This window comes from Ovis aries, chromosome 1, assembly GCF_016772045.2.
Source record: "Ovis aries strain OAR_USU_Benz2616 breed Rambouillet chromosome 1, ARS-UI_Ramb_v3.0, whole genome shotgun sequence".
Classification (NCBI taxonomy): Eukaryota; Metazoa; Chordata; class Mammalia; order Artiodactyla; family Bovidae; genus Ovis; species Ovis aries.
Window position 1 is genome coordinate 205,433,365 of NC_056054.1, and position 288,358 is coordinate 205,721,722.

General features: G+C 39.5%; 1 non-coding gene across 1 annotated transcript; it reads left to right on the forward strand.

Annotated features, from left to right (window-relative positions):
• Positions 1-95,684: 95,684 nt before the first annotated feature.
• Positions 95,685-95,756, forward strand: TRNAS-GGA (transfer RNA serine (anticodon GGA)). Its single transcript has one exon. It is a non-coding gene; the product is annotated as a tRNA-Ser (tRNA).
• The last annotated feature ends 192,602 nt before the right edge of the window (positions 95,757-288,358 follow it).

Consider the following 288,358-nt stretch of genomic DNA (forward strand, 5'->3'; position numbering starts at 1 on the left):
GACAGTAGCACAGACGTACTGTTGCTATCATCCCTGACTCTAAATTGCTCAGATTAGTAGAGGATTAAAACTGGAACCTGGAGAAGGCAATGGCACCCCACTCCAGTACTCTTGCCTGGAAAACCCCATGGACAGAGAAGCCTGGTGGGCAATAGTCCATGGGGTCACTGAGTCGGACACGACTGAGTGACTTCACTTTCACTTTTCACTTTCATGCATTGGAGAAGGAAATGGCAACCCACTCCAGTGTTCTTGCCTGGAGAATCCCAGGGACAGGGGAGCCTGGTGGGCTGCCATCTCTGGGGTCGCACAGAGTCGGACACGACTGAAGCGACTTAGCAGCAGCAGCAGCAGAATTGGAAACAGGTTAATTTAATACGAAAAGAATATAGAGGAAGGCTATGTGGGGATGGAGACTGGTTGAGGAAAGATCTCTGGAGATAGAAACCTGGCTAGCTGAGGACTGAGCAGAAGCCCAGCAGGTGATTCCAGGAGTGGGGAAGAACGTGATTTGAGGCAGAAAGTCAGGATCCCATAGTGCAGATATGAGGAGTCCCCACATGTGGTGTCACTAGACTATAAACTGGGAATCTGTACAACGGCAGAAGATGAACGTAGAGAGGTAGTATGGAGTTTAGTGGGAGGTACTTGATGAGCAGTTGTCTCCAAGGTCAATACAAGAGTGTTTAATATGGCCTGCCCTTGGCAATATGGAAAACATGAAGCTGTCAGCACCTGCTTCTTCATCTTGTCTGCTACCAGAGGGAAGACACAGCCTGTGGGGCTTATGACCAGGTGCTCACTACTCAAAACTCTTCCCCTCTCTTTGTCTCACCTTGGAGCTTGGTCCCTGATGCAGGGCTGTGTAGTGGGAGGGGAATGGCTGGCTTCTTCCACATCAACGTTTCACTTCTCTCCATAACACCCTCCTCCTGGAATATAGTCTTGAGATTGCATAGTGGTGATCCCCTTGCTTAATGACCCTGAAACTTTCAGTAAAGTTCATTTTTTCACTTTTTTTTTTTTGGCTGGTGGAAGAATCACTGTAATTATGTAAGATGAATATACATATTCATTGGCCTGGTAGTTTGACTGAATTGGAAAATCGGCAAAAATTAGCCATTTTGAGGAAGAAGCAAAAGGCTGATGAATAAGAACAGGAGGGAGAGGCTTAAAACAAATTTTAGATGTGACATATTGGCAAAAGTAAGATAGGGCAGTATAAAAGCAGATGATGTGACTTTATTATAGTTTAATAATGCCTTCAAAGTACTGAGTTGTGGTTCCAAGAGATTTTTTTCTTACCTTTATTTATGGCACTTAATATCTTGTTCCACTGTAATTAACATGTCTCTATCACTCGACTGTGAGATCCTCAAGTCTGGTCTTATTCCTCTTTTCATATCTCTAACAATTATCATAGTACTTGGCACAAAGTTATTACTCAATAAGTGAGTGTTAAATTAAAAAAAAAAAAAACCCAATGGAGAAGTGCAGAGAGATGTGAGCCTCATTCGTATAGGTTGGGAGTTGTTTAGAGAGAAACATAGAGGGTTGAGGACAGAGGAAACTTACACAAAACAGTTAAAATAATGCCAAAACAGATAAACAATTAGATTTTATAGTCCCCTGTTGGTTTATCTTTATCTCTCTCCTTAAAAAAAATTTTAGGCTCTATTTTGGGGAGCAGTTTTAAATTTACATAAAAATTAAGAAGAAAGTACTGAGAGTTCCCATAACCTCCCTCAGTTTCCCCATTAGTAATGTCTTGTGTTGCTGTAGTATATTTGTTATGACTTATGAACCAATATTGATACATTATTATTAACTAAAATCTAGAGTTTACACTGGAATGCACTTTTTGCATTGTGCAGTTTTAGGGGTTTTGCCAAAAACATAATGTCATGTATCCACCAGTACAGTGTCATACAGAATAGTTTCACTGCCCTAAAAATCTCCTGTGCTCCATCTATTCACCCCTCCCCCTTCCCCCTAAACCCCGGAAACCACTGATTTTTAAAAACTGTTCCTATAATTTTGCTTTTTCCAGAATGTCATATGGTTGGAATCATACAGTGTGTATCCTTCTCAGACAGGCTTCCATTACTTAACAATGTGTATCTAAGATTCCCTCAAATGAGAAGGCTGAGTGCCAAAGCACTGATGCTTTCAAACTGTGGTGCTGGAGAAGACTTGAGAGTCCCTTAGACAGCAAGGAGATCAATCCAGCCAGTCCTAAAAGAAATCAACCCTGAATATTCATTAGAAGGACTGATGCTGATGCTGAAGCTCCAGTACTTTGGCCACCTGATATGAAGAGCCAACTCACTGGAAAAGACCCGATGCTGGCAAAGACCGAAGGCAGGAGGAGAAGGGTATGACAGAGGATAAGATAGTTGGATAGCATCACCAGATCAACGGACATGAATTTGAGCAACTCCTGGAGATAGTGAAGTACACGGAGGCCTAGCATTCTGCAGATGACATGAAGTCACTAAGAATCCCACATGGCTTAGTGACTGAACAGCAACAATGTCTTGTCATTGCTTGATGACTCATTTCTTTATATTCATGAATAATATTCTAATATATGGAAATGCCGTGGGTTGTTTATTGTTAAAGCACATGTACGTTGCTTCCAGATTTTGGCAATTACAAATAACACTGCTACAAAGATCTTGTACAGGTTTTGGTGTGAATGTAAGTTTTTTATTCATTTGGGTGAATATCTAGGAGTGTGACTGCTGGATCATATGATAAGACTAGGTTTAGCTGTGTAAGAAACTGTCTTTCAAAGTGACTGTACATGTTGCTCCACATCCTTGCCAGTTTTCGATGATGCCTCTGTTTTGGATTTTCTCCATTCTGATAGGTTTGTAGTAGTATCTTGTGTTTTAATTTGCAATTCCATAAATGGCATATGATGTGGAGCATCTTTTCACATGCTTACTTGCCTTCTGTATATCACCTTTGGTGACATGTTTATTCATATCTTTCGTACATTTTATTGGATAATGTATATATATATATATATATATATATATATATATAATTGATGAGTTTTAAGAGTTCTTTGTATATTTTGGGCACATGTCCTTTATCAGCTATGTGCTTTGTAAGACAGCCAATGGCTTGTCTTTTCATTATTTTAATGGTCTTTTGCAGAGTACAAGTTTTTTAGTTTAATGAAATCTAACATCAATTTTTTTTCTTTCATCAGTTGTGCTTTTGCATTGTACCAGAAAACTCATCAGCATACCAAAGTCACCTAGATTTTCTCATGTTATTTTCTAGGAATTTTATACTTTTGCATTTTACATTTTAGGTCTATGATTAATTTTGAGTTAATTTTTGTGAAAAGTGTGAGGTCAGCGTCTAGATTCATTTTAAACTAACCTGTTTGGTTGTTCTTGTTATTTTGTTTGTTTTATTGTCCTTGTAATATTGGTTCTGTTTTTTGGTGCAAGCTCTTTCCTCCCATGATTGTCTGTTTCTAAAATATGATCTTCAGTAATATATTTCAACAATATATTTTATTAGCCTAATCACTTTACTTCCCAAAGGTTCTATCATGAAATATACTTACTTTCTTTTTTCCTTGCATTTTCCCAGATGTAAAAGTGGGGGGCAATCCTAAATATTAGAGAGCTAGTACAAGGATTAACTATCAGAGCTTGAGATGAGAGTTATTCTTTACTGAATACTTACTATATTTCAGGCACTGTACTAAGAATTTAAATATATTTAGTTCTTAAAGTGGTCTTTTGGAAGTTTTTATTCCCATTATGTCAATGAAAAACCACAAAGCTCAGAGAAATTCCAAGGAGTGGAATTAGAATTTAACGCAAGATTTGAGCAACACCAAATAGTGAGCTTCAATCTGCTCACTTTATTCACGCAAACAGTTTTCCTTTCAGGGACTCAGAGGAGGGCTTGGAAAGAATTCATCTTTCTTTGGGTTGAAACTTAGCAGATTTTGGAGGTTGTGTTAGATTTTCAGAAGAGAGGAATAAAACTGAGAGAGAATTATTGTAATAGACCTCACAAATATTCATGCCTTTACATATTCAAACAGCATTTATTAGCACCCTATATGAGTTAGGTTTTGAGAAGACACTGTGAGCATTTAGTGAGGAAAGTGATTATGGTCTAGGGCTTGAGGTGGGGGGGATGGTGGACAATTGACACTGTCTTCATTTGCCTCCAGCAGAGGCTCTGCTTTACCTTGTGGAAATAGTGTCAATCCTTAGTGTAGAGGTGAAGAACTTCAGATTGGAAAATGCCTGAGTCTTTACCACCACAGAAGCAGATTTCCAAAAGGGTGTGAAAATAAACATAGACCTCTATGCCTAGGGGAGGTGATTCCAGGAGGCCTGGGTTCCATCCCCTTGCATTTTTTTGTTTGTTTGTCTTCTTTTGGCTTTTTTAGTCTGTTTCATATCAATTTTTCTATTTTCCTTTCTTCTTGGCACCACATGGAGGATTGCTTATTTGACAAATAGATAATGGGGCTAATCTTATGGGTCAATTTGGCTGGTCTAGGGGTTTCCCTGGTGGCTCAGATGGTAAAGAATCTGCTGCAATGCAGGAGACCTGGGTTCGATTCCTGTGTTGGGAAGATCCCATGAAGAAGGAAATGGGAATGACTCCAAAATTGTTGCCTGGAAAATCCCATGGACAGAGGAGTCTGGAGAGCTACAGTCTACAGGGTTGCACATGACTTAGACATGTGCACAAGAGTTAGACATGACTGAGCAACTAATACTTTAACTTCTCCCTTTCTTTCAAAGGATGCCCAGATAGCTGGCCAAACATTATATCTGGATATGTGTGGAAGGATGTTTACCAAAAGATTAGCTTTTGAATTGGGAGATTGAGTATAGATGATCATCCCCACCAATGCAGGTGAGCATCTTCCAGTCCAGTGAGTGCCCAACTAGAACAAAAACGCAGAGAGTGGGAGAATTTCCTTTTTCCTTCAACTGGAACATCTATCCTCTCTTGCCCTTGATTACTGATGCTCCTGGAGCTCAAGCCTGAATGATGCCACTGGCTTTTCTGGTTCTCCAGCTTGCACGTGGCAGATCATGGAACTTCTCAGCCTCTATAATCGCATAAGCCAATTCCTATCATAGTTTCTATGCATGTGTATATGTATATATATGGGTGTCCCTGGTGGCTCAGCAGTAAAGAATCCACCTGCCAATGCAGGAGACGTGGGTTTGATTCCCAGGTTGGAAAGATCCCCTCAAGAAGGAAATAGCAACTCACTCTAATATTCTTGGGTGGGAAAATCCCATGAACTGGTGGGCTACAGTCTATGGGGTCCCAAAGGGGTTGAACATGACTTAATGACTAAACAACAACAAATACATATTTATCATCAGTTTCAGGAAATGACCTAATGCTAGATGGATAGATAGATAGGTTTTTTGGTAGGGTTTCCTCCTGTCCTCCTGTGCTGGCTTCATTTTATTGAGGTCTATCATCTGGAGCTTACGAGCCTGAAATACCCATCATTTTTTTGTTGTTGTTATAGGGGACTTTTTTATTATGCATATTTGGATTGGCCAAAGAACTCATTTGGGTTTTTCTGTAACAGCTTATGGAAAAACTCTAATGATTTTTTTTGGCTAACCTAATATATTTTAAGTTATAAAATAGAAGAAAGCAATAGAAGGGGAAAGACTAGAGATCTTTTTAGGAAAATTGGAGATATCAATGGAACATTTTGCTCAAAGGTGGGCACAATGAAGGACAGAAACAGTAGAAAACTAGTAGATGCTGAAGAGATCAAGAAGAGATGGAAACAACACACTGAAGAACTGTGCAAAAAAGATCTGAATGAATCAGATTACTACAATGTTGTGGTCAGTCACCCAGAGCCAGACATTCTGGAGAGTGAAGTCAAGTGGGCCATAGGAAGCACTGCTGTTAATAAAGCTAGTGGATGCAATGGAATCCCAGTAAAACTTTTCAAAACTCTAAAGGATGATGGCATCAAGATGTTGCATTCAATATGTCAGCAAATCTGGAAGACCCAGTGGTGGCCACAGGACTGGAAAAGCTCAATCCTCTCAATTCCCAAGAAAGATAGTACTAAAGAATGTGCTAGCCATTGGACGATTGCACTCACCTCCTATTTAGTAAGGTCATGCTTAAAATCTTGCATGCTAGGCTTCAGCATTATGTGAACCAAGAACTTACAGCTGTCCAAGTGTGTTTAGAAAAGGAATCAGAGATCAAATTGCCAACATTCACTGGATCATAGATAAAGCTACGGAATAACAAAAAAAACACTTACCTCTGTTTTATTGACTATGCTAAAGCCTTTGACTGTGTGGATCGTAAAATCTGTGGAAAGCTTTAAAGAGATGGGAATACTGAATCAGCTTACCTGTCTCCTGAGAAACCTTTATGTGGGTCAAAAAGCAACAGTTAAAACCTTATATGGAACAACTGATTGGTTCAGGATTGAGAAAGAAGTAGGACGTGGCTGTCTGCTGTCACCCTGTTTGTTTAATCTAAATGCTGAGCACATCATGAGAAATGCCAGGCTAGATGAGTTACAAGCTGGAATCAAGATAGGCAGGAGAAACATCAACAACCTCAGATATGCAGATGGTACCACTCTAATGCAGAAAGTGAAGAGGAACTCGAGAGCCTCTTGATGAGGCTGAAGGAGGAGAGTGAAAATTTTGGCTTAAACTAAATATTAAAAACACTAAGATCATGGCATCTGGCCACATTAATTCACGGCAAATAGAAGGAGAAAAGGTGGAAGTAGTGACAGACTTTGTTTTCTTGGGCTCTGAAACCATTTGTGGATGGTGACTGCAGCCATGAAATCAGAAGATGATTGATCTTTGGCAGGAAAGCTATGACAAAGCTAGACTGTGTTGAAAAGCGAGACAATTCTCTGTTGACAAAGGTCCATACAGTCAAGGCTATGGCCTTTCCAGTAGTCATGTATGGTTGTGAGAGCTGGACTGTAAAGAAGGCAGAATACTAAAGAATTGATGCCTTTGAAATGCAGTGGTGGATAAGACACCTGAAAGTCCCTTGGAAAGCAAGGAAATCAAACCAGTCAATCTTAAGGGATGTCAATGCTGAATACTCATTGGAAGGACTGATGATGAAGCTGAAGCTCCAGTATTTTGGTCATCTGATGGGAACAGTATTGGAAAAGTCAGTTTTCATTCTAATCCCAAAGAAAGGCAATGCCAAAGAATGCTCAAACTACTGCACAATTGCACACACCTCATACACTAGTAAAGTAATGATCAAAATTCTCCAAGCCAGGCTTCAGCAATACATGAACTGTGAACTTCCAGATGTTCAAGCTGGATTTAGAAAAGGCAGAGGAACCAGAGATCAAATTGCCAACATCCACTGGATCATTGAAAAGCAAGAGAGCTCCAGAAAAAGCATCTACATCTGCTTTATTGATTATGCCAAGGCCTTTGACTATGTGGATCACAATAAGCTGTGGAAAATTCTGAAAGAGATGGGAATACCAGACCACCTGATCTGCCTCCTGAGAAATCTGTATGCAGGTCAGGAAGCAACAGTTAGAACTGGACATGGAACAACAGACTGGATCCAAATAGGAAAAGGAGTACGTCAAGGCTGTATATTGTCACCCTGCTTATTTAACTTATATGCAGATTACATCAGGAGAAATGCTGGGCTGGAAGAAGCCCAAGCTGGAATCAAGATTGCTGGGAGAAATATCAATAACCTAAGATATGCAGATGACATCACCCTTATGGCAGAAAGTGAAGAACTAAAATGCCTCTTGATCAAAGTGAAAGAGGAGAGGAAAAAGTTGGCTTAAAGCTCAACATTCAGAAAGCTAAGATCATGGCATCCAGTCCCATCACTTCATGACAAATAGATGGGGGAACAGTAGAAACAGTGTCAGACATTATTTTTGGGGGGCTCCAAAATCACCATAGTTGGTGACTTGCAGTCATGAAATTAAAAGATGTTTACTCCTTGGAAGGAAAGTTTTGACCAACCTAGACAGCGTATTGAAAAGCAGAGACATTACTTTGCCAACAAAGGTCCATCTAGTCAAGGCTATGGTTTTCCAGTGGTCATGTACGGATGTGAGAGTTGGACTATAAAGAAAGCTGAGTACCGAAGAATTGATGCTTTTGAACTGTGGTGTTGGAGAAGACTCTTGAGAGTCCCTTGGACTGTAAGGAGATCCAACCAGTCTATCCTGAAGGAAATAATTCCTGAATATTCATTGGAAGAACTGATGCTAAAGCTGAAACTCCAATACTTTGGCCACTTGATGTGAAGAACTGACTTATTGGAAAAGACCCTGGTGCTGGGAAAGATTGAAAGTGGGAGGAGAAGGGGACGAACAAAGGATGAGATGGTTGGATGGTATCGCCGACTCAATGGACATGAGTTTGAGTAAGCTCTGGGAGTTGGTGATGGACAGGGAAGCCTGGTGTGCTGCAGTCCATGGGATTGCAAAGAGTTGGACACGACTGAGCAACTGAAATGAACTGAACTGAACTGATGGGAACAGACAATTCATTGGAAAAGTCCCTGATGCTGGGAAAGATTGAGGGCAGAAGGAGAAGAGGGCGTCAGAGGATGAGATGGTTGGATGGCATCACCAATACAATGCACATAAACTTGGGCAGAATTCAGGAGATGGAAAGGGACAGAGACACCTGGCGTGCTGCCGTCTATAGGGTTGTGAAAAGTCGAACAGGGCTGAGCAACTGAACAGAACACAACGTATTTTAGAATCAGAAAAATACAAGAAATTTAAAAAGAATTCAAAAGTGTCTATATTCCTGCCCAGAAAATACTATTTTTTGATGTGTACTTACTTCAGACATCAGACAAACTCACATACATATATACTGTACACACAATTTCTACTTTCATGTTTTAAATTAATTAGGATAATTGAGTAGATATACAGTTTTTATACTGGTCTGTGTGTGTGTGTGTGTGTGTGTATCACACTGTGTGGCATGTGGGATTTTAGTTCCCTGACTAGGGATTGAATCCAAGGCTCCTGCAGTGTGGAGTCTTAACCACTGAACCACCAGGGAAGTTCCTTCCACCACTCTTTCTGAAGGAAGACTATTTCTATTTACATGGGCAATCTAACCCAAGCATGAAGTTATATTACTCCTAACTGGCTGTTTCTTTCTACATATTTGAGATTCCTAATTATTCAGCCCAGTCTTCCCTGAGCTTATGACTAACTTAAAAGCATCTCCTTTTGGACAGACTCTAAGCAGTCATAATAAAACATGGATCTGAAGAAATAAACTTGAGAATTGGAGAAACTGGAGGAGCAGAACTTGCAAAAATAATGGTAATTCTTGAGAACTGACTACTGTAGAGCATTGTGCTACAGGCTTCACCTGATTATTTTGAATAATGCTGCTATGATTATTCTTATACGAGTGATTTATGGACGTAAGTTTTCACTTCTTTTGAGTAACTTCCTAGAAGTGAAATTGTGGAGTTTTTTTTCCAAAGAAGTTGTACCATTTTACACTCTCACAAAGAATGTGTAAGAAGCACTACTGCTGCACAACCTCACTAACATTTGCTGTTATTCTTTTATCATTCTTGTAGGTATGTAACAGTATCTCATTTTGATTGGAATTTTCTTTTGCTTCATGACTAATGATGTTTGAACACCTTTCATATTCTTATTGCCCTTTCATATATCTCTCTTTTGAAATGTCTGTTCAAATCTTTTGTCTATTTTTTAAAATGAGGTTGTCTTTTTGTTTTGTTTTCTTTCTTTTTTATTTATTTATTTTTGGAGGCTAATTACTTTACAACATTGTATTGGTTTTGCCGTACATTGACATGAATCTGCCACAGTTGTACATGTGCTCCCCATCCTGAGCCCCCCTCCCACCTCCCTCCCTATCCCATCCCTCTGGGTCATCCCAGTGCACCAGCCCTGAGCACCTTGTCTCATGCATCGAACCGGGACTGGTGATCCATTTCACATATGATAATATACATGATTCAATGCCATTCTCTCAAACCATCCCATCCTCGCCCTCTCCAACAGAGTCCAAAAGACTGTTCTATACATCTATGTCTCTTCTGCTGTCTTGCATACAGGGTTATCGTTACCATCTTTCTAAATTCCATATATATGTGCTAGTATACTGTATTGGTGTTTTTCTTTCTGGCTTACTGCACTCTGTATAATAGGCTGCAGTTTCATCCACCTCGTTAGAACTGATTCAAATGTATTCTTTTTAATGGCTGAGTAATACTCCATTGTCTATATGTACCACAGCTTTCTTATCCATTTGTCTGATGATGGACATCTAGGTTGCTTCCATGTCCTGGCTATTATAAACAGTGCTGCGATGAACATTGGGGTGCACGTATCTCTTTCAGTTCTGGTTTCTTCAGTGTGTATGCCCAGCAGTGGGATTGCTAGGTTATATGGCAGTTCTATTTATTACTGAATTGTACGACTTCTTTATATACCCTTTGCCAGATATGTTTTCTGTGACTATTTTCTTCCTGTTTGTAGCTTTTCTTTTCCTTTTCTTAATAGTATCTTTTGATGAGAAGTTTTAAATTTTGATTAAACCTAACTTACCTTTTTCCCCCCTTTTATGATTATTGATTATTTTTTAAACCTGACTGGGAAAAGTGTTAATCACTCAGCCATGTTCAACTCTGTGGGACCTCCATGGAGTGTAGCCCACCAGGCTCCTCTGTCCATGGGATTATCCAGGCAAGAATACTGGAGTGGGAAGCCATTCTCTTCTCCAGGGGATCTTCCTGACCCAGGGATTGGACCTGGGTCTCCTCCATTGCAGGCAGATTTTTTGCCATCTGAGTCACCAAAGGTCATGAAGATACTCTGCTATATTTTCTTTTAAAAGCTTTGCGGTTTTAACTTTTACATTATGACCTATGATCCATTATGAATTTATTTTTCTTATGCTATGAAATAGTGGATAAAGTTGATTTTTTTATATGAATGTCTGTTTTTTCCAGCACCGTTTATGAAAAGAATGTCCTTTCCCTATTGGGTTGCTTTGTGACTTTTTAAAAAATCAAATGACAATAGTGCAGGTCTATTTCTGGGTGAGTTACTTGGCTATCTATTTTAATTCTCATAACAACCCTCTCTTGTGCTGTCTAGAGATTGAATAAAGTGTCCTTCATGATGCTAGGAACTTTGGTAAACATAAAATATGAAAGTGAATTTGGGGAATGGGTGAGAGAGAGAGAGAGAAAGAGAGGAAGAGAAAGTGAGACTGCCAGGTAGAAAAAGGGAAAAAAGTAAAAAAACAGGGTTGGCTTCTTGTTTTGACAAAAGGTAATTAAGATCTTGTTCTACAGTGAGCAACAAAGTCCAATTGATTATAACAGGAAGAGTCTCCAGGTGTTTTTTTTGTTGTTGTTGTTGGTTTTTAAATGTTGTTCTTTATGTAATAGCTAAAAGGGGGAAAAAGACTTGCATTCAATTGATTAGGATTAATTCTATAGTGGGAAAGAGTTAAGAAAATTCTTCTTGTTTGCATTTCAACAGTGGACATAAAAACTAAATACTGGGCTTAATCCTTCTACTGAAATGGACACTGTGGCATATGGAGTCAATGGTATAAATATATTGAACATTGAAAATAACTTACTTTCCTGAACCCCAAACACCAAATTACATAGGTAGGTATGATAAAAACGTTACAGACTGCTTTAAGTTTATGAAATTAGACAGATATTTCAGTATATTTCTCACTTCTCACTACTTCTTTCACCTTTTCAATTTTTAAAAATTATCTTTTTAATTTTCCAAAAAAATTATCTTTTCCTTTCAAGTTTGCCATTTTTTTTTTGACCACATTATTGAATATATGTTACTCCTTGGAAGGAAAGTTATGCTCAACCTAGATAGCATATTCAAAAGCAGAGACATTACTTTGCCAACAAAGGTCCATCTAGTCAAGGCTACGGTTTTTCCAGTGGTCATGTATGGATGTGAGACTTGACTGTGAAGAAGGCTGAGTGCCGAAGAACTGATGCTTTTGAACAGTGGTGTTGGAGAAGACTCTTGAGAGTCCCTTGGACTGCAAGGAGATCCAACCAGTCCATTCTAAAGGAGATCAGTCCTGGGTGTGCTTTGGAAGGAATGATGCTAAAGCTGAAACTCCAGTACTTTGGCCACCTCATGAAAAGACTCTGATGTTGGGAGAGATTGAGTGCAGGAGGAAAAGGGGAAGACAGAGGATGAGATGGCTGGATGGCATCACTGACTTGATGGATGTAAGACTGAGTGAACTCTGGGAGTTGGTGATGGACAGGGAGGCCTGGCATGCTGCGATTCATGGGGTTGCAAAGAGTCGGACACGACTGAGCGACTGAACTGAACTGATTGAACATATGGGCTTCCCTGGTGGCCCTAGTGGTGAAGAATCCACCTACCAATGCAGGAGATGCAAGAGATGGGGTTTCACTCCCTGGGTTGGGAAGATCCACTAGAGTAGGAAATGGCAACCCACTCCAGTATTCTTGCCTGGAAAATTCCATGGATAGAGAATCTTGATGGGCTACAGTTCATGGGGCCGCAAACAGTCTGACACACCTGAGCACACACACTATAGGGAACTGAATATATAACCAGTTCTCTATTCCACTCAGCTCTTCACATTATAAATAAAGAAGATGGTGTTATTACATTTTAATTCTTGTTCTTTGCATGTTGATCTGAGTATATTGTTTTCTTCACTTTACTAAATCACTTAAAGTCTATCACAGTAGTTCTGCTTGGTTTTATTGTATACAAAGGGCTTTCCCTCTGGCTTTTCACTTCGATTATTTTACTGGTGAAATTTGTGATAGCATACCTTCAGTTCAGTTCAGTCGCTCAGTCATGTCTGACTCTTTGCGACCCCATGGACTGCCAGGCTTCCCCGCCATCATCAACTCTCGGAGCTTGCTCAAATGGAGTCAGTGATGCCATCCAACCATCTTGCCCTCTGTCCTCCCCTTCTCCTCCCACCTTCAATCTTTCCCAGTATCAGGGTCTTTTCCAATGAGTAAGTTCTTTCCAATGAGTGGCCAAAGTATTGGAGCTTCAGCATGAGTCCTTCCAATGAGTATTCAGAATTGATTTCCTTTAGGATGGACTGCTTGGACCTCCTTGTAGTCCAAGAATCTTCTCAAACACCAAAGTTCAAAAGCATCTGTTCTTAAGCGCTCAACTTTCTTTATGGTCCAATTCTCACATCCATCACAACTACTGGAAAAACCACACGTTTGACCAGACAGACCTTTGTCCATAATGTCTCTGCCTTTTAATATGTTGTCTAGGTTGGTCATAGCTTTTCTTCTAAGGAGAAAGCATTTTTTAATTTCATAGCTGCAGTCACCATCTGCAGTGATTTTGGAGCCCAAGAAACTAAAGTCTATCACTGTTTCCATTGTTTCCCTGTCTATTTGCCATGAAGTGATAGGACCAGATGCCATGATCTTAAGTTTTTTAAATGTTGTGCTTTAAGCCAGCTTTTTCATTCTCCTCTTTCACTTTCATCAAGAGTTCATGAGTTCCTCATCATGTAGTATACCTTTTATCTTCTCTTGTTTTTAAGTTTACAACTCAGTCCCTTGTTTTCTTGTTGTTTTTTTTTTTTCTCTCCCCTCCTAATAAGCTTTTCCTGAAACTCTCTGTCTGCAGGTTTATGCAGATAGATTGCAGTCTGAATTTGGTGATTGAGATCATATCGCTCTTGGCTAAATATTGTACCATGACAGACATCTTTGGGTAAAAGTAGAAGCAGTGGTGAGGCAACATTAAAGACAGACTTGGCAACGCAAACAATTTTAGAGAAATTTGATTCCTGTGGAGCTACCCTGGAAAGCTAGTTCCAAATGATTTCTTTCATTGCTTGCTGAAATGAAATGTTTGCCATGAAATGCTGGTTCCCACAGCCAGTATATATGTAGTTGTTTCTCTTTTGTAAAGTATATCCCTTCACCAAATTTAAAACCATTACTTGTTTTATTATAGTTTTTATATGACATTTTGCCAAGCAGTATCTCAGAATGCTGTTTTGGGTGGTATTGCTGGACAGTTATTGGCTTCTAGAAAGTGTATAACTTATAAAAGTTATGATTTTTGAACTGCTTCTGTACAATAAGGGCCTTCTTCATTTCTATGATTATCAGGTTGTATTTAAATAGACAATTGATTTTGTTTTACTCTATTAAGCAAGATAGCTACAGTTCAGTTCAGTTCATTCGCTCAGTCGTGTCCTACTCTTTGCGACCCCATGAATCACAGCACGCCAGGCCTCCCTACCCATCACCAACTCCTGGAGTTCACTCATACTCATGTCCATCAAGTCAGTGATGCCATCCAGCCATCTCATCCTCTGTCATCCCCTTCTCCTCCTGCCCCCAATCCCTCCCAGCATCAGAATCTTTTCCAATGAGTCAACTCTTTGCATGAGGTGGCCAAAGTACTGGAGTTTCAGCTTTAGCATCATTCCTTCCAAAGAAATCCCAGGGCTGATCTCCTTCAGAATGGACTGGTTGGATCTCCTTGCAGTCCAGGGGACTCTCAAGAGTCTTCTCCAACACCACAGTTCAAAAGTATCAATTCTTCGGCACTCAGCCTTCTTCACAGTCAAGTCTCACATCCATACATGACTACTGGAAAAACCATAGCCTTGACTAGATGGACCTTAGTCAGCAAAGTAATGTCTCTGCTTTTGAATATGCTATCTAGGTTGAGCATAACTTTTCTTCTAAGGAGTGAGCGTTTTTTAATTTCATGGCTGCAATCACCATCTGCAGTGATTTTGGAGCCCCCAAAAATAAAGTCTGACACTGTTTCCACTGTTCCCCCATCTATTTGCCATGAAGTGATGGGACCAGATGCCATGATCTTCGTTTTCTGAATGTTGAGCTTTAAGCCAACTTTTTCACTCTCCTCTTTCACTTTCATCAAGAGGCTTTTTAGCTCCTCTTCACTTTCTGCGATAAGGGTGGTGTCAGCTGCATATCTGAGGTTATTGATATTTCTCCCAGCAATCTTGATTCCAGCTTGTGTTTCTTCCAGTCCAGCGTTTCTCATGATGTACTCTGCATAGAAGTTAAATAAGCAGGGTGACAATATACAGCCTTGATGTACTCCTTTTCCTAGTTGGAACCAGTCTGTTGTTCCATGTCCAGTTCTAACTGTTGCTTCCTGACCTACATACAGATTTCTCAAGAGGCAGGTCAGATGGTCTGGTATTCCCATCTCTTCAAGAATTTTCCACAGTTTATTGTGATCCACACAGTCAAAGACTTTGGCATAGTCAATAAAGCAGAAATAGATGTTTTTCTGGAACTCTCTTGCTTTTTCCATGATCCAACAGATGTTGGCAGTTTGATCTCTGGTTCCTCTGCCTTTTCTAAAACCAGCTTGAACATCAGGAAGTTCACAGTTCACGTATTGCTGCAGCCTGGCTTGGAGAATTTTGAGCATTACTTTACTAGTGTGTGAGATGAGTGCAACTGTGCGGTAGTTTGAGCATTCTTTGGCATTGCCTTTCTTTGGGATTGGAATGAAAACTGACCTTTTCCAGTCCTGTGGCCACTGCTGAGTTTTCCAAATTTGCTGGCATATTGAGTGCAGCACTTTCACAGCATCATCTTTCAGGATTTGAAACAGCTCAACTGGAATTCCATGACCTCCACTAGCTTTGTTCATAGTGATACTTGCTAAGGCTCACTTGACTTCACATTCCAGGATGTCTGGCTCTAGGTGAGTGATCACACCATCGTGATTATCTGGGTTGTGAAGATCTTTTTTGTACAGTTCTTCTGTGTATTCTTGCCACCTCTTCTTAATATCTTCTGCTTCTGTTAGGTCCATACCATTTCTGTCCTTTATCGAGCCCATCTTTGCATGAAATGTTCCCTTGGTATCTGTAATTTTCTTGAAGAGATCTCTAGTCTTTCCCATTCTGTTCTTTTCCTCTATTTCTTTGCACTGATTGCTAAGGAAGGCTTTCTTATCTCTTCTTGCTATTCTTTGGAATTCTGAATTCAGATGCTTATATCTTTCCTTTTCTCCTTTGCTTTTGGCTTCTCTTCTTTTCACAGCTATTTGTAAGGCCTCCTCAGACAGCCATTTTGCTTTAGCTACAGACAGATAGCTACAGACAGAGGCAAAAACATAAGTAGGAGGAATCTGTTTTGGAGACACTGATCTTTGACCATGTTCTTCTGGTGACTCCTTCTTTATTTCAAGTATGTTAGTTTCCCAGGGCTTCCATAACAATGTGTCACAAACTTCTGTGGCTTAAACAACAGAAATTTATCATGTCACAGTTCTGGAGCCTCGAGTTACAAAATCAAGGTGGGGATTGTTTCCTTCTGAGGATCATGAGAGAAGATTCTGTTCCAAGCCTCTCTCCTTAGCTGGAGACAGAGTTCTCCCTGTGTCTTCACTTCATCCTCACTCTGTATGTGTCTGTCTCTATTCAGATTTCTCCTTTTATAAGAGCACCAGCTATATTAGATTAGGGTCCACGCTAATGACACCACCTTAACTGATTATGCCTGCAGTAACCCTATTTCCAAATGGGGTGACATTCTGAGGTACTGGGATCAGGACTCGACCATATGAATTGAGGGGGTGGAGGGCACACAATTCAACACATAGCATCAGTTTTCCTTATTTATTCTCTTCCTTCCTCATCACACCAAAATCTCCAATACATTCAGGAGGTGATCAATCATAGCTTGAGGTGTTACATCTTGAAGAATACTTACATTCTCTTGAAGTCTTACATTTTAATAAACCTGGTAGAAGAGGACATGAGGCAGGGTTTAGTTCAAATTATTATTTTTTATTAATTAATTGAATAATTACTTATTTTTGTAGGGAAGGGGTCAAGTGTAAGGTATAGGGAATGTTGTAAATTTGGGAGAATCTTATTAGGTGGTCACTTGCCTATTTCACCCAGGCACTGGACTATTCATAATAGGAAACTTTCCTCAACTATTTTAAAGGAATAGCAGTGATTAGAAAGTACATTTGGAAAAGTACATTGGAAAGTACAAAGCAGTATTTCTTAACATGTGGACCTTGGACTACCTGCTTTAAAATAGTCTTTTAAGTTGCAAATTCCTGGGCCCAGCCTAGGCCTAAGGAACCAAAGTTTCTGAAGGTGTGGTCCAGGACCTTTCTAATAGGTATTCCAATGAAGTTTGAGAGCTGTTAACACAACAAAACAAGACAGATTGTACAAAAGAATCTGGTTAATTTACAGGCATACTATATATGTATGTGACCATGTTGATCAGTTTTCCAATCTTTCCAAAGTTCAGAGACTGGAGTTGAAATTCATAATCAATAAGGACTTGCTCATGACCCTCACCTTTTGCTCAGTAAATAAGGCAGGAAAGATTGTGCAAAGTTGTGAAAAAAACATTTTCTTTCATATGCACTTTTGTCTTACAATAAAGAATCTGTGAAGCTGACTTTCTGACAAAAGAGAGAAGATTGTGATCCCGAAGAGCAAATGATTGAGTTCTACATCATTTGGAAGTGGAGATGTTTTTTCCCTAATCAACTCAGCTTTAATAATCCAAATGACCACTATATCTGTGCTAGACTGCAATACAAATTAGTATATATACCAACTACAACCTTTGAATTTAATTTTCCTTTTAACACACAGACAATATGTGTTGTTTTCTCCTTACATAAAATTTCTTTATTTTTGCTCTGGGGTGAAAAAAAATCCCTGAAAACCCCAAGTATTTAAGGGGGAAAAAAAACAAGAAGCAATTTAGGAAGGATTAAAAGCAATTGTTCTGTTACCCTTGGCAACAGAATCTAGATGCAGCCAATCAACAAAGTTGATATATTGTTTTGACACACGTGCACATATTTCTAACATAAATAGCAACAGAGACCTAATAACAGTAGGTTTTAAAGCTGGAAACTGATGTCATTTCAAATGTGTCAATCAAAGAGAACCTATGAAAGTGTTTTTTTCTGTCAAGCTGACATTAAATATATGCTGTAATGGCTTCTTAAGTGATGGTAGACTTCTGTCAGGCCATACAGGAGATGCTCAATCTATAATTACACTCTTGCTTCTTGGAATCTGTCCTTTAACACACCTCAAAAGAGAGAGAGAGAGAGAGAAAAAAAACTTTAGTAAGAAAAAGTCTGAGTCCTACAGTAAAATTCATCTGTTCATTTCACCATAAAGTATGCTTATAAGGATGAGGAAAATTAGATTAGAATTAGCTTGTTTATCCCTAAAATAGACACATTTCTTTAGTGTCTCTGTCTGTTGAATTTATGATCAACTTGCGCCAGTAAATTCTATTTAAATTTTTTAAGTGCTTCAAAAATTAGCATTTGAATAGAACAATAGAAGAGAACAATAGTATTAGGCTGCCCAGAGGAAAATAAATAGGGTGATTGGTACCCAGGACTGATGACATTTACTGCTCAATATGAAAAGAGATGGCTAATGGGTCAAAGTTTATCCTCCCCTGGATAGTATTAGTAGCAGTATTAGTAAAAAATAAAATAAAAACAAAATCAATAGTAGGTACCATTTATAGGGGCTTCCCAGTTGGTTCAGCAGTAAAGAATCTGCCTGCAATGCAGGAGATGTAAGAGACAGGAGTTCGATCCCTGGGTTGGGAAGATCCCCTGAAGAAGAAAATGGAAATCCACTCCAGTATTCTTGCCTGTGAAATCCCATGGACAGAGGAGCCTGATGGGCTACAGTTCATGGGGTCACAAAAGAGTTGGACACAACTTGGTGACTAAAGGACAACAACGATCTCATGTTTTAATATTAAAATAATCTTACATGTATAGAACACCTGTTTCAGAGAAGCCAAAAGATTTAACTCTCTTGTTATATTTTATAATTAGGGTGCAGATTTTTTTCATTTTAAGAAATTATGATAATCAAAGGAAATTAATTGGCCTGAGTGCCATGGTTGACTGTTGAATTAAGAAGAAAAAATACAAATTACTTTTATCCCTGGCCACCATTGTTTTCTCTCTCATTCTCTTCCTTTGTCTCCGTGTTTCTATCCCTCCTCATACCCTCCCTTCTCTTTCCCTCTTTCTCCTGTAAACCAAAATATGTGGAAAAGAATACATTTATCTGATTCGTATGTTCTGTGGTCATCATTGTCAGTTTATTTTAGTGTTAAATTTTTGAAATGCCTATCCTGAAATTTTCATGTCAGGGAAATAAAGAAAGAAATGCACCAAACAGGTAGCAGATATCTAGATATCTACTGTTCATTTTCCAACATGGGAAAGTAGTACTTACAGTGTTGGGAATGACATTTTTTTGAATGAAACAGTTTCATTAGAATTTCAGCCTTAACTGTCATTATCTTTGCTGTCTGGAAGTGCTGTTTATTGGGTTCTCCCATAGGCCAATCCTGAGTAACACCCGGGAAAAGAAAGTGTAGAAGCAGGGGTGGGCAGAGGGACTCATCAGATTGTACCATAAGCCTAACAGAGTCCCTGCCAACTCAAAAGGGAGCTCTGGAGCAAAGATTGCCCATCAGAGTCCTGGGTTGGCTTTTGTCCCACTGGCCCAAGCCCTGGTGTCACTTTCTTGTTCAGTTGCGGTCTGAGGGACCCCAGAATAAAGTGTGATCTTGGGTCTAACACTGAGGCTGGTCCCAAAGAAACTACGTCTGGAAGCTGTCCATTCCCTACTCTGCTTGCAGCTGGGTAGTGACCACTTTCTTGAAGGGGGTTCTAACTGGTGCATCTCTGTGTTCACCACAGAAAGTTGTCTGCTCACTTAAGGCTCACATGAATAATTACAGTTAAGAAGAAAAAGAAATGCACATTAGCTATTTCCTTCAGTTCAGTTCAGTTCAGTTCAGTTCAGTTGCTAAGTCATGTCTGACTCTGCGACCCCATGAACCGCAGCACACCAGGCCTCCCTATCTAACACCAACTCCTGGAGCCTACCCAAACTCCTGTCCATTGAGTCAATGATGTCATCCAACCATCTCATCCTCTGCTGTCCCCTTCTCCTCCTGCCCTCAATCTTTCTCAGCATCAGAGTCTTTTCAAATGAGTCAGCTCTTTGCATGAGGTGGCCAAAGTATTGAAGTTTCAGCTTCAACATCAGACCTTTCAAGGAACACCCAGGACTGATCTCCTTTAGGATGGACTGGTTGGATCTCCTCGCAGTCCAAGGGACTCTCAAGAGTCTTCTCCAACACAACAGTTCAAAAGCATCCATTCTTCGGTGCTCAGCTTTCTTTATAGTCCAACTACACATCCATACATGACCACTGGAAAAACCATAGCCTTGACTATAAGGACCATTGTTGGCAAAGTAATGTCTTTGTTTTTTTAATATGCTGTGTGCTGCTGCTGCTAAGTCACTTCAGTTGTGTCTGACTCTGTGTGACCCCATAGACAGCAGCCCACCAGGCTCTGCCATCCCAGGGATTCTCCAGGCAAGAACACTGGAGTGGGTTGCCATTTCCTACTCCAATGCATGAAAGTGAAAAGTGAAAGTGAAGTCACTCAGTCGTGGCCGAGTCTTAGAGACCCCATGGACTGCAGCCTACCAGGCTCCTCCATCCATGGGATTTTCTAGGCAAGAGTACTGGATTGGGTTGCCATTGCCTTCTCCGTAATATGCTGTCTAGTTTGGTCATAACTTTCCTTCCAAGGAGTAAGCGTCTTTTAATTTCATGGCTGCAATCATCATCTGCAGTGATTTTGGAGCCCAAGAAAATAAAGTCTCTCACTGTTTCCACTGTTTCCCCATCTATTTCCCATGAAGTGATGGGACCAGGTGCCATGATCTTCGTTTTCTGAATGGTGAGCTTTAAGCCAACTTTTTCGCTCTCCTCTTTCACTTTCCTCAAGAGGCTTTTTAGCTCCTCTTCACTTTCTGCCATAAGGGTGGTGTCATCTGCATATCTGAGGTTATTGATATTTCTCCCAGAAATCTTGATTTCAGCTTGTGCTTCTTCCACCCCATCGTTTCTCCTGATGTACTCTGCATAGAAGTTAAATAAGCAGGGTGACAATATACAGCCTTGACATACTCCTGTCTCGATTTGGAACCAGTCTGTTGTTCCATGTCCAATTCCAACTGTTGCTTCCTGATCTGCATACACTTTTTTCAAGAGGCAGGTCAGATGGTCTGGTATTCCCATCTGTTTCAGAATTTTCCACAGTTTATTGTGATCCACACAGTCAAAGGCTTTGGCATAGTCAATAAAGCAGAAATAGATGTTTTTCTGGATCTCTCTTGCTTTTTCAATGATCCAACAGATGTTGGCAATCTGATCTCTGGTTCTTCTGCCTTTTCTAAAACCAGCTTGAACATCTGGAAGTTCATGGTTCATGTATTGCTGAAGCCTGGTTTGAAGAATTTTGAGCATTACTTTACTAGTATGTGAGATAAGTGCAATTGTGTGATATTTTGAGCATTCTTTGGCATTGCCTTTCTTTGGGAATGGAATGAAAACGGACCTTTTCCAGTCCTGTGGCCACTGCTGAGTTTTCCAAATTTGCTGGCATGTTGAGCACAGCATTTTCACAACATCATCTTTTAGAATTTGAAATAGCTCAACTGGAATTCCATCACCTCCACTAGCTTTTTTTGTAGTGATGCTTCCTAAAGCCCACTTGACTTCACATTCCAGGATATCTGGCTCTAGGTGAATGATCACATCATTCTGATTATCTGGAAAATGATGATCTTTTTGTACAGTTCCTCTGTGTATTCTTGCCACCTCTTCTTAATATCTTCTGCTTCTGTCAGGTCCATACCATTTCTGTCCTTTATCGAGCCCATCTTTGCATGAAATGTTCCCTTTGTATCTCTGATTTTCTTGAAGAGATCTCTAGTCTTTCCCATTCTATTGTTTTCCTCTATTTCTTTGCATTGATCACTGAGAAAGGCTTTCTTATCTCTTCTTACTATTCTCTGGAACTCTGAATTCAAATGTGTATATCTTTCCTTTTCTCCTTTGCTTTTCATTCTCTTCTTTTCACAGCTATTTGTAAGGCTTCCTCAGACAGCCATTTTGCTTTTTTGCATTTCTTTTTCCTAAGGATGGTCTTGATCCCTGTTTCCTATACAATATTATGAACCTCTGTCCATAGTTCATCAGGCATTCTATCAGATCTAGTCCCTTAAATCGATTTGTCACTTCCAATGTATAATCATAAGGGATTTGATTTAGGTCATACCTGAATAATCTAGTGGTTTTCCCTACTTTCTTCAATTTAACTCTGAATTTGGCAAGAAGGAGTGCATGATCCGAGGCATAGTCAGCTCCTGGTCTTGTTTTTGCTGAGTGTATAGAGCTTCTCTATCTTTGGCTGCAAAGAATATAATTAATCTGATTTTGGTGTTGGCCATCTGGTGATGTCCATGTGTAGAGTCTTCTCTTGTGTTGTTGGAAGAGGGTGTTTGCCAAGACCAGTGTGTTCTCTTGGCAAAACTCTATTAGCCTTTGCCCTACTTCATTCCATATTCCAAGGCCAAATTTGCCTGTTACTCCAGGTGTTTCCTGACTTCCTACTTTTGCATTCCAGTCCCCTGTAATGAAAGGGACATTTTTTTTGGGTGTTAGTTCTAAAAGGTCTTTAGGTCTTCATAGAACTGTTTAACTTTAGCTTCTTCAGTGTTACTGGTTGGGGCATAGACTTGGATTACTGTGATATTGAATGGTTTGTGTTGAAAACGAACAGATATCATTCTGTCGTTTTTGAGACTGAATCCCAGTATTGCATTTCAGACTCTTTTGTTGACTATGATGGCTACTCCATTTCTTCTAAGGGATTCCTGCTCACAGTAGTGGATAAAATGGTCGTCTGAATTAAATTCACCGATTCCAGTCCATTTTAGTTCACTGATTCCTAGAACGTTGACGTTCACTCTTGCTATCTCCTTAACTAAGCTATTTCCTTAACTCTGACTTAATGCTTATATTTACCAAATACACTAAAAGTTTTTCAAAGCAACAACCTCCATCCCTATGGAATGTAGTTTAGTATTTTAATGCACCTCTTTTGGACTCATCCTTTTCAGAGCTAATTCTAATACCAAACTACTGTTAGAAAGCATCATCTAATCTGGAAGGAAAAGCTTAGCGCAGAACCAGGTGTTTGGTAAAAGTTTGTTAAATGAACAGAAAAATTCAAGTTCATCATGAACTATAGCAAGACTCTTTTCAATGTCACTTCAGAGTCATGGTGTAGAGTGATAACAGAATTATTAACACCTGGATGCCAAAAAGAAGTCTAGTTTTAAACGATGTTTTGAGACCTTTGCTCTATTTCAAATATTTGACCCATGACAAAACCAAAACAAAATGGAAATCCCCAAATTCGAAATGCACTTTCTAGAATTTTCCATTTAATTGTAAAATCCCTCTGTATTTTAAGGAAAATTCAACCCACATGTTTTATTGTTATTTTTTTTTCATTTTCTTAAAAAAAATTTTTATTTTTACTTTATTTTGCTTTACAATACTGTATTGGTTTTGCCATACATTGACATGAATCAGCCACAGGTGTACACGAGTTCCCAATCCTGAACCCCCCTCCCACCTCCTAGCCCATATCATCTCTCTGGATCATCCCCATGCACCAGCCCCAAGCATCCTGTATCCTGTATCGAACATAGACTGGCAATTCGTTTCTTACCTGATAGTATACATGTTTCAATGCCATTCTCCCAAATCATCCCACCCTCTCCCTCTCCCACAGAGTCTAACAGTCCGTTCTATACATCTGTGTCTGTTTTGCTGTCTCACATAGAGGGTTATCATTACCATCTTTCTAAATTCCATATATATGTGTTAGTATACTGTATTGGTGTTTTTCTTTCTGGCTTACTTCACTCTGTATAATAAGCTCCAGTTTCATCCACCTCATTACAACTGATTCAAATGTATTCTTTAATGGCTGAGTAATAGTCCATTGTGTATATGTACCACAGCTTTCTTATCCATTCATCTGCTGATGGACATCTAGGTTGTTTCCATGTCCTGGCTATTATAAACAGTGCTGAAATGAACATTGGGGTACACGTATCTCTTTCAATTCTACCCATAAGATAGTTGTTTTGTAAGAGCCTTTTGTACTTTCAGTATTTTTCATCCTTTTTTTTTTCTTAGAAGTAGGAAATCTTGGTTAAGGCAAAACTAAAGAAAATCCCCAGTCTGAAAATCTGGGCTGGGAATGGAGTGTTCTATTTGGGGCTCTACAGTGGGCAAAATGATATATCTCTTCTCCAGCCTCCATTCTCTGCCCTGTGAGGGCTGTGGGATCTCTAATAGATTGTACAAAAACTGTGAGGCCCTGGTAACTCTTTCCTCACTCTGGTGGGACAAATCCTGGGGCAGTCACAGTAGCTGCCTGTGTTTTGATGTTTTGTTTTGTGGGAGGAAAAAGAGGTAGAGGTCTCTTGACAAGTCAGTGGTGGTGTAAAAATTCCAGTGGCCCAAAGAACAGCCCTCCTTATTCCGGAAGAACTTGACACAAGAGAAAGGAAAGTGAAATGTTGGTCCTTGGGCTACTGCTTTGCCAAGGGGCCTCTTCTTTTGAGGTGTAACCACTTCTTTCAAGGATGTCCTGAAGCAAGAGGAAGGTCAAGGATGGGCTTCACTCAAAATTCAGGCTTAGTTAAATACATGGGAAGGAGAGGTCCAGATCTTTCTAAAAAGATACCTAAATGTCATTATAGCTTCTAACCTGGTCATGGTGAGTTTTCCTCACCAATATAAATGGAATTGGGACAAAAACATTATTAAAATTTTTTTTCAGTTTAATTTAACATAAAAACGAGCACTTGGCTGGGCCTTGTCTTAAATTCCCATGAACACAGTGGCTTCCAAACACCCAGCTAAACCAATCTGTGACACTGGCCTATGCTCATCTCCTTTCTTAAGGAGCTGGTGCTCCATTACGCCCCTTCAGTTGTATTTTGAAGAAGTATTGAACAGTCTCTTTACTTGACTAGGAGAACTGCCTGATTTCCCTTCCCTCTTCAGTGAATGACACCTCTGTCACCTGGCAGTTTAGTAGTGAGCTGGAGTGGTGAGGTTACTGTAATGTAATTATGGGGACTCAGCAAAGGTTTCCCAGTGGAAGTGCCCATGCCCGTCTATTCATGTGTCCTCTTTCCTACATGGTCCCCAAAGCTGAGGCTGAGGAATGCTCAGTGGTGTGAGGAGAGTTGCTTGCCTGCAACAATTGCAAAGCTAAATCCATGAAAATAATTTAGGGGTTCAGTGCAATGTAGGTTACTTTGCTTTGAGAATTAAACACTAGAAAGATAAGTCATTACTTGTAGCGTCATTTCTTTTAGTTTTTTTCTATTAGACTTTCCATTTCCAAATTATGGAGTGAGGATTAGGCAGGTAAATCCTTCCTCCCATTTTGATGGGTCTTCTGCCTCTCAGGCACAGAGCCAGCAATAATGCAGCCAGAGGTAGAAATCATCAGCCTCCATCCCACCACCCAGGGACAGATGTACCCTGAAGCTATATGCAGCAGGGATGGAAAGAGCTTCAAATTAAATTCACTATGGTACTATTTGAAAAAGTGATAAGAGAGAAAGAGAGAGAGAACAGTGTCTGCATAAATAGTGGCATTAGCTCTGGGAGTCAGACCACAGTCTTGCTTTCAGCTTTAGGTGCTCCCTTTCACAGTGAAGAGAATGAGTACAGTGGAACATGTTAGAGGTGGCACTCGTGGTAAAGAACCTGCCTGCCAGGGCAGGAGAAGTAAGGAGTGCGGGTTTGATCCTTGGGTTGGGAAGATCCCCTGGAGGAGGGCATGCAACACACTCCAGTACTCTTGCCTAGAGAATTCCATGGACAGAGTAGCCATAGGGTTGCAGAGTTGGACACGACTGAAGTGACTTAGCACACACACACACACACACACACACACACTTTTTAAATCATTAATGGGCATTCCATGGGTTGCTCAGCTTTCTGGGAAATATCAAATGAAAATCTGATTGGATGGCTTTGTAGCCTTTTTGAAAACTTGATAAAAATTTGTAGGCACGACTGAGATAAACTTGTAAAACCAATTATAATTACACATATACAGGAAACACAAAGGTCCTTCATATATATTTTTAGAATGAATAAGTCAATCTGAGTTCCTGTGTAATATTATTTTAAAAGATAAAACTTGGGTCAGGAACAGATTCTCCTTTATCTTATTCAAGAGATGTTTATATAATTGGGGGTGAGAGAGTCAAATTTGTGTCAATGAATGTTTACTTTGAGTTCCTCATGTGTTAGTAGTGAGCAGAATAAATACAAAAGAAATATAGAATAAATACACAGAAGAGTTTAAATTGGATATGTCATTGTGTTGATGTGACAACCAGAGGGGTGGGATAAGTGAGAGACCAGCATCAAAAAAAGTGGGGTTCTGGACTCTACCTCAGTATCATGGGGGCCTGGAATGTGTATAAGCATCAAGTACTGTCTGCATAGTGAATAAGGAAAGAATGACTACCATTTGGGGTGATACATTTTAGTGTTAAAAGGTGTTTGCATATTGGAAACACTGGAAATCAGATATTTTTAAGACACCTGCTTCCTTGATCATAATCATTAGGGCCAATGGGCCCCTGGAAAGAAATCACAATGGACTTTAGAGGTACCTTCTATAATTCACCAATTTCAAAGTGTCCATCTGGTGACATGAATCCCAAATATATTTCATCAAACCAACTTTTGTGTTGTCCATATAACAAATGTACTTCACCCCTTGAATATTTACTTCACACATTAAATCTTTTTCAGCTTGATAAATGAGATAATCAGAATACAAGTTCTAATGCTAGAAGACAACAGATACTTGTTAACTCTTTTTAGAAAAGTTCTGTAGTTTCACAAAAACAATTTGTTGAGCCCTTAATTTATGGTTTCATCCATGTATGTTTTTTTGGGGAAAGCATTTCTTTCTTGAAAGTTACCCATATATGGCATCTTGTGGTGTATCAATATATTTTTGTTGTTCAGTTGCCAGGTTGTGTCTGACTGTTTGCAACCCCATGGAGTGCAGCATGCCATGCCTCCCTGTCCCTTTACCATCTCTCAGAGTTTGCCCAAGTTCATATCCATTGAATTGGTGATGCCATCCAACCATCTCATCCTTTGTGGCCCTCTTCTCCTTCTGCCTTCAATCTTTCATGGTATCGGGGCTTTTCTAATGAGGTGGCTGTGTCCCTGCATCAGCAGGTGGAGTCTTTATCACTCAGCCTCCAGGGAAGTTCCCCATGTGTAACCTCTTGACCCTTCATTTCCCAATTTGTGAAATGGTGATTATGATCAAGGAAGCAGAAATTTACATAATTCAGGAAATTCAAGTAAGTAGTAAGTCACACAAGATGGTGGAATAGGATCTGTGTACATCTTCTGCAAGAACTCCAAAATTACAGCTTGCTGCTAAACAAGCATCGAGAGGAGAATGTTGGCTCCCACCAAAAAATGATATCTCATGTCCAAGGGTAAAGGAAGAGCCCCGGCAAGATGGTAGGAGGGGTAAATTGCATTTAGAATCAAATCCAATACCCGCTAGAGATGCTCAGAGGGCTCAAACAAAAACTTGTGCACTCCAGGACCCAGAGACCCCACAGAGACTGAGCCAGACCTACCTTTGAGTGTTTTAGTGTCTCCTTCAGAGGCACTGGTCAGCAGTGGCCTGTGCAGGGGCAAGGGCTCTGGGTGCAGCAGACCTGGGTCATATAGTATGTGGCATACGCCCTCTTGGAAGAGGTCGCCATTAACTCCACCATAGAGTTGCCAAGCAGATGACTCACAAACTGCAGAACAATTATACCAAACAAATTCTTGCACTGTTAAGTAAGTTCTAGGACCCACAAAAGATTTCCCAACCGGGGGATCTGGTAAAGGGACTGAGAACCCCCAGGGAATTTGACTTTGGAGACCAGTGGGATTCTTGCACAGGACAGGGGAAACAGACTCTTAGGGGGCACAAACAAAACCTTGTGTACACCAGGACCCAGAAGAAAGGAGCAGTGACCACACAAGAGAGTGACCCAGACTTGCCTGTGTGTGTCCAGGAGTCTCTGGCAGAGGTATGTGTTGGTAGTGCCCTGCTGCAGGATCGGGGGCACTGAGTGGGGCAGTGCATGCATGGGACCTTTTGAAGGAGGCCACCATTATCTTCATTACCTCCACCATAGTTTGGTCTCAGGTCAAACAACAGGGAGGGAACCCAGCCCTGCCCATCAACAGAAAATTAGGTTAAAGATTTAGTGAGCATGGCCCCACCTATCAGAACAAGACCAGTTTCCCCCACAGTCAGTCTCTCCCATCAGGAAACTTCCATAAGCCTCTTATCCTTATCCATTAGAGGGCAGAAAGAACGAAAACCACAATCACAGAAAACTAATCAATTTGATCACATGGACCACAGCCTTGTCTAACTCAGTGAAATTATGAGCCATACCATGTAGGGCCACCCAAGATGGACTGGACATGGTGAAGGGTTCTGACAAAATGTGGTCCACTGGAGAAGGCACTTCAGTATTCTTGTCTTGAGAACCCCATGAACAGTATGAAAAGGCAAAAAGATATGACACTGAAAGATGAACTCCACAGGGTGGTAGGTGCCCAGTATGCTACTGGAGAAGAGTGCAGAAATAACTCCAGAAAGAATGAAGGATGGAGCCAAAGCAAAAACAACAACCAGTTGTGGATGTGACTGGTGATGGAAGTAAAGTCTGACGTGGTAAAGAACAATATTGCATAGGAATCTGGAATGTTAGGTCCATAAATCAAGGTAAATTGGAAGTGGTCAAACAGGAGATGGCAAGGGAGAACATAGACATTTTAGGAATCAGTGAGCTAAAATGGACTGGAATAGGCGAATTTAATTCAGATGACAACTGTATCTACTACTGTGGGCAAGAATACCTTAGAAGATGGAGTAGCCATCATGGTCAACAAAAGGGTCCAAAATGCAGCACATGGGTGCAATCTCAAAAATGACAGAAGGATCTCTGTTTGTTTCCAAGGCAAACCATTCAATATCACAGTAATCCAAATCTATGCCCCAACCAGTAATGCCGAAGAAGCTGAAGTTGAATGGTAGGATGAATACGTATAAGATCTTCTAGAAATAACAACCCCAAAAGATGTCCTTCTCATCACAGGGGACTGGCATGCAAAAGTAGGAAGTCAAGAGATACCTGGAGTAACACGCATTTTGGCCTTGGAGTACAAAATGAAGCAGGGAAAAGGCCAATATAGTTTTGTCAAGAGAATGCACTGATCATAGCAAATACCCTTTTCACACAACACAAGAGAAGACTCTACACATGGACATCACCAGATGGTCAATACCAAAATCAGATTGATTATATTCTTTGCAGCCAAAGATGGAAAAGCTTTATATAGTTAGCAAAAAAACAAGACCGTGAGCTGACTGTGGCTCAGATCGTGAACTCCTTATTGTCAAATTCAGACATAAATTGAAGAGAGTAGGAAAAATCACTAGACCATTCAGGTTTGACCTAAATCTAATCCCTTATGATTGTAGGGTGGAAGTGACAAATAGATTTAAGGGATTAGATCTGATAGAGTCCCTAAAGAACTATGGATGGAGGTTCATGACACTGAACAGAGGGAGTGATCAAGACCATCCTCAAGAAAAATAAATGCAAAAAGACAAAATGTTTGCCTGAGGAGGCCTTACAAATGGCTGAGAAAAGAAGAGAAGTGAAAGGCAAAGGAGAAAAGGAAAGATATACCCATTTGAATACAGAATTCCAAAGAATAGCAAGGAGAGATAAGAAAGCCTTTCTCAGTGATCAGTGCAAAGAAATAGAGGAAAACAATAGAATGGAAAAGACTAGAGATCTCTTCAAGAAAATTAGAGATACCAAGGGAATATTTCATGTAAAGATGGGTATAATAAAGGACAGAAATGGTATGGACCTAACAGAAGCAGAAGATATTAAGAAGAGGCAGCAAGAATACACAGAAGAACTATGCAAAAAAGATCTTCTTGACCCAGATAATTGTGATGGTGTGATCACTCATCTAGAGCCAGATATCCTGGTATGGGAAGTCAAGTGGGCCTTAGGAAGCATCACTACAAACAAAGCTAGTGTAGAAATTCCAGTGATGGAATTCCAGTTGAGCTATTTCAAATCTTAAAAGATGATGCTGTAAAAGGGCTGCACTCAATATGCCAGAAAATTTGGAAAACTCAGCAGTGGCTGCAGGATTGGAAAAGGTTAGTTTTCATTCCAATCCCAAAAGAAAGGAAATGCCAAAGAATGTTCAAACTTCTGCACAATTGCACTCATCTTACACGCTAGCAAAGTAATGCTCAAAATTCTCCAAGCCAGGCTTCAGCAATACATGAACCGTGAACTTCCAGATGTTCAAGTTGGATTAAGAATAGGCAGAGGAACCAGAGATCAAATTGCCAACATCTGTTGGATCATTGAAAAAGCAAGAGAGTTCCAGAAAAACATCTACTGCTTTATTGATTATGACAAAGTCTTTGACTATATGGATCACAACAAACTGTGGAAAATTCTTAAAGAGATGGGAATACCATACCACCTTATCTGCCTCCTGAGAAATCTATATTCAGGTCAAGCAGTAACAGTTAGAACCAGACATGGAACAACAGACTGGTTTCAAATCGGGAAAGGAGTACATCAAGGCTCTATATTGTCACCCTACTTATTTAACTTATATACAGAGTATATCATGTGAAATGCCAGGCTGGATGTAGTACAAGCTGGGATTAAGATTGCAGGGAGAAATATCAATAACCTCTGATACACAGATGACACCACCCTTATGACAGAAAGCAAAGATTCAACATTCAAAAAACTAAGATCGTGGATGGTATCCAGACCCATCACTTCATGGCAAATAGATGGGGAAACAATGGAAACAGTGAGAGACTTTATTTTTTTGGGCCCCAAAATCACTTCTGATGGTGACTGCAGCCATGAAATTAAAAGATGCTTCCTCCTTGGAAGGAAAGTTTTGACCAACCTAGACAACATATTAAAAAGCAGAGACATTACTTTGCCAACAAAGGTCCATCTAGTTAAAGCTATGGTTTTTCCAGTAGTCATGTGTAGATGTGAGAGTGGGGCTATAAAGAAAGCTGAGCACCGAAGAATTGATGCTTTTGAACTGTGGTGTTGGAGAAGACTCTTGAGTCCCTTGGACTGCAAGGAGATCCAACCAGTCCATTCTAAAAGAAATCGGTCCTGAATATTGGAAGGACTGATGCTGAAGCTGAAGCTCCAATCCTTTGGCCACCTAATGCGAAGAACTGACTCATTGGAAAAGACCTTGATGCTGCGAAATATTGAAAGCAGGAGGAGAATGGTTTGACAGAGGATGAGATGGTTGGATGGCCTCACTGACTCAGTCGACAGGAGTTTGAGAAAGCTCTGGGAGTTGGTGATGGACAGGGAAGCCTGGTGTGCTGCAGTCCATGGGGTCAGAAAGCGTCAGACACGACTGAGCAACTGAACTGAACTGAAGCAGAAATTATTAATACCCGTTCTTTGTTGAAAATGTTAATGACAAAATCTTCAAAACTAGTGTTCTATGTGCACAGTTCCTCATTCTAAAAATCAAAATGCAGCAAAGGAGACACAGAAGTAATGAACAAACTTTGGACTCAGTTGGAGAAGGTGAGTGTGGATAATCTGAGAGAGTAGCATTGAAACACGTACATTACCATATGATGTGAAATAGATGACCAGTGCAAGTTTGATGCATGAAGCAGAGCACCCAAAGCCGATGCTCTGGGACAACCCAGAGGACAGAGTGGGGAGGGTGGTGGGAGATGGGGTTCAGGATGGGGGAGACACATGTATACTCATGGCCAATTCATGTTGATGTATGGCAAAAAAACCACCATAATATTGTAAAGTGATTATCCTCCAATTAAAATAAATTAATTTTTAAAAATAAAATGCTTCTGGGACAGAGTAGCTACTTTTGTTTTAGACTACTCTTAAGATGATCAGCAGCTACAAGCACTTTATGCATTTTCAGTCAAAGTTTTGAAATGAAATCATTGACTGGCATCACCAATACCTTTATTATGTAAGCAACTATTGAATTAAAGTTGTTTTTCACATAGTATAGTGCTTCTGTAAGAAGTATAAACAAAGATTAGTCCTTAGGGTTAAAGGAAAGAGCAGAATTTTTGCCTAAAATTTTTTTAACAGATATAGGTGGCCTTGAAAATTGGGAGATGGTATTTTTGTAGCACACAATTCCTTGGGAAATATTTGGATCAGAAATGGCTATGAATTCACACCTGTAATATCACTCCTTCATTCAATCCCCATAACTAATTTCTCAACTTATGACTGTGTTTGAATCAACTAAAATAAACCACAAGGCAATTGCTTGTCAGGAGTTGCTATACCCATTGGAGGAGAAAAGTATTAAATTAGCCAGGTGACAGGAAAGAATGGGGAGCTGCACACTGTAGACCTTGTTGCCTGAAATCCATAAAACATGTCAGTTATTTAGGGGATTCTCAGCAGAGACAAGAGAGGGGCAAAGGGGGAAGTATTCAGGTTGCATTTCTGGGTGGAGTCCGTTCTACTATAAACCCAAGACTGAACTGAAACTTGGCCCCCTTTGCAAGATTAGGCTTCCCAAATTAGCTGTCTTTGGTGACAGCAAAAATACCTGCCTGTCCGCTTAAGTGAGACTCTCCACCTGAGTGAGAAACCAAAAGCACGGTCCAAGCCTGAGCAGGTGTTTAATGGGGAAGCTGAAAGGCAGCAGGCTTCCACATGCAGAACCTCTGAGAACATTGCAGTAGGGAATTGGCTGCGTGATAAGCTTCTTTTACTGTTAAGCAAAATTAAAAGCAGATTCTATAATCCTGGCACAGAAGCTAAAGAAGGCTTATTTGCTGGACTACTTGGAAATCCTAAGTTTTGTTACATTTTTAAAAAGTAGGCATCAGTTACTGCTATCAACCTGTGGTGAGAAATGATGTTAAAGTTTCAGTTTGTCAGTGTGTTTCCAATATATTGCTGTTATTCTTACCTTCTTTGAAAAATATGTTTAATGTAAACTCTATTAGTGTTGCTCCAAATAATATGTCAAATATTGGAGGCAACTTCACATTTATTATCTTATTTTATTCACAAATTGCCTGTTTGAGGAAAGTAGTGTGAGGGTCATGACGATCATCTATTTTATAGAGGAGGAATTTGAGGCAATAGAGAGATGTGATCTTACGTTTCTTTTGCTGAAAGCTTTGTTCTGAGAAAACGAATATCATTCCTTTCAAGAAGTTTATTTCTTAGCAAAAGACAGATTATAGAACTGTAGGAAAGAAGCTGTAATTTCCCCTTTCCTCAGTCTAAACTGGCTCTCCATAATGCTTATCCTCATTGCCCTCTGGTTTTTTTCCTTTATTGCCTGCTCTAATGTAGACGTACATACTTATTGGCGTGATTTGCTTTGTTCCTTCAGACTGTCAATTCCATGAGGCCAAGCACTGCGTTTTTACTGTATCCTCAGTGCCCAGCATTCCTGCTTGGCACATAATAGAATGTAAGTGTCCTCAGTCATGTCTGACTCTTTGCAACCCTGTGGACTGTAGCCCATAGGCTCCTCTATCCGTGGAATTTTCCAGGCAGAAATACTGAAGTGGGTTGCCATTTCCTTCGCCACAGGATCTTCCTGAACCAGGAACTGAACCTGTATCTCCTGTGTCTCCTGCATTGGCAGACAGATTGATCACCATCTGGGATAAATTTCTCTTCAAGGAACAAATGAACAGTGAGCAAACATAAACCACATGTTTATTTTTTGAAAGCATCAAAAAAAGCAAGAATAGAGAGAAGTTGGGGTGAATTAATTCAGATAGAAAAGAAAGAAAGCTTATCCAATTTGCTGGAGACAATTATAGCTGTGTGAATGAATAATAATAATAATCAGATCTTTCTATTTATTTTTTGACTTTTCTAGTATCTAAGATGGGGAGGGAAATGGCAACCCACTCCAGTATTCTTGCCTAGAGAATCCCAGGGATGGGGGAGCCTGGTGGGCTGCCGTCTATGGGGTCGTACAGAGTCGGACGCGATTGAAGAGACTTAGCAGCAGCAGCAGCAGCAGCAGCAGCAGCAGCAGCAGCAGCAGCAGCAGCAGCAGCAGCAGCAGCAGCAGTATCTAAGAAAAGAAACAAAGCCTAAGAGCAGAGAACATTTATAGGCAACTGAAGAAGTTTGGTAGGTAGTTCTGAAGAAGTTATAAGTAAGAAGCTTGAAGTGGTGATGTGAGTAAGTTAAAACCTAGAGATGTATGTTCAAGGGCTTGGAATGTCTTGCAAAGTCCCAAAGTAGTGTACAGACTTAGAATGAAGAGATTCAAGGTGAATTTAAGAACATATCTAACCATCCCACACTCCCTACCATCTGAGGTGTAGGAGAAACTTTGGCGGATTGCAGAGAGTCACCATCAAAAATTAAGCATAGAACTTTAGCATGTTTAATGGAAGGAAACTCTAACAGGGAGAGTGCAGGTTAGGGGTCTGCTCCTAGCTCTTTACAGGATTGGCAGAGTAGTCTTGGTAAGTCATTTAGCCATCCTGGGCTACCATTTCTGAGCTTAAATTGGAAAAAGATATTTTCCAATTTTAAAAATCTATGGTGTTGCTCTTCTCCCAAGTCTTGCTGTATGTTGTGTATTCTTTCTGGTTATAGAGTTCTTGTATTTAAAATTTTTTCACTTAACTGTTCTAATAAAAATTCTGTTTTTGTGGGGGAAAATAAAAATTGATATTTCTTTGTGAATCATACCTGTTAGAAACATAGGTGTTTGGACCATAAGGATATAATAAAGGTTCAGGAGTCAACCTTATGATTTCTCATCCCAAATGCAAAATAAATATATGGGAATAAAGAGCCTTTTAAACCCAGTTAAGTGCAGTACTGATATAAATCTCAGGCAGATTTTCATGAAATGGCTTGCTTATGATCACACCATGGGTTGGTCCCTTGTCCCAGTCCCAGACTCTTTTAAAGTGTCTAATAATATTTCACTGCTTCCCAACATATAGAAGGTGTTAATGTGCTTTCTGAAATATTTAATTGCTATTAGGGATATCTTTGATTTGGCTCTCCTCAGAAGTAATTCTGGACACTTTGATACAATAGGGAATTAGTGGCTGGAATGGGTTAGGTCTGGGAGACCAGCCAAGAGTCTGGCCAGGGAAACAGGTCAAATGGGCTATAAGCTGAGTCCAACCAAGCCGAGGAAGAGATTGTCAGAATAGTGTGCAAGTTGCAGGTTGGACAGGCAGAAACCCATTCATTTAGTAAGCACTTATTAAGAATTTCCTGCACATAATGCTCTACAGCTAACTCTGTGACTGCTTATCTAACTATAATCATTTATGTCCATGTTTACCTCTTCCTCTAGCCTGCAATCTGAGACCAGAGATCGGTTCCTCTCTGCAACACCACCCCCTGACCCTTCACCCCCATCTGCTCAAGTACAGTGCCTGGCACATCTACATCTTTAGACAAATGTTCATGATAATTTCTGTAACCATTGCTGCTTTTGTCTTTACTATTATTATCTGAAGGAACAACTGTCTAACTTACTAGTAAGCCATGAATTTTAATTGCTCATAACAATCAATTTAGAGAAAATACCCTGGGAAAAAGGAATATAATTAATTATAAGATATAGTATGATCTTACTCAAAAACACACTCACCTTTATTAAACAATAAAATTTGGATTCTAACACCTGTATAAATATTGATTAAAGATTTTCCTTTTCAGCAAAGTGTCTATGGAAGGATTGACAAAGATATGTACAGAAACTGACTCATGTGTCGAAAAACTTTAGCTCTTTAGAGTGTAGTTTTCTAAAATTCAAGAGTCAGGAATATTCTGTTATCCTGCCTGGTGGATAATGCCAGAGATCCTGCCATGTGATCTTACAATCCTACTAGCTATCTTGAAACCTCACAAATTTATACATCTCTTCCTATTGTTCTTTTTATAGCTGTGTTATATGCATCAAAATCATTTCCAGCATAATGCTAAACTCAGTGATCCATATGTTTAAAATAAAAAAGATTGAGAACAAGCTTAATGTCCTCCTCTTGGAAGTAGTATAAATTCTTAACGTTAAAAATATCAGTGCATGACTCATAAGAATATATGAGAGTAGTTCTGTAGGGCCTTTATCTTTCCCCATTTATAAAATAATTTATATACATACCCTCATAATAAAAATTTCCTATATGCCTTCAAGTTTTCTCCCCCAAGAAATCCCGTTTATAAGGACACTGCTGTTTAAGGTAAATAATGATACAGTTTTGGGCTTTATGATTCCAAACACCAGTAATGTCCTTTCCAGGGCCTTTTCACGATTTGTCTAATCCTCTGTCTCCCTAACCATCTTAGCCTCATTGCTGTTCATGTCCACAAGAGATGAGCTGCAATACCATTATAGGATTCCCTAACAAAAGATTTCCACAATCATTTTCTAGCATCTTGGAGATTGACAAGGTCCCCTCCTGTTTCCCAAGCCCATTTCCCCCCTTACTCCTGGTGATTTCTTTTCTTATATACCAGAAAGAAAGCACCTCGCTGAGTGGTGACCTCTCTGGCTACATGGATACCTGCTAGAAACAACAAACCTCACGTGCTAAAACTGCTCCTTGATGTGTTGGGATTGGCTTGATGGCTCCTGTACGATATACTGAGCTGCTTGGAGCTGCCTTTAAAAAAATCAATCCATATTAAAAATAAAAGTTCCTTTTGAAAATTACTCTTCATATTTCTTTGGGGAGGTTGTGGCACATATCAGCTAAAAGTGCTGGAAAATGTCATATAATGAAACCATGGGACTCTAACAGGCCAGGAAAAGAGAGCATGTCTTGAGTAATTACAACACTTTTCAGTGTTCAGTCAATGATTCTATTTATCAGTCTTTTCTGGTTTGTTTTCTTGTTGAAAAAAATGGAAAATTTTAAAAGAATTTCAAGATGCCAATTTTAATCTTCCATACAGTTTTTAAAATTATTTGAATATATATATATATATTTCTGTTTTAGAAAAATATGGGAAATAATTGCCAGTGAATGTACCATAGGCAATAACTATTCATTATCAGTATTCATGATAATTTCCCTAAAACTTCATCCACTAATCTTTTTCTGGTCATTTTTGCTAGTAGATTTTCTGTTTTATTTTGTGTATAAAGTAGATAATATGTGTCAAAATAATTTAAGAAAAAGAATGCACATTTTTAAAAGGAGAGTGCAGTCACTCAGTTCAGTTCAGTCGCTTAGTTGTGTCCGACCTCTTTAGGACTCCATGAATCGCAGCACTCCAGGCCTCCCTGTCCATCACCAAATCCCAGAGTTCCCCCAAACCCATGTCCATCGAGTCAGTGATGTCATCCAGCCATCTCATCCTCTGTTGGCCCCTTCTCCTCCTGCCCTCAGTCTTTCCTAGAGAAACAAAATAACCAGGGGAAATTCTTTCATAAAGAAATCTTTTGTGTCCATTTTCAGTTGGAGAGAATCCCTAGTTGTATATGTCGCTTGAATACTTATATTAATTGCATGTGTGTACAAATATGCATGTTTATATACAGATTCTAATAACATACATACATTTTGTTCATTAAAAAAAAAAGTGGTTTTGATAACGTATTTCACATAACTCAAACATAAGCATGCCAGGTGTGGTGGCTCATAGCTCATTGATGAGGTGGTTCAGGCAAATAGCCAAATGAGAGAGGGTAACTAATGGTGAGCAGCTGTGTTGGTTTAATGGGCCTACAAGAGGATCTAACTTAAGTAAAGTTGTTGCAGTGCTCCAACCACAGATAAGAGTTTGGTTGGTTTTCCTTTCACAGCCTAGTTAATATATGGGGATGTGAACAATACTCCTCATATAGACTCAAAGGATTAAGACAAATTTAAGGTAGGATTTGAAGAGTGTAGAAAAGCATATGTTCAGCCTTTACTAAAATAAAGGAATGTCCCTATCAGCCTAAAGAATTCAGTTAAAAAAAGAAGAGCTTCATAATTACACGAGATTGATCAACAGTTTCATAGATTTATGATGAGATTTAGGTGGTAGTCAAGTCTCAACTTCTCCAAATGGCTCAAGCCTTCCATAAGCCAAAGTCTGTAATGACTCAAATTTAAGTTCTCCAGTTCCTTATTCTGATCTGATCCAGTTGAGTGAGATGCCTTTCTCCTCAAGTTGTGTTTATTTGCATCTTTTGCTCTGTGGGTACACTCAGGATATCTTCTATGACTCCAAACACTGTGGCATCTGCCAAGGGACCTTTCTAGGCATTAAATGGTGTAAAATGCAGGGTCCTTCTAAGCTAGACAGATCTGGGTTTGAATCCTGGCCCATCTATTTATCTGCTACATGACATCGAGGCTGCTTAGTTTCTCTGAACCTCAGTCTTCCCTTCTATAAACCAAGGATGACAACAATGATTACTCCTATTTTATTTGGTAACTTAGACAGTGTATTAAAAAGCAGTGACATCATTTTGCCCACAAAGGTCCATACTGTCAAAGCTACGATTTTTCTAGTAGTTATACAGGGATGTGAGAGCTGGACCGTAAAGAAGGCTGAGCACCAAGAATTGATGCTTTTGAAATGTGGTGCTGGAGAAGACTCTTGAGAGTCGGTAGGACAGCAAGGAGGTCAAACCAGTCAATCCTAAAGAAAATCAATCCTGAATATTCATTGGAAGGACTGAGCCTGAAGCTGAAGCTCTGATACTTTGGCCACCTGAAGCGAAGAGCCTACTCACTGAAGAAAAGACCCTGATGCTGGGAAAGACTGAGGGCAAGAGCAGAAGTGGGCAACAGAGGATGACATGGTTGGATGGCATTGCCAACTCAATGAGCATGAGTTTGAGCAAACTCAGGGAGATAGTGAAGGACAGGGAAGCCTGGAGTGCTGCAGTTCATGGGGTCACAAAGAGTCACACATGACTTAGTGACTAAACAAGAGCAAGTTAATTTAATGCCCATTTTACAGATGAGGCTAGAGAGATTAAGAGACTTACCTTAGGTCACATAGGTAGAAATTGGCAGAGATAGAATTCAAATCTGAAGAGTTTTTGTTTGTTTTATTGATTCTATATGCAATAATTTTCCCTCTGTGATGTTATTCCACCAGCTTACCTTACAGAATTTTAGTAAAGATTAATGCAGTACAGAATGAAGCAGGGCAAAGTCTAATAGAATTTTGCCAAGAGAACACTCTGGTCACAGCAAACACCCTCTTCCAACAACACAAGAGAAGACCCTACACATGGATGCTATGCATAATCAACACTGAAATCAGATTGATTATATTCTTTGCAGCCAAAGATGGAGAAGCTCTATACAAGCAAAAACAAGACCGGGAGTGGACTGTGGCTTAGATCATGAATTATTGCCAAATTCAGACTCAAACTGAAGAAAGTAGGGAAAACCACTAGACCATTCAGGTATTACCTAAATCAAATCCCTTACAATTATACAGTGGAACTGACAAATAGATTCAAAGGGTTAGACCTGATACACAGAGTGTCTAAAGAACTATGGATAGAGGTTCATGACATTGTACAGGAGGCAGTGATTAAGACCATCCTCAAGAAAAAGAAATGCAACAAGGCCAAATAGTTGTCTGAGGAGGCCTTACAAATAACTGTGAAAAGAAGAGAAGTGAAAAGCAAAGGAGAAAAAGAAAGATACACCCATTTGAATGCAGAGTTCCAGAGAACAGTGAGGAGAGGTAAGAAAGCCTTCCTCAGTGATCAATGCAAAGAAATAGAGGAAAACAACAGAATAGGAAAGACTAGAGATCTCTTCAAGAAAATTAGAGATACCAAGGGAACATTTCATGCAAAGATGGGTACAATAAAGGACAGAAATTGTATGGACCTAACAGAAGCATAAGATATTAAGAAGAGGTGTCAAGAATACACAGAAGAACTATACAAGAAAGATCTGCATTACCCAGATAATCAGAATGGTGTGATCATTTACCTAGAGCCAGACATCCTGGAATGCAAAGCCAAGTGGTCCTTAGGAAGGATCACTACAAACAAAACTAGTGGAGGAGATGGAATCCCAGTTGAGCTATTTTGTATCCTAAAAGATGATGCTGTGAAAGGGTTGCACTTAGTATGCCAGCAAACTTGGAAAACTCAGCAGTGGCCACAGGACTGGAAAAGGTCAGTTTTCATTCCAATCTCAAAGAAAGACAATGCCAAAGAATGCTCAAACTACTGCACCATTGCACTCATATCACACCCCAGCAAAGTAATGCTCAAAATTCTCCAAGCCAGGCTTCAACAGTACATGAACCATGAACTTCCAGATGTCCAATTTAGATTCAGAAAAGCCAGAGGAGCCAAAGATCAAATTGCCAACATCTGTCGGATCATCAAAAAAGTGAGAGAGTTCCAGAAAAACATCCGCTTCCACTTTATTGAATATGCCAAAGCCTTTATGTGGATCACAATAAACTGTGGAAAATTCTTGAAGGGATGGGAATACCATGCCATCTGATCTGCCTCCTGAGAAATCTGTATACAGGTCAAGAAGCAACAGTTAGAACTGGACATGGAACAACAGACTGGTTCCAAATCAGGACAGGAGTATGTCAAGGCTGTATATTGTCACCCTGCTTATTTAACTTATATGCAAAGTATGTCATGTGAAATGCCAGGCTGGATGAAGCACAAGCTGGAATCAAGATTGCCAGGAGAAATATCAACAGACTCAGATATGCTAATGATACCATCCTTATGGCAGAAAGCGAAGAACTAAAGAGCCTCTTGATGAAAGTAAAACAGAAGAGTGAAAAAGTTGGCTTAAAACTCAACATTCAGAAAACTAAGATCATGGATGGTATGCAGTCCCATCACTTCATGGCAAATAGATGGGGGAACAATGGAAACAGAGACTATTTTGGGGGCTCCAAAATCACTGCAGATGGTGACTGCAGCTATGAAATTAAAAGGTGCTTCCTCCTTGGAAGAAAAGTTTTGACCAACTTAGACAGCATATTAAAAAGCAGAGATATTACTTTGCTAACAAAGGTCCATCTACTCAAAACTATGGTTTTTCCAGCAGTCATGTGTGGAAGTGAGAGTTGGACTATAAAGAAAGTTGAGCACTGAAGAACTGATGCTTTTGAACTGTGGTGTTGGAGCAGACTCTTGAGAGTCTCTTGGACAGCAAGGAGATCCAACTGGTCCATCCTGAAGGAAATCAGTTCTGAATGTTCTTTGGAAGGACTGATGCTGAAGCTGAAGCTCCAATACTTTGGCCAACTGATGTGGAGAACTGGCTAACTGGAAAAGACCCTGATCCTGGGAAAGATTAAAGACAAGAGGAGAAGGGATCAGCAGGGAATGGGATGATTGGATGGCATCACCGACTCAATGGACATGAGCTTGAGTAAGCTCTGGGAGTTGGTGATGGACAGAGAAGCCTGGCATGCTGCAGTCCATGAGGTTACAAAGAGTTGGACATAACTGAGTACTGAACTGAACTGACAAATGTTTTATGTATTTTGACATAGCTGGCACTTAATGAAGGTTTTATTATTAATATTATCCATTCTTTTAGCCCCGTTATCTTTGAACATTTATCTATAATATAAATTTTGGTGCTATCTTTAGTTCTATAAATATGTTTAGTTAGTTTCTTGGGGTAACTTGCATTTCTAAATGGCTGGCTTTACCTCTGGACAAAGCAGGAGGCTCCTTATGAAGTATGAGTACAGATAGATACTTTTCAAAATTGTTAAGCTCTTTCTCAGAGTCAGTGTAATGTCTTTTATCCCATGATCAATATAAGGTTTAAAAATGCAAAGTCCCCCAGTAATACTTTGAATTAAATATATTCATTCAAACTTGGTATTTTTTGAGTACCCAACAGGCATCAGGAACTATTTTAGGCTATGGACATATAAGATGAATAAGACAAGTTTCGATAATTCTAATTTGATGTAAGAGGAGGGACTAACTGCCTAGGCTGGTGCTGTCTGAGATGGTAGCTGTGTATTGCATGTGGTCACCAAGCACTTGAAATGCTTCTGGTCCACAGTAAGATATAAGAAAGTATTAAATACTCATTGATTTCAAAGACTACATTCAAAAAATAATGTAAAATAGTAATAATTTTTGTAATGTTTACATATGAAAATATTTTGTAAAATGTCAATCTAAATTTCACCTGTTTCTTTTAATGTGGCTACTAGAAAATTTAATTTTCCATATATGGCTCACATTGGGGCTCATATTGTATTACTTCTGGACACCCCTGGCTTGAGTAATTAGAAAGTTTTGGCAGATGAGTTAGAAATTAGTGTTTGTATGTATTTCATTTTACAAAAATTGGATCATGCAATTAATAACCGGTTTGTATTGATAACTATGCATTTACCACTAATGATATAATGGGATGTCTTTCTGTGTCAGGAGGGTAGTTCATTATATAGATGGAGCATCATCTCTTCAACTTGGAGCTGTGAACAGTTGTGGACTTGAACAGCTTAGAAAGAGTAGGACGACAAGAACTATGGTGGTGGTCAGTCACTTGAGTTGTGTCTGACTCTTTGTGACCCCATAGGCCATAGGTCACCAGGTTCCTCTGTCCATGGGATTTCCCAGGCAAGAATATTGGAGTGGGTTGCCATTTCCTTCTCAAGGGTATCTTCCTGACTCAGGGATCAAACCCGTGTCTCTTGCATTGCAGGCAGATTCTTTCCCACCTGAGTCATCAGGGAAGTCCCTAGAATTATGGAGTGGGATGTAGGATGTCACAATTAGAGGAGATGTAGACGCCTCTGAGGGTTTCCCTGGTGGCTTAGTGGTAAAGAAGCCACCTGCCACTGCGGGACATACAGGTTTGATCTCTGGGTGAGAAAGATCGCCTTGAGAAGGAAATGGCAACCATCTCCAATATTTTTGCCTGGAAAATCCAATGGACAGAGGAGCTTGGAGGGGCACAGTCCCTGGGATTGCAAAAGAGTCAGATATGACTTAGTGACTAAAGAACAACAAAGAAGTCTCGGAGGTCAGAGGCCCATTTTGAGAGATGAGCCACCTGAGGGCCAGAGGTGGTCAGTGGTGATTTCTCTTTTGGCTCTGTTTATAAAGCTAACACCCAGATATCAGAGTGTAGCACACTTTGTGCTAAGCATCTTCTGCATTACCTCCATAGTCTTCCTGACAACCCATTAAGTAGGCAATACTGTTATTTCTGTTCAACAAACAAAGAAACAGGCTTAAAGGAGGTCACACAGCCAATAAATGCCAGAGATGGGACTTGAACCAAATCTTTTAAAGTTTTCAGTCAGAATTACAACTATTGTACCAGCAGTCCCCAGATTTTTTGATTGAACAAATTAACAATTTTTTAAATGGAAAAACCATGGGATTGCTCACATTTTATCATTAAAACAACAATAATACTACTTCTACCACTATTCCTTATAACCATCATTTCGTAAAGGTAAGATTATTAAAAATAAAAACAATTGAATACATATAATTTTATTTTTTTAAAAACCTCCCTTTATTGCCCATATTTTTCAGTTTACCATGGAGTGATGAAAACAGGGACAAAGACAGGCATTGGAACTGGGGCTGGTGTGCAGCTCAGTAGGAGAAACTCAGCGCATTTAAATCAGAGGCTGATCCATGACCAGGTTCAGATTGCCGGGTTCTTCTGCAAGTTCTTGCTACGCTGTTTAGAAGTGCTGACCCTCGTCATCGTCGTCCTGGTCAGTGTAACAGTCTTCACTCCACAGTTACTTTATTATGCCTGATCTGTTTGGGGCAGCCTTGTCCCTGGATTTTTTATCATTCAGCTTTGGAGATAGTTGTTTTTTTCCATCTTGATTGCTCTACAAGGAGGTAAAGCATCGAGGTAGAGTCGTTGGCCTTTAAGAAGCTGGCTCCATTGCACTGGCTTTGTATCTTGGGAGCAGGCTGATGAGATGGACGTGCTGTTTGGCTGCCACTGTGTCAACTCTGCTTTTATATACAGTTGGCATCTTTTTGCTCTGCTCTCTTTTGCCAGCTGAATAGATCTGAGCTCCCAGTGCAAATGCTGTCCCTCCCTGGCTTGATGCTTCATCAATTTGGAGGTTTCCTAGAGACTGTGGGATTAAGTTGGTATCATATAGATGTTGTTATTCTCTTTCTAGTACGTATAACATGTCATCACATCATTCATAGTTGATGATTATTAAATGGTGTATCTTTAACATTTTTTAGTTTTCCCAGAGAAAAGCTCCAAATGTTATAACTATTAATAAGCTTAGCATTGCTATTGTTTCTATGTTGACTTTGTTTAGATAGGACTAATGCCTAGTGAATTTGAATTAGGTGAAAGAACAAGAAAAAAAGGCCCTCAGGTTAAGTATCAAGAAAGTCTTCACAATATTTAAAATAAAATTCAAGTGAAAAATTAAGGATTGATGAGGAAAGAAGAAACAGCATTATCAGTGCTGGTGAATGTTTCTTAGGTACTACACCAGAAAGCATGTACAAGAAAGGAAATTAAATATTTGTTATTTTAAAAGTTTGTCTTTACATTTTGTAATTTTACTTATACCATTTAAAATCAATTTTAGATAATTGATTTCTTCCAGGAGCTCTCTATTCAATCGCACATTGAATAATAAATGCTGAACAATGTCAACATTTTAATCTTTCTCCATTTGGGAAATTGGAATTCTAGTCTTCATTTTTCCATAACTGTTTTTTAATTGATGAAGGAAATTTTTCTTTTATCCCAGGGTTACTAACCTTCCTCAGCCTTTTGTGTATTCCCCAATCAAAAGGTTTTTGAATATCTAAAGAAATGACACCCACTGGTTTGCCTTTATAGATCATTTTGTTACCTCTTTCAAAGCATCTTAACAGGTTGGGGAGCCCAGATTTACCCTAACAAAAGCCACGCTGGTCGCTCCCTTTTGTAACCTCCTCCTCTAAGCAATTTATAACTTTCCCTTCAGTGCACGGCTGAATTGGTTCTACTGGGATCCAAGAGCAGCTGTGGGGGGTCCAGGATTGTTTTCAGAGGTCATCACAGGATCTTTCTAGAAAATTATGGCAGCACTAAAAACTCTCAGCGCCTAGAAGGGTAAAGAGAACAAATTCCTTTTTTAAAAACCCTGTTGATTTCTGCTTGTTACTTAATCTTTTTAATGATTTTCGATCATTGGAAGTTTAGATTGTATCCTGAATCATCTTAGGTTTAGGGTAGCTGCATAATGAGAATTAAAGAAAGTTTAATTCTTGGTTGGGGGAAAGAAGAAGTGACCTTCAGGGCACAGTCTTGGAGGGGGGAAAAGAGAAATTTTTAGGCTTTTAAATTCCTAAAAGATACTTCAGTTTTAATTTTTTCAGAAATTTAGAATTTAAAATTGTAGAAATTATTAGACTAGATGAAGGCAAAACTCATGCTATTGAAGAATAAAAAAAATCCCAATTATTTCCTTTTTTAAAAATTACACGAGTGATACACAAATACTTTTTCTCTTAGTATCTTCAATAAAACAGGAGCTTATAGACTGAAAGTTGCTGTTTGTCTTCCATTCCTTTCTTTAAAGGAAGACGCTGTCATCAGTTTGAAATGTATCTTTTCTGTCCTATTCCTGTTAATTTACATACACATATACTATACAGGTATAGAGAATATATTTTTGATTTTATGTAATTGGGATCCATATTATAAAAATTATTTGTGATTTGCTTTTTTCTTTTTATAATATGTCTTGGAAATCTTAAACATCTTAACACATATAGGTCTCCTACATTCTTTTTAAGGGTCATACAATATTTCGTAGCATGAATACACCAGAAGCTATACAACTAGTGTCCAATTGACAGGCATCATCTATGTTTACAAATTTTGTTATTATAAGCAGTAGGGCAATGAATGCATTTGCACAAATACCTGCGGGCATCTGTGAGTATCTGTAGAAGAATTTCCCAGAAGTGGAATAGCTGGCCTCATTCATTCTCAACTAAATACCCCCTAACATATATGCCTGCCTTTGTGATTCAATTGCTCATACAACACACAAAAGTTATTTCTAAAATTTTCAAGCCATGTTACTTTCAGCTTAAAACACTTTGAAGTCCTTCTCTTGCTTTAGGAAAATGACTCAACTGCTTGGTAAGATTTTTCAAGTCCTGTCTGACCAATGCTTACCACCTTATTATTCATATTTTTTTTATCATTGTACTCTTTATTTAAAAATCAAAGGAGAGGGTGGGACGAATTGAGTGAATAGCATTGAAATACATACATTGCTGTGTGTAAAATAGATGGCTAGTGTGTAAACTAGATGGCTAGTGTATAAACTAGATGGCTAGTGTGTAAAATAGATGGCTAGTGGGAAGTTGCTGTATAACACAGGAAGCTCAACCCAGTGCTTTATGACGACCTAGAGGGGTGGGATATGGGGAGGTAGGAGGAAGGCTCAAGAGGGAGGGGATATATGTATACTTATACCTGATTCACATTGTTGTACAGCAAAACCAAAAAACAAATTTTTCTTTAAGTTAAAATAATATATCCTTAGGAACTAAAAAAGAAAATCCTTCAGATTACTTCTCAAACTACAGTGTAATAAAACCAGAAATTAATAATCAAAGAAGAGCCAACAACTCTAAGCACCCAGACATTCAAATAAATCTGGAGCCAAACATGGAAATAAAATTGTAGCTGAACCACAGTTACGGTATCCTGTCATAAACCTATGGGATTTAGTCAAGGTAACTCCTACAGGAAAATTTACAGAATTAGCTACTTTTAAATAAGTAAAAATAGTGAAATAAATGAGTTAAGCATCTAACCAAAAGGTATAGCAAAATAATAATGAACCAAATAAATATGAAGGAATAGTAAATTCAGAAACTAAAAAATAAAGGGGAAAATTACTTAATGGATAAGCAAAATGAAGAGCTGGTTATTTGAAGAAAAAAATAAATATAGAACAGACCTCTTTAAGTCTCACGGATTTTTTATGCTTTAGGCAAATCAAGCTACTTTGGTCATCTGATTTCTCAGTCTCTTCTTCACATCCATATAAGTATTTATACACTCAGCTCCTTCTGTCTGGATACCCCTACCAATTCCTGAATTTCATTCATCTTTAGAACTCAGATCAAAAATAATTTTCTTCAGGAAGCTTTCCCTAAATTGCTCCAATTTCCAGCCTGCACTGCACCCCAGGCACACGCATACACACACACGCACACACATGCACAGATTTCTGAGTGCGATGTCCCTGTATACATACCCTTTTATATACCCTCAATTCTACACACCAAGTGATGCCTCCCTACTTATGTGAATTCTGCCATATCCCCTGTAGTTTTTCTATCATACCAGTCAGTGATAATGTTCATGGTGTTGCATCAGGCACCACAAGAGGAGATTCTGAAGTATCTCCTGACTTCTAAGGAACATTAAATTATGTCATAGGCCCTAGCACAGTGCATGACATTATAAAGGCATTCCTCTGAGATGGGTCATCTTAGATGGGAAACTGACAGTTCTGTTGAAAGTGAAAAATGCAGGTTCACAGAATCGGTGCTAGAAAGGCTCTTGGAAATCATCTAGTTTCTTGCTACTCAAAGTGTGCTCAGTGGATCAACAGCATTGCCTCACCTGTGAGCTTGTCAGCAAGGCCTCAGCCATGACCAACTGAATCCAAACCTGGATTTTAATGAGCTCCCAGATGATTCTCTTGCACATGAAAGTGGGAGAAACACTGTTCTAATTTCCAAACTGGCTCTCTATTAAAATCACCCTGGGAGCGTTTTACAAATATCAGTGCTAGGTCCCACATTCCAGAGTTTCTGATTCTGTTGGTTTAGGAAAGGGTCAGGCAGGACATTGCTGTTGCTGCTGCTTTTTAACTACCCAAATGATTCAAAGTGTAATATCCAAGGTTAGAAATCCGTGACTTGGGCTCTTCCTTTTCTGATGTATTGATAAGGATGCTGTAGACAGCAATTTGGTGGCCAAATTGTAATTAGAACTCATGTTTACTTATTCTAGTCCTGTGTCCTTTCCCCCATACCAACAGTCTCTGAGTTATCACTTAGAAACCTGATAAATGACATGTTAATAGCCAAACTCCATTTTCTCAACACTGAATTGTCTAAGAGGAGTTCTAGCAACTGGATGATAAATCAGATCCAAAAAATTTCGTTTGCCTTTTTTCCCCCTACACCACTCATCATAAGCATTCTGTCAGATAAGATCACTGACCCTGCTCAGAGTCTGGGTCAAATCAACCCTAGAGAAATATGCATATTTATCCCGTTTCAAGGAAGATGGGCCATCCCCTCTCATCACAGAACCTAAAACATACCTATAAAAAAGATCATTTTTTAATTCCAAATTCAAAAGATGGGCCACCACCTCAGGAAGCACAAATAAAACCCCAAATAATTTGGCACCTGCATCTGAAACCAACAAGTTTGTTGCTGGGTTTTGGTTTCTAAAAAAAGTTTTTCCTGGGCTCTATTTACTCCTCAGATGCTGCTGTTCTCAGCAACCCCCACCTCTGATGCAGGTGAGAATGTTTGCTGCTCAACAAGCTGGTAATCCTAGGTGGAGAAGTAAGTGCTTAGAGCACTAGTTGGGAGGGTCTCGGTGCCTTTCCCTTTGGAATGTGATATTATCACTAGATTAAGAGGCTAGACACCTGGTGAGGAAATATTAGCCTTATTCTGTCTGGGTGTTTTTGATGTCTTCCTGGATCATTGCTGGTTGGAGTATTTTCAGTTCCATTACAGATTACATGACCCTGAAATCCTCAGAAATAAAAATAAAAGAGTAATGTAAACATGGCAAATACATACTTAATATAAGGAAATTTCTAGACTGGTGGCCTGTTTGGATTATTTCCAAAGTTTATATTGATTAGGTAGAAAGTATTCATCTACAAATGTGGTGAACCTTCATGGTGAGGGGAAGACTTCACACTGACCACTTATAAGTTGTTTTACTTGGATTCAGTTTGCAGGTAAAAAGAGGTAAGCTTCCATTCATATTTCACAAGAATAGCAACTTTACCTTGTAGCTCCAAGAGCAATTATTGACAACTCTTTGAGTCGATGCAGTTGAAAGCAAACAGTACACACTTGCTCACAGAGACTGTCTTGATCCAGAGTGACATTTATGGGAGATGTGATACTGGAGTGGATTTAGCCAAGCTCAAGAAGTTAAAGCTTCTATGGGTGACTATGGAGAAAATAGACACCCACTATCAAATGCTGAGACCAGTCTCAGAGGTTTCTGAGCTCTTATATTTTGGGGAGACTGAAAATTCTCCAACTCCATGATTGGTAATTAGCGGCCTCTTATTTTAAAAAATTAAGTGCAGAGAAAAATAATCTGGTTAGAAGTGTAGAAGATCCTTTTTTCTGTGCTCCACTACTTAATTTCTATAAAGAATTGTTATGAAATCTTTTTCTAAAGTTCCTGCATATCCTTGTGGAGACATTAAAACCTGCATAGAAGAAAGAAAGAGAGAAGGAAAGAAAAGTGGTATACAAAATTTCTCACCACTTAAGAAACCAAAACTAAAAGCCAGGACTTGTGGACACAGCAGGGGAAGGAGAGTGTGGGACGAATTGAGAGAATGGCATTGACATATGTACACTACCATGCGTAAAACAGATAGCTAGTGGGAAGCTGTGCTGGAGAAGGCAGTGGCACCCACCCCAGCACTCTTGCCTGGGAAATCCCACGGACAGAGGAGCATGGTGGGCTGCAGTCCATGGGGTCGCTGGCAGTCAGACACGACTGAGTGACTCCACTTTCACTTTTCACTTTCATGCATTGGAGAAGGAAATGGCAACCCACTCCAGTGTTCTTGCCTGGAGAATCCCAGGGACAGGGGAGCCTGGTGGGCTGCCATCTATGGGGTGGCACAGAGTCGGACATACTGAAGCGACTTAGCAGCAGCAGTGGGAAGCTGCTGTATAACACACAGGGAGCCCAGCCTGACGCTCTGGATGACCTAGAGAAATGGGATGAGGGGGCAGGATGGGGGTAGTGGGAGGGAGATTTAGGAGGGAGGGGATATATACACACACACACACACACACACACACACACACACACACACACACACACACTCATGGCTGATTTGAGTTGTTGTATGGCAGAAACCAACACAACATTCTAAAGCAATTATCCTCCAATTAAAAATAAAAATAAAATTAACCAAAAACCATTTTACTGAGGACAGTCAGCTTTTGTTCTTCAGTTTTCTTTTAAAATGAAATATTAGAACCCTGTTGAAAAGTACAATGTTACTAATGTCTAAGAAATCACTGTTTAGCATTCTAAAGATTTTATCATATTTGCTTTGAAATATTTTTAAAGAAATATACCATTACAGATACAGATAAAGTCTGTTGTGAGCCCCTCTGTTACTGCATTCAAAACACTATAGTAATTTAATGCTTTTATTAAATATGAATGTATCAATAACCACTAGATAATATTGTTTGGCAGGATTTTAAAGTTTATGTATATAGTAATATATTGACTATATCCTTGTACAAATGTTGTTTTGCTTCAAATTATATTTGAAGTGAGATTTTTTCCTGTGTTCATTCACACACCTCTAGTTAATTCATTTCACTTCATCAGTTACATGAATTATGATGTGATACATCCATTCTTCTATTAATAATGAACATTTATATTGTTTCTAAATTTTCATCACAGCATTGTTTATACTGTCTTAAACTGTTTTGTCTCTTTACACTTAGGTATGAAGATTTTTCTAGAAATACACCATGGATTACAATTGCTGGGTTGAGGGTAAGTAGTGTTCAGTATGATTATATATTGCCAGTGTAGCAGGGCTTTCTAATCCAAAAGATGTGTATCATAATTTTGAACTCCAGTGATAAAATTTAAAACCCTTTAATAAGTCTCATATTACAACGTGGATCTGCATCTGGGACATATGCTCAGCTCTCTGATATAAGAAAGAAAGCCAGAGTAGACTTGGTAATGTCTACTAAATATAAGTAAGACATTTCCTGCTTTGAAGTAGAAAAAGTAACATAATAACCACCTCACTCCTGGGACACAGATCCTTTACTAAACCTCTCTGATGGGCTGAGTAGTTGTGACTCTGATATGCTGTCAGTAGCTGAAAGTTTGATGGTTTTGGTAGAACTTTCACTTGTGGTCTAAGAGAACAACGGACAGGAAAAAGGTAACAGCAGGTCTTCTGGGCATCTGCTATCAGGCCAACGGAAAACAATTGTTTGAATAGATGCTGCACCACTGTAAGATGCCCTGTCTTTCCATCCCCATCTCATATTGTTTTTTAATCCCCAGACATGTTTTGTTCATTTTTCTCTTAGCACCAAGACCTTTAATACAAGTTCCAATAATCTGAACTTTTGTCCCTCTCATATTCACTTAAATCTTACCCATTCTTCAAAGTTAAGTTGAACCCCACCTTTTCCTTGGCCCATTCCTTAAGGAGGGCCATTCACCATTGCTACAAAGTTACATTAGAATGTCTGCCTGGGCATCTCAGTTGACTCAGCTGACTTATCAATTCATTTCCCAGTCACTCAGTCGTGTCCAACTCTTTGCAGACCCATGGACTGTAGCACACCAGGCTTCCCTGTCCATCACCAACTCCCAGAGTTTACTCAAACTCATGTTCATTGAGTTGGTGATGCCATCCAGCCATCTCACCCTCTGTTGTCCCCTTCTCCTCCCACCTTCAATCTTTCTCAGCATCAGGGTCTTTTCCAATGAGTCAGTTCTTTGCATCAGGTGGCCAAATTATTAGAGTTTCAGCTTCAGCATCAGTCCTTCCAATGAATATTCAGGACTGATTTCCTTTAGGATGGACTGGTTGGATTTCCTTGCAGTCCAAGGGACTCTCGAGTCTTCTCCAACACCACAATTCAAAAGCATGAAATTTATGTCTTTTCGTTTTTTTTTTTTCCCCAAGTAGATTGTAAATATCTTGAGAGAAGGAGCCATGTATATTTCTTTTCTCGTCTCTAAAAGTCCAGTAGGTTTATGAAGCTATAATGAATATTTTCTGAAATTAATTACTTCTTTGTCAAATATTTATGTCTTCTTTCCCTATGGATTTATAAACATCTTAGCAAAAACTTTAGCTAAGACTTCTGTGTCTCATACAAATCAGTTCACACACACACACACACACACACACACACACACACATATTTAGCAAATAAGAATATCATGTTCTGGAAAAGAGAGAGAGTGATTAGTTTCAACAACAGGTTTTTTTTCCCCTCAAGGACTTTGCCATGGAAAAGGTGAGCTCTAATCTCAAGGCAAGTGGGTTCTTCAGGGTTGGATTGTTTCTAATCAAAGTGTTATCATCACAGTAGGAATGAATCTTTTCCATCATTTAATATGTAGCATTTTATGCATGCCTGGTACATAGTAGGCCATCTGTAAACAACTATTGATCCAAGGTTGCATAAATTCAACATGTAGGTCTAGTGTTTATCGAGGCTTACTGCTTTTCCCCCATTATCCCATTTAATCTTTATGACAATCATTTGAAGATGGTAATGTTATCATGATATTACAGATGATGAAACTGAAAACCAGAGATATTAACAGCAGTGTCCAGCTTCACAGCTAGAAAGGAACAGAGACAGAATACCAAGTCCATTTTGCTTGAATCTTCTAAATCCAAATCTCACACCTTTTTCATTTCATTTTATACTGCTTTGCTTTCAGGAATTTTATTTTGTGGGATGGGTCTTAGGTCAATTCATATATTTCCAAGTCAATAGAGGACTCTCACACTGGATCCTAAACTTGATGGAGAGCCATTTCAAGGAATAACTCTTGAAAAAGCCTGTTGTATATTCACTGAAAAATTTAGGACATTGACATGAAAAAGGCAAATAGGTGGAGGCCTATTAACATTAGTTTCAGTGGCAAATATTGCTCTTCATCAATTGTTATTCTTTGATTTCGTTACTAAAACTTTACATTCTTAAGTACTTTTTACTTAAGTATGCTGCTGCTGCTGCTGTTAAGTCACTTCAGTCATGTCCGACTCTGTGCAACCCCACAGATGGCAGCCCACCAGGCTCCCCCGCCCCTGGGATTCTCCAGGCAAGAACACTGGAGTGGGTTGCCATTTCCTTCTCCAATGCGTGAAAGTGAAGTTGCTCAGTCATGTCCGACTCTTAGCGAGTATACTTTTTGGTTATTTACCCACCTGATTGTGCAAAAGAATGAACTCCTGGAATGAACATTTACTCCCTACTTTTCACCTCCTCCCTTAATCCCAGGTAGCGTATAGAACACAAATCTTATTTCTATGATTATCTGTTAATTTTAAGGGAAAAATATAATCCCTGAAATTATATTAGGGATACGTGGACTTGTTTTAGAGCTGGAAGAAAACATATTAGTGATGCTGAGTGACTTGATCAAGATCACAGAGCCATCTCACCTCTTAATGTGCAGACCTAAGATGGGCTCCAGAGATCATCCAATTCAGCCCCCTCAGTTTTTGGACAAGTTAACCTAACAGGTGCACACAATCCCAATACCTTTCAAGGTAAATGCCTACAATGTCTTCTCACAATGACCTGGCTCCTCATTGTAGAAATGACTGATGCTTTGTGTGCCTTTGTGTTAACTTAAGGTAGACTCTTAAATATACCCACACCCCACAACTAAAATGGATAGAATCAAATGTTCAGTAGCTTTTCGGAAACCTCACCATGGAAACAAAGGTTTGGATTCCCTCAGATTGGATTTCGATGCTCTTCCTCTAGAGCAGATAAATTGAGGCTCCTGCCGGCATAGGTTCTGTCAGATGAGACTTTAAATTTCCAAGTAAAAGATTCTTCTCGGCAGGATATTAGAGTATCCTGGTAGTGCACCATTAGCAAGGAATACAGCCTGTCCCAATTCTCTGGGTCAAACCTTTGAAAACCTTGACTGACGGAAAATCTCATTCTTGGCCTCCTGGACTCTTGGAAGCACTAAAGAAATGTAATTGTGTTTTGCAGCTAATAGACACTTAAAAATGGCTTCCAAAGAAAACACACCTCATTGTTCATTAATGTAGAAATATGGAGATGCAAAAAAAGTCAAAATACATGTTTTGGAGCATAATAAAAAAAACTTCTCTGTCCTAAATACAGAAACTCTAGAAAGTCAGTTCTTCTGGGAAGTAGTTTTTGTTTTGTAGAGAGGAGTCCTGGTTTTATAACTTTAGAAAATGTAACAGTTGCTAGGTGGTCAGCTATAGGGAAGGGAGTAGAAAGTAAGGGGCTTATCCATCCTTATTTCCAAGCTGACACATGTTTTAAGTGGATAGTGTTTGGTTTCATTACCTTAACAGCATCTCTCTGTGCTCTGATGCATCGCTCCAGTGCTTAGTAATTTAGTAACAGGTTGGAAATGGGCTAGGGGGAAAATGAGCTTCTGTTACCACAGGGATAACTATCCAGTTCTTACTTTTGAATTAGCATAGTAGGAGAAGGTGATATTTTGCCCCAGGGTTCAGGAGAAGAATAAAGTTATATACTATACTTACAAACTTGTTGACTGTATAAGTCCTCTAGAATCAGCTCTTAAAGTACTAGCTGATCAGAGATTGATAAGTTCTAATCAACTCAACATGAGATGTGATAATTTTACATTTGTGTAAAAGAAAAATATGAATGTTTTCATGATGAAAATTACCTGTTCATACTTTGAACTTCTGTAAGACTTGGCTTATTTGTGATGCAGACGAGCTGATTTTCTAATCTTCTGAGGCATTCCATTAATTATTATTGTCAATCTAAGGAGCTGAATGAAATTCTAGGCATAAAACAGATCAATTCCAGATTTAATATTGAATGTACTATTTAACTTTTGTTTCATTTTGCCTGCTTTATATTAATCTTAAAGAACATTAGTGATTATGCTTTACCGAATCACTTAAGAAAGGAGTGCCCTTATTAATATCTGAAACAGCTACCGGATGAGATAGTATATATACCAAATTTATGAAAACCCTTTGTAGATCTTTATAGCAACAATTTCCAAATATCCCTTGGCTTACAAAAGAGCATGATTCAGCCAATAAAGTTTACACTGGACACTAGAGTATCACTGTGGCCTTTTCGGCCCACACTATAGTCAGAATGATTTCTGTGACATCATTTAGGTCTTAGAAGTACATTCTTCCTTTTGAGATTGTTTGTTTTTGCACGTGTATGCATTGCAGTTTAAGACTAACCTTAGTTAAGATCAACAGTGAATGAAGAATAGTTAGAGGGACTTCCCTGGCAGTCCAGTGTTTAAGACATCTCCATCCAAAGCAGAGGGTGTATGTTCGATCCCTTGTCAGGGAACTAAGATTCCACATGTCTTGCGGCCCAAAAGCTGAAACATAATCAGAAAGTAATAAAGCAAAACAAAACAGAATTATTAATAATATTGTAACAAATTCAATAAAGACTTAAAAAATAATAGAACCCTCATATAGCAAATTGTTATTTAACATTTTTTTTTCTCCAATGTTAATGATTTGCTGGAGTTTATAGGTTAGAATATTTTAATATAAGCATTTCCAAGATTTTCAGGTGTTCTTGATCAGAATTCTGGAAAGTACAATAACATAAAATTCAAGAAAAGCTAATCATTTGACTGCATTTTATCAAATGATAACAAATAACATGGGTTTTATTTCCTGCAATTCTAATCAATTTATATGGGGGAAGTAAGGGATCCCAAGCTATATGATAAATAGCTTCAAAGATTAGAGATTAATTTGCACTAACAGGTCTTTCTTTTGGATTCAAATATTTTATGAAAGGGCTAGTTATGTTTTAGTATAAATTTCATTAATCAGCTCAGTCAAACTGAGTATTTTAAATGGAGAGGAGAGGAAGTGAAGATTTTGACTACATGGAAGTTAGGTAAAGAGAGTGAATGGTAAGAACAATGACAGTGAAATCTGGGCCACAAGGGATCAGATTCCTGTCCCTCCCCCAGATTTCTCTATTCCTGGCTTCTCCCCAGTTCATCTCTCTTTTCATTGATCACATGAATTTTCAGACTATCCTGTTCAGAAGACCTCTACAAACTTTTTCTTGGAAGGCAAAGTCTTCTAAATATCAGAGAGTTTACTCTTGGGTATGAAATGCTCTTCTTAGGAAATAAAGAACAAAAGAAATTCATCTTTCCCATTTTATTTTCAAAGAGCTGTGGTAAGAGTCAGTAGTAGAGCATGGCAAGTAGCAGGGCTACTTAGAAGACAATTTATGAACTCCCAATCTGTTTTTACATATATACAAATAATCTAATTGCTTAGTCTCTTGTACATGAGTTTGTAGGTCCTTTTGCCTGGAGTTGGTTCACTCAGTCTAATGGAAGTGTTCAAGATGGAGCTGCGTGGTCACTTGGTGGAGATTTTGGAGAGAGGGTGTAAGTACCAGTTGTTGTTGTTGCTGTTCAGTGGCCCAGTTATGTCTGACTCTTCATGTCAGGCCTCCTTGTCCCTCACCATCTCCCAAAGTTTGCTCAAGTTCATGTCCATTGCATCAGTGATGTTATCCAGCCATCTCATCCTCTGATGCCCTTTTCTCCTTCTGCCTTCAATCTTTCCCAGCATCTGGGTCTTTTCCAATGAGTTGGCTGTTCACATCAGGTGACCAAAATATTGGAGCTTCAGCTTCAGCAACAGTCCTCCCAATGAGTGAATATTCAGGGTTGATTTCCTTGAGGACTGACTGGTTGGATCTCCTTGCTGTCAAAGGGACTCTCAAGAGTCTTCTCCAAGCGCCACAGTTCAAAAGCATCAGTTCTTCAGTGCTCTGCATTCTTTACTGTCCAGGTCTCACAACCAAACATGACTACTGAAAATACTACTGGCTGAGTTAAATTACCTTCAACGGCTGTGCCAATCTGAGGTCCTAGGAAAGGGGTGGCAAATAAGGTCAGCAAAGTACATTTTTAATCAATTAATAATGTCTACACAATGCCCTTGACTGGAAAGAATTCTGAAGCCATGTCCAAGTTCTTCAGGAGAAATGTTTGTGATCTATAAGTTAGTGTCTACCTTTCTACAAAGGAAAGACTCTGTTTTATGACTCTGTTATGACTCTGTTTTCCATCTCTGTCCTAAAAAATTCAATGAGAGGTGATTCTGACCTGCATTTCCCTGTGAAACTGTTTCCACAGTTTTCTGTTCATGTTCACTGATTAAATCTCAAAAACATCCAGCTATTTTGCATGACAAGCTGTTATTCTGAAGGAGAGAAGAACAAGAGATCATGGTTCAGCATAAGGCACAGTCTTAGAAAATAGCTAAGTTATATTTGTCATCAGCATCTCTTAAATAAAAGGCAATGCTTTAAAAATGTAGACATTTAGATCAGTATGAGATAATTTGCTGCTACAGCTATAATTAAAAGTGACAAAAAGAGCTGATATGTGATCTTGCAAGGCAATGCAATAATAGACAAAAATGTACAACCTTCACTTAAAACATGACCTGTTGAGGGTAGCATAGGTTTTAAGCAGGACTGATAATAAATCAGTCTCGAGAAATTATGGCCAAGGTTCATGTCTTAGATGAGTCAACCACAGGACTCCCCCATCAAGATACATAAGGTAGGATATTGGATGTACCTGATTTATATGAACTGCTGTTCACCTGTGTCTGTGAAAGGCTGTCGAAAGGGATGTTACCTTTAATCTAAAAGTACTCAACTGCTGGCATTTTGGCATTGTCCCTACTAAGAAATAAAGATGTGAGATTTAAGGTATTTCTGAGGAATTTTAAATAATTGCTAGAATCAATTTGAGTTCTGTAAAAACCTGTACATTTCATGGCAGTGAAAACAAAGGGCTATTCACATGGATGATCCCTTGCCAAATTGGGCATGTGAAAGCTTATGAGAATTTGCTTATATACCTTAATACGGTGACTTTATGCCTTAAGAATATAACTCCTCCAAATGCCTTAAATTTCAAGAGGGTTTTACTACTTATGTTTTCTTTTAAGAACATGATGCATTTGGAACAGTATTGGTGGGCAAATGATTCCTTAAGAATTACTCTTGTCTCCACAGAGGAATTAAAATGTAAGGTTTATAAATTGTATATGCTAATATGTCAACAAACCAAGGAAGCAAAAAGATCATTGCAGGTTTTTTCCTCCCAAGTTGAGGGATGTGAGAGCAAATACATTTCTCTAAATAGAATGGGCACATCAATTCAATCTGAATAATCTTAGAGGAGGTGATTTAAACATGAGTAGGAAGAACTTGGAAGAAAAGCTATGACCAACCTAGATAGCATATTCAAAAGCAGAGACATTACTTTGCCAACAAAGGTCCATCTAGTCAAGGCTATGGTTTTTCCTATGGTCATGTATGGAGGTGAGAGTTGGACTGTGAAGAAAGCTGAGTGCTGATGAATTGATGCTTTTGACTTGTGGTGTTGGAGAAGACTCTTGAGAGTCCCTTGGACTGCAAGGAGAGCCAACCAGTCCATTCTGAAGGAGATCAGCCCTGGGATTTCTTTGGAAGGACTGATGCTGAAGCTGAAACTCCAGTAATTTGGCCACCTCATGTGAAGAGTTGACTCATTGGAAAGGACTCTGATGCTTGGAGGGATTAGGGGCAGGAGAAGAAGGGGACGACAGAGGATGAGATGGCTGGATGGCATCACTGACTCGATGGATGTGAGTCTGAGTGAACTCTGGGAGTTGGTGATGGACAGGGAGGCCTGGCGTGTTACTATTCATGGGGTCTGAAAGAGTCAGACACGACTGAGCGACTGAACGACTGAACTGAACTGAACTGAGGAAGAACTTGATTTTAGAGTGAGTTGAAGTCAACCAAGTTCTCCAAGCATCCAAAGACCATGTTGTGGATAAAGTGAGTTGAAGGTATTTCTCATTACATCATCCAATGTGCTTCCCACATGGAACACATTCTTCCCAGACTCTTGCAATGCACAGTATTTGCCTTTTCAAATAAACTACATACTTTCTTTTGTCAAACAATGGTTTCATATTCCCCTTATTGCATTGACTGCCGGGAATATCAGGATTATATTTAGTACTCATTTTCAGAAACATTCTCATTCTAACTTTTTGGCATAATGATTTTTTTCCTAGATGATTTCTGCTCTGCTTTAAAAATTGCTACCTTGTGAGTGCTGCAAAATGTGTTACCTGAAACGCTTTGTGAGAATATGAAGGGTCTAATTTCTATATAAAGTAAAATATGTAAGCATTGTTAAAATAATTTCTTATGTATTTTGACCTTAAGATCTCAAGATAAATATAGAAATTTGGGCCATTAGGGTCTATATAGGAAAAGAAACTAAAAAAGAGTGGATATACGTATATGTACAGTAAAAGATTCATTTTGCTCTATACCTGAAACTAACACAACATGCTCTTTGCGTGTATCTGTTTAACAATCAACAATATCCCAATAAAATTATTTTTAAGAAAGCAATTTGGACCACTAGGATTGTGCAAATAATTGAAAAACCAAAGTCAAATGGGGCAGGGTTGTTGGGTTAATATATAAGTTTATGAAAAAAGCCAAGTGCATCATTATTCTGTATGTGCACAGAACACCACCTGCATCTCCTGTCTTTCGCATGAAATTGTCATCCCTCTGCTGCAGGACTCATGCCTTGCTGATGTCTCCTGTATGAATGTAGCATCTTTGAAGATTTTGCTCAAACACTGATCCTTCTCTGAAACTTGCCTCTCCTTACAGATGTTTTTCAGTTCCTGCTACATTAATATTTTTCACAAGTATTTCTTTATCATTGTCACATGGTGGTTATTTACCTATATTCATGTTGTTTTTCCACCTGTCTCCTACATCATCACTTCTTAATCTTGGCTATGCACTGGAATCATCAGGGGGGTGAATCCCACCTGCAAAGATTCTGATTTGATTGGTATGAGGTTCAGCCTGGGCATCAAGATTTTTGAAATCTTCCCAGGTGGTTCTACCTGCAGTCGCAATTGAAAAGGTTAAACCATTATCATTAGAATGTTGAGATATTCTTTATCTTTCGCTGCTTTGAGAACAATGCCAGGAACTTAGTGGGTATTTAAAAATGTCTGGCATGGAAGCTATTGGGAAATCTTTCCTTCTGTCAATCTGATCATCTTTAGGGAAGCATGATTATTTTAGTCTCATTCATTTCTTTCTTTATACAGCACACACACATTAAGCAGCTTTGATTTAAAAAAAAAGTTTTGTGGAGGTCTGCCTTCTAAGGAGAGCTGCATATAACAGTGTAAGTGATTCACTTCTTGTTCACCCACTACTGCTATAATTTACTGTGTGCCTACTGTGTGCTTGCACAGTTCAGATGCTTTATATATGTTAGGACATTAAATTGCTCACCACATAATCCTGTTTCTATTTTACAATGAACAGAACTGGAGAACAAGACTAAGGCCACAGCTCTGAGGCTGTGATTCACACCCAGGTGTGCCTAATTCAAATCCAATGCTCTTTGCGCACACCAGGCTACTGCTAAAAGGCCTTGGTTTCTGTTGATGCTCTTTGTGTGTATCTGTTTAATATGGATAATGATGAAAAAAAAAAAAGCTTAATTCTAGACTTGTCTTTTCAGGCTGTCTTTCCAGTGGTTTGAAGACATAGAGACCATCATGTGTCATTCACTGGGATTTGTTTACTAATCATACAGATGTTCTGTTTGATTGCTGCTGTTGCTGCTGCTAAGTCGCTTCAGTCGTGTCCAACTCTGTGCGACCCCAGAGATGGCAGCTCACCAGGCTCCCCCATCCCTGGGATTCTCCAGGCAAGAACACTGGAGTGGGTTGCCATTTCCTTCTCCAATGCATGAAAGTGAAAAGTGAAAGTGAAGTCGCTCAGTTATGTCCGACTCGTAGCGACCCCATGTATGGCAGCCCACCACGCTCCTCCATCCCTGGGATTCTCCAGGCAAGAGCATTGGAGTGAGTTGCCATTTCCTTCTCCAATGCATGAAAGTAAAAAGCGAAAGTGAAGTTGCTCAGTCATGTCTGACTCTTAGCGACCCATGAACTGCAGCCTACCAGTCTCCTCCGTCCACAGGATTCTCCAGGTAAGAGTACTGGAGTGGATTGCCATTGCCTTCTCTGATAAAAGGAAGACTACCACTCTTTCCAATTTTTTAATAAATGGGAAGTCCAAGACTTTTAGTTTCCACAGAAGCTAATTATTCAAAGGGGCCTACACGATGTTTCCTGGGGAAGGAAATGGCAACCCACTCCAGTATTCTTGCCTGGAGAATCCCATGGACAGAGGAGCCTAGCAGGCTACAGTCCATGGGGTTGCAAGAGTTGGACACAACTGAGCCACTAAAGAGAGATACAATTTTTGGTAGAGACAGAGTTAGACTGAACTAAGGAAGTTAGAATGGGAAGTGCATCCTCAAGCTCGGTCCTTATAAAGCAGAGGCCAAAAAAGGATCTTGAAAGCCTGAAGCAGATCTTGAAAGTCTGAAGGACCAGTTCTGTTGGAGAACCAAACAGGGTTTCACTCTGTAGAGTGATTTAATTATATTTTAGGAAGTTTACACATGTGATGGTGAAGACAGGGATTAGATCCTACAGCAGTGGTCTCAAAGTGTTTCCTGTACCAGCACCTGGAGATTAAAAATGCAAATTCCCCTGCTCAGACCCCTGCCCAGACTTCCAGCCTGAGGAAGTAGCCCAGGAACCAGCTTTCCCAGTCAGTTCTGTTTCACAGTCAAGCTTGAGAAGCAGTAGTCTGGAGGCTGGATGACTAGATTTGACATATTTCAAGTTCAGGTACTGTATCTAAATTACTCTGCACCAGGCATGGAGCAGGTACTTGATGCATATTTGCTGAATAAATTGATAGAGATGATGAAAGCCCTGCCTAATAAAGAAACAAAATATAATATAGGAACCAAGAAAGATTTTAGCTCCACTAGCAATTCAGTCAAGAGCAGAATCAACTCTTAATGAATGTGATTATATAAATAATTTATGAAAATTTCCTTTATTTGATAGTTTTCTTCCTTTTTTTCTTTGTATTTGCTCGCTGTAAACTCAAAAATGTATTGCACTTTTTAAAGAGGAAGCACAATAAATAAAGGGGGGAGAGTTCGATAACTTACACCTGCTTCTGGAAGTCCCTCTTCTACTTACTTGAAAGAGAACCAAGTGACCAAGGAGATGGTAATAGCATGCCAGAAAATGATGATCCAAGATCTGGGGCCATCGGAAAATATGACATTGCTAACTAGGCAGGCAGTCCAGGTTGGAGAAAGATGGGATGGTGAGGACCAGAAGGAGGGGCCAAGTATTCTAAAAGCTGCATTGGCATTGTTTTTGAGGAAATTCCAAACTTGCAGCAGAAAGACCAGTAACTCAATCATTAATGTCTTTGAATGCTAAAGGGAAGTGTTCAGTGAAAAAGTGGAATGAAAAATGTCAGTGAAAGAGAGGTGTACCCAAGTATCTACACTCTGCTAATCATTCTGCTGAAACTTGGGAAGCATATTTTATTTAATCCTCACCACTTCACCATGTATTAATATGTCCATTTCATAAGAGGGAGCCAGAGGGAGTAATTTGCCCAAGATTGCACAGCCACAAAGTAGTAACACTGGAATACAAATTTAGGCATTCTTACTCTGAAGCCTGCATTTAATCTCCTGTTATTAAATACAAGGCATGAGGTTGTTACAGTTTCTGTTCTTTGGAACTTTATAGAGTATATATTCATTTACATAAACATTATTGAGTTTATAACTGTATATTGTGGATAAACTAATAGATTAGCTAAAATATTTTGGACTTGAGTTTTGAGGTTTTGGTCAGAAATGCAATCTCCTGTTACAGAATGTTGCCTGGGAAAATCAGATGCGAACTGCCACATTCTAGCTCAAATTCTTTATAAGGAATGTAATTTTGCATCTCTTTGATCTTTCTGCCCTTTTTAAAAAAAGTATCAAATGCTTTTAATTATATTTTCATAGTCTTAAGTAGTAACTTTTTTTTAATGTCATTGCTTTTTCTATAAAAGCAATACATTCCTCCTTATATTTGATGTGTGTTTCAAGTTCTGTTGTGTCTTAAGTTACACTAGCAATGTCTAACTATACTTCTGTAAAGAATGAGGTCACAGAATTGTTACATTCCTCCATCCTCTTTCTACATGAATGTTACTTGTGGTCGGCCCACTTGGCAACTCCATCAGATAAGGGTTGGATGCAAGAGAGTTTACTTGGACTGGACCTTGGTTGGTTTGAGTCTTAGGCCCTTAAAAATTGCTTTAATTTCTTCATCTGAAAAATGGATATCATAATAATTGCTTTGAATTACCTTTTTTGGGGAGTGGTGGTGGGAAGAAATGATTGAATTGGTTAATATGTTGAATCATTATAGTTCCTTAAAGGAAACATGTGATGTAAGTTAAATATGTGTTCTACATGTTTTATTCTATGAACAGACCTTGTGAGTGGCTAAAAATCTAGAAGCCTCTTGGGTTAATTCATATATATATATGTATATATATATATATATATATATGTAAACAACGGTGAAGAATAAGAAACGACTCCCATTTTAAACTGTTGTTTATATCGTAATTACTAGTTCACCATTATCTTAGGGGTTTTCCCTCATCCCTCACCGCACTTTCAACAGCTGTTCATTCCTGTGGGAGCTGTTTGCACAGCTCCTGGGGCCTTGGCAAGTACTCAGTTGATCTGAGGTTGCACAGGAAGAAGCGATAGACTATAGAGCAATGCCAAAACACTAATGGGGTATTCTCGCTTTTGTTTTCTCAAGTGCTAGGAATCTATGTCATGATGAACAAGAGATGGTAAAACTAGGGCTGGAATTCAGCCAATATACACTGGTATAGCGAGGCAATGAAATCTTTCTCCTTTGGTTGATAGTTACTCTCATTACTTCCAACCTACCTTCACCCACTGCCCCAGCTTCCTTGATGTCAAGACTCCTTGAATTTCCTGCATCCAGCAACCTCAGGGGTTAATATTTGCCTTAGCAAGGGGCTTCCAGGACCCTGCTCTGGGGACTGTACTGATTGACTGTACCCAGGACTCATATGTGTTAAATATTTTGAATATCTCACTCTGTAACCACATGTAAAACTCAAAAGATCAACCATACTAGACACACTGAAACTCTACAAATTACTTTCATCATCATTGATGTGTGAAAATCTTTTTGGATATTAATTTCTACAATTTACACTTCTATTACTGCTTTAGGAACTTAAAATCAGTGTTGGATGAGAGGAGACAGGGAGAGAAGAAAGCCATTGGGAAACAAGTCGAAGGCCCACTGGAGATGTGTTTGGCCATATTCAATTTTTATTGAACATCTTGAAGTATTTAAAATAAAATGATGTCCTATGGAACCCAGATGCATATCTCCAGGTGCTTTCCTCTTAATATTTAAACCATTTTATGGAAGATTTAATCCACATGTTAAATCGCTGACTTCCAAAGGTCTTCCTTAAGGCTAATCTAAATGATGAAAAACGGGTCTAAAGATCTTGTTCAAAGATGTCATTTATGGCCTAGAGGTCAGAGACTCAGGAAAGAGAGAGAAACTTGGGGGAGTTTCATGAAGTTATTTAAGTATGTGGAATGTTCTAGAGCACAAGGGAACTCTTGAATTTTCATAATCATAGAGTCTTTCTTCATTTCCAAGAGAACATGTTTTTGAGGCAGCGTATAATATAGCTATTTGTTTTCTTGAACACTTCTCAGGGAAGAAAAAGAAGTTGGGAAAATGAGCCCATTGTTTTTCAAAATTAGTGACAAACTTCAAAATAATTCCAAACAAACCTCAAATAAAACATTTTCCCCCTACTGTGAATCCTATTTAAACTGTTTGGGTCAGTCTGTTTTAATGAGTCGCATTCATGCTGACACATCCACGCACTTCAGACAAAGACGACTGTACCTCTAAACCCATTTAAAAATGATAGATGACTGTCAGCTTTGTGAAAGCAGCGCATGCAGTGGCTTGATAGCGCAGAGTGAAAGCAATCTACAAGCGCAAGTCTGTTTCTTTTGGCAACGGAAGGAGTTGCTAATGGATTCATCATTTTCTGTTAAGCATGAATGTCAAACAAAAAAACATTTAGGGCTCTATTCAGCTGAATTTCCGGCTCGACGCTTGCCAGCCATGGAAGCCTTGTGACTTGGAACCCATGCAGCCCATGCCTGATTCTTGTTTCCAAAGTTCCGCGGGGCCAGTGCCACGGAACTTGGACTTCTGCCCAGGGATCCTCCTCCTCTCTCTGGCTCCCCCTTCCCCTTTCTCCAGTCCTATGAAGCCACCAGTCAAGCTTCCTAAATGAATGCCGACTATGGAGGGGAACTGGTTGCCAACTCTTATGACTTCAGCTGACTCCGCCTCAGAACTGCACAGGAAGTTCACTCATACCACTCAAGAAGGGATGGCAGGGTGAAGATTTCTTGTACCCAGGGTTTTGGGGACCTTTGTGTCTTGGAACTTACTGGTTGCTGCGGTCGTTGCAGCTTTCTCTTTGGTGTTGTAAATATGTAACATGTTCGGTGCTCTATAATAAAAAAAAATAAAAAAATAGTAAAAGTTAGAATGCCTGGGCTTCAGAAATATTCTTTGAATTAACCTTGGGAAAATTTGAACAAAAGTTCTGGCTTCAGAATGCCTTCTACTTTAAAAAAAAAAAAAAAAAAAGCAAAACAGAAAACCCAAAACTTTTAATTTTGTACTGGGGTTGAGCAGATTAACAAACATTGTTGAGAAACAGTCAGGTGAACAGCCAAGGAAGTCAGCCTTACATATACATGTATCCATTCTCCCCCAAACTCCCCTCCCACCCAGGCTGCCCCATAATATTGAGCAGCATTTCATGTGCTATACAGTTAAGTTCTTGTTGGTTATCCATTTAAAATATAGCAGAGAAGACATCTACGCTTTGTATCTTTGACTATGGAAGAGCTGCCTTTGAATGAGGAATTGGTTTCTTCAACTGGGCACACAGTGGGCAGTGGTAGGAGAGTGCTGAGGCCAAACAGATCAGCAGCAACCACGCTGGCAGAGGAGAGGTGGCAGTGACACAAAGCCTTCCCTTTATGTGCCAGCTCTGCTAGTAACTAAGTAACCCTGGGCAAATCTTTTAACTCCTCAGGGTCTCGGTTTCGTCAGTTGGTTGTTTAGGGGATTAAATGAGCTAACATGAGAATAAGACTGTTTAAGTTATAAATTAACTATGCAAATGGATATTATTAATTGAACTATTTAAATTAATACAATTAAGTAATCCATACTGAGAGGTAATGTAAGTTGGTCTGATAGGAAGGACTAGGACCGGAGATGTTAAGACACTCAGAGCCTGCCAACTCCATTTTCTGTTCTGCGATTTTCAGAAAAACGAACGTTCCCATTAAGCCGGAGTCGAGATGTTTGTCCCATCACTATCTGTATGAGTATACTGTACCATAGCTTCCTACATTATTTAATCTGTGAAACTGGCCCCAGTGGCTCTCTACTTGCTAAACATCACCCTACTGCCAATCATTCCACTGTTATAACTTTACTGTTTTGCGTTTTCCAGTCATTTTCCTCTTCCTATTGCTTATTAAAATGCAAACATACAGAAGGATAAAAGCCTCTTACTTAGCAGTAGGCACTTTAACAGGTTGTTTTAAACTGGATTAAGATACACGGTTGATGCTAATGGGCTAGGAAAAGAAATATGGCACCAGAACAAGGAAAGAAAGCCTTCCAATCAACTTCACCTTCTTTGCAGAGTGTCTTGTGTCCCTCTTATGTCTAATAGTGATATTGGGAGGGAACTTGGAGTAAGTTGTGAAATGTTGCCAATAACCTGTAAATGACAGAACAGTAAATGGTTTAATGTGACATTAATAATGATGATGACCTCAGGCTAAGACATGCAGGCAGAACTTGTAAAAGAATAAATTAGTAGTCTCCCTTGAAGATATTTTAATCTAAAACATCAACTGTGTCCTCCCCAATGAAGCCTTCCTTGATTTCCCAAATAGACTCTATCATAGCATATACTTCAGATAAGTTTTTCTCACAATGTCATTGACCTATTTGCTTATTTGCAATGTATACATATTTACTGTGACTTGTGACTCTTTTAAGTCCATATTCAATAATGCCTCACACAATGCCTAGCACAATGTAGGAACTTGGGAGATATTTACGAATTTAATAGTTATAACTTCTGGAAGATAATACAGATTCAGTTATTATTCTCCCAATGCATTGAGGACTTGGTTTACTTAGCATTCAAAATTAAAGATATATTTCAGCAGAATATTAAACTTTATAAAGGTTTAGTCACCACATGATCTAAAAAATACTTCCACTTAGGTATCAAATGGTGTTTTGTTAAAGCATTTAGCCAAATGTTATATACCCATACCTCTTAGAGATTTAATCACATTCATCCAACAATTATTTATGCTTACACTATTGTGTATTGGCAGAGCTACATCCCAAATGTCACGTTAATCTGCAAGAAATGATCATTCTTGGAATAGATTCCTATTCCACAGGGATGGTTTCAATGAGGAATTTTCAGAATGATGAAACCAGATTTAGCTGGTAGCAATTATTGGTCCATTTCAGATGAGCTCAGCATGAAGAATAAGACTGAAGAAAGATTAAGTCTCAAATACTAAGGGACAGAAAAAAATGAAAAGCGGGACCAAAAGGGCTTGAAACGCAGGAAAGGGCCAGTTATCTGCAGGAAGCTGGTATTCTTATGTGAGATGCATGTGACCCAGTCTGGGTTAGAATGTTATCTCTATGTGATCTGCAGAATTTCTCTCTTGACTATAGCAACCTCAGAAGAGTGAATTAAAGTCTTAAGGAGAAAAATCAATAAAGGAAAAAAAAGATAAAAGCAATATGGCTGGAGAGCATTTCTAAAACCATACAAAAGTCTCTTAAATGGCCATGGAAGACTAACCAGTATTTATAACGGTTTACAGGAATACCAATAAGAATAGATTTGTTGGCCTGCTTAAAACAGCAAAGAGATTTCTGGGTGGTTTGTGGCATTTGACTGGTCTTTGTTTCATTATACTGTGTGACACACAGAAACATGAATTGTGCAAAAGACTGCCTGTGATGACAAGAAATCTGTTGGAGTAAGTTAGGATATTACGAGTAAGTTAGGATCAGAATAGTACTTAAGGCTTGCCCAGTGCTATTGATGAGCTACAGTGCTCTGAGTATCTTTCCTGTGATTAGTGAAGTGAAGTCGCTCAGTCATGTCCGACTCTTTGCGACCCCATGGACTGTAGCCTACCAAGCTCCTCTGTCCATGGGATTTTCCGGGCAATAGTACTGGAGTGAATTGCCATTGCCTTCTCCAGGGGATCTTCCTGACCCAGGGATCGAACCCGGGTCTCCCACATTGTAGACAGACGCTTTACCGTCTGAGCCACCGCTTTATTCCCACACTGGGAATTTCTCTGAACTCTGTGCTGAAACAGAAAACATAGCCATTTAATCCCAGTAATAATAATGCTTTTCTAATATATCTTTTAAAATCTGTAAAGTGATTTTTTTCTTATAATTATAAGAAGTAGAGTTCATTTCAAATATTCTCCAGGCTAATTACTTCTTAAATTAAATGAGAGAATGAAGGAACAAGGAAAAATTTGATGAAACGGAAGTGATGGATCTTTGGGAGAGATGTGTAGATTGTATTCCTGCTAGTCAAGGAAAGGAATGCCAAATAAGATCTAAAGTTAGGGAACTAGATTTCAAAATGTTAAAGAAAGGTATATGTATGACCCTTCCCTGACCAAAGTCTAAGATCTATATGAGGAAATTATGTGATGCTACATTTATCTAATCTGGCATTAATTCATTTGTCCATTTCGGTACAATTTTTCTTGAGTTTCGTATCATGTCACAGGTACCCTTTTACTAATAAGAAGCTTTCAACTGTGAAATTCTGGCAACATAACCATGAACATTTTAAATTAGGAGGACAAAAATTGTATGCTTTGATGAGAGCCCAAAGTGAAACTTTACAGAATCCTGTAAATCCTGGACTCAGGTAGGTTAAATAACTTGTGAGAGTCCCAAAGCTAGTAAGCAAAAGAGTTAAAACTCACACTTTGGCTCTGAGCTCCAAAGGAGGTGCTCTTGGCCTCAGAGCAGTGATCTCAAAATTGCTTAATCAATGCGCTCCTGAAGCTAAATATGTCCCCATTAAGAGTGACTGCATTGTATGGTTATAATAGTTCAGAATTTTATTCCTTTTTGTCCAGTGGTGTCAGTCCCTCCCTCTTCCCCCTTACACACACACACAGACACTCACTTTCAGGCTAACTAAGGAGAGATTTTAAGTACTCCTAGGTCAAACATTGAGTGATGCTGCAACAAACCATTCTTGTAGCCCCTCTACTTTTACCTTGTGCCTTGATGATGGCCTCTTGACCTCTGTCATTTTCCCTGCAAGAAATCCCAGTGTTGACAATCTGTTTGTCTCATGGTTTTTCCAGAATGAGAATTTGTATTACTTTAGTGGTTCTACCTCCAGGAATAATAATTTACTTTCTCTTCATTGACCACTAAGTGCTAAGCCTTTGACATATGTTGCCTCTTAATTTTGTCAACTACTCGCCAGAACTACTGTCTTTCGTGTGTGTATGTGTGCGTGCATATGTGCTCAGTCTTTCAGTCCTGCCCCACTCTGGATGCCGTGGATCGTAGCCCGCAGGCTCCTCTGTATAACTATACAGAAAAAGAGCTTTGTGACCCAGGTAGCCATGATGATGTCATCATTCACCCGGAGCCATACATCCTGGAATGTGAAGAAGATAAGTGGGCCTTATCTTCACTAAGGGCTTCCCTGATGGCTCAGAGGTTAAAGTGTCTGCCTCCAATGTGGGAGACCTGGGTTTGATCCCTGGGTTGGGAAGATCCTCTGGAGAAGGAAATGGCAAGCCACTTCAGTATTCTTGCCTGGAGAATCCCATGGACGGAGGAGCCTGCTAGGCTACAGTCCACAGGGTCACAAGGAATCGGACACGACTGAGCGACTTCACCTTCACCGTATCTTCACTACTAACAAAGCTAGTGGAGGTGATGGAATCCCAGTTGAGCTATTTCAAATCCTAAAGGATGATGCTGTGAAAGTGCTGCACTCAATATGCCAGCAAATTTGAAAAACTCAGTGGCCACAGGACCGGAAAAAGTCAGTTTTCATTCCAATCCCAACGAAAAGCAGATTAACAAAGCAGTTTGATCAAAGAATGTTCAAACTACTGCACAATTGCACTCATCTTTCATGCTAGCAAAGTAATGCTCAAAATTCTCCAAGCCAGGCTTCAACAGTATGTGAACCATGAATTTTCAGATGTTCAAGTTGGATTTAGAAAAGGCAGAGGAACCAGAGATCAAATTGCCAACATCTGATGGATCATCGAAAAAGCAAGAGAGTTCAAGAAAAACATCTATTTCTGCTTTATTGACTATGCCAAATCCTTTGACTGTGTGGATCACAACAAACCATGGGAAATTCTTAAAGAGGTGGGAATACCAGATCACCTTACCTACCTCTTGAGAAATCTGTATGCAGGTCAAGAGGCAACAGTTAGAACTGGACATGGAACAGCAGACTGATTCCAAATATGGAAAGGAGTATGTCAAGGCTGTATATTGTCGCCCTGTTTATTTAACTTATATGCAGAGTACATCATGCGAAAGTCTGGGCTGGTTGAAGCACAAGCTGTAATCAAGATTGCTGGGAGAAATATCAAGAACCTCAGATATTCAGTTGACACCACCCTTATGGCAGAAAGTGAAGAAGAACTAAAGAGCCTCTTGATGAAAGTGAAAGAGGAGAGTGAAAAAGTTGGCTTAAAACTCAACATTCAGAAAACTAAGATCATGGCATCCATTCCCATCTCTTCATGGCAAATTGATCTGGAAACAATGGAAACGATGACAGACTTTATTTTGGGGGGCTCCAAAATCACTGCAGATGGTGATTGCAGCCATGAAATTGAAAGACACTTTCTCCTTGGAAGAATAGCATTGACCAACCTAGACAGAATATTAAAAAGCAGAGACATTACTTTGCTGACAACAGTCTGTCTAGTCAAAGCTACAGTTTTTCCACTAGACAAGTATAGATGTGAGAGTTGGACTATAAAGAAAGCTCAGCACCAAAGAACTGATGCTTTTGAACTGTGGTGTTGGAGAAGACTCTTGAGTCTCTTGGACTGCAAGGAGATCCAACCAGTCCATCCCAAAAGAAATCAGTCCTGAATATTCATTGGAAGGACTGATGCCGAAGCTGAAACTCCAATACTATGGCCACCTGATGTGAACAACTGACTCTTTGGAAAAGACCCTGATGCTGAGGAAGACTGAAGGTGGGAGGAGAAGGGGACGACAGAGGATGAGATGGTTGGATGGCATCACCATCCAATGTAAGTTTGAGTAAAGTCGGGAGTTGGTAATGGACAGAGAAGCCTGGCGTCCTTCAGTCCATGAGGTCACAAAGAGTTGGTTATGACTGAATGACTGAATTGACTGAGGCTCCACTGTCCATGGGATTTACCAGGCAACAATACTGGAGGGGGTTGTCTTTTACTACTCCAATCATCTTTCATCTGCTGTCAAATACTTTGGGTATCATGGGATCTATTTAGTTTGGCTACCTCTCAGGATGCATCCTCATTACCTGCCTTCTCCAATAGTTGGCTTTGAATCTATCCCTGGTCTCCCATAGTCAGCCTTATTCCAGGGGAGAACACAGACATACCCTCCCCGCCCCCCCCCCCCCATGTTTTGAAATATAACTCTTTCTTGAACTCTCTTTCTTCAGTTCAGTTTTTTCAGTCACTCAGTCACATCTGAGTCTTTGTGACCCCATGAATTGCAGCACGCCAGGCCTCCCTGTCCATCACCAACTCCCAGAGTTCACTCAGACTCACGTCCATCGAGTCAGTGATGCCATCCAGCCATCTCATCCTCTGTTGTCCCCTTCTCCTCCTGCCCCCAATCCCTCCCAACATCAGGGTCTTTTCCAATGAGTCAACTCTTCTCATGAGGTGGCCAAAGTACTGGAGTTTCAGCTTCAGAATCAGTCCTTCCAATGAACACCCAGGACTGATCTCCTTTAGGATGGACTAGTTGGATCTCCTTGCAGTCCATGGGACTCTCAAGAGTCTTCTCCAACACCACAGTTCAAAAGCATCAATTCTTTGGTACTCAGCTTTCTTCACAGTCCAACTCTCACATCCATACTTGACCATTGGAAAAACCATAGCCTTGACTAGACGGACTTTTGTTGGCAAAGTAATGTCTGCTTTTGAATATGCTATCTAGGTTGGTCATAACTTTCCTTCCAAGGAGTAAGTGTCTTTTAATTTCATGGCTGCAGTCACCATCTGCAGTGATTTTGGAGCCCTCAAAAATAAAGTCTGACACTGTTTCCCATCTATTTCCCATGAAGTGATGGGACCAGGTGCCATGATCTTCGTTTTCTGAATGTTGAGTTTTAAGCCAACTTTTTCACTCTCCTCTTTCACTTTCCTCAAGAGGCTCTTTAGTTCCTCTTCACTTTCTGCCATAAGGGTGGTGTCATCTGCATATCTGAGGTTATTGATATTCCTCCCAGCAATCTTGATTCCAGCTAGTGTTTCTTCCAGTCCAGCGTTTCTCATGATGTTCTCTGCATATAAGTTAAATAAGCAGGGTGACAATATACAGCCTTGACGTACTCCTTTCCCTATTTGGAACCAGTCTGTGGTTCCATGTCCATTTCTAACTGTTGCTTCCTGACCTGCATACAGGTTTCTCAAGAGGCAGGTCAGGAGGTCTGGTATTCTTATCTCTTTCAGAATTTTCCACAGTTTATTGTGATCCACACAGTCAAAGGCTTTGGCATAGTCAATAAAACAGAAATAGATGTTTTTCTGGAACTCTCTTGCTTTTTCAATGATCCAGCAAATGTTGGCAATTTGATCTCTGGTTCCTCTGCCTTTTCTAAATCCACCTTGAACATCTGGAAGTTCATGGTTCCCGTATTGCTGGAGCCTGGCTTGGAGAATTTTTAGCATTACTTTACTAGCATGTGAGATGAGTGCCATTGTGTGGTAGTTTGAGCATTCTTTGGCATTGCCTTTCTTTGGGATTGGAATGAAAACTGACCTTTTCCAGTCCTGTGGCTACTGCTGAGTTTTCCAAGATTGCTGGCATATTGAGTGCAGCACTTTCACAGCATCATCTTTCAGGATTTGAAATAGCTTAACTGGAATTCTCTCTTTCTTGAACTCTCTCAACTCTTTTTTCTTGAAAACCATTTAGAAGACTTTTTTTTTTTTTTAATCACCTCTATGGAATTGCACAATTGTACTCAGATCAGCCCTGGGATTTCTTTGGAGGGAATGATGCTAAAGCTGAAACTCCAGTACTTTGGCCACCTCATGAGAAGAGTTGACTCATTGGAAAAGACTCTGATGCTGGGAGGGATTGGGGGCAGGAGGAGAAGGGGACGACAGAGGATGAGATGGCTGGATGGCATCACTGACTCGATGGACGTGAGTCTGAGTGAACTCTGGGAGTTGGTGATGGACAGGGAGGCCTGGCGTACTGCGATTCCTGGGGTCGCAAAGAGTCGGACATGACTGACCGACTGAACTGAACTGAACTGATGGGATTGCAAGTCAAAGTTTGCACTATGTTTCTGATAATCTGTCATGAACCTAAATTTAAGCCTTCATTTCCTCATCTAAAGAATGAGAATGATAACATATCTCTCGATTATCATAAAGATTAAAATCTCCTATAAAGATAGCACATCATACTAACAAGCAGGTTTACCAAATGTGAATGTAGAACTCTGGTAGGTCTAAAAGGCATTGTGTAAGGTTAAAAAAAAAAAGTCTTGTAAAGGGTATTCTGAGACTAATGAAAACCAGCTTACCTACTTCACTAATTTACCTGTGGATGGAGTGAGGTTCACCTTGTAGAGACCTATAAGAGTTTTGGGGCAATTGTGTTTTTTTGGTGAGGAATGGTTAAGTAGCCATTCCAAAGGTGCCTATTTTGGCTCTGATAAAATAGAATGTTCTCATTGTGACCTGGATGGAGAAGGAGAGAACATCTTTATTGACAAGGATTCTGCCCTTATTTTTCTCTGTTTTGTATTATTATACTCCATTTTCCTCCAAATGTAGTTAAATTCAAATTTGTTTTGTGGTTGTTGCTTCTTTCTAATAGTAGTAGTTGCTCAGTAAGTTTTGTATGAATGGGTGAATGAATGAAAATGAGCAGTGATGTTTTAAACATTAAAAATGCATTATAGAAATTTCAAAATGAGAAAGTTGAGAGAATAGTATAGTGAATTCCTATGAACCCCTCCCTATTCAGATTCAATAGTTATCAGTTTATGGTCAGTCTTTTCATCTCCACTTGTTTCCTTGCTTGGTTCTTTTAAAGCAAATTCAGATGTCATATAATTTCAAGTGTGTGTTAGTCATTTACTCGTGTCGATGCGACCCCCATGGACGGTATGGACTGTAGCCTGCCAGGGTCCTCTGCCCATAGACTTTTCCAGGCAAGAATGCTGGAGTGGATTGCCATTTCCTTTTTCAGGGGATCTTCCAGAACCAGGAGTTGAACCCTGGTCTCCTGCATTGTAGGCAGATTCTTTACCGCCTGAGCCACTAGGAAATTTCAATATGTAAAACAGTCTCATAAGAGCATACCAAAAATTAAAATCCTTGAAATATGGTCAGTTGAAGATTTCCTGGCTGCTTTGCACATATATAGTTTGTTTAAAATAGGATACAAATAGAGTCCACAAACTGTAATTAATTAATATATCTCAAGACTTACTTAATTAGTAACTTCTTTCCTGTCTCTTTTTTTTTCTTACAACTTATCTGTTAAGGTTGTTTGTCTTGTGGAGTTTTTCATTTACTTTTCTGTTCATATCCCGTTGGTATTGCTCCAAATTTTTTCTCTTCCCTCTTTTCCCCATTCATTGATAGCTTGATACAGAGGATAAATCAGATTCAGCTTTTACTCTTGTTTAATAAGAATATTTTGTCTAATATTAAACTAAGAATATTAAACTCTACTTACATCTGCATTCCTTTTGTTCTAGACCAACATTCCTAATTTTGGCACCAAAATAATTATTTATTTGTTTTATCCTACAATAAGCAAATAAAAAAATTAGACTAATAATATGAAGACTAACATCAACAGTGTGGTTACTGAAACAATTTAAGTTGTGTTTGCAGTTCTTTGGTCCTTACAATGTATTCTACTGGGGGTGAATATTCTAAACACTGCGTTATAAAGTTACCTAGCATATTTTCCTTCTGTGCGGTTTTGCTGCCAAACTGGGTGCAGAGCTAGTATACACGTGTTCACACAATTATATCACTGTAATCCTCTTCTCCACTTTGCCTTTTTTTTCCCTAGCATAGCATAGTGAATAGAGATACCCTGCATTCCTTTTTACAGTAATTGTGTGCATGTGCCAAAATTGACCTGTCTTCCCTATTGATTTAGGGTGTTTATAGTATTTAGTTTTCCCAAATAGTGTTATAATGAATGGTTTTGTGCATTTGATGTATTTGAACGTCTTTTCGTATTTTGCCAGTGTATATTTGTGATAGATTTTTACAAAGAGGATTTTTGTGTCAAAGAATAGATGTGTTAGGATCTAGGAGTATCTTTCCTGTGTTTTATTATCCATTTGGTTATGATCTTTATAAAATACCTGTTCAGTTCTTTTGCCCACGTTTCTATTGGATTGTCTGTCTTTTTATTTAAAGTGGTTCTTTATATTCTGGATACAGAATCTATGTCAGATTTAAGAATCACAAACCCTTTTCCATAGGGTTTATACCATTTTTTTCATTTCCATGAGTAAAGCATGGACTCACCCCGCTTCAACCAAAGATTATGTTGTCAAACATCTCAAAGTAGATTTAATGGACATTTCTCTTATTAAGAAGAAGGTTGAACATTTTTACATATGACTAAGGGTCATTTGTATTTCTTTTTGATTAAAGTGTCTACTCTTATCTCTAGTCCATTTACCTATAGGAGTGCCTCTCAGTTTTTAAAAGCTTTTTATTTTGGACTATTAACTCGGTGATATAAGTTGCAAGTATTTTATTCAGTTTGCCATTTGATTTATTTGCTTATGGTGTTTATTTTTGATATTCAATTAAAAATGTGGGTATTATATACATCATTTCCTCCTTCTTTTGCATTTTCCACAGATATAATTGTGTTATTTTCTTATAACTATTTCTTTTATGATAATTAAGTTGTTTAGATTTCCTGTCTCTATTACGGTATATTGTGTTTTTCTTGAAAATTATATGCTTTACTTAGGTTTCTAATTTATTTGCATTGAGTTGTGCAAATTACTCTCATGTGTTTTAAAAAAGTTGTTTCCTTCATTTTGATGACTCTCTCTCATTTTTTATTTTAATTTCATGTATTTTCACTGTCTTACTTTAAAAAAATACATTATTTTCTCACTGACGTATAATGTGCAAAAAGGGAATAAATCATAAGTGTACATCTCAATGGACTGTCACAGTGTACATGGCTGCATAGCGCTGATCCATATCAAGATACAGAACATTACTGGAACTAGAAGATCCTGACATGCTGCTGTGTCTCCTCCCATTCACTACAACTTCCCTACTCCTCAAGTAGGTAACTACTGTCTGAATGCCAATATTGTAGACTCATTTTACTTGTTTGTCAATTCTATATTGATGGAATTATAAAGACTTACTTCTCCTTTGGGTCTAGCTCCTTTCACTCAGCCTTACATTTGTGAGATTACTCCATGTTGCTGCATGTAGCAAGAGTTCATTCATTTTAATTACTGAATAATACTCTATTTACAAATATACCACAATTTAATATCTACTCTACTGTTGATGAACATGTAGATTGTTTCTATTTGGTGGCTAGCTAAGAATAATGATATTGTGAGCATTTGTATTACACGTCTTCTGGTACATATGTAACATTTTCATGTGGTAGATATTAATATTTATGAGGTGATATGGCTCATGAATCTTGCCGTGTGTTCTGCTTTGGTAAATACTTCCAAAAAGTTTTTTTAAATAGTTGTTCCCACTTACACTCCCCAAAGAAGTATGTAAGACTTCCTGTTGCTCCACATCCTTATTAAACTTGGTATTATCAATCATCTTAAATGTAACTATTCTGGTTTTGGATTTGCATTTCCCATAACCAAGGAGTATCTTTCCTGTGTTTTATTATCCATTTGGTTATGATCTTTATAAAATACCTGTTCAGTTCTTTTGCCCACGTTTCTATTGGATTGTCTTTTTATTTAAAGTGGTTCTTTATATTCTGGATACAGAATCTATGTCAGATTTAAGAATCACAAACACGAACTCAATCTGCATCTTACCTTTTAAGTCCTGAAATGAGTCTTTTGATGAGCAGAAGTTTTACATTTTAATTTAGTCCAATTTAACATTTTTTCCTTTAGGGTTAGTGCTGTGTGTGTTTTTTTGTTTTCTTTTTTGTTTGTTTTTGAAAAGTCTTTGAGGGAGTCCTACCTCACATTCTAAAAGCTGAATTGCTTCTCCCATCACATTTAAATCTACAAGCCATCTAGAACTGAATGTTATATGGTATAATGCTAGAATCAAGATTGATATTTTTGTATGACTATCCAATTGGCTGACCACAATTCATAGAGAATCCTCCTCTACTTGTAACTGTAATGTGGCCTCTGCCATAAATCAGTTGTTCTTTTGTTTCACTGGTCCATTTGCCTAAGCTTGAACTAGTGTTATACTGACTTAATGAAGCTGACATCTAGTGGTATAGGTTCTCCAAATATATTCTCCTTCAAATCTACTTTGTCTGTTCTTGTTCTTTGTATTTAAAAAAATAAATTTTAGAAACTTGTTAATTTCTCCCTCCAAAAGCACTTGCTGGGATTTTGATTGTTGCGGCATTGACTCTATTAATTGATCTGGGGAGAACTAGCATAACTAAGATGAAAAGGAAAGATATACCCATCTGAATGCAGAGTTCCAAAGAACAGCAAGGAGAGATAGGAAAGCCTTCTTCAGTGGTCAATGCAAAGAAATAGAGGAAAACAAGAGAATGGGAAAGACTAGAGATCTCTTTAAGAAAATTTGAGATATCAAGGGAACATTTCATGCAAAGATGGGCTCAATAAAGGACAGAAATGGTATGGACCTAGCAGAAGCAGAAGCTATTAAGAAGAGGTGGCAATAACACACAGAAGAACTATACAAAAAGATCTTAATGACCCAGATAATCACGATGGTGTGATCACTCACCTAGAGCCAGACATCCTGGAGTGTGAAGTCAAGTGGGCTTTAGGAAGCATCACTACAAAGCAAAGCTAGTGAGGGTGATGGAATCCCAGTTGAGCTATTTCAAGTCCTAAAGGATGATGCTGTGAAAGTGCTGTGCTCAATATGTCAGCAAATTTGGAAAACTCAGCAGTGGTCACAGGACTGGAAAAGGTCAGTTTTCATTCCAATCCCAAAGAAAGGCAGATTAACAAGGCAGTTTGATCAAAGAATGTTCAAACTACCGCACAATTGCACTCATCTTTCATGCTAGCAAAGTAATGCTCAAAATTCTCCAAGCCAGGCTTCAACAGTATGTGAACCATGAACTTCCAGATGTTCAAGCTGGATTTAGAAAAGGCAGAGGAACCAGAGATCAAATTGCCAACATCTGATGGATCATTGAAAAAGCAAGAGAGTTCCAGAAAAACATCTATTTCTGCTTTATTGACTATGCCAAAGCTTTTGACTGTGTGGATCACAACAAACCATGGAAAATTCTGAAAGAGATGGGAATACCAGGCTACCTTACCTGCCTCCTGAGAATCTGTATGCAGATCAAGAAGCAACAGTTAGAACTGGATGTGGATCTGGGGAAAGATTGAAGGCAGGAGGAGAAGGAGGTGACAGAGGATGAGATGGTTGGATGGTATCAATGACTTGATGGACATGAGTGAGCAAGCTCTGGGAGTTAGTGATGGACAGGAAAGCCTTGGCATGCTGCTGTCCATGGGGTAGCAAAGTGTCACATAAGTTTGAGTTACTAAACTGAACTGAACATATTTACTTGCCAAGTCTTCTAATTTATGAATGAAATATATCTTTTTATTTATTTAGGGGTTTTATAATGTCTTTCAATAATATTTTTTAAAATTCTCTGTGTGGAAGTTTTGTGCATATTTTATAAGATTTATTCTAAGGTATTTAAAGTTGATGCTATTGTAAATGTTATTTTTCTAATAATATTTGTTTACATATAAAAATACAATAATTTTTTGTAGTTTGATTGGATATTGAGACCTTGCTGATTCACTATATATAATAATTTTTCTCTAAATAACTTGAATTTTTGTGTGAACAGTCATGTCAATTTGCAATAATGACAGTACTTTATTACCCTGGCTAGGACCTCCAGTATCATATTAAATAAAAATGGTGAAAATGGCATCTTTCTGTCATTTCTAATCTCAGAGAAGAGTATTGGTACTTCAACATTAAGTATTATATTTTTAGTAGGATTTTGTTTTACAGCTTTTATCAGATTAAGGGAGTTTCTTTCTAGTCCTAGTTCTTCTAATATTTTTTAAAAAGTAAATATGTGATTAATTTTATCAAATTCTTTTTCTGTAACTATGGAGTGATAATATAATTTTTATTCTGATTTTTAATGTGAATTATATTGCTTTATTTGAATTGAGGTATAATTTATGTTTATTAAAATGGATAGATTTTAAGTGTACCACTTGATGAATTTTACTTGTGTAAAGTAACTACCATTTAGGTTAAGATTTAGACTGTCTTTACCCACCAGAAAATTTCTTTGTGTCCATTCTAAGTTAATACTCAGAGATACTCACTACTCTAATCTTTATCATCATGGATCAGTTTTGCTTGTTAAGGTCATATAAATAAAATCATACAGTGTGTACTTTTAGTGTCTGGATTCTTCTACTCAATATATTTTTCACTCAGGTGTTATTTAACAATGTATCTTTAATTTCTAGGTGAAATTTCCTTTTAGTTTTTAATTTTGTCGCTACTTTTAGTTTTATTGCATTTTTGTCATATATGGTTGCTCATGCTTTTTCTTGTTTTTAAAATACATTGAGATTATCTTTGTGGTTCAGGTATAGGAATATAATTTTTTTTAAGAATGAAACAGAGGTTTACTCTAGTGGTTTGGTTTTCTTGGAAGAAAGGTTTTTGGAGAAGCTTTTTAACCTTTGAGGTCGGTGGGTAAAGCAGGTAGAAATGCTCTAATCACCTCTTTCAGCGTCACAGTTGTATTCTATTGCTACACTGGAAATCTGGTTTCAATTGGCTTAACTTTAGAATTACCTAAAGTTTTTGTTTTACTGGAATGTTGTTGTGTAGTGGAGAGGTCAAGGGCTTTCAAAGTCTAGCTCTGCTCTTCATTAGCGCTGAAGTTTAGTTACTTAGAATTACTCATATTGGTTTCCTCATCTGTAAAATAGGAATAATAGCATACATTTAATGTTATTTATGAGATGACTAATGTAAAGCATCTTGTAAGTAGGACACACAGGTGTTAAATAGATAACAGCTGTTGCTGTGGTTGTCACTAGTTTAAATAAGCTTAGTCCAACATGCTGTTCTCACCTAGATAGAACAGGGTGAGAGAGAAAATGACATCTAGTTGCAGAGCGACTAAGTGGCAATTGAGCCTGGATTGAGAGAGCAGACATTCACTAATCAAGCTTCATTTCTCTAAATTGACATATTATCCCTCATTCATATCCAAATCACCTAGAAAAAGCATCTCAGTAAAGTATAGCCGGCCCTTAAACATTTGTGTGAATTGTAATAAAGATGATTCTTTGCAACATCAACATGAATTAAGGGCCAGTCTGGTCACCAGGAAATAGATTCTAGTCAGGGGGAAAAGGTCCTTATAACAGGAGAGGGAAGAAAGGCGGGAAATGAAAGAGGCAACCAAAGATAATAAGCTTTACTTTCTTCATTATTGTGTGCAGAAATGGGCCTTGCTAAGTAAGGCCACTATTTGAAGCCAGTGATCAGTTTTCACTTACAATGAATACTGTCCAGCACTCCCAGAGACTGAAGCCTCTGCTAGGGATTTTTCATTCTTTTTTTATGGCAGTCAGTCCAAAATTATACCTTTCCTTCACCTCTATAAGGAAGGAATGTCTCTGTAGCTCAGATGGTGAAAGAATCTGCCTGCAGTGCAGGAGACCCAAGTTCGATCCCTGGGTCAGGAAGATCCCCTGGAGGAGGGCATGGCAACCCACTCCAGTATTCTTTCCTGGAGAACCCCGTGGGCAGAGGAGCCTGGTGGGCTTCAGTCCGTGGGACAGCAAAGAGTCAGACCTGACTGGGCGACGAACACTACTACTACTGCTTCAGTGCTGTGATACCTTCGGTTTGTCCTTTCGGCTTATAGCCAAATCCTTGTGCTCAGTCTCGTTTGTGACTCTCTTCTAGTTGGAGAAGAACGTGAAGAATGAAGATCTGGAAATAGAGGGGGCAGTACAGTGGGAGAAAAGGCTATGTAGACGATATGCCACCGGGAACTCTGACCTGTGACATTCAGTACTTCCCGAGGTTACAGGGAACAGACTGCTCGCAGTCAGTGGTGAAGAGCAGGGTGTCCTCCTTCCTGTTGTGATTGCAGTGGGGAATGACTGGTTGTGATAATAACAGTGTGCTCCAGGGTTGGTTGATGCTGTGACAGCACCGTGCTTGCATGAAACCCACTGCCAAGGCTTACCACCTCACTGGGACTGTTGACAACCTCCTTTTCTACTTGACTCATGTTGCAATCACCTGAGAAGCATGTTATCCAAAATTTCAAAGAGGGCCAAGCACAGTTACTAGACCAAAGAGAGCACTAAGTGGGCATTATTCATTGACAGGTAAAAGATGAGAAGAAAAGCCAACCAAACGAGGTGTAAGGTGTGATTGTTGAGAATCATATTCAAGTTCTAGCAGGCTCAGCTGGTTTTACATGGCTATATATGTTGCCACTCACCACCTTATAACCAAGTCATCACTGAGTAAACTTGCATACAGCTAGCTTGCCCAATGCTCAGTGTTTAATTATGATATGCTGATCTTCGTTAGGTTCTCAGCTTTCTTAAAAAGTCATACGTTTCCATAATTCTGACTTCAAAATATACATGTTATGTGTACATATGCTTATGTCTGTTTTCAGCATTTTTTCATATAAATATTTGAATATACTGATAAAAGAGAACTAGTTGAGTTCAGAATTTGTGGAGTTTCAGGGATGGCTTCATACTTGAATTTGTAACTTAATTTTCATTACTAGTTGAGTGTTGATGTGATCAGTGCAGGAATCAACAAAAAAAGGACTGGAAAGTGGATGTGAGATGGTAATGTCACCTAACATAAGAACAGCTGGATCTGGATTCTGTTGAAGATCCAGAAATCATGCTTGTGAATTAGCCCCAGGATGCTCAGCCCCAGAGAAAGGCATTCACACTAACTCAAGGGCATCCAAAGTCATTCAAATTAGAAACCCTATTTTATGAATTCATTGAGAAATATCACTAGATCATTCAGGTTGCCATAAAATTCTCTTCCTGTAGTCAAAGTATATGAGAAGCCAAATCATAATCAGAGGCTTTTTTTAAAAAAAATCCAGAAAGTATCCTTAATCAGAAACAGTCAAAACCTAAGTGATTGTTGCTTTACCTTCTAATAGGCAGATATACTTGGGAAGTGAGAGATTGCTGATGAACATAGACAGAACAGGGATTTTTATATCAATGAAAAAGTGTGAGAGAATCAGGCCAAAACAACTTAGGATATTTATCCAATATAAGCAATAATCTTGCTAGTTGCTTTGACGGCTTACATTGATCTCTAAACATGGGACCATGAATATTCCCAAACCCTATAGTTATGACTTCCTCTTCCTGTGAAGCGCCCACTTTTCCCCACTAATCTCAAAACAAACGTGCGTGCCTGTGTGCTAAGTTGCTTCAGTTGTGTCTAACTCTTTGTGACACTATGGGCTATAGCTCTTCAGGCTCCTCTGTCCATTGGCTTCTTCAGGCAAGGATACTGGAATGGGTTGCCATACCCTCCTCCAGGGGTTTCTCTGAACCCAGGGAGCAAACCCACATCTCATAAGGCGTGTTCTTTACCACTAGCACCAACTGGAAAGGCCCCTCAAAACACACGCCCACTTCTAATTGCCATGTTCATTCTTTCATTTCTTAATATGCACTTAGGAAAAGAACTAACTGCTGAGTCAGAGGATGAGCATGTTTCTGTAGGTAATGTCAGATTGGTTTCCACAACGAGTCTATCAATATACACTCTGTTTTCCTGGCTGGTTAACTTAGTTGGTTAGACAGTGGTGCTAAAAATACCAGGTTTGATTTCAATCCTTGTATAAGCCAAGTTTGCTTGATATTTTGTGCTTCCCAGGTAGCTCAGCAGTGAAGAATCTGCTTGCCAATGGATGAGATACAGGTTCGATCCCTGGGTAGGTAAGATCATCTGGAGAAGGAAATGGCAACCTACTCTAGTGTGCATGCCTGGGAAATCCCCATGGACAGAGGAGTCTGGAGGGCTTCAGTTCATGGGGTCTCAAAGAGTCGGACATGACTTAGTGACCAAACAACCAAAACATCCATGTATACTTTCCTTTGTTCCACATTCTACCCAGCTCTTGGTATTTTAAGTTTTGGCAAATATTTGTAAAATGATATCTTGATTGTGCTTTTAACTAATATTTCTCTGTTATTAGTAAAATTGAGCTTTTTATTTGTTCCTTGGCCATGCCTCTTATGTTTATCTGTTGAAATGACCACAAACATTTTTCTTTAACCAGTTAATACAGTGAATTTCAATAGGACATTTTCCCATGTTTAACTCACACTGGATTCAAGTTGTTATGAGAGAGTATCTTTTTAAAAAGTGCTGAATTAGTTTATTTATATTTGATTTAGGATTTTTTGCATTTGGGTTCAAAGGTGAGCTTGGCTTATCAGTTAAGTGTTTTCTTATTGTCAGGCCTGATGAGTCCTAGTCACAACATCTCCTTCTCAGATCAGTTTTTCTGTATTCGGAAAAAGACTGGTAGTTTTTCTTTTTTTGAGAAAATTTTGAACTGTTAATTTAGTCCCCTCATTATTTTAGAACAATTCAAGTTTCCAGTAACTGTTGGGTCAAGTTTGATCATTTTTTCCTAGGATTTGTGAGTTTTAACTTGTTTTAAATTAAAAAAAAAATTTTACTGGGCTACGATTTATATGTAGTAGATGCATATGGAAGAATTTTGACAAATATATACACTTTTGTAACCAACACCCCTAAAGATGTAGAGTATTTTCATCACTGCAGAAAGTTTTTTCATGCCCTTTTTCAAGGAATCTTGCTTTCTATTGATAGCTTATGGTGAACGATGTCAGATTTGTGATCTCCAAAGAAGATTTAGCTTCGGGACCAGGGACCAGGTTTGATCACTCAAAAGCTTTTGTGTATCAGACTTTGATTAAAGTGAAAAAGGGACAGAGAAAGCTTCTGACATAGACATCAGAAGGGGGATGGAAAATGCCCTCCTTCACTAGTGTTAGCAAGGGAGTTATATACTTTTTAATTAATTATTACAATAAATCAAAAGAATATCTCAAGTTTGTGAAAATTTTGCCAGACCCACTCTTACAATTTACATTTTAGAATAACAAGATCAGAACTTAACAACAGAAAGATCCTACCAGACCCACTCCCATAATATACATTCTAAAATATCAGGATTAGTCAGAAGGTTTTCAGGAAGGAGAAACTGTCCTCAAGCAGGATACATTGTTGTTATATAATCCTTAGTACAGAGTTTAAACTGAGTAGTTTGTTGCATAATCATCAGTTTCAGGCTTAAAGAAAAAAACTTTTATGTGACTAAGACTTGGAGAAGGAAATGGCAACCCACTCCAGTACTCTTGCCTGGAAAATCCCGTGGATGGAGGAGCATGGTAGGCTACAGTCCATGGGGTCGCAAAGAGTCAGACACGACTGAGCAACTAGTACAGCCACTATGAAGAACAGCGTGGAGATTCCTTAAAAAAATGGAAATAGAACTGCCTTATGACCCAGCAATCCCACTGCTGGGCATACACACTGAGGAAACCAGAATTGAAAGAGACACATGTACCCCAATGTTCATCGCAGCACTGTTTATAATAGCCAGGACATGGAAGCAACCTAGATGTCCATCAGCAGATGAATGGATAAGAAAGCTGTGGTACATATACACAATGGAGTATTACTCAGCCATTAAAAAGAATACATTTGAATCAGTTCTAATGAGGTGGATGAAACTGCAGCCTATTTTACAGAGTGAAGTAAGCCAGAAAGAAAAACACCAATACAGTATACTAACGCATATATAGGGAATTGAGAAAGATGGTGACGATAACCCTGTATGAGAGACATCAAAAGAGACACAGATGTATAGAACAGTCTTTTGGACTCTGGGGGAGAGGGAGAGGGTGGGATGATATGCGAGAATGGCATTGAAACATGTATAATATCATATATGAAATGAATCACCAGTCCAGGTTTCATCCATGATACTGGATGCTTGGGGCTGGTGCACTGAGACGACCCAGAGAGATGGTACGGGGAGGGAGGAGGGAGGGAGGTTCAGGATGGGGATCACGTGTATACCTGTGGTGGATTCATGCTGATGTATGGCAAAACCAATACAATATTGTAAAGTAATTAACCTCCAATTAAAACAAATAAATTTATATGTATATTTAAAAAGACTAAGGAATGTAGAGGGGGGAAAAAAAAGACATTTGTCCTTTCCTCCTCCTTGAGAACTCCCAGACCCTTATCTCCTCTAAAGCCCCAGACCCCTTTCTCCTTCTCGGGGACCCTAGATGAACCTGCCTAGGAATCGACACTCTCACTATCTCTGAAAAACATTGTTGGTTCTGATTTCTACCATAGATAAGTCTTGTTTGTTCTTGAATGCCATAGAAAGGGAATTATATCATGTGTAGTCTTTTGAGTTTGAATTCTTTCTCTCTCTCTTTTTTAAATTGAGATTTCTTCATGTTGTTGCAGTATCAATTGTTTGTCAGTTTTAGTTGCTGAATAACGTTCTATTATATAAATATTCCACAGTTTGTTTATCTGTTCTCCTACTAATGGGCATTTTCACTTTCTATACTTTTGGCTATTACAAATAGAGCTGTTCTGAACATTTTTATGCAAGTCTCTTATGGACATGTTTTCATTTCTCTCAGGTAAATAGATGGGAGCAGAATTCCTGGGTTATTGAATAAATGAATGGCAAACTTGGTAAGAAATTACCTTACCATTTTTCAGAGTGGTTTTAGGATTTTACATCCTACCAGCAAAATAGGAGAGTTCTGGTTTATCAGCTTTTTTGCTAATATTTGATATTATCAGGTTTTTCAATCTTAGTCACTCAAGTGGGTGTATAGTGACTTCTCACTATGGTTTTAACTTGTACCTCTCTAACATAAGCTGGAGTCAAGATTGCCTGGAGAAATATCGATAACCTCAGATATGCAGCTGACACCATCCTTATGGCAGAAAGTGAAGAGGAACTAAAAAGCCTCTGGAGGAAAGTGAAAGAGGAGAGTGAAAAAGTTGGCTTAAAGCTCAACATTCAGAAAATGAAGATCATGGCATCTGGTCCCATCACTTCATGGGAAATAGATGGGAAACAGTGGAAACAGTGTCAGACTTTATTTTTTTCTGTTCCAAAATCACTACAGATGGTGATTGCAGCCATGAAATTTAAAGATGCTTACTCCTTGGAAGAAAAGTTATGACCAACCTAGATAGCATATTCAAAAGCAGAGACATTACTTTGCCAACAAAGATCCGTCTAGTCAAGGCTATGGTTTTTCCTATGGTCATGTATGGAGGTGAGAGTTGGACTGTGAAGAAGGCTGACTGCCAAAGAATTGATGCTTTTGAACTGTGGTGTTGGAGAAGACTCTTAGGAGAACCTTGGACTGCAAGGAGATCCAAACAGTCCATTCTGAAGGAGATCAGTCCTGGGATTTCTTTGGAAGGAATGATGCTAAAGCTGAAACTCCAGTACTTTGGCCACCTCATGTGAAGAGTTGACTCATTGGAAAAGACTCTGATGCTGGGAGGGATTGGGGGCAGGAGGAGAAGGGGACGACAGAGGATGAGATGGCTGGATGGCATCACGGACTCGATGGACGTGAGTCTGAGTGAACTCCGGGAGTTGGTGATGGACAGGGAGGCCTGGCGTACTGCGATTCCTGGGGTCGCAAAGAGTCGGACACGACTGAGTGACTGAACTGAACTGAACTGAATTGAACAATTATTGATTTTAAGCATCTTTTCATGAGCATGCCTGCCATTCATATATATATTTTAATAAAGATCTGTTGATGTTTTTTGACTGCTTTAAAATTCAGTTCTCTTTTTTTTTTCTATTCTCTTTTAGTTCTTTATATTTTCTGGATATAGGTCCTTTGTCAAAAGTATAAGTGGTAAACATATTTTCTCAGCATGGAGTTTGTCTTTTTATTTTCTTAATTGTGTCTTTTGATACACAGAGGTTTTTAATTTTGGTGATGTAATTTATCCAGAGTTTGAATTAGTGCTTTTTGTGTACTGAGAAATCTTTGCATCTTCTCCACAATTGTCAGGATATTCCCCTGTGTGTTCTAGCACATGTATAATTTGGGCGTTTACATCTAGATGTATGAATTATCTTGAAAAAAAATTTTTATGGTGTGAGATAGAGGATCCAGTTTTTTTCCACATGGACATCATGTTATTCCAGCACTATCTATTGAAAACACTTTTCTTTCTGTATTGAATTACTTTGCTGTCTTTGATGAAAATCAATTGACCACATTTAATGGGAATCTGTTTTTGGACTTCCTATTATACTCCATTGATATCCTTAAGCCAAAACAACACTGTGTTAAATTACCATTATGGGACGCCCTCAGACTTTGTTGTCCTATTTTTGTTATTGTCATGGATATTCTGCTTTGTTTTCAGTATTTCCATCTAAAGCTACTAGGATTATCTCTATTGTAATCTGTCGATATTTGGCTTCTAATCTTTGAACATGGCATCTCTCCTTTATTTGAGTTACTTTTCTCAGCAAAATTGTATAGTTTCCAGTGTAAAGTCCTTGCAAATTTTGCTCTATTTATTCTTAAAACTATTAAAATATTGATGTTATAGCAAATGGTATTTTAAAATTGTCACTTTCAATTGTTTGTTGCTAGAGCATAAAAGTACAGGTTGCTTTTAGACATGGATCTATATTCCATAAGCTTGTTAAATTCCCTTATTAGTGTCCATATATGATTTAATTAAATTTTTCTACATACAAATTTGCTGTATGCAAATAAAGACAATTTTAGGGACTTTCCTGGTGATCAGTGGTTAAGACTCTGCCCTTCTACTGCAGAGGGCACAGGTTTGATCCCTGGTTGGGGAAACTAAGATCTCACATGCTACATGGTGCCACAAAAAGAAAAAAAAAAGGTATTTTTTTGTTTCTAAAGTCCTTATTAAATTTTATTATTTTTATGGTTATGTTGACTTCATAAAATAAGATGGGTCACATAGCCTCCTCCATTTCTTGGAAGAATTTGTGTAAAATTAGAACTATATTTTCTGTAGAAATAAGCTCTGGGTATGTAGTTTTCTTTCTGAGAATATTTTTCAATTCCAAATTCAAGTCTTAAAAGTAGATAAGGAGCTCTTCAGGTTTTCCATTTCTTCTTGTATCAGTTTGGTAATTTGTATTTGTCCAAAATTGTCCATTTCATCTAAATTGTTGAATATATTGGCATAAAATTGTTCTTAGCATTACTTTATTGATCTTTTAATGTTTTTAGGTCCTGGATGGATGTTTTCTTTTTATGTACCCTTTCCCTTGATCAATCTTGCTATAGGTTTATCAATCTTATTAATCTTTACAGAGAATCAAGTTTTTTGTCATTTTTCTCTATGCTTTATTTTATATTTTATCTACTTCTATTATCATCATTATTTCCTTTCTTATTTTTACTTTGGGCTTAATTTGACTTTTTTTCTGTTTCTTAGAGTAAAAATTTAGATCACAGATTTTAAAATTCTTTTATTTTCTAATATAAGCTACACATTTTTTTCTCAGTAAATTGTTTAGATTTTTAAAAAATTATCGTTTAGTTGAAGAAATTTTCTAAATTTTTGTGAGTTTCTACTTTGCCCATGCTTATTTAAAAGCTTATTTCCAGATATTTGGGACATCAAGCCAAGTTTTCATATTTTTTTCACATTAAAAAAATACACTAATGATTTTTATGTATCTGTATCTCCAATTCAACCTTTATTCTTCCTTTTAGGTAGATTTTATTTTAAAAAGTAGTTTTAGATTCATAGCAAGAAAATTGTGGGGAGAGTTCCTATATCCTCTCCCCACACTCACATCTTCCCCTACTATCAACATCCTACACTACAAAGTACAGTTTTGTTTTGTTTTGTTTTTACCATTGTTGGACCTAAACCGACACATCATTAAAGCCCAAAGTCTACAATTTAGAGAACCCTCTTGGTATTGAGCATTCAATGTATTTGACAAATGTATTATGACAAGTGTCAAATATAGTATCATACAGAATAGTTTAATTGCCCTAAAAATCCTCTGTTCCCTGCCTATTCATCAGTCTCTCCTGAGCCCCCACAGCCATCTATCTTTTTTGCTGTCTTGATAGTCTTGCCTCTTTAAGACTGTTATATAAATAGAATCATACAGTCTGCAGTCTTTTTAAGTTGGCTTCTTTCATTAGTAAATATACACATGACTCTTCTTTCTGTTTTCATGAGTTGATAATGTGTTTCTTTTTAGAGCTGAATAATATTTCATAGTCTGGATTTATCACATTTTATTAATCCATTTACCTACTGAAGAACATCTTGGTTGCTTCCTCATTTTGACTATTAAGAATAAAGCTGCTATAAACATCTATGTGCAGGGTTTTTTTGTAGATTTAAGTTCTCAGCCCATTTCAGTAAATACCAAAAAGTGCAATTGCTAAATTGTATGGTATTGTATCATTTATTCAATTTTGTAAGAAACTGTCAAACTGTCTTCTAAAGTGACTGTACTATTTTTTATTTCCAGTAGCAATATACAAGAATTCCTGTTGCTCCACATTCTTTTCAGCATTTAACATTGTCAGCATTCTGGATTTTCTCCATGCTTCTCATACAACTCAATATGGAAAAAAAAAAATCCCAGTCCAAAAATGGGCAGAAAATCTAGACGTTTCTCCAAAGAGAATATACAGATGGCCAAGAGGCACATGAACAGATGTTTAACATCACTAATTAATAGAGAAATACAAATCAAAATGGCTATTATCAAGAAATCCACATACAATCAGTGCTGGAGATGGTGTGGAGAGAATGGAATTGTCCTATACTGTGTTGGGAATGTAAATTTGTACAACCACTGTGAACAGTATGGAGGTTCCTTGCTGCTGCTGCCGCTACTAAGTAGCTTCAGTCATGCCCGACTCTGCGCAGCCCTAGAGATGGCAGCCCACCAGGCTCCCCCATCCCTGAGATTCTCCAGGCAAGAACACTGAGGTGGGTTGCCATTTCCTTCTCCAATGCATGAAAGTGAAAAGTGAAAGTGAAGTCACTCAGTCGTGTCCGACTCCTAGCGACCCCATGGACTGCAGCCCACCAGGCTCCTCCATCCATGGGATTTTCTGGAGTGGGGGTGCCATTGCCTTCTCCATGGAGGTTCCTTAAAACACTAAAAATGAACCTAGAATCCCATTCCTGGGCTTATATCTGGAGAAAAACATGGTCCAAAGAGATACATGTTACACCAGCATTTGCTGCAGCACTCTTTACAATAACAAAGACGTGGAAGCAACCTAAATATCCACTGGCAGTGGAAATAATGCCATTTGCAGCAACATGGATGGACCTAGAGATTGTCATACTGAGTGAAGTAAGTCAGACAGAAAGAAACATATGGTATGATACCCACTATACGTGGAATCTAGAAGGGCGTGATACAAATTAACTTCTTTACAAAACAGAATCACAGACTTAGAATTTACTTTTGACTTAGAATTTATTTTTGGTTACCAAGGGGAAGGTTGAGGGGATGGAATAGTTACAGAGTTTGAGTTTAACAGGTGCACACTGCTATATTTAAAATGAATAATCAACAAGAACTTACTACATAGCACACAGAACCTTGCTCAATATTCTGTAATAACTTAAACGGGAAAAGAATTTGAAAAAGAATCGATACTTGAATATGTATAACTGAATCAATTGGCATACACCTGAAACTGACGTAACATTGTTAATCAATTGTTGTGTGTGTGTGTGTGTGTGCTGTTGTGTCCAACTCTTTGTGACCCCAGCCCGCCAGGTTCCTCTGTCCCTGGAATTTTCCTGGCAAGAATACTGGAGTTCCTGGGGATCTTCTTGACTCAGGAACTGAACCTGTGTCTCTTTCATCTCCTGCATTGGCAGGAGGATTCTTTGCTACTAAAGCCACATCATCAACTCTAATATAAAAGAAAAATTTCTTTAAAAAAATCTATCTCCAGAAAATTCATTAATCAGTAAGTCTGGCACCTTTCCTTGCAAGATTTGCCAGTCTGTTTAGTTGCTCAGTAAGTTCTGTTTACCTTTTCCTAAAATTTTTAGAGGAAATTGATAGTCTATTGGCAGAAATGCCTGTTCATCATATGAAAGATGCGCCATCTTTATTTGCTTTAATATAATTCCTTTTTTAAGAATCACAGCCACCATTATCATCATGGTCATTGATTACTAGCAATATCAGTGAACATATACTGAGTTTGGGGTACTAAGGTTTTACATGGATTTATATAATTCATAGAAGTGTTTCTTATCATGAAGTTTTTTATCCAGGAGAATTAAATGATAGCTCTTTAAAATACTATATAATTCAGCTTCTTTTCCTGACCTTTCATCTATGACAGTGATTCTTTATTCTTACACATTTTATTTGATATTTTACATCTATCAGACTAACAAGGTAATTTTGAAGTAGTTAATTCCTAAAGGAAACATTAAGGTGCCCCAAAGAACTGGAATTAGGAGAAATAAATTGCTCTTAGGAATTAAACCTCAAAATTGCCATCAGTTCAATTCCGTTCAGTCGCTCAGTTGTGTCAGACTCTTTGCGGCCCCATGAATCGCAGCACGCCATGCCTCCCTGTCCATCACCAACTCCCGGAGTTCACTCAGACTCTCGTCCATTGAGTCGGTGATGCCATCCAGCCATCTCATCCTCTGTCGTCCCCTTCTCCTCCTGCCCCCAATCCCTCCCAGCATCAGAGTCTTTTCCAATGAGTCAACTCTTCTCATGAGGTGGCCAAAGTACTAGAGTTTCAGCTTTAGTGTCATTCCTTCTAAAGAAATCCCAGGGCTGATCTTCAGAATGGACTGCTTGGATCTCCTTGCAGTCCAAGGGACTCTCAGGAGTCTTCTCCAACACCACAGTTCAAAAGCATCAGTTCTTTGGCACTCAGCCTTCTTCACAGTCCAACTCTCAGCTCCATACATGACCATAGGAAAAACCATAGCCTTGACTAGACAGACCTTATTTGGCAAAGTAATATTTCTGCTTTTGAATATGCTATCTAGCTTAGTCATAACTTTTCTACCAAGGAGTAAGCGTCTTTTAATTTCATGGCTGCAGTCACCATCTGCAGTGATTTTGGAACTGAAAAAAATAAAGTCTGACACTGTTTCCACTGTTTCCCCATCTATTTCCCATGAAGTGATGGGACCGGATGCTGCGATCTTCGTTTTCTGAATGTTGAGCTTTAAGCCAACTTTTTCACACTCTTCTTTCACTTTCACCACACAGTGATGTAAAATAGACTTCTAGGCCAGAAAGACTTGAAGTTGATTGTTGTTGTTGCTCAAATCTGTCACTATCTCCAATTTTTCACCATGTATTTGCCATGAAGTGATGGGACTGAATGCCATGATCTTAGTTTTTTGAATGTTGAGTTTTAATCCAGCTTTTTCACTCTCTTCTTTCACCCTCATCAAGAGGCTCTTTAGTTCCTCCTTGCTTTCTGCCTTTAGAGTGGTATCATCTGCATATCTGAGGTTGTTGATTTTATTCCCAGAAATCTTTATTCCAGCTTGTGAATCTTTCCACCTCAGCCTTCTGCATGATGTACACTGCATGTAAGTTAAATAAGCAGGGGGACAATATATAGCTTGAGATACTCCTTTCCTAATTTTGAACCACTCCATTGTTCCATGTCCAGTTCTAACGGTTGCTTCTTGACCTCCACACAGGTTTTGCAGGAAACAGGTAAGGTGGTCTGGTATTCCCATCTCTTGAAGAATTTTCCATAGTTTGTTGCGATCCACACAGTCAAAGGCTTTAGCACAGTCAATGGAGCAGAAGTAGATGGTTTTTTGGAATTTCCTTGCTTTGTCTGTGATCCAACAGATGTTGGCAATTTGATCTCTGGCTCCTCTGCCTTTTCTAAATCCAGTTTATACATCTGGAAGTTCTCATTTCATGTACTGTTGAAGGCTATCTTGAAGGATTTTGAGCATTACCTTGGAGGAGGAAATGGCAACCCACTGCAGTACTCTTGCCTAGAAAATCCCATGGACGGAAGAGCCTGGTAGGCTGCAGTCGTTGGGGTCACTAAGAGTCGGACATGACTGAGCAACTTCACTTTCACTTTGCTAGCATGTAAAATGAGTGCAATTGTACAGTAGTTTGAGCATTCTTTGACATTGTCTTTCTTTGAGATTGAAGTGAAAATTGATCTTTTCCAGTTCTGTAGCCATTGCTGAGTTTTCCAAATTTGTTGGCATATTGAGTGCAGCACTTTAAAGCATCATCTTTTAGGATTTGAAATAGCTCAGTTGGAAGTTCATTACCTCCAGTAGCTTTGCCCATAGTAATGCTTCTTAAGGCCCACTTGACTTAATACTCCAGGACATCTGGCTGTAGGTTGGTGACCACACCATTGTAGTTACCTGGCTCAGTAAGACCTTTTCTGTACAGTTCTCTGTATTCTTGTCACCTCTTCTTAATCTCTTATGCTTCTGCTAAGTTCTTACCATTCCTGTCCTTTATTGTGCCTGTCTTTGCATGAAATGTTCCCTTGCTATCTCCAATTTTCTTGAAGGGATCTTTAGTCTTTCCCATTCTATTGTTTTCCTCTGTTTCTTTGCATTATTCACTTAGGCTTCCTTATCTCTCTTTGCTTTCTTCTCTCTCTGAAACTCTGCATTCAGTTGGGTATATCTTTCACTTTCTCCTTTGCCTTTCACTTGTCTTCTGTTTCAGTTGTTTGTAAGGCCTCAGACAACCACTTGGCCTTCTTGCGTTTTTTTTCTTAGAGATGGTTTTTGGGTACCACTTCCTGTAAAATGTTATGAACCTTCATCCATAGCTCTTCAGGCACTCTGTCTACCAGATCTAATCCTGTGAATTTATTGGTCACCTCCTCTGTGTAATCATAAGGGATTTGATTTAGGTCATATCTGGACTTAGGTCATACCAGCTACCCAAGTGGATTAGATGGTATCATCTACTAGATTCATCCTCACCTTACCTGCTTCCTCACCTTATCACTTTCCCACTGCCTCAGCCAAGCTTTTTTCCCACCACTTCACTGAATTCTCTCTTGCCAAAGTCACAAATATCCTCCATGTTGCCTAATCCACTGACCAAATCCTGATCCTTAGAGTATGAACTCAACTCCTCAGAAATCTTTTCTTACAATTAGTGCTCCCACCATCTTGAAGCAGTTTCTTCTTTTGGTCTCAGGAACATGTGCTGCTGGTTTTTCCCCCTGTCTCATTGGTTACCCTTCCTCAGTCTCCTGTGTTGTACTCTCTGTATTCCTGCTTCTAAATTGGAGTTGCTTCAGACCTTGAACTTGGGGTCTTTCCCCACCTCTGTCTTCATTCAGTATCCTGGGGGGTTAAATTCAAGTCCTTGGCTTTAAAAACCAACCTATTTACTGATGACCCTCAAGTTTTTATCTTCAAACCCAGCCTCTCCTCTCTTGATAAGAGACTTTGTTGTTGTTGTGTAGTCACTAAATCATGTCTGGCTTTTTTGTGACTCTATGGATTGTAGCCTGACAGGCTCCTCTGTCTGTGGGATTTCCCAGGCAAGAATACTGGAATGGGTTACCATTTTGGCAGGGAGACTACAGACTATTTATACAACTGCCTACTCAAAATCTGCTTTTGAAGTCTGATACGAATGCTAAACTCATCATGTCCAAAACCAACATCTTGATTGTCTGTTTTTAGCCAAATATGCATCTCTATTCACTTATTGATCAGGCCAGTGTTTGAGTGCATTCTTCAAAATACATTCCATATCCACCCCCCACCCCCCTCGCCATTTATTACTTTGTTAGCTGTTGCTTCCCTGGTGGCTCAGAGGTTAAAGCGTCTGCCTGGAATGCAGGAGACCTGGGTTCGATCCCTGGGTTGGGAAGATCCCCTGGAGAAGAAAATGGCAACCCACTCCAGTACTCTTGCCTGGAGAATCCCACGGAGGGAGGAGCCTGGTAGGCTACAGTCCATGGGGTCGCAAAGAGTCGGACACAACTGAGTGACTTCACTTTCGCTTTAGCTTTTTCTGCTCTGCTTCAAAGTACCGTCATCTCTAACTTGGCCCTGCAGTAGGTACCTATCTTGCTTCCCTATTGGCACTTATGTCCCTCTTTAGTCAGTTCTTCACTATGGCTAAGAACTCCATGTTCTCAGCTACAGTGATCTTTTAAAGAAGAAAATAGGAGCATATCACTTGCCTCTTCAAAATACACTAATAGCTTCTATCACATTAGTAGTATAAGGTCCAAAATTCATTATCATGTCCTTATAACCTTATAAGAACCCTTGTGATCTTGCCCTTGACTGGCTTTCCCAAATCATCTTACTATTGTCCTCCTTGCCATTGAACTCGAGTCATGTTGGTCTCCTGTTTCTCAAACATGTCAAGCATGTTCCCTTCACAAGGCCTTTCCTTTGTTTGAACACTAGTCTCGTGTCAATTTGGCTTGCTTCCTTATTTCATTATAGTCTTTGTTCAAATATCATCCCCTTGGAAACCTCGTCACTGTGCACTCAATTTAAGTAGAGCTCTCTTAAGTAGATTTCAACCCTTTGTTTTTTCCCTGCTTTATTTTTTCTTTGTAACACTACTATTTTCGTTCAATTTATAGACATATATTTTTGTTATCTGTCTCCTTCATTTGGAATATAAGATTTATGAGGACAGAAATTTTATTTGGAGCTCTTAGAATCACCATTGTATCATCAATACCTAGGCATTCATTAAACATGCACTTGTGTGGAATAGATTATTTTGACATTTTGGTTTTTCCTCTAGTCCTTTAAAATTTAGCTCATATGCATTCACCCTTCAGAAACAGTTTCCTTTTTAGTGTGCTGAAAAAATCAGGTTCCTGACCTAATAAGGGAGATCTGAAACAACGGTCAATTTACGAAAGAAATGGATGGGGAGGTTGTCAGAAAGCCACCTTATTTTAGTGACTTCATCTGCACTTTTTGTGTGTTTGTAATGTTTTCATGCAAAACTTTACTAGTTGTTTTTTTTCATACAAAAGAGCAGGTGCTGGAAGATATGAAATGAATACATTGGATCATGGAAGATATGAAATGAGTACATTGGATCATGGGCTCAGAATGGATTGCATTTATTACATGGTGGTGGTGAAGAGCATAGCTCTGGACTGAAACTAGGTTTGAGTTTTCTACCACTCAGCTGTCATGTGATTTGGGGCGAAATATTTAATCTTTCTATTACTTTATTTCTTCTTCTGTTAAGTTGAAGGAAAAAGAGTATATACATTACAGGATTATTGTCAGCACATACACAAAGCTTAGAATAGTGTCTACTACATTATAAGCACTCAACAAATAAGTATTGCTAAATTATGAAAATAATTATCATTATTCCCTCATTTCTGTTAGTCTTTCAAAGATCAAAGCAACTACTGTAGTTTTATCACAGGGATGGATTGAGGAAAAGGTGAAAAATTTCTTTGAGTTCTTTTCTTATCACTTAATCTGTTACTCCTTTAATTTGGAAAAACTTGTTCAGCGGAAGAAAAGCTTGTCATCTATCTAGGTCCCAGCAGGTGGGTAGAGGGTAACAAGAAGGTTACAAAACACGCTGCAAATATAAAATGGCAGGAAGCATGTCAAAATTAATTCCTCCTAATTTTGCAGCTGGACTGTGAACGATAGTTACAGTGGGACCTCCTAGAGGAGATATTAGCTGACAATCCAACTCCCAAATGCTGGAGTAAAATGAGGGCATTACTAATGCAACCATGATCTCCTGGCTTTGCAGAGTGACTTCCAGGTCACACTCGGACTAACACCAGCACACCGGAGACTTCATAGGGCACTTGTTAAAAAAAGTAAACATTCAGTGAAAAGTGTCTATTTTCCTTCTTGTCCAAGTCTTGGCTCCAGTTTGTATTAGCTTTGATAAAATGTTATTTGAAACAAAACACAAAGCCTGTAAGAACAACATTTACTGCACACTAGCCATTCACCTTCCAAAGTATTTCACGTGTAAATTCATTTAATCCTCACAATTATTTCATGAAATAGGTATTATTATTATCCTGATGTTACAGGAGAAACTTAAACAGCTTCAAGAGGTTTAGGAATGTATCCACAGTCACACAATTGGAAATGATGGAGCTGGGACTCCAGAATGCGAAATCTGACTTCAGAGGCCAGAAGCTTAAGCACACCACAATATTGTCTGGGAAAGTTTTTAAGCAGGCAAATTTTGTGCACGTTTTGGTTATCACTACTATTATTATCACAATTAGATCTCCTCTACATATGGAGATTTGTCCATTTCTCTTTTTAAAGGTATTTAAGGAAGAGTGCAAGGTACTGGACCAGGAGAATCCTTAGAAGCCTTATAGAACTTTGCACACAACCGTGTGACTAGGACCAAATTCATCCATGTCTATTCCGTTGGCTCATTCTTGTCAGCTGCCTTGTTTGAGACAGTTACCTGACTTATTTAACAATGTAGTTGTATTCTTTGGCTTTTCCAGCAGAGTTGTAGGAAGGCCCATTGTCTCTTTCCTTCAGCTCCATGTCAGTGCTGGAGGGACTAAAAATGGAATAGCCAATCCTCGTTAGCTCTCTTTGCCATATGTGTGAATTTTAATAAATGCATTCTGTAGTTAGGTTCCAGCTGCCAAGTAGAAATGAAATAATAGCAGTCAAGAATCTTCCTAAAGCAAGTAATTGCCAGAAATGTCCCCCTAGTAAGTACTTACTCCTTATTCCTTGAGGCTGATCTGCTTGTGAGATTGGAGGTGTTTCTTCCTTCTAGAACTGGTTGTTGTTGTTCAGTAGCTAAGTCACGTCTGACTCTTTGCAACCGCATGAATTGTACCATTCTAGGCTTCCCTGTCCTTTACTATCTCCCTGAGTTTGCTCAAACTCATGTCCATTGAATCAGTGATGCCACCCAACCATCTCAACCTCTGTCACCCCCTTCTCCTCCTGCCTTCAATCTTTCCCAGCATCAGGGTCTTTTCCAGTGAGTCAGCTCTTCATATCAGGTGGCCAAAGTATTGGATCTTCAGTTTCATCATCAGTCCTTCTAATGAATATTCAGGGCTGATTCCCTTTTGGATTGACTGATTTGATCTCCTTCCTGTTCAAGGACTCAAGAGTCTTCCCCAGCACCACAGTTCGAAAACATCAATTCTTCAGCACTCAGCTTTCTTTATAGTCCAACTCTCACATCCTTACATGACTCTGGAAAAACCATAGCTTTGACTATGCTAATCTTTGTTAGCGAAGTGATGTCTCTACTTAAGACCTACAAGACCTCCTAGAACTAACACCAAAAAAAGATGTCCTTTTCATCATAGGGGACTAGAATGCAAAAGTAGGAAGTCAAGAGATATCTGGACTAACAGGCAAGTTTGGCCTTGGAGTAAAAACATGGCCATGGGATAATACGGCCACCGCAGCCTGAAGAGGCTTGGGTGGCCTGGGAAACAGCTTTGCAAAGATTACCCTGGAGATGGAGGTGGGAGCAGGATAATGACCAGCACCCCCAGTTCCCAGCATGGAGCCAGTGGCAGTGGAAGATTGGCCCTGGGTAACCAGTGGAATACCGTGGTACCATCCACTCCTGGGTGACTCAGGGACTGTGATGAGACCGAGGGGACCATGATCCATGGTGAAGCCCCTTCCCTGTAGAGACTTGATTAAGGATGTTTTGACTAAACTTCCAACCTTAAACTCATGATACAAACATTTTATCATACTTTGAAAATGGGGTGAGACTACTCTTCCCCTTCTGATTTTGGCACTTGTGTTCATATATTGGGGTGATAGAGGAGTGTGAGCTTTAGAGGCAAGTGGGAAAAGAAGCTGATTTTATTTACAAGCTGCTGAGACTCTCAACACATTACTTGTTTATTTTGTAAAACGGGATTCATAATACACTCTAGATGAGTGATACATGACATAAAAAAGGCATATATATGTATATAAAATATATGACATAAAATACACTCAGTAAATGGCATTATTATTAATTGTAATACTTAACAAGTTTTAGGGACTCTGTATTCAATCTATGAAGACATGTCCTAAATTATCATTTTGTTTGGACCCATATTGCCAAAATACTAAGAGACTTCATGAAAAAATAGTTTTCCTTTCAATAGATGAGACTATAGTCAACTTTGCAGAGACATATGGAAATACCACAGCCAGCACAAACCTTCAAAAATAGGGTAATGCAAACTGTTTACCCTGAGTACAGTATGCCAGTGTGTCTTTAAAACCACTTCAATCCTCTGTATGTCATTTTCTTCACCTGCAAAGTTAGAATGTTAGCTATCTGCAAATTTCCTACTAGCTCAAAACTTCTGTTGGCTTATTGGCCAGGTGAGAGATAGCATGAGTCAGAGATTCTGAGTTTAGAAACAATGTGTTTAAATTAAGAAAATGCTCCTCAAAATGAAAGTTACATTCTGTAGCCCCTAAGAACAGAATATTACTATCTTGACCACAAAGCTTCCCTGTACAACAATAATGCAGAGTCAAGAAATTAATTGGACTGTAAGGCACAGTGTATTAAAAACATCTCCTGAAGCTAGGAAAACAGGCTGGCCTCAGGAATGTTGTCTATAACCATTTCCAATGGCTTATTCATTTCCATTTTTTTAAGATACAACCCTCAAACACAAACATTTATTTCTTGAACATTTTTTTTCACACAGTTTATTGGACATAACCTGGGTTATCAACTGTTAATAAACATTCTCCACCCACACAAGTTGAACAGTGTGATGTCATTTATGCTATGACAAGTCTTGCATTTAGAAAGCCAGAGAAATATTAGTGACTTACTCTAAAACTTGATTATGGTACTTTATGAATATAATGTTAAAAATTAATTAATTAAAAAAATAAAGGGAATTCCCTGGCAATCCATTGGTTAAGACTGCATGATTTCATTGCTGTGAGCACAGGTTCCATCCTTGGTCAAGGAACTAAGATCCAGCAAACTGTGCAGTGCAGCCAAAAACAAATAAATAAATAAAATAAATATAACATTTAACACTATATTAAGTAGGAAGTAAGAACATCAACCATAATTATCTCTGAGCCTCTTGAAGGCAGGAACTATCTAACTCATCTTTATTTTCCCAGTACCTGACACAGGCGAAAGGAAATGTAAATATTGAAGAGAATATTTGACATTTGTACCATGGATATTTTGAGTTGATTTCTTGAGTTAGTACAACAATTTCTCACGTGTTGTGCTAATTTTTCTCAAGTTTTATTTTCCTGCATATTTTATCATTTAATCTTAAAAAAAAAGTTCTATGAGTTATTTGGAAAAATAGGAGTAATTCTTCACATGGAATCTAATAGTGAATCAAAAATCCATCTACCCTTTGTGCTTAGTCACTCAGTCGTGTCTGACTCTTTTCAACTCCATGGACTGTAGCCTGCCAGGCTCCTCTGTGGGATTCTCTAGGTAAGAATACTAGAGTGGGTTGCTATGCCTTCCTCCAAGGTATCTTCTCAACCCAGGGATCAAACCCAGGTCTTCCGTATTGCAAGCAGCTTCTTTATCGTCTGAGCCACCAGGGAAGCCCATCTGTCCTTTTAAGACTAGTCATTTCTCTTCAGTTCCAACTATTAGATGCTCCTAAACATCATCTGGTTTGGAGCAAAGCAAGTTGTTGCTTTCTAGCCATATGACTTGGAAACTTAACCTTTACTTAACCACTCTAGCCTCAGTTTCCTTGTTTGTAAAATGTCTTTGTTGTTGTTGTTGTTGTTGTTTTGTTCTTGTTATTAGACATAAAATATATAAACCTCTAGCACAATGCCTGGCACATACATGGAGGAGCTACTATTACTGTCTTATTATGAAGCCATTTGCCCCACAACGAAGATATGACATTTTCTGCAGGAAAATCAATCAAGACCTGCTGCTGTCACTTTATTAAGACTAGACAATATCTCTTTTAGGCTTGAAGATAAGAGGTGGAGTTTTGGAATTATCACATGAGATTAAAACCTCTCCCCAAGTTCCTGAACATTCACTCAGTCTAACCTACTGGAATAAATAAAAGTCAGGACAAGGTCCTCACGTAGAGCCAAATGATTCATGTGCAAACACCCTCTCTGATTCATAACAAGGAAGGAAATCATCCTGTCATTCCCAGAAGCCTGCAGAGCCAGCCTCATTTGGCAGAGACTGTGGGGCTCCCAGCTTCCGGGCACAGACTTTGGCTGCATTCTGAACGCTTGGTAATGACCAAATTGGTGAGGAATATAGCTAAGCAGCAGGGCTGACGACTCATGGAGGTACTGCGGGTAATTAGAGATTCATTACAATCCCATAGTTTGTATCATGGCTCGGGGTCAACACAGGGTCACTGCACATGGCAAACTTAGGGAGCTGTGTCTGGAAGGATGACGCCAGCTAGGAGGGGCTGCAAGAGTGAAGCGGACAGGGATGAGGAGCCAGGGGGGCTGGGGCATAGATACACAGCCAGGGACTGGCGACAGCCCGGATGTGGGGCAGTGGACCCCGCGGGCTCTGGGGAAGGGAGCAAAACACAAGCAGCTGAACTGGCTTCCCCACCGCCATCCCTGCCATCTCCAATTAACCTTCCAGGCCAAGGGCTCCCAGAGACTGGCGTGTCAGGGGCCAGTCCAGTTTCAAAAAATAATTGGGGCCTGACGTAGGGTAGCCAACTTTTTATTTTGCAGAGTAAGGACATTGAAAACAAACAAAACAGTTGCCATCCACTATCACCATCATTTCACAAGAGAAAGAGGATTTTTACACTAAATAATGTAAGAAGGACATAATCTCAGGATAAATGACAGTCACGTAAATTTAATTAATTTAGCTCACCAAGTTGTGGTTATTTTTCTCATTACCATGAAGACTTATGAAGACTCTCTTGCAGGATGGCTTTAGGTTTTCCCTCCAGATTTTCCACAATGGTAAAATTCGGGGAATAGCTTTATAAAGAATATTCATGAAGATAAAAATAACACTACAGATTTTGTGAACTGAAACTCTATTAAGATTTAAGTAGAACTTTATGATGAAAAATGACTTCCATCCATTTTTTATATAAAAAGGAGAAAAAAGAGAATATTATCTATTAAGTCAAAATTCTGCTATAAAAATACACTGATGGATTTAAATAGGATTTTTGTCCAGATATTTCTTCCAGGTGACACAGCAACAGCAGCATACCTGTAGTACTCTTTCATTTGCAAAGGATTTTCACATATATAATCTTATTTGATTTTCCAAACAACCCTAGCTATTTATAAAATCCTGTTATTATCATATCACCCATTTTATGGATGAGAAAACAGGGTAAGATTTGCCCAAGCTTATACATTTGGTAAATTATGGGTCTAGGATTAAACCCATGTCTTTTGATTCCAAAATCTGTGCTCTTTCTTTGTCTACTGTATGTGTTAAGGAAAGAAGGAAATACTTGGACATAATTTCCCATGTTCAATCTATTTTATTCTCTGGAAAAAGATTATCACACTTTGGGAAAATCTAATAAACAATTAAAATTTCAGCCATGGTAGATCGAAACAAAAAGCTATGCTCTCAGTCCCCAGACACTCTAATTACAGAATGGGATCTCAGTCCTGGCATGTTTCAAGCCACATTTGATATTCCAAGTGGACTACTCTGCGGGGTTCAGTTCAGTTCAGTTCAGTCGCTCAGTTGTGTCCAACTCTTTGCGACCCTATGAATTGCAGCATGCCAGGCCTCCCTGTCCATCACCAACTCCCGGAGTTCACTCAAACTCATGTCCATCGAGTTGGCGATGCCATCCATCCATCTCATCCTCTGTAGTATTATACAAAAGAGAAAAGCAGGAAGCATTTAGTTAATAAACAAAAACATGTCAGTGCTTCACCTGTAGCTCATTTTGTGTTTTTAATTTTTTAAACAGATTCCTTAAAAAATTGCAAATAGAACTGCCTTATGACCCAGCAATCCCACTGCTGGGTATACACACCAAGGAAACCAGAATTGAAAGAGACACATGTACCCCAGTGTTCATCGCAGCACTGTTTATAATAGCCCGGACATGGAAACAACCTAGATGTCCATCAGCAGATGAATGGATAAGAAAGCTGTGGTACATATACACAATGGAGTATTACTCAGCCATTAAAGAATACATTTGAATCAGTTCTAATGAGGTGGATGAAACTGGAGACGATTATACAGAGTGAAGTAAGCCAGAAAGAAAAACACCAATACAGTATATTAACACATATATACGGAATTTAGAAAGATGGCAACAATGACCCTGTATGCGAGACAGCAAAAGAGACACAGATGTGTAGAGCGGACTTTTGGACTCTGAGGGAGAGGGAGAGGGTGGGATGATTTGGGAGAATGGCATTGAAACATGTATACTATCATGTAAGAAACGAATCTCCAGTCTATGTCTGATGCAGGATACAGGATGCTTGAGGCTGGTGCACGGGGATGATCCAGAGAGACGTTATAGGGAGGGAGGTGGGAGGGGGGTTCATGTTTGGGAACGCATGTACACCCGTGGTGGATTCATGTCAATGTATGGCAAAACCAATACAGTATTGTAAAGTAAAATAAAGTAAAAAAAAAAAAAAGTTTTCCTTTAAAAAACTTTTGTACCTCTTTGTGCTCCATCAAATTAACTGATTTAACTTGCTGTTAATTTGTTCACATTCAGATCTGGGAGATGTCTTGTTGCTCTAATGCAGCCTTTCCAAAAGCAGAGATCATGGGCAGGGAGGCTATGGGTCAAAGGGAATTCAGTCTGGGTGAAGGCAAGCTGGGATGAGCTCCCTTGTATGTGTCCAGCTGGATGTAGGTGGATTCTGCATTTGCACAGGCTGAGGAAGCACTTGTGACCACGCTTCACCTGAAACAGGCAGGCCCTCCCTAGGCACAAGGAATGGCTTCCCTCCATCCATATTTGGGCTATCCTGTACAGCTCTGCCCTAATAATCATCTAGCTGGAGTTGAAATGCTTCTTGAACTCTGGGCCTGCTTTCAGCTTTATTTCCCCTCTAATACTAATGAATAGCAATATCCAGAACTGATAGAAAAGGAGGAATTCATTTTTCAAGGAAAGAAGGGCTTTGACCTTAGAGATTAAAATCAAGGATTCTCTTGTCTACATCCCTTTGAAATTGTGAAGGGCTTTTGTGTTTTGCTTCTACAGACTAGTAGACCAGACTTCTAGGTAGGCTGGAACTTAGAGCTTTTTAAATTCTGAAATTCTTTGAAAATGAAAGGCATTTTATAATTTATGGTTTTCATACACTAATGTGTGTATCTCATTTGCTTGATTAATGGAGCCAAGATATGATCCTAATTAGCTCCTAACCCTAGTTTAAAACATCCTTCATGTGAATTCAAATAAGGTTTGTATCTGAGGTAATGGAATTGCACCATAACTCAGACACATTAGTGTTAATGTCTTCATTTTTGAGACTACACTGTGGTTATAAAGATATAATCATTGATGGAAGTGCAATGACGGTTACATGAAAACTGTACTATTTTTCAAGTTCTTCAGTCTTAAACTATTTCAAAATTGAAGTTATCAAGAACAACCCAACTCTTCATATCGCTTTCTCCTAGAAAATTAAGAAATCTCCAAGAAGTCAAAAACATCCATGGAAAAGGGATGTGTCATATATTTATATGTTCAGAATGCTGAGGATTTTTTTTGTCTAGATAGTTCAAAACAATAATCTAAAATATTTATTAGCATGGTAATTACCATGCCTTTCATGAATAGCTGATTATTTTTCTCATGTGCTAGCAGGCCAAAGGATCTTCACTAAGAACTAGTAAAAGATATCTTTCTATTTAAAGAAACTATAAAACAGGCTTTTGGAAATTAATAGTACTTATGATCCATTGTGAAAAGTACTTGGCATATGGGTTTCATAGACATATCTCATTTAATCCTCACAATAAACTGCAAGGTAGTTATCAATGTTCCCTTTTTACAGAGAAAAACCTTAGACACATAGAGACTGAGCAACTTATGCAAGGCCATCCAACTATAACGTGCCAGACGCTATCGAGAACAAATTCTCGAAGTTTTCATGCCACAACAAAAGTTAGTCAACTGCTGGATTTTGATGAGAAAGTGTATATTTTCTAATTCACTTAGCTATTCTTTAACATAAATTCTACTGTAAATTTATTGTGCTCTGCAGGTTTATTCTTCTGTAAATTTATCATCCAATCACTCAGTGATTGACTCATTCATTCAATAAACTTTTATGGGGTGCCTAAAATATGCCCAGCAGAAATACAGAATAATGCCCTTGCTCATACAGAGGTAAACAAGTAGATATATAAATATTTTAAAAGATAGCAATAAGCTGGAATTTCCCTGGTGGTCCAGTGGTTAAGATTCTGCCTTCTGGTGCAGAGGGTCCAAACTGTTTGATCCGTGGTGGGAAAACTAAGGTCCCTCATGCCATGGGGTGCAGCTGAAAATAAATAAATGAATAAAAATAGCAATAAGTCTATTGAAGAACAAAGGGAAGAGGGTGAAGGGAATGAGGGATGCAGTGGGTGTGAGGTGGGAGATGCTGCTGCTATCTTAGATAAAGGCCTGGGCAGCCTCTCATAGGAGATAGCAGATGAGCAAAGACATGAGACAGGAGGGGAAGTTACATGGGAAAAGGGACAGCAAGTACAAAGGCCCTGAGGAGGGAAGGGCATGGAGATCCCTTGGGGCTGGAGTTCTGGGAGCCAGGAGAGTGGTCAGAGGCACAGAGGGAAGGTATCTGGAGGTTGTCACCAGGGTTTGATAGCCAGTGATGGGAAGCAAATGGGAAGAGACTTGGTCAAATTTACATCTGAAAAGAATGACTCTGGCTTCTGTCTGGAAACTGTGAGCAAGGGGGCCAGGATGGAAACAAGGAGACTTTTGGGGGGCTGGTAAGGGAGCACCAGGCTTAGAAGAAGGCATGAGTTTTCTTCTACTCTGCCTCTAAGATCTGTGACTTCTTGACAATAAACTCTGACAATGAATGTATTTTGACTTTACAATAGAGGGATCCCAGCCTGCCAAAGCTGTGGGCATAGAACAAATAACACATTTTGTATTCTCAGTGTCTCTGGGAAAGGAAGAAAGAAATGACAGGCAGAAGGGAACAAAGCGTGTGTATGTTTTGCCATTGTCTCTAAAAGTGGATAATGTGCATTCTGTTGCCCTCCCCCTTTCAACTCCCATAGGGCTTATTTCTGCCTCACTAATTTTTACATAATCACATGTGACCTTTCTGTGCAACTTCCTTCAAGAAGATAGATCTCTACTTCCAAGAATACTAGAAGCTCCTAATGGTAGATATAGTGTTGATAATAGCTCTTATATTGAGTAACTAGAACTGTAGTGAATGTTAAGAATGTATACCTTTAGAATGACTTAATATTTAAGTCATTGAATGGGTGCAATTGGAGTGTGATATTTAAAGCTGACAGAAAGTACCTTGGCTTTGTTGGATGTCTCCTTGCTCAGACATATCCCTTCCAAAGGACATTCCATGGACCACTGTTTCACAGGATGCTAACAGCAGGTATTTGAAAATAGGGTTTTATGGTCACAGGGTTTTGGGGCATCTATGGATCACAATAAGCTGTGGAAAATTCTGAAAGAGATGGGAATACCTGACCACCTGACCTGTCTCTTGAGAAACCTATATGCAGGTCAGGAAGCAAGAGTTGGAACTGGACATGGAACCACAGACTGGTTCCAAATAGGAAAAGGAGTATGTCATGGTCGTATATTGTCACCCTGCTTATTTAACATATATGCAGAGTACATCATGAGAAATGCTGGACTGGAAGAAGCACAAGCTGGAATCAAGATTGCCGGGAGAAATATCAATAACCTCAGATATGCAGATGACACCACCCTTATGGCAGAAAGTGAAGAGGAACTAAAAAGCCTCTTGATGAAAGTGAAAGAGGAGAGTGAAAAAGTTGGCTTAAAGCTCAACATTCAGAAAACGAAGATCATGGCATCTGCTCCCATCACTTCGTGGGAAATAGGTGGGGAAACAGTGGAAACAGTGTCAGACTTTATTTTGGGAGGGGCTCCAAAATCACTGCAGATGGTGATTGCAGCCATGAAATTAAAAGACGCTTACTCCTTGGAAGGAAAGTTATGACCAACCTAGATAGCATATTCAAAAGCAGAGACATTACTTTGCCAACAGAGGTCTGTCTAGTCAAAGCTATGGTTTTTCCAGTGGTCATGTATGGATGTGAGAGTTGGACTGTGAAAAAAGCTGAGTGCCGAAGAATTGATGCTTTTGAACTGTGGTGTTGGAGAAGACTCTTGAGAGTCCCCTGGACTGCAAGGAGATCCAACCAGTCCATGCTAAAGGAGATCAGCCCTGGTGTGCTTTGGAAGGAATGATGCTAAAGCTGAAACTCCAGTACTTTGGCCACCTCATGAGAAGAGTTGACTCACTGGAAAAGACTCTGATGCTGGGAGGGATTGGGGGCAGGAAGAGAAGGGGATGACAGAGGATGAGATGGCTGGATGGCATCGCCGACTCGATGGACGTGAGTTTGAGTGAACTCTGGGTGTTGGTGATGGACAGGGAGGCCTGGCATGCTGCGATTCATGGGGTTGCAAAGAGTCGGACACGACTGAGAGACTAAACTGAACTGAAATGATGGGTGAAGTGGAATGACATAAATACCTTCACTGTAGGGCTTCTCAGTGGTTTTACCATGCTACTATCCGTTGTGACTATCTAAAGACTGACATAACTTTATTAATAGTCTTTCCCTGATTTATTAGCATCTGGCCAAGGAACTCTGTTTTCATGGAAATGTTTTTCCAACAGCATCTCCGGAGATTGGAGTAATAAAATCTTGCAAAAGAGTTCAGTAGAAATCATAACAGATAATAAAGTAGATAGACTTTTTACTGACTCTTTAAAAAGGCTAAACCTTGTAGCAAGTAAGAACGATTAGCAAAGCTTGAATTGTCTTTTTCAAACTGATCATCATTAAGACAGCATTTAAACATACTTTCTATTGTAATCTTAACAAAATGTTGACTATGCTTATCATCCTGATGTGAAATAAAGAATTCACAAATCAAATTTTATTTCAGAATCTATTGTTAAATAGTCAATTAATTTGTTGGAGTCCAATAAAAGAATTCATTTACCAATTTTTTCTACTATGAACTAAAATTTATACTATGACATTTTAATTAGCTAAAATCAATATCAAAGTTTTTTTTGCTGGAAATGATTTCTGAAGACCCACTGTTGTGGTTACTACAGTACTTTACTGTCATACTTTCACCTGGGCCTGGAAATAGTGAACCTGATCCAGTTCTGCTTGCTTTCCATGGTCATGTGATCAAGAAGCAACTGTAAGCAGACTACATTATTCAGAAGTGGCTGCAGTGGTTGGGCAGGGTCTCTTAAATTAATCCATGTATGTCATTCTGGGTATTGTTTTGTGTCTAGACTTATAGCAGTTACGAGAAAGATATGCTTAAATAGTCAAAAGCAACACCAGCAGAGCATAGAGAGACCAATTTGGAGCTAAATAGAGCGGCGCATGCATGAGTGCTAAGTTGCTTCAGTCATATCTGACTCTTTGCGACCCTATAGACTGTAGCCCTCCATCCTCCTCTGTTCGCAGGTTCTCCAGGCAAGAATAACGGAGTGGGTTGCCATTTCCTTCTCCAAATTTGAGTGGTACTGTAACTGAAAGATCCTACTGATTTTAACTGAGAGAGCTGATGCCCACCTTTCTTACATTAACATCCATCAGAACCTGGTTGAGAAAAATAACTAAATAACAGGTATACTGAAAAAGACTATAAAGCGAAAGAACTTAATAAACCCTATTGAAGATGGCATTATACCCCCAGGAGCCAAGACGCAGACATTTGACATCCCAGTGACTCTTCGCAGATCTTCCTTTTAGTGCAACCTTCTCTAGGAGATTAGATCTTAAGAATTGTGGCTTGTTGTTTGGCCTTTATTCAGTTAATTTTAATGTCTATTATCTGGGAGAATATTAATTAAGCCAATTTACTGTTTCACTTTACATCTGTAGCTTGTAACTCGCAATACATTAGTAATGTAATCTGATTAAGTATTTTCTTCTTCAGTCTAAACATTTTTATAGGTCTCAGGTAATTAGACTTAACATGTGGTATAAAGAGCTCTCTTAAGAACAAGCCGTTGATATTTGCTCTAGTTTAGAAAGAAAAAGCAAGACATCAAGGGACACAGGTTTTGGAAGCTCGTCTAGGATAGACTCCTGTCTTTGTGAGCTTTGGCCCAATTCATTATGTTGAACTACAAAGATATACTTGTTATGTCACCATTTTTTAAGACCTAGTATGTTTATGGTACCACCTCCTTGGAGATGACTTTCTGAGTTCCCACGGCCTGCAGTGAAGTCCAACATTCTTTAGTGCGCCTTAAAAGGCCTTCTACCTGTAGCTTTAGACACACTGTTACCTTGACCTGAAAAAATCTCCAACTCTGATTCCCGACCCATCCTGTGACTCCTTCTTTTCCCTCTAGGCCTTTCCCTCTAGGCCACCACTTGCACCCCTTAATTTTAGCTACCATTCCTCACCTATCTGATGCAACATGTGCCCATGTGCTCACATTCATATGCAGACACACAGAGGTAAGTACTTCTGCTGGCGGTATATTGCTTAATGTTTATCTTCCTCACCAATCCCTAAGCTCCTTAAAGCACACATCACATCTCTCTTATTCATTGTGCATTCCTCACATCTACCACAGTGCTAGGAAAATAGTGGCTCAACTAAGGAATAAGCAAATCAATAGAGAGGGTCACTATGATGTTTACAGTGTTCATAACAGTGATTTTACTGATAGCTCTATTATTGGGGCTTTTCTTTACTTTAGTTAAAAATTTAATAGTATGAAAGTTTAAAGAATTTTAAAAAAATAGCTTATAGGCATCAGTTAGGATTCCTGCAGAATCAAAGTCCTCATACTTAAAAAGAATGTAGATTCTACAAAAATTATTATAAAGGCCTCAAATCCTATCAGTGGCAAATATTCTTTACTTTTTGCAAGTTGCTTAGGAAGAGTTTATAAACATTTTAGGTCTGATGGCCATAGAAAAGTATGTCCTCGGCATCTGAAGATTTAACAATTGCCATTTTAGTTAGCTTCCCAGGTGGCTAGTGGTAAAGAACCTGCCTGACAGTGTAGATAGATGTAAGAGATGTGGGTTTGATCCCTGGGTCAGGAAGATCCCCTAGAGGAGGAGATAGAAACCCACTCCAGCATTCCAATATAGAGAATCCCATGGACAGAGGAGCCTGGAGGGCTACAGTCCCTAGAATCGCAGAGTTGGACACAACTGAAGCGACTTAGCACATAGCACATTTTATTCAGCCTAGGGAATGTAGTCATTTACAGTTTTTCTGAGGCCCCAAATTTAATCACATGATCAATGCATCTTGATTGTGAATGTAAATCAGTTTTGTTTTTCTACTCATTATTTAATGTAACTCTTTAAGAATTAAAAATAAACTTTATTTATGCAACAATAACCAATGAATGAGAAATAGACAGTGAAAATTGAAAAGGCAATAAATTTGTAGTGTGAAGATACGCACAGAACATAATCTATGGAACATCCAGGATCATTTCATTTTCTCTAGTTAGGGTTATTAGGGACTTGGGGTATATCCCTCATAAATGTTGAGGGTCTTGTTTATGCATTTGACATTTTAGCACAGTGTAGCTGTCAACCCAGGATAGAAGAGAGTTGCTGCCACTGATTATATTATAAAGCGCTGGAAAAGTTTCCTGTGTTTGGAAACTATATTTAAATGTATATTGGCTGAAAATAGCATTGACAACAAACCATTATTTTGTGAAGGACCAGAAAGCATTTGAATGCTCTGGCAAAATATTGGCCAATTTGACCATCTTAATTTGTTTAGGCTGGGGGTGGACCAGAATTATTTTTTGCTGTATTATTATCCAGTTCTTCTGGGATGTGGGGATTTTCCCTTCTCTAACTCTTCCCCCAGCCCCTGTCTTTCCCTTTGCAGAGCTAACATTTCTGGATGTTGCTCCATTATGGGAAGGTACAGTTTTTGGTGATCCAAAAACTGGATAGGTTCATGGACATGTGACCTGTGCAGTCACACAGGGACCCCCACTCAGAAGGGTCTACTTTCCTGTTGCTATCTTTAAATTTTTAATCATTTTATCTTCAAACTTGGGTTTTCTGTATGTCCAATGGGGCTATGGGGCATGAGCTTGCACAAAGGAAATACACACAATCTGAGTGTCACCATACGTTTCTTCTTCATTTTCATACAGTATCCACAATGCCCAATAAGCACAGAGTTTTGGTAGACCCACAATGCGTGGGACTTCAGTGAGACTCAAATTGAGTACAGAACTTGCTGCTAATTATAAAACAAAGCAGTAATGTTCTAAACATGAAAGCCCAAGGAATCCATGAAATTCTAACTTAATGTCTGTTATTAATACTTCCTCGTATTAGCCACCTGCATAGGCTGAAATGATGACATAGAGGAAACGGGAAATACAGAGCAACCCATAGTTCAGTCTTCCCTTACTTATCACTAAGCCAAAGTATTGATGCAATGTGCATATAGCACGGAGAAGGCGATGGCACCCCACTCCAGTACTCTTGCCTGGAAAATCCCATGGACGGAGGAGCCTGGTAGGCTGCAGTCCATGGGGTCGCTAAGAGTTGGACACGACTGGGTGGCTTCACTTTCACTTTTCACTTTCATGCATTGGAGAAGGAAATGGCAACCCACTCCAGTGTTCTTGCCTGGAGAATCCCAGGGACAGCGGAGCCTGGTGGGCTGCCATTTCTGGGGTCGCACAGAGTCGGACACGACTGAAGCGGCTTAGCAGCAGCAGCAGCATATAGCAAGAAGTGAAATAAAAACATTTACTTAGTTTTGTGCAATGTTTCACGCGTGGATCAGCAGCACACGAGCACCCTGTTCTCCTGATGATAAAGTGGCAACAGTAGGTCACCACAGTACATTGGGGAGAGTTCCCTGTGCTTAACACATTGTTACTAAGAATTCTGTCCTTGTCCCTGATGCTGATGAGAATAAGGAGAACAAGATATTGAGAATAAAGGAAAAAAATCTATTGATTTGCCAATAAATGAACTGGGTAGCCAACTAGCGTCTTGAAATCAACCATTCTGGAAAGAAGCAAGCATAAAGAAAAGTCTTGTGACTGGGGTTAAGATAAGTGGAACAAGCAAAACAGCCTGAAGGCCTGCCCACATTAATAAGTAACAAAAAATGCTGAGTTTAGTTCCCAGAAACTGAGGGAGAAGAGAAAAACAGTTTTGCTTAGAAATCATTCATCAAATAGTATTAGCCTCGTGGCCCTGTTATGATGGTCTCTAGGCCCATCCATGTTGCTGCAGCTGGCATCATTTCATCCTTTCCGTGGCTGCGTATATTCCATCGTGTATATGCACTACATCTTTTACACGTACTCTCCACGCTCATTTGTTGAGGACATTTTCGTTGTTTCTATGTCTTGGCTATTGTAATTAGTGCTGCTACGAACATAAGGGTGCATGTATCTGTTTGAATGATGATTTTCTCTAGTTGTATATCCAAGAGTAGGCTTGCTGGGCCATATGACAATTCTCTTTTTAGCTATTTTGAGGGATCTCCTTACTGTTTTTCATAGTGGCTGTACCAATTTACATTCCTACCAACAGTGTAGGAGGGTTCCCTATTTCTACACCATCCCCAGAATTTATTATTTTCACTTTTTAAGGATGGCCATTCTGAGCAGTGTGAGGTGGCAGTTTTGATTTGCATTTCTCTAAGAATTAATAACAGACAACTAGCCAATCTGATCACAGGGACCACAACCTTGTCTAACTCAATGAAACTATGAGCCATCCTGTATAGGGCCACCCAAGATGGCTGGGCCATGGTGGAGAGGTCTGACAGAATGTGGTCCACTGGAGAAGGAAATGGCAAACCACTTCAGTATTCTTGCCTTGAGAACCCCATGTACATTATGAAAAGGCAAAAAGATAGGACACTGAAAGATGAACTCCCCAGGTCAGTAGGTGCCCAATATATTACTGGAGATCAGTGGAGAAAAGACTCCAGAAAGAATGAAGGGATGGAGCCAAAGCAAAAACAACAACCAATTGTGAATGGGACTGGTGATGGAAGCAGAGTTCAATGCTGTAAAGAGCAATATTGCACAGGAACCTGAAATGTTAGGTCCATGAATCAAGGCAAATCGGAAGCGGTCAAACAGGAGATGACAAGAGTGAACATCGACATTCTAGGAGTCAGTGAACTAAGGTGGACTGGAATGGGTGAATTTAACTCAGATGACCATGGAAGAAATGGAGTCCCTTAGAAGAAATGGAAGAGCCATGATGGTCAACAAAAGAGTCTGAAATGCAGTAGTTGGATACAATCTCAAAAATGACAGAAGGATCACTGTTCGTTTCCAAGGCAAACCATTCAGTATCAAGGTAATCCAAGTCTATGCCCTGACCAGTAATGCTGAAGAAGCTGAAATTGAACAGTTCTATGAAGATCTACAAGACCGTCTAGAACTAACACCCAAAAACGATGCCCTTTTCATTATAGGGAACTGGAATGCAAAAGCAGGAAGTCAAGAAACACCTGGAGTAACAGGCAAATTTGACCTTGGAGTACAGAATGAAGCAGGGCAAAGGCTAATAGAGTTTTGCCAAGAGAACACACTGGTCAGAGCAAACACCCTCTTCCAACAACGCAAGAGAAGACTCTACACACGGATGTCATCAGATGGTCGACACCAAAATCATATGATTATATTCTTTGCAGCCACAAATGGAGGAGCTCTATACAGTCAGCAAAAAGAAGACTGGGAGCTGACTGTGGCTTGGATCATGAACTGCTTATTGCCAAATTCAGACTGAAATTGAAGAAGTGAAGAAAACCGCTAGACCATTCAGGTATGACCTGAATCAAATCTCTTATGACTATACGGCTTCCCTGGTGGCTCAGAGGTTAAAGCATCTGCCTGCAATGCGGGAGACCTGGGTTTGATCCCTGGGTCGGGAAGATCCCCTGGAGAAGGAAATGGCAACCCACTCCAGTATTCTTGCCTGGAGAACCCCATGGACGGAGGAGACTGGTGGGCTACAGTCCATGGGGTCGCAAAGAGTTGGACACAACTGAGCGACTTCACTTCACATGACTATACAGTGGAAGTAAGAAATAGATTTAAAGGACTAGATCTGATAGACAGAGTGCCTGATGAACTATAGATAGAAGTTTGTGATGTTGTACAGGAGACAGGAATCAAGACCATCCCCAAGAAAAAGAAAAGCAGAAAAGCAAAATGGCTGTCAGAGGAGACCTTACAAATAGCTGTGAAAAGAAAGGAAGTGAAAAGCAAAGGATAAAAGGAAAGGTATACCCATTTGAATGCAGAATTCCAAAGAATAGCAAGGAGAGATAAGAAAGCCTTCCTCAGTGATCAGTGCAAAGAAATAGAGGAAAACCTTAGAATGGGAAACTAGAGATCTCTTCAAGAAAATTAGAGATACCAAGAGAACATTTCATGCAAACATGGGCACAATAAAGGACAGAAATGGTATGGACCTAACAGAAGCAGATGATATTAAGAAGAGGTGGCAAGAATACACAGAACTGTACAAAAAAGATCTTCATGACCAAGATAACCACAGTGGTGTGATCACTCACCAAAAGCCAGACATCCTGGAATGTGAAGTCAAATGGGCCTTAGAAAGCATCACTACGAACAAAGCTAGTGGAGGTGATGGAATTCCAGTTGAGCTATTTCAATTCCTGAAAGATGATGCTGTGAAAGAGCTGCACTCAACATGCCAGCAAATTTGGAAAACTCAGCAGTGGCCACAGGACTGGAAAAGGTCAGTTTTCATTCCATTCCCAAAGAAAGGCAATGCCAATGAATGCTCAAACTACCACACAATTGCACTCATCTCACACGCTAGTAAAGTAATGCTTAAAATTCTCCAAGCCAGGCTACAGCAATATGTGAACCGTGAGCTTCCACATGTTCAAGCTGGATTTAGAAAAGGCAGAGGAACCAGAGATCAAGTTGCCAATATCTGCTGGATCATCAAGAAAGCAAGAGAGTTCCCGAAAAACATCTATTTCTGCTTTATTGACTATGCCAAAGCCTTTGACTGTGTGGATCACAATAAACTGTGGAAATTCTGAAAGAGATGGGAATACCAGACCACCTAACCTCCCTCTTGAGAAACCTGTATGCAGGTCAGGAAGCAACAGTTAGAGCTGGACACGGAACAACAGACTGGTTCCAAATAGGAAAAGGAGTACGTCAAGGCTGTATATTGTCATCCTGCTTATTTAACTTATATGCAGAGTACAACAGGAGAAATGCTGGGCTGGAAGAAGCACAAGCTGGAATCAAGATCATCAGGAGAAATATCAATAACCTCAGATATGCAGCTGACACCACCCTCATAGCAGAAAGTGAAGAGGAACTAGAGAGCCTCTTGATGAAAGTGAAAGTGGAGAGTGAAAAAGTTGGCTTAAAGCTCAACATTCAGAAAACGAAGATCATGGCATCCGGTCCCATCACTTCATGGGAAATAGATGGGAAACAGTGGAAATAGTGGCTGACTTTATTTTTCTGGGCTCCAAAATCACTGCAGATGGTGATTGCAGCCATGAAATTAAAAGACGCTTACTCCTTGGAAGGAAAGTTATGACCAACGTAGACAGCATATTTAAAAGCAGAGAAATTACTTTGCCAACAAAGGTCCATCTAGTCAAGGCTATTGTTTTTCCAGTGGTCATGTATGGACATGAGAATTGGACTATAAAGGAAGCTAAGAGCTGAAAACTTGATGCTTTTGAACTGTGGTGTTGGAGAAGACTCGAGAGTTCCTTGAACTGCAAGGGGATCCAACCAGTCCATCCTAAAGGAGATCAGTCCTGGGTGTTCTGAAACTTCAGTACTTTGGCCACCTGATGCAAAGAGTTGACCCATTTGAAAAGACCATGATGCCGGGAGGGATTGAGGGCAGGAGGAGAAAAGGTTGACAGAGGATGAGATGGCTGGATAGCATCACTGGCTGGAAGACGTGAGTCTGGGTGAACTCTGGGAGTTGGTGATGGACAGGGAGGCGTGGCGTGCTGCAGTTCATCGGGTCGCAAAGAGTTAAACACGACTGAGCGACTTAACTGAACTGTGCAATGTTTCCACTGTTCTGCCAAGAACAAAACACATATGCTTTTATGTATTATGAAAAATGAACTGTGTGATTTCAACGAGTCTGTATTTGAATCTGCATTTGAGTTAAATGCTCTTTAATAAAACTTGCATTGTCTAAGAAAAAGATGAGTGTTAAAATTCATGTCAATAATTTAAAATTTTTATATCATCCTCTGCTTAGAAAACATTTAAAAGCAAAAAACAAAAAACAAAACAAAACAAAAAAAACACCCCACATTAGAAGTAAAGAGAAAGAAACCACAGAGAAAAAAGAAATACACTTTAAAAATACCTTTTTTCGCCCTCACCATGTGGCATCTTAGTTCTCCAACCAGGGATCAAACCCACACCCCTGCACTGGGCGTACAGAGTCTAAACCACTGGACCACCAAAGAAGTCTCTGTTTTAATACCTTTAGTGACACATTTTTCTTGCTTTTCAAGCAAGAGGCCACACATTTTCATTTTGCAATGAGTCCTGCAAACATGCCAGCTCTGGTCACAGCTGGTCTCTCTGCTGACAACCACCGGGACTGCTGGAACCTCTGACCTCCACTCCCTTTCCCAAACCCTCTTCCCTAGAGAGTGCTCAGTCATGGTCAGATGCTCAGTCATGTCTGACTCTTTGTGACACCATTGACTGTAGCCCGCCAGGCTCCTCTGTCCATGGGATTTCCCAGGCAAGAATACTGGAGTGGGTTTTCATTTACTCCTCCAGGGGATCTTCCTGACCCAGGGATTGAATCTGTGTCTCTTACATCTCCTGCTTTGGCAAGCAGATTCTTTACCACTAGTGCCACATAAAATTATCCTGAAGAGGCTGTGAGTTGCTCATATTTGCTGAAGCCATATGGATGGGAGAGGGAAAGTTTAGCTCAATCATGAAGTCCAGGTGTATCCAGTGCAGTAGTTTAAAAATTTCCAAACACTCTGCTATTTAGCAAGTAGTGCTACTAGTCATTACCCTAATGCTTTGCATGAAATTGCTGGCACCTTGGAAACTGCTTAATGATACATAAAATTTTATTTTTTCTGTTTGGAATGCCACTGGGCAAGTGGGTATTACTTATAGATGTATAAATATTGTGCATATTAGCATGAAGAGTCACTTACAAGTCAATAAGCTTTCTCAACTGTAGAAGAACAAAAGAGAAAAAAATCACAGAGAAGTGAATAACTTATAGGATTTTGTTCAGTGGTTTCTTAACCTTGGTAAGGCAAACCGTTTCTATAAAAGAGTGACTTTAATTTTATTTTGAAGGTAATACAAAGGCAACATTTAAATAGTTTTCCATTTTACCCCTTAGCCTTGAAAGAAGGAAAATATTTCCTTTTATTTTAGAATCCTTAAAGGAACAACAGAAGATTTTTGAAATATGACAAAGCTCATGCTCATTTTTGCCTCTTGTTAATCCTTTTTTCCCATTTTGTTCTTTGGATCTGCTCCATTCTGACTCACCTTTATTTACTTATTTTTTCATGCAACAATCCTAAGAGCATATTTGCAAAGCCAGTTATAAGGACAAGTGCACCAGCACAGTTATTACTTGCTAGCATCTGAGGTCAAGGGGTGGCCTTACCTGTCGTGGGGCTCACCTATGGGACAAGTCTTAGGTTTCCGGTTCCAATTTCAGAAGCTAGAATCTGTTTGCTTGTGTTTGGCATTATCCTCATTACCTTTGTATGTCATCATATCTGTGGAAATAATTTAGTGAAATGTATACATGAGAACTTGGAGGAAGGGGGTCTCAGAAAATTGGGTTGAATCTATTCCTATAGCTTGTGACCATACAAATTAGTCTTTTGGGGCCAATACTTCTCATTCACAAAATGAAGAAAAACCCTGCTTATAGAGTAGCTAATAAAGATTAGATGTCTTATGGAGAGTTGGTTTTCTGATTCATGCTAGCATTCTATGATTTCTTTTTTTTTATTTTCCTTTTTCCTTCATTATAAAACTGCACATGCTTAAAAATAAACTTACTATTTTTTTTAAAGAAGTAAAATTTTTACCTATATAAAAATTTCAAAAACGTGTTCTTGTATGTCCTACTATGTTAGGGCTCTTCCTTTGGTAACCATAGAATAACTTTCCGAAATTCTCCTGGTATATGTAAAGATCTATTATTTAGCTAGCTAACTCCTCACTTGTTATTAAAAAAAATGAGATCATGCTGATGAGCAGTTTATTCTTAACATCTTTACATAGTAGCCTACAGTTCACAGTTCAATTCTCTTTAACTACTCCATACTATCCTACTTTGTGGATGCTCCACAATTTATTTTTAATTGATTCTTGGTTTGTTTCCATTTTTTTGTGTGTGATCCCAGACAGTGAGTATCATTATATGCATATCCTTATCAATGACACCACCATTATGGCAGAAAGTGAAGAGGAACTAAAAAGCCTCTTGATGAAAGTGAAAGAGGAGAGTGAAAAAGTTGGCTTAAAGCTCAGCATTCAGAAAACGAAGATCATGGCATCTGGTCCCATCACTTCATGGGAAATAGATGGGGGAACAGTGGAAACAGTGTCAGACTTTATTTGCGGGGGGGGGCTCCAAAATCACTGCAGATGGTGACTGCAGCCATGAAATTAAAAGACGCTTACTCCTTGGTAGGAAAGTTATGACCAACCTAGATAGCATATTCAAAAGCAGAGACATTACTTTGCCAACAAAGGTCCATCTAGTCAAGGCTATGGTTTTTCCAGTAGTCATGTATGGATGTGAGAGTTGGACTGTGAAGAAGGCTGAGCGCTGAAGAATTGATGCTTTTGAACTGTGGTGTTGGAGAAGACTCTTGGGAATCCCTTGGACTGCAAGGGGATCCAACCAGTCCATTCTAAAGGAGATTAGTCCTGGGTGTGCTTTGGAAGAAATGATGCTAAAGCTGAAACTCCAGTACTTTGGCCACCTCATGCGAAGAGTTGACTCATTGGAGAAGACTTTGATGCTGGGAGGGATTGGGGGCAGGAGGAGAAGGGGACGACAGAGGATGAGATGGCTGGATGGCATCACTGACTCGATGGACATGAGTCTGAGTGAACTCCGGGAGTTGGTGATGGACAGGGAGGCCTGGCGATTCATGGGGCCGCAAAGAGTCAGACACGACTGAGCGACTGAACTGAACTGAACTGATCCATCTGGGTAGGTATTTGTGTGGGGTACATTTCTGGAATTATAGTTGCTGGGTTGAAAGTCACATCTATTGTTACTTTGAATCTTTTCTGTGGTTCCCTGCTCCCTGCAACTCCAGTTCCACCATTGATCTCCCTATCCCAACCCTGTCAAAAGAACTAAATTATCTACAGTGATAATTTTATGTAATAATAATATCATTCTACCAATCATTTCTTAGAATTTTGTGAAGAACCAATACTGTTAGTGAGAAGCCTATGTTAATTCTAAAATACTTAAATAAAATTTAGTATAAATTAAATTGTAATAAGTCAGGATAGGTAGTAACAAACTTTACTACTTATAATCAAGTAAAAGGCCTTGACCCTCTAGAAATTTGGGACTAGAACATCAGGGGAGGTTTCTTGGGAAGACTAGATGGTTTTTCTGATATCATTCCACATGTGTAGACATCTACTCTGTGAGTGCTAATCCTATAAACTACAAACCTTCTCTGGAGTCCTTTTTATTGAAACCATCCTGGGTCTTAAACATAAGGGCCAAACAAAAAGTATCATGAAAGAGGCCCTCCCTCTGTGGGGCCTTCCCTTGCGTTATGCATCCTGGTCACAAAGGGAGACACTCATGTTTTTCTCCAACTCGGTGAATTGTGAACTTCCCTAGGTGGTTTTAGAAGCTCAAATTACAAATAGCTTCCTAATTGTCTTTGAAAACCACCCTTCCTATGAGTGTTGAGTTATTGCTGATTGAGTCTTATCCTTGGGTTTTACTGTGTCCTCGCTGACAAGTCCTGGATCCAAGGAAAATAGAAATGCTCTGAAAGCAAACCTGTTCCTACCTATAAGAAAATGCCATTATTCAATTGCTGCCATAGACGGGAAAACAATGTATGCCTTTCATCCCTCTATTTCTCTAACAGTCCCCATTGTATCTGCCTTGTCCACAAATGGGTTCCATCATGCAGGAAGTGACATGGCGCACTGAGTTTAAGAATACTATTTATTTTTGTTGAGTTGGGTGACAGTAAATGTCTAGCTCCATAACAGAGAAAGTTTATGGTAACTCATGTCACAGTGAAGGTGGCTCACTAATCCTCTGATTAGCTCATCTGAACAAACTTTGGCGATTGAAGCCGTGTCATAAATTTAAATTGTGTGACTTCAAGTCATATTTTTCAGTAAAGAACTTCTTTTGAGTAATTATAAAATAAGTCGGTAGTCCCTTTCATAAGTAAAAACGTTTTCAAGGTCACATAGCTAGGTCGAACTCAGATCTTTCAGGTTTCAGAATCTGAGGTTTTCTATCACACTAGGTCATCTCTCATATAAAAGGGGGCCTGACTTCTATGTAAAGCTTTAATTTTGTAATACTTGAGTTCTGCCCCTAAAGCAGACATTTTCTTCACAAATCAGTGATCTTGGGAAGAGTCCTTTTTTCTACTTCTCAATAATCTCTGTAAATTACATTAAATTGCATTCTGTTTATTGATCATCACATCAGATGAAAATGGCTAGGAAGATTTTTACCAAACTTGAAGAATGTGTTTGAGCTTCTCTGACTTGAATCACAGGCTAGAGTATATAAGAAATTTATTTTGGGAAGGGATCCCAAAAGATATAGATAATAGTCATCTGGTTTAATTGGAACTAGGGCACCCAGGAAAAACCTATATGACTGCCAGCTGGCAGATATGAGGGGCAGAGAAAACACAGAGGACAAAGAAAACAGCAGGTGTCCTGTAGAGCCCCAGTTCAGAAGTTACAAAAGAACACTGCCCCATGCTAGAGCGGCTTCTCACATGGATAGCTCAGTGTGCCATGGTTTGTGGTGAGTTGCAGCTGGGGTTTGTTTATGTAAGGATGGTTAGTAATTCTATAATATCTTGGATTAATAAAATAATAAGCCTCAGTTTGGGTTCTCTCTAGATGCAAAACTTGGCTTCCACATCTCAGCATATACTGGTCATTCTTTGAATTATTAAGGAGTATTAGACAGAAAGGCACAGCAGGCAGCATGCCTAGCTACTCATCAGGAATTTTCAGAGTCGACAGCTAGGGTGAATCTATATCCCAAGCCGAGAAAGTCCCCATTTAAGTCTGCAGTTTGTGTGAGTTATTAATGGCACCCTTTTTTCCTTTCAGAGGTTTTCAGGTTTGCTCAATGAATTATAAGATTGCCTCAACCATAGCTAATATAACTTTGCAGTACTTGGGTTGAGTTGTGAGAGTTTGTCATGCCCTGGAGACCAGGCCTCCAACTAGCAGGAGCTTTAACGGCCAATCTTGGACCTTGGCTCAGACCACAGCCTCTTGGTGAGGAGCTGCCCACCAGCACTGGAGCCATAATCCCCTTCTCACAGCAGAACAGACCAGTCAGAGTAGGCCACTATTGCCAGAATTGGCAGAGTTTTCCCCTCCTGAAGGCTCACACTTGTTTGGTGATGGCCGGTTCCTGCGAGGTCTCAGGCTTTACATTATAGACAACAAGGTGGGTGGATGCATCCTCTGGGTGACATAGTATCCTCTTCATCCCCCTACGTCTCTCACACTGGCTGTTGCTGCTCACTATTCTAGAAACCCTCTTGTAATCTAAGCCTTTTCACACCACTCCTTTCCCCATGCTTCCTCTTCTCCATCTAATCTCGCGAGCTCCTGCCCTCAGGCTGACCTTTCTCCCAGTGGCATGGTCAGCCCATTGAGGGCAGACAGTTCAGTCGCTCAGTCATGTCCGACTCTTTGCGACCCCATAAATTGCAACACGCCAGGCCTCCCTGTTCATCACCAACTCCCAGAGTTCACTCAGACTCATGTCCATCGAGTCAGTGATGCCATCCAGCCATCTCATCCTCTGTCGTCCCCTTCTCCTCCTGCCCCTAATCCCTCCCAGCAGAGTCTTCTCCAATGAGTCAACTCTTCACATGAGGTGGCCAAAGTACTGGAGTTTCTGCTTTAGCATCATTCCTTCCAAAGAAATCCCAGGACTGATCTCCTTCAGAATGGACTGGTTGGATCTCCTTGCAGTCCAAGGGACTCTCAAGAGTCTTCTCCAACACCACAGTTCAAAAGCATCAATTCTTCGGTGCTCAGCTTTCTTCACAGTCCAACTCTCACATCCATACATGACCACAGGAAAAACCATAGCCTTGACTAGATGAACCTTTGTTGGCAAAGTAATGTCTCTGCTTTTGAATATGCTATCTAGGTTGGTCATAACTTTCCTTCCAAGGAGTAAGCGTCTTTTAATTTCATGGCTGCAAGACTTACCCAAATTCTTTGGATCCCCAGTACCTTAAATCTGAAAGATGCTCAGAAACTGTTTGCTGATAATGCCAATTTTCATTAACAAACCATATCCACCACTTTTTGGTGCCAGTGCCATTCTCCCCTTCCAGCTGATGTAAAGAGCTTACAGAACAGCAATTTTCTTTTTGCCAAAAGCTTACATATTTGTGTCTCTCTCTACCTCATTGTATCTTAATATAAAATGAACCAATGTCACCAATATAAAATGAATCAAAACACTATGAAAGCTTCTGAAGAAAGAAGTTAATATGAAAACATAAATAATTGGAAACTTGCATTTGGGGCAGTGTTTTTAAGAAGGCCCCCAACACAATGTATGCATGTTATTTGCAAAGGGACGGAGGACCAAGAACATGGTCTTCTCCCCTTAACACTGAGTGGCTTTGTTTGCCATCTTGGCTAACTGCCCCCTTGGAGTGCCCTCAGAGTCCTGAGGGGATGGGACTCAGGATAAATATTTGCCTGTGAGTTTCTTGAGGCCAGGGTCTGCTTGTTTATCATTTTTTTTCTGCATTTACGGAAAAGTGGCAGGCGTTCAAAAACTTTCCTTAAATACTATGGTGGCAAGAAAGACCATGGCTGCAGGCACAGATTGAGAATTACACACAGGGTGGAATAGGATTCTGAGTGTTGAAGGAGGCATTACAAGGGAGTTCTTAAGGTGCATGCAACACGTTAGCTTGGGATCGGCACCACGGCTCTCACATCCTGGAAGACCAGGTCCTTGCCAGATACTGGTTCTTATTCAGAGCAACCCAAGATTCTTATTCAACTGTGGCACACAAATGCCTAGGGACTTGCTACCCACCGGCTTTATTCCGTGCCTCACGCCAATTTAAGATATTTTGTTGGAGAAACACCAGGCTGCTCCCTGCAACACTGGACCAACTGTTTTTGTTGTTTCCTTTGCCCTGTCACCTTTCCCACCTGCAAAGTACTTCTTCAAGCCTCAGCCCAGGTGCTCTGCATGGCAGAAGCACCCCTAAGAACACCCCCACCTCTTCTGTGTTCCTGCATCAATGTGGGCATAACTTACGTCACTGAATTGGAATTAACTTATTTGGTTTTTGCCTCTCCCAAATAGTAAGCCCTGTAAGTCAAGAACCTTCTGATCTTCACCCTGGTGCCCCCCGCCCAAACTCAGCATTCTTGGAATAATTTACGGAGCTCAGTTAAACTTTGTGGAACTGAACTGAGTTGTGTCTAAATATAGGTGAACATCACTATGTGTTAAAACTGCATGGATGAGGCATTAAAATTACTGTCTTATCTTCTTTAACAAGTTAGAGGCTAAATTTAGACAGTTCCTTGCTTACGTATTTATTTGTAATTAGACTGAGGATTTTCAGGGAAAGGAAAAGGAAAGTCAACCTATGAGTTTGTTTGTTTCTCCCACTCCAGATCGTTTTCTATAAGGATGATACCTCAGAGCAGAGATCAAAGATAATCATGCCTGTCTTAGAAACCCCCAGGTTATTTTCAAGTAAAACAAAATGGTATGATTAGAAAAGATTATGTTTAGAAATATAATTATTTCCTAACTTCTGAGTACATGCCTTGAGAGTGCTACTATGAATGTACGCGCTGACAAATATTCCATTAAAGGATAGACTTGTTTACAGCAAAAACATTTCAATGCAACAAGGTTATCCACTCAACAGTTTCTCGCAGTACATTGTAATTATATAGTGTAATTTTAAAAATTCTGATTAGGAAGAAAACATGTGAATTTTAATCATTTCTGAAAGCTTATATATTAAAAATGTCCAATTAAGGTAAATTGGACCAAATTTAGGATGTCTAAACTGAAGAATCTTATTGATATCTTGAGAAAGGAATTGATAAGATATAATTGATAAAAAGTTTGAAAATAAGCATTGCCTTTTAGCACCTCACTGAAGTATAGCCAAATACACTCTTTATCCGCACAGTTGACCAGACAGTGGCTAACTACAATTATGTGAGACACCTCAGCCCATATTCCAGAAGTTTAATATAGACAACTCATTTTTCATAAGAATGATTATGCAGAGAATTTGCAATGATGATTGGTTGTCACTTACCCACCATTCCAAAGGTATATCTTCCCAGCAATTAGGTCACCATCCAAGCTCTGTTACTGTTAGAAGGTCAGGATCTCAAAGTAAAAGCATTCAGTGCTGTGGAGGAGCTCCAGAGAAGTGTCCACTATACCTCTGAATGTGTCAGCTGGGATCAAGGATTCTGGAATAAAGAACATGGACTGGATAAATTCCCCAACTGTTTTGCTCTTAACCTGTCTTACGTGGGCTGACAGAATTGAAAGGACGTAAAAAGATTTCAGCTCATTCAGCAAGTATTTTCCTAAAGATCCATGAACACTGTGCAAGACACAAAAAGACATGGCATGTTTCCTGCTCTGAAGTAACTTAGGGGCTAAATTGGAAGATGTGATTTAAGTACAAACATTTCAAGAACAGAAAGAATAATCCATTTTCAAGAAATGTCAGGGGAGATCAAGGAAGTATCAAGCAACAGGAGCAGTGGCAAGGGTCATCCTCCCTGCCTGCCTGGGGCTGGTTTCCAGGTCGCAGATGTTGCAGACGGAGACTGCAGGATGTGCTGTGCTCTGCGGTCTTGATGAAGACCTGATTTCAGAGCAAAATATCTTTGTCCTCTGCTGATACGCTTGATTGGATGATGCCAAGTAGAAGCTGTGGTTCCATTTTGGTCCCGGGACTCCTCACCTTGAAATGGCAAGAATCTGGGTCTTCAGAAACCATTGTTTTGGCAAGTAGACTTTACGCTGTTCTGCCGACAATAGACAAATGGAAGGGCTACCAAGTATGTAGCAGAGAAGTAAGTCAAGAAAACGCAGCTGAAGGTAAGATTTTAAAATCACCAAGCATGAGAGAGAACTGTGAAGAAGCTTCGATTTCAGATGTTTCTAGTAACATGCCATGTGGGAAAACAAGTCTGATATTCACAGGGATGGAGACCTCTGGTGAAAGTCCTGGGTCAACTTAATTTCTGATGAAGCGAAGAAAATTCAGGACAAATTCTCTTCGTTTTGACACTTGACATTAGATGTATTCTAAAACAAAGAACTGGATTCAAATGTACAAAAGTTCTCTAACACTTAAATCTTTTTCTTACTTTTATTTGTATAATTTATTTGGCAAGTATTTAAATGCCTATCTTTTAAAAATTAGATATCTTCATCACATTTTTCAGCGTGCCAAGTTACAGCTTACATGCATAAAGAAACTTCAAGGTGTGGTAGAAGTCTATTTCTTTTGCCTCCTAGCATCCATTCCTTCTTTACAAAATTATATTACTATACCCTGAGGAGTCGTCTTGCCCTCATTGTGTGTGGTCCTGTGGGCCTACTAATCAAAGGACATGACTTCGGCCTCTCCAGGCTTAACGGGTGAGAAACTGGTCCGGCCTGGTCTATCTGAGCAGGTCATATTGAATGGTCTACGAGAATTCTTCACTGGGATTTTATAGATAAATTCTAGGAAAAGGAGTTCAATCTTTTCTCCTGAGATCATTAGGGTGTGATACAATCATGAGGCTGTCTGGCGTCCCTGGCTCCAGTTGTAGAAGAATGCTTATCAGCTGTAGGAAAGATGAGTCCAATAATCAAGAGAAAGAGAAAGAAAGAAAGAAAAAAAAAAACAGAGACAAGAGATGAAGAGAAAAGAGTTAGTGTGAGATGCATACATGTGAGGGAAAATCAGCTGGTGAGACCTTCTGAGTCTCCTTCAGTCTCTGTGCCTTGCTTCATCCCCAAATTTCTCAACCATGTGAACCAAGTATTTGTTTAAGCTAGGACGGGGGAGCCTGGTGGGCTGCGGTCTATGGGGTCGCACAGAGTCAGACATGACTGAAGCGACTTAGCAGCAGCAGCAGCAGCAGCAGCAGCTTGAGTTGGATCTCTTTTCATCAGTAACAGAAAGAATCCAGTCTTAGTCATAAGTTAAAACTATATTGTTAATTCCATTCCTACTAAAGAGGCACTAGAAACCATCCATCCCTTTGTCCATTCATTCACTCATCCATTTATGCAGCTAATATCTAATGGGAACTTGCTGTGTTCCAGGCTCTCTGCACAGCTCTCTGGACACAAAGATGACTGAGATGTGATCTCAGTCCTCAAGAAGTTTCCAACCTTTGAGAGAGATACGGATATTTGAATGAATTATTCATATTAAAAGTGAGAGATTTGAAAATGCTGATATGAATACACACACATAGCTATGTGGAATCCATTACATCTCCCCGGGAAGTTAGAGAGAGTTGAGTAATAAATAGGCAGGGGTGAACAGACAAAGAATGCACTGGCCCCGGGAAGCTCAGGGGTGTGAGGGTAAGGGGCAGTGCTGTCTTCAAGAGATATCTAGGAGTTCGATGGGATTTGGTGCTTACCAAGGCAGTAGGCAGAGCAGGGATTGCCACAAAATTTGTAACTTGAATTTCTAGGTAGAAATTAAAGACATCAATCAACTTCAGGATTATGAGGAAAAGATCAGGTGTCAGGGAGAAGGTAGCAGGTCATCTTTTGGAAACATTAACTTGTGAGATGTGGAAGAGATGATGTTTAAAAGACAGTTGTTAATGTGAGTATAGAACTTAAGAGTATCAGTTTCAGGAAGTCTTGAAAATGTAGTGGGTAAAGCCTCAATAGCATGGATGAGATCTTTCACAGGAGAGCTTTAAGACTGAGGAGAACAGTACGTTGAGGATGAAACTCCTTGGGAAACATCAATATTTAAAGAGTAGGAAGAAGAGGAGGAGCTGATGCTATAGAGAAAGGAAGTGAGACAGCCTAATACATAAGAAGGGCTTCTTATATTTTTGAATATAGATATTAGAAGAAAAAATTTTGAAAGTAAGGATGGAGTATAAGGGTATATAAATGGAAGATAAAATTACAAATGATTAAGATTTATCTGTTCCTGTTGTAAAATGGTCCTTTGGATACATGTGTCCTGAATTTTTTTTTTTTTTACTATTAAGTCTAATGGCTCTATAGCCTGTAGGATTAGACCTTAATATTTGCCCAACTGGAAAGAGTCCATCACCTAAGAGTATGATGCTTTTGCATTGAGGGACAGCCTCACTGTGTTACTGGGGACTCCTGGTACTAGATATCTTCCCATTGACTTTCATGCCAGAGACTCCCACTGAGTCACTGTATGTAGGAGAGCACTAAGGCAAACATTATTTTTAGTGCCCAGAAGGGGTTGCCATGGCACACTCCTACCACCTTTTGAAGGAGGAGGGGTTTCCTTACTGGGTGTCAGGCTTCTTGATTCTGAGAATCTTCTTCTCTGTTCATTGGAGGAATAGCTGACATTTTCTTCATGATCATGACTGTAAATTGGAGACAACTAGGGAAAAAAGGTTCATAGGAAAAGAAAAAATCTTTTTACAGCATCTTTTAAAAACTGTGACAATTGCATCCTGATAATTATTCACTTAGTTTCAGAGGTTTCAGGAGTTCAAGCAGAGGGAGCATGATTCATAAAATTTAAATAGTAGCAGGTAAAGTCAGATCTGTGACAGGGAGCAGGAGGCTGCCAGGGTGCAATTAGAGATTTCTGGATCACGGGGCAGAGAAGGTGAAATTAATTAAAATGGCTGCAACTTTAGGCCATGGCCTTACTCAGAAGACTTCAAAACGTTCTTGAAATTTTAGTTAGCACATTTAAATCATTAGCTCACATGGTGTTCCAACTTTCTCAAGTAAAATTTGTCAATAGGTCACAATATGGATGTTAGGGACAAAAGCTTAGAAAACATTCACCATATGACTCTCACAGGCAGAACTGAAAATGACTTGATCAGTCTTTTCCAAATAATAATTAAAATCCATAGAACCTCCTAGGTGCCCTCCACTGTTGTAAGTGCTTTAGTTATTCATTTGATTATTATAACAACTCTATGAGTTAGGTTTCATTATTATCCTCATTTTGCAAGATAGGAGATTAAAGAACAGGGAGTTAGGGACTTATCCAAGGCCATTTTGTGTGGGTACTCAGTCGGGTCCTACTCTGTGACCCCATGGATTGCAGCTTACCAGGCTCCTCTGACCGTGGAACTTCCCAGTCAAGAATACTGGAGTGGGTTGCCATTTCCTATCCAGGGGATCTTCCCAACCCAGGGATTGAACCCACATCTCCTGTGTCTCCTGCATTGGCATGAAGATTCTTTACCACTGAGCCACCTGGGAAGCCTAGCAAATTCAAGACCATATAGCTGATAAATGGCATAACCCAGGATTCAAACCTGGGTTCTCTAGCTTCAGAGTCTGAATCCTCAGAATTTTTAGAATGATATGCTTTCTTTTTTTTTTTTTAACATTATTTTCTGATTAAGTGTCATGTAGGACAAAGTGCTTGGTAAAAACTAATAACACCATCCCAATAAAAGGTAGAAAGCATGGAGAAGAAAAGGGAAGTTGGAGAAAAAAATATTAAGATAAGAAAGGAAGTAAAAGAGGAAGACATAGGAGAGAAAAAAAAGGAGGAAGAGAAAATGGATGAAAGTCAAAAGGAGAAGAGAGGGAGACAACTTCTCTATAGTGGCAACATCAAGGCTAACTGGCTCCATGCTTATAGTCCAGCGGAGTTCCCTACAGTGAACATCCACCACATTCCTTCATTCCAGCCAGGATAACACAATGACTGCAAAGCCATTACTTGTTCCTCCCAATTCTGCTGCCCTGAATGTTTTCTCTTCCCCTCTCTCAGATTCCCTCCCCACATGCCCACCTTCTCCATCCTTCAAAACCACTTCAAGTCTAGCTCAGCCAGGCCAACTTTTGCTGACCAGTTTTTAGTGACTTTTAGAACACTTCGAGAGAAAAACCACAGAATTTTAGTTTGCCCAGCTTTAGGCATTCTCCATTTAAGCACATCCAATTTACCTTGACTCATTGGACCTGACATTCCAGGTTCCTATGCAGTATGAATGGACATGAACTTGGGCAAATTCCAAAAGATGGTGAGGCGTAGGGAGGCCTGGTGAGCTGCCATCCATAAGGTCACAAAGAGTCGGACACCACTTGGTGACTGAACCACAATGACGACAAGGCATTCTCTGGTTCAAACTGCTCATTTTACAAAAGAGGGAAACTGAGGCCCATAGAAGGTAAATAGTTTGACTAGGGTCACTACAGCTGTGACAGTGTTGAAAGTCACCCCAGGTCTCCTTCCACTGCGTGTTACTGCCCTGGATCTGTAAGCCGATTCACGTGTCTCCTCTCACTACTACCTGGACTGCCGCACTCCTGAACCAGGAGCACGTCTTCCTTGACTTTTGCGTTGTCCACTTCACTTAGCACAATGTAGCACATAGTAGATGCTCAAAAAATGATTGGCAGATTAAGAACTAATGAATGTTCTCTTTGGGTAAAAACATGCTTAGAAATAGTAAAGAAAGTTAAAAAGAGAGATCATAAGCTCTGCTCTAATGCAGAATATTTTCTGTAGCACTTACCTAAGAGCAGTTACAACTCTCACAGATTAGAGATTCTCTTCAATTTTTAAAAATAAATGTGCATTGTAATAATAATCTAAACCAATGCATCCTCATTAGCCCTTTTTGTGTTCTGTTATGCAAACAGAATACTTATCTCTTTCTCGGGGCAGTAGGAAACTTATCTAGTGACAAAATATATGAATTTTCCTTTCTTAAGGTTGTCTACAAATGGTAAATAGAGCAAAGGAACATCTTAAACCATGCCAACAAAGGCTTCATTAAACACTTGCTGGCAACTGATCAAGATTAATGTGTGGGTATATTCACTGGAAAAAGTGCATGGAAGGCTCTTACTTATTAAACATAACAAATTACAAGGAAATAAATTGGTTCATTACCTTTAATTGGAGCATCCCCAATTGACTACATTATCAGGGTCAAATAGGACAGCAGATATGAACCTTGGGCGAATATCACTTTGTACTACACATTTATCAATTATCGCAATAGTAGTATTAATAACCAGTAATAATGACACTCTTAAAAGCAGTACTAATAGTGTTGTGAAACCAGAAATCACAAGAGGCAGGAGAATGAGTGACAGACCACACAGACATGTAGTGATGAGAAAGTCCTCTTGTTTTCATGGAAACATATATGCTGAAAGCTTTCCAAAAATAAAGTAAAAAGGAAGACACAACAGGTATTAAATTACTATTCTGTGCTATGCTCAGCACTGTATCACAAACATGGCCTAGTTTAACCCTCACCAACCACCTTGCAGAAGATATTTTCAGCCCTATTTTCTAAGTGAGGATAATAAGATTTCAAGAGGTGATGTTTGTGTTTGTAAATGGTGAGCCTGGATTCAAACCCAGTACTGTGTGACTTCAGATATCATGGTGGACATTGTCGATGTCCCACACAATATCCATGGCCACTCTTTGTTCACAAGACAAAGGTATTGAGCAACTCTCTGTATCCATAGCACCTGGGCTCCTTACCAACCCCACACAGTAAATCTTGACGTGTCTAGTGACCTCTTGCCAGTGATTGGTCTGTGGTTTACAGTGACCCATCCCTGGTCAATGGAACATGAGGACCTGTCTGCTCTGGAGGCTTCTGGGAATATTCTTCTTGCTTATAAAAATGGGGCCACAGAAGAGAGACTTTAGCCCGTGGAAACTGTTGTAATTTGTAACCAAGAAGGCTACAATTGACCTGTTGACATTAAGAGGGAGGAAAGCTGTGAAGTACCTGGGTCGATAATTGTACATTTGAATTGCTGGATTCATGATCTAAGATGGCCCTAGCTCCAGGCTTCTTGTTATGTGGAATCATATATTTTCCTTTTTGCTTAGTCTACATTTAGTTTTGCAGGCCAAAATCTACTCCCAGATCCAAATTCTATGTCCTTTCAACAAAACTGAGATTGAATTACAAATGAAATAAAAACACTGTTGTCTAAGAGAGATTTTAGGCAAGCTGAAATTGTCCAAAGCATGTGAGGAAATAAGGTTCTCAAAGAAAATAGTAGAGGCCAGTCAGACAGGAAAGTGATGAATGTGTTTACAATGACTGTAGTGGGCCAAGGGCTTAATCCAGCTGCAGGTTTCACCTTTAATGACACCTTTCTTCTGAGAAGCTTAAGGGACTTAGGGCAGAGGGAGTCCTTTGTTTGGGATAGCCTCTGATGAATGTATTCTCTTTGGTCCTTTAGTTCTCTTAACAGACGGTAGCATCCTTTTGGAACGGGTCCAGCCTTGTAGAAAGGAGTAAAAATTGGCCAAGCCAGAAACACGTCTTACTATCCCTTCCTGTCTGCACATTCCATGGTGTGCTTGCCCAGATCATAGAGCTCTTCTTTCCTGAGCCTCATCACCTGTTTCACTTGTAGGATTTCTGAGCACTGACCCATTCCAGTTATCACTCATTCACTTGTTCCTACCAGAATTTTTTCCTTTTCATCATCTGGCCTCACGCTAAAGTGAATAGTATTGGGTAAACTTTTGCATCCATATTTAGCTCTCCTTTGATTTTAAAGGGGTTTCTCTTTTCTGGTGACATCATCTGCTGTTTTAAGAGCTGATGCTGAGGTCTTAATAGAAGAAGCCACTGAGACAAAGGCGTCTGCCAAAAGCAGAATTGTCCAGAGGTCATCAATGTGCTGGGATGGGTGTGTCTTTTTTGGCTTTCTGGGTGGCCCCCACACCCTCCCCACTCCCCGCCACTTCACCGATTTACCCCATCTTGTTCTTTTCCCTCCTGCCTGCCTACATTGGCAGTTAGTGGCTGTTGGGGTGTAGGGGGGATGCCCATTGCTGTTTGACATCACCACTCTCCCACCCACATCTACCCCCAAACTTGATACATTCCAATCAGCAGCCTTTGTGGCTGGCCATTTGAGCCAAATGAGCCTGAGAGGAGCCAGAATTAAGATGACTTGCTCCATTCAGCTCAGTGATGCAACAGGAAGCTAGAAAGTGCTGTTAGCACAGCCGACTACATGCAGGCGCTTGGCTGCCTCCTTCCCTGGGCTATGGTGAACAGGGTGGGATTTCTTGGCCCAGAATGACCTGTGAAGAGTCTGCCTGGAGACAAGAACAGAGTCTGGGTGGTATCTAGACGTCCCTTTTAGTTGTTGCGTAGGGTTCGGTTTAAGAGGATTGACCCCAGGGAATTCCTCCCCTCTAGCTTACCTTATGAGCTGTCCCAGTCGGCCACAAATCCACTCGGGGTGAAGATTCCCACACTGAAGGCTAATCATGCCTTCATCAGAATTTATAAGATTTGCTGGTTCTGCAGAATCCTCTTTCTAACTGACCACACATTTACAATGTGCTGTTCCTGGATGCTGTGCATGCCCTGAGCAGTGTCAAGCATTATTAACATCTACAAGCTTTGCTCAAGATTGATATTTTTGATCATCCAGATGGTTTTCACTTTCACATCACTCCATCCAAATGGATTTTTTTTTTTTTTGCTTCAGTCTTTCATTCTCCCCTCCCTCCCTCTCTCCTTCCTTCCTGTCTTGCATTTTATCCTACTCATATATCTGTTACTAGTTTCCACTGCTATTATGCTTGGTATTTAAAGATAGCCTGACATCAGAATAGGGTTTCTTGGGGTCCTAGGCATGACTGTTGGGCTTCCCTGGTGGTGCAGAGGGTAAAGCGTCTGCCTGCAATATGGAAGACCTGGTATCAATCATGAGCAAGGCTTGTAGATGTTAATAATGCGTGATGGTGGTTCCTGGTTTCCTTTGATGACCCTTTCCCATGTCAGCTACACAACAGGGGACTCTAGGTCCTCCAGGAAAGGCTGATTTCTAGGTACATGGGTGTAACCCAGGGAGTCCCAGAAGCTGTGACACACAGCTTAGGGTGGGTTATACTATATGACCCAGTTCAATATTGCTTTCTCTTAGAAGCCTTCTCTAAACCTGAAATCCACATTCCAGGCTGGCTTAAAAAAAAAAAAAAAGAATCCTTCCTCTGTTCTCCCACAGCACCTTTTCCATTGCTGTTACCCTTACATGTCTGTTTTTCCAAATAGCGAGATCCTTGCAGGAAAAGCTGGATATCAAACGTGTCTGTAGCCCAAATGCCTGGCACATTGTCTAGCAAATTAATAAGTGCCAAATAAAATGGTTGTTGGCTCAATAAATGAATGAAGTAGGCCTGTGAATTCTCTTTGGAAAACACTGGTTCAAATTTACTTTACTTTCTTCTCTTTGGGAATAAATGCCCAGGCTATATGAATATATAATGGATAAAAATGATGGACAAAGCACATCCCCTAAATAAACGATATTTAATTAATTTAAAATACCCCAAGGTATTTCATTTGGAAGCTGGTAAAGGAATACATGCCCAATAGACCATCAAACAAGGAATAACAGAATTTTTGTCAAAGGTCATTGGATAGATGCATCTGTATCACTTATTAATGAATCTCAAGTTCTGGGCTGTTTGGGTGATCGAGTGTATTATAAGTAATGCCGTAAGTGCTACAAAGTTATCAAAGTGAAAAGGAGGAAATTTAAGGCAGAGCCAAAGGAACCCCTAAAATAAAATGTAAAGATCTGCTTCAGTTCAGTTCAGTCGCTCAGTCGTGTCTGACTCTCTGCAACCCCATGAATTGCAGCACGCCAGGCCTCCCTGTTCATCACCAACTCCCACAGTTCACTCAGACTCATGTCCATCGAGTCAGTGATGCCATCCAGCCATCTCATCCTTTGTAGTCCCCCCTTCTCCTCCTGCCCCTAATCCCTCCCAGCAGAGTCTTCTCCAATGAGTCAACTCTTCACATGAGGTGGCCAAAGTACTGGAGTTTCAGCTTTAGCATCATTCCTTCCAAAGAAATCCCAGGACTGATCTCCTTCAGAATGGACTGGTTGGATCTCCTTACAGTCCAAGGGACTCTCAAGAGTCTTCTCCAACACCACAGGTCAAAAGCATCAATTCTTTGGCGCTCAGCCTTCTTCACAGTCCAACTCTCACATCCATACATGACTACTGGAAAAACCATAGCCTAGACTAGACAGAGCTTAGTCGGCAAAGTAATGTCTCTGCTTTCGAATATGCTATCTAGGTTGCTCATAACTTTTCTTCCAAGGAGTAAGCGTCTTTTAATTTTGTGGCTGCAGTCAACATCTGCAGTGATTTTGGAGCCCAAAAAAATAAAGTCTGACACTGTTCCACTGTTTCCCCATCTATTTCCCATGAAGTGATAGGACCAGATGCCATGATCTTCGTTTTCTGAATGTTGAGCTTTAAGCCAACTTTTCCACTCTCCTCTTTCACTTTCCTCCAGAGGCTTTTTAGTTCCTCTTCACTTTCTGTCATAAGGGTGGTGTCATCTGCATATCTGAGGTTATTGATATTTCTCCCAGCAATCTTGATTCCAGCTTGTGTTTCTTCCAGTCCAGCGTTTCTCATGATGTACTCTGCATAGAAGTTAAATAAGCAGGGTGACCATATACAGCCTTGACGTACTCCTTTTCCTATTTGGAACCAGTCTGTTGTCCCATGTCCAGTTTTAACTGTTGCTTCCTGGCCTGCATACAGATTTCTCAAGAGGCAGGTCAGGTGGTCTGGTATTCCCATCTCTTTCAGAATTTTCCACAGTTTATTGTGATCCACACAGTCAAAGGCTTTGGCATAATCAATAAAGCAGAAGTAGATGTTTTTCTGGAACTCTCTTGCTTTTTCGATGATCCAGCAGATGTTGGCAATTTGATCTCTGGTTCCTCTGCCTTTTCTAAAACCAGCTTGAACATCAGGGAATTCATGGTTCACGTATTGTTGAAGCCTGGCTTGGAGAATTTTGAGCATTACTTTACTAGCGTGTGAGATAAGTGCAATTGTGCAGTAGTTTGAGCATTTTTGGCATTGCCTTTCTTTGGGATTGGAATGAAAACTGACCTTTTCCAGTCCTGTGGCCACTGCTGAGTTTTCCAAATCTGCTGACATATTGAGTGCAGCACTTTCACAGCATCATCTTTTAGGATTTGAAATAGCTCTACTGGAATTCCATCACCTCCACTAGCTTTGTTTATAGTGATGCTTTCTAAGGCCCACTTGACTTCACATTCCAGGATGTCTGGCTCTAGATGAGTGAGCACACCATCATGATTATCCAGGTCGTGAAGATCCTTTTTGTACAGTTCTTCTGTGTATTCTTGCCATCTCTTCTTAATATCTTCTGCTTCTGTTAGGTCCATACCATTTCTGTCCTTTATCGAGCCCATCTTTGCATGAAATATTCCCTTGGTATCTCTAATTTTCTTGAAGAGATCTCTAGTCTTTCCCATTCTGTTCTTTTTCTCTATTTATTTTTTGCATTGATCGCTGAAGAAGGCTTTCTTATCTCTTCTTGCTATTCTTAAGGTATGGAAATAAAGATATGCTTATGCTATGTCCCCACACTGCCTTATCTCCTCACAAATCTTGCTTCTTTGTCCTGTGTGCTTCCCTTTCTTGGACTCAGTTGTCATCTTCAATTTTCAGTCCCTGTACACACTCTCAATCTCTGCCTCTTTCTAGCTTTCAGCCTTACCTGGCCTCTTCTATAATTTCTTTTGCATAAGATATTTCTGGAGGAGTTAACAGTAGGGATGCCTCTTACATATCAACCAGCAAATGCCCTGTGCATCTTTACACATCTACCCATTGCTAACAAGAAGCCAGACATAAGGGTTTTCTCAATTTAATGAATAGTCTGGTGCCCTTTCCCTAAGAAGTATCCTGGAATTTGTTGCAGGGAAATTCATAGGCTGCTTTTAGGAGCTTTGTGATGGATTGCTACCAGGTGACAACATCTTATTTTGGTTTCCTTGAGAGGAAGCAATCATATACTTCGACATACAAGCAGATTTCACTTTCTGATGCCAAGCTGGCAAAAAAGCACAGTCCCTGGTATTGATCTGTGAAAGGGAAAAGGCATCAGGATTAAAGTTTCTAATTTATTATATCTCTTAAAAATAAATAGTTGATAAATTAATGGTTTTTTCCCCCAAAGTACAAGCAACAGATTGCATGAATACTTGCGTGAGCTGAACTCACCTTGCAGCCACTCAGCTCCCTAGAAGTTAACAAAAAGGTTTTAAGATAGAAGCTGAACTATTTAGCCTTCATTAATCATTCATACTGTTCAAGCACATCATCCAGTAACTGAAGAGGAGTTAATGGTAGCTAAGCTTGAGTCTGTTGTCAAAAGTAGGTTTAACTTTCTATGAACTCACTGGACACAAAGAATGCTGCCTGCTTACTATTCCAAATGTCACCAGCTAGGAGCAAACGAATGACTACTAATGGTAATTAAATACCTCTGAAGCCATTTGTACCACTAACAAAGAGTTACTGTCAGAACTTGAATGAGGTCCATCTGCCCATTTTGAAAGAATGTTAACATTATATAAGTGATAAAGCAGACAGCAACAACTAAATAAACAGACAAACAAATAAGTTTGGTGATAAAACTTCTTTAGGTGAATAGTTGATTTCTTTGGTCTTTCCTTTGGAAACAAGAGATTGGTGAAAATATTCTGTAGTCTTTACTGGTTTCAATCCCACTTTGGCCCCTGAAGTAATTAGAAGGAAGTGTTTTATAAAGGCTCTTCCATCTATATTTTCAAAGCTGTGGCAAAAAATGTTTGGCATTCTGTTTAACTTTTTTTCTTTCTGTCTTGCATACCTCCTGGATTCAATTTCTACTATTAACTGTTTAATTTCACATGCTCTCATCTCCATAAGTGAAGGGGGAAAAAAACGAATGTGGATTTTTCTGCTGTCTGTCTTCAGAGCACAGAACCCCACAGTTGCTATTTCTTGCACAGATGCATTGACAGCCCAGGGCTTTTCTTTGGTAGTCTCATCTAGTTTATTGCCTTTGAGTTCCTACAAGAGGCTGTCTAACCTGCTGGAAGTCCACTGTGGTTTCCTCTGCATCTTCATCTCGTTCTACTGTGATGAGACAAAATATGAACAGATCGTGAATGAAAGAACTGAAGGATGAAGAGTATCTAAATACTTTTGAAATGCACCTAAAATTCTATCTAGAGCAGCCAGCACAAAAGTGCACAGAGGGTACTGAGAGGAAGCTAATGCACCTATCAAGACTTTCAAAAGGCAGTCTCTTATAAAGCTATGTTGCTGGTCAGTCACTAACTTGTGTCCGATTCTTTGCTACCCTATGGACTGCAGGATTCCAGGCCTCCCTTGTCCTTCACTATCTCCTGAAGTTTGTTCAAATTCATGTCCATTGAGTTGATGATGCTACCAGACCATCTCATCCTCTGTTCCCCTTCTTCTCCTGCCCTCAATCTTTTCCACCATCAGAGTCTTTTCCAATGAATTGGCTCTTCTTATCGGGTGGCCAAAGTATTGGAGCTTCAGCTTCAGCATCAGTCCTTCTAATAAATATTCAGGGTTGAATTCCATTAGAGTTGACTGGTTTGATCTCCTTGCTGTCCAAGGGACTCTCAAGAGTCTTCTCCAGCACCACAGTTCAAAAACATCAATTCTCGAGTGCTCAGCCTTCTTTATGGTCCAACTCTCACATCTGTACATGACTACTGGAAAAACCATAGCTTTGACTATACAGACCTTTTGTTGGCAAAGTAATGTCTCTGCTTTTTAATATGCTGTCTAGGTTGTTCATAGCTTTCCTTCCAAGAAGCATGCATCTTTTAATTTGATGGCTGCAGTCACCATTCACGATGATTTTGTAGTCCAAGAAAATGAAATCTGTCTTTGCGTCTAATTTCCCCTCTTCTATTTGCCATGAAGTGATGGGACCAGATGCCAAGATCTTAGTTTTTTGAATGTTGAGTTTTAAGTCAGCTTTTTTACTCGCCTCTTTCATCTTCATCAAGAGGTTATTTAGTTCCACTTCACATTCTGCCATTATAATGAAATCATCTGAATATCTGAGGCTGTTGATATTTCTCCCAAAAATCTTGATTCCAGCTTATGAGTCATCCAGCCCAGCATTTCACATGATGTACTCTGCATATGGGCTTCCCTGGTAGCTCAGCTCATAAAAAAATAAAAAGTCCACGTACAATGTGGGAGACCTGAGTTTGATCCCTGGGTTGGGAAGATCCCCTGGAGAAGGGAACGGCTACCCACTCCCGTATTCTGGTCTGGAGAATTCCATGGACTGTATAGTCCATGGAGTCTCAAAGAGTTGGACACAACTGAGCGGCTTTCACTCACTCACTCCCTGTGCATGTAAATTAAATAAACAGGGTGATAATATACAGCCTTGTCATACTCCTTTCCCAATTTTGAACCAGTCAGTTGTTCCACGTAAGGTTCTAACTGTTGCTTCTTGCCCCATACAGATTTCTTAGGAGACAGGTGAGGTGGTCTGGTATCACCATCTCTTTAATAATTTTCCAATTTGTTGTGATCCACACAGTCAAAGGCTGTACTGTAGTCAAAGAAGCAGAAGTAGATGTTTTTCTGGAATTCCCTTGCTTTCTCTATGATCCAATGAATGTTGGCAATTTGATCCCTGGTTCTTCTGCCTTTTCTAAACCCAGTTTGTACATCTGGAAGTTCTCGGTTCACATACTGCCAAAGCCTAGCTTGAAGGATTTTGAGCATAATCTTGCTAGCGTGTGAGATGAGCTCAACTGTCTGATAGTCTGAACATTCTTTGGCACTGTCCTTCTTTGGGATTGGAATGCAAACTGACCTTTTCCAGTCCTGTGGCCACTGCTGAGTTTTCCAAATTCTCTGGCATATTGAATGCAGCACTTTAACAGCATCATCTTCAGGATTTGAAATAGCTCAGGTGGAATCCCATCACCTCCACTAGCTTCATTTTTAGTAATCCTTTCCAAGGCCCAGTTGACTTCACACTCCAGGCTGTCTGACTCTAAGTTAATGACCACACCAAATCATTAAGACCTTTTTTGAATAGTTTTTCTCTGTATTCTTGCCACCTTCTCTTAATCTTTTCTGCCTCGGTTAGGTCCTTACCACTTTTGTCCTTTATCATGCCCATTCCTGTGTGGAATGTTCTTTTGATATCTCTAATTTTCTAGAAGAGGTCTCTACTCTTTCCCATTCTATTGTTTTCCTTACTTTGCATTGCTCATTGAAGAAGGCATTCTTATCTCTCCTTGCCATTCTCTGGAACTCTGCATTCATTTGGGTATATCTTCCCCTTTCTCCATTACTTTTTGCTTCTTTTATTTCCTCAACTATTTGTAAAGCCTCCTCAGACAACCACTTTACCTTCTTGCATTGTTTTTCTTTGGGATGGTTTTGCTCAATACCTCCTATACAATGTTATGAACCTCTGTCCATAGTTCTTCAGGGACTCTGTCTGCAAGAACCGCTCCCTTGAATCTACTTGTCACCTTCACTTTTAGGTCATACCTAAATGGCCTAGCGGTTTTCCCTACTTTCTTCAATTTAAGCCTGAATTTTGCTACAAGGATCCCATGATCACAGTCAATAGCAGGTCTTCTTTTTACTGACTGCATAGAGTTTCTCCATCTTCAGCTGCAAAGAATGTAATCAATGTGATTTCAGTATTGACCATTTGGTGGTGTCCACATGTAGAGTCATCTTTTGTGTTGCTGGAAAAGGCTGTTTGCTATGACCAATGAGTTTTCTTGACATTGTTAGCCTCTCTTAACTCTGTTAGGCTTTGCCCTCCTTTATTTTGTACTTCAAGGCCAAACTTGCTTGTTACTCCTACTTTTGCATTCCAGTCCCCTATGATGAAAAGTGTATCTTTTTGGGTGTTAGTTCTAGAAGATCTTGTAGGTCTTTATAGAACTGGTCAACTTCAGTTTCTTAGGCATCAGTGGTTGGGGCATAGACTTGGATTACTGTTATATTGAATGCTTTGCCTTGGAAATGAACCAAGATCATTCATCATTTTTGAGACCGTATCCAAGTACTGCATTTCAGACTTTTTTTTATTGACTATGAGGGCTACTGCATTTCTTCTAAGGGATTCTTGCCCACAGTAGCAGACATGATGGCCATCTGAATTAAATTTGCCCATCCCAGTCCATTTTAGTTCACTGATTCCAAAAGATGTTGATGTTCATTCTTGCTATACCCTGCTTGACCATGTCCAATTTACCCTGATTCATCAACCTGACACTTCAGGTTCCTATGCAATATTGTCCTTTACAGCATTGGACTTCACTTTCACCACTAAACACATCCACAGCTGAGCATCATTCCCACTTTGGCCCAGCTGCTTCATTCTTTCTGGAGTTATTGGTAATTGTCCTTTGCTCTTCCCCAGTAGCATATTGGACACCTTCCTACCTGGGGGCCTTATCTTCTGGTGTCATATCTTTTTGCCTTTTCATACTGCTCATGGGGTTCTCACGGCAAGAATACTGGAGTAGTTTGCCATTCCCTCCTCCAGTGGACCATGTTTTGTTAGAGCTCTCTACTGTGACCTGTCCACCTTGGATGGCCCTGTGTGGCATGGCTCATAGCTTTACTGAGTTATGCAAGCCTCTTTGTCACGACAAGGCTGTGATTCAAGCAGGGATGTAAAGAAATGGACTTCTTTAAATCAGCCTAAGGGTCTTTAATAGCCCTTTTTTGCCAGGGGGTAAAAGTACTTATATATCTGGTGGTTCAGTTCTAGTGGGAAGAGAAAGTGGCAGGCAAAGAAGAGGACTAGTAAGGAACTTAGTAGCAATTGTGTAGTGAGGGTAAATGAGAGGCAGGAACTTAAGACATTTATCTCTGTCTTACATAATGCTTAAAGCAGTGCTGGAAAAGGAATAAGAAAATATCATGGAGACACGGAGATCAAAGCTAAGGAAAAGAAAGGTGTATAAAATCTAAAATGGCAGATTGTATAAATTAGGTTTTTATGTTTCAAATAACAGAAAACTTACACTGTTTAAAACAGTGGGAGAATTTATTGACTTAATAGATCAGGAAAGACTGGAGGTAGGGCAGGCTTCCAGACTTATCTAGCTCAGAAATGCCTTGAAGATGACATGAGATAATGTTGAGATAAAAACTCAGTTCAGGTCAGTCACTCAGTCGTGTCTGAGTCTTTGCGACCCCATGGACTGAAGCACATCTGGCTTCCCTGCCCTTTGCCATCTCTTGGAGCTTGCTCAAACTCATGTCCATTGAGTCAGTGATGCCATCCAACCACCTCATTTGTCATCCCCTTCTCCCGCCTCAGTCTTTCCCAGCATCAGGGTCATTTCTAATGAGTCAGCTCTTCACATCAGGTGGCCAAAGTTGGGGTTTCAGCTTTAGCATCAGCCTTCCAGTGAATATTCAGGACTGATTTCCTTTAGGATGGACTGGTTGGATCTCCTTGCTGTCCAAGGGACTTTCAAGAGTCTTCTCCAACACCACAGTTCAAAAGCATCTATTTTTCAGCACTCAACTTTCTTTATGGTCCAACTCTCACATCCATACGACTACTGGAAAAACCATAGCTTTGACTAGAAGGACCTTTGTTGGCAAAGTAATGTCTCTGCTTTTTAATATGCTGTCTATATTTGTCATAGCTTTTCTTCCAAGTAGCAAGTGTCTTTTAATTTCATGGCTGCAGTCACCATCTGCAGTGATTTTGGAGCCCAAGAAAATAAAGTCTGTCACTGTTCCCACTGTTTCCTCATCTATTTCCCATGAAGTGATGGGAACAGATGCCATGATCTTAGTTTTTTGGATGTTGAGTTTTAAGCCAGCTTTTTTACTCTCCTCTTTCACTTTCATCAAGAGGCTCTTTAGTTCCTCTTCACTTTCTGTCATAAAGGTGGTGTCATCTGTATATATTGACATTTCTCCCTGCAATCTGAATTCCAGCTTGTGCTTCATTAGGTGAGTAATTAGTATATGGTAAAACACTCAACAGTTCTGGACTATCATCGTCATCTTCAGAACATCCTCTTGATCATAGAAGCATTTTATGCTTTTCTATTTCTATTCAGCAGAAGCTGTATGGATAAAATGAGTCTTGGCTGTGGTCTCCTTGTCACTCAGGCTCCATTCCAGAATTCTCCAGTGAGGTGCATTTGGATTTTTTTTGCTTGTTTACTTGAACTATGAACTGCACTGGATGACCACTTTTTCTATATATATTAGACTGCTTTTAAATATAAGAACATTTTGAGGACCACCCAGCTCTTTCTTCTAGTGTTAAACAACAAACCAAAGGATATAATGATATTGTGGCTTTTAAAAAATGGCATTGCAGTAAGTGGGCACAGCTAATGAGGTGAATTTATTGGTATTATCTTAGGCAAAGTTGCCTGCTAGTGCAGGGTAACAGTTTGTATCTCCAAGCCCAGCTGTAAGTGGTATTAAGTCCCTATAGAGATTTTGAGAAATATTATAAGGCCTATCAGAACACAGCAAGTAAAACTCTGTGATCAATTAGTGATGCCTGCCAAGGGGACTGGCGTTAGAAAGGGTTGATGTACGTTTATGTATTTATCAACTTCTTTTTAAAACACAAGTTGATTACAGAAATAAGCAGGTTTCTTATTGGGGGCTGCTATTGCTAGTTACAGCCATCTTCAGTAGATTAAAGTTTATCTGTGTGAGGTCTAAAATCACCACATGCCTATTTTATTTAGACTTTAATCCCATGACCATTGGCTTCACCATTGGTAAATGACTCTAAGGTGTAAAATCCTGCACTATTTGAAGGCAGGAAACAGGGTCGATGTTTTACATTTCACAGTCCATTAGTTAGATCGGTGACAATTTTTGAGATACGCAATTTATGCTATTACTTAGCTCCCAAATTAGTGAGAGGAGGGAAGAAATAAAGTCGTAAAAATCTTTCTTAAGTACTATTACATTGTGTCATTCCCTACTCAGGAGGCCACAGTGGCTCCCTATTGCTAATAAGCATACCTTTTTAACTTTTAAGATATTCTATAAGCCAACTCCACACCCTATGTTTCTAGACTAATTTTTTACAACTCACCAACAGTGATAGTCCACTCCAGAGCATCCCAAAGCTGCACAGTACCCAGCTTATTTTTCTTGATTATAGTCCTATGTTTGTTGGTTTGATCTTCCCAACGAGATTATTTGCTTTTAAAAAATAGAGTTACATCTTACATGTCTTATGAACTTCTCAATGCATTGATTGCAATGAAAGCAGGTACTAATTGATAAGACTCCTGAGGATAGGGGCCTTCTTAAAAGTTACTGGGTTCAATAAATATTTGTTGATCTTGTTTCTTGATTGCAGTGTTTCAATAAATGTTTGATTGATTTCCTGATTAAAAAGAGAGACCAAAGTGATGTATTCCTTCTATTCTTTTGTTACAAATTCATTGTAGCAGATATTCTGTCTGTATAAAGGAAATAATAAGATGTTGTTTACAACATGGAGTGATTGACTTTGGAAAAAAATACATCATTCTAATTGTTTGCCTCAGGCAGCTTTTTGGGAGAAACCTGAGTATCTGGTTAATTTCTGAAGAGTGATTTATAGTATATTATACATGGCTAATGAGAACAGGGCAACTCTGGACAGATATCTCTAGGTATATCTTATAGCTATAAATTATGCTTAATAATTACAAGTTAATAATTCCAAAGTCCTCCTATGTTAAAACGTTTGATTCACAGACACTCTTACCCCAATCTTGAAAAACTGTATTACCTCAATATGTTATAAAACCGTAAAAGCAATTATTTAAATAATAGGATTCTTTTGTAATTTTTGGACTATGTATTAAAATTGTATTAGAGTCATTTACAAACCCCAAATTTATTTATTTTCTTTTGTTCCAACTAAAATCATGAATGATTTAAAGGGAAAAGATTGAGAAAGGATGGACATTTATGAAGCCAAAGTGATACTGGTTTTATCAGTAAAGCATGTTTATGCAGACATTGTTAAACATAAAAGACAACTTTGTTTAGCAAAATATAGGCGGGTGTAGAAATATAATGTTATAATATTATTGATGACTGTGGGGAAAATTTACTCTTAGTCCTGTATTTAAATCACAGAAGTATGGTAAAATGATTTGAACATTCCCTTCCTCTCTTTCTTTCTCTCTGTCACCTCCTGCCCCGCTGCTATCTCCCTATTACTCCTGAATTCATCTGATTATATTAGATCTAACTTCTTACTGAAAACAAGATGCTTTACAAGAGAATTCCAATATGGAATTAAATCCTGGCGTACAAGTGCACTCACATCGGTTTGTTTTGGGCCCCTCTCCAGTAGGCTAACATCTGAATATTAGAATGAGGTTGTATATCAATATTCCTAAGTAGGAGGAATACCGTGGCTCTTGTCTTATTCAACTACATGGCACCACTCAGTGCGCAGTCTCTCATTTTGTGCCTTTGCACATATCATGCTTAATTGCTAGAAAAACTCTTCCCTGCTGGTCTCACCTCGATAATGTCTATTTATCCATTAGGTCCTGATTAGCCTCCATACACCCCAGCACCCTCCACACACTCCTGCGTCTCACTAGGTCAGGGACCCTTTCTGTCTCAGTGTGCTCACAGCACTCTGAACTTGGCCTCTTTCACAGCAGGTGAAATCTATTTCGTCACTTGTCACCTTACTTGATTTTCTTCACACTTGCTCCTTGAGGACAGGGAGATGTTTTAATCTACATAAAATGCCAGCACCTAGTCCAGTGCCTGGCACTGAATGGAAACTCTCTGTGTATTGGTTTAATGAGTAGATAGTTGATAAAATTTTATTCAAAAATTCTTCACAGTTATTGAATAAATACAAGCAGTTTTATCATTAGATTATTAACTCTTCAAGGGTGAAAACTATATCTGGCTTATTTATGAATAATCTTCGGTGCCGACCTCAGTCTTTTGCACACTGATGTGTTGAAAGAAATGATTGCCGCAGGGACTGAATTGTTACTTTCAGATATAACCAATAGCTATAACAAGGTCCTTGATATTTCCTAGTTAGTAAAAATTGGGGCAGGAGGAAGTTGGTTTCTCAACAGAGAATACTAGTTTGTAATTTTTATAGAAATTGTTGGTTGATGCTTCTAGAGCAAGGTTTCCAAAATTTATCTGATAGTAAGAATCATCCGAGGGCCATTCAGAAAAATATAGCTCCCTTGTTCCCATTGCAGACCTACTACGTTAAAATCTCCAGAATTGGTATTTGCCTATGACTCCAGAGGTTTGGGATACTATGGTCTTAAAATCAGTTTTACCTGAGTGCTCTGATAGCCACATTTTATATTCAAAATGATAAAATTTGCTTTACCCTTTATACAAGGTGCATTCTAGCTTACTGCATCTGAATGATTCCAAATACTAAAAAAATTCCAATTAGTAGAAGTCCATAATAATCAGGATTCCTTTGTGAACCAGATTTTTTGACTTGATTAGCCTTGGGCCTGTTCGAGTTAAACACAATTTCAAAAAGAGACAGTGAAACTTTAAAGGCATCTCATCAAGGGAAAAATTGAGAATGACTTCTTTTTCAGGGATTTGGCTGTTCCAACAAACTGATGGTTCTCTACAGGTGAGCCTTTGACCTTCTCCCTTGTACACCAAACCTGTGTCTAGCAGCTCCCTGCCACCACTGTAAAGCAAGTTACAAGGAACAAAAGACATTAGCCTTTCGGTGCTTAGGAGGGAGGTAGCCTGCAGAAACACACAGGAGACACAGAACAAACAAGGAAGAGCTAACTGACTAATGAACAGGACAGGAAACCAAACCAGAAAAATAAACAGGCAGAGAAAGCAACTGGTGATCAAACAAAGGAGCAGAGTGACTCTGCCGAACCTAGAAGTCTGGTGCTCACCTGGGGCCCACCTGCTGAACAGCTGAAGGAAAGCGGTTGGGCTGAAGCCTTTGTGGGTACCAGCTCCTTCTCCTCCCCACCCTGAAACAGCTAGGGTGCGAGAGCAACCAGGAGAGCTGTGTCTGTGACCCCGTTCTCTCTTTCCCTGTTGGAAGATCAATGAATACTTTATTATGAAGGGCCCATTAGAAAAGGCAATGGTTACAGCAAACAAGTAGCAGGAAGGGTGGACTGAAACTTATCAAGCCTATAATGTTCACTGGATTAAAAGAAAGTTTCTGCTCCTGCTGTGTAACTAGGTTCAGCTATAGCCACATTACAGGTAAGGATGACAATAAGAGTGCTTATCAATAAATATTTGTAATTTGTTTGCAATACAAAAATCCTTTCTTTGGGAGGCTTCAATGTAAGTTGTTGTTGTTGTTAAGTTGCATCCCCATAGATGGCAGCCCACCAGGGTCCCCCCTCCCTGGGATCCTCCAGGTAAGAATACTGGAGTGGGTTGCCATTTCCTTCTCCAATGCATGAAAGCGAAAAGTCAGTGTAAGTGGACACACATATTAAATACAACTGTTGTTGTTATTGAGTAGTGTGGGACTCTTTTGCAACCACATGAACTATAGCCGGCCAGGCTCCTCTGTCCATGGGATTTCCCAGGCAAGAATACTAAAGTGGGTAGCTGTTCTCTTCTCCAGGGGATCTTCCTGACCCAGGGATCTAACCGGCATCTCCTGCATTGCAGTCAGATTCTTTACCTCTGAGCCATCAGGGAGGCCCACTAAATTCAACTAACACATATTTATTAAGCACCAGTGTTCTATAACACACATATTAAATATATTTTATTAAAGACAGTCAACCCAGTGGTGATGCTGTATGTGTAAAAATGCCCGAAAAGACAGGCTTTATTATTAACACGTTTCTCAAATACTTATTGAAGTTTATTTGGGGATGGGGTAAAACTGTGGGTGGGGAAATGTTGAATATTCAAAAGACTGATTCTTTTTATAAAGGGACACAATGAAATTTGCCATTTTCTGATTCATGCAGAGCTTTTCATAGAGGAAAAATCCAAATTCTATTTTTTTAGTGAAATTATATTTGTCCTGCTTGAAAACACTCTTACAAATTTTCTTCAGGGAAAAACTTCAAAAGTAAGTTAGAACCATTTCTGTATTTCTTAAGTTTAGATTAATCAAAGAGAAATGTTTGTCATGACTACAGAGCCAGAAGACGCACAAATATGAGCCATGAAAATTTTATGTGTTTCTAAAACGTGAGGCACAAATTTGGCTTTACAATTTCTAGCAGCCAATGAAAAGAGGGAAACACTGCCAGCTACAAGATCCAGTATATATTTAATACATGAAAGCAAAACAACAAACCAACTTTTTCAAACAAAGAACAAAAAATGGATATTGAGACTAGAGAGAAATGTGTCATGTAACTGCTCTTAGAATTCTAAGCAACAGAAAAAAAAATCTATATAGTCCTTATAATAAATATCCTTTGGTCAAATTTTTTATTTTTAATTTATCTTGCTGAATTGTATAAATTATTATAAAAATTTAAATCTGTTTACAACAAGACTGAGATAAGTCAAAAGAGAAAAATACACCTGTTTGAATTAGGAAACGGAAACCCACCCTTCTGGAGGCCCATTTTCTCTTAGTTTTTTGAGTATCTATTTGGTCTTACTGCATTAATTTTCTCAGGAAACTTTGAGAATGCCTTCGTCACTCTACAAATAAAAAGTTCTTTTGGGTTATTGCACCAGAGAAATAAAAAGCTATGACTTTCTTCACCCTGACAGTTCTGGGCCCATCCTGTGGATGTCCAAAAAAAGGAGCTAAGCCCATGTCTTTCCATTCATGTTGACCTTTAAACAGAATGCACCATAGAGAATAACCTGGAACTTGAACTTATTAAAAATAAATAAATTTTTTCCTCCCCCTTGGACATTTTTTGTTTTTCCAAACCTGCTCTACACTTTCCCATCTCTGCACCTTTGCCCTAGTTAGTGTCTGCCTCTGGAATGCTTTTCGCTTCCCATATCTGGGTCTTGGCAGCTTGTAAAAATCATACATCTTTGCTAGGTCATTCCAAATGCCACTTCTTCCCGGAAGACTTGCCTGTTTACCCAACTGTGATCACCCCCAATAAAATCTCCCAGAGTTCGTTGATTAACATAGAACAAGAGCACATTCTGCACCATACCTTAGACACCTATGTACGCGTGTATGTGCTCAGTTGCTCAGCCATGTCCAACTCCATGTGACCCCATAGACTGCAACCCTCCAGGCTCCTCTCTCCATGAAATTTCCCAGGCAAGGATACTGGAGTGGGTTGCCATTTTCTACTCCAGGGGATCTTCCTGACCCAGGGATTGAGCTCAATTCTCCTGCATTGGCAGGCAGATTCTTTACCACTGAGCCACCTGGGAAGTACCCTAGACATGGATGGGCGAGCTTTATTTTGTCAATTTGAACAAAAGTTCCCTGGGCTGTGTGTTTTCTTTTTTTGAAACTTCCCACAAATCTGTAATTTTTCAAAATAAAAAGTTAAAAAAAATTCCCCAAAGATAGTCTTCTTTCTACATTTCTACCCAGAGATCTAGGAGAGTGACGTGCCCTCAGCAGTAGACCCTCGACGAAGACTGTGGGGTAAATATCTGAGTGAACACTGAGGCAGTGCATGTAAATGGGATTTAAACTTAGAAACCTGGGTTTGGATCTCAGCTTTCCTTCCTTCTTGGGAAAATCTGGGACAAATTGCTTAGTCTTTCTAAGCCTCAATTTTTCATCTGTCAGCTGAGAATAATAAGAAGTCACTTCACTGGGCTATTATGAGGATTAAATGAGATAACAAATGTGCTAGTATTTCATTAGCTTGTAAGCACTGTGGCAATGTTAGTTATTATGATGATTGGTACTAAAGAATTGTACCTACACAAACCCTCAGAGTTGCCCTTAATGTCAGTCAGTTGTATTACTAGGTGGTAAATTACTTCAGCAGTTTCAGCTTGGCACCCTGCCTATCTCCCTGTCACACTTTATGACATTCTAGAAGGACTCTTTATCTTTCAATCCCTTCCAACTGTCCCCAGAATGACCTATTCTATCCTCTTGAGTAGGATTTTGAGAGATACAGTTGGAAGAACAGAAAACCAGAACACCTTCATAAAGTTGTACTCTGGAGCATTTGTAACATGACTATACATTAACAGTCAAAACATTTCTAATTCAATTCATGCTCTGAACATCATTATTCAGTATGAAATATTGTGTAAAGAAAGTCCCTGACTTATAAACACCAACTCATGAACAGTTCATATTTGGCAAGGGTCCTAGGACAGCGACTTCAGCTGTATACCACCACAAATTCAGGACAGGCCATTGCTGATCTCTTTGTAGGAGACAGTGAGGAACTTCCTGGGAAGAAACTCCATCAGCCAAGAGAATGGAGTTCATAGACGGGGTGCAACAACAGTGGTGCGTCACGCTTTTGTCCTGAGCTGAAACAAGGAATCCCCTTTCCTATGGAAATGAAGTTGTTTGTAGTGTGCGGCTTCCAAAGAGCTCTGGGAATTCTAGACTAGGAGGTTTTGCTGTGATCTAACCTTTCTCACATTGATTATAACATCCTCATGGGACTATGCAATTCACATTCCAAGCAACCAATTTCTTCAGCCATGTCTTCCAGACTGAGAAGTCTATATGAACTTGACTCACTTATTTTATATTATAAAATATAATATATCACTTCATAAGAGGGAGTCGCTTCATATTGGTTGAATTGAATGAGATAATTTAGGGATCATCTATTTTAGCCAGTACAGCCTTGGAATAGAGAAAACATTTTCTCATCCTCAGGTCTTCATTGGTCTGCTTTCTCCTAATTCAAATAACATTTTCCTGTTAAGTATATGGCCCACAGCACTGCTGCTGCTAAGTCACTTCAGTCGTGTCTGACTCTGTGTGACCCCATAGACAGCAGCCCACCAGGCTCCCCCGTCCCTGGGATTCTCCAGGCAAGAACACTGGAGTGAGCTCTATCATATATTGTCTATAATTCATCAACATAGTGATACAAAGATAATTAACATATTTTCTTTTAATTTGGTTAAGTGCTATACTTGGTCCCATTTTTACTCCAACTCTACTGAAATCAATAGTTAGATATGATTTCTTTTGTGCTAAAAATAACAAAGAGAGTATTTGGAAGAAATCAGAATGGATGAACTGATAAATTATTTATAGCAATTTCCAGTATCCTGCCAATATGTTTTGCAATGTAGTTGAATCTCAGTTTTTAATAAAGGAACCTATGAAAATCTGCTGGGGTGAAAACTGTGAACTCTAAATGATACTACAAAGGAGCCTATCACATGGCTGGGTGGACCCTTCTGTTCCCATCATCTTATGAGGGCTTCACCTCCAGCTGAACTTACCTTGTCCAAGCCAGGGGAGTTGGTCTGTACAAAACCTGACTAAGACAGGAAAGGTGGAGTGAGGGAGAAGCCCAGCTCTGAAAGGGGATAAAACAAACCACCTTGGGGGACTATTGTGTGCCATTTCAAAAGTCTGTTTTGACTAATGCTCTGTGCTATTCAACTTTACATCCTTAATCTGTTGTGTCTGTTTCTAGTAAAAAAAAAGAATAATAATTGGGGGAAATTAAAGACAATGAAAGAGTATTACTGAAAACAAATAGAAGAGAGATAAAAGCAGTCTTATGGAGGAAACACTGTTGCAGCTCTGATGATACATCTAAATGTGAATTTCATTGATCCCATTCTTACCACTTGTGCTTCAGCAAAAAAGTATCTGACTTGATATAGTCTTGCTCCCTAAGTTCCCCACATTGTTAAGGGACCTTTTGCTGTTCAGAGAAATCCAACAGACCTGCTTACTTTGAGCTGTTAAATATTAAAAGTTAGAACTTTTATGTTCTTGGAGATCATTTGCTCCAAACTTCTCACTGAGCAGATGAGGAAACTGAGGCTTGGAAATGTTAAATGGCTTGGCCAAGGTCACACAGCAGCTAATGAAAAAGTCATGTAGTAGTTTGTGTCCTTTGAATCCTGGCTTCATCCTTTCTACTACATATTCCTCTTCCATACCCTGCTGTCTTCACCAGAGACATATGCATAAAGTCTGAACCCTAACAAATGTTTACTTGAAACCATGCTCTTACTCCATGTCCCCATTGTTTTAATTCTTAATAAGGGCCTTTCTTCAACAAACATTAGAAAGGCACTGTATGGAAAAGAGTTATTCTGTATTTAGCCATGAGGTTCTCTGAATTTAAAATATCAATAGTAGAAGATAGTGAAACAGTGATAAAACATTTAAGAAGAGGGCAAATCAGATGATGAAGACAGCAGAACTCTGACCTGCATTAATACCATTCTAAGGGGATCAAGAGGGACTTCATTTGTAAATGAGGAAGAAAGAAGTTGTGATCTGTTTGTGCAAAACTTCAAATCATTTAACCAGACAAAGCAAAGTTTAACTTAGCCCCAAGAACGCTATGAATCACTGGGGTGGTAGAAGGTGAAACTCTGTTTGATACTCATAATTATAAAACTGTGAACAGAAATTGCTCATGTAAAATAAACTTTCAGTTTGTGTTGCAACATGTTGGAGAGACAGATAGAGATGGCTTGAAAATCCTTAATGGTTGAAATTCCTGCAGCTTTTGCAAAGGGCTAGCTATATGAACTGAAATCTAAATTTATCATCATGTCTGTGCTCCAGCACACTGGATAATGATCTAGTCTAAGGAACTGTCAGTTTTGCTGATAATATTTTAAATGGTGCATTTGTTAAATGCAAACTTACTTTAAGATGTTATTGTAGCCCCAGTGGCTCTCTATTTTGCTATCCAAAGTTAAACTTGGAGCAATGTAGTGAAGATGTAAAAGGACCTATGTTCTATGAATTAAAACAAGATGGAAATAAGAAATTAAGTCATTATTACTCATCAAGAATAATTTTATCTTTTTGTTATGATTTTCAGAGATAAATGAGAGAACCATATAATACACATCCACCTATGCATCACTTAGATTTAAACTTTTAACATTTGCCATATTTGCTTCATACATTTTATTTATGAATTCTTTTGAAGTAAATTTCAGACACCATGACATTTCACTTCTAAACATTTAATATGCATTTATAAAACTATGAATATTTTAGGATAACCACAACAACAATATCTCTACTAATATAATTAACAAATATTTCCTAATAGTGCCTAAAACACAATTCATACTCAATTTACCACATATAGTTTTTAGCTGGATTTGTTAAACCAGGGTCCAATCAAGACTACATTACATTTAGCTGTTATGACTCTTAAATTCCTTGTAATCCAAACCAATAGCACTTGTCTACTCCCTCTACCAACATACGTCTTTTTTCGCATGATTACAGGCTAATTGTCCTGTAGAATGTCATATTATTTTTGGTGATGGTTTAACTTTTTCTTCTATTCTCTGTTTCCTGTGAAAGGAAAGTTTTGCTTATAGGTCTGATTAAACTTAACTGAAATATTTTTCAGCAAGAATATTTCATAGAAACTCAATTTTTCCACTCCTACATATACATCTTAGAAAAATGAGAGCACATGGCCACCAAAAAAGTCATTATAAGAATGTTCATAATAGCATTACTTAGAATCACTCCAAATTAGGAGTATCTGTTAACAGAAGAGTGAGGAAACAAAATGCAAGATATTCATACAATAGAGCACTTAAAAAGGAATTAAAAAGAAATAAAAAATCCATACATTAGTACAGATACACCTTAAAGGCATTTTTCTGAGTGAAAGAAATCATTCACTTAAGGGTACATATCTTATGATCTCATTTATTTGAAGTTTAAGAACTTACAAAATTCATCTGTGATGCTTAACTGTGGGCATGGGGACACTGGCTGACTATAAAGGGGCAGGATGGAATTTTCTGGATGATGGAAAAGCTCTATATCTTGGCTTGATAACCTGGGTGCTCAGAGTTTTCAAAACTCTTTGAACTACCTTGAGTTTTACAGCATATAAGTAATAGCCCAGTAAAAGGAAAAAAATAAGTGGCTCTAGACACTTCATGTTGCAATTTTCAAGACACAGGTGGTTAGTATTAGTGAAACTAGGACTGATCCCTAGAAAACATAAACATTTCAGTTGTACTTTTTAATTTAAAAAAAATCTCAGAGCACAATGAGAATTTAAAGATCAGAGTCATCTTTTGGAGATAGTCCAATTTTTTCCCTCAAAATCAGACTGAGCCCTCTGAAAATGAAAAGGTCATTCTTGCTCTTTTGTGAGAAACAAGGGTAGTGTAGTGGATGAACTGGAAAGTAAAGCTTATGTAAAACTAACGAGTTGGGAGATACTGATCCAGAAAGATGAGAAATTTAGCAAAGAGGGAGGGGGAAAAGTTCCCAGGAAGCCACCCACCTACAAAATCAGAAGGCAGTAAAATGTACTTTTCGGAGAGAGGAGGGCTCAGGAGCCAGGCCCCTGCTTGATCTCTGCAGAGTCTTCCAGTGCAGGGTCCTCAGTGAATACTGGCTTATGTCACACTCTGGACTTCAGGGCCAGGGACTGAGCCTGAAGAGGGGACAGGACTGCCCAGTTCTTAGCAGCTGCATGGGGCTCAGCACTACTCAGCAGAGGGGCCTGTGTATATCCAGGTTAAATGGGAGAATCTGGGAGCTCACTAAAAGGTTTTGTCCTCATAATTCCCAGAGGGTTTATTGCTTCACCAATGGTGTTTAATCATACCATGTCATGATTCAACATCCATGCAGAAAGAAATTTTGCCATCACCCAGAGGGCTGGGGCTTCTGTATTTGACTTACTTATAATGGTGAGTCTGACTTTAAGAAAAGCTGAGGTACAAAATCCTAGACACTAAAAGCTGTTTTAACATGGCAGTCTGCAGGGAAGGTTTACATTCACATTGCAAAAGAATGTTTCACTTTATAAAAATGGTTACCGCTCAGGTTTCCTTAGATCGTCTCCCCCTCCCACACTGGTCCCAGGACTCATAGCCATTCCTTCTCTCCCAGCTGGCGAGAACACAGGCCATGCATCACCAAGCCACAGGCGACTTTCCGGAGACGGGAAGGGATTTATGTTTTCTTTCTGATGTGTGTGCTGTATTATGAAATCTTCTTTCTGCTAAGTATTTCAGAGCTTTAAATCTATAATCTTCCACAAGTTCTCCTTAAGGAAAGGTATGGAAGAATAATTATTAAAACATGTATTGAATGAAAACATGTTCTGTCTTAAGGATAAACTATAAATCAAGTTAAAGGGATATTGTCTCACCAGACTGTATTATTGAAATATGATAATGCTTTGTAGCCTCCTCTGATTTTTATTTATTCATTTTACCCTCTTTCCAATGTATATTTGAAAATGTTTACAAAATACATGTAATTCCAAAGGATAAAACAAACAAAAAAAAATGGGCAAATCAAGATAGAAAGAAGATATGGATATGGAAATAAAACCAAGGCAAAGGTTAACATATGCCATGATGTCCTGTCTAGTACTAGAGGCAAGAATAGATTTAGCTCTGAGCTTACTAGACTCAGGTATAATAATAAGACTTTATGCAGGAGAAATTCCTCCAGTAGGTCTTCATAAAGGGAAAGATGTGATGATAAAGACTTTTCCCATCTCCTCCTCGATAGTAAGTTTCGCTTAATTACTTCTCATGGTGCCTCTCAGTACATGGCTAAGGCCAAAGTAAAATTTAATCAAAGCAATTGTCCAAAGAGCCAGCACATCCCAGAAACCAAAGTGTGATCTAAGCATGTAGCCTTTGTAACAGCGGCTTGATTTAGAGAAATGTATGGGCAGCACATCCTTCAAGTTGTCTGCCTTGAATACAATATTTCTTGCTTGTGTAATTTTTAAGAAAAGGCGAGTAGAGAGGTTAAGGTTATACCTCTGGAACAAGTGAAATAACAATGGAGCTTTTTATTGAGCACTTAATATGTGCCATATATTCTAAGCACTTGACATATATTATTTAATCCTCAGGATGATGCTATGAGACTAGCATTCTCATTTTTAACATTCTCATTTTAAAGAGGCATGGGAAGGTAAAAGTTGAGCTAAGTTTAGGGAATAAAAACTGGGCAGTCTGACTCCACTGTGTTATACTGATTTCAGGAATATAGCTCTGATGGCTCACTGGCATAGGTCAGAGCCTGGAGAAGGAAAGATTTGGTTTACATCTTCCACATTTTGGAAACCTGACCTGGTCAACTGTCTGAAGATGTCCATCTGACTCTGCGAGAATGTGATTCTGTCTGTTTTCAATAATCTCAGAATAATAGTATAGTTCCAGAAAGATATGCACAAGAGAAAGCCACCTACCTTTCATAGGATACCTTTCTAGGACATAGGAAAACACGTCTCTTGTCCAGTCAGAGGAGTCTCCCCAGGTCTCTCATCCAGTCTCATATGTTTTAGAACATTTTATGTTAACCTAAAAGCGCAGTTAGAAGCCTACTAAAGTGAATTGATCTTGATATATATAAGTGCTTTACACTTATGTTTAGTTCATTGAAAAGCTTTAAATTCATCAGCCAGAGGTTCTCAAAGTGTGGTCCCTGGACTGGTAGCATCAACATATCCTGAGAAGAGACTGGACATATAAATTCTGAGGCCCCACATGGACCTACTGTTTCAGAAATTCTGGGGGCAGGGCCCAGCAATCTAAGTTTGAAAATGTCCTCCAGGTGATTCTGATGTACCCTAAATATTGAGAACAGCTGCCCTAAATCATTGTGGCAGAAACAGCTAAGCGGGATATGGTTTTTACCTCTCCAGAGGTAATTGTTGTTGTTTCTGTTCAGTTGCTAAGCCTTGTCTGATACTATGTAACCCCAAGGACCTCAGCACACCAGGCTTCCCTGTCTGTCACTCTCTCCCAAAGTTTGCTTACACTCATGTCCATTGAGCTGGGGAGGCCATCCAACCATCTCATCCTCAGTTGCCCCCTTCTTCTGCCCTCAGTTTTTTTCTAGCATCAAGGTCTTTTCCAGTGAATTGGCTCTTCACATCAGGTGGCCAATATATTGGAGCTTCAGCATCAGTCCTTTTAATGAATATTCAGGGTCAGTTTCCTTAGGATGAACTGGTTGAATCTCCTTGCAGTCCAAGGGACTCTCAAGAGTCTTCTCTAGCACCACAATTCAAAAGAACCAGTTCCTCAGTGCTCAGCCTTCTTTATAGTCCAACTCTCACATCCATACATGACTATTGGAAAAATCATAGCTTTGACTATATGGACTTTGTTGGCAAAGTGATGTCTCTGCTTTTTAATATGCTGTTTAGGTCTGTCACAGCTTTCTTTCCAAGGAGCAAGCATCTTTTAATTTCATGGCTGCAGTCACCATCCACAGTGACTTAGGAGTCCAAGAAAAGAAAATCTGTCACTGTTTCCACTTATTTCCCCATCTATTTACTGTGAAGTGATGGGACCAGATGCCATGATCTTAATTTTCTGAATGTTGATTTTTAAGCCAGCTTTTTCACTCTCCTCTTTCACCCTCATCAAGAGACTCTTTAGTTCTGCTTCACTTTCTGCCAAGAGGTAATACTATGTTGGAATTGGAAGGAACCTTGGCAGTGACCTCCCAGAACCAATTCCCTTTCTCATAGATGAGAAAACTGAGGCTCAGGGAAGTTGAGTGATTTGCCTGAGATCACATGGCAGTTTGGGCTTGAGCCCAATTTTCTTGACTCCATGTCTGAAATTTTTCTTCTGGCACCAATTCTTCTTTGTTCTTCAGTGGTGATTTTTCTCTCGCTCTTTTCTGCAGTGTCTCCATGGGAAGAACCTTATAAAATTGGTTGTCAAATTCATTCCCCTGAATGTTTCTCATCTGGACACTAGACACACCTAAGAAGGTGTAGATGATTCACTTCCTCATGTCATCCTGTTCTGAGTATATTGAATGTGCTCCAACCCAGTGAAGTCCTCTTTAGAACTCCTGACACTCATGTTTTTGAAAGCTTAAGAAGAGCTTATATTCGATTTTCTGACAGACCCCAAGATGAGCTTTCAAATCATTGGTTAGAAGGATCATCAGGAATGCAAAAATCCTAAATGATGCCTTTTCATTAAGGTTTCTAATTTCCGTGAATTTTCTAAAACTTTTAAAAACAGAGAAATCTGAGAAGACAAGTTACTTAACTTTCCTGTGCCTCAGTTTCCTTGCATAAAACAATGCTTCACTTAAAGAAATGTTAGGCAAATTAGGTAAATGATATACACCAAGCTCAGGACCTCACATAAGGTAGATGCCTAATAACTGTTAGTTCATTCTCCCTTTCTTCCTCATTTTGTTGGTCTTAATATCCGATAGGTGATTGGAGGTATCACGTAATTATTAATGGCTTTTCAAAGACAAAAAAGAACCTGCCTGCCAATGCAGGAGACATGAAAGATGCAGGTTTGATCCCTGGGTTGGGAAGATCCCCTGGAGAAGGAAATGGCAACCCACTCCAGTGTTCTTGCCTGAAGAATCCCATGGACAGAGGATCTTCATGGGCTGCATTGCGTAGGTCGCAAAGAGTGGGACATGACTGAAGCAACTTAGCATGCACACACGTGGAAAGATCAATTTCAGATACATTCACATATAAAGGAGACATTTTAAAAAGAAAGACAAACAGGAGCAGTTTACCTTCTTCCATAAGAAGTGGCTGGCTGATGTCTATTTTTCATCTTTCTCTGTGGTTGTCCTAAGGGATTTTCCCTGTTTTGTATTAATTGGACTCATATGCCCTAACCTTTCCATCATCATCTTCTTTCCTGGAATAGGGAAAACCAGATGACAAGCCCTAATGAAGAAAAACATGTCATCTGTTTGGCTTCAGGAGAGTGGGCATAAAGGGATGGACTCTGTGTTATGCTTTTGGGGTACATCAGTAAATTGTAGACCAGTAATTCAGGTTGACATGGAATAAAAAAATTTAATAACTTATGATTTTCCAATGGTATGGGTGAACACTAGTGCAATGGAGGATAAAAATAGTCCCTTGAATTGCATTATGGTTTCCCAAGTTCTGCAAAATTCAAGCATGGGTTTCATATTTTTGAAAAGAATACATATTTTAAAGGCTTCCCTGGTGGTTCAGACAGAAAAGAATCTGCCTTTAATGCAGGAGACCCAGGTTCGATCCCTGGGTTGGGAATATGCCCTGGAGAAGGAAATGGCAACTCACTCCAGTATTCTTGCCTGGGAAATCCCATGGACAGAGGCGCCTCATGGATTACAGTCTATAGAGTTGCAAAAAAGTGGGACGCAACTTAGTGACTAAACAGCAACATATTTTAAAATGTCAGAAATTGAGCTTTGTGCTGCATTGGTATACCAACTTTGCCTTTTCTAAAAGTCTGTCTATGAATCCTCACCTATCGCTTCACTTACCTTCTGACTTTTGTTTTGCGATATCACGGATATCATTTCTCTATAACATAACAGTGCCCAGTGTATGTTTCCTAACCATTAGGGAAGAGTGCCTGACCTGCAAACGCAGTTCTTCAGTCATCATCAGTATTACGTAATATTCACCATTACAATCTGGAATTAGGAGGTAATAAAATTATTCACAACAAACTGCAGAGGTTTGTGGTAACTTAATCTGATTCCCCACCGAATGTCATAGAATACTTTTGGAAGACGGAGACAATATTCCAACTGCCTTGCAATACTTTGTGAAAGCAGCTGTTTGTTTTGTTTTGATATTGTTTAGAAGTATCCTAAAAATGTTTTGAAGTATATATTCTACCTCCACTTGACTCTGCACTAATTTGGAAATTTAATAATTGACACTCCCTACCTAAACACTAGGTCAAACTCTGAAAACGCGTCCTGTCACTTTCCTATGAACATATACTTCTCAAATTAGATTATAAGTGACAAAAGCTAAGAGAAATGGATGGTTATTCAACTGCAAGAGACGAAGGGAAAAGAAAATCACCTTTGCGAGGGTTAACTTTCTCAGAATCAGATATTGGTCTAAGCTACAGTTTCACGTCCCCCACCCGGCTGCCAGAAGGGCAGTGAGAGAGGCAAGGGCGATGCTGGAGATAATTGGTGGTTTCTCATGCAGTTCTGTTTACCTCGCAGAAAGGCTCAGATTCATGGGGTGGCTCATCTGTTTGTTTCCCAGGAGTGTCCTCCTCATCAGGTACAAATGACTTGTTGTTCCCCCTGTCCCGTCTGCCTCCTTGGTGACGGATAGACGAGAACTGTTCCCTGTGCTCTGGGACTCTAATGTGATCTGGGTCGTGCTGGTGGCAGGAGGGGCGGGGGTGGGGGGCATGGAGGGGAACAAGGGGAAGTTAACACTGGGGGAACTGCAGTCTTTCTTGGAAAAGAAAGTGTGTTTGTGTTCCAGGGCTAGCGCCCTTCTCTCACAGCTGCTATAATATTGATCTAGCCGTGATTCAGGATTCGATGTTAACATCACCCTCGTCAGTGGGAAAGTGAGCCAGGGTAATGGAGAACTCAGTATTTCTTCTGATGAAGCAACTGAAAGAAACTAAATATTACAAGGAGAGTGGGTGACAGAGGGAAGGAACACCACTTCTTTGAGTCTCCTGGCAGATACAGGAGCCTTGAAATGAATTGTAATACCTTTGGCTTTTATATATATAACCCAGGGGCTGGAAGCTCGATTGTACATTAGTCAAAATCACCCAGTCAAGGGAGGTGATCTCAGGATACATAATAAGCAGGAGGAAATTGAGGCAAGATTAGCAGCTTGCCCAGATCCCCATGCTTAATACCACTGACAGAGCTGAGAACTCACAAAGTCCCTTTTATCCCATGACCAGTGGGTTGGATGGATGGCCACCTCACAGGAGCTTGCAGGACCCTGTAAGAGCTCATGGCTCTCAGCCCTTAAGCGTTTCCACTATTTGCTTGTTAGCATGCCTTGAATTTCCACCACCAGCAAGACAAGTGTTTGAACAGGTTATTGTATCTCTACAAGAAAGCCCTTTAAGGAATCTATTGATAACCACCATGCTTCAAGTGTCTACAATGTGTTGCCCAAGTACTTTTTAATACAATATTTCTAATCCTTAAAATAGCCCTGCCAGGTAAGTAGTAATATATTGGTGTAAAATTAGGAAGCAACTGAGGGTCAGTAGAGTTCAAGGAACCTGCCCAAGGAGGAAAATGAAGTTCTGAGGATTTAAATAACTTGCGCTAGTTCACACAGATAAGAAACACTGAAGCCCCAAATTGAAGGATGCCAAGTCCCAAAGCCTGTACTCTTTTGTGGAGCCATGCTTCTTCTTTTAACCTATTCTGCTGCTGCTGCTGCTACGTCGCTTCAGTCATGTCCAACTCTGTGCGACCCCATAGATGGCAGCCCACCAGGCTCCCCTGTTCGTGGGATTCTCTAAGCAAGAACACTGGAGTGGGGTGCCATTGCCTTCTCCGTTAACCTATTCTAGGGAGAACTTAAGCTGGCTGCATCTTTCCTTGATAAGTTTATCAAAGATTAATAGACTAATCACCTTGCAAACTGGAGCGAGACTGAGAAAAAGGGAGAGAGACAGGTGGTGGGTTTTAGGAAGCTGAGTGCAGGAGAGAAGGGGAGCTGGCCTAAACTGTGAGGTGCACTTTGCCTCATTCAGAGCTGTGCCCTGTCGGGTCTCCTGGCAGGTGAATGTGCCACAGCCCTGTGCTGCCACTCAGCTCCTCAGGCACCTGCTTCCTCAGAAGAGAACTCCTTATACATCACATCCTCCTCACCACAGCACTTCTACGCTGGCGGACACAATGATAACCAACCTCATTACACAATTGGATGCTCCTTCACATCCCTTCTTAGTGGCTCCTTATCCAAGTAGACTGCGAGTTGCTCCAGGGCAGCAAGGCCTGTATCCCATTTATGTCCGAGCTACCAAGACAGTGTCTTGAAACACATAAATGTTCATATGGAAAAACAGAGAAGTGTTGGTAATGACTTCAGTTTATTTGCTGTCTTTATCACCATGGCCAATAGGAGATGAAAATTTGGTGTTGAGGCAAGATGGAATAATGGGACCTTATCTCCAAATGTAAGCTGCTGCTGCTAAGTCACTTCAGTTGTGTCTGACTCTGTGTGACCCCATAGACGGCAGCCCACCAGGCTCCCCTGTCCCTGGGATTCTCCAGGCAAGAGCACTGGAGTGGGTTGCCATTTCCTTCTCCAATGCATGAAAGTGAAAAGTGAAAGAAGTCACTCAGTCGTGTCCGACTCTTAGCGACTGCATGGACTGCAGTCCACCAGGCTCCTCCATCCATGGGATTTTCCAGGCAAGAGTACTGGAGTGGGGTGCCATTGCCTTCTCCACCAAATGTAAGCCTTAGATGTTTATTAATATATGAGTATAAGCAAAGTATTGTGAGAGATACAAAGATTTGGAGAACTCTTCAGTGGCATTTGCAATTTTCTGTTTAAGGAAACAGAAAAATTGAGAACAAAGTATATTAGAAATTAATGCACCTAAAAGCAGAATTCAATGAATTCTATAATGCAGTTTTAGTGATACCATAGTGGAGAAACTTGTTGGTATGAGAAATGTTTAATAGAGAAAATGAAATATATGACCTTGACTTTGAAGGATAAGTAGACAGAGGACAAGGATTACTATTCCGGTCAACAGAAAAAGTGAAAGTGTTAATCACTCAGTCATGTCTGACTCTTTGCAACTCCATGGACTGTAGCCCACCAGGCTCCTCCATCCATGGTGATTCTCTAGGCAAGAATACTGGAGTGGGTTGCCATGCCCTCCTCCAGGGAGTCTTCTCAACCCAGGGATCGAACCCAGGTCTCCACATTGCAGGCACATTCTTTACCACCTGAGCTACAAGGGAAGCCTGGATGACAGAAGAAAGTTTAATCAGAGGTGGCTTTGTTTAGAGGATTGGCAAATAAAGAAATACACTTGGAAGATAGAACACATGGAGAAATGTAGTGGCAGATGGGAAGGAAAATGAGTTTATGGAGAGCCTAAACCTTATTTTAGAGGAAGAGAGGAACCAGTGAAGATTTTTGAGAAGGAAAGCAACGTGATCAGACTTGAGTTTCAGAGCTACCCTGTAGATGATATGGAAAGGAAATTGCTCTGTGAAAGCAGGCAGCTAAGTGATTTCTTGACTATTTTCTTTGATCCTAGGGTAAGAGTTCTTTGCAACATTTACTTTGCGGAGGCCATAAAACCACATCAAAACGAATCATGCACTATCGTCCTCTAAGTTTCTGGTTCCAGTGGGCCTGATGCAATGCTTCGGTTTACTGAAATTTCAGGTAATCAGAGCGGGAGGAAAACCATTTTAGCAAACACAGGCCATTTGTGTGAAATGCTAGATCAACTCACAAACACAGTCTGTGTCAAGGAGAGCGAGAAGCATTGCCGGGCATGTTGTGGAGGGCCCTCCTATTTCCAGCGCCCAGTATCCAGGTGAGTGGGGGGTCCATTTTGTCTCACCCTGGACAGTTAGGACTTGAGACACCTTCTGCCATGAATCTTGGTACCTTGACCCCAGGAGCACTTTGCCTGGTCTGGTTAGTTTGTGTTTTTGTTCCATCAGGCGTAATGCTGCCGAGCACTTAGAGGCACATTTTCCGCACAGTGTGTAAGGATTTAGTGGTACAACTCCCATTCACGTTAATGGAAATCCCGCCAGGAAATCTCCATCTGGGCCACACTGAAAATTCACCCCTGATTGTTCTGTTTGATTTGTTTCACCTGTGTCTTCCTCTGTTCTGTTCTGAGGATGTTTGTGGGCTTATTAGTGCCAGCCTGAACTCAGCACTGAGTCTTAATCCCCCGTCAAAGTGAGGAGGCTCAGAGGTGTCTTGACTGCTGAAGGAAAGTGTGGATTTAGAGTGGCTTTATTTGAAGCTATAGTGGTTCTAAGAAAGTCAACGATCCCCTGGGTGCTGCTTTCAGGGTAGATACATGCTCATCTTCAAAGGTGAATTTTGTTGTGTTCCATACAGAAGTGCGAAAAAGTGAGTGAATCCCCAGTACGATGGGGGAGCCCCTGGAACCACCTGCCTGGGGGCTCAGGGCACAGTGGAGTCCAGTCCTGAGAAGACACAGGCCAGTCAAGTGCCCAGGGAGAGGAGATGAACCCACTGCAACACACGCCGCTCATCCTTCTCTAACATGGTGTGCCACATACGCACTTTGGAGGGTGGCAGAGATTACTGCTGAAGGTCCTGAACTGTTACACAGTTTTCTCTAAAACTCATAGCTACTTTAATTTAATAGTGTCTTTCAGAGCAGCTTGATTTGCTCTTGCCCATTCAGGAACCACAGCATGCTGGCTATTGCACTCCTCATGATGTTGGGACCTGGTAGCTCCTCTGACACCAGGACTCAGCTGATGCATTGTTTCTGTGCTTGGCCACTGTTGCATGTCCCTTCTGAAGTTTGTGCTGGTCTGAGCACCCCTTATGTTTCTGTTCTTTCCACACACTCTTGTGCACCAACAATTAAACGAGACCTAAAGATGTGAGCTCTGACTCCTCCCTTAGCATCTCGGTGCTATACATTTGGGAAACTCGACTTCAGATTCAGGGTAGAACTTGGACTTACAGCTTCCTCACTGCCTAAAAATGTGCTTAAGACTCTGGACTCTGGACTAAGACTCAGACTGTCAGGGCTGACATCCACTGTGTGTCCATGAACAAAGGATTCAATCACTCCAAGTCATGGTCTTCACCTCTGTAAAATAGATACTAATAGTGCTATGAAGTTGGTACTAGGGTAAAACTTAAATGAAATAATCTATGCAAAGAACTTAGTACTGTGTCTCCTTCATAAGAAGAGCTCAAAAACTGATTACTATTATTATCATTACTTTTGCAACTCCAAATAATAGTGCGGGTATGTTATATGTAGAAGCAGAAACAATTTAAAAGAGACTTTAAGTATGCTACTTTTCATTCTGTGTATCGCTTGCTTCTCTATATACTGTGTTCTCTAGAAAATAATCTTTAAAGCTTAACTATAATAATAATAAGGCGGCATTGTACATGTATAATACTCTGTGGTTTACCCCCAGCAGTCTTGCAAGATAGACAGCAATAATATACTCTCCTCATTTCTCAGGTTGGGAAACTGAGCCATGGAATGGCGAATGGCTTCCCAAATGCACCTATCAATAGCTAATATATGATGTGACTGAGACAATCTCAATTTTTATCTAAGTACAATGTGTTCTATATTTGCAGGGAAAACACAATATGGAAAGAAAATAATAATCGGATTTTCTGAGCAAAGAAAATGGAAGGAAAGAAATCTAGGGATGCTGATGTAATTCATTATCAGAAGAAGCCAAATAGCATCACTCTGATTTCCTTGTACAGGTAGTGATCTTAGACCAGAAGATGTTTAATTGGAAATGATTTGGAAAAAACATAATTCTCATTCTGCAGTAGCAACTCATTTTCTTAAGGGTCATTTCACTCTTAAGTTATCTCAGATTCTACCAGAAAGATGTAAGCAAGAATATTGCAGCACAGCCTTCTCAAGGAGTGGTTTTTCATATGCATTTTTATCATCATCATGAATTGTTTATTAAGAAAAAAATTGCCTATAGGGGCATGCTAAAAAAAAAAATTCATACACGTACACACACACACAACTGTCCAAAAGTGAAAATCTCCTAGAATTCATCTTTGTCTCCATGAGTAAATAATCAAATGCAATTTCACAAAAGTAAATACATATACAAACGAAATAACATTAAACCAAATGAGTCAGTGATAAGCGAGTTATACTATATAATTGTATACAATTATACTATATAACCACAAGCTTCCCTGGGGGCTCAGACAGTAAGGCATCTGCCTGCAATGAGGGAGACCTCAGTTCGATCCCTGGGTTGGGAAGATCCCCTGGAGAAGGAAATGGCAACCCACTCTAGTATTCTTGCCTGGAAAATCCCATGGACAGAGGAGCCTGGTAGGTTACAGTCCATGGGGTCACAAAGAGTTGGACACGACTAAGTGACTTCACTTTCACTTTTCTTTTTCACTATATAATTGAAAGTCTAGATCTATGTTAGGGATTTCATTTTTCATGCCAAATTTGAGTCTGAATTATTTTCTGAGCTGGGAAGAAAAGCAGCAAATGCTGTAGAGACTGCTTATGTTTTCAGCCTCTTGAGGACTAGTCTGAACTCTTACTTTGCTTTGTACCTCAAGCACTTGTCAAAGAGTTGCATATACTAGATTGTGGGTAAATGACATCGGGCAAACCGAGTGAGATAACAGAATAGGTCAACAATTAGTTGGAGCTATGCTGACAGAAGGAAAACTCCAACAGCATCCTGGAAGACTTCATGGGAGAGGCAGCTACATTAAACAAAGGAGTTTGACCATTATTTCATTCCCAGCAAGCCTCTGCGAAAATCTAAACTCTGACTTGCTGGGGAAAGGAAATGTAAGAATGTTCCTACTGTTCATTCTCAAAGGAAGAATAGAGATTTTAAACATTTTAAATGCTAAAAATAATTTTTATTTTTAATAGAATTGTTGCCTAGTGTAATGATGTGAAAAGCTCACTTTATTTTGTTGTATCTTGTCAAGCATGTAGCAGAACGTTCAGCTTGTAGATCAGTTTCCCAACAAACTAAGTCTTTGGCTTCATTGATCAGTTAGATATGGGAGGAAGAAGGGAACTGTAGATTGATCCCTGGAAAAGAACGCTAGAAGGAATTTCTCTTACAAGAATTTTCCACCTCATTTAACTCTTACTCTCTTGATTCAGAAAGCCATTCAAATGAAAACTTTAATTGAAAAGAAGAAAAAGACAAACTGACTCCCCCAAAATCCCCTTACTCTAGAGTTTAAGGGTTCCTCCGTGTTCTAGAATCCCATGCCTCCTTCTGAACAATTTGATTCACTCCTGGGAAACAATATTTCCTCTCCTCCAGTAATGCCTATATTTCCTTCTTTCTCTTAGCTGTAACTATAGTCAGAACCAGTTTGGCTAAGCTGGCTGATGTAGTGGTTACCAGACAGAAGAGCCTTACTAGCCTGTGTGTCAGCTCAGACTCAGCAAGGAGGTGGTCACCAGCTCCTTGGCAGCTCCTTGTGAAGGGTGAGGCTGTTTAGGCACCACTTGGGATGGAACTAGAATTCCCAAGGCGTCTCATGAAAACTAGACGTTCTTTTGTTAGAGCTTGATCCTGTTTCAAAAGCTCTCCATAACATGGGAGAATGTGCTTGTTAACAAATGTGTATACTTTCCTTTTCCAGTATGTGGTAGCCCATTGAAATGAGAATACTTCAGCCAAGTTCATCATTTTGCACGTACACATTCACTTACGAGAATTCCAGGCCTTGTCCTCTGTGCCAAAGACCTTTCAGTGCTTCCTCCAGCTGGAAAAAATAGTTAGGAAAATAGCAAGAAAATTTTGCTGTTGTCTCCAGTGATTTGACTTGGTTTGTTTAATAAATATTGAATTTACACATAATAGAGGGATGAGGTTCAACCAAAGTTCAAAGGAGAAAATGATATAAAACACAGAGGTTATGGGGTGGCATGCTCACCTATCACCAAGTTAAAATTATCTTTTGATGTTTGTAGCGCTTTGTAGTGATTGTTAGGGCTGTTTGTTTTGTGGCAACAATATTATAGTTTGATGTGCTTTGTGTTATTTGTTTTGTTTTTTCCAGTTGCTAATGGTTTGGGACTCTAGTGTGTTCATACCAAATTTTGAAATGTCTTGGATGTTTTTGTTTACTGAATTTTTTAAAACAGTTTTATTCATTTATTTTGGCTGTACTGAGTTTTCGTTGCAGCACAGGCTTCTCATCACAGTTCTTGTTCTTGCTTCTCCTGTGGCTCCCAGGCTGTAGAGGATAGGCCCAGTAGTTGTGGCATACTGGTTTGCTTAGTTGCCCTGTGGCATGTGGGATCTTCCCAGACCGAGAGACTGAACCCGTGTCTCCTGCATTGGCAGGCAGATTCTTTACCACTGAGCCACCAGGAAAGCCCTCTTTATTAAATTTTGAATCCGAAATCAGAAGCAATTTGCAAAAATACAGCTGATATCATAATTTCTCTGATGTGACTGGTATTTATTTCTTTAGTTGTGACATCACTATCCTTCTAATGTGGAAAGCAAGTCTTAATCTTAGCTGAGGACATATGAAAAGGGAAGATTGAAAACTGAATCACCCATTAATAATGTTGCTTCCCCTAATAACTAATAGTTGAGCAATTAACCTCTACTAAGTAATTACTTTTTATGTTATTTTATATAATCTTCATATGAATCCTAAAAGGAGATACTACTATTTTGCATTTAACAAATAATCTAGGGACGTTATAGAATTTACCAAAGGGCACACATTTCATAAGTGCCAGACTCCCAGATTCAAGCCCAGAGAGTCTGAGTCTGAGCCCCATTGTTAGCCGCTTTTTTATGCTATTGCTTTATGTTGGTTTTTCATCCTCCACCAGCTCTTACATACTAGTCTTCAACACACTTAGGCGTTAGTGGATCTGTGCCTTCTGCTAAACTTTAAATATTTTGAGTCTAAGGATTATTTCCTTAAGCAAATGTGTAATCTTACAGTTCTTCAAAGATAGTAGGTGCTCAGTAAATCCTTATTAAATTTAGTCCTTGATGCTCCTCATAATCTGCATGTTCTCAACATACAGATGAATTAGCTCCAAGTTATTTCCTGAACTCCCAACCAGTTCTTTAAAGTGCCCATGAGACATCAACTGAGTCTTGCAGCTGGTAACTCCAACGCAATTTGTCCCATATCCAGTTTAGCATTATCACCTTTCCCTTTCCCCAGATTAGTTCTCTTCTGTATTCTCTGCATCTTTTTACAGCACCCCTATCCATTATGTGCCTGCTTGAAAACTTAGGAGACATTTTTCACATCTCTGTTTTCAACATCTTTCCCATCATCCAGAAAACTATAGAGCCTTTTAGAAAAGCTATCACACATTTTATCACAATTTAATATTCATCCTTTCCTTTAAACCACATGTATTGAGTGAGCACCCACTCTCTATCAGGTGCTTTTCTAGCGACACAAAGATGACTAAGATGAGGCCATCCTCTGAGAAGACATAACGTAGTGACAAGAAAAGAGCCTGGATATAGAGTATAGCTATTTCTGTTATCCTAAAGAGGAAATAACTCCATGAAGACAAGATTAAAAAAAAATCTCTGATGTGTAGTATAGTATTGATATGTGACATATAGTAGTTCATATATATAAAGGTTTACATAATAAATGAATTAAACTATGTACCTCCCATGACATAGTATCAATTATTTCTCTTGTACCTCACATGATATGGCATTGATGCTTGCTCCCATCAAATTCTTATTTGACTCTGGTTTATTCTGTGGTGAGTTGTTGGATATGACCTCTCAACCTAAATTATGAGCTCTCTGAGTCAGGGGGTTGGATCTGTAACCCACACAACTCCGTGCAGTGCTTCAGGGTCAAGAGACGCTCAGTATTTACTGAACTGAGTGGGCACGTGGGCCCTGTTGGTAGGCAGTATGGGAGTCATGTGACACTAACTGTTTTTGCTTTAAGTTCTCATTTATGCCGTGTCTCAGTAATGGGTCATTAGCAGGTTGGACTTTGGGGCTTCCACCTGGATTCTTTTACTGTAGAATTGAGGTTAGGAAACAACCCGTTTAGGACAAGATCACTCACTGAGTTCAGAAAAGGGCCACACGCTTCTTCCGAGTCCGGGGTGGAGCCCCACTTAGTTAAATGGTAGGTAAACAGTAAGTGGGGCACGAGGCAAAGCTTGATGGTGTCTGCCAAACCTGTCCCTTCTTTTTGCAACTTAGATTTGCTGCAGCCTCACACATGCATGAGACAGTGAAGAGGGAACAATCAAGTTATTTACTTGTTTATCACCAGAATCAGCAAGATTTTTTTTCCCTCTTAAGCAATTAAAGTGAATAGCACAGCAGAGCAAGAATTGCAAACACCGGTTCCTTATAAAAGGATATGTGAACTGATTCTGATAACACCAACGGCTACCTGACATACATTCTTCCTACAGTGTTTTAACAAGCTGGACTATTTTTAGGGAAATTCTTTGCCTTGAACTAAATTTATGGCCTTAAAGTCTTCTCGTCTATTTTTTGTGTGTGCGTGCTCCAACGGTTCAATTTATAACTGACACCTTTACTACCTACCAGCATATCGGTTTCATCTCCCAGAGGAAGAGAAAACCAGACCCTGTGACTAGTGAACTGGATTGAAAATCTAGTCTAATGCTGACAGATAAATGCACTAATTTTCTTCTGTGACCGGTTCTGCATTGCAGGGTGAGCCTGCTTCTAACAACTCCCTCAAAAGGCTCTGTAACCCGTCCAAAAGATGATGTCAAGTGCTACAAGGACCCAGGTCAGCCCTGCCTCATGGGTAACAGTTACCCCAGTGATAAAGTTACCAGGCAGGTTTTGAATGAGATTGTGTTTTTAAATGAAAGACTGGCTGGAAATGTGGACTTGGACCAAGCATTAATAGGAGAAAATTTGAGACAAACAGAGGTTAGCATTTGGTTTCTTTGTGATGTTCAGCAAAGGTCAGGGAAGGTTCTAATACAGAAGGAACCCAAAGTTTCAATGAGGAGTAAGTGGTATTCCACTAATGTGTGAGCACGTAGCCTAGACAGAGTGAACTCTAGGTATAGCCAAGAGCTGTTTTGTGACATGGAAGCCCTAGTTGTTCAACTGGAACTAGTCACTTAATTTGGATAAATCCCTGAGCAGTTTAAAACCTGCTGAGTGTCTTGTTTTATTTTATTATAAGGAAGAAATACCATTCCTCCACGCCACTCCCCTCCATGCCAACTGTTTAGGTCAAATGGGGAGGAAGACAGAAACAGCAGGCATGGAACTGTCAGAGAGCCTTCGAAATTAGCTTTATAATTTCCCTCCTTTACCACTAGAGTCATGGCTGTGGAGGCCACTCATGAATGGACCAGAGCCCGAATGGCAACCATGCTCCCATTATCCATCTGTTGTATTTCTTCACAAAGGTTTAAGTGCAAGATTGATTGTGCATGTCTGACAATGTGAAGTACCTCTGGGTACAGAGAGTAGAAACAGTTTCTCACTCTGGACAAAAGAAAGAAGACATACATCCAAAAGAGGAAAGGTGGAAAACCAGGCAGTAAGGACATAGAAGATACTTGTGTTGTTAAAAAATAAGAAGAGGAAGTGGAAGGAGAAGAAAGAGAAGGAAAAATATTGAGAAATCTGAAATTTGAAATATATGGGTTTGAAGTACCTATACAAGTTGACTTAGAAAAAATTAAGCTCTCTTTATAGCAAACATAGCTAACGAGAAATCATGTCCTCACGAAAAACAAGCCATATGTAGAGAAAAGAATGTTCAAAGCACAAACAAACTGCAACTAAAAGGAAGAAGCAGATTGTTCACTAAAATGAAGAGTTTATTACTGTTGGCATAAACAAAGCTAAAATATTTTCAATTTTAAAAAGACAACAAAAACTAGGAACTATGTTGTGTGGATGGTAATCAACAAGGGGATTAAAAACACAGAAACACACAGCATCCATGCTGTCGGGCTCGTCTCCGTTCAAGGTGGAAATTAGACTCACTGACACTTGCTGTTATAAACCCAAGAAGACGCGTTTCCTGACGCTCCACCAGCTGCCGCCCAGCCCGCTCTGGCCCAAGCAGCCGGCCCAGGCTCAGCCTAGCACAGGGGAGCCGGCAGGTCCACGGTAGTAAAGCCTCGCCCCGCCTCCTTCCTCCAAGCCACCTGTTTCTTTCTCTACTGCTCTCCTTGTTTGGGAAGGAAACTGCTTAGTCAATTATTCCTGACTCCATAGGATTTTAGAGGAGTCTTCTTTCTCTCCTACTTCATCATAAAAGTGGACTTTGCTTGAAATATTTCCAATAGGAAGACAGAAAAGTCAGAAAATTTATATCTTCACCGTATAGCACTTGACCTTCAAAGCCCTTTCCCACACTTTATCTCATCCAGCAGCACTATCCTATGAAGTGGCAGGGCCGGTTCTTCAGCCCATTTTGCAGATGGTGATGACCCTGAGGCTCAGAGAGGTTAAGTGTTTTGCCCAAATGCACAGCTGGTAAATGAAGTCTGGGGCAAGACACGGACTCCCAGGCTTGTACTTTTTCCAGAGCACATCAGATTTTATCACAGTAAGCATATGCAGCTCTCTGCAAAGCACTTTGAAATAATATAGATGACAAAAGGTGGTTTTCAGTTCTGTTTACTTGTGTGTATTGCTACTGCTGCTTTACTTTTACACTTCAAAATGATTTATTTGATATGTTTCTTCTTGAGAGGAAGGTAATTATGTTTTTATATAAGTTTCATTTATATAATCATAGCTTTAGTTATATGTTACTTACATGTCCTTGGGATCTCTCATTAGATAGGAGAGAGAGATACCAAATAGAGATTAGAGACATGACTCTTTAAATATCCATTTCTATTTGTTCCCTAAAGAAACAGTGTTACTTGACAGAATTTCGTGTTTTTCTCTAAGCCTCATTGAAGATTTAGGCAAAGTTTTGATGCCCACAGATTTTTGAAACAAGAATTTAGGAGGAATTCTTGATCACGTTACACCCAATGTCTTCCAGTGATTTTAAAGTTTCACTAGAGGGCACTCCCACTTCATGGCCAGGAGGCAGGAAGGACAAAGGACCATAGTGGTCTGGGTGCTTAACTGGTTGTGCATACTATTTTGTTTTCTTTCTCACTGTCTCTTCCTCTTTCTCATCCATTGCACAAAAAAACAAAGTGCGATTATACAGGTCTTCCTTTAAACATATGAATAGAAGTGAGCTATGCTAAAAACTAGCGAACATCTCCAGCTGCGAATCATGGTTCACCTTGTGCCATAGAACACACTATTCAAAATCTTCAGCACTGAATTTTTGGTTATTGAATTTTTGGTTGTCAGCATAAATGACTACAAACTGTAGCGTGAAATGTTAGCTTAGTACATCAAGAAATACGTCCTTATTGGGCAACCCGAGGAGGAAAGCCACTGGTTGCGTAGCACTTGTTTCCAGCTTGTAAGATCTTTATGGTCACCTCTTCTGGTAAACGTTTGGGTGAACCCAAATTATAAAGATGTGTGGGGTCAGGAAACTAGGAAATTAAAGAAAGATGCAAATGGACAATCAAATGAAATTGCTTTAGAGTAAATTGGACATTAGGTTCTGCTTTCTAGTTCATACACTTTTATGTATCAAAGAGTTTGAAGACAGTTCAGATTTTAACATGTATTTTAGCAAAACAATAAATTGAGCATTTTTGTGGGAGGGAAATAAGGTATTTCAAAGTCAGAAGGAAAGCAGCTGATTTGCCAAGTGTAGAGCCCCACAGAGCCCTCAGGCTTGAAGTTTTAAACTGATCTCAACCCTTTGGGGGTTTGAATTTCTTTACTGTTGGCAAAACACAACTTCCTGCTTCAAAGAGAAATAGCATTAAGAAGCCCTGTTGAAGAGACATTCAAAAGACTTCTTGGACACCAGATCACTCTTAAAAAACACCATTTTGATGAGTTTAGTGCAGATTAATCAGAAACATATGGATTAAGGTTTTCTTTTAAATTACACTGGTTTATTAAATAAGGGGAAAGGGGCATGGTAAAATATGTTTTAGGCTTTACAAAGCCCCAAAACATTCAGAAAGTGAGTTAAGATGCTGATGGACCCAGGGAAGTAACCAGATTTTTCTTTGGTCCACTTGAACCATCCTTATTCAATTTAAATTTATATCAAGGGCAAAATAAACATTACGACTTTCTGCCATTATTATCCACAGAGGGAAAGAGAGAAACACGCATTTGTTTCAACCATGGACTTATAAACTTCAGTGAAAATGTAGCCTTATGTATTTATTTCACAATGATGCAAACTTGATTATTCATATGACCTAAAACGTTTCACAATGTTTGAATAGAAGGCAGTGCCTCCAAAGCCTAAACTGAAGACTCTTTGGGAAATTTATCTCAAATAAAGAGTTACTGGAATTAAATTTTTCTCTGACAGCTCTAGAAGTAAAATACACCTGATGGAAAAGATCTGCAATGGCCATCATTGGGAAATTTTCTCACTGTAATGGGTAATATTACAACAATGTTACTGTTAACTGCCAAACCAGCCAAGAGTGAAGAAGCCTTGAACAAATCATGTTTTAAAGAAAACTAAGGTGAATAGCAAAGCAAGCACAGATAATTAAGAGTTGAAGACAGAAAACACTAGAAATTGATAGATCCTACTGAACTTACACCTGTAGTTCAAGTAATCACTTAGAAATGTAGCACAATTAAAAGTTAGGATATAACTAAGAGATTTTACAAGTCATAAAATAATAGTTTCTCCCTCCTAAAAATAAATCAAGGGATATTACAGATGGTTGCCTTTATCTTTGGAAAAATATGTGTAGAATATATAAAAATATCGCTACATATCTTTACCCTATGAAGTGTTTAATAAACATTTGTAGTAAGATAAACCAAATTTAAGAAGTTCTTTCTTCAGAAATATTTCTAATAAATCTTAGCTTTCATACAACCAAATAAGAATGTTTTCCCCAGGGAGTGTGTTATTGAACAGTTGGTCTATAATCAAAAGGTTCTTCCTAGAAAGCATGTCTGGCTTTCCTTTTAAACATGTACATGGAAAATAATTCCAACCTCTATCAAGCATCGGATTTAGCCCACTATCATGTGCAAATGTACCTGCCTGCTAACTTACAGACTGGGCAGGTATTTTGCTAAGGTGCAGTATTTCTGTCCCAGGTCATAGCTTGAGTTATTCTCCCTTTCAAGGTCCCCAAAGCTTCATCTGTCACTCTTATTGTCAAATGTTCTATTTTTCCTTTCCCTGCCAGCAGTGATTTCAATTTGGGCTTGACTTCAAGACAGGTCACATTGTATCTGTGATGTCAATGGAAAGGGGATAAAAGTCATTAAAGATATTTGTTATTTTGAAAGGTTAAAAGAGTTTTTCTTGGTGGGTAACACTTTCTCTGGAAAGAACCTCAACTAATTGTCTGACCAGGGAATGGGCACCTAAGTGAGAAAAAATATACTTAATAAAGCGTTGGTGTCTATTATTTTTCCCCTTTTATTGTCCAGTGCCTCTGGGCCTGGTGGGCTTTCTGGAGGCATCTGAGCTCAATATTCCTTCAAACAGCAGAGCAATGATTACACTGCTGGCTGATTCTCTTTCTGTCTGCCTTAGGTAAGGAATTCTTGCTTCAGACACAATTTATTATAGAAACTGTTGCTAGGGTTCTAGAAATTGTGTGTGTATCTATAAAAGAGACCCCAAAAGGCAGATTGGATTTTCACTTAAAATACAATTTTGTTGTGCTTAATACTCACCTCACTTAACATCCATTGCTCTGTAGCAAGAGTAAGAAATTTAGAATGTTTTCTAAAGAGCCAGTGATACCTCGATGATTTGAGTCCTTCCAAGAAAGGCAACAATTTTAAAAAGCAATGAACTCAAGAACAATAGACCAGACTTACACCAACACACAACATCCATGTGTGCAATGCTTTGAAAAGGAAAAAGAAACAATCGGTGACGTTTATATTTGTCAGGTTATGGGGCGAAAATCACCCACAAAGCAAAAATGCAACACTTATATTAGATTTTGATATTTTTCAAAGGGCCCTCATGGATAATCAAAATGGAATAGGTTCATATTTGAGAGGGAAAGATAAGTTTTTTTTTTTCCCCCTCTCTTGATATCGTTCACATGTGGATGGCAATGATTCTCTGACAGTCACCATTTTCTAAAACGTAGTTACCCGAACACATCTGAACAACACAAAAGAGAAAGGCACATTTTGATGTGTTGAGGAAGGTTGTTTTGACAAATGTCAGTGCCTGGGTCTTGCTGGCTGAGGCCTGTTGTTAACTTCCCAAGACTACACGCATGCTATAGCTTATGCCACTCTGTCAGGAGAAATTGGACATACCCAGCACAATTTCATTTCCATTTCTCTACGACATTACAAGTTTCCTTGGCAGCAAAATCACATATTCTTATCACAAAAATAAATGAGAGAAAAGAAGACATACATTCCTGTCAAGTTATGTCAAGACATATTTGGTATGTATTTCACTTCACTGTCGCTGACAGCAAAGATGTCATGTATTCTTAATACAAAGTAAAGAAGTATTTTCCTTTTTTCCCCTTGCTAGGCATCAATTTCATTTTATTCACTTACAAGCACTGGTGACAGGAAGGTGTCTTTTTAAAACAAAGCTTTAAAAAAAAAGCAAAAAAAAAAAAAAAAGAAAAATAGTTTTTGTGTTCTACTAGATTTCTGAATGGACATATTGTACATGGGTTTAACTTGACAATATCATAACAACCACAATAATAGTCATCTATCATCACTTTATTACCCATTTTCACAACATTCATTATTCTGATTTAATTCTTTCCATGCATGTGATAGGATCTGGGATAAAATAAGTCAGGAAGGTAATCATTTTCTGTTAAAGGTGCTAATGGAATGAGAAAGAAAAAGGAAGGACAGCAGGATAGAAAGATGAAAGAAGGAAGGAAGGAAGGACCAAAGAAGGAAGGAAAGAGAAGAAGAGAAAAACTTAGTTTATTCAAGAAGTGCAATAGGTTTTAACACTTAAAGACACAAGCACTAAGGAAAGTGAGCAGTGAATTGTCATTTGGACAGTTCATATTAAATGCTTTTCATCTTTTACTACATTATATTCTATTTAACTATAATATTTTTATAAACATGCACTAGACTTGAATTTAGTTAGTTTCCTTGATGGAAATGGGTGGAGCTCTTGCTTCTAAGAATGGACACCCAAACCACACTCACTGGGCCAGTACCACCCAGGACAGCAGGGGTTCCCTGAGCCAACTTTGCTCTGTCTTCGGGAGGAGCCTTCCCTGGGAACCTTTGCTTATAGCTCTTTGAATGCCACAGGGCTCTTATCTATGACACTTATAAATCCATTATTTTGGAAACTATTTGGTCAAACAACTTCATTTTACAGCTTAAAAATGAAAACCTAGAGCAGTTGAGATCAAACAGTTTGTAATCAACTTGGACTTAGGAACTAGTACCTGATCTAATAGTAATGAAAGACCATTGAAGATGTTTATGTAGGAAAGTATGCAAAGAATTGACTCATTGGAAAAGACCCTGATGCTGGGAAAAATTAAAGGAAGGAGGAGAAGGGGATGACAAAAGATGAGATTGTTGGATGGCATCACCAACTTGATGGACATGAGTTTGAGCAAGCTCCGGGAGTTGGTGATGGACAGGGAAGCCTAGTGTGCAGCAGTCCATGGGGTCGCAAAGAGTTGAACTTGACTGAGTGATCGAACTGAACTGAACTGAATATGATAAAAGTCATGGGTGTGCATCACTGTTTTCTAGAGTTTTGAATTTCACAGTCTAAAAAAGTTCTGAGAAACTCATAGACCTCCTGATATGCACACATACATGAAACTAAAGACGGAGGAGACAAATACAGTGTTTCATCCTTTTTTTCTTTTATTGACTAGAGAAAGAAAAGCAAATGGACAAATAATAGACACTGAATAAATATTTATTCAAGTTTTATATGAGACTTTTTTAATACAGAAAAAGTTATGAAATTCTGAAATTTTTTCAAAACTGAAATTTAAATTACTCCCTGGAGATTCTGATTCCACAGGTCGAGGTTGAGGCCAGGTTTGGGAGAACCACTGATTTATTCTACCCTATCCTCCAAAGAAGGACCCTTTCCCCTAATCTCAGAGAGACAATAGCATACACTCTGCTGGATGCCTGCTCCATTTCAGGCCCTTTCTCCTTGAAAGAGTTTTTAAAAATCTGTGTCTGCAAAGAGCCGGAGGTTTGGGGTCCAGAGATGGGCACCACAGGCTCAGCTCATTTTCTTCACACATAAAAAGAGGATTATAAGAAGACGTTCCCATCACAGGACTGTATTGAGGATTAAATAGGAATATAAATGAGGAAACGTCTGTGTAAACTATAAAACACTCTACAAATATTGGTTACTGTTAATACTATTCAGGAGCTGGCATTTGACTTACCGGTTCTCTTCAAGGGTTGAATTGAAAATAACATCCTACCACCCCTCACATGAACACAGAAATTCTCAAAGAACGTCCTAAACAGGTAAATTTTGTTCTAAGGAACCTGCAGTGATTCTTTGGATTTTACTCATTATAACATTAAAATAACTGAATATCAGGAGGGACATCTTGGAATCACACAGTTATTTCCTGGAATCTTCATCAATCAGAAACACCACAATTATCCCCTTCTCCTGACTGATGTTTGTATTGCATATTTAGAGCACATTCCTTTTCTTAGAGAACCCCAAAGCACAAAAGAGGCCAAGGCAGTGCTCATTGGTACCCACACTAGCTAATTCCTACAGCATCAGGAGCATTGAATTCAACTCATGTTAGAGCCGAAAAGTACTTTAGACTTTACAGTTCAGCTCCCTCATTTTATAGATGAGGAAACAGAGACCCTTTCAATGAGGAGGAGTGGCTTGCCCAACCCAGCACACATCTTCTTCTTTCTGAAACACCACAGCTGTGAAGCCTTATCCAGTTGTTCCTATTCTACCAGCAAATATGTGTCAGCATACACAAATGCGTATGTGATCACATATTCATATATCAAACACACAGAAACACCAAGGGGGCCTGTGATGATCTTTCCTCTCTGCCTCCAGGGACCAGGTACATCCATTCATTATTCCTTCCTTTGTTGATTCTTTTACTGATACATTCATTCAAAGATTAAGTGATCCTCAAATATTTAGTGTACATCTACTGTATGCAAAGCACTGGGCTTGAGAAAGCAGCAAATAGGAAAAGCAAAGGTCGAATGGCAGAGAAGACTTAACACACGTGGAAAATAAATCATCACTGAAGTGTAAAGGTCCAGTGCAAAACGCAAGAGTTAGAGCAAGACAGCCCATTTCAGTAACCCAAAGAATGATATAGATGACTGACAGTAAATTTGAGGCAGCTGGAAAATGAAAAGCTAGGTGAGAAATAAACATCCATTAAAAACAGTCAAACAAATAAGCAAGGAAAATCTGTTAATTAAGGGCTCAGTAAAATGCAGTTTCCGTGCTATCAAGCTCTGGTCTGTCTTATGCACCAGCGTAGCATCAATGCCTAGGAAATGGCCCAGCAGACAGTGAGTGTTCAACGAATGTTTGTAAACTGAACGGTATAGGTGTAGGATGTGCACTCCTAGAACACGAGTCCTCAGCGCCTATCCTGGGGTGGGAATTTAAACCATAATTAAGTGGACTTGAGATGGCATACATGTCAAATGTTTGATCCAGAGCTTCGGGCCTTCTCATTATGGCTGGTTTTGAGGAAGTGACAGAATTTGAGGAGTGATTCTTAAGTGAGTTTATTCCTTGAGGAATGAACAGATGCCAATTTTTTACTGTTTCAATATTTTTAAACAACTTTCATGTTCTGAAAAAGCTGGATATTTAAAAAAATGTAAGAACATATTTATAAGGCTGCACATTTTTCCCTTTCAACTTGGGCTCCATTATGGCTTGGCATGGTGCTAGTCTTTTCAGTTTTCAATATTTTGTTCATCACAGATTATTTTTTTGCATTAATTTCAATTTTTAAAAACATTGCATTAATATTGTATTTATTTCTATTATGAAATTTTTGCTCCCCCACTCCTTAAGTTTTGTGCCCAAAGCCAGTGTCTAGCTTGCCTTAAGATAACCCTAACCTGAAGAATAACCCCTTGGATTTTCCTGATGGTCCAGTGGCTAAAAATCCACCTGCCATTGCAGGGGACACTGGCTCCATCCTTGCTGCAGGAAGATTCTACATGTCCCAGGCAATATAAGCCCTTGGCCCACAACTACTGAGTCTGTGCACTAGAACCGTCAAGCTGCAACTACTGAAACCTGCGCCCTACAGCTGGTGCTCTGCAACAAGAGAAGCCACTGCAATCGGAAGTCCACATACCATAACTAGAGAGTACCCCCAGCTAGCCGCAACTAGAGAAAGCCTGTGAGTAGTAACGAAGACCCAACACAGCCAAAAACAAACAAGTAGAACGAGTATTTAAAAAACAGGACAGCCTCTTCCACATTGCTTCCTTGCAGCCTTGGTGGGGTTTCTTTATACTTCAGGGTCAGATGAATCTGCCTTAGGAGACCCTGGAGAATGAAGTGACATGGAGAAAACAATAGGTGGGCCCTGAGATGTAGGGAAAACTCACGCCTTTAGCAATAAAATTGCATTTCAGATGCACTAGGGTAGATTCTAAAGGTGAATTTATTAATGTGAATTATTTTAAAGCAAGGGGTCACTTTGTTTACATCATATATTTGATTTTATATACTGGTTTCGGGGCTTCCCTGGTGGCTCAGACAGCAAAGAATCTGCTGGGTTTTTTACTCAAGGCATACATATGCCTTCTTGCTCAAAATGACTATTATCTTCACTTTTTCCCTCATTAATATACAAGAGAAAGAATAAGAGGGATATGAGATAGAAACTCACCAGTGGATGAAAAGAGGGAACAACTGAGGGGACCAGTTGTGAAAAGCCTCAGAAATCAGAAACTCTGACTTAAACGATTGGGACTGGGAGATCTGGGTGTGGGAGAGGAAAGTGTTTAAAACTCTTAATTCAGAACCAGTTTTAAATCTTCCCATAATAGTTAAATGGAATTTGTTATGGACAGAAATAATTAGCTCCTTTTATGAGGTCTAAAACAACTATAACTGTGCAAGATAATTTTATTGTTTTTTAAACTAATTATAAAAGTATTACATGCACATAGTTTATAAAGTTAGAACATATTACAACAGAGAAGAAAATGAAAATCACCCATAATCTTGCCACCCAGAGACAGCCATTGTTAGCACTTTAGAATATTTCCTTTCAGTCTTATTACTATCTATGTGATATCATACTCCATTTGCAGTTCTGTTTCTTTTTAACTTAATAGTATATTAAGTATTTCCCTTTATATTGAATATTTCCCTTATATTTTTTATAATATTAAGATATATCATTTATAGGGCTTCCCAAGTGGTACTAGTGGTAAAGGACCCATCTGCCAATGTAGGAGACATAAGAGATGTGGGTTCAGTCCCTGGGTTGGGAAGATCCCCTGGAGAAAGGCGTGGCAACCCACTCCGGTATTCTCGCCTGGAGAATTCCATGGACAGAGAAGCCTGGCAAGGTTCAGTTCGTGGGGTCACCAAGAGCTGGACATGACTGAAGCTAGTTGGCTCAGTATAGCACACATATCATTTGTAATAACTGCATAATATTCCACCTGTGGATTGAACAAGTCCCCTTTTGTTGGACATGAAATTCATTTTTAGTTATTGCCATTATGGAAATTCTGTAATAAATATATTTCTACATATTTTATTCACTGAATTTCTGTCCTTTGGCTTAGGATAGATTTCTAAAAGTGGAAATATTTTTTTTTTAGTTTTGAAGTTTTAGCTCTGTTTTACTTTTTTTAAGATGCAACACATGCTGTTTCTCGCTTTGCTATATATGCTTTATACTGATCTCCCTGCTGATTTAGTGTCTATTAGCAATGCCACTGCAGATGGTGATTGCAGCCATGAAATTAAAAGATGCTTACTCCTTGGAAGGAAAGTTATGACCAACCTAGACAGCATATTAAAAAGCAGAGACATTACTTTGCCAACAAATGTCCGTCTAGTCAAGGCTATGGTTTTCCAGTGGTCATGTATGGATGTGAGAGTTGGACTATAAAGAAAGCTGAGTGCTGAAGAATTGATGCTTTTGAGCTGTGGTGTTGGAGAAGACCCTTGAGAGTCCCTTGGACTGCAAGGAGATCCAACCAGTCCATCACTGATTTGATGGACATGAGTTTGAGCAAACTCTGGGAGTTGGTGATGGACAGGGAAGCCTGGTGTGCTACAGTCCAGTTCAGTTCAGTCACTCAGTCGTGTCAGACTCTTTGCGACCCCATGAATCACAACATGCCAGGCCTCCCTGTCTATCACCAACTCCCGGATGTCACTCACACCCACGCCCATCGAGTCAGTGATGCCATCCAGCCATCTCATCCTCTGTCGACCCCTTCTCCTCCTGCCCCCAATCCCTCCCAGCATCAGAATCTTTTCCAATGAGTCAACTCTTCTCATGAGGTGGCCAGAGTACTGGAGTTTCAGCTTCAGCATCATTCCTTCCAAAGAAATCCCAGGGCTGATCTCCTTCAGAATGGACTGGTTGGATCTCCTTGCAGTGCAGGGGACTCTCAAGAGTCTTCTCCAACACCAGAGTTCAAAAGCATCAATTCTTTGCCACTCAGCCTTCTTCACAGTCCAACTCTCACATCCATACATGACCACAGGAAAAAGCATAGCCTTGACTAGACAGACCTTTGTTGGCAAAGTAATGTCTCTACTTTTTAATATACTATCTAGGTTTGTCATAACTTTCCTTCTAAGGAGAAAGCATCTTTTAATTTCATGGCTGCAATCACCATCTCCAGTGATTTTGGAGCCCAGAAAAATAAAGTCTGACACTGTTTCCACTGTTTCCCATCTATTTCCCATGAAGTGATGGGACTGGATGCCATGATCTTCGTTTTCTGAATGTTGAGCTTTAAGCCAACTTTTTCACTCGCCACTTTCACTTTCATCAAGAGGCTTTTTAGTGCTATGGTCCATGGGGTTACAAAGAGTCAGAAATGACTTAGTTGACTGAACAACTGAATGACTAAACTGAACTGAAGCAATGCCAAGATTATAACAATTGGGAAAATGTATCAGCGAAAATGCTAATACTAAATATTTCAATCATATTTTTTCTGATGATGTCAAATGCTTTATTTTTTCTTTAAAGATTCTTTGAGTTATTAAGAGTTATTGTTTGCCTGTTTTTTCTAATGCTTTGTGTTTTTTTTTCTACATTATTCTCAAAAGAATAAATAGGAAGAAGTACAGTCTCCTTTGTATTTCAACTCTTCAGACATTTGTTGTTGTTCAGTTGTTCAGTCAACTAAGTCATGTCTGACTCTTTGTAACCCCATGGGCTGCAGCATACCAGGCTTCCCTGTCCATCACCAACCCCCAGAGTTTGCTCAAGCTCCTGTCCATCAAATCAGTGATGCCATCCAACCATCTCATCCTCTGTCATCCCCTTCTCCTCCTGCCTTCAATCTTTCCCAGCATCAGGGTCTTTTCCAATGAGTCAACTCTTTGCATCAGGTGGCTAAAGTATTGGAGCTTCAGATTCAGCATCAGTCCTTCCAATGAATATTCAGGGTTGATTTCCCTTAGGAGTGTCTGGTTTGATCTCCTTGCTGTTGAAGGGACTCTCAAGAGTCATCTCCAGCACCACAGTTCAGAAGCATCAAATTCTTGGGCACTCAGCCTTCTCTATGGTCCAACTCTCACATCCATATGTGACTACTGGAAAAACTAAGAACCAGCGTTGGTTCAATATTAAGGTTGGTGAACTGAGGAAATGACCATATTTCTTTTCCTTTCCCATTTTAGCTAATCTGATATTTTTCAAAAAGTATGTAGACAGATTTCTTAGCACTCCCTCAAGCTATTGGTTCTTGAGTTCGTGGATGAGAACCCCAAGGCCCCTTGAGCAGCGTCTTGTCTCCACACCCTCACCAGTCACCAGGGCTTTTCCTCCTACATTGCCTCAGATGGCTGTACAAGTCCCAGTGGAGCCAGAGCCCTCAGGCCCTTGAAGAACCACTGTCCAGTGAGTTTAATGTAGTTGATGAGAGTTAGATATGTCTTTGGAACCACCCATGATTGTTGTATCACCTTCTCTCCTCCCCAGCTCCTAAAAATAATCAATATTCATCCTCTTTTCAGTACTTGTGTCAGAAACTGTGCTAAACTCCTTACAAATATCATCTATCACATAGCAACTTTATGAAACGTTACTATTATTATTTCCATTTTACAGATGAGGAAACTAAGGCCAAAAGACCACATAGTTCAGACCCCCAAGCCCATGTAGTCACTGTGCTCTGCAGCCCGCATGCATATTCTCACACCTTGGTTTCACTCTCTGAGTGGACAGGATCTGTTAGGTGCCTAATTGCAAACTGAACTCGCCTGACCGGAGGTAAGAGAGAAAAAGCTCCTCACTTTGTCTGGGAATGGAAGAATGAGGTAGAGGCAGATCAGCAATTAAATGTCAAAGTGAGGCTCCTCTCTTCTCCTTCCTGAGTCTCTCCTCTCTCTAAGAAACTGCTCTGTCTCCCTGGCCTCTCCTCCACCCCAGGAACTCTTCCTGACTCAGCATGGCCCAAAGTTCACCTCTTCAGTAATCTAATGGCTGCAGCTACTGACAAAGTGGTTCTCGCTTGAACAATGCCGAGACTGAAGGAGACACTTCCTCTTTAACCTCTGCTGAGCGCTGCTCTGTCCAGACTAGTCTGCTCGCTTAGCATTCACACAGCATACTTCATAATGCCTGGCTGAATATTACATCGAACTGTTACTCCAGCCTATCCTCATCTCCCAAATGAAAGTCTCTCAGAGAACCAGTGTGTAGGAAAACCTTCAGATCAGAGGATTGATGCCTAGTTTCTTACCCTCTATTTGCCATGGATTCAGAGGCATTTTGCAAGTGCCTACAATAGACCAGGTGGTTATCTAGACAAAGGGAAGCACACCCAAATAAGAAATATGGGTGCCTGACCTTGAGAAACTCCAATGGGGAGCCATGAAAATTAGATCAGCTAACTTGTTATTGTTGCTCAGTGGCTCAGTCGAGTGCGACTCTCCAACCTCATGGACTGCAGCATACCCGGCTTCCCTGTCCTTCACCATCTCTCAGAGCTTGCTCAGACTTATGGCCATTGAGTCAGTGATGCCATCCAACCACCTTGTCCTCTGTCATCCCCTTTTCCTCCTGCATTCCATCTTTCCCAGCATCAGGGTCTTTTCCAGTGATTCATCATTTTGGATCAGGTGGCCAAAGTATTGGAGCTTCAGCATCAGTCTGTGCAATGAATATTCAGGATTGACTTCCTTTAGAATTGACTGGTTTGATAGAAGGGTAATTAATATTTTCATTGTCTGATACACAGATTGGTAGTCTCTCCATTTCCCACCTCTATCCCTGAAGGTGTCTGCCTGCCAGCAGATTATTGTAGAACACAGTACTGAATGTGCCGCTTCCTGGTTTGAGGCTTTCAGTGATGCTCTATCACCAGAGAGGCAAAACCTTGACTTAGACTGCTGTGTAAGTCTCTTCATAGCTTGACATCTACCTGCCCATCTTGCTTCAGCTCTTTCTGTCCCACATGTCTCCGCACACAACCAGGCCAACTATTTCATTTTGTGTTTTCTGTCTCCTCTCCCTGTAACCTTTTCCAGTCCCTAAAGTGAAAGTGTTAGTCACTTAGTCATGTCCAACTCTTTGCAACCTCATGGACTGTAGCCAGACTCCTCTGTCCGTGGAATTCTCCAGGTAGATCAGGAAGGGTATCTTCCAGACCCAGGGATCAAACCTGTGTCTTCTGTACTGCAGGCAAATTCTTTATTGCCTGAGCCACCGGGAAAGCTCACTCCTTTGGGTTCCCTCCGTGACTGGGCCTATGTTTAACAGCTCTTCTCACTCCATTTGTCTCTTCCACTTGACTGTGAGTTTTGGGGAATGATGACTGTGACTCACACAGGGTCTAGCTCATGTGCTGACTCTTTGTTACCCCATGGACTGTAGCCCACCAGGCTCCTCTCTCCATGGGGATTCTCCAGGCAAGAATACTGGAGTGGGTTGCCATGCCCTTCTCCAAGGGATCTTCCTGACCCAGGGTCTCCTGCATTGCAGCCAGATTCTTTACTGTCTGAGCCACCAGCTCCCAATATGGGTGCTTAATGAATGTTTGTTGTTTGAAAGAGGAAGGGGAAAACCCAAATGATTCTTAGGCTGTATAGAGTGATTGTATTTCAACAGTTTGATCTTCCCAAGCCCCTACATAATCATACAGCAGAACTACTGTCTGTTTATGTCCAGTCCTCATGGTGGCAGCAAGTAAATATCTCCAGGTCTCTTGTACTAAGGAAAGAAGCCTGTAATTGCTCATACTTCTCTTCAAAGGAGCATTTATTCTAATAGTGGAGACCTTTGGGCTACTCTGGTTCAATGATTATCATCAAGTGTAATTCCATAAGACAGAGTCTTGAATAACCCAGTCAGGAATAACTCAGAAGCTCAACACCATTCTGATTTGGCCCCAGTATGCAGTGCAGACAGCAAAGCCAGTGGGGATCCACCAGGACAGTAGGCGACTCAAGGCAGAGAAGCAGGGAGGACTTGCTGGGAATTGGGTTGGGATACTGAGGTCTTCAGAAAGCTTTGAAACTAAAGAAGTCTTTAGTTCTACCTTCTTTGTCTCAGTCAACTCCAGAAATACTTTCTGTGTCCCAGCTTCCACAGTCCCTTCACTCCTATCCCAGGACCAGTGCCTGGCCAGTTCTTTCTCCTGGGGGAGCTTGGGCCCAGATATCTACTTTCCTAATTAATTTCCAAGAGAAGACTTTGACCAGAAAAACAACTCACAAAATCACCCTTGGTTCTAGCCCCACTGTGGTTGACCTCATCAGCCTGGGAAGGTTTTTTCTATGGGAAAGAGGAGTGTATTCAACTGTGAATATCCTCATGTGAAAATGAAAGTCACTCAGCCGTGGACTCTTTGTGACCCCAGGGACTATACAGTCCATGGAATTCTCCAGGTCAGAATACTGGAGTGGTTAGCCTTTCCCTTCTCCAGGGGTCTTCCAAACCCAGGGATCGAACCCAGGTCTCCTGCATTGCAGGCAGACTCTTTACCAGCTGGGTCACAAGGGAAACTCAAGAAAACTGAAGTGGGTATCCTATCCCTTTTCTAGTGGGATCTTCCTGACCCAGGAATCAAACCAGGGTCTCCTGCATTGCAGGTGGATTCTTTACCAAATGAGCTATCAGGGAAGCCCTCATAGCTGACCTCTATCCTGTTGGGTCACTCACAAAAGCCATATCTGAGAATCCTCTTAGACTTTATAACCTATGCTTGCCTCTTAGCATGATCATCTGCCTCATTCATAAAGATAAATAGAATTTAGAAAAGGTTCTTCTTTAAATCTTGGGTGCCTAATGCAAAGAGCCAACTCATTAGAAAAGACCCTGATGCTGGGAAAGATTGAAGGCAGGAGGAGACAGGGACAACAGAGAGTGAGATGGTTGGATGGCATCACCAATTTGTTGGACATGAGTTTGAACAAACTCCAAGAGACTGTGAAGGACAGGGAAGCCTGGCATGCTGCAGTCTATAGGGTCACAAAGAGCTGGACATGACTGAGTGACTGAACAGCAACTTCTTTAAATCTTGTATCTAATTTTAGAATTTCTATTTTTCTTTCCAATTACATGCCCTGTTCCTCTCTTGAACTTGCTCTGCTCTCTTCCCCTTTTCTCTCTCTCTCATACACACACACACACACACACACGCACACACGAGTACCTTGATTGTTTTCCATTGACATATCTTTGTTTATGCTGATCTACCTGCCTAGCATTGATATTTATCTATTTATCTAAACCCAACTTCTCTTTCAAAATCAATCTAAGCCAGTCTTCTTCCAGTAGACTGATCATGAAGATTCTTACAGTACTTTCCTCCTCCAAGCCCATTCTTAGCACTCACTGCATTATGTTGAAGTGGGATATTAATGGGTCTTTCTCCAGACTAGGTTCTAAGCTTCTTAGAGAAAGTTCCCTCCTTATCAGTATCTCTCTCAGGGCCCAGCTCATGGTAGACACTCAGTAAATACTGGCCAAACTCAATGGTTCTGTGGTGCTTTCCCTGACCGTGGCAGCCCATGCCAATTCCTTCCTCCTTCCAGCTCTGTTCACGCTACTCAGGACTGTGTAGTTTGATGCCTATAACTGTTCTTGAATTGGTTCATGCTCTGTTAGTTTTGTTCTTACAGTTAGATTCTCAAAGCTGGAGACCACATCATATATGCCTTCTGTCACCCCCAGTGTGCCTAGAGGTGCTGGGTGGAGAGAGGCATAAAAAGTAATCGTCAATTATTGAAAATTATGATTGTATCATTGTAACTGTAAATTATAAATTATTCTTTCTCAGAAAGGAAGGGCTGATCACAAACTGATCATGAACCACAGCAAAACAGAGGGATTTGAATAATTATGCGGCCTCTGATTTTCTCAGGAGTGGTAGTGTCCTGGTCAAACATGGTGAGTTTTAGTCATTGCAACTAAGTTTCATTTACTGGAAACATTTTATGAGCCAGGCATTTTATTGACCATGTTAAAGTCATGAAGACACTGCAGGACAGATCAGATAATTTTGTCCCCATTTTACACTTAAAGAAATGGAAGTTTTGTAGGGTTTGTTGACTTGCCCAAGGTCACCCAGTTAGACAGAAAAGATCCAAGAGCCAAACCCAGTTTTGTGAAATTCCACAGCCTGGACTCGCTCTGTGCATTACAAAGTTTAGCCTGGCCAAACTCTCTCTGAGCCTTCTTTCCTGTTGTTCCTCAGTCACTAGAAAGATCCCACCACTATGTTTGTCTCTGGTTCAGAGAGCCAGAGGTGGCCAAGGTTACCGAGTTCCTGTTGGCAATCCTGGATGTCCAGTTTTTCCCTGGGGCTGTGGAAAGCCTAGAGGCTCCTACAGTAATCTGGTTTACCCAGAATCCAAGAGGCTGGGAGTGACCTAGGGCCAGTAAGGAGGCTCCCAAGGGTCAGTGCTAATTGGGGCAGATGCCCTAGGGGTACATAGCCCAGACTGTTCCCAAGGAGTTCAGCTGGAACCAGATTGCCTCAGGAATGTGAGTGAAGCAAACAACTGCTTGATTGTTTGAGCCCCTACTCTTGGTACCGGGTGCTGCTTTCCAGCTAAATGTAGGCCAACAGGATTTCTGAAAACTGTTTGCAAAGCTGAACTGCAACACTTCCTTCATTTGCATTTAAAAAATAAACTCAGCCTGCAAATGGGCATTAGCCAAGCCCTTCCTGAAAGTTGAGCGAAAGTGTAATGCAATAGACCTCAGCCCCTCAAAAGCTCCTCTCCCCAGTCCACATACAAGCAGAGGTGGGTTTGTTTCGTAAGCCTCTGTTTCTGTCTCAACTCTAGCTTGAGCCCTTGAACAAGGAGCAGGTGCCTTTCTTCTGTGGTGAAATGGCCTTTTCGAGGGACTTGCAGGTAGTACTAGAACTTCTCTCTAGCACTACTATTTTAGACCCTTCATCTTACATGTCCTACATTGTAAGCACATGTTTATAACCATCCCCACTCCATAATGTCCATCACTAGATTTAAGCTTAGGACAACACCTTGATTCCCTTCTTGCTATCTCAATGAAACGACTCAGTATCAATCAGAAGTGGCTACCACTTTCTCTGGCCAGCCAATCCGCTCCTGCCCTCTCATTCCTGAACTCCTACATCACATGGTCAGCTGAGAGTTTTGTGCACCATTTACTGGGCTTGGAGAAAGTGGTTGCTTCTCTATTACTAGTCTTCTGTATCTCTTGCATTAGATCCAGTCTACAAAATGATAATAATATGCAAATAAAATATAAACTTGGCAAATTTAATCTCATCATAATATTCCCACTTTTCCAAAATAAAAACTCATTATAAAAGTACCAGGATATAGCCTTTTGGGTCTCACTGATTTTATCTCAGGGAAAAATATATCTGCTTACAGAATGAGTTAACACAAGCAAATTAAGGTTCCTAGATGAGTTCTGAAGATGACCTCCATCTTTTTTTTTTTTTTTTTCTCCTTCTGGACTTTATTCACATCAGTGTTTCCTTACACATGAAAGATGTCACCATTGCCTTGATTGTTCTCTGTGGGCAGATGTGGCTGAAATGGACAATAAATAATCAACATGTGGCCAATGTATTTATAAATAAAATGATAGGGACAATTTCAGGAAATTCTTTTCCCCCTAAAACATTTTCCTGCCTTTTGAAACTTATATTTATCATCCTAAAAGAATGGAGTTTTTAAAGGAAGCAGTAGGTAGAGTCATCTGTTAGATATCCTTGCCTTAGAGGACTAAAAAAATTATTATTTTTCATTGATTTAAACGCAGTTCTGGGTTGTGTTTGCATGTTTGGTGATGTTATTTATAAAAACTATGATTGTTGGAATAACTAGGGGCTGGAGAGGGGTAAAGACCTATTCAGAGAAGTTTCATTTGTTTTCCGTGTCTATAGTCAAATTACCTATAAATGATATGCCATGTTACATAATGTTTGCAATTTTTTGGGTCAGAAACACATATATGTGCTGTGGGGTTGAATTCACCAAGACTTCATTTTAAATCATGTAGGTCTCTGAGCCATTTCCACCAAAATGTGGTAAAATGCAGAAGTTGGCAATTCAATTTTATTCTGCCTTTCAAGAAGGAAGGCCAGATAAGTTTTCCTTGTTCACGTCAGTGATAATATTCATCAGTGAGGCCTGCATCTAATTCTGTAGGCTCGCTATTGCTTTGTTGTACTGTCATTTTTGAACCTCAATCTTCTCTCCCTTTCTCTCTCTCTCCCACTCCTTCTCTTTTTTTTTAATGACAGCAAAAAGTTTCTTAAGAGCTTAGCTTACAGCCAAGTGCTGGCTCCCCTATTTAATCTGTCCTGCTTCCCCGCAGCACTTGTACTTTATGTTCAGGCAGAGGTGAGGTCAGTTCTCAGGGCCTGGCTCTCTGGACACCCTCAATGATGACCTCATTAGAGTCACAGATGTTTGCTGCACTTTGGGAGATCTGGAAAAAACAGAGCAGTAAACTAGGCCAGCTTGCAGTAAGGCTGTTACCCACAATTCAAGATAAAATGCTGGATAGTTCCCACTAGGTTCTGGTCGGCTAGGAAACGGCAACTTATTAATCTTGTGTCAGAGAGCCAGCTGCAGCCGTGGCAGTTACCATATTTCACCACCAACTCCATGTCTGGACAGCCATTGTCTTTTTTTTATGAAAAAACTCTACAAATCAGCTGCGTTCTCTCTCTCCCTCTCCCTCTCGATTCCCCCTTTAACTTAGCAAAGCCCCCGCTCGTCCTCCTTGGAGGAATGGCACTCCAGCCCTGATAGAGTTCGGGTGTGTCGTCCATCCTGTGGTTGGTTTACTAATTCAGAGAGACTGCTTACTTTCCAACTTTAATGATATTCCCTCAGCATATCACTTTGGTTGCCTGGCGACCGGATTTGAGCTAGGCCTCTCATTTGATTCCCACACATCAGACCCTGAAAAGCACTTTTTTTTTCCCCCGTCCCTCAGCTTTTGATTCTTTCTGCTCTGAAACCCTTCCCCCTGCGGTGTCGGTATGGGTGGGCAGAGCGGGGTAGAGGAGGGCAAGGGTGAAGCGCGGCCTGTGGCGCCCTGGTCACACATCAAGGCCTCCAAACAAAGCCTCCAGGAACCCTTCCTGACAAACACAAATTCCCCTCAGAAAAAGCAAATTTGGCTTTCCCTTCATAGTGTGGGTGTCATTTTAAGACTTTGCTTAGATACTTTATTAAATCTGATGCTTTTCATTGTTTTTCATGCCGTTTCTCACCAAAGACTTCCTCTTATCAACAAGTTGCTCTAGGACTGAGCAAACAGATTCAGTGAAGGACTGAAATCATCTCATAAAAGAGAGCCTGTCACCTGTGTCCTTACAGGTTTTACTATTATAATGTGTCTGCTAGTAGATCTGTCTGCTTTAATTTTGCTGTAACACACCCCTTTTCCCACAGTGAAGAACGTTTTATGCTAAAATCTGCATGCTAAAATTCAAACTGCTACTGCAGAAGAAAATGGAAGATTTGCCTCTTTGGGTCTTTTTTAAAGAAAAATAGAGATGCTTACATCCATTGTTTGGAAAGGCTCAAGTGAGAAAAATTGCAATGAGCATGTATATGTGTGTTTTGTGGTTGAGGAGAATCAAAAAAGAAGAAAAAAAAAGAAAGTAGAAGGAAAGAAAAGAAAGTAAAAGAAAAATTCATATGAAGTGCATTTGAAATTTTCCATAGTATTACTTCAGTCATTTGAATGAAATTTCAAGTGCTGTGATTGTGTTCAGTAACAAAAAACAGTGGGAGAATTTAATGAGCTAGTTAGTTGTACTGACTAGAGTTAGCGCCTATACCGATACATGCAGATTTCAAGTATACATGTATACAGTTTATATATGTATTTACATACCTGTCTATACAGTTAGACGTATATTTGTAGATGGCTCTTAAAATATTACAATCTCCACACCCATGTCTTTTTTGATGATCAGTCTATTGTAAAATGTAGTTCAAATATTCGTGTTAGAGTTTATTTTCTCACAGATCCCTGAAAACTTTGCTCATGTAACTCCCATTCTCATGTGCAAATCCCCTGTGTATTGATGAGCGAATGGACTTCTAATTCCACACTGGAGCTGAAAGTAGGATTCTTAACCTTTACTCTCTTGTTGTTGAACTTATATTAGGCTAACAAAAGTTCTTTACCCTTTATTCAGCAATGATTAAAAATGTATACAAAGTTACTGCTTTTCCACTAACACCTTTTTGGATTCCTCCCCATACGCTCACCCCCACATCATCCTCCATTTTCCATACTTGCAATGTCTGCTGCCTGCTCCGTGATTACTTACTTAGTTACTAAGTAGTTAAGGGAGACAGTTTCATACTGTACATTCCTACATGCCAAAAAAGAATGCTTTCAGATTAGTGTGAAGCTTCGTTTTTCTTCTGTTCAGAGTTGTAATTAATATGTTATTTGCATTTTAGCTGTGCAGATGGGCAAAGTAGATATCTATTTATACATTCTATTGATTCAGTTATTGTAATATTTGATAGCTTTATACTTCATGTGTGCCAAGAACATTCTGGTTTTTGAAAACTGCATGATATATATATATATTAAACCCAGTAGATATTGAACGAGTGCTATATAAAATATTTCTATGGTAAGAGCTACTAAAACAAGATAAGCAGACTCCCTTCAATTTTATTTTTTCCTTCTGAATTGCATGATTGGTAGATCAGACCAAGAAGATAAAATTCAATATAAAAATACAGTATAACTGCACCAGTGCCAGCATCTCACATTTGGGCTGTGATTAAGGAGGCAGAGGGTCAAGTGGAAAAGAAAATCCAATTGTTTGCAGGGAACTAGTCGGGGAAGCGGGCAGTGGGAGTGACATTTGGATACTCAAGACAGAGTGAGTGGAATGACTTAAATAACTGTGTAGAATATCTCAAACATCCTTACCAAAAAAAAAGTCAAAACCCCCAATAAAGAGTTTACCTGAGTTTTTGTGGTTTTTTCATTAATATTCAAGAAAATAAAAATCAATATTGCACTCTTCCTCTAATTTAATGCAAAGTACAGTTATTATTCTATTTACTCTCTACTTCCTCACTCTAATTGAATCTAAGCTAGAAATTAAAAAACAAACAAACAAACAAACAAACTAGGAGCACCTTAAGAAAGAATTTCCTTAAAATATTTTCAGTCTTGCAAATATCAAGTTTCTAAAAATCCTGTGATGGAAACCTGATCATTTCTAGTTCTTTTTCAGAGTGTAGACCACTGGATAGGCCTGTATTTTTGGATGCTTGCCTAAATTGTTTTGTCTGCAATTCCCACCACTAACTACTCACCTAGGCTGCAGAACTGTCCTCTGATTCTACAGACCCTTGTATATTTGAAAAGAACAGAGAACATGAGTAGGGAATGGGTGGTGTTTCACTCCTTTTCTCTGTAGAGGACAAAAGAGAATCAAGCTTGAGTATGGAAAAAGAAAGGCTTATTGGTCATAAATGGATGACCATCAGAAACTTAGAATTATATTATAGTTAGTTATTTTCATGGTGACAGGGTGTACATTTATGTAAGTTAAAAGAACAGGGAGAAAAAAATTTTGGTTCATGGTTGTTGACCCAAATGAGTGCTTTGTTAGCAAAGAACTCACCATGATTTGTACTATTATTATTATCGTTGATGTGTGTGCAAAGCGTAGTTGTATTAAAAGTAGTAAATATGTCCCACACCCAACTGGCAACTTGATATTGTTTATACGCTGCTTTTATAAATGATGCCTATAAATACTGAGGCATTTCCGTAAGTTGCAACTTATGGAAATGAGTAAAAAATGGGGAAATCTGGATATGTGTCCTTATCCTTGTCATAATACCTGAGCTTCAGTTTCTTAAGCTGTGTAGCCAGCGAAGAGTCATGTAGTTTCCTAATAGTTTTCAAAGAATCCTTACTATCTGTTCTACAGTCTCTGTGAGGAAGGGCCTCAGTGATAATTCCTGTTTCTGTGTCATGGAGAAAAAAAAGTTTCATATGCATGTGTGTGAAAATGTTTAAGAACCACATGACTATTGGGGCCTTTCTATCATGATACCACTCAACTGGATCCACATGGTGAATATCTGCATTATCAAAAGTTTTAAAAACAAAGACTCATGAAGTGGGGGGAATACAAAAAAAGAAACCACCACCCAATGTTGACTCCCAGAAGAAATCGGAAACCCCTCAATTTACTTCTCTTTGTGCATCTGAAAGCTTTTAAAAGTCAAGACAGGCTTCTTTCTGAACATTTCTAGGAGATCTCACTGTTCTTGTTGTTGCATGCACCGAGTTTAAATTCTCAGCACAGATGAACACAGCCCAGCGGAAGTTCTAATCCTCAAAAAGTAGACAAATAACAGGGAAACTCCAACGGCCCCTTAATACAGCTGAGCTCTCAGGCCTCCCTGGGATGTGGGATTCTGAGTGGTGCCCGAGTTGGGGTTGCTATTTTGTTTGTCCCCATGAGCCCCACCTCGGCGTGCCGATGCACTGATGTAAGAATTCCAAATGAGCTTGCTCAGAAGGGCCCAGATTAGCTGGGTTGCTAGGATCTCGCCATTCCAACCCCCTTTTCCACTTCAGTGGACTGAGCTTTTGACACTATGAAAAGCACCATTTAAAATTAATTAAAGCTTCTTATTTGGTACCAAATCTCATCACTGCCGACTACATTTAATATGTTTTATGTGTGGCTTTAAGTCCCTGTCGCATCATGTGTTGTATGATCCTGCAATGAAGCAGCTGCAAGTTAGAAAACACAGAAGCAACCTGAATTTAGCTCTGTGCTGTTTTATCTGGTGTGTTAAACTACAAAGCTGGTGTTCTAGTCTCCTGGGTAATGCAGATTTCACTAAATGATAGAGTGGTGTCTTGTGTGGCATTGAGGGCGGAGATCTGAGTTCTAGTCCTGCTCAGTCACTAATTTGTTACTAGGAGGATGGACAAAATAGTTAATTTTTTAAAACTTCAGTTTCTTCATCTGTAGAAAAAAAAGGGCTAGCCTGGAATCTCATACAATAAATTTAGTTGGAATGTTTTAGGACTCTGAGTGTAGGAGGCAGGGATGTACTGAAGGTTAGACTCCCAAGTTTTGGGTTGAACTGATCAAGGTTTAAATCTTGGTTTAACAGTTTAGTGTACAGCTTTGAGCAAGCGACCTTATGGCTTGTTCAGACTCTCAGTTTTATCATCTGTAAGATGAGGTCAATAATTGTACTTCCCACATAGGGATTTTTGTGAAGATTAAACGAGATAATGCATGTAAGTACTTAAACAGTACCTCATGCATAGTAAGTCCTCAATAAATGTGAGCTACTATCATTATAAGAGCTGTAAGAGGGATCATTTGCTGCTGTTGCATTTGGATTCACTATCATTAATAATCAAAGTCATGTCAATTTTCAACTCCTAAACATATGCTAGAAACGTCTTCAAATTCAAGATATTTTGTCACTTAAATGAGCCACAAATTATTTCCCAGTCTATTTGCTTTAAATGACTGATTAATAACTCTCTCCAAAGTCAGAGGCCAACTTGTCCATCTCATTGTGTCTTTCCAAAAATAATGTGTCAACTAGATTAAATAATAATAGTAATAAAAATAAAAACTTTAAGGCACAGGAAAATCTTGTGGGCAGACAAAAAAGAAGTAAAACCTTAAAAAAAAAAAACACCTGTAACACAAATACAAGTAATTTGCTTGACTGATCTGCTTCCAGGGGTCTTGACTTTTTGTGGTACCATTTTTAATACAGTTTGCATTGCTAAATTATATTACATATTTATTTGGACTGTGGCAATCCCTCCTCAGTCTTTTGTGCATATGATTTAACAGAGGGAAAACAGAAAATTTGAGAAGAAGAGAGTATAATAATCCTGAATTGCATACCAGAAGACTTGCGCATGTGGAAGAAGAAAGATTTTGTTTATTGACTGGTGAATCTAGTGAGAAATACATGCTTGTATAATCAATCTTCCTATGTAAGTAATCCCGTATTTGAAGTTTCTTGAAGATTTAGCAAAAGATATCACATTTGTTATCCATGGAAAAATTTGACATTCAGCAAAAAGGGTGCTTCTTAAAACATCATTGTATCCTTTTATTTTTAAATTTTTCATCTGGTTCACACTCTGAAATATAGTATTAGAAAAGCGTCAACATAAAAACTACACAGAAAAACAGACGGATGTGCACAATAAGTGGTGAGGAACCTTCCACTCACCTGACGCAGCAGCCTAAAACACAGGCAGCTGCTCTGTTAATGCTTTAAGCAAGGTCAGGAATCAGCCCACGTTTTAAACAAGTGACTAATTCAAACTGGAAAATTCTTTGGTTACAGTAGTTTGTGGAGCTGTCCTGAATAGAAATGCTCTGCAAAGCTTTTCCATTATTAGGTAAAGCTTTCATTATTAGGTATCCGTTGGGAAGCTTATAGATCTGTGTATTGTCTTAATTCTAAAACTTCTGGCAAGTTACTACTTCTGAGTCTCAGTTTCTTCATCCATAAAATGGGAAGCACAATAATATGTTTCTCATGAGTTCATTGCAATGTGTCATTCATGTAACATTTGCAGTATCTGCTATATATTCATTGCCTGTTACTGGTGCAAGTTTTCACTAAATGCTGTTTGCCATCGCTGGTGTTACAGGAGGGCATGAAAAGGGTTTAGATATTATTGTGCTTTACCACGAGGTTGGTCACATCTGAGCCATCCCTACCAACATTATGTGTAGTTTGGTTTAATAGGAAATCAAAACAAAACCCTGAGAAACATATGATTATCTCAAAAAGCACCAGAATGCTTTTCTCAGTGTAGGAGTGCTCCAAATACAAGGGGTTTTCTAGGAGGAGCAAATAAAACTATTTCCTTGCATAGAACCAGCCTTAACATTTAATAGCCAGCACACAGCTACTTTCAAAAGAAAGCCCCACTGTTCTGGACCTTTTGTTTCCTGGGTATGACTGGGAATCTCTGTGTATGACTGAGATCAACAGCTAGATATCCAGGAGCTGGCAGATCAAATATTATTTCCCTCTAATGTTGCTGTTTCCAACTTAGCAAAATACTAGTATGTTTGTTTGACCCTCTAGCTAGGTAAAACAGTTAATTAATAAGAGTCAAATAGAAGTAAGGAGGGAAAAATTAAACACTTATTAGTTATACTTAAAAAGAGGAAATAAATATGAAAATGTTTATTCCCCTTGACAGGCAATAATAGAATATGCACTCAATTTAAATTTTATTTGTGTTTGTGTTTCCCCCCTAAGTTTTATCATTGTAACATTTTATTAAGTTCAACTCTTAAATGTTTTCAGTTGCAAAAAGATATTTATGACTCTTAATGTATTGCTCTAACAAAACAATTTATTTGGTAGCAATGGGATCCACGTGGACATGAGATTTGATAAAACATTAAAATATGTCTCCAAGCAGATCATTTTGTTGCTAAAAAATGTACTTTTAACTAAAATTATTACAAATGACTGTGCTTCTTAATGTGTATATATATGCACTGAGAAGTCTTGACATATCTCCCATCTAGTATTGCATCATGCAAAAAAATAACACAGATACTAATTGCTTTTTCTCCCATTTAGTGTTAAAAAACTATCTTAAGCCAGGAAAAATTAATCAATTTACATGAGCTCTGATAGCAAGCAAACTATGAATAAACTTTTCTGTTTTCATCCTGAGAATCTGTAATAACATAAAGAAGATAATTAATGATGACAGGTCAGTCCTTCTGAACTGTAACTATAGAAAGAACCTGGTTTTATTTCTTAAGTGTGATAAGAACAAAGTGACCTCACTAATGCCTGCTCAAGTTTGGTAAAAAGTGATCTTTCAAATAACCTCAATCCAGAGTCAAGGTATTTAGTGACACCTTGCTGGTAAAAAGCGGCAAACCATAACCCGCATTGAGTAGAATACAAATAAATGAGTAGAGCTTTTATAAGTCAAAACACAGGCAAGGCAGTCCATTTGCACATTGCTTTCCAAATTAATGTTGCTACTAGAGGCTACCAGAATAAGTGGTAAAGCTATTCTATCTCTGCTACACATATAATAATAATATTAAAATTTAAGAATTATCTATAACAACAATAGCCAAATAATTGCCCACAGAGATGTAAAATTAAATGCAAAGTTAGTCTGGTATATAATTTGATCAATTTATAATTCCTCAGGTGATGTTTCTGTGTTTGAACTCACATGACTAATATCCCCTCTCCACTTGTGTTAAGCCCCATTTTGAACACAGATTTATCTCAAATGAATCTCTAAAGAGAAAAACAATGTAAGTACACATTCTCCTTTCCTGTCAGAATAGAATCAACAAGGGATTAATCCCTTGTTGCAGGTTTGTTTTTTGTTTTTGTTTTTTTTTACATCCTCCCCACTCTTTCCTTCTACCTCCAAAGACTAGGGACTTCTGCTTCCCTTGTTTTCCTAGAGACTCTTTGAAAAACATCAACCCCCCCGGCCCCCCAGTAGGCTTTAGGAAGTTTGCTGATCCTATCAGCTTAAGCTACATTCACAGGAAGGCCCAGTACCCAGGCTCACTGTCTGGAACTGGGTGAAGACATCAGACTCTCTGCTTGCTACTGGTGTATGACTAAGATTAAACATTAATAACTGGGTACTTGGAACTGATTGATCAGTTAGGATTTCACCCTTAAGTACCTAAAATAATTTTCACCTTGTACTAATCACCTCTCTTTAAATGCTGGCTCAAATATCAGAGTAACTATGGATTAAGGCAAAGTTTTCTGGTCTTAGAGAGGAGACCAATACCTAATTTTGAGTTCAACATCCTAATTTTGAACATCCTCAGCTCAAAGGTTGGGGTTGCTCAATTTGACATAGCTAAAGAACATCAATGATTTCACACTTAGGAGTTGGTGAAATACTTCAGATTTGAAAATAGATTTGTTTCCTGTGAAATTGGGTGAAATGCTCATTAACCATCAAGAAAAAGATGATCCCAGGTTTTACCATTTGGAAAGAATAGGGGAAGAGTGCCATTGCAATGACAGTATCAGATATAAAGCTATGGGAGCTTTACACCTGTACTGTGTAACCATAAGAGAAGGTAATTCCACTATTTGGTTGGAAGAATGAAATCCTAGTTTCTGCTAGTTAATTAAGCAGTTAGCATAAACATCTCAGATGGACCAAACAGCTCCCGAGGCAAAGTCCTTAGAACCAAAATAAGTGTGCTTTCCTTAACTTCATAAAAGTACTAGAAAAGAACTAAAGGAAAAATCAAGTATTCATAATTTTGTGTACTTAGCTCCAAGCAGTACAAATAATAAATGTGTTTTCTGATTTTTAAAAATCTAGCTTTTTTTAAATCCACTAAGATAAGTAATAAAGGGCAAAGGGTACACATCTATAAGGAAAAACAGATAATCTTTCTTCTGAAGTAAACCCTGCACTACTGAACTTAAAGCCCCCTGTGCCCCATTCATCCTCATTACCTAACCCCTTGACCTCTCAGAAACTTAATACATTTCCTGTTTTACTAGTACTCACACCCCCAGAAGTCTCTTCTTTATGCGGTATGTAGCATTTCCTTACTTTACTACACCAACAGAAAGTCAATATATTATCATGTACCTAGAATGAGTCATGTCTCTTCTTTGGGTATAAATGGAACTTGATATTAAAATTAAAACACAAAAGGGAACAGAGTTTTTACAAGTCAGGTAAATGCCAAGTGAATGTTAGGTAAAACAGTTTGCAAAATGGAAAGTGTGATACCAATTAAGGGATTATCACAACTCGATTGTTTCCTTTCAGTGTTCATTTTCACTAGGAAATAAAATGGGGCCTTCAAGAGGGAATTTGTAGTTTATGTTTCATTTCATTATGTTTCATTTGTAGTTTATGCTTTATTTCCACAGTGGTAATACATAAGAACTAAATACTTAAATAAAAACAGTTTCTTAAAAACCTTCCACCGATATCATTTGGATTCTAAATTCTTTGCAGGAATTCTAAATTATATGGCAGGCCTGATTTTTTTGAGTGACCTCTGTTTGATATTGAAGTCGTAATAAATGGCTTTTGAATATCAGTTTCTTAAATGCACCTTCTTTGCTAAGAAATAAATCACTAATCCAAATATTAACCAACTCACCATCATTTATGGTGGGTGAGTACTCAGTTACATTTTTCAAAATCACTGTTTCAAACCTCCCCTCTCTCCCACAATCCAGTCCTCAATATAGGGGAACAAAAAAGAAGGGGCTCTACTTAACTCAAGTTAATTCTGTTTAATTCCACATATTTTATCAAAATGTTTAATTTAGAGGTAATAATTTAGTTTAAAGATAGCTGTTTAGACAAACTAGATATGTTAAAGAACTTGATACCAAAAATGTTGAGTGTCAGTGAAATGTAGCTGAAAGCCAATAGGATTGGCCATCTAATGGCGATTAAGTATGCTATAAATTTAAATCTTTGAAATACTTGTTGAGATTTATTCAGGCAGACAAACAAAGATAACAAAAGTCTTTTGTGTGTTTGTCAGTCATTTCCACTCCTCTGTTGTTGTAGTGTCAAATAATGTCAGTTATTTAAGGGCAATTACTGTAATTTTAAATTCTCAACAAATTAAACTATAAAGACTAGAAGTCCAAGAAGGACCCTACTCATTTTTCTACATTTCCTATCTTCCATTTATAAAGGTAAGTTTTAATTGCTTAAATGTTTAGAGAGGAAAAAGATTTTCTGGTATTGGTGATTTTTTTTTAACTACCCATGTTTGGATATGTCTTTTTCATTGAACTATTTTATAAAATTTTCCCAAAGGCACTATGCTTTCTTAAACGAGTAAGTGAAATGATTTTTAATTAGGCTTTATTTTTTAAAATAGTGAATAGCTATATTTTTAATCCTCTTTTACATTTTGTATGTACAATTTAATGAAGTTAGGGTCTAGAAAAAAAATTGTTCAAGGAAGCAAAATAGATTTTCAGATGTGTGAGAAAAATATACATTTAATTTGTGTTTGATAATAGAATGTTCTACCAATAAAAATCTTGAAAGTGAAATGTAAGCATTATTAATTTGAATGGGATCATTAGTTTCATAAAATAATTTAAAGTGAAGCAGGAAAATAATTACCTCCCATCATCTTTAAGCTATGTTGACAAAGTTTAAATGTTACATAATTTAAGAGGAAGGATTCAATACATTTTATATTTCATGAGATCTTTTTTTAAGATTTAGAGCAGCATCTAGGATTTCTTTGCAGTAATAAAGACAATGATCCATTATGTTCTTCTATTACTAATTATTCTGTAAAGATTGTCTGTTCCAAAAGATAATTAAAAAGGGTGAAATTTAATTCCATTAAACAGAACTCAGCTGGGACATAATGAAATTTTGCTGTGAAGTTGAAGACTTTGAAGCCAAATAAAAAGCTTTTACATAGATAGAGCAAATGAGATTGTAAAGCTCACACCTTATTTATGCAGGGCATATTTAAGAGATACTAGGATAGGATTATGTTTACTCATGATGAGTTTTAAGTGTTCAGGTAGAACAAACATTCATAAAGGATGTTTCTTTTCTTTTCTTTGAGAATTTTCATGATGGAGAGAGGCACTTTCAGATTCTAGGTTTAGATTCTAGGTTTGTTTAGTCATTTATTAAACAATAATGTTTTGCATATCTGCCCTGCACCTGCCTCTAGACAAAATATTAAGGGTACCAAGATTAATAGGGAGGTAGTGACTGTTCCAAAGGAGCCTACTATCTCATTTTTCTATGGTGATCAACTGAGTCCATTTCATTTAGCAATAACTTTTAAAGTGTCCACCAAGACTTGAGCTTATCAGAGTTTTTATTACACTTTTGCTTTGCATGTCTTAAAAGTTTGCACAGATAGAAAGGACTCAGTCCTCACTCTCAAAGAATTTATCATCCATCAGAGGTAGACATGTGTACTTATAGCTGCAGAAAAATTTTAATAGAGTTATAAGAATCTTTGATTCCCTACCTGACCTCTTGTCTATTACCCTTTACACAACTTTCCACCGTGCTCACTACACTGTCCTTAGCTCTTTAGTATGTCTTCCACTCTAGACAGGGCAACATGGCAAATACTGTACTGACTGTGTTCACCTCTGTGTTCATATCACACATATGTGTAGCACATGTGATTTGCTGTTGTTTAGTCACTAAGTCGTGTCTGACCATTTGCAACCCTCTAGACTGTAGCCCACCAGGCACCTCTATCCATGGGGTTTCCCAGGCAAGAATACTGGAGGGGGTTGCCATCTCCTTCTCCAGGGGATCTTCCCAACCCAGGGATTAAACCTGTGTCTCTCATGCATCGGCAGGTGGATTCTTTACTGCTGAGCCACCAGGGAAGCACATTGTAGGTGTTAATGAGTGAATAGGAGATAAAATGTCCACCAGCCATTGGTGACAAGTAGCCCTCATGGCAAAGACAATGACTCATAGAGTTCCAAAGGATTTAATTTCTCAAAAAGCACATGGTTGTTAAAAGCAAAAATGGGATTTGAAATCAGATCTAGATGGTTCCAAAGGCTCATCTTTTTCAAATACTGGAAGAGTTGTACTGCTGAAAAGGGCTCTAGGTAATAGAGAAGGGGAGGCCAGTTGTTCTGTGTTGTTTTTTCAGGAATAATAGAACACTCCCCTTAGTTCTAAGCAGAGCAGAGTGGAGGAAGCACCCCCAACAGGGGTAATATATACAGAAGAAAATCGACCTAAGAGAAATGGGCCTTTATACAGATAATACAATCTCACAATATTAAAAAAAAAAATGAAATTACTGTCACCTCATTGCTCACTAAACCTAGCAGAGAAGGCAGGGCATCCCTAGTCCAAGAGAGAATAAGAGATTACAGGCTCTGCTACTGCTACTGCTAAATCACTTCAGTCATGTCTCTGTGCAACGCCATAGATGGCAGCCCACCAGGCTCCCCAGTCCCTGGGATTCTCCAGGCAAGAACACTGGAGTGGGTTGCCATTTCATTCTCCAAATGCATGAAAGTGAAGTCGCTCAGTCTCTAACAAGGTCAAAATCACTACTCCTAGAGGAAGCCGGTATTTGAAGCCCTCCCTCCAAGTTCAGGAGATCTTGAGAATGGCTTGTACTCAATCAAGAACAGGTTTATGAATAAATAAAATTTCCTTTCAAAAAACCTTTTAATGGTCAATCTGGAATGAAACTTTATTTGAAGTCTGTAGACCTTAAGTATAAAGACTGATGATATTGTAATAGCTTAAATTTTGGCTCAAGGTTACTTTTACTTAAAGAGCTTAGGCCTGAATTATTGAGAATTCTGGCCATTCTCAATAAGGTCTCATTATTTGAGACACTTATTTGGCTCCCAAGATAAAAAGAACATTATGCTGTATATCTGGGATCCACGTAAAAACCAATTCAGATGTGTTACACCTGCTTGAGCTGGTGGAATTGTTCTCTCTCTTTTCCTTTTCTTCTCTTCTCTTCTTCTCTCCTCTCCTCTCCCCTTCCCCCTTTTTTCCCTCTCTCTCCCTCACTCTATATTAATCGCTATCTCTATCTCTGCTTCTCTACCTCTCCTTCTATCTCTGTCTCATCATTAGTGTGTCCATAGATCAAAAAGCTTATGGCCCTGTATGGTAGACATATAATAGTCTTCAAAGTGGTCCATAACCTAATCCCCCAAACTGTAATTATGTTACATTACATGGCAAAGAGAATTAAGGTTGCAGATGTAATTAAAGTTGCTATTCAACTGACTTTGAGATGGAAAGATTATCCTGCATTATCCACATGGGCCCAGTGTAATCACAAGGGTTCTTAGATGGAAGAGAGATGTAGGAGAGAGAGAATCAGTTTGATTGCACTATGAGGTCTTGACCTAACACTGATGACTTTGAAGATGGAGAAGGAAGACCACGAGCCAAGGAATGTGGATGATCTCTAGAAGCCGAAAAATGTCAAAACAAACAAACAACAACAGGTTGTCCCCTAGAAACTGCAGGAAAAATATAGCCTTCCATCACCTTGATTTTCGCCTAACGAAACCCATTTTTGACTTCGGACTTCCAGGAAAAAAAAAAATGTGTTGTTTTTAAACCACCAAATTTTTAGTGATTTGTTATAGCAGTCATAGGAAACAAATACACCCTGGGAGCAACTGACAGCTTTCTAGTCACTAGACAAAGCTAACAAAACAGAAAGAAGAGCAGAGATAAAGAAATTAGGCCCTTGGTGATGTAGTTTAGCCACAGACACCCACCATATCTCTGGGGGAGAAGGAAGAAATATTCTTACAGAAGGATCCCAAATAATAAATGAAGAAGCATGAAGGGAATAGAAACCCACATTTATAAGACCATAGTAGTAATTGCTCCCAAGAAGATGTAGTGATGAATGCTAAAATTAGTTGATGAAACATTAAGAAGTTGGATATTTGCATAGTTTTAAAGTATCTCTACCTCAAAATATTTATTAAGTAATGTGATAGTTCATATGTCCACAAATCCTTTGATACTTCTTTCTCTAGGAGATATAGACTAGCCTACCTCCCATTGAAGTGTGGACTGGGCTTAATGAATCCCTTTCCAGTTGAATATGGAAAGAGAAAAATGATAACTTTAGAAGGGAGAAATACAAATTGATCAACATTCTATAAAATATCTGAGTGGTACTGCTTAGAAGTGTAGGGGTCATGAAAATCAGAGAAAGACAGAGCCCATCAGGGATTGGAGGAAGCTAAGGAGATGTGACAGCTAAATGCGATGCAGGATCTTAATTTAGGCCCTGTAACAGAGAAATAACATTAGTGGAAAAACTAGCGAAATCTGGATAGTCTGTAGTTCAGTCAATAGTACTGTACCAAAGATGATTTCTTCATTTTGGTGATTGTATTGTGGTTAAGTTAAAAGTGGAAGCTGGATGGGAGGTATATAAGAATTCTCTGTAGTACTTTGGCAAATCTTCTATAAATATAAAATTATTCAAATATAAAAAGTTAAAAACAAATGATTGAAAGACAAAGAACAAACTGAGGAAAATACTTAGTATAGTTGGCAGAAAAATGATTGACAGCCTTACAAAGGGGCTTTTATAAACCCATTGAAAAGTGGGCATAAAAGATAAATAAGCAATTTATAGTGAGAAATACAAATAGATGCAGAAGAATAATCAATCTTACTAAGAATCAAAGTTGTGAAAAATAAAATCTGTCCCCCCTTTTTCAGCCTATCTAATTAGTAAATATTAAGAAAAGATAATAAAGATACTTCTTTGAGGTTATGAAAAGAATACATAGTCTCATATATTCTTGTTAGAATATAAATTGATACAACTTTTTGATAATTTATCAACACATAAATAAAACTTTAAAAATACACCAATCTTTGAGGTAGAAACTCCACCTTGTGTTATGGAGCTGACTATAGATTAAAAAAAAAAATCTTCTTTATTGTGGGTCTGAATTTTTTAAACAATGAGCATGTATTATATTTAAAATTAGGATTTTTGGAAACTATTTAAAAAGAGATAATCACAACAGAATACTATAAAGACAGAAAGATAAGATTAGAAAAGATTTAATGACATAAAGATGCTCATGATATTTTGTGAAGTGAAAAAATGAGATTAAAAGATGTCACCTATAACGTGATCCGTTTTTAAAGAAAATAAATAGTATGCTTTTTGAAGAGACTGAAAGGTTATATACCAAAATGTGAATTGTGGCTATTTCTTGTGTGATAAGTTTACATATGATTTTCACATTTTTCTTCTTTACATTTTCTCTAAGAAACATATATTGCTTTTTGTATTAAGGTTCTTCCACGAGTAAATAAAAAGTGGCATAAGAAAATGACAATCAGTCCATTTCAATCGGTCTTGGTTATTTATCATCAAAACCATGTCTGGACTGTAGGTCTGTGTGTGCTGCCTGCTTTCCTTCAAGTTTACAGCACTTTCAGCCTGTGTGTGTTACAGGCTTTGGTGATCTGTTTTTGAAAAAGAGCAACTTTGATCCAGGCCCACAGCTGTGGGAGTGGACCCTGAATTGAGGTTGGCTATGGTTAGAAGCAAAAATAAATCTTTTGTTGGGAATACGACTATTTTTATTGACAGAAAGATAACCTTTAACAGATAATAAGCAAGATTCAAATCAGGCTTACGAGGGAGGGAAACTTCTCATTCATTTTTCAGAAACAGTTGGAGAAGCATTGCCTCATAAAAGAGCACAGCTCTAGGTTGATGAAAAACACAGCAGATAAATTCATCCGGAGACAGGAGAACATTCCACAAAAGAGCTCATTGCTAATGCAGGTCTGAGTACCTGTCTCAGAACCTTGGTGTCATCTCTGACTTTTACCTTGGCCTCAGTACTCTCATAGACATTAGTCACAGAAGCTGGGATTAGTGGAAGGATATTTTAAGACTCTTTGGCACATAAATGGCTAATTAACTCCTGATTGGATCCTATTAAATCCCCATTTCCTTTTGAATTTCATCCAGCCTTTTCCTCTACCCCCTAAAAAATCATAAATACTGTATAAAAAACCAAAATGGTAGCCGAGGGTCTTAATTACCTAATCTTACTTCTGCATTGGTGTCTGAAAATAACATGTTCACTTTTTCTCTTAAGCAGTCACTTAGGTTGCTCATGGCAATGATCAGCCAGGCAAAACATGCACAAATCCAGGTCCAAACCCACAGTCCCAAACAGGAAAAGGATTCCCATGGGGAAAGGTGATATTTACATTACATAAGTGATGCTAAAGCAAATCCTGTTCATTTAGGTGGAAAAACATGAGTAAAACCCTTGAGACAGATTAATAGCAAGGGTGTGTTTCAGAAGTGAGGGCGAAGGCCAAGTATTCCTCTCCATGTTAATGCTACTGGTCCTGAGTTTTCTCCCACAGACAGCCCAGGGAGGCCTCTCATGCTTTGCCCCTTTCCTGCCTCCTCCCTGTTTCAAGAAGGCAGAACAGACTAAAGGAAAACAGGAGAGCTTTAAAAAAAAAATTATTTAGCTACATTGGGTCTTAATTGTGGCACTCAGAATCTTCGTCGCATCATGTGGGATCTTTTCGTTGTGGCATGTGGGCTCCAAAGCACACGGGCTCAGTAGTTGCAGTGCACCAACTTAGCTGCTCTGCAGCATGTGGGGTCTTATTTCCCTGACCAGGAGAGGAACCCACATCCTCTGCACTACAAGGTGGACGCTCAACCACTGGGCCACCAGGGAGGTCCCCTAAGAGAGGAGAGCTTTGATGTCAGCCACAACTGTGGTTGCAACCTGCCACCATGAGCCATGTGACCTCAGGCAAGTGAATAAGTCCCTTTGAGGGCCTCAGCTTCCCTCATCTGTAGAATGAGGAATAGTAAAATTCCTTCAAAGGCTACAATTGTGAGGACTCAATGTGGCTCTGTATAAAATAGCAGGCACCCTTGAAATGACGGTGATTATCAATATGACCTTCTCACTCGTGGACTGAGTCTTCATTTGAAAATATGAATCCTGGTACCCTGCCCTGAAATGTTTATTTTTTTATTTTTTTTTCAGATTTTATTTTATTTATTTTATTTTTTTTACTTTACAATATTGTATTGGTTTTGCCATACATCAACATGAATCCGCCACGGATGTACAGGTGTTCCCAATCCTGAACCCCCCTCCCTCCCCGTACCATCCCTCTGGGTCATCCCAGTGCACCAGCCCCAAGCATCCTGTATCCTGCATTGAACCTAGACTGGCGATTTGTTTCTTATATGATATTATACATGTTTCAATGTCATTCTCCCAAATCATCCCACCCTCTCCCTTTCCCACAGAGTCCAAAAGACTGTTCTATACATCTGTGTCTCTTTTGCTGTCTCGCATACAGGGTTATCGTTACCATCTTTCTAAATTCCATATATAATGCGTTAGTATACTGTATTGGTGAAGGAGTACCTGTACAGAGATGAGGGAAAGCGATCTTTTTCCTCTATTACATAAGTGGAAAGAAACACCTGAATATAAATAGTGTCAGCAGTACTAACATCACATTCTAACGATCAAGTATTGTCTGGCTAAACATATGGAAAAATCTTCCAGTGATGAATTTTTAACATTGAAATTTGACTTGCCTCTTGTATTCCACTGCCCTAAATCCATTGTGGAAATAGGCTGAGCATAAATAGTCAACTCTCCCCTGGTTGTTTGGGTGAAAGCAGGTGCTGATTGAGAAGACAGGGGTCAATGTGTTGTGTGTGTGTGTGACGGGGGGGGGGGGGGGCGTTAAAAACAAATGTCTTGTGAGGTGAATAACTTGAACAATAAGAATAGAGATCTTTCTTAAACAGGAACCCAGGTCACTTGAGTGTCTTTACTCTGGGAGCCTCTCTGTTCTGTTCAGTATTAGAGTAAGTTGCAAAGCACAGTCTTCTTGGCGTGGTTGGCTACATTCTCTCTTCTCTTATCTATTTCCCTTTGTGTCATGCATCAGGATTTTTCTCTCACCTGATTAGTGTTTTTCTGCCACAGTCTACCCTCTCCCCTTCCTTTTGTCCCCAGTGTCCTTCATGTTGGTTCTTACATTACCTTGCCCCTAATTGTCACCATGAGTAGATGTTCGATGCCATCTTTTGTTGGAAAATAGACACAGAGCATCTGAAGCTACCCAAATGCCTTCCATTTCTGCTCTCCACACCAGCCTTACATAAGCCCTTCCTGATTGCTTAATCAGATGGGGTTGTCAAGGGCACCATGGAGTACACTACCTGTTAACTTGGTGTCATTTCCTCTCCTTAGCATCACTAAAGGAACATTCTATTTGAGCCCAGAACTTATATTTGGCTAGTGTGTTTAGATGAAACTTTCTTCTCCACAATATTTTCTCTCTACTCTCAGATCATTACAGAACTCATAGCACCCAATACTGTAATAAACGTATTTGGGGAGCTATGCCTCCCTCTCTATTAATGCTGGATTATCCAGAGACAAATTAAATACATACTTAGGGCTCTGGGAAAGCAGAGGCATTAAACCAAACAAACTACTAAAAACACCAACACCAAAAATTCTATAGAAACTACAAAACAAACAGCAATTAGAAATTCTGAAAAGGAGCAGTTTTATTTTAGAACATCTCACTTGTGAGTCTTTAGAACATTTAAATTGTATTTTGAATTGCATGTGGGAAGGAAACACCACAAACCATCCAAGATTTAGGACCTGCTAAATTCTTACTGTGTCTGGTCTTAATGACTTAAAGACTTCTTAAGTGAAGTCTTAACTAGTCCCCTGAATCTGAACTCAAAATCAAGTGTTTCTGCATAAGGACATTTTTCAGGGGGTCAGACTCTCAAAGGGTTCTGAGAGCCTGAACTATTCAAGAAGAACTGCACTGTTTGATTCATCTTTGTTTATCTGGGGCTAGGGCTGTGCCCACAGAGTGGGCACATAATCCTGGTTGATTTGCAGTGAGTCTTTCTGAGTACTAAAGCTTATTATTTTTGACATTTTTTTGGTATGAGAGGTAATCAGTGATTCTGTGACCCTACTCTGTCATGGTTATTAATATTTTATCTACCCAGCTTCAAAACAAAATGTTTTTCTTTAATTTCTTAGAGGGTTTTTTCTTTAATTTATTAGAGGATTCCTAGTATTTTGGTAAGCTTAGAAAAGTCTCAGCATTGAACTTAGTAAAAAGGGTCTTTTGCTGAGTTTTAATATCAGGGTTTGCTATCCCTTAAAATCAGAAATGTTCCTAGGTACCCTATCTTCTTGTGTGTCCATTTAAATCCAACCTGTTATTATTTTGCTTGTTTTTAAAATAGGCTGGTGTCGTCTGAAGGCAAAGTAAATTCAGAGAATTTTATCCCCATTATCTGTTAGGTTCTCCAGTATCTGTGTCCTAGAATCCCTGGGAAGCTTGTTAAACATGTGGATTCTAGAGCCTCACCCACAAAAGATCAAGATAACTGGTCCAGAGTCTGCATTTTTAACAAGGACCTCAACTGATTCTGAGAAGGATGCTCTGACTTTGAAAACCACTGTTCTGTACTGCCTCACTCTCTCCATGAATATTCTTTGAGGTTTTAATACAAATTTGGGAGAGGGGGAATGAGCATATATCACTCATAATTCCCCTTTGGTTCTGCCTTTCCTTGAGACGAAGTAAATGTGGAAAACTGCTCTAGGGAGAAGTGACCAGCCCTGTTTGAAACATGAAGGATCTGTTCTGTTTTTGGAGTTGCAAGAGTCAGACTTAGCTACTAAATCACCACCACCAAACTAATCAGTGAAAACCCAAGTAGGACGGCAAAGAAAGTCCTTCCTTCATTGTCCACTTTGTCTTGGGTGCTGGAGCATGTCAATTTTAACACTGACATTTGCAAGACCCACAACCAATGGACTCCTGAGGATGATGGCAGACTTTTACGGCCCTTAGCCCTTCTGTTTCTAAGTTTGTTTGTTCTCACACGCAGCTACATCCTAACTGTATTACACCTATTTGTGGAGTGCTGGCCTGTTGTTGCAGATAAACATGTTGATAGCACTCTGCCTTTCTTCTCACACACGATCCTGACAAGGGGAGACTGTGCTTGGTTTTGTTCTGTTTGCTTTGAGAATATTTATTGGATGCTTGTATATGATGACTGCAGCTAGTTGACTTTGCATATATTTCGTATAGTTCTCACAGCACCTGCAACTAAGGCTATTGTTGTTACATTCTATGATATATCACTATGATAATAGTGATACCCATTCACCCCAAGGGCTGAAACCCCAACATTCTGCTGTTGCCTTTTCTCCTCCTGGAGCTCTCAGAGGTGCAAGATGAGCACCATTTCTTTGATGCAATAATAAGAAATACACTAATTTTAAAAACTGAGGTATAATGACATATAGCATTATATTAGTTTTGGGTATATTACATAATGATTTGGTATTTATACATATTTACTACAAAATGAATACAATATGTCTATTCCACCATACACACAAATTTTTTTTTCTTGTGATGAGAACTTGTAAGAATTATTCTTAGCAAATTTCAAATATGCAATACAGTATTAACTATAGTCACCATGCTACACATTGCATCCCCATGACTTATGTATTTTGTAATTGGAATTTTGAGCCTTTTGACTCCCTTCACCCACTTCATCCCTCCCTATTTCTGGCAACCACCAATCTGTTCTATCTATGACAGGTTTCTTTTTTTCTAAGCTTTCACACTGAAAATCATACAGTATTTGTCTTTCTTTGACTTATTTCATTTAGCCCTCAAGGTCCATTCATGCTGTCACAAATGGTAAGTTTTCATTATTTCATATGGCTGAATAATATTCCATTGTATGAGTAGACCACATTTTCTTTTCCTTTTTCCCTGTTTTGTTTTCCTTTTTTTTTTATTTTTAATTTGATTAGTTCTAGTTGAAAGATAATTGGTTTACGATATTGTGTGGTTTCTGCCATATATCAACATGAGTTACCCCTAGGTATACATATGTCCCTTCCCTCTTGGACCTCCCTCCCACCTCTCACCCCATCCCACCCCTCTAGGTTATCACAGAGAACTGGTTTGAGCTCCCTGAGTCACACAGCAAATTCCCACTGGCTGTGTGTTTTATATATGGTACGGTATGTGTTTCCATGCTACCCTCTCCATTCACCCCACCCTCTTCTTCCCTGCTATGTCCACAAGTCGGACAGCTTATCCATTCATCTGTCAGTGGATACTTAGGTTGTTTCCATATCTTGACTACTGCAAGTAATGTTGCAATGAACATGGGGGTGCAGATACGTTCTTATTTTCAAAATAAGAAATAATACTGGCATTCTGCCTCAAGGAAACGGCCAAGATCAACTTATAAAAATAACTGCGATCTAGATGTAGTTGCAGAGTTCTGTGGCCGCTGAAAAACGACTGTCAGATAGAAGAGTGCTGGCAGGTGGGAAGAGTTCCACCTAAAACCTGGCCTCATACTCCACTCTGTCACTTTCAAGCCCTGTTACTTGGGGCAAGTTACCTAATCCGCACGTGTGCCTCAATTTCGTCGCATATAACCCAGGAATATGAAAACATGTCTGTTAGCGCTGTCACGAGGATTAAATGAGATAACTTGTGTCTGGCACATACCAATTCACAAGGACGCTTTGCAAATGCTTTTTTTGTTGTTTTTTAACTAGACAAAGATGAATCTTCCCCACTGACATATTTTTCTCCAGAAAGATAACAGTACATGCTTTTAGCATAAACCTGTATCTGACTTCTGTATAATTATGGGCAAGATAAGGCACCAGAAGTCTTTTAGAATTTTTTTAGGTGAGTTATATTAGTCGGTGTTAAAGAAGCAAAAACCTTTTACTACAGACTGAGAAGCAAGAGAAAGGAAAAAGTTGGCCTCTTTAAACAATGAGGGATTTTTTTTTTTTTGTCAGTATCTTAAAGAGGCTTTTCTTATATAAACAGGAGTATTTGCTGGTCAGTACCCAGATTTTTTTTCTTTTGATGTATATTAAAAAAATTAAAAGGAATATTCTTAGAAAGACATCTGTGCCTGGGGTGACTCACATTTGATCAATCCCTGTGAACTGAGCTTTTCAGGGGATGTGCAATTATTTGCTCAGTTAGGCTTAAACTTTTTATTTATCTAATCACCCCCCTGTAATGCTTTGATCTGAACTTCCAAGGCCTATTTTTCAACCACTTTAGCTACATATTTTAAGTCTTATGGTCTAATCAACCCCAGCCCATAAAACATGCAATGTCCTGTTTAATGCGTCCTATTAGGAAATCAGCTGCCACATGGATTTTGAAATCTCCCACTTTGTGACTGGGTGCGCTGTTTGGAAGTGTCATTAATGTCATTATTCTGGGAGAGCAGGAGAGAACCGGCAACCGAGCGCACCCTCCGCGCCCGGGCTGGCTTCCCCCTGCTAGTGCTTGCCGAGTGACTCAGAGGTGAATCACCCATCTCTGCAGGTGTATGCTCGAGAGTTCTGGAAGCCTTCCACAGCCCAGCAGGGGCAAATGTTTACTTCATTAGTTCACGGGGTTACTCAGTAGATCCAGCTTACTTAATCTGACCGTACAGTAGCTTAGAAATGAGTGTCTGTGTATGTTTATATATTTATGTATATATTTATATTCCAGGAGTGCACTGCAACTTAGAAATTGAAAAGTAAAATCTATCACTGAATAATTAGAAACTGAGTTCATTTGAAATCTTCGGAAAGAAAAATAATTACTATGTGTATCATTTTTCTTGCAAAACCCACTCCTGGTAATGGGATTCCTCTCTTCTCTCTATTTGGCCCATGTGAGGGACCAAGAATTAGCAAATTCTATTAATAATTCCTTTCTCATCCTTGGAGTTTATTTGAGTATGTTCAAAAATGCTGGCACATCAGAGTTTTTCTTTTTAAAGAACCCTCAATTTTTCTGTGGAAGCAAAAGGACTAATATAAATATAAAGATAAATGTATTTCTTTACTTTGTTAATCTCTGAACAAACCTTACTTTTATATGGTGGTGGTGGTTTAGTTGCTAAGTTGTGTCCAACTCCTGTGACCCCATGGTCTGTAGCCTGCCAAGTTCCTCTGTCCGTAAGATTCCCCAAGCAAGAATCCTGGAGTGGGTTGCCATTTCCTTCTCCAGGGGCTCTTCTCCAGGGATTGAACCCACATCGCCTACAGAGAGGCAGATTCTTTTACTACTGAGCCACCAGGAAGATCCCCTCTTACATGGTAGCAGTGTCTAATAAAGATAACAGCCATCAATTAAATAAAGAAATAAGAATTGAAGATTGCAATACAGCCACATTGTATAAATTGGCTAAAAATTGATAGTCTTTAATCAAGATCCATAACACAACATTGTACACAATGGTAATTGCCAACATTTGGTTTCTTCTTATGTTCCCCACCATTTAAAGCACTTTACATATGTTGTTTAATTATCAGAACAACCCTATAACTAATGTTGGTACTATTAGTGTCTCCATTTTACAGATGAGAAACTCTAGGCAGAGAAAGATTAAGTAAGTTGCCCAAGGTCACACACAGATAATAAGTGATGAAGCCAGAATTTAAACCCAGTCAGACCCTAGAGCTTACATTACAGAATACCGCATTATTGTGTTCTAGTGACAGATTTTTAAATAAATACAGCAGAATGTATACATCCAAAGGAATCCTTCCCACTCCAAATAGTCATTCATGTATAGTTATGTTAGTTGTTTTTTTGACATGTACACGCTGCTATGTGTTAGTGTTAGTTGCTCAGTCTTGCCCGACTCTTTGAGACCCCATGGACTGTAGACCGCCAGGCTCCTCTGTCCATGGAATTTTTCCAGCAAAGAATGCTAGAGTGAGTAGCCATTCCCTTCTCCAGGAGATCTTCCCGACACAAGGATTGAACCTGGGTCTCCTGGGTTGCAGGCAGATTCTTTACTGTCTAAACCACCAGGAAATACTCCATGCTTATTCGAAATGTTCTCATGGCTCAACAAATCTAGAACTTTCTCTCTCTTAAATTTTTTTTTCCTTTTAAAAATTTCCTCGGAAACTAGGGTTTGTTGCTCTGAATGTCACCAGTAAAAGCTTTACTTGTTGAGGTTGGATTTGATTTTTGGAAACAATCAACAGTAATTCAGAACTCCTGTTGGTGAAGAGAGAAGTAAGGTTTGATAAGATCACTATACCCTAAACTGTTGCCAAAGATAATTTTCAAACAAGGGTTCTAAAATACCAACAATGCTTTGTGAAATGGCAACACCATTAAAATAAAGGTATAAGCTTGCAGAGGTCATTCTGGTGAACATTAGAGAGAGTAGTAGTAATAGCAATAGATGTATCTGATACAGTGATTCATTCTCTTTTTTCCACTTTTTTAATTGAACTATAATGGATTTGCACTGTTGTGCTAATCTCTGCTATATAGCAAAGTGACTCAGTTATGCACATGTATACATTCTTTTTTTGATGTTCTTTTCCATTATGGTTTATCATGGGATATTGAATATAGTTCCCTGTGCTATACAGTAAGATCTTGTTGTTTATCCATTCTAAATGTAATAGCTGGCATCTGGTGATGGTTTAGCTGCTAAGTTGTGTCCAACTCTGCAACCTCATGGACTGTAGCCCTCCAGGCTCATCTGTCCATGGGATTTTCCAGGCCAGAATTCTGCAGTGGGTTGCCAGTTTCTTCTCCAGGGGATCTTCCTAACCCAACGATCAAAACCAGGTCTTCTGCATTGCAGGCAGATTCTTTATAGATTGAGCCACCAGGGTTGGTATATTATATATATGAACTCCCAACTCCCAGTCCATCCCTCCCCCTTTCCCCCTCCCCGCTGGCAATCACAGGTCTATTCTCTGAGTCTGTGAGAATGTATGTCTATGTCTGTTTCTGCTTTGCAAGTAGATTCATTTGTGCCATAGTGTCGATGCCACACTTAAGTGATACCAGATGCCATTTGTCTTTCTCTTCTTGACTTACTTCACTTAGTATGATAATCTCTAGTTGCATCCATGTTGCAACTAGAGATTATTTCGTTCTCTTTCATGGCTGAGTTGTATTCTATTGTACATATGTACCACATCTTTACAGTGATTCATTCTCTAAACATATGAAACCACAGTATTAGGCCACAGTTCAACAGATGCCTTTTGGCCACCTGAACTGGGAGAATACCTTCGACTGTCTTCTGTATATAAATATGCATGTGTATGTATATAAATGTGTGTGTGTGTGTGTGTGTACTCAAGATCATGCCAAGAAAGAGATGGTAACTCAAAATGGGTAAATAAAGCCACAATTGACAGTGATATGAGCAGTTTGTGAAAAACAGAAAGTGCAGATCCTGGAGGAGCAGCAGGGGGCGCCATCACACCCTTCAGCAGGAAGGGATGGGCGAGGTAAAGAGGATGGGCTATGGAGAGCTGCCTCTGGGGCCCACTGAGTAGGTGTCCACTGCTCCCTCTCCTCCTACTGGTGACCCATTGACCAAACCCACAAGAGTCCAGACAGCAGAGACTATCCATGAGACAGACCCTAGAGATCGCCTATCTGGGGCACAGGGGAGGGTGAGAGATGTCCCAGAACAGCAAATAAAAGCACAGGGACGCTGTGTTCAGGGGACCACCCCTGCATGTGATTATCGAGACTCTGAATTTCTACTTTCTTCTCAAGCCTGCTTTCTAGCTGGATCATACCTTTCCTAGGAGAGAGGAACAAGGATATAGTAAAGATGTTTCCTATCCACCTTACTTTCTGGTGTCTAAACTGGCCTGGAGGTGGGAGGAGAGGAAGAATCTGCCGTCTATGGACTAGCTGCTACATGTGCTCATTGTTTTTCGTATGTTAAAAAAGAAGATTCATTATGTGAAGATGGTGTCCCTTTACCTCCACACTCTTCCTCCCCCAAACCCGTACCTACAGGCTAATTGTGAGAAAAACATCAATCAAGGGACATTCTACAAAATATCTAAGCAGTGCTTCTCAAATATATCAAGGTCTTCAAACACACAGAAGTCTGAGAAACCATCACTTCCAGGAGGAGCCTAAGGAGACATGATCAATAAATGGAGCATGGTATCCTGAGTGGGATCCTGGAAGAGACAAAGGACATTAGGTAAAAATGATGGAAATCTGCACAGAATGTGTTTAGTTTATAATAATGTATAATGATGGTCATTATAATGTATCTACATTGGTTCATTAATTGTGACAACTGTATCATACAAATGTAAGATATTAGTAGGGAATAGTAACAATAATATACTGGGTACAGAGTATGCAGGAACTCTGTACTATCCTTCTCAACTTCTCTGTAAATCTAAAGATATTTTTAAATAAAAATTTTATGTAAAAGAATAAAAATCTAGTGCTTAGCCTTTTGGGCTTCCCTGATAGCTCAGTTGGTAAAGAATCCACCTGCAATGCAAGAGACCCCGGTTCAATTCCTGAGTCTGGAAGATCCTCTGGAGAAGGGATAGGCTACCCACTCCAATATTCTGGCCTGGAATTCTTGGGCTTCCCTTGTGGCTCAGCTGGTAAAGAATCTGCCTGCAATGCGGGAGACCTGGGTTTGATCCCTGGGTTGGGAAGGTCCCCTGGAGAGGAGAAAGGCTACCCACTCCAGTATTCTGGCCCAGAGAATTCCATTAGTTGGAGAATAAGAATGAATAGGAGGAGTAAGGCAAAAAACTCTTCTGAGTTTCCCCTTCTTGGCTGTTATTTGGTGGTAATGTCCAGCCAGCATTGTGGCCATCAGGAATTCCTGCCTCTTTTTGCCTGGGTACCTCAAGCTAATGCTTAAATGTTCTCCCCTTATGATGTGAAGTTTTATATTAGATAACTGAGCTATAAATCATCTGAGGCCACAGGACACCAAACAGTAGTCACTTAATATGAAGGGCATCAATAATATTTCTCTTAAAAAACCAATGCCGCTTGCTTTAAAAAAAAAAAAAAAGGCAAAACAGAACAAAACAAAAAAAAGAAAGAAAGAAACAGGTGATGTGCCTGGTAAAAATAAAAAGGGCACTTTAGCTAATATTGTAGCAATACAAAAATTTAATATAAATAATATTAATAATAGAAATAATGAATTCTACTCTGAAAGCCAGTTTTTAACACCAAAAATTTACCAGAAGAGTGTTGTTTTGGAAATAAACTGGCCCATAGTGATGCCATGGACAAAGGAGCCTGGAGAGCTACAGTCCATGAGGTCACAAAGCTACAGCCCGTGGGGTCGGACGTGACTGAGCGACTAACACTTGAGTAGTGATGCCAACCACCACTCATACCTCTAACATATGTGTGTGTGTGTGTGTGTGTGTGTGTGTGTTTCCCCAGTGGCTCAGCAGCAAAGAATCTGCCTGTGATGCAGGAGTCACAGGAGGCATGGATTTGATCCCTGGATCAGAAAGATCCCTTGGAGGAGGGCATGGAAACCCACTCCAGTATTCTTGCCTGGAGCATCCCATGGACGGAGGAGCCTGGTGGGCTACAGTCCACAGGGTTGCGAAGAGCTGGGCACAATTGAAGCAACTTAGCACAGCACAGAACATATATGTATATAGGACATATGTGTGTACATTGATATACACCACAGCACAGATTACACATTGTCCACGAGGCGTGTGCACAGGGATATAGGAGAACCACCTTTTGGTGTACAAGCCTCTGGGCCATCCTCACAGTCCCTGAGGTCCAGTGAAGGCCCCACATTTCACTCTATTTTGTATTGAGCTCCAGTCTCTACTGGGACTGAGACGGAAGGAGGGTCCAAGGCCAAGGGGATGCCTGGTAGCCACCAAACTTGCCTGCCCAGGGCAAAGCCCCTGGCATGGGTGGAGCTGCTCTGTGATGCCTGCTCGCTGATTCCCCACCCACCCTGCTGCATCCTTCCCGTGCCTGGGCCATGTCTCGGCGTGGGTGGTGTGCGCACTGTGGAGATGCTGCCTTGGCAATGAGCCTCAGTCTTTCCCAGTACAGGAAAGGTTTGTCTGTTCCCCCAAACACAAATGAGGGAGGAAGAGAGGCCGTGGGGTGGAGGGAGAGGTGTGTGGACTTTGCAGGCTGTGAAACTGGAGTTGAATCGGCTTCCACCCTTTGGCTGCCATGTGTCCTTGGGTCAGTCCCTTAAAGTCTGTTTTCCCATCTCAGAAATAGGGATGTGACCCAGAGAAGATGCCTGCGAACTATCTCACACTTGATGAGAAGTCATCCAATGGGAGTTATTCCTGGAAGCTAAAGACACACCCTCTTGTACAAGGCCATGAGCGATAGCATTTTCCTCTCTATAACCCCAGCCACCATTTGCCACAGAGTCACTGTTGGGACTTTTCATTTAGGTGTTTAGCATTTCATTTTTCTCAGCTTCTTCCTCTTTCTAGGCTGAATCTGAGGATTCTTTGAATCTCATACAGATATCTAGAAAAGATGCACAGGGGTTTATACTAGGCAATATTTATTCAATGAATGAATCAACCAAACTTTCAAGGCAATTCCATAGCCTGCGTACATGTGAATGCAGAAGTAGGTGTGTAAATGCACACATGAGCACAGACAGAACCCTTTAGATGACATTCTTCTTCGAGCATACATGGGCAACTCAACAAACACCCTTGTGAAAGCCATACCGGCGTATTCCTGACTCAATGAGCCGAGCCACAGTCCTATGGATTTCAAACAATTCTCTGCACTAACTTAAATCAATTTTTTAAATGTGTGAAAGAATGGATGCTCTGAAATTGGATATTAAAGCGTTTCTGCAAAAGAAGTGCCAAAGAATAGCTGCATATATTCATGGACAAATTTCCAACTTTAAGCAGGCTTTTGAAGTTTTAGGAGAATATTGTTTCCAGTGCCTACTTCAAACATGAAAGCGAGGATGTGCCAAATTCTGAAGTGCTCTTCCTACTTCCACTAATGGGAATTCAATTCTGTCAAGATAATGCTATTCTAATTGCTCACCAAAAATAATGGCCACATCCTATTTATGATGAGTTCTTTGCAATTCTAAAAGATCTGTTCTAAAATATTAGGCTCATATTACATTTCCCAGCTCAGACCTGATCAGCATTTTTCTTCTTCACTTCTGGAACATTTTCTCTGGGAGTGACAAGAACATACACAGTAAAGAGTATCTCCAGTCCATCTTGTATGCCCAGAAAGTTCACCAGAAGGCATGTATCGTGAAAAATCATAGATATAGAATTATGTGGTTTAAAAGAAAGAACAAAAACAAAAACCACTGACTTTACAACCTACATCTGGCTTCACTGCTTACACGCTGCATGATCCTAGGAAAGTTACTAACTTCTCCATCTCATTTCCTCAATGGTAAAATGTGGGGTAAAATACCCACTTCCCTTGGGATCATTGAACACTTTAAATGAGATAATAAACAGAAAATGTCTGGAATATAGTTGGAAGAGTTGGAACACAAAAACCTTGGTTCAAAATTGGATAAAAAGCCAAAAAATTTATAAGAAAGGATCTTTCCTTCTTTGAAGAAACCTCAAGCTTCCTGCCATGGGTGTTGAAGTCTGAGCTTCAGTGACCATTAACCTCCATAATCTCCTTGTGTCCTGGGACTCACAAGAAATGAAAGGCCTAACAGTGCCATGGTGACCGTCTAGCAGTGGTGTAGATGTGTGATGTGCTCAGGAAGATCTCCCCTAAAAATACCATTTTCAAGACTTTGTCAAGCCAGAATTCCTGCATCAGTAATGTCCTTGCTATGGGTGAGAGATGCAACTATAGCCTTACAGTCTCAATAATTCTCATTGTACATCTGCACCCTCCATCATTTGTGTGTACCTAGTGTTCAGCACTATACCTGGCACAAAGCAGGTCTTCTCCAAAGGTTTGCTGACAGAAGGAGGAACCAGAGAAATATATGGATGAGCTCCCGTTCCTGTTCTCTTTTTGTCATTCTCCATGCATAGTTCCCCACCTAGCTTTCCTGCTTCTTTCAGGCTATCAGTCCTGCCTTTTACTTATCTCTTGGCAACACTCACCTCCTCCAGGAAGCCTCCCTTGATCTGTCATACCCCCAATCCCAGCCACAGAGTCTAGTGCTTGATCTTTCTTCAGAGTTAATATGGCTTTTGGATAATGCTTTTGCCCTGGAGTTGCCCCATATTTTTATCTAGTATTTTTCTATCAGCTCCATCTAGGGCAGGAATTGTCTTTAATGATTTGAAAAATATTGTCACATGTACCCCAATGTTCATCACAGCACTGTTTATAATAGCCAGGACATGGAAACAACCTAGATGTCCATCAGCAGATGAATGGATAAGAAAGCTGTGGTACATATACACAATGGACTATTACTCAGCCATTAAAAAGAATACATTTGAATCAGTTCTAATGAGATGGATGAAACTGGAGCCGATTATACAGAGTGAAGTAAGCCAGAAAGAAAAACACCAATACAGTATACTAACACATATATATGGAATTTAGAAAGATGGTAATGATGACCCTGTATGCGAGACAGCAAAAGAGACACAGATGTGTAGAGCGGATTTTGGACTCTGAGGGAGAGGGAGAGGGTGGGATGATTTGGGAGAATGGCATTGTAACATGTATACTATCATGTAAGAATCGAATCGCCAGTCTAAGTTTGATGTTTGGAGCTGGTGCATGGGGATGATCCAGAGAGATGATATGGGGTGGGAGGTGGGAGGGGGGTTCATGTTTGGGAACTCATGTACACCCATGGTGGATTCATGTCAATGTATGGCAAAACCAATACAGTATTATAAAGTAAAATAAAGTAAAAATAAAAATTAAAAATAAATAAATAAATAAAATGAGGTTTTGATGTATTTAGGTGGGAAACCATATACAACAGGATTACTTATACAAAGTGAAATTAGACAGATGGTCCTGCCTTCAGAAAGTTTACGTAGCAGGAAAGGTAAGACCTAAAGCTACAGCGCAGGAAGTGAAGAGTGTGTAAAGACTGACGTGGTGAAGGGATGATGGAAGAAAGGGAAAGTCCCCGTCACACCTGGCAGATGTCACCAGCAGGGTGAGCTGTCGGAGGAGGTGCCATCTGAGTCCTGGAAATAACCTAGGAAAAGCACTGCTGGCAGAGGAGAAAACCTGTGCAAAGACATGGGAAAGGGAGAGTGGCAGGTGTACGTGGTGGGTATTTATATCGCGTTTTACAGTTCTTAAAGGGCACCACACTCTGTTTTCATTTGTTTCTGCATAGCAGCCAGTGAGGAAGACAAGGCAGAGGTTCCCGGGCTACACTCACAGAAATAAAGAGAGGCTAAGGGGCTCACCCAAACTGGCGTTGAACTAGGACACAGCTGTCCCTGGAACTGAGGTCTGACTCCAGGTCCACAAGTGAAAACTCCCTCTTCGGACAGAGTGATGGCATCTGTAGAAATGATTCATTCTTGCTAAACTGATGACCAATGGCGTAGGTGCATTCAAATGATATACCTCTTGCGTCTGGGAGGCAGCAATCTAAGAAGCTCTGTGGGTACCTGGAAGAACTATGAAAGCCCTGGATGCTGGAGTGGACGCGGATCACAGACACGCTTCTGGGTCAGCTCTGCACAATGGAGGACTGTCTAAGGTGTGTGCCATCATAGGGGAGGGGAAGCCTCGAATTATGGTGGAGGTTAGGGTCACTACACCCTTGCTATGAGCTCGGCACTGTGTTCTGTGTATTACCTGGATTCTTTCACTTGATCCTCACACCAAAACTATGAGGTAGGTTCTCATCCCTTGTTTAGAGGCTGGAGAAATGGAAGCTTAGAAAAGTGAGGAAACCCTTCTCAGGTTCTCAACTGGTAAGGGGTAGAGTCAGCATTCAGATGCAACAGTAAGTGGGTGTGTCTTTACCAGTGAGCTAGAGGTTCATAACCACTTGTGTGCCACAGACTCCTCTGGACATCTGATAAAGCCCACAGACCCCTTCTGAGAAAAATGTTTTTAAATGGGTAAGATGTGTAGGTCTTATGAAGAAAACCAATTATATTAAAATTTTAATTGCTAAAATATTAGAAAGCAAATTTTGTATATAGCAATATAAGTGCTTCTTTGTTAATTAGTTAAATAATTAGAGCTGGTAGCAGCTCATGATTTGGAAGTCCTGATGAATGTCAACAAGATTTTGAGATAAAAGCAACAACTGTAATGAAAATATCTGTGATTTCTGCTGATGACAAAATCATGGGTGCCAGTAATACTATTGTTTCGTTCACTCAAAATAGGAGAAAATGCTAAATTTCAGTAAAAAGCTAGTGAAAATTAAAAAGCTGTTGTTTCCATTCCAGTTTACAAGTCTCCTGAATTCTCTTCAGTAACCCGAGGCTAGGGACTCCTGGGCCAGGCTAGACAGTGGTCAGGATCTTGATGGACAGAGTTTTTGCAGCCCAACCCTTCCTGCAGCCCCAGCGCCACCTTGATTGGAGATGGGAGCTTTAAAACACCTCCTAGGGCAAAGCAATCAATCTCTGTGGGGTAGAAAACTGTGCTGATGGATCTTACAGGGCTGGAAGCTGATCAAAGGGCTGTAAAGGTAAACACAGGAGAGAGATAGGGGCAGGGGCTCTCAGTGATGGAAGATGGGTGGTGGAGGGGTGGGGAGAGGAGGGCCAGGGACTGCAGCCAGATCCTGCACACAGTGAGTACCTAGAAGACTGAGGAGCAGAGCTCAGCTGAGGCAAGATAAAGAGCAGGGGAGAGGGGGAGGCAGAATACTCTCCTTTTCCTCCACTAGAGATAGCACAGAAGAATGGGAATAGGAAGTAAAACCATATTGTCCAAAACTAATTGTCCTCACTTTCCAGCCCTACAGCCTTAGGTAAATCACATTCCATCTCCAAATCCCCACTGCCTTATCTACGTGGGAGGAACTGAAACACTGAACTCACAGGCCCTTTGAAGGGTTAACACACTGATCGGCACTTGGCAGAGCACTTGGCACATGGTTGTTGCTCAATACAATTAGGCTGAACTATATGAGACTGATGTTTCTGAAGGTCAAGAACAGTTGGATATGGTTAGTTTCATGATTTCAATTACAGTTCTTGGAAAACAAGGGAAGCTGCTGAGAGCATACTCAGCTCCATCTGGTGGGATTGGATGTACATGGAACTAACGGCATTCAGTCACCCATATTCCTACCCCATCTCCTGTGTTTGAGGGGTGTTCCTGAAAACTTTCTTTCTCACCTTCTTCCCATGCCAGAGTAAATTCTATAAAGGGATGCTCTGGCAGTTTTCTCTTTGGCATTCCAGGGACTGATAAATCACAGATCACACTAAGGCACAGTATGGACTCCTGTGATCTGTCAGCGAAGAAGAGGCAGATGCAGGAGGAGAAAGGACCTTACTACATTCCTTTGACCAGTTCTCTTATTCATACTTTTCTGAGCAAATAAAAGCTCAGAGTGGGGACTGGAAAACCCTATGGGCAGTTCAGTTCAGTCACTCAGTCGTGTCCGACTCTTTGTGACTCCATGAACCACAGCATGCCAGGCCTCCCTGTCCATCGTCAACTCCCAGAGTCCACCCAAACCCATGTCCATTGAGTCAATGATGCCATCCAACCATCTCATCCTCGGTCCTCCCCTTCTCCTCCTGTCCTCAATCTTTCCCAGCATCAGGGTCTTTTCAAATGAGTCAGGTGGCCAAAGTATTGGAGTTTCAGCTTCAACATCAGTCCTTCCAATGAACAACCAGGACTGATCTCCTTTAGGATGGACTGGTTGGATCTCCTTGCAGTCCAAGGGACTCTCAAGAGTCTTCTCCAACACCACAGTTCAAAAGCATCAACTCTTTGACACCCAGCTTTCTTTATAGTCCAACTCTCACATCCATACATGACTACTGAAAAAACCATAGCCTTGACTAGACAGACATTTGTGGGCAAAGAAATGTCTCTGCTTTTGAATATGCCGTTTGGGTTGGTCATAACTTTTCTTCCAAGGAGTAAGCATCTTTTAATTTCATGGCTACAATCACCATCTGCAGTGATTTTGGAGCCCCCCAAAATAAAGTCAGCCACTGTTTCCACTGTTTCTCCATCTATTTGCCATGAAGGGATGGGACCAGATGCTATGATCTCTGCTTTATGAATGTTGAGCTTTAAGCCAACTTTTTCACTCTCCTCTTTCACTTTCAACAAGAGGTTCTTTAGTTCCTCTTCACTTTCTGCCATAAGGGTGGTGTCATCTGCATATCTGAGGTTATTGATATTTCTTCCCGCAATCTTGATTCCAGCTTGTGCTTCCTTCAGCCAGGTGTTTCTTATGATGTACTCTGCATAGAAGTTAAATAAGCAGGGTGACAATGTACAGCCTTGACATACTCCTTTTCCTATTTGGAACCAGTCTCTTGTTCCATGTCCAGTTCTAACTGTTGCTTCCTGACCTGCATATAGGTTTCTCAGGAGGCAGGTCAGGTGGTCTGGTATTCCCATCTCTTTCAGAATTTTTCAGTTTATTGTGATCCACACAGTCAAAGGCTTTGGCATAGTCAATAAAGCAGAAATAGATGTTTTTCCGGAATTTTCTTGCTTTTTCGATGATCCAGCGGATGTTGGCAATTTGATCTCCGGTTCCTCTGCCTTTTCTAAAACCAGCTTGAACATCTGGAAGTTCACGGTTCACATATTGCTGAAGCCTGGCTTGGAGAATTTTGAGCATTATTTTGCTAGCATGTGAGATGAGTGCAATTGTGTGGTAGTTTGAGCATTCTTTGGCATTGCCTTTCTTTGGGATTAGAATGAAAACGGACCTTTTCCAGTCCTGTGGCCACTGCTGAGTTTTCCAAATTTGCTGGCGTATTGAGTGCAGCACTTTCACAGCATCATCTTTCAGCATTTGAAATAGCTCAACTGGAATTCCATCACTTCCACTAGCTTTGTTCATAGTGATGCTTCCTAAGGCCCCCTTGACTTCACATTCCAGGATGTCTGGCTCTAGGTGAGTGATCACACTATTATGATTTTCTGGGTCGTGAAGATCTTTTTTGTACAGTTTTTCTGTGTATTCTTGTCACCTCTTCTTAATATCTTCTGCTTCTGTTAGGTCCCTATCATTTCTGTCCTTTATTAAGCCCATCTTTGCATGAAATGTTCCCTTGGTTTCTCTAATTATCTTCAAGAGATCTCTAGTCTTTCCCATTCTATTGTTTTCCTCTATTTCTTTGCATTGATCACTGAGGAAGGCTTTCTTATCTCTTCTTGCTATTCTTTGGAACTCTGCATTCAGATGGGTATATCTTTCCCTTTCTCCTTTGCTTTTGGCTTCCCTTCTTTTCACAGCTATTTGTATGGCCTCCTCAGAGACCCATTTTGCTTTTTTGCATTTCCTTTTCTTGGGGATGGTCTTGATTCCTGTCTCCTGTACAATGTCACAAACCTCCATCCATAGTTCATCAGGCACTCTCTCTGTCAAATCTAGTCCCTTAAATCTATTTTTCACTTCCATTGTATAGTCATAAGGGATTTGATTTAGGTCATACTTGAATGGTCTAGTGGTTTTCTCCACTTTCTTCAATTTCAATCTGAATTTGGCAATAAGGAGTTCGTGATCTGAGCCACAGTCAGCTCCTGGTCTTGTTTTTGCTGACTGTATAGAGCTTCTCCATCTTTGGCTGCAAAGAATATAATCAATCTGATTTTGGTGTTGACCATCTGGTAATGTCCATGTGTAGAGTCTTCTCTTGTGTTGTTGCTATTACAAGTGCATTCTCTTGGCAGAACTCTATTAGCCTTTGCCCTGCTTCATTCCGCATTCCAAGGCCAAATTTGCCTGTTACTCCAGGTGTTTCTTGACTTCCTACTTTTGCATTCCAGTCCCCTATAATGAAAAGGACATCTTTTTAGGGTGTTAGCTCTAGAAGGTTTGTAAGTCTTCATAGAGCTGTTCAACTTCAGCTTCTTCAGCATTACTGGTTGGGCCATAGACTTGGATTACTGTGATACTGAATGTTTTGTTTTGGAAATGAACAGAGATCATTCTGTCATTTTTGAGATTCCATCCAAGTACTGGGGGTAGACCTAGGTTCAAATCCATGTTCTGTACTTAACACTTAATTGCTGGTTTCACTTGCACCCATTGAAACCACCCTGAACCTCAATCCCCTCTTCTGTAGGAAGGGGATGTTAGAACAGAGCATCTCCAAAATCTCATCCATGGGTAACCTTGACCATGGAGACTTTGGTTTGCTCCTCTGCTCTGCACTGGGCAGGCCACAGTGTCATTGTAGGTCTCAGTTTAGGGATCAGCTGAGCATTGTAACAGTAACTCACCCCGTGTAGTGCAGTTCATGGAATCCAAGTTTGAAGATGCAGCTGTAGAACTGCGCAGATGTCTGAAGAGCGTCATAGAAGAACCTTGTGATAGACAAAGTGAGCATCCACAGGAGCGTCTGAAATGAGGCAGAGGAGTAACAGTTTAGGTTTGTTTGGCACTAAAGTATTTTAAAAGTTTATTTCATATTAAATCATAAAAACCATATGGAAAAGTGATTATAAACTCTTTTTGCAGTAATAAAACAGCCCTTGGGGCACAGAAGCACATAGGCTTAATACACCTAAAAATATCTTATTTTTCTACAGCTTGATTGAAACTGATGTAGGTGTGCTTGGCATCTGACTTGAGGAGGTCGTGCCTTTTCTTCTTCTGCTAATAATACTGTTTGGCAGCTTTACACTCTATCTTACCACAGATCTTTGCCAAAACTTGAATTTACTTCCGTCAGATTAACTGTCTCCAAAAACAAACTGGCATTTCTTCTAAGGGCTCCGATTAAAAGGATAAGCTTGAGTGACACTCCCTTAAATGGCTGGATGTTCTCACAGGGCTAGGAAATCAGAACTGGAAAAGCAGCAGGGCTGAATTTAGTCACATGGCTGCTCAGGCATTTGGACAGGGAGAGGGGCTGCCCTTTCCTTCTGCTGTGTTTAGAAACCCTGGGTGAATTATGATTTTGAATACATACCTCTCAAAAAACTGTGAGAAGAAAACCACTGTTTTGTTCTAGGTCCCAACCCTCCAGTTCTTTGTTTGTTTTAAATATCATTTTTACTAATTTTGCTGATCAAATTATGTTGGCTTCCCCAAAGCACCAAGGAAATAGGGGCCTTTTCTAGTTGCACAGCTGAATGCATATGGAATTTGAATGAGTCCACTATGTATGGTCCAACGAACTTTCTGTCTTTTACATTCCAGTAGACAGAGAGGAGAATCCAGGGAAGACAAAGCAAGAAAAGAGGAAGGAAGCACTGGCTAGCTTTTCCCTCTCTCTTGTTTATAATTTGATCCCTCAAGAATAAGAGTCAGGGTCAAAATAACTTTCCAAGCAGATATTTTTCTTTTTGTCTTTTATTATTGTGTTAAATGTATTTATTTATGTTGAGGAAACAATAGGGAAGGGATAGGGGAGAAAGAAATAGGTTACTGATTCTTGTACATTACAAATTTGAATGCCTAACACAAGAAAAGATTCAAGTGAGATAACATTTCAAGAATCACATTGAAATGTGGCTATTAGACACACACATTCACTCTCTCTTTCTTACAACTATCTATCCCCCTGTAAGTAAAACTCTGCGAAAGAACTCTGTGAAAAATCTATGGAAAACTCTTTGTCAGCTGTAAATACTATGTTAAATTTTCTAATCCTATGTTGATATTAACTATCTAAAAATGAAGGACAAAATAGCTATTATTATTAATTTTATCTCATAACTTTTACTACTCTGCCTGAGAAGATGTAGGATCAATAATTAATATAATCATTAATTAAATAACTTTTAATTAATGCTGAGGGGAAAAAATTTTTGCTTGTATTGTTATATTGAGTTAAATTTTTTTATTGCTCAGATCCAAATTTCTTAGATAAGCCTTGGCTTATCGAAGCATGGTTATGCCAAAGCATAAACAGACTGTCATTGTGCTTAGCTTAGTGTGGCTATCAGTGAGCTCTGCTAGGGGTGGGAGGGATGTCAGCTTTGCCATTTCTTGTTCATTTGTATTCACATGATTAATATTACCTTCAACACGTGGTTTCGTTGTATGAATGTTTTAAAGCCGTTAATCCACGTTATGCGGGACACTGTAGCTAAAACTAGATAATGTAATTCACAATTCCCTTTAGCCAAGTGAAGGAAGATTGTAATGCCTGACAATGTACTGAAAACAGCCTAAGAGTTGAGGGTGTCTGGTCAGCTCCCTGGGCCATGATCCCTCTACCAGGATCCCTCCTGCTCTATATAAGACTCATCCAACACGTGGGATAAAGCCAAGGCCTCAGGGTCAGCCCCTACACTGGGCATTGAGGTCAGAATATATGTCAGTGTATATAAATCAATATATTTGCTTATAAAATTATAATACATAACATGCACACACATATATAATAAAAGTGAACCATTTTTTTTTCTACTTTCACCTGTAAATATAAGCTTAATCTGATTTTGAGGTCACTTCTTGAGGTTATTTACATAAAGATAAAATACATATTGTTATCTTCATCTTACTGATAAGGAAAATTAAGTTGCTGAGGGTCACAGTTAGCAATTTTCCTTTTTTTGGTAGCCTACTGAAAGAGGAACTCCCCAGGTCAGTAGGTGCCCAATATACTACTGGAAATCAGTGGAGAACTAACTCCAGAAAGAAGGAAGGGATGGAGCCAAAGCAAAAACAATATCCAGTTGTGGATGTGACTGGTGATAGAAGTAAGGCCCAATACTGTGAAGAGCAATATTGCATAGGAATCTGGAATGTCAAGTCCATGAATCAAGGCAAATTGGAAGTGGTCAAACAAGAGATGGCAAGAGTGAACGTCAACATTCTAGGAATCAGTGAACTAAAATGGATGGGAATGGGTGAATTTAACTCAGATGACTATTATATCTATTACTGCGGACAGGAATCCCTTAGAAGAAACAGAGTAGCCATCATGGTCAACGAAAGAGTCTGAAATGCAGTACTTCGATGCAATCTCAAAAACGACAGAATGATTTCTGTTCATTTCCAAGGCAAACCATTCAATATCACAGTAATCCAAGTCTATGCCCCAACCAGTAACACTGAAGAAGCTAAAGTTGACCAGCTCTATGAAGACCTACAAGACCTTTAAGAACTAACACCCAAAAAAGATGTCCTTTTCATTATAGGGGACTGGAATGCAAAAGTAGGAAGTCAAGAAACACCTGGAGTAACAGGCAAATTTGGCCTTGGAATATGGAATGAAACAGGGCAGAGACTAATAGAGTTTTGCCAAGAAAATGCACTGGTCAAACACCCTCTTCCAACAACACAAGAGAAGACTCTACACATGGACATCACCAGATGGTCAACACCAAAATCAGATTGATTATATTCTTTGCAGCCAAAGATGGAGAAGCTCTATACAGTCAACAAAAACAAGACCAGGAGCTGACTGTGGCTCAGATCATGAACTCCTTATTGCCAAATTCAGACTGAAATTGAAGAAAGTAGGGAAAACCACCAGTCCATTCAGGTATGACCTAAATCAAATCCCTTATGATGATACAGCGGAAGTGAGAAATAGATTTAAGGGACTAGGTCTGATACATAGAGTGCCTGATGAACTATGGACTGAGGTTTGTGACATTGTACAGGAGACAGGAATCAAGACCACCCCCATGGAAAAGAAATGCAAAAAAGCAAAATGGCTGTCTGGGGAGGCCATACAAATAGCTGTGAAAAGAAGAGAAGCCAAAAGCAAAGGAGAAAAGGAAAGATATAAGCATCTGAATGCAGAGTTCCAAAGAATAGCAAGGAGAGATAAGAAAGCCTTCCTCAGTGATCGATGCAAAGAAATAGAGGAAAGCAACAGAATGGGAAAGACTAGAGATCTCTTCAAGAAAATTAGAGATACCAAGGGAACATTTCAGGCAAAAATGGGCTCGATAAAGGACAGAAATGGTATGGGCCTAACAGAAGCAGAAGATATTAAGAAGAGGTGGCAAGAATACACAGAAGAACTGTACAAAAAAAGATCTTCAAGACCAAGATAATCACGATGGTGTGATCACTCACCTAGAGCCAGACATCCTGGAATGTGAAGTCAAGTGGGCCTTAGAAAGCATCACTACGGACAAAGCTAGTGGAAGTGATGGAATTGCGGTGGAGCTATTTCAAATCCTGAAAGATGATGCTGTGAAAGTGCTGCACTCAATATGCCAGCAAATTTGGAAAACTCAGCAGTGGCCACAGGACTGGAAAAGGTCCGTTTTCATTCCAATCCCAAAGAAAGGCAATGCCAAAGAATGCTCAAACTACCACACAATTGCACTCATCTCACATGCTAGTAAAGTAATGCTCAAAATTCTCCAAGCCAAGCTTCAGCAATATATGAACTGTGAACTTCCAGATGTTCAAGCTGGTTTTAGAAAAGGCAGAGGAACCAGAGATCAATTGCCAACATCCGCTGGATCATCGAAAAAGCAGGAGAATTCCAGAAAAACATCTATTTCTGCTTTATTGACTATGCCAAAGCCTTTGACTGTGTGGATCACAATAAACTGAAAAATTCTGAAAGAGATGGGAATACAGACCACCTGACCTGCCTCTTGAGAAACCTATATGCAGGTCAGGAAGCAACAGTTAGAACTGGACATGGAACAACAGACTGGTTCCAAATAGGAAAAGGAGTACGTCAAGGCTGTACATTGTCACCCTGCTTATTTAACTTCTATGCTGAATACATCGTGAGAAATGCTGGGCTGGAAGAAGCACAAGCTGGAATCAAGATTGCGGGAAGAAATATCAATAACCTCAGATATGCAGCTGACACCACCCTTATGGCAGAAAGTGAAGAGGAACTAAAGATCCTCTTGATGAAAGTGAAAGCGGAGAGTGAAAAAGTTGGTTTAAAGCTGAACATTCAGAATACGAAGATCATGGCATCTGGTCCTATCACTTCATGGGAAATAGATGGGGAAACAGTGGAAACAGTGTCAGACTTTATTTTGGAGGGCTCCAAAATCACTGCAGATGGTGACTGCAGCCATGAAATTAAAAGATGCTTACTCCTTGGAAGAAAGGTTATGACCAACCTAGACAGCATATTCAAAAGCAGAGACATTACTTTGCCCACAAATGTCTGTCTAGTCAAGGCTATGGTTTTTCCAATGGTCATGTATGGATGTGAGAGTTGGACTGTGAAGAAAGCTGAGTACCGAAGAATTGATGCTTTTAAACTGTAGAGTTGGAGAAGACTCTTGAGAGTCCCTTGACTCCTTGCAAGAGGAGATCTAAAGGGATTTCTTTGGAAGGAATGATGCTAAAGCTGAAACTCCAGTACTTTGGCCACCTCATGCGAAGAGTTGACTCATTGGAAAAGACTCTGATGCTGGAAGGGATTGGAGGCAGGAGGAGAAGGGGACGACAGAGGATGAGATGGCTGGATGGCATCACTGACTCGATGGACATGAGTTTGAGTGAACTCTGGAAGTTGGTGATGGACATGGAGGCCTGGCGTGCTGCGATTCATGAGGTCACAAAGAGTCGGACACGACTGAGCGACTGAACTGAACTGAACTGTGTTTTTCCATAGTCTTAGGAAAGTGAAAGTGAAGTCGCTCAGTCGTGTCCGACTCTGCGACCCCATGGACTGTAGCCTACCAGGCTCCTCCGTCCATGGCATTCCCCAGGGATTTTCCAGGCAAGAGTACTGGAGTGGTTTGCCATTTCCTTCTCCAGGGGATCTTCCCTCCCGCATTGTAGGCAGACGCTTTACCGTCTTAGCCACCAGGGAAGAGCCATGTTTTTCCATAACTACTTGGAGAAAAATAAAATAAAAACATCATGTAGTTTAGTCAACACTGTTTCTGTTTCTCTAAGATTTGTTTTAGGGAGGAAACATTTTCACTTGATAGTATATGGGGAAAAAATACTTGCAAACCAATTACTAATAATGATCAGTAAAACTGAGTGGGATCTAACCCAGAATTGGCTCAATTGTACCCTGATATTAATAATCAATGTTGCATCATTTCTGTTATCTGATTATTCTAACCATCCCTCCATTTTTCTCCTTCTCATCCACCAGTTTTGTCTCCAGATCATCCTTTGCACCAGCACATCTACCAACTAGGGGTCAGCTTCTTTTATGGCATAGACTCAGAATTTTCATGTTTGCATGTAAAATAATTCCAGTAAAATGGAAGGATGATTTTAAATGTTGCTTGGAAATATAACTCAAGCTCACCTCATTCATTTTATGTGATACTGTTAATATTATAAAAATAATATACACTTGTTATATATAAAATTTGGAGAATATAGAAAAAAGGGAGAAGAAAAATCACTCATAACCCAATATGATCAAAATTAACATTTTGGTATATTATCTTCTAATATTATTCATAGCTTTCTTTTGCATGGTTGTGATCATATTGCACACATAACTTTATACCCTACTGTTTTTTTGCCTTTATATAAATATGATAAACATCATTCATGTTTACTAATTCTTATTATAAGTATTTCCTAAGTATAAGTTCCTGTGGAAGCATACTTTTATATGCACAAAAATCCTTGAGGTAAGAGAATAAATATTATGTAGGTATTTGGAAATAGATGGGGAGCCAGTGGAAACAGTGTCAGACGTTATTTTGGGGGCTCCAAAATCACTGCAGATGGTGACTGCAGCCATGAAATTAAAAGACGCTTACTCCTTGGAAGGAAAGTTATGACCAACCTAGGCAGCATACTCAAAAGCAGAGATATTACTTTGCCAACAAAGGTCCGTCTAGTCAAGGCTATGGTTTTTCCAATGGTCATGTATAGATGTGAGAGTTGGACTGTGAAGAAAGCTGAGCACCGAAGAATTGATGCTTTTAAACTGTGGTGTTGGAGAAGACTCTTGAGAGTCCCTTGGACTGCAAGGAGATCCAACCAGTCCATTCTAAAGGAGATCAGTCCTGGTTGTTCTTTGGAAGGACTGATGTTGAAGCTGAAACTCCAATACTTTGGCCACCTGATGCCAAGAGTTGGCTCATTGGAAAAGACTCTGATGCTGGAAAGGATTGGGGGCAGGAGGAGAAGGGGACGACAGAGAATGAGATGCCTGGATGGCATCACCGACTCGATGGACATGAGTTTGAGTGAACTCTGGAAGTTGGTGATGGACATGGAGGCCTGGCGTGCTGCGATTAATGGGGTCGCAAAGAGTCAGACACGACTGAGCAACTGAACTGAACTGATGTATAGTTAACTGTGGATTCTACCTCCAATGGGACATATGAATAGACTGAATAGTTAATTAATTACATTTTCCTTTCTTTTGGTGACTAATTCATCTTTCTGAATTTTGCTAAGTGGATGAAAGATATTTTGTATTTTTCTAACACTTGTCTTCATACAGGAAAGAGAAAGTAACCTGAGAATACAGTAACTGGCAAAGGGAAACCATTTTTAAAAAAAATTACAGATAATGCATAAATATTATTCATACTTTATACTGTACTAAGTATTAAATAAAATATTAATAAAAGGTCATTGTGTGTATAATATTTTAATAAATCATTTTAAAGGTACAGTTTCTTATTGCTTCTAATAATTTTAGTGTGGATTACAGACATGAAAGTTAGCCGCTATTTTATAAATATATTTCTTCACCAGCAAAGATTATCTTAAAAAGCAAAAAGCTAACTTTTACATAACAATTTTCATTCCTTAAAATAGTAAGAACTGTATATAATGAAAGAAGAAAAACAAAGTTTTTATGAAACTCTCCCTGAATATAAGCTGCTACATGGAGAATAACTTCATAAGAAACTGGTATGATGAAAAGAATATTGCTAATGTCAATTCTGTCTTCTCATAAGCACCATTTTCAATAAAGATGCTTGCTTTATGGTACAGTTATAATTATTTTAAATCAAATAAAGGGACAAATTAAGAAGTGTTTTCCTATGCATATATCCATGTGTGTATGTATATATACATATACATGTATATATATGTATACATACATATATATACATATATTTTTTTCGATATTTAATTCATATAAACCAAATTTGATTACCTTATATAGGCTATACACACACACACACACGCGCGCACACACACACACACACACACACACACACACACACATATATATATAGGCAATATATATACATACAGGTACTGTGGAAATAAAATTAACAAAAATTCTTTGAAAATTTAGTCAATATATTTATGAATATATAGTTCAATTTAGGCAAAAATATTTGGATTATTTTATGGCATTCTACAACTAATTCTACTGCATTTGTTTAAACTTTTTCCAGAAAAAAAGTGAAGCTTTTTTGTTTGTTTTCTTACAGATACATATTTTTATTGGCATGTAGTTGTTTTACAATGTTGTGTTAATATCTATACAGCAAAGTGACTCAATTATACACATATACACATTCTTTTTTATATTCTTTTCCATTAAGGTTTATCTCAAGATGTTGAATATAGTTATGGTTCCCTGTGCAATATAGTAGGAGCTTGTTTATTCATCCTATGTGTGATAGTTGCATCTACTAATTCCAAATTCCTAGTTCTTCCCTCCTTCACCCTGCCTCCCCCATAGCAAGCACAATTCTGCTCTTTGTCAGTGAGTCTGTTTCTGTTTTTTAGATAGGTTCATTTATGCTGCATATTAGATTCCACATATAAGTGATACCAGAAGGTATTTGTCTCTCTCTTTCTCACCTACTTTTCTCAGTATGATCATCTCTAGTTGCATCCATGTTGCTGCAAATGACTTTATTTCATTCTTTTTTCAGTTCAGTTCAGTTCAGTCGCTCAGTTGTGAACGACTCTTTGCGACCCCATGAATTGCAGCACGCCAGGCCTCCCTGTCCATCACCAACTCCCGGAGTTTACCCAAACTCATGTCCATCATGTTGGTGATGCCATCCAGCCATCTCATCCTCTGTCGTCCCCTTCTCCTCCTGCCCCCAGTCCCTCCCAACATCAGGGTGTTTTCCAATGAGTCAACTCTTTGCATGAGGTGGCAAAAGTATTAGAGTTTCAGCTTCAACATCAGTCCTTCCAAAGAACACCCAGGACTGATTTCCTTTAGAATGGATTGATTGGATCTCCTTGCAGTCCAAGGGACTCTCAAGAGTCTTCTCCAACACCACAGTTTAAAAGCATCAATTCTTCGGTGCTAAGCTTTCTTCACAGTCCAACTCTCACATCTATACATGACCATTGGAAAAACCATAGCCTTGACTAGATGGACCTTTGTTAGCAAAGTAATGTCTCTACTTTTTAGTATGCTATCTAGGTTGGTCATAACTTTCCCTTCAAGGAGTAAGTGTCTTTTAATTTCATAGCTGCAGTCACTATCTTCAGTGATTTTGGAGCCCCCCAAAATAGAGTCTGACACTGTTTCTACTGTTTCCCCATCTATTTCCCCTGAAGTGATGGAACCAGATGCCATGATCTTAGTTTTCTGAACGTTGAGCTTTAAGCCAACTTTTTCACTCTCCTCTTTCACTTTCAAGAGGCTTTTTTTCTGTCTAAGTAATAGTCCATTGTATATATGTACTGCACCTTCTTTATCCATTCATCTGTTGATGGCCATTTAGGTTGTTTCTATGCCTTGGCTATTGTCAATAGTACTGCTATGAACACAGCAGTGTATGTACCTTTTTGAATTATAGTTTTGTCTGGACACATGCCCAGGAGTAGGATTGCTGGATCATATAGTAATTCTATTTTTAATTTTCTGAGAAACATCTGTACTATTTTCTGTAGTGGCTACACCAACTTACATTCCTACCAACAGTGTAGGAGGGTTTCCATTTCTCCACACCTTCTCCAGCACTGAAGAAAGTTTTTAAATGGCCCCGGCTCTTGAATAAAACCAGTCCTCTGTGTTTTGACCATAGAATATATTAAGATCTAAAATCCTCTGTGGCTGTGAAGGTGCTTAAGTTACTTCAGTCCTGGACAGCCCCATTTTAAGCACTGAAAAAAGTGAAGAATTTCATCAACCAGATGTTTCTTTCATTTCTTTCTTCCCCTTGCTTTCTTCCTCTCTTCCTTCCTTCCTTTTGTTTTTAACTGATTTCATGGAGTTTCTTTAACATACTATGGCCTTGTAGTCAAACTATAAACAATCTAATTTGTTAATCCTTTTATTTTCTGGAAATTCCTTTAAGTATACTTAACACAGATTCCAAGGCAAGCTCTTTGAATATTTTTCACTGAATTGGTAACTTAAAAAAAAAAAATCACTTCTTAGTCAAAATAAACTTTGAATCTCAGAAAGGATAGTGTTCTTGCTCCAGAATTCTCAGGTATATCTGACAAACAGTTGGAACCCTGGAGTAATCTCACTGAGCCTCAGTTTCACCACCAGCACTCTCCTTAGAGGGATGCTGTACATTTGAAGTGAAAAGGCATTTGTGTACCCTCCTTGGCAGAATGCCTGGCACATAGCAAGTGCTCAATAAACAGTAGCGCTCAGTTATTTAATATGTCATTTCCTTGTATGAGTGATACAAACAGTCCTGAACTCACGCTACATGCCCAAATGTTCAGTTATTTTGTTCCAGGTAACCTAAGGACTGTTATAGAACTCAGGGTAAGTACATATAATTCTCAGATGGCATATTTGTTGACATTAGTCATTATATATAAATTGTGGAAACAGAAAGACAAGCAATTATGCCTAGAAATACTAGAACTTACAACAAAGACAATTTATAAAATACATTTTTATGTGTTGATTGTGGTCAGGAACTAAAAAGGAATCAAAGTTCTGATAAAAGATTATGAAAATTAAAAGGAGTTTTAAAAAAACCTATACAAACTCTCCCAAAACACTTTTTTGAATATTCTGAGCCTGGCATGATAGCATCTGAGATTTTTAATACGCTTCAAAGGTATTCTACTGACCTAACAGAATTTCATATATATGTCTAAAAGAAAGCATTACATTTGCTGTATTTAACCACTTTTGAAAATCAGTTAAGGGCCTCATGCACAAGTGTTGTTCAGTAGCTCAGTCATGCCCAACTCTTTGTGACCCCATGAACTGCAGCATGCCAGGCTTCCCTGTCTTTCACTATCCCCCAGAGTTTGCTCAAACTCATGTCCATTGAGTCAGTGATGCCATCCAACCATCTCATTCTCTAATTGCCCCCTTCTCCTGCCCTCAGTCTTTCCCAGCATCAGGGTCTTCTCCAATGAGTCACCTCTTCTCATCAGGTGGCTAAAGTATTAGAACTTCAGCTTCAGTAACAGTCCTTCCAATGAATATTCAAAATTGATTTCCTTAAGTATTAACTGGTTTGATCTTGCTGTCCAAAGGACTCTCATGAGTTTTCTCCAGCACTACAGTTTGAAAGGATCAATTCTTCGGCACTTATGCACAATAGAGAGCAGATATTAGAACAGTCTTGTACTGGAACTTAAAGTTATGATAAGAGAGGCAAGAAATGCTGCTCCACTCTAACAGGTGGAAAAAAAAAAAAAAAACCACTCAAACCAAAAACCCCCAGCAATAATTCTGTTGTTCAACTCCAAATTTTTATACCAAAAACAGTCAAATTTATTTGGTGACTACTGAGTGACATGGAATCTGTCAACATAATGCCTCGAAATGTGAGCCAAGGCAGATTGGAAAACAAACTGAAAACCTAGATTAGAGTGACTGTAGTTTCTTTAAAGTGATCTAAACACATAAATTTCATCTTATTAAAGAAGAAAATCTCCTAGCCTGCTTGCTTTCCATAAGGGAAAACTATTCCCTCAATACATAATTTCTCCACCTTTTGTTCTGTGGCAGAGCTTCATGTTTCAATATAGTAAATAAAGATGTGATTGGGAATGAGGGTAGGTCAAGGCACACAGCTCTCTCTTTCTCTCCCTAAAGATCTTATGTGGTTTCCAATCAATTCAGTCAAGGGCAAAACGAATTAATTAGTTGAAAGTGATATTTCAAATAAAACAATTAGCACTTTAATGCAGTTTTGTACGGGGTGGGGACTTCACCCAGACCCTTGCCTTTTGTCAAAATGAATTTGATTTCAAAGTTAATTTTAAAAATTAAAAGCAAAACCTTGAATTGCAACAAAAATATTTAACTATTTTTACCTACCCTTGCTGAGTGAATGAGAGAGTTTAGACAGATTTCCTCTGCCATTTTATTTAGGAAAAGAAAGAAATGAAACAAACAAAGGTTGGCATCCCACTGCAGTTCTCAGAGGTATTCTGAGTTTCAGAGGTATTCTGAAAACCCTCTCTGGCATACTATTAGATACACAAATGATAGACTAGAGTATGCATGATCAAAATGAGATGTACTGTGTAGTAAATGATCAATGTAAGAGGAAGTCAGCAATTTTTCTATTCCATATTGAGTATAAACATCTAACATGTTAAACCTTTTGAAATTACATACACACTACATAATTCTATAATTTGAATCAAAAGTATAAATAATAATGTAATTATTTATGCAATGATTCATAAATTGTGAGCCTTTTTCCCCCTAATCTATAAAAATGTAAATTAACTCTATAAAATTATACGGTTAACAAAATTAACCCTATAAAATATTTTTAAGAGGAACAATGGAGTGGATTTTAAAGTAATATTTCTTAGGACCAAAATCACTGCATCATTGGTATCTGGGAAACTAGGTACCACTCCAATTTTAGTATATATAGTGTAATTTAGCAAAGCCCTAAAAAGTGCTCAGTTTAATGGGGGAGTACCATTGAGTATTATTGATTGATCTATCAAAGAAAATGAATGCTGTGAAGGTAAACCAAACTGCACAGCGAGTACCAACTACAGGCTTAAAATGGTCTCCCAAAGGCAAGGCGAAGACAGAACTGCGGGATGACGACGCACTCAGAGGCGGGGGCCCCTTGAATTCTGCTTGAATCTGACTAATGACCATGTCTTTGGCAGCCATCCTCAGCTGTGCCTCCCCTTGGAAATATTAAAAGTCTGTTGCACCCAAACCTAGGTAACATACCCATCCCCCACCCCGACCCCAATGCCCACACAAGCACAGTAACTAAGATAAGCAAAGGGCAAAATAACTTTTTAGTAAATGGAAACTTTCTTACTTCAGAGCCATCCCCAACACTACCGGTCCTGGACATTCCCCGATGAACAACTTTGATAGGAGTATTTTCAGCCGTATCGCTAATTGGTCTACTCTTACCTTTTGCTTTAACGTAAAACCAAAGGGGAAAAAGTGATTTCAAAGGCACCTACAATCTGACGTGTGTGAGCAGAACTGAAAAAAAAAAATTTTTTTTTTCAAAATTGGATTAATTAGCATTATTGGAAAAACAAAGGGAACAAAGCCACGGGTAAGTAGTGCATTAATCATATTGCTAGTAATTAGTGCTACAATAGAAATACAAGAGAAAACAAAGAAGTTGGAAATAGTTCTGAAACTAGTCATATTTTGTAGGTATCACTAGCTAAGAAATAGACATAATTGGACATGCAAAGAGGACAAGAATAAAATAGAATCTCAAAAATCACCTAACGTTGAAAGACTCGACTGCATAAATCCTGAATCCCAGAGAAATGGAGAAATTGATGTATTTGTAGTGTCTAATATCCAGAGTTTAAAAAACTAGGAAAGAAGAGGATGAGGGAGGATGGGAATAATTGGAGGAACAGACTGTATTTCCATTTTAAAAAGAGAGAGCCTATGCAGTTATAACAAAGGTCCAGCCAAATCCCAAATACGCACAGTCATTTTTAAACACAGAAATAGTGAGATTTTTTCTTTCACTTTGAATATATGATTGGATGACATTGGCGAATGAGAACCTTGCTCAAAGTGATAAAATATTTAATTGTAGCTTTCAAAGAATAAAACGATTTGTATGGTCAATTTCTTGGCCTTAGATTTTCCGTATCAGAGTCTATTCCTAGAATCCTTTATAAAAGTGTTTCATAGGAAAATGCTGATTTATGTTGATTCATTTTACAAATGGAAACTGAGCCCAGTGAGGTACAGAAGAATAGAGGAAGACTAACATTTTTCTTATGGTTCTGAATAGCCCATAGAAAGTCATTCACCTTCCTCTCCTCCAATTTTTCTTACCCAGAAAAAGAAAATTTGAAAAAATAAATATCTAGCCTGAGTGTTACCTCCTTGAAGATGGCTTTCTGGGAGGTGTATGGGACTTTGTTTTTCTTATTTATAAAAAGAAAAGAAAAGAAAAGGACATGCATCTGTGAATGGAGACAGGTAATGCCGACTGGAGTTGATTTTCATCTCGAGGCCTGTAGAGCTCTAGTGGTAGGTGATAAGAGATATCTCAGAAACCAAATGGATGGGAGATATTTGCCTGGGAACAGCCCTCTTAGACGTCTTCTGAACCTTCACTCCCATTTGTAAGCCTCACTAAATACCTTCCTCAGTCTCTGAAGCTTTCTTTTCAGCACTCCCATTTCCCATTCACTGTGCTTCCCTGCTCCATTGGCTTATCTTCTTTTATTCCTCACTTGTCCTTATCATTTCTTTTCCCTTCACAAACTTTTTCTACTTTCACATATTATTTTAATGTTCTTTAGCAAGTGAGTCTGAGAGTCCGTCACCACCTACCTCTTTCTGTCTCACCTTGGTCAAGTTATTTTTCAGTTTTGTGCTTTCCCTATTTATATGATAGTAATAGCAGCATTTATTATCTTGAATCATCTCAACATTTCAGATTAAGAAAATCTAGTCAACAAAACCCGTCCTAACTTAATTTGGCTAATTAAGTAGCTAATATATTTTGAATGATCTTTTTAATATTAAAAACAAAAACTCTAGAAATATATCTCTATAAGTGGTTCATGTGTAAAGAATATACATGGCATCAGGCATCTAGAAGTTATAAAGGAAAAGGGTGATAACTCTGACCCTATTAAAATAATTAGGGCTTATATGGACAAAAAAATAAGATTAAAATATTAAAAACATATTGGAAAGAAATTTGTCTAATATATGTGAAACAAGACTAATTTAATAAATACACAAATAGCCTTTGTAAAATTAATAAGAAAAATATGAATCGTTCAATATAAAATGGACAAAGGACACAAACAGGCAAATATTAGAAAATAAAATATAAATAGCTAGTAAATTAGTGAGTGTTCATCATCACTCAATAATTATAAAAGTGCAAATTAAAGTGCTAATGTACCACTTTTCATCTACCAGGTAAAGATTTTGAAACTTCAACAATGCTATTGTTGACAAAAACCTGGAGAAATGGGTGCTCATTCACAAATACATTAAACAAGTATTTACTGAATTCTACTCTGAAACACTGATGATGGGACTGCAAATTGTGACTCTGAATATACTGGTTCAGAGAGCCTAAGGAACCTATCCAAGGTCATCTGCAGTTGACCAAGTTGACACGTTAGATCTAAACTCCAGTCCTTTGAATTGTGAATCTTTTTTTTGTAGAATCAGACCCACTATGGATTCTCCATAGGTGTTAGTTTACCTTTCCCTGTAATTAATTTTCTTGAAAGTAATGGCCTGCAAACTCAAATCTTGGGATGTCACACTATAATTCCCTGGAATCCCAAAGCCCCAATTCCTGTTCCCTGATGCAGCCACACCTGAGTTACTTCTGGATGAGAAACCAATTTGGCTGTTACGCTTCCCCAGTTGTCAGCATGTCTGGGAGAACACTTAGGTGTGCAATGGCAGCCTTCTGAAAGGACCGTGTTTTATTTACTAACAATGAAGAGGATGATGATGATGATAATTAGTAAATAATGATTTCATGGTGAATTAGAGTTTACAAAGGATTTGACATATATGATTGAAAATGTAGTCTCTACAACAAGCCTGTTTACAAAATGTTATTGTCATCTAAATTTTACAGATGAGAAAACAGAGAGCTAAAGAATCTTTCTAAGATCTGTAGGTTTTAACTGGAAGAGCCAGGAGTAGAATCCATGCCTATCTGATAACAAATCTCATGCCCTTTACTGATAGCTGTGGTTTGCCACTTTCCCACTTAATACATTGCTGTAAATGTAGCTAAGAATATCAGTCTATACTTATTGCTTGCATATGAACTTGCAGCTTTTCTTTTGACCATATGTAGCTGAATAAAGGTTTTTTTCCCAATTAAATATATTCCTAAATTCTCAATAATTTAATTATCTTTTGATTGAATACTATGCCTTCATGTTTTTTGCACTTAAATGCAGATTTGGAAATGGGCAGCTTTGCTTTTTTTAAGGATTTATAAAACCACAATTGTATTTTATAAAGCCAGACAAGCTATAAAACTGAAGACTAGCCTAAGCAAGACTTGGAGATGTAAATGTTATTAATCCACGGTGTTGCTGGTTGCAAAGGAAAGAGAACAGGAATTCTTTTTTCTGTAAAAGTGTTGTTTTGCTTCCATTAGACCTCTCTTTCCTCCAGTTACAGACAAAGAAAGAGGGCCACAAAATGGACAGGGAGTAAAAGGACATTTGTATTAGGTGAGCTTGTTAAGGGATTAAAAAAAAAATCATTTGGGGAGATTGTCTTTGCTTCTTGCTCATCTCCTACCTTACCACCTCTCCCACCATCCACCTGGAAACTTGGTGGGTTTTTTAGAGCATAGCTAGATTCTTAGTCACTGAATGTTTAGACTTCATTGGAACAGTGGAAGCATAAAGCAAGGCATAAAGATCAAACCAGTCAATCCTAAAGGAAATCAGTCCTGAATATTCACTGGAAGGACTGATGCTGAAGCTGAAGCTCCAATACTTTGACCACCTGATGCAAAGAACTGACTCGTTGGAAAAGACCCTGATGGGAAGGATTGAAGGCAGGAGGAGAAGGGGACCACAGAGGATGAGATGGTTGGATGGCATCACCGACTCAATGGACATGAGTTTGAGCAAGCTCCAGGAACTGGTGATGGACAGGGAAGCCTGGTTTGCTGCAGTCCATGCGGTTGATGAGTCAGACACAACCAAACGACTGAACTGAGCTGAAAGCAAATCTGGATTTAGAATCAAGTTCACAAGACTCCCAGACTGTTTCTCCCACCACGAGAGGCATTTGACCAATAACTGCTGCAGTGAGTCCCCTCTTCCAATCTTATGCAAATTCATGCTCTTTTATGATGAAGTGTTTTACATAGAATAGAAGAGAACTGCATCCTAAATTTTCCATTCAGCTCTTTGGAATATAACTTATTCAAAAGGCAGAACTTTCACCATTGACAATAACAACCCACAGACATGGTAGGCAGTATGGTGTGGTGAAAGAACCCTCACTGGCCTGGGAACTGGGTTCCAGTTCTGACAGCATCTTACAGCCTCCAGGAAGTCAGGCCTCTCTCTGGATCTCAGTGCCTCAGCTTTATGGTGAGGGGGTTGGACTAGATAACCCAGCTCTAAAGTGTTGTGCCTAAGATGAACACTGTAATAAAAAAAAATGGACGTGATAATATCAATATGCTTCAAAAGACATTTTATCATGTCACGTATACTCTTTCACCAGGGTAGGGAAAAGAAAACACTAATGTGATTTGATTTTACTTTTGCCATGTGTCACTGATCTTTTAAGCCTAGCCAGGAGAAGGTATTTACTAAGAGGACAGTGTTTGAAAGGATGAATACACCCCCTCAAAGTGGGAATTGGTGCCTTTCTTACCAGTAGGAGCAGCCCCATTTACAATAGTGTCTGCAAAATTGGTGGTTCCAAACCCATGCTTCCTCAATCACAACTCTGAAGAACAAGTCTTTCTGGAGATTATAGAGCCATTTATTGAATTTCTATAACATAGATTAGAGTAACATTGAGTCCATTGAGAACCAGGGTTAAATTTACAGTTTCTCTTCAGACTCAAACATTTTTAGTGTGTTCACCTTTTATGCTCTTAAAACTGTATTACTTACTGATGTTGCCACCTGTTCTTATCTTATCTCATCCCATCTTACCTTTCCTTACCTTATCTCGGCCTCTGAAGTCATTACACTAATATTAAGACACCTTCTAAACAAAAAGCTTTTGTTCCCCATAGAATCTTTCCAAGTCCTCTCTCCGCTCTACCTTGACATAGAAATGCACCTTGGTTCTCCTTTCTTTCTGAGTTAAGCATTTAGATGGAAGTTTAAAAAAAACAAACAAACAGGAATCAAGCAAATATTTTGTTGAATATGAGCAGATACACACGTGCACACATCCCCATTCCCAAACCAATTAGGAAAGCACACTGCCATCAATTTGCAAGAAGGCCAGAGGCACCCAGGCCTTTTGTTTAAGCAGGTTCTTGGGAAACAAGGAGACATCAGCCAGACTTGGGGCCTTGTGTGAAGGTCTGGCTTCAGTCATCGCTTGTTGTTGAGCACCGGGAGCAAAAATGTAGTCAATAATGGAAAGAAAATCCTACTAAGAGATCTGGGCCCAGAAACTAATCCCAGCAAGTATGACTTGTGTCTCTGTAGTTTCATAAGGGAAGATTGCTTTGGTATTTAATTAGTGAATGGGTGAATTTAAGAAGAAAGTATTTCCCTTTTGAGTCCCTGAAAAGTCACGAGCAGTCCAGGAAGGATATTGAATTTTTCACGGCTATCACAACAACGTGGATGGCATTTCTTGAATACTAGCATGCATCACAATATGCCAAAGTGGAGCATGGCATTTGGAGGAGACTTCTATTTGCAAGTATGAGTGAGAATTAAAAATAAACTGGGAGTAGATGGGTGCTCCTTGATGGGGATTATCCATCTCAACAGGTGTGTGGCCAGAATAGGAAAGGAGATGGGTATTATTTGGCTTTAGTCTTTCAATTTACTGGCAGAGGGTGCCTGTCCACCACCACTACTGGTCATATTAAATATCTACATGAGGACCTCCTTGGTGGCTCAGAGACAAGGGTTCAGTCCCTGACCTGAGAAGATCTCACATGCCTCAGAGCAATTAAGCCTCTGTGCCACGACTATTGAGCCTGTGCTCTAGAGCCTGGGAGCCGCACGTGCCGGAACCGCTGAAGCCCACGAGCCCTAGAGCCCATGCTCCACATCAAGAGAAGCCACTGCAAGTGAGAAGCCTGAGCACTGGAACAGAGAGTAGTCCCCACTCCCCACGGATAGAGAAAAGCCTGTGCAGCAACAAAGACCCAGAACAGGCAATAAATAGGTAATTTTCTAACAAACTAGATGAGTCCACCTGTGAATATGCAGTCCTTATGCCCAAAGAGAGAGAGAGAAGGACAGGAGGAAGGAAAGAAAGAGGGAAAGACGAGCCACTGACCTTTACTGAGCACTTGCTACGTGCCAGTCATGGCCGTGGGTGCTGGCAGGGCCCTGGCTGAAAAGAGGTGAATGAGAGAAGGGAGGTAGAGTTAATGGGGCTTTTGACAGAACTGAGTTCCTATTCCTACTTTCTTGGCCTGGAACTATTCCTGTCCTCCTCCACTTTTCTTCTTTCCCTCTCTCTGGATGTCATCTGGAGTTGGCTCATCACATCTCTCTCAGGCTCCTTACCGTGAGGATGGAAGCTGAGGAAGGCATGCCTCACCTATCCCCTGAGGGTGGGAGGAAAACCCCAGCCTGTCAGGGGCGTGGACACTGAGGTGAGAATGCTGGGAACCTACAGGCTCTGCTTGAGGAAGACCTGCTTCGGGTTGTGGGTCTGCCATTTACAGGCCATGGGATCTTGGGTAAATTACTGTATTTTTCCTTTGAACTTTGCTGCTGCTGCTGCTGCGTCGCTTCAGTCGTGTCCAACTCTGTGCAACCCCATAGATGGCAGCCCATGAGGCTCCCCCGTCCCTGGGATTCTCGATGCAAGAACACTGGAGTGGGTTGCCATTTCCTTCTCCAATGCATGAAAGTGAAAAGTGAAAGTGAAGTCTCTCAGTCGTGTCCGACTCTTTGCGACCCCATGGACTGCAGCCTACCAGGCTCCTCCACCCATGGGATTCTCCAGGCAAGAGTACTGGAGTGGGGTGCCATATATGTAGTGCTTAAAAGCACAGGTTCTTGAGCCAGCGCACCTAGGTATATTTAAATCTAGGCTCTGCCATTTTTTGGCTGGGTGACCTTGGGCAAGTTATTCAACCCTGTTTGCCTAGTTTCCTCATCAATAACAATAGGGATGACAGTATCTTTTGCTTGTGAGGGTTAGAGAAGATACTGGGAGTAAACTGGCAGGACAGTGCCTGACATAGAATAAGTACTCGAAGATTTTTTTCTTTATTTTTAAGCATGTTAACCCTGCTTGACAGATTCGTTGTCATCAATCTTTGAGAAGTAATTTTGAGCACGTCTCCCCGCTACCCAAAAGCCACTTCTTGGTAACTAGCTAAAGTGTATTTATATACCTTCCCATTTATTTTTTGCTATGGTTGATTCTTTCTCAGGTAGCAAAGAAATCATCCTGTGGAATAATAATAGTTCACCAAATTTATACAGCAGTTTTCCCCATGTCCCTGTGGCTTTTTAGATCAGGTGAACCACGGCTGAACCACAGCCAGCAGCACATGGGGACAATGGCCAGTTATTATTATCTATGTTTCGTGTGAGACGACAACGATGACTCACAGAGGGCAGGCGGAATGCAGGACCCAAGGTGGTGCAGGGCACAGGGGGTGTTCTGACCTCAGAACCCAGCTCACCACCAAACGGGTGCAAACCCCACTAGCTGTCCACACTCGCCACTCCCTGAATCCCCACACCCTGAAACAGTAATAATCTGTGACTGATTTCTATCCTGTTTTGTAAAGCACTTGAGCACTGTGGTGATAATGTTACATACATGTCAAGTAGAAAGGCAAAATCAGCATCCGGAAGGCAGAAGGCAATTTGAAGCATGCAAAATGGGGTTACTGACATGGAAACTCAGTGACATCTAATTCCCATTGTGCCAGCATTATGTAAATACATAAGTAGGTGGAATTTTGCTGAAATATTTCTTAATTATTACCAATTACCATTGCATTTTTAAGGCCAATGTTTCCAAGAAAGTTTTGGGAAAGACTTGCACATTAGTAATTGTGTTTTACAGCTAGTAATATTTTCTTGGAACCCAAGCATTTAGAAACTTTTGAGATGCTCTTTTGTGACTTGAAATTGCCAATAAAATGTAGAGCATTTAGATAAAAATGATACGTGATAAAATCTAGAATTATAGGCCATGAAACTTAAAAGAGTTACTGGTGTAGTCTAGTTTGGTGATCTCCCCACTCATTTTTACAAGTGAGAAAACTGGGGTGGAGAGAGATTATTTATTTAGATTTGCATTGATTTTTAGTTTTAATAATATTTGTTATACAGTCAAGTTGCCAGATTCCAAAACCAATGATTCTTCCACTTCTTTATACTGAGTTTATGAAATCGAGAAAATTAAAATGTTAGCAAACAGTGCTAATGACAGCTTCACTTAGGAAATTTCACCTCTGTATTACAATTTATTTTCCCAGTTTATAATTTATCTGGGAGGCTTTGCATATTCATTCACTACATGTTTGTGATCAATTCAAAATTGTATAGATTATTTAATTATAAGTGTTCTCTTAACTCAACCTTTCTGACAATTACATTTGCTTTTGATTCTCCCAGAAAATGGAATTTAAGTTTTACTGAAGATCTTTCAACTCTACATCATACTTCTACACACCTTCACTTTTGTGTTTCTGCAAGTATTAGGATCACTGATGGTCCCATGCCCCAAGCTTTATATTCCCACCTGTCTGAGCCTCCCTAAGCCTCACTCCCAGAAAGTGGAGTTGTTCTTTCCTTCACATCTGTGCCAAACAGAGCCTTTCTCTCCTTTAAGCCTGCTGGAAAGCTGTTACTAATATCCAAACCAATCTTCATGTTTTATTTCTCTGTTTCATCCAAACCTTTTCTCAGGGAAGTCTATTTCCATTTATCCACCAGATGCTCATTTTTTAAAGTGATTTCTTTAATAAATATATTTTAAAATCATACCCTTTGCCTCTCAGGAAATCAGTGCTTTAAAAATTTTTTTTAAGTGACTAATGTCAGCAAATAAGGCACCATCAAAGGGAAATAAATGGTGGCCACATGTCACACGCTGCTGTGTAACCACATTCGTAACAGTGAAATCTGCTCTGGCTCTGCTCACCCAGCTTACACTGAAACATTCGTGTGGACCATGTTTTAGTCCTTATGTGTGTGTGTGTGCATATTTGGTGCCATTTCCACTTTGTCCACACAGGTTAAAAGAAATAATTATATGTTTGTTTGTTTGTTTCCCAATCTGATGTGAGGAACCATAGTTTTTTTCTGAATCACATTTTTCATTTGAGTGCCACGTTCACTTTGATAAGAGATCATTCTCCTGTTTGTATATCTCACTGCCAAAAGGGACTGCTGGTTATCTCTGATTGCAGGCAATTCGAACTTTAAGTAAGCCTGTCTTTATCAACTACTGTTTTAACAGCTGATTAATTAGTGCTGCGGAGATCCTGGGCAGGCCTTTATCTGAAGAGCAGTTCAACCATTAGCAAAGGAAACTTCCTTGTGCACCAGCAGCTCAGATAACAAGGTAAGATAATAGTTCACAGTCCTCCTCTGGCTAATGCAAACAGGAGCACTCCCTCTTATCCCAACACAGAGGCTGGGGAGAAAAGCTCAGCCAAATTCTCAAAATACTGTGATCTCTGCTGGTCAAAATCGGTCATTTTTGTGAATACTTTTCAGAATAGCACTTTGCAGCTATACAGAACACCTGGCACTTGGAAGCCCAAATAATACTGGAGAACTATTGGCTATCTATGGGGTTTCCCGGGTAGCTCAGAGGTAAAGAATTCGCTGGCCAATGCCAGAGACCCAGGAGACACCAGTTCAATCCCTGGATCAGGATGATCCCCGGGAATAGGAAATGGCAACCCGCTCCAGTATCCTTGCCTGAGAAATCCCATGGACAGAGGAGCCTGGTGGGCTATGGTCCATGGTGTTGCAAAAAAGTCAGACATGACTTAGTGATGGAGTACACATTGGCTCTTTACAGGAAGTCAAACCCCAGTAGGATTCAGCAAGGAGCATGGTGGGATTTGTCTTATCAGTTGACAGTTTGCGCACCTGGAGCCAGCCTCCTTATTAGCTATTTAGTCTCGAACAAGATACTTATGTTCCCTGTAACGCAGTTGCTCTCTCTGTAAAATGGTGCTAATAATAGTGCTTAGCATTATTGTGTGGAGAAGGCAATGGCACCCCACTCCAGCACTCTTGCCTGGAAAATCCCATGGATGGAGGAGCCTGGTGGGCCACAGTCCATGGGGAAGCTAAGAGTCCGACATAATTGAAAGACTTCACTTTCACTTTTCACTTTCATGCATTGGAGAAGGAAATGGCAACCCACTCCAGTGTTCTTGCCTGGAGAATCCCAGGGATGGGGGAGCCTCATGGGCTGCCATATATGGGGTCGCACAGAGTCGGACACAACTGAAGCGACTTAGTAGCAGCAGCAGCAATATTGTGAGTATTAAGTGAGCCAATGCTTCCAATGTTCTTCGAATCTGTCTGACATATGAAATGTCAATGTCATTACTAAGTTAGGAAAGATGCATATAACTTAGGTTCTTCAAATCCTAATAGAATTAACTGGAGGTAACTGCATACAACCAGACTGAGACTGGGGCTGTGATTAGGCATAGATTGTTAAAACTGTTACCCTGCTACCACCACTATTAATGACTTCTACTAGCAGCAACCATCTAATCATTGTAATAAAAATTAACATTATTATAAGCACTTTATATATATATATCTATATCACCATATTCAACCATTACAATCCAATGAGGTAGGTCTTATCTTTATTCTCATTTTACAGCTGATGGAATTGAAGCCCAGAGAACTGAAATGACTTGCACAAGGTCATGCAACTTATAATGCTAAAAGAGATTTGACCTCAAACTGTCTGACTGCAAACTATATGCTCTTCACCAATCACTGTTGTGATCACATTATTATTACTCCATACTAATTTGGAGATGTTCAGAGTTGAAGTGATTTACCCAAGACCCATGGCTACTAAAGAAACGAGCCAAAATTCAAAGCTAAATCTTCCCTGCTTCCCTTGTACTGCGATGTCTATTCAGTGTAGGAGTTTGAGGGAAGGGAATGTCTAGTTCAAGGGAAGTGATAAGGGGCCTGGGAATGCGGATTTGGCTCATTAGACTTTCTACCCCTTGGGATTCCCTCAAAGGCTCTGGCCTTTGTTCTGAACCTGTTTCTCCTAATACTTGGTAGGAAGCAGGAACCCTGCTTCAGTCATGTTTACACCCATCTCCTAACCTAGCTTAGCACATAGTAGGAAGGCATAGAGTAGCTCTAGTAGAAGGCCAGTATAGGGGAAGAAGTATTATTTAAATTAATCAGTGCAGAACATTATAAAAGTTAATAAAATAAATTATTATTACTGATAAGAGAATGTGGTTTAATCAGACTTGAAAAGCCCTGTTTTATTGGTTTACTAGATTAGAACAACTAGAATATTTCAAGGCTAAAGTAGAGAAAAGCCTGGGGCATCCTTTGGAGAGGAGCAGAATAAGCCAAGCACACGTTTAGAACTAGAGGTTCATCTCATTTAAGAAGAGGCAGTATGTCATCTGTACTGGATTGCCTTTTTCCTTTATAAGACACTGAATGGTCTGTAGATGTAAGGCAACAGTGCTTTTCTGACTATAATTAATTTTGAATGGGAAACATGAAGGCACTTTTGGAAAGCATAGACTCTAGCATAATCCTCCACTACTTAATTCTCCTATACCTATCTAGGAAATTCAAAACCACTTTTCCTGCTAAATTTCTCAAAAGATTCACCTCCGGTCATCTTGTGGTAGATGCATCAAAGGGACTAATTGACCCCCTTAGGACATATCCTCAAACATCAATCCCTCAGCTGAGAAGGAAATGTCACATCAATTACGGAAGAAAGTTGGAAAGACACTGGAATTGGGACTAGGCTACGGTACTTAAGGAACTTGTTCAGCTATTGCATAAACATTTATGACAGACCTAATGTGGACAAGGCTCCGGGGGATGTAGCGATGAGTCTCTCATGCCCTTTCCCTCCAGGAGGATCCAGTTACAGCATAAATTACAATAAGCGGCGGTGTTAAGTGCCATCAACGATGTGCCGGTGAAATGCTAGGGGAGATTACGAGCCCAGAGCAGGTGATCGGCTGTGGTGCAGGCGGTGGTGTGCTGCCATCATCCCTGTTCTTCTGCGGCTTTCCCTAAGAGTGAAAACAGAAGATGTTGCACCAGGCGAAGATGTTTTCTGAGCAAAACCAAGAATAAATAATGTGAAAGTTAAAGTGTGTGCAAAAGTTATTTACAGTAGCATTAATTATAAATAAAAGGAACTATATAGAGGGTTTATTTGATGAGCTACTCTTCAGCTATTAAAAAATCACATGGAATAATATTTGGCAAGAAGAAAATCATGGTATATTACTACCATTTTCATGCCTGAAAATGATCGTGTGTGTGTGTATGTTGGTATATAACAAAAGTTTGAAAGCACAAGAGGTGAAATTAACCACGGTTATCACTTAGTGGTAGAATTATGAGTGATTTTTTTTCACTGTGATTCTTATGTTTTCCAGGTTTTCTGAGCTAGTGTGTATGACTTTTGTGTTAGTTTTACAAACAAATTTTAATAAAAGTCCTTATATCCATCCTTTCCAAAAACTACATACTTAGAGCCCACCAGCTGGGCAGTCAATACTATTAATAGCATTCCACTAGATTTTGCTTTCATTTGTTCTTGAGACAACTTCCTCTCTTTGGATTGTCCTGTTCTCTTGGATATGACAGTCACTAAAACCAAACTGGAAAAGCCCTGTTTTGTTGGTTTTGCCACCATGTAACTTGAGTTTTTACTGGTGACTATTTCTTATTTGGTTTCTCATGGGAATTTTTTTCTCTTCTCTCTGTCTAAATATTTGCATGTTTATGTCATACTTGCCTCTCTTGTTTCCCTGGGGCACCTGTCCTGGGGATAACCAGGGTGTGGATGGCAATGGTGGGGATAACCATGGTGCCTGACGGGAGCCTTGGCCCAGGGCTGCTCCCAGGAAGGTGGGTTCCCAGGGTTCATCCATTGGTGAGGGTTCCAGGTAGCTCTGGTTCCTGGAATACATAGCAGTGGTGACCTGCTTCACTGCTGTGGCCTCTCCCTCACCTCTTCCTAGGCTCACCTTTGTCTTACCTCACCATGATTGTCACTATTTCTCTGATTAAATCTCCAAACACAGGGAGTTCTGAGGGGTCCTAAGAACTGGCAAGAGGTGGGAAGTTATAAAAAAAAAAAAAAAAAAGAGGTGGGCATTTCTTGGTTGCTTGATTCTCTTCAGCCAACCTTAAATGGTTTGCAGAACCAGCTTCATGGGCCTATGATCTGTACACACAGGGCCCCACATGCAGGAGGGCCATGTTCCTGACTCTTTGCTGTCTTAAAATTCTTAATGAGTTTTGAACAAGGGACCCTGCATTTTCATTTTACAGAGGGCTCTGCCAATTATGTAGCTGGTCCTGATGGTTTTATCTCCAGCTGGACTCTTGTTTGGAGAGACAGAGTGGAAAGACCATGATATTTAAAATCAGGCAGTTCCATGTTTGAATCCCAGCTCTGCCACCTAGCTGTGTGATCAAGTTGCTTGATCTCTGAGTCTTAGTTTCCCCATCTGTAAAACAAGTATAGAGATATCTGCTTTACAAAGCTGATGTAGAAATGAACATAGGCAAAGCTTCTAATATGCATTGCTGCTGCTACTGCTAAGTCGCTTCAGTCGTGTCCGACTCTGTGCGACCCCATAGACAGCAGGCTCCCCCATACCTGGGATTCTCCAGGCAAGAACACTGGAGTGGGTTTCTAATATGCATTAGATAATAAATAATACTATCATCATCATTATTATTGAATAATGATAGCTGTAAGACATCTCTCCCCTCAAATATAATCTTGCTCTTACAGTTTACCTTTCACTCAATTAAGGAAACTGAAATTAGTTTACTCTAATGCCCAGGCTGGATGGTGTCCAGGTCAGCATCTAGTATCATCTCATGCCACCCTGAATCTAGACTCAGCACGTCTCCTTAACATCCTCTACGGGAAGGCTGGGGTGATCTTTCTCTACCTAGTTTTTCTGGAGTGTTACCTGGGGTTACATGAAGCTTCCATGTTTCCTTTCCTTCCTCCCTGAGGTGATAGGGAGCTTGCTTTCTCAGTCACCTCAGTCATGTCTGACTCTATGACCCCATGGAGTGTAGCCCACCAGGCTCCTCTGTCCATGGGGATTCTCCAGGGAAGAAAACTGGAGTTAGTTGCCATGCCCTCCTCCAGGGAATCTTTCCAACCCAGGGATTGAACCTGGGTCTCCTGCATTGCAGGCAGATTCCTTACCGCTAATAAGGAGTCCTTCTGCAAGCAGAGCTCCTAATGAGTGACTTCGAAGTTCCTGAAGTTACGTTTTAGGTTCAGTCTCTTTCCTGTCCTAGCTCCACAGCTGCTTTCAGGTCTCACTTGATCTCAGATCTGCTTTTGTTCTATCGCCTGTATCTAAGGCTCTGGTAGAAAGAATACATCCTTGCATGATAGCTTAAATTTTAATAGGATCTCATCTTTTTCAGAATATTCATATCATTTTTGTGCCATTTGATCTTTGAAACTCTACTAAAAAGGAGTTAGAATGATATCACCATTTTTTCAAATGAGAGAATGAATATTAGCAAGATAAAGTGACTTATTCAAGAATACTCAGCAAGCTGGTGATAAGCTATGTGTAGTGAGACTGTGTCCTATCCATTTATTAATTCATTCATTAGTTCACTGAATCTCTACCATGCTTTGTGCTGGGGTCACAGTGGTAATAAAAGCAGACATTGCCCTCACATTCAGGCACCTTAGAGTCTATTTGGGAAACACAGATGTTAAACGATAATCACAACAATAAATGTAAATTTTCAATTGTGGCAAATGCTGGGAAGAAGCACTCAGAGTCAAGTTCTGACTAGTCAAAAGGTTCCTCAATCAAGTTGCTTCTTTGATAAAAGCAAGATGCCACTCTATGTTTACAAACTTTGATTTATTTGTCTGTTTATGTGATACTTTAGCTCGCTAAGCACAACACAGTTTGTTTCATTGAGTAGATATTAACAACTTCAGAGTCTTCTTTACCTTTGGCCATTCTCAATGCTGATGCTTTGCCACAGGGGTAAGCTATAGTGGAGCAATCTGAGTTATGACGGTCTAGCTGGGTAGCAGAGAATTGAGAAATATTGTACTGTTTTGATCCTTGGGAATCACTTACCTTCATAAAAGTTGGCCATCTTAACCTTGCACTCTTGACCCAGAGCATCATGGCCCACAGCACCCACCCACTTGCTGGGGTCCAGAAGGGAAGAGTGGGCACCCAGCAGTATTACACTGGTTGCTGAGGATGCCCCTTGCTTATTACCATGCTGATCTTACTCTGACATTTGTTTATGTATCCAAAAACATTCCTCTGGGCACCATGCCAGACACTGGAGACAAAGTAGGAAACATGATGGATAAGATCCCTGGTTCCTGGAGCTTATTGGAGTCAGGCAATAAGCAAACACAAGAATGAAAATCTATTGGCAAAATGTGGAAGTTCTATGAGGAAAAGAGACAGTTACCCAGAGAAAAACTAAAATGAGCCTGAAGTAAGTTCTCTCAGAGCAGAAAGTGACAGTTGAGCTGAGATGTTAAGATTGAGACCGAGTTCACACAGGTAAGTTGAAAGAGGGCAAGCTTTCCAGGCAGAGGGAAGAGCGCATAAAGAGAGGCACAAAAAAGAGAGGGACAGAGAGACAGACAGATGTAAAACGCATCTGAAAAGGCAGTTATTGGTGATATTTTACAAAAGCCTAAATCAAATGCGAACTAAATATCTTAATTCCAGGACGAAGGTACACTTTGTATATTTTTCAAGTTTCTTTGGGTGGATGCAATTTCATAGATGATGTCTTTACAATGGCCTAAGGTACTGCCACAATCAGAGTGTTTCCTTTTATTTGGTTTTGCTCCCCTTTATAAAGTGGCTTAAATGTTGAGGGCTGCTTTCCCAACCTGTGGCCTATCTTTGTTCTTACGCTAGACCAATTTTGCGCTTTCTATTTGCAGTGCTAGCCTTTGAAACAGAACTTCTACCCCTGTCACCACCTCGAGAGGGGACGGCTCTCCATCGCTCTCCTGATTGTCTGAAAGCTCCTATTCTGTCTGTATCAAGTGATGGCTTCTTTCTCTTGGCCAAGTGCGTGTTACTTTAATGTAGCCCTGAAAGCAGTTTTATAATCTGAAGAATAAACAGATTGCTTGTCAAATTCTCTTTGTTCTGTTATGACCTACTAACATTTACACTGCTTCGCAGAAACATGAGGAAAGGGTTGGTTGCCTACATCAACTTTTTCCATCGCAGGAAAATGTGATGGTGCTGGCTCTCAGGCCAAGGGGTGGCACCCCCACCTCAAGGCCATAACCAACCCAGGGTGGCTAAATGCTCAGTTGTTTTTCACAATTTTGAATCATTTTAGAAAATTCCCTAGAAAGAATGGATGGATACATGAGACTTTTTTTTTTTTCATAAAAATTTCCTCTGTAACGCCATTGTTTGAGGACTAATTTTTTTCCCTTATTGTATTTGAGTTAGATGTTAAATATGCACTTCTAAGAATCCATGATTTTTAAATTACAAAAGCCATGAACATGGAGAAGGGTTTCTTAGCAATAAAGGAAGGGCTTTCAGAAAATTCTACAATGGCACTGACAGGTGATATAGTGAGGTATCCCCATCTCAGCTTCAGTCCCTCCTCTTTATAAACACCTTCAGCCCTGGAAGACCTTCTGTTGCAGCCCATTACATCTTTGGACAGCTCAGATCATTAGGAAATTCTTCCTCACATGGAACTAGCATCCACCTTTATTTTCTACCCACTGGCTGCACTCTACTCTGCACAGGGCAGCAGAGACACTTTCTCCACTGAAATGTTGTTGAGGAAAGAACAGTGAACTCAATTTCTCTAGGCATCTGGTTTGAATTAGCTATTTCACAAATCCTTTTCTCATAACTGGCACCAAATTTCTTTATAATTAAAAAGAAAACATGTTTTCACCTTACAAACAAAGATATCCAAACAACTTCACGTGGAAAATGTCCCAATGTTTTCTTGTTCTAGGGAGGCAGTTTTCCTTCTAAAGGCTTTAAAGAGAAAATAAACATTTTTCTGAACATAGTGATTTGATTTTTTTTTTTTACTTTTCATGGAATCTTAGGAAAATATTGTGACTTAGGATGAGCTGAACAGTGAGAGTCAACAGTCTCTGCCACCTGGAGACTGGATGCCACCACAGCTCTACCCTTTCCTAAAGCCCCACGAGCAGTCTATCCCCAAAGAACCCGTGATTGCTGGTCCAAATAATTGCTGGGCTTAGCTGCCAGATTCATTCAGAAATTGCTGGTATTGTCCTCTGTAAAATGATATGACCCTATGATCGCTCTCTCTTTTCAGCAAACCAGAGTCCTGGATATAATTTGATCTTCATTATGGAGAGGGAAGCTGCATCAGATAATAGGAGACCTGAAGAGTTTAAGTAGCAGAGGATCAACCTCACATCCCCCATCCGGCTCTGCTCCCCAGCCCAGGCAGTTGTTCATGGCTCAAATTAATTCGATACGACCTGGGGAAAGAATATTTTGAGTCCAAGACCTGAGGCCCTCTCTAAACTTCCATCCACGAAATCTGCCCAAATCTTAGATTTACGTCTCACAAAGGGAGATGCCAAGACTACTTTGCACAAGTAGTGCGCCTCTCCCACCTGCCTCCAGAAGCCTCTGGGTAGCAATTTGTCGTAGCCTCTGCATTTGACAGAGGGCGAGGAATTAGAGGAGGTGTTTTGCTCTCCCGTCACTTGTCTCCTCACTGTATAATTATCTGAGTTCCTAGGTGCTGCAGTGATACGTGAAGAAATCCAAAGAAGAAATACAATATGTCTTCATTGTCTTTTGTCATTAGCCCTCAATTAAATATTTCTTACCCTGGGCTAAAGTAGCACAGGGTGGAACAAGCCATGGGCTGCAAGCCAGAAGAGGTGAGTCTTAATCTCTCTTCCACTTACCATCTCTGAGGTTTGATGTTTTCTCCTATAAAATCAGAAGATAGGCTAGATTATATCTGAAATTCCTTTGGGACTGAATTTTTTTTTAATTCTGTGACTATAATTTATACTTAAAAGCAGGATTAAAAAAAAAAATAGTACTAAGTGAAGTGAAGTGTTAATCCCTTGGAGTCCCCATGGACTGTAGCCTGCCAGACTCCTCTGTCCATGGAATTTTCCATGCAAGAATAATGGAGTGACTTGCCATTCTGTTCTCCAGGGGATATTCCCAACCCAGTGATCAAACATGGGTCTCCTGCACTTCAGGCAGATTCTTTACCCTCTGAGCCACTAGGGAAGCCCACATACTAAGTGAGGGTAGTTAAAATTAGTTGATGATGATCTATTGAGTTTTCCTCTACAAGGTAATTCTTAATTTTCCCTGTTCAGTTGAAATGTTAGGGAGGTGGCAGGACTTCAAGCCATATTTTTTATGTAAACAAAGTACTTTTTTGTGGTTGGAAGCAACTCAGGAAATATTCTGAAGCAACCTATGCACTTCACAGGCTTTATAATAAATTCTGAGAAATGTACTTGCTTTATGTATATGTTTCTCATATCTCATCATGCCTAAAAAGCAGTGAGATTAGTTTCTAAAAGCCACACCCAAAGAAGTCGTCGTGTGTCACATACTTCATGTCTTCCTTTCCATGGGAAAGTCACATTTTAGGGATAAAGAATTTAATACCCCTGCTCTTTTGTCATTGACAGAGAAAGCAAGTAAGAAACAAATAAACAAAACCAAAACACTTCTACAAATATATTCAGGTCTTCAGTAATAATATTATTTTATATTTGAATGGTACTTTAAAATTCTTCAAAGCATTTTCACGTAAATTATTTTATTAGCTTCTGCCATTACCCTTGTGAAGTGCAGAGGAAGTAAAGTTATCTGCATTTAATAAGGCAAGAAGCAAAATCTCGGCAGCAAAACTTACTAGAGAAAAAAGACATGGGCCCTGGAATCTTGGCGTTCCATTAAACTGGATTTCTTTCCCAACAGACTTTAGCATTTAGGGAGCATTGCATTAATCTTGCTTTTCCTGGAATGAAAAGCCATCAGACAAATCTAAAAGGCAAGCTTCTTGGGTCTCAGATGGCTTGTGTCTCTTGCATAGTGTCAAGCATCCGTGGTCCCTCTGTTCAAAGCATTTTGCAGGGAATTTTTTTAAAAAATCCTGACTGTGTCTAATAACCACAGCTTGTGGTAGACATGTAGGGAAATGACACCCAAAGCTCTGAATGTGCTTCGAGAAATTCCACGCAGCCAGCCTGGAGGATTTTCTAGGCTACTGACAGTGACTAAAATCATTGTGTACTTCCTCAGAGAAAAAGTTATTGTATAAAATACAGCTTTGATGCACTCAGATGTCTAAACACTTCTTCAAGAATGGGTTGCCTTTTCTGTGTGAATTTTAGATTGACAAATGAGTGACATCGTGCTGCAAGCGCGTGGTTTGGTTTGGAATATTTTTCCTATCTCTAACATCCCTGGACTTGAGCATCAAGGTCACGGTGGCAGTCACATTATAAGAGTTCACAAGTGTAAGCCAACAGCCTGAAGAGCCATCTCGCATCATTGGAGTGACCCCTGCACACCTCCTGCGGGTCACCGTCCACTTCCTAGCTTGAGGCCTTTGCACGAGCCAGGCAAGCTGTGAAATGATTCCTTTCCATGAAGCCCTGGAACAAAGAAGTTCACTCTGCTGTCTGGTAAGCCTTGCTGAGCTATCTAGAATTGTGGTTTAAGCTCCACAGCCTTGAACTTTTGGCAAACAATATCGTTTCTTTCAAAAGACGATAATAGCAAGTGAGGCTACTATCATTATTACTTTCTCTTTCAGTCTTTTTTTTTTTTTTTCCTTCATGAGCATTTCAAGGTTTTGGAAGCAGGGGGGAAAAAAAGTCCAGGTTTGCAGGTCAGTAGTAACAACTTTGGACAAAACTTCTTCAATAAAGCTTCACACTATTTGATTCAACTGATTTGAAAGCAATAACTTGCAGAGACAAGTAACATCTTGCAAAACCTGTTGGCCGTTCAGCTTTGTCATCTGATTTCTTAAGGAGAATACCAAGTACTTTTAGATTTTAACACCCTCTGTTTCATGGTGCCTTAGGAAAGTCAAATATTTCAGAAAAGTTATGTCCTAGGAGAAGTCAGTATTAAAGATTTATTTAATGAAAGGAGATATAATTCATAGGGCAGAGCTAAAAGCACATGAATGGTGTCTGGACTCTAGCATGAAATCACTGTTTCAGAATCCCTCAAGTATCTTTGACTAGGGAAAATTTGGATTGGTTCAATTTCTTGGAATGCATCAAACTGGTAGAGACTTGTAATAGGAATATGAATCACAGTCCCTTAGAGTTCAGAGGAGCTTCGGTGCCTTTTAGTCCAAACTCCCCTACAATACAGGAATCTCCCCAATGACGATACAGACTCTGCTTGGACATCCCCAGTGATGGAGAGCTCATGCCTTCACTAGGCAGCTTACCCCATGTTGAACAGTTTTCATTTTTGGAGATTTCTTCCTTGAGCTAGAACTTTCTCACCTTTTAATTCCCATACACTTCTGGTCTTTGGAATATGGTGAATAAATAAATTTCCTCTTCCACTTGATGTCACACTTGGAGACAAATGTGATTATAAACTTGAATACTTGTTTCCCTGAAATAAGTATCCCTCTGAAATAAAAAAAAATTGTCCCCTAGACTACCAGAACTTTGATTTTAAAAATTAACGTTTGAGATGGCAGAGATGGACGTCCTAGGTGGCTTTGTGGTAAAGAATCCACCTGCCAATACAAGAGATGTGGGTTTGATCCCTGGGTGGGGAAGATCCTCTGGAGAAGGAAATGGCAACCCACTCCAGTATTCTTACCTGGAGAATTCCATAGACAGAGAAGCCTGGTGTGCTACAGTCCATGGGGTTGCAAAGAGTCAGCCTTGACTTGAAGACTAAACAACAACAAAATAGCAGAGACAGTCAATGTTCTTGGCCAAGATTTAATATATTAAAGGTGTTATATATTTTTCTATTTACACACGCATGCTCAGTCGCCACAGTCATGCCCGACGCTTTGTGACCCCATGGACGGTAGCCCACCCAGCTCCTCTGTCCATGGCATTTTCCCAGGTGAGAATACTGGAGTGGGTTGCCATTTCCTTCTCCAGGGGACCTTTTCGACCCAGGGATCAAACCTGCATCTCCTACGTCTACTGCACTGCAAGTGGGTTCTTTACTACTAAACCACTGGGGAAGACCTATACTTCCCTATAGTAATCTATATATTCCATATGGTCCCAGTCAATAAATATATAAATTATAAACAATGTAGGGTTTTTTTTTTCCTAGAGCTGTTAAAACTCATTCAACTTACTTACTATGTATAAGGCACTATTCCAGCTACTGTGTATAATAAGGCAGATAAAATTGCTTACTCATAAGGCTTACATTCTAGTGCAGAAAGATAGAAAATATCATTTAAGAAAGCTTTAGGTGAAATGAAGAGAATACAACAGGGCAGTAGTGTAGAGAATGACTGGGGTTGATGTGTGAGTGGTGTATTTAGCTAGGATAGGTGGGGGAGCCTCTGGCAGAGATGACATTTGAGCTAAAACCCTGAGAGCATCAGTCCAATAACCCACAGGGAAAGGGATCTTCCCAACAGAGGGAACAGCAGAAGTAAAGACCCTGAGACAACTCTTGTGTTCAAGGGACTGCAAGGAGGCCAGTGTTGCTGGAGCAGAGTAGATGAGGGTGAGGATGATGAGTGGGGTGGTCAGTCAACAAGCACTCAGGTTCTTTAGAGCCTGCAACTCATGGTGAGAAGCTGGATTTCATCAGAGAAATTGAAGTTGGGTAGTGATAAGGTCTTATTTGAGAAGATCACTCGCCTACTGTGCAAAGAATCAACTGCAGAGGAATAGGGAGGCAAGAGTGGAAACGGAGAGACCAGTTCGAGGTCCAGGACTGAGAAAACAAAGGCTTAAGTTACAGCAGTAGTAGAAGAGATGGGAGGGAGGAGAAGGGACTTTGTGTTGTATTTCAGAAGTCGTACTGACAGATTTTGCTAATGGATGGAATCAGGAGTGTGAGGGGAAGAGAGGAGCCAAGGACAATGCCAAAGTTTTGGCCTCAGCGTGAGGGAGGAGTAGCACTGCAATTTGTACCTCTGGTTAAGATTAAGGGGGCAGCAAATGGATACAGGGGACAAAAAACAAGGGTTTTGTCTTGGGCATATTAAGTGTGTCCACCAAACCCCCAAAGCAGAGATGTCTGTAGACTATTGGAGATGTGTGTAGAGCTCAGAGTCCAGAGGAGAGATCAAGATTGGAGGCATAGAGTATTGGAATGCGCAGCATTAGAGAAGATCAACTAGATGGAGGACAGGAGAGAAGAGTAGAACAGGGGAGGAGGGAAGATGAGGAGAGGAGAAACAGCAAGAACAGGGGACGATGGGGGAGAGGGGAGGTGCTCTAGCGCTTAGAGAGTAGATTTAAAACATAGAAGGAAAGACCAATGAGGATGGAGTAAAAGCAGGAGAATGTGGTGGCCTCAAAGACTCAGGAGAAAATAAACAAGTAAAGGAAGAGAAATCACCTGTGTCAAATGATATTGAAAGTCAAGTAGAATGCAAGCAGAGATCTGACCATGCAGTTGCCAAATGGAAGGTAAAAGCTGCTTCAGGGATGTGGTGGAAAGGAAGGCCTAATGCAGTGGTTGAGGAGAGGATGGGGTGTGAGAGCAAACACAACTTAAGGATTTCTGCTGAAAAGATGAGCAAACAAATGGAGCGAAAAAAAAAGACTGGGAAACAGACCCAAGGGTTTTTCCTTTTCTTTTTTCTTGAATGGTGATGTTAAAGGTATATTTAGTTGCATAGTTAGCAAGAGCTAATGATGAGTGAATATGAAGAACCGCAAGAGCAAAAAGGGATGCAGATGAGGACTGCAGGTGGAGAGAGGCTCCTGACAGGGACAGGAATCCTCCGCTGTGCAGAAGGAAAGGCCAGGTGTAAGGTGCAGACTGGTGTTCCTGATGGAGGGATGATCTCCTTTTGACTTGATCACGTGAGTTAATATAATTTTATCTGGAAAAATAAACATGCCTAAGGAACCAGAAAATGTGAAAAGAGAATAGCGGTGGGGGTATGAAATCAGGCAGAAATTAAAATGTTTGCTACTATTTAAAAATGAGAAAGAAAATCCAGAAATAGAGCATAACACATCTGAAGTCGTGTATGACGAAAGTAGCCTTTTAAATCAGTAAAGATGGGTTAATAAATAAAGACATTAAGATACAAGTCTACTTGTTTGGAGGACTGTGAATTTTGATCTCTGCTCTACTCTTTCTTTAAAGCAAAATAAATTCTAGATGGATCAAACATTTAAGCATAGAAAATGCCATAAAAATATTTTTAAATGGGAAATTTCAAAAATATATGGTTTTGGCATAGCAAAAGTATGACACAAAACTCAGAAAGAAATGGATTAAATTTAACTGAATAAAAATTTAATTAAAATATAAAATTAAAAAACAAACTTAATGAAATAAATGACTACTATGTGAAAATATCCCATAAACAAAGTCAAAAGACAAACTATAATCTAGAAAATAATATTTGTTGTTATATATATGACAAAGGGCTAAGTTTCTTAATATGCAAATAACTCAGGGATCAATTCAAGACAAAGACCAATAATTGAACTGAAAAACCAGGTGAAATATATAAGCAGGGAATTCATAGAAAAAGGCATACCAGTTCCCAACACATACAGAATTAATGCTCAACCTCACTCATAAAACAAGAAATGCAAAGTACAACAATAATAAGAGACTTCCTTGGCTGCCCAGCGGTTATGACTTTGCCTTCCAATGTAGGGGATGCAGATCAATTCCTCGTCAGGGAGCTAAGATCCCACATGCCTTGTGTCCAAAAAACCAAACTAAAAACAAAAGCAATATTGTAACAAATTCAATAAAGACTTTAAAAATGGTCCACATTAAAAAAAAATCCTTAAAAAAAGTAAGATACCATTTTCCACCTATGAAATATCTTAAATTATGAAAATAGCTAGAGCTGGTGAAGGGGTGGCTAAATAGACAATTCCAGAGGGGCAATTTGGAAATTATTAATAGGAAGAAGAACAACAAACATTCATGTGCCCTTTGACCCAGTAACACCAACTGTAGGGATTCAAACTGTTTATATTCTTTTATGAATGCACAATGAATAATCAGAAATATTTATTGCAATAAAAAACGAGAGAAAACCTTTATGTTTATCTACAGAATATCACTAAATTTACTATAACAATCAAAATGAATTGTTAATCAAACTGGGGTACATTCATGTTATAGTATATTATTTTACAACAATTAACAAGAATAAGGTATAATATTCCCTGGTGGCTCAGAGGTTAAAGCATCTGCTCGCAATGTGGGAGGCCTGCGTTCAATTCCTGGGTCAGGAAGATCCCCTGGAGAAGGAAATGGCAACCCACTCCAGTATTTTCGCCTGGAGAATCCCATGGATGGAGGAGCCTGGTGGGCTACAGTCCACGGGGTCGCAAAGAGTCGGACACGACTGAGCGACTTCACTTTCACTTACTTTCACTTTCATCTATATACACATACACACACATATGTATATAAGTATTATTTCTATAATAAGAAAACTAATTTAAAAATTATATCCAGACCCAAGCACCTATAAATGTATCGTCTAATATGTGCAGAATGCAGTTCGTGACTAATGTGTTCCTTGAAATGAGACCAGCACTCAAATCTCCATATTGGCTTTGAGTTTGTTCACTCATTCATTCATCAAATACTCATGGAGGGTCCCCTGGGTCCCAGGCTCCCTCTGCCTTTCTGAAACACAGGCAGAAATGAAGCCGACCACACTCCTGTGTGAGTGTCACTGCTGATCACATTGTCATAACTGTGGGTCAAGAGCTGTTGCCCAGATCATTGCACAAGAACCTGACTGACCTGCAGGACACATTGGTGAGCAACCTTCCCTGATTAATTACCATCATGGAGTGCTTAGTGGGAGCTTAACAAGAGCTGACCTAAGTATTTTCTCACCATAGATTTCAGGGGAGTTTGAACTCGCATGTTTCTGACTCACCGGGAGTTTAAGTATGCGTTGGGCTATTGTGACAGGAGGACTGGATATCCAAGATTCTTCTGTCATGGCTATGGCTTGAAAGGGTAAAGACCATGACATTCTACCAATAATTTGATAGAATCACAATTGATTCTTTTTTCTGTTTTTCAAATTCAAGCACAGCATGTTTTAGCAGTACAGATTTGGTCCTCCTGTTTCACAAAGATTGATTGGGGTACTATTCGTATTCTACAATGGCAAGGGCTGCCCAAGTGGTGCTAGTGGTAAAGAACCTGCCAATACAGGAGACGCAGAAGACTCGTGTTGGACTCCTGGGTAGGGAAGATCCCCTGGAGGACAGCATGACAGCCCACTCCAGTATTCTTGCATGGAGAATCCCATGAACAGAGAAACCTGACGGGCTACAGTCCATGGGGTAGCAGAGAGTCAGAGTCAGACATGACTGAAACAACTCAGCACACATGCATATGATAGCATATTTTGTAGGAAGGCAAAATTTCCCTCCTGCTGTATGTACCTAAGTTCAGATACACAAACGTTCCAAAACAGATTTCTGTACTGGGGAAGAGAGACTGGATTTCCCTCAACAACTCCTGTTTGTTAGGCATTGAAATTCATGCTTTGTGTGTATTGTTTGACTTAATCCTCTCCCACCCGCCACTGGATGATTCCACAGAAGGAACTGGGGAATGGGATTTAGAGACCAAGGCTTAGATCCCAGCCCTGATGTATATTAGGTGTGCTGTGAGTGAGTGGTCTGTCTGTGCTCCAGGGAACCAGGGGTAATAACACTCCCTCTCTGAACTGTGTTGATAACTACACATGGGGTTATATGAGGGCCTGGCCCTGTGCCTGGTACCTGGCAGTTAAGTAGAGAACATGAATCCTCTTGATTTCCCTTCCCATTTTCTTTTAAACTGCTTCTTTCCACATTGTTCCAGAGATTCCCCCAGTCAATCTGGCTTCAATTTCCTTTTCCTGTCCAGGCCTGGCACAGCTTGGGATCCTCGTTGCCCAGGAAGCCCAACCTATTCCCAGTCTGCCAGCTTTATGCTCCCTTCTCCTCCTTAAGTGGATGCTCCTATTTTTTAATCTATATGAGCTTATTATATATGTCATGATGGAAACTGAATTCAAGTTGGGGGTGGGGTCCTCTTCTAGTATTTACTATAAGGCATCAAGTTCAAAATAGAAATAAAACATCTCTAGATTTGTATCCAGTGAATTTTTACAAGCACATACCACACATCCTGCAGATGGTAATTGCAGCTGGTGATTAAAAGACACTTACTCCTTGGAAGGAAAGTTATGACCAACCTAGATAGCATATTCAAAAGCAGAGACATTACTTTGCCGACCAAGGTCCATCTAGTCGAGGCTATGATTTTTCCAGTAGTCATGTATGGATGTGAGAGTTGGACTGTGAAGAAAGCTGAGCACCAAAGAATTGATGCTTTTGAACTGTGCTGTTGGAGAAGACTGTTGAGAGTCCCTTGGACTTCAAGGAGATCCAACCAGTCCATTCTGAAGGAGATCAACCCTGGGATTTCTTTGGAGGGAATGATGCTGAAGCTGAAACTCCAATACTTTGGCCACCTCATGTGAACAGTTGACTCATTGGAAAAGACTCTGATGCTGGGAGGGATTGGGGGCAGGAGGAGAAGGAGACGACAGAGGATGAGATGGCTGGATGGCATCATTGACTCGATGGACGTGAATCTGTGTGAACTCCAGGAGTTGGTGATGGACAGGGAGGCCTGGCGTGCTGCGATTCATGGGGTTGCCAAGAGTCAGACACGACTGAGTGACTGAACTGAACTGAACTGAACCAAACATCCTCTGTTGTACAGTGCATATGTACGTATATTTTTCTTATTTAGGTCTCAAAACAATCTGATGAAATAGATTATGCTAGCCTCATTTGCAGGTAAGAAACTGAGGCTTAGTTGAGAGGCCAGGAATGACTTGCCCATGGTCATTCAGCTGATGGCATCCAAGTCAAGACAGAAAACCCACTCCTTTGACTAACAGATTTGTGATCTCCCCTTGGCATCACAGAGAAGTTGTGACTAACTCACAGCTTCCCAGGAGCGCACAAGGGAACCAAAAAGGCTCCCAAAATCAACTAGCACACTTTTTCTCACGGGTATAACTGTGGCATTACAGCCTTTGTCTACTATCAACATACCCTTCCTTACCAAACACCTATATTTGCATTCATCTGCAGCAACCCCATAGAATTCAGAAAACCAAAATCATCCAGTTATTGCTGAAAGCTTTCTCCTGTGTCACCACAGCCAGGATAAAACTGGTTAATGACAACTTGGAGACAACAATGTCTGCCATGTCCTCTTCAGTAAGCTCTTTGACTTAAATGAGAAATTCACTGCGCTTCTTTGTAGCTAAACAAAGCCTGCATCTTGTTGTAAGTAATAGAACTTATTTATACTTGATATCCTTTGAAAAGTGGTGACACTTCAGTAACTCAAGCAGAAATTCTTCCCTAATTCTTCCAGATGAAGGGACACATCATTATCAGATAAGAGTGTTGTTAATATTTGAATATTGGCGTAAACCTAGCCGTCCATTTCCAAAACTGAGATCCACCAGAGGGAGATGAATGTGTGTGTGTGTGTGTGTGTGTGTGTGTGTGTGTGTGTGTGTGTGTGTGTCTTCCAGCTTCTCAGTGTTTGGAGAGCATCTGTCATAACAGAAGGATCATTGGGTACTGAATCCTGCATGACCAGTTCATTCTCTGCAGCGCCATGACGAGCTTGCAGTTATGCTTGGCTTCTCTTGTTGTCGAGATTTGGGCCAGCATTTCTTGCTTGTCATTCTTCATTCTTGCCTTGCATTTTGGGTGAGTCATTGCCATACTTGTCACTGAAGCTTTATGGGGTGAAACTCTGGGTCTCTTTCTCTGTCATCCCAGATAGTCCTATTGCATGAGTTTACCTTTAGTAATGTTTTGTTTTGCAGATACCCAGGTATGTTAGCCCAAAGTCAGGATGCAAATTATGTTTTCATTTTCATAATGCCTGGCCTGTAGGAAAATCCTAACTTTGGGGAAATGGTTGACAAAACTTACATGTGGTCTTTAAGTCCACCTTCACCCATCACTCCCAACACACACATATTCCCCTTCTGGTCCTAGGTTCATATTGTCCTAGCCCATGTGTGATGTTCAGCAAGGCACTCCCTCTCTCTAGCCTCTGTCTCTGTTTCCTTCTCCATAAGATGAGGGTGCAGGTCTCTCTTAGTATGCTTCATGTCACTCCCCTTCTTATGCTCAAGGAAGACATCACTAGTTGAACACCAAGCTCTTTCCTTGATGAGACTGGAAATGGCTACAAGATCCTTAAAACAACATTCTTGATATACACGTGTAGATGATACATCCTTTAAATAACTTTTGGGGATACTTTCTTTCTCAAAATCTCTCTATCCAAGTTAGACTCTTTTATAGTATATCTGGATTACAGATTTCAGATTTATAGAGGGGAATAAAGGGAGTACAAATAATTGATACTCATAAATTTTTTCCCTAATGGCTTAGCAAAAATGGCTTGTGCCAGTTATTCTAGTGAGATTTGCAGGGAGAGTCAGATATCAGAGGTTTTGATAGGTTTAATTGATACTTTTATAAAATTGACCTGAAAATCTTGTCTTTAAATGCTGGTTGGATGGAGGGAATTGCCTTGCTATTTTATTGCAAAGAAGAGATATAATGTTTGGTGAATATTTTATTAATTTTGTTAATAAAAATTAGCATTTACCAAGTGCCATTCTTTCTTCAAAGTACATTTCAAATATTAATTCATTTACTCAGCACAATAGCTCTATGATGTAGGTACTATTAATACCCTCATCTTATGGGTGATGAAACCAAGACTCAGGGTGGTTAAGGAACTTACCCACAGTCACACAGCTGGTCAAGGGTGGAGCAGGGATTAAATCTATCATTCCTCCCTTGGATGAAACTCTTAACCACTATGCCCTTTGCCCTATTTAACTTGTAGAAAATCTACAAGGCCTGAACCGTCTGCTGTGCATTCTTGGAAAAAAAAAAAAACAAAAACAAAGAGAGGTTGCCTTCAACCAATATTACCCATACCAGAGCAATAATGCTGTGAGGATCAAATTACATAATATATGCAAAGGATCTGACACACTGAATGGGTGTTTAAACCAAGCTCCTGTTTTCTGTTCAGCCTTTCCCTATAAAGAAGACTGCAAATACATGAGTCCAGAGGAAAATCAAGGATACATGTTCTCTGAACACAAAAAATATTTTAATACTGAATTCTGAAATAAATTGCTATTAAAATCACTGGTGTAGAAATCCTATAAATGAACACAACCAGTGATTTGAACAATATGGAAAATGAAGAGAAATCGTTCATTTTTTAGGAAAATTTAGTGGAGTACTATACATGGAAAATGTACTCTATGGTAATAATCTAAAGCCAGAAGTTCACTGATCTTGCCCTGTATGAGGGCTGGAACTTCTTACTCCTACGTACCTTTTTGTGGTTCCCTTTGTTATGGAGACATGCAGACACTGAGATTTCTTTTTATTTGACCTGACGAGATATTTATCAAGAGTCTTCTCACTTCAAAACACTGTCCCATTCATCTTTTTCTTGAAAGGTAGCATTGAGGTTCTAAGAGTTCAGAGGGTCTCCTGACAACTAGAAGTTTCTTCTCAATTCACTCTGGCCATGCTTTTCACTCAAATGCTGCTGAAGGTATTCAACAATTGACTCCATGGATGGTATCATCCATTGATTGGGGTTCCTTTGTAGGTGGTCCTACTGAGTACAGAACATCCTAATAATGCCTGTTTCAGCATGAAAGAGTCAGAGAAGGAGGTACGGAGGAGGCTTGAAGAAGAGTGGGACTTTGAATGAAGGGAGCCATCTGAATTGTCAAGGCATGAGGGTGTGCTGAGCTGGGGAAACTCGAACTGGGAGCAAAAGGAAAGGAAGAAGATCAACCTTTAGAAAGAGAAAGCTTAATTTTTATACTATATGCCCAGTGATGTACAGGTTAAGTCTGTTTTGTTGAAAGTTGCAACAGAAACTCATTTGAAACTGGTTTAAATAGGGGGCAGGGGGTAGCCAAGGTTGGGGTGTGTCGCTGGTTCACATAACTGAAAAATCCTCACAGTAACTTTGTCTGGGGTTGGCATAGTGCCCAAGGATTCTCCCCTAGCAATGCAGATTGCCCTCTTGTTGGTTAAGCCTCTAAGTTTGTTTTGGTAAAGTCATCTTGGAGGCAGACTGAAGACTGGACTGGAGATAAGAAAATCGTAAGTTTAGCTATTCGAAAAGGCAACCGCTGCTTTAGTTCAGGAAAGAAATGATGAGGGGCGGGACTCTGGCAGAGGTAGTAGGTACAAAAAAGACATTTAGGTGGTCTAGTGATTGAATATCAGGGGTGCATGGAGGGAGAAACCTAAAATGATTTTTAAGTTCCTGCCTTGGGCAATTGGAGAAAAGTTGGGCTTTTCATTAAGATAGAAATATAAGAGGTTTCATGCAGAAAGATGGATAAAACTGATTCTGAATTACCACTGCAACATTCAGGTGCTGATTTCTAGTAGGCTGTTGGATACATTCGTCTGGTGCTCAGAAAACCACCATGGGCTGGAGATATGGATGTGGAGCTCATCAGACCATATGGGCCACCCAATAGCATTTAAAGGTTTTGGAAGACAACAGGGAAGATCAGCAAAAGGAAATCAAAAGGGCGGTCAGAGAGGCACAGGAAGAACTAAGACAGTCACCACAAAACCAAGAAAGAAAGAGGAGGAAAAGTATAAAATTATAGGTGAAGTGAGTCAAAAAGAAGAGATGGAGAATGTCCATAGGACATAGCAAATAAAAAGGTCACTCTCAAGCCAGGGCAATGGTGGAATCCACAGCTTCAACAATCAATGCTGAAAATAATCACAAGCACCGATTAAATCAAGCAAATCAACCTGTTTATTGATCAACTGCTAGGTGAAAGACCCCAGGCCAAGTGATGGAGAAACAAGGATCAAAATCAGTCTGCTGTCTCTGAGCATCAAGGATATAAATTCATTACTTTATGTTTAATTTGAATTCAATCTGGCATATAACTTAATTTGAAACATGAGCTGAATTTATTCAGAGGGGTTAAGCTTTCTAAAAAGGGAAGGTGGTTTATATACCAAAGTGTGTAATCAAGATCAGAGGATTCAGTTTTAAAAAAAAATCAATCATGTATGATTGTGCTCATCAAAATTATTCTTCGTTATCTCCATTTAAACCCTAATAAGTAATGCAACTTTATCGTATTTCTGGAGTGTTCTTGCCACCAGAACAGCTTCCAACTCTTCCTGCTCAATGGCTTGATACAGAGGAGGCTTTAATGACTCCAGTCCCAGCGCTGCTTGAAAGCACTTCTTCAGTTTCTCCCTCTTTTTTCTCTTCCTTTGAATCAAGCATACTAATGGCATCTACCTGAAAGATGGTTGCTTCACCTCGCTTATCTGCCTTTTAGCTCCTAAACTTCCAGTGTTTCATCTTAGTCTCTCTTGTAAAGCAATATGACTTTCGAATTGTACTGCAGTCCTTCCCAGGTCTCTAGGAGGAAGTGAAAAGTCCACCATGGACGATGCAGAGGAGTCCATAGTTCCCATGACCTCATAGGTACTGGCTTAAATTGTAAAGCCAGCACTTGAAAAGTCTGAGCAGATTTGTGATCTAGTCTGATGCAGGGATTCTTCATCTGTATCCATGGATAACCTGTCATCAGATTATTGTGGTTGATAGGTCTTCCCTAAACTCACAAGTCTTCTAAATATTTCCAATAGGAGCATCTAGAGCAAATCACAAATTTTCTGTGGCTTGCATGAACTCAACCAAACTGAAATGGGGGCTTGCATTTTTTTCTTTTTAATTTCATGGTCTCAGCTGGGCGGTGTCCCTTGCTGTATTTTTCTTGCTCCTGGCCACCATTTTCTGTCTTTTTTTCTCCTAATGATGGAATGTATGTGATGAAATTGAAAGGCAAGTGGAAAGAAATTCTGAAGAATCTGCTGTTTTCCAACCTCCTTGCCTCTGTGCCCTTCCTCTGGTGTGGACCATCAATGGCCAGTTGTTTCTGTGTAGCGTGTATGTGTGATTGACACTCTCTGCAATTACCCTTTCCACAGCCTCTGCCCCCGAGCGGTGTGGCTTCTTGGGTTACTGATGGCCTCCCAACAAACCTGACTTTGTTCTTTAAACCATCTTCTCTCAATGCCATCTCATTAAAGTATATTGCCAGTGAAAGCAGCCCTGACAAATGTCTTCCCGCTTGTAACCTGGTCTGAAATGGCCTGCCTAACTTTTCTTGTTGAATGCGCTAAATATTCCAAGATAGTTTAGTAAAACCATGAAAAACACCAATTCATGGTGTCACCCATATTTTTAAGAAATTGTGTTAAGCACCAGCCACCAGCATATTAAATGATCGTCTTGCTCCAATTATGTGACAAGCATAATTTCATTCTGATTCTTTGAGTCTTAAGCATAAATTGTGACTGGATTCAAGACCTAGGCAGAGAGGGAAACAAGGGGTGGCTGAAAAGTCCAGGGGCCACGGGGACTCCAAATGTTGAGTGTCTTGTGGGAATCTTTGGGAACAGAAGCTTTTTCTTATTCAAAAGTGGTAAAATGTTCTGGTTCTAGATGGAAAGCTGTTAGTAAAAGGTTTTTGAATGTAAAAATAATGACACTGTTAATAATTTCAAATATCATGAAGACCAGATGCAGCCCCATCTCTTGTCAGGAGGCCCCAGCCCCAGCCCTGGTTTGTTCTCTTGAGAATCAATAATAAGGCAGGAACAGAGCAGGGGAGTGGAGCTGGCAGTTCCCGATGGAGGGCACCACCCTGCTCGCATTGTCAGCAGACACTGAGTGCTTCTTCTGGATCCCTGAGCTTCACACCTAGCTGGCCTATCACCCTCCTGCCTTCCCGAAGGGAAATGCCTCCTCAGAAAGAAAGGGAGAGTCTAAATAAAACAAATTTTTAAAAGGAGAAAAAGAAAGGAAGGGAGAGTTTAAGGAATAGGCTCCTTGTCCTAGATACCCACTATTGTACCCATTAATTCATTTATTTGTCAATATTTACTGAGCACTTTCCAAGGAGACTACACAGTGAAGTGGCTAAAAGTATTGACTTGGGTTCACACCTCTTGGGTCAGATTTCAGCTCTACCACTCTGCTGTTCTGTGACCTTAGGTAGCAAGGCTAAGACACAATTTAGCTTCCTCATGCCTCATCTGCCCCATCTGTAAAATGGGGTTGTATATTAATTGGGAAAATCTGTATTAAGTGGCTAAGACAATGCTTGTGGCTTAGTAAGCACTGATTAACTGGTAAGATTATTATTTATGGGGTAAATTATCATTATTTATGTAGGAGGTAAAATTCTAAAAATTACAATAACATATCTCTGCCCTAAAGAAACTTTATATGTGCACATCTAATATATGTGAAAAATAAATACACTTAAATCTCCTGAAAGGGGCTGATGTGAAATGAGAAAGGACTTAAAAGCTGAGAAAATGTATTCGAATTACAAACAGATACGTATTTGACTGACTAGACAGTCTATTTCATGGTCGTGCTATTATTTACATAGATCTGGTCTTATTCTTTTCAAAAGATTAGAATCTGACATTATTTACTTCTACCCATCTGAATTTTTTTAGGGGGGGGCGGTGCTTCTCTCTTTTATTTTAAAGCAGGGCTACATTGCCGTTTGCAAAGGCAGAGGCAGCACTCCTCCTTCCCACAGAGTTTATAAAAGCCAGCAGCATGATCAATAATCCATACACATGGATAATAATACCAAAAGAGAAGGAATAAAAGCTAAAGATCTAACTGCTTTGACCTTTACCGTTTCAGCTTGATAATAATAGGAGTAATGCAATGTGTGTGGTCTACAAGCTACTATATGATTTGATTCTCAATGAGATGGGGAGGGAATTAGAGATGCTCAGATGAGCTCCTCCAATTTGAATTATGAACGACAGCAAAACAATTGTACCTATTTATGTCTCCTAACCCTATATCCCTATAACGCACATATTTCTTATTTAACCAATGTGGAGGTTGACACACAAAAAGTGAAATGTTGGCTCAGGTCCACATTACTACATCTGCTAAAAGTTGTGAGTGTCCATGTGAAAGACATGTTTTTTTGTGCCAGTGCTTAAATCCACTCAGATGGTCTCTCTACTGATAAATAAATAAAGTGCAGATAAAAGGTGTCATTGTATTTTCACATTAATGTGCCTGAGTGAAGCTCGAGAGATATGTAACTGATTACACACTCAGCAGCAGAGAAACTAGGGTTCAAACCAGGAGTTGGTGTGAACTCCCTGATCTTTCCATGATATTACGGACCCTTTTCTTTTTGGTTATTTATACTCTTCTGGTTTCCTGGGCAATATGCCTGTAATAGGCATAGCAACAGTAAAGTTAATATTAGCCAACCAAGCCTATGCATTGACAAATAAGTATATAATGTTTTTCTACCAGAAGTTGCAGTTAGACTGAAAGGAATTACTTGAGTATTGTTTTTGTTATTGTTTCATAAATAGAGACATATTTGTCCCAAGATATATTTCTCAATACATAAATTCAACTGTACATTACAAAGACTGTTTCCACAAATTTAAGGATTAGATTGTACCCCTCTGGCTCAATCAGTAATGAACATGCCTGCAATGCAAGAGACCACCTGAAAAGGAGGAGACCTGGGTTTGATCCCTGGATCAGATCAGGAAGATCCCCTAGAGAAGGAAATGGCAACCCAATCCAGTATTCTTGCCTGGAAAATTCCATGGACAGAGGAGCCAGGTGGGTCCATGGGATTGCAAAGAGTTGAACATGATTTAGTGGCTAAACCATAAATATTAAATGTTTATGTTTAGGTACTTTACAAACTTTACCAAAGTTTAAAATTAACACACTTAAAGTTAATCACATTTAGTTTAAAGTTAATCACATTTCACAGAGAAGAGGAGGGTGTACAAGAGCTTTGGTGAGATGGGAAATACCTCTTAGGGTTTATAGCAATAAGTACCTGCAAACTTCCATCAGAAGGCAGTCTGCAGCAATCAAGAGCAGTCATCCTGGCTTAGACAGGAGCAATTTAAACACAGAATGTGGAAGCTGCTTAATCTTTCTGATGTTAGTTCCTTTATCTAGAAAATGGAATAATAATGCCTAGATGGTTGTAAGAGTTAAATGATATCCCTTGCCTGACACATGGCAGTCACTTGTTAAATGTTGTTTGCCTGCAGTTTACTCCACTGGGCTCCATTTTTTTCTTTTTTTTTCAAAAGACTACCTTCAGAATGTACTATTTTCCCAGGCATTAAGTGTGATTTCCCACAGAGAAAGGGACAACCAGGATCATTTTTTTCTAATTTATCTTTCCCCAAGCTTTGCCTATGTGGCCTGGCACACACATGTCACCCAGTGGTGGTCATGATCACACAGAACTTTGGATGGTGCTTGTCAGAGATGACTTTCTGTTGCAAACTGTCAACATCTAGAAGCTGAACACTCATCTGTTTATTATCAGGCCCCCTGACTCCTTGAGAGAAAGCATGTCTGCTGGCCTCCTCCGTGGTCTTAAGATGCTCCACCAGATCATTCCAGGGCTTGACTTCAGGGCAGCTGGGGCCGGGGTGCAGGAGATGCAAAGATAGTTATCACTCCAACTTTGAAATGGCCGCAGAGCAGAAATGTAACAGAAATCAAAATCACTAACACTAATGAGGCTTCCTCGTTGAGCCCAGCTCTATTCTTGTCACCCTCCACGGCCCCAGAAGAGAGTGGAGGATTATAGGTTTGGTGGAATCCTTGGGGCACAGTCAAAGAGTCTGAGGTTTTGTTTGAAAGTCTGTTTGCAGACAGTAAAAATGGATTAAATTGCCTCTCCAACACAAAGAAATGCCAGGTCTCAGTAGAGGTAAGACACCAGAGACTTAAAGTGCTACTAGAAGCAAAATAATGAAAAGAGTCCAAAATGCTGGATCATCTTTGCAGCCAACACTATATCCCTTATGTTTAAGAGCATCTACATTAATTGAGATGGAAAGAACCAAAGGAATAATCCATTTAACAATATGTCTTTTCTTCTTGAAACACAACAGGTTACTTAAAGATCATAGTATATATTATACATTCTTTTTTTAAAAGCACAACATAAAGTTATTTCTTTTGTTCTATTTTATATTGCTACTCCCTCCTATACATTTTAGATGCTTTATGTGTATAACTTCTAGAAGTGATGTGGGTGGGTCAAATTGTATTTACAAAGTGCCATTGGAATCTAAAGATTAAATAAAGATGAAACTTCTGAATCTGTTAAATTGCAACAATTCAAAGTATTCTAAGAAGTTACGTGATTTCTTATTACTTTTATGCATGTTGAAAGTTCTAGATTATGTATCTAGGAGAAAACTGGGGAAAAATATTCAAGATGATTATTGCAAGATCATACTAATAAAAAAAGAGCTATATACTATATTGGGAAAGATATTGATGATTATCTAAGCTCTAACACACTAACATTTTCAACTGATAGTACCTAGTAGAGACCCTGTGAGAAAGACCAATTATGCGAGTATGAGAAAGACCGATTCTGTGAGTACTTTTTTCCCCCCTAAAAGAGCCTAAATCATTGTTAAAATAAGTAGAGTAGTAGCTCTTTCCAAAGCTGAGTTACTATTTTCAAATGTGTAAAACAGATAGCTGGGGCAAACCTGGAGTGCAACACAGGGAGCTCAGCTCTGCTCTGTGATGCCCTAGAGGGGTGGGATGGGTGGGCGGCGAGACGGAGGTTCAAGAGGGAATATAGGTATACATATTGCTGATTCACAGCACAAACTAACATATCATTGTGAAACAATTATATTCCAACCAAAATTTCTAAAAATATAAGTCAACATGTGTAAGGTACATTGCATACCTATTTTGTTAGATACTTTTGATCAGTTTTGCCTTTCTTTTCATGTTCCTGTGTGTGTCTGCACCTGTGCCTACAAGTTTCTGGGCAGTCCTCTGTACAACAGACACTGTGCATGGCTCCTGCCCCAGGCTGACCACCATTCCCAAAACTGCAGTGACCTGTGTGTGGGCTAAGGAAGCCTTAAGAGGCATCAGCTATGGAGACGGCATATGGCCTGAGAAATGATAGAAAACTCGAGGAGTGGGCACTCCAAGTGATCTCTGAGGAATATTAGAAATTACTTTGAAAGTGCTTTCCTTTTTATAATGAAACATATCATTTTAAAAAAATCAATAGAATTATTTTTGGAGCAGTTTCAGGTTTACAGAAAATTGAACAGATAGCACAGAGAGTTCCCGTATACCTCCTCCTTCCCCCCGCCTCCGCCACCCTACAGTTTTCCCTATTATTAACATCTTGCAATAATAAGTACATTTGTTATAATTGATGAACCAACTTAAATTTATTATTATTATTAACTGTAAAGGTCACAGTTTACACCAGGGTTCTCTGTTTAGGTTCTACAGTTCCATGGGTTTTGATAATTGTATAGTGTGATGTCCATCATTATAATGTGATACAGAGAGTTTCAGTCCCTAAAAAATCTCCTGTACACCACCTATTCATACCTCCCTCCCATTTTCCAAGCCCCTGGCCACCACTAATCTTCCTACTGACTCAATAGTTTTGGCTTCTCCACAATGTCCAATGGTTGGGAGCACATCCCCAGATGGCAGAAATTCCCAGCTCAGGGATTATTGTTTTAATATGGGGGCTTTGAGGACCTTGGACAAAAAGGAAAGTATTTCCCACTGTGGAATTTCAAGTAATGTGACAAGCCTTTAAGCAAAGGCTCTTTGTGGCATTTGAAATATACTGTTATTTTTAAAGTCGACTCAAAAATCCTTCATAATCTCACCAAGAAATTGTTCTGGGTTTGAATTTATTCATATGAGAAGCCATATAGAGACGTAAAGTCAAAATCATATTTAGTTATGCAGTCTAAAACTGAATCTATTAAAAAGAACACAATTGCCTGGCAGTAAGACTGTGGCCAAATTCTGGGGTGTTTAGTTACCACAACCAGAATACCAGTCCCCGTGGACCCTTACAGCTGTGCACAGAATTTGCAACCAGATGAGAGACGCTAGTTCCCCAGGAAGGGGCAAAGGAAAGGAAAGGTTTTGAAAGAGCTAGTGAGCCATCCACATTTGAATGTCCAGCCACAGCTGAAATGATGACTGGAACCCAGGGGAGAGGTTCAAGTTGTCTGCCCTATTTGGGATTTCCTCTGCACACCCATAATTGTTAAAATGGTGAGAATTCCTAAAATTCCCCTAATATAAAATTTTAGGTTATGTCAGATAGTTCCACCAAGAGAGAAATCACCCCTGTTTATGCCATCTTCGTTTGAACTGACACATATATTTGGTTTTGGACCTATTATAAATTACCTGCTCTTTGACAAGATTGTTTTTGTGTTCTCTCACTAATATGTGTGTGCATCTCCACGTGACTCCTCTGCCTTTTTCTGTCTGCTGTTATATAAGATCTTACTGCTGTCTTCACCATGATCACACTTCGACAGTCAAAAAAAAAAAAAAACGATATATTTCAGGTGTTTGAGATGAAGGAGGTTGCGTGAGTTTAACCTTCCTTGGTATCCTTGTGAGCTTTCTGTATTTAATACTTGTTTTATCTGAAGCCTGTGGAGGTTCTAAACTATTAGAAGACACACTTTCTGAGAACTACCTTTCTAGTAGCCTGAAGATATATCATTGATGTTGGGCAACAAAGTTATTCTCTGTAATCCTCTTGATGTTGTAAATGAAAAAGAAGACGGAGCCAGCACCATCTGAACTTTGGGCAAACCATTTGCTCAAAAGGATCATCAAAGGACCAAGCCCTGCCAAAATAATATTTTTTAAAAAAAATCCAGCAGAAAGGAAAACATTGAGGAGCACGCACAAAAAATGAAATTGGTGCAAATTAACTCCATTGTGATTGGAGAGCAATACAAAACAAACTCCCACCACAGCCTCGAAAGGAAAGCCACACAAGACAGACATTGAAGTTGTAGCCTCACAGTAGCCATCTTTTAACAGCTTTCTTTCTTCAATGCTTTAACCTAAAAAAAAAAAAAAGAAAGAAAGAAAGAAAGAAAGAAAAAGAAGAGAAAAGAAAGAAAAAAAAAGGAAAGAAAGAGAAAACCTACCCATTGTTAGGCCCCCCTATTCATCCTTCATTCAAAGTCATTCACTATACATTAATTACCATTCTCTTCAATGCACTGGGAGCTCCCAAACACGGCCTGTTTTCAAAGAGGCACACTTCCATGCCTCTGCTATTTATATGCAGAGCCTGCTGAAATTTTCATCCCAATACTTTGAGATCCCCCTCCATTTTTGCATACTGTAATTGTTCATAAGGGGACAAAAAGACAAAAGGATGATTCCATGTTTCCAGGACAGTTGTTTGCATCTCTTTCATTTTCTTTCCAGCTGTGACTGGCAGCGGTAGGTTCTTTAGCAGGTGTCCTGCCTGCCCTATGGTAATTTTTAACTTTCCTTCACTTTCTTTTATGTCTGACACATTCGTAGAGACTTCTTTTTTCACCCCTGATGCATGGTACTGTTTTTTCCACCTTTCTTATGTCAGTCTAATATCTGGATTTTTCCTTAATATGTCACTCTCCTTAGGAGCCATTTAGGAAGAAGGAAAAAGACTGAGTCAAGTCAAAATCTCACGTAGACATTTTAACTATTAGTAATTGGATCTCTGACACCCACTTCACTGCCAATCCTCTGCGTCTGGTCACTCTGAAATTTGTGAAAACTACGATGTTGATTAACTGTACATTAAGAAATTAATGTACATTAAGAAATTAACATACAGTTAACAAAAAGAAACCTTGTTCCAATGTCACTCCTTTGTAGAAAGCTTTAATTTTCTAAGACTGTTTAAATATCTGAAGATGGAACAACTGATTCTGCAACTGTACTAATAATTAAAACTTAATTAGGAAACATATTTGTGAGTCAGTTCAGATATTCCTGTTCTAGCTCATTCAGGCTGAGCAAGAGATATTAATGTTATTTAAAGAGGTAAAAAGAAAAAGAATTAATGAACTGTAAACACCTATAGGACTATACATACTTAATAAGAATACAAAGATTTCAAGCAAATTGTAAAAACTAACTAAATAACACATCCAACCATAGAATGCTGGACTTGAAAGATTATTATTATTATTATTTTTAATAGTTGAGGACACTGAGGCTTAGAAAGATTGTGACTTGTGCAAAGTCACTCTGGACTAATGAAAGATATATTCTGGTCCTACGATACCAACCGCAACATATTTTCCATGACATCCTTGCTGCTTAGAAAAGTTTTGTAGACTTTCATGGGCACTTCATTAGCACGCACAGACAAGACTGCACAATAAGTCTCACCCAACCCCGGCACAAGCACAGGCCATGAACTTCAGCATCCTAAGGATACAGACACATTTCTGCATGGTGATTTACAATGCCTGAAATACACTAGATTCTTTAGAAATGATTGCTGCTATTATTACTAGTGTTACCATTGGTATCGTGTGGGTCCCCTTCTGGCACTATTTTTAGTTGAAGACCAGTATCTTCCTTTATGCATGTGGGCAGGTTCCATTTTGAAAATTGTAGCATGTGTATATATATATATATATATATATATATATATATATATATATATACATTAATATATAAGGGCTTTCCTGGTGGCTCAGATGGTAAAGAATCCACTTGCAATGCAGGAGACCTGGGTTCGATCCCTGGGTTGGGAAGATCTCCCTGGAGGAGGGCACGACAACCCGCTCCAGTATTCTTGCCTGAAGAATCCCCATGGACAGAGGAATCTGGAGGGCTACAGTCCATGGAGTCACAAAGAGTCAGACACAACTGAATGACTAAGCACAGCATAACACATTAATATAGATATTCAGATAAAAGATCCCATGTATGAAGACAAAAGTATCTATTTCACTACCATAATCAGGATCTCTGATAGGGAGAACACCTTGGAAAATATAGTTTATAATAACACTAGCTCAGAGTTGCAAGGGATCTTGTGGATTATCTAGATCAACTGCCCTTCCATTGATAGAACTCCTCCTATACTTAGATTTCATACACCAAATAGTTTAACGTGTCATAAAATGGACCCAACAACAATTTGAAAGAAAATGAATCCTAATAACAATAGCCATGGTTTATGAGACGTTTATTTTATCAAGCACTATATTACAGGTGCTTTATATATATAATTATTTCTAGTGCTTACAAACAACTTTGAAGTTAAATATTCCTACTAATTCTATTTTAGTATATGACTCAGTGGAGTCTCCAAGGAATGAATCGTCGAATGTGTAAGAGTCAGGAAGAGGCAGATCCAGGATTTCAACTCGGACCTGCACGGCAATGAAGTCCAAGTTCATTCCCCGATCATGCCTGGCATCCAGATTCTTCAATAAAAGACAAAGGCTCCAAGACTCTGAAGAAATGTGCTTTATTCTTTTTCCCTATTTTCCCCATGAATTATTTTTTATATTCTATACTGATCATCAAAGGACATTATCTTTGAATTGATTCACCTGTTTTTTTTTTCCGATCTGAACCCTGGCCAATTTTTGAGCCATTTTATGCATTCAAGGAATCTAAACTTCAAACTAGAAATGAGCTAAACTCCTTGACCTAATCCAGGTGAAATGCCACTTGATGTATGTAGTAGCCTTGAAATGAATAATTTTAGTTTAATCACATGAACATTTACATGACACCCTATACTAGGAGGTATGTGCATTCAGACCCTGGCTCTAGGGGTATCTGCAGAGCCTCAGCAACTCTCTGAGCCTCAACTTCCCACCAATCAGATGGAGAGGTTAGTACCTCTCTTGGAAAAGACTCTGATGCTGGGAAAGATTGAAGTCAAGAGGAGAAGGGGTTGGCAGAGGATGAAATGGTTAGATAGCATCACTGACTCAATGGACATGAGTTTGAGCAAGCTCCAGAAAATAGCGGAGGACAGGGAAGCCTGATGTACTGCAGTCCATGGGGGTTCCAAGGTGTTGGACACGACTTAGTATCTGTCTTAACAACATCAGTCTAATAGAGTGGGACCAGTGCTAGGTGAGGTCATGAGATCCTGCAGGTAAACTGCAGGTTTTGTAAACTAAAATGCATGATACAAAATTTCGTAATTAATAATGATTCATATATGAAACCTCTAGGATTTAAGATGACTTTTTTGGAATATTTGAAAAATAAATTATCTTAGAGTAATAAGTAAATAAGAATTCCTTTGCTCTGAAGCAGTACCAAAATACCACCACTGTCTTTTGGCTTCTTGAGAAGAGATACCTAACAGCAACTTCTGTCTCATTTTTGTTGCTTGTTTTTAAAGTCCATGTTCAATTTTTAAAAATAAGGAGGAAAAAACATCACTCAAAGTAAAAAGTACGACAGAAATGTAATTTTATTCTTTGGTTCCTAGGCATTTAAGATTAAAAAAAAATTATGGGAAAGTAACTAATAAAATATAAAAGGTAATGCAAACATTAGAACTGTAGACTCCTAGGACTGGATAAAGGCTTTTAGAAACAATCTAGTCTGCACCCCCATTTGACTTGTGATGAAGCCTAGACTCTCAGAGAGAAAGTGATTGCCCAAGTTCACCCAGCCCATGAACTTGGAGCAGGAATACAAACGCAGCTCCTTCTAATTCAAAACCCAGGTCTCTTTTTGCTGCACCACAGGCCTTTGTTCCCACCATCAAGGACACCTGGAGGGCTTGCAGTTTACTTTGTTAAGGCTGTAAACTCCTAGTAAAAATGTTTGTCTTCAATTTCACACACCCTTCAGGATATCACAGCTGCCGCAGAAACCCCCCAGGCAGCATAGGCCAGACTAGAGACGCACCAGTGCTCTGTGTGTGTGTGTGTGTGTGTGTGTGTCTGATGGAGGCGGGGGTGCCAGGCAATGGCCTGGAGAGGCAGCACATGAAGGGTTTCTAAGAAAAATTGAAAGCAAAAGGATTTCTCTATCTACTTCTCAGGGCTTTCTTTAACAACATCTACTATAGCTACAACTCCTTATGAAAACAATAAAATGCTAATACTTTAAAGATAAGAAACGCAAATATTACCCTATCATTGCAAAGCTCTGTTACCCCTTCACAGAGCATGGATTTCTACAGGGAATCACTTTGGATGATATTAGCACCAAACGCATGATTTGAACATCTGGTTATTACTGCTGACCAGGCACCGGACACTATTATCTCCTAGACTGCACAGAATACCTTCCTTTTATTGTTTCCTACGCTTATGGTTTAAGAAAGAGTACTTTAGGCCTATTTGTAAGTGTGTTGGAATCGTAAAAAAAAAAGAACACAATCAAGCCAAAAACAAACCCAAAAGATCTTTTCAGGAAAGTTTTATAGGAAGTCAGCCAGAGAACTTTTGTAAAATACAGAAGTTTTTAATTAGTGGCCACAATAGGTAACCAAAAAGGAAACATGCACATTGTGTTATACTCAAAGCTAATGTTTCTCTCCATTTTTAACATTAAAATTGAATAAGATATAAGCCTCCTTTCCAATGTTTACACTTTTTACTTTGGCATTAAAAAAATGTTTTTAATTTAAGTATAGTTGATTTACAATGTTGTGCTAATTTCTGCTGTAAAGCAAAGTGACTCACTTTTACATATATATAATCTTTTTCATATTCTTTTCCAGTTTGGTTTATCATGGAATATTGACTCTTGTTCCCAGTGCTATACAGTAGGACCGTATTGTTAATCTGTTCTATGTATAAGTGTTTGTACCTGCTAATCCCAAACTCCCAATCCTTCCCTCCCCCATGGCATTTTTTCTCATGTTTTTTACTTCAGCATTTGTTGACCTTATATGAGAAGTCTGATTTGTGTACCACTGGCAGGAAATTTTTGTTTTCTTTGAACATAGCAAGTCTGTAGCATTACTTAGAATTCTCCTGTGACAGATACTTGTATAGACATTAATCAGTGATTATGACGGTCATTTGGGGTTACTAGACAGGGAAAGAGCCCTCTGTCAACTGTTGTTTACTTTCTAAAACATTTTCTTATTTTCCTCTTCAGAAGAGAATTTTTTTATTCATCAAAGATTACTAAGCTCTTAAGGGAAGTATAACCGATTATTAATGTCAGTCTTCTGTAAAAATATTAGTTTCTGACATTGTGCCTTTCAGGTAACTAAGTAATGTTAAATAAGGCAATTTTCCCTGGTGTACTTAAATTTATAAAGTGCTAATAAAATGCAGTTTTGTTATATTTTTTTGAAACCATAGAGCAAAAACTGGCTCCCACATAGACAATGGGATTCAGCCTAAATTCCCCCTACCTGGTGTTCAGGGCATATTTAATGTTAATCTTGTGGAAAATCAGTAGGCTCCCTCCTTGTAATTCTCCTACTCCACTCCTAGGTTTTCTACCTTCCCTGCCACTTCCTTTACCATTCTGACAAACACTGTATTAAAACCATCATCTGAAATTCTGAGAAATAAGAATGTAGCAATAAAATAAGTAAAAAAATCTATAGTAAATGTCAATATTTAAGAGCTCTCAGAGAAGACTTAATAATATTAGTGATGTTTTATCCTCTAACTTAAATGATTGGTCCCCATGTTTCTCAGGTTTTATAACATATGTTATCCATGTCGGTTTATATGTTTACATGAATAAAAACCATAAAGTGGTAACATAGAAAAACATTGGGAAAATTCTCTACAGACAGATTTTTAAGACTGAAAGTTATCTGAAACATTGTCTAAATGCTTTGTAATTGAAATTAGACAAGTCTTAGAACTCTGAAGACAGAGAGTAAGCTAGAAATAATAATGTCACCATTTATTGAACACCTACTTCATGTCCCATGCCACCCTAGGTGCTCCGTGCACTTTGGAGCCTTGCCAGCCTCTAAGGTTAATGTTAGGAACTCCATTTTATAGATTCAAGGATGTTAGAGAGCTTGTTCAGAGCCACTGCTAGTAAACTATAAAGCTACATCTTAAACCCATTTGTTTTCCTTTACAAATGCAGTTAATATAATACATAAACGATTTAGTGTTAGAAATATGGATTGCTAGTGGCTATTATAATCTACTTGTGATCGTATGATTTTTTTAAGGGAAAAGTGGAAGAAATGTAATTTTATTTTCTTCTCTTGATTTCCACCCTCTCTACTCTTTGAGAGCAGAGATCATTTTTACTTATCTTTATATGCTAGGCCTTGGAACATAATAAGGATTCTCATAACTAGGCTATGTCATGAATTGTGAACTGGCTCTAAACACAATCCAAGAATGATACTGCTAAAAAATCAAATATAACTTGGCGTGTTGAAGGGTAAATTAAGTAAGAAAAAGAATATTTTTTAAAATATAAATCTGAGTACTTCCTTTGGTTGCCGATTCTTAATGTCTCCTTAACATACAAGCTGCAAGATCATCAAACTGCTAGATTTTCAGGGGGCTCCTCAATGATACCCAAGGGCAATATGGTGGGGTCACATTGGTGACTGTGGCCTGGTAAGATGTTTAATTTCACCAAATGTTTTGTTTCAGCCATTTGAATTGCTCAGCTACATCTTGATTAACACAGCATATACATTAAGAAAGGTTATAGCTTCTTCCTTGGAAAGCAAATTTACTCACAATTACCCTTTTAAGGGGAGTGGACAAACGTGGCTGACAGGTGACCTTTTAACCTCCCCGGCACTTCCATACCTGGGGCATTTTGCTCTGAAGTGTACAGCCTGTGCTGTTTGTTTGTGCTCTCCTCTGTTATCCCGTTGTTTGTTTTGCCCACACTGCTGTGTTTGCACTGAACACAGGTTAAAACTGCACCACCAGCACAGCCTCTAGCCTGACACCGAAACAGCACCTGGGAGGGGGAATCCTCAAGAGTGCTACCCAGTGTGTAGACCCGAAGTGGCAGCGTTATTTCTCTGACTGTTCAAAAGACCCCGATTTAGCAAAACACATTTTTAAGGTGTTCATGCACGCTTTCTTTTCCTAAGCTCTGTTCCTGTGCATTGTTTTCCATTAGCAATGGGTATGTGTTCAGGTTACTTTGTTACACATATGTCTGATTGCTCATTCATGCCTTAAGTCTTGACTCATATTTATGACTTCTCTTTATGATCATGTCTCATTACAGCCCTTCCCTCACCTTGATTTCAAGGCTCGCATGAAAACAAAATCCATTTCTTAAAAGTCCTGTGTCATTAGGCAGAAGACTTAACTTACCTAGAACTTAGTTTTTCTGTTTGAACATTGGGATAATATTTGAGACATCTATCTCAGTGAAAATAAAAGTAGAGATACCTGCTGAGGCTGGTAAAACTCAATTCTTCCCCTAATCCTGAGTATCGCACATGCCACAAGACAGAGGAGAAACAGCATGGTTGATAGGGAAAGCCTGGTCCCTAACTTGCTGTGTGGTTTGCAGGAAGCCACCCCCCCTCTCCTGGTCTCAGTTTCCTTGTTCCTTAAGGGAGGGTGTTGATAAGACAGATCTCGAACTCCCTTTCACCGCTCTCATGTTCTAAGAACTTCCTGCGCAAGAGAAAGCACTTCCGCTCTCCGCCTACCCCCTTGGCTGCTTTAACCTCAGTATATGCTTATAGATCACTGGCTTCACGTGCTTTTCTCCACTTTTTAAATAGTGCAGTGGAACTATCTCTGAGGCATGGGGGACTGCCCTCCCAGAGGCGTTAATGGGAAAGGAGTAGAAAACAGCTCAGCCATTGGGAGAGGTGCAGTTCCGTGGAGAAAAAGGTGGGGACTCTGGTCATCCCGAAGGGTAGCAGGCACACTCCTTCCTCCACACTTGGGTCAGCACCATCACGCAGGGCCACCCCCAAGCACCCCCACCAGGGAGGTTTTCATCAGCTTGCTCTTCCATCTCAAAAGTCAGAAGATAGTAAGAAAAGCATTTCCATTATTGTAACTGCTGTGAGGCAGCTACTGCGCCACACACTCTACACACATTATCTCATTTCATGCCACGACACTCCTAGGAAGTCAGTACTTGCTATTATCCCCATTGCTTAGAAGAACAAACTAAGATCCTTCCACAGTTAAGTGACCCAGACAATTTCCAAGGCAGAATCATCTGATTCTCAACCTTTTGCTCTTTCTAGTGTTTTCTGCAGCCTCACCTCACCATGGGTGATTTGTGAAGGAAACATCTCAACAACATCATTCTCACTATTATTAGTATTCTATTTTTTTTAAAAAAAGAAGTCTCAGGTGGATTGGGAGGATATAAATGTCTAGATAAGTATTAAAAATTTCCATTCTAAAATGGCTCTGCACCTTTCATCAGACCTAACCTGGTGCCTGGAAACCTTTTGAGCAGGTGGCAGCCAATTGCTCATTTGATTCCCTTACTCTTTGAAGAGAGGCTGGCCATCTATTTTTAAATGAAATAAAACTAATTTCATTTCAAGAATGCTTTGGAACGTTTCATGACAGTCATTGAGATAATTGGGGACATCCTGGAGTGTCACAAAACCAAGGTTGGAATCAGTGTTCTAAGGAGCAAAGAAGCAAATTAATTTTTCTTTCTGATTTTCTTCAGATGGTTTTTTGTATGAAAACTCAACTTTCTAAGGCTTTCATTGTGTGTTTTGGCTTCCTTTTCCATAGTATCCTTTGTC